This window comes from Caretta caretta, chromosome 14 (assembly GCF_965140235.1).
Source record: "Caretta caretta isolate rCarCar2 chromosome 14, rCarCar1.hap1, whole genome shotgun sequence".
NCBI classification, from domain to species: Eukaryota; Metazoa; Chordata; order Testudines; family Cheloniidae; genus Caretta; species Caretta caretta.
The window spans coordinates 2,746,241-3,003,651 of NC_134219.1; the positions used below are offsets into that span (position 1 = coordinate 2,746,241).

At 54.5% G+C, this 257,411-nt stretch overlaps 6 protein-coding genes, 1 long non-coding RNA gene and 1 other non-coding gene across 30 annotated transcripts; 3 read left to right on the forward strand and 5 right to left on the reverse strand.

Annotated features, from left to right (window-relative positions):
* The first annotated feature begins 285 nt into the window (after positions 1 to 285).
* Positions 286 to 90,132, forward strand: BAIAP2 (BAR/IMD domain containing adaptor protein 2). 10 transcript variants are annotated; one of them, XR_012664823.1, is made up of 17 exons: positions 286 to 398; positions 15,379 to 15,454; positions 22,411 to 22,497; positions 42,575 to 42,636; positions 43,414 to 43,485; positions 44,286 to 44,423; positions 65,373 to 65,525; positions 69,650 to 69,877; positions 71,095 to 71,296; positions 72,636 to 72,837; positions 73,707 to 73,775; positions 75,029 to 75,194; positions 76,440 to 76,535; positions 78,357 to 78,391; positions 81,797 to 81,840; positions 84,075 to 85,334; positions 86,584 to 90,132. XR_012664823.1 is itself a non-coding variant. In XM_048818876.2 (16 exons), the coding sequence occupies exons 1-15, from the start codon at positions 351 to 353 to the stop codon at positions 81,822 to 81,824; spliced, it is 1,662 nt and encodes a 553-aa protein (XP_048674833.2). In that variant the 5' UTR covers positions 286 to 350; the 3' UTR covers positions 81,825 to 81,840; positions 86,584 to 90,132. The 10 variants fall into 10 exon arrangements, 8 of the variants coding, with proteins under 8 accessions (XP_048674833.2, XP_048674829.2, XP_048674838.2 ...); XR_012664824.1 differs by having other exon boundaries at positions 84,075 to 84,124; XM_048818876.2 differs by lacking the exon at positions 84,075 to 85,334.
* Positions 90,133 to 90,619: 487 nt separating this feature from the next.
* Positions 90,620 to 165,469, reverse strand: AATK (apoptosis associated tyrosine kinase). 3 transcript variants are annotated; one of them, XM_048818845.2, is made up of 15 exons: positions 165,350 to 165,421; positions 121,413 to 121,565; positions 120,408 to 120,541; positions 118,572 to 118,713; positions 116,574 to 116,653; positions 115,424 to 115,542; positions 114,386 to 114,473; positions 113,250 to 113,383; positions 109,986 to 110,070; positions 107,157 to 107,278; positions 105,518 to 105,667; positions 101,574 to 105,060; positions 101,116 to 101,269; positions 98,328 to 98,564; positions 90,620 to 97,398 (listed from the first exon to the last, which is right to left on the reverse strand). In XM_048818845.2, exons 3-15 carry the CDS (start codon positions 120,450 to 120,452, stop codon positions 97,370 to 97,372), a joined length of 4,872 nt encoding a protein of 1,623 aa, XP_048674802.1. In that variant the 5' UTR covers positions 120,453 to 120,541; positions 121,413 to 121,565; positions 165,350 to 165,421; the 3' UTR covers positions 90,620 to 97,369. The 3 variants fall into 3 exon arrangements, with proteins under 3 accessions (XP_048674802.1, XP_048674800.1, XP_048674801.1); XM_048818843.2 differs by lacking the exon at positions 121,413 to 121,565 and having other exon boundaries at positions 165,350 to 165,469; XM_048818844.2 differs by lacking the exons at positions 121,413 to 121,565; positions 165,350 to 165,421 and adding an exon at positions 156,365 to 156,392.
* Positions 150,433 to 150,505, reverse strand: TRNAV-GAC (transfer RNA valine (anticodon GAC)). Its single transcript has one exon. It is a non-coding gene; the product is annotated as a tRNA-Val (tRNA).
* Positions 165,470 to 177,592: 12,123 nt separating the features above from the next.
* Positions 177,593 to 179,327, forward strand: PVALEF (parvalbumin like EF-hand containing). The gene is made up of 4 exons (XM_048817351.2): positions 177,593 to 177,698; positions 178,045 to 178,180; positions 178,715 to 178,830; positions 179,161 to 179,327. Exons 1-4 carry the CDS (start codon positions 177,593 to 177,595, stop codon positions 179,205 to 179,207), a joined length of 405 nt encoding a protein of 134 aa, XP_048673308.1. The 3' UTR covers positions 179,208 to 179,327.
* A 5,877-nt stretch (positions 179,328 to 185,204) lies between these two features.
* LOC125621007 (alpha-N-acetylgalactosaminide alpha-2,6-sialyltransferase 2) lies at positions 185,205 to 200,738 on the reverse strand. Of its 4 annotated transcripts, none has more exons than XM_048817349.2 (11): positions 200,412 to 200,738; positions 199,668 to 199,851; positions 198,277 to 198,316; positions 192,145 to 192,249; positions 190,372 to 190,537; positions 189,894 to 190,071; positions 189,405 to 189,543; positions 188,673 to 188,776; positions 188,000 to 188,083; positions 187,529 to 187,628; positions 185,205 to 186,714 (listed from the first exon to the last, which is right to left on the reverse strand). In XM_048817349.2, the coding sequence occupies exons 2-11, from the start codon at positions 199,775 to 199,777 to the stop codon at positions 186,544 to 186,546; spliced, it is 1,197 nt and encodes a 398-aa protein (XP_048673306.2). In that variant the 5' UTR covers positions 199,778 to 199,851; positions 200,412 to 200,738; the 3' UTR covers positions 185,205 to 186,543. The 4 variants fall into 4 exon arrangements, with proteins under 4 accessions (XP_048673306.2, XP_048673305.2, XP_048673304.2 ...); XM_048817348.2 differs by having other exon boundaries at positions 200,315 to 200,737; XM_048817347.2 differs by having other exon boundaries at positions 200,311 to 200,736.
* Positions 200,739 to 209,112: 8,374 nt separating this feature from the next.
* On the reverse strand, positions 209,113 to 237,948 carry CEP131 (centrosomal protein 131). 7 transcript variants are annotated; one of them, XM_048817342.2, is made up of 26 exons: positions 237,453 to 237,948; positions 235,217 to 235,434; positions 233,709 to 233,803; positions 231,102 to 231,216; positions 230,495 to 230,622; positions 229,298 to 229,411; positions 228,359 to 228,511; positions 227,653 to 227,770; positions 226,616 to 226,735; positions 225,702 to 225,870; positions 225,430 to 225,530; positions 224,824 to 225,006; positions 224,120 to 224,311; positions 223,463 to 223,600; positions 222,566 to 222,691; positions 222,111 to 222,227; positions 218,494 to 218,596; positions 217,076 to 217,277; positions 216,445 to 216,552; positions 215,559 to 215,676; positions 215,120 to 215,194; positions 213,526 to 213,668; positions 211,665 to 211,842; positions 211,295 to 211,491; positions 209,540 to 209,600; positions 209,113 to 209,410 (listed from the first exon to the last, which is right to left on the reverse strand). In XM_048817342.2, the coding sequence occupies exons 2-26, from the start codon at positions 235,391 to 235,393 to the stop codon at positions 209,336 to 209,338; spliced, it is 3,306 nt and encodes a 1,101-aa protein (XP_048673299.2). In that variant the 5' UTR covers positions 235,394 to 235,434; positions 237,453 to 237,948; the 3' UTR covers positions 209,113 to 209,335. The 7 variants fall into 7 exon arrangements, with proteins under 7 accessions (XP_048673299.2, XP_048673297.2, XP_048673298.2 ...); XM_048817340.2 differs by having other exon boundaries at positions 226,610 to 226,735; XM_048817341.2 differs by having other exon boundaries at positions 229,292 to 229,411.
* A 4,274-nt stretch (positions 237,949 to 242,222) lies between these two features.
* Positions 242,223 to 254,839, reverse strand: TEPSIN (TEPSIN adaptor related protein complex 4 accessory protein). Of its 3 annotated transcripts, XM_048817404.2 has the most exons (13): positions 254,744 to 254,839; positions 253,641 to 253,713; positions 252,872 to 252,963; positions 250,555 to 250,648; positions 250,157 to 250,224; positions 249,902 to 249,980; positions 248,825 to 248,896; positions 247,570 to 247,773; positions 246,862 to 247,036; positions 246,130 to 246,231; positions 245,604 to 245,682; positions 244,902 to 245,036; positions 242,223 to 244,317 (listed from the first exon to the last, which is right to left on the reverse strand). In XM_048817404.2, the coding sequence occupies exons 1-13, from the start codon at positions 254,783 to 254,785 to the stop codon at positions 243,706 to 243,708; spliced, it is 1,827 nt and encodes a 608-aa protein (XP_048673361.1). In that variant the 5' UTR covers positions 254,786 to 254,839; the 3' UTR covers positions 242,223 to 243,705. The 3 variants fall into 3 exon arrangements, with proteins under 3 accessions (XP_048673361.1, XP_048673365.1, XP_048673364.1); XM_048817408.2 differs by lacking the exon at positions 247,570 to 247,773; XM_048817407.2 differs by lacking the exon at positions 246,130 to 246,231.
* A 231-nt stretch (positions 254,840 to 255,070) lies between these two features.
* LOC125621034 (uncharacterized) lies at positions 255,071 to 256,805 on the forward strand. Its single transcript, XR_007352394.2, has 2 exons — positions 255,071 to 255,363; positions 256,538 to 256,805. It is a non-coding gene; the product is annotated as an uncharacterized LOC125621034 (long non-coding RNA).
* The last annotated feature ends 606 nt before the right edge of the window (positions 256,806 to 257,411 follow it).

Here is a 257,411-nt window from a genome sequence, read left to right on the forward strand (position 1 = left end):
TGGTTAGGGGGCGGAGGGAGGGGTGGGTAAGGGGCAGAGAGGGGTGGGGGCTGTGGGGTGCAGAGAGGGGTGGGGGGCTGGTTAGGGGGCAGAGGGAGGGGTGGGTAGGGGGCAGAGGGGGGTGGGGGGCTGGTTAGGGGGCGGAGGGAGGGGTTCGGGGCGTGCGGCGCCTGGCGGGCGGGCTGGCCCCGCTTTGCGGCCGATCCTCCCCCCCGGGGCCGGCGGGCGGAGCCGGGGGCGGGCGGAGGCGGCCGCCGGGGCGCCCGGCGCGGGGCGGCGATATAAGCTCGGCGGCGGCCGCGCCCCAGCGCACTCCGCCCGGCTGCACGGCGCTGCGCGACCCGGCCGGCATGGCGCGCTGCGAGGAGGTTCACCGCCTCACCGAGACCGTCTACAAGGTGAGCCCGTCCCCGTCCCCTCGGGCCCCGCCTCGCCCGGCGCTGGGCACGGCGAGCCCCCGGGACTGCGCTGCGCCTGGCCGGGGGAGGGCTGCGGGGACCCTAGCGCGGCTCAAGCCCGGGCAGCCGGCTCGGGCGCTTGGGCTCGGCTCTACCGTGTCGCTCTTAATTTTTCTCGGCACCGGCTGGCAAGCAGCGGGAGCCGGGGCTTGTCCCTCTCCTGGCTTGCTGCTGGTTCGTGGGCTGGGTTGGTCTGAGATGTTAATTTGCGGCTGTCTTTCCCCAGGGCGGTTATGCAACGTGCAGTGCCTTTTATTTTTAAATAATTGCAAGGGTTTGGTGGTTTTCTTTCTCTCTCGCTGGGTGTGTGTGGGCCCGTTTCCAAATATGGGGAAATGGGATTTAGTTCTGAGGGCTGGATCGAGGGGTGGAAAAAGATGTCCTCTTATGTAAGCGCAGAACTGGCGGTGGAGTTGGGTAGGAGTAATTTACAATCGCAGCTGCCTTGCGGCACTTCGCTCTCCTTAGAAGTGACACCCTGGACTCAATTCCTGACTTTCGTGCTGGTCTTAAACTGTGGTCACCAGCGATCACTCCTAGCTGCAGTTAATGGAGAGACCGACTGCTAAGGGGGGGGAGGGTGTTGGGGAGAATGAAATGATTCCTGCCTACGCTGGAGTAACAGGCTCTCTAACTTCTTTCCTTCCACCTCCACAAGATTAAATTTTATCAGGCAAAAAATTTCATATCAGAATGAAAGAGAGTGCTTGGGCACCTTAGAGACTAGCAAATCCTGATTTTACAGAGGTGATCCTCTTTACTTTTTCTTCTCTTAAAATTCTTCTTTTAAGAAACTGAATGTTTGTTTTTTCATTGTTCTTAAGATCCAAGGGTTTGGGTCTGTGGTAACCTATGCAAATTGGTGAGGGTTTTTACCAAACCTTCCCAGAAAAGGGGGGTAATGTTTGGGAGGATTTTTTGGGAGGAAAAACCTTTCCAAACGGACTCTTTCCTAATAATAATACTGGTTAGACGCTTGGTGGTGGCAGCGAAAGTCCAAGGGCAAAAGGTAAAATAGTTTGTACCTTGGGGAAGTTTAACTTAAGCTGGTAAAAGTAAGCTTAGGAGGTTTTCATGCAGGTCCCCACATCTTTTTGCAAATACAGACTAACACGGCTGCTACTCCGAAACCTGCCATATCAAAATGGTTCATATTAGTGGTTCCAAAAATAGAGCTTTAAAATTAAGCCCAATTTCAAACCTAGCTGTCTCTTTCATGATGAAAGGTTTCCTTGGCTTCTGAGCCAGCCCCGGGTATTGTACTGTCCTGTGAAACCCACTTAAACTGTTTCACTGCCACATCAGATAACCACATCAGCTCTACATACTCTCGGGGACTGAAGAGGGCCGTGTACCGTACCGTGAGAGCCCTTTGTTTTTAATGACCCTTCCTAAGCTAGGAATGCTGTGCTGAAGGGGCAGACCTATTTAGTCCTAAATCTCCTTTTGACTTGTATATGATGGTGCTAGATGAATATGGGGTTAAAGAATACACCTGGTAAAGGAAGAGAGCTCCCAGGCAGGTCGTGCAGCAGCAGATGCGTGCCATGAGGGAAGTGTTGTTAAAAGGCACGTCCTTCACGCTATGTCTGTAACTGTGTTATATCTGAGGTCAGTGAGTCTAGTGACTTGTTTTTTTTCCTTCAGAGTTTCACAACCAGAATGTTCTTGCGCTGTGTGAATTAGGGTAAACGACGCCGTTCTGCGACGAACTCGGCTATAATCCCTCTAACCGAGGACGTGCTGCAGGCTGTCGTGCAGTAAACTGGAGCAGTTACACTATTGTCTGTTTTATAAATGGCTGGAGCACTGAACTATTTGTAAGCATAAAGCGAGTAAAATTGTGGTAGGAAAACTTAGGCCCAAAGCATTCAACGCAGCGGTTTGAATGACTGCAGTTTGAAAACGCTGGTTTTCTTTGTGATCTCCTCAGGGCGTAATCCTCATATGACCAATCACAATTCCATTTTAGTCAAGACGATGAACTGAAGTCCTGTTTTCTGTTCTATGTTGTTATGGCCAATCTGATAAAGAGGTTTCTCATGTCTGTGAAAGTTTAATTAGATTGTGATTTGACAACATTTAACTCTGCTAGCATTGCAGATGTCCAGGGGGCTGCATTCCCTCCTGGAAAATTGTCTGACCTAACGGAATCTGCATTGCTAGGTTGCTTGATATTTGGCCGTGGATATTCCGGATGCATGGATGTTAACTTTCCCTTGCAGTCTGAACGCTCTCTTGTTCTATGTGATGGAGTATTGTGCTAATCGGCAAGGCTCGGTGTCTAAGAATTATGTATGTGCTTAAGATGAGCATACATAGTGATAATAGCTGTTGAATAAGTAAACTGGATTTACCAGTCTTCAGAATCGAGTGATTTGTATGAGTCAGTCTCCAAGGTCAATTGCTACTGAACCGTTTCTGCTGGTGGCTCAGCCATAGTGAAGGTGTTGTCTCTGAAGAGCTGTGTTACTAGGCTGTTGGCAGTGTGGGTACAGATTTCTTTGGGAGCCTGTGCACAGTCCTGCTGTGAACTTGCTGCGTGGCTTGTTTGTTTATGGCCATGTGATACCATGGCACTGTTTACCTTGGCAGTTGCAAACTGAACTTGATTTTTAAGCTTTGTGTTTGCGTTGGCCAAAAGAGACACTTGAAGGGGGTTCTAGTTTGAAAACAGCTGGGTAAAGTTTATCCTATTTATTTCTCCAGGGACGAAAGCACGAATGTTAGCATGGCCTCTCAGAGTGGGATTGCACTGATATCTGGCAGTTCACCTCTGTGGATTGTAACTGGCTTCATCAGTTTCTGTACTGTCTACCCAGTCACTCAAACCTGAGTTTTTAACCTTTTTGCTTGCAAAGAAAACCTTCTGAATGTGTATCACTACAGTGCTGCTTTACTTAGTTTGCAGACTGAAAGGAAGCAGTCATAATGACAAATAATAATTAATAACTTTCAGAGTCTGATCTATGATACAAATCCTGGACCTGGTTAAAATGCAGTTGTCCTGGTTAAAACATATTTCACTTTGCAGTGTGAACAGAACCCAGATTTAAAAAGTGTGAACTGACCCTATTCATCTCAACATCACATTGACTCTGAAGCCTGAAGACAACAATTTAAACAAAGCAACGTTGTTAACTTTTCCACTACTGATCATTTTTATAGAACATTGTGCCAGCTGGAGGATAGAGAAGGATAACTTGGCATTATGGGTGAATTTTGAGTCAGGTATTGTCTTTTCTCTTCTCTCCCCCCCGCGCCGCCGCCCCCCCCCCCCCCATGTGGGCCCTAATGGGTTCCAAATCCGTGTCTGATCCAGGTATTGTAATTCCAAATGAAGTTAAGACACTGAAGTTGTATGCTTATGGGTAATAAAACACTGACCTCTTGTAGGCTATGTTAACATTTCTGTTCTTGTGAATAGTGCTTGTTTGTCAGTAGAAAGAAAAGAATCCTCTTGCCGTGTAAAGATGTCCAACAGGAGTTATTGTCTGGGACCCTCACAGAAACTAGATGTTTGCTAATCCCCATGAGCAAACTTCAAAAGAAATTATCGAAGAAACAAGATTCAGGATCCCATCGAACTCCATTAAGGCAATGGGAGTTGTTTCAAACCAAACAGTGAAAGCTTAGTGTCAGTGTTTCAGGGCGTTGATTGGGGCAAGGAGGGAAAGCATGTATTGGTTTGTTAGAAGAAATGCAGTTTTCCTGCTGCATATTTATTGATAGGATTTTTGGGTATTAGTAGCTACTGTGACCCAGGAAACTTAACAAAGCTTCCTTACAAATCCTACTATAGGGAAGCAGCCAGCTCCTGCTGCAACTGGGTACAGAGTGCAAGGCTTTCCGCAGCTTGTCATGTTAAGTTCATATTCATAAGTTCTTGGACAACAATAAATGTCTCAGTTTTAAGGAGATGAGGGGTGAGGTAATATCTTTTAATGGACCAACTTCTGTTGGTAAGAGAGACAAGCTTTTGAGCTACACAGAGCTCTTCTTCCAGTCTTAATTTTAAACAGTCCCATGGTTTGTTGGTCTTGCTGATAGTCTGGTAGTCTCTGCTGGTGGCCCAGAGATGGCACTTTCCTAAAATGGATCTAAGCTCTGGATTTCCCCCAGGTCAAACACTCCCATTTTGATTTTGGGTTCTCTTTTGCCCAGGCATTACTCAGGTTTGAATCCCAAACTTTTGCTCCGGTGGGCTTTCTACAGCAGCCTGGGCCTTGCTTTGGGAGGCAGGACCCAATCCTGAGTAAATGGAGGAAGCATGGATCTCTTTGCCACTTCCATGCAGTTACTAATTGCAGACCTCCGTATGGGGGCACCTGCTTTGTGCTTAAGTGAGTGGAAGGGGAAGCAACTCGGCATCATCGGTGACTGGGAACCACCTCTCTGCCAGTTATGCTGTGTGGCTGGAGCTCCCTTTGCAGGTGGCACCTTGATGTCCTCCATTACGATGTCTAGAGCAAGCAGCTGGCTTCTGGGGACTAATTTATATAGCGAAGAAGCCTTGGCCTCCGTGCCGAGGCTTTCCTGAGGCACGCTGATGAGGAAGGCCCTTTGTAATTATTTTCCAGAACCAGTGCTCGCCCTCAGAATGATTGCACTTAATGAGATGGTGGAAGAGCTGTCAGCCTCCCCCTCGCTGATGCTGCCACTACAATCAGCTGCCTACACATGTGGAGTAATTACAGAGAGGGATGGAGGAAGCTGGCACCTTCCGCCAACGTAATCCCACTTTCCCCAGGCGCTGATTCATCCGTGTGGACCTTATTGTATCCACACAGTTGCTGCAATGGCTCTGAGACTGAGAGGAGCTTTGCTGCTAGCACAGGTGACGTGTGAAACTTGGTATGTGCCCGGAGACAGACTCGTTCAGCAAGGGGAAAGGGGTATCGCCCCTCCGAACAAATAGCTAAACCTGCATCTATAGTGCAGGGCTTTTGCAGAGCGTTTGTGTTTGGCAAAAGTCTGAAAGACCTGGGGACTTCCTCTTCCCTAGAAGAGTAGGCTGGTCCCAGTGGTGATGGATTACATTACTGGGAGCTTCAGTCCAGCTTCCATTTCCTGTTACAAACACCTTTTCAAATGGAAGAGTGGTTTTGCAAGGATTTCTGGACTGCGCTGAGGAAAGGTTCCTAAAAATAAGAATAATAATAGTCTTGAGAAAACGAAGGCAGAATTCCTTACAGTCATCAGAAGTAATAAATGTCATTGCTCGCATAACAGCCTCTTGCCTCATTATCTCGGAGTCTGGAGGGAAGGAACGAGAATCTCACTCAAGTGAATCAGAGGGGAAATAGTGGGTGGTTTTGTGTGTGTGGCAACAGGAGGGAATCTGCGGGCTGGCAGAGAGGGAAGCATTCGCCCCAGAAGCTATCCTATGCCACCGCGTGTATTTCATGCATTGTGCTCCTCTGCCGCTCCTTTGGCCAAAAGAGTTTGCATTGCAGGAAGCACTAGGCAATAGAAAAGCCACTGACTAAGGATGGCTGCAGTGCTGGGAATGGCTGTTACACCTGCCCTGTGGTTTTTCAGGGTTTGTTCTTCCTTTAGTTTCATATTGGGCAGTTGCTGGTGAATTTTGACAGGGATTTTCGCTTTTTGCTCAGACAACTGATCACTGACAATTATCTAAATTAACAACATGGAAGCTTTAGAAAGGAAGCTGATTGTCATTTACATTTTTATAGCGCCTTTCTTCCCAAAGAATCCCAAATCGCTTCCCAAACTCTCTGTAACTGGCGCCATTGAAATGCAGCCAGCTCTGGAGTGGAGCTTAGCCGGCCGTTGCCTTTAGACTTGTTATACTGAGCTAGCTCATGGTTGTGCTGCTAGCTCCCCCCACCCCCCCATTGCTTGTATGTCCTGGATCTTCCCAGTTCTCAAATCGTTAATACAAAGTAGTTTAACCAGATTGGAGCCTTTGGTTTGGTAGGGTTTTATAACATGGCTGTTCTAGTCAGGATGACGAAACAGGGAGCTGAGCTGCAGCCATGTGCATGCAATGGCCTTTGCAGTAGTGCCGGTTGAGACCTGCAGGTGTGAGTTTGGTTGTCTGTAGCGTGGTTTCCCTTCCTGTTGGACCACATCAATGCATTCCTCATCTCCGGGCTGACTGCAAGCTCTGGGAATGAAAGCAAAAGCTGCAAAGACGCTTTAACTGGTCCAAGTGGCACTTCTATCTTATCCGTGACCATTCAATATCTAAGGTAGAAGATGAAGCCTCTCCACTAGGCGAGACCATGGGTCAGCTGAGCACAGCATTCTGGCAATCTGCGAGCACGACTCTAGTTCCCACACCTGATTTGCTTCAAGGTCCTGGTCTTAATCTTCAGAGTCAGTTGGGGCTCAGCCCACGGCGGGCCCAGCCCACATCTCCCTCCATGCGGAAGCTGTGACTGTCAGGGACGCTCTGAAATGAAAACCCTTGGGATGGCCAGGTATGTGGCTTTTTTGGCATGGGCCCCCTTCTGACGGAACACCCTTCCGAAAGTAGAGATGCGGGTGAACTCCAAGCTTGCGTCTTCTCTGATGCCACACCGCAAGTCCCGCAGTACTGTCTGAGAGCAGTCATTTGCGCGTGTGGAGTAAGCAGTGGAAATGCTCCAAATGAGCTGCACGTTCACCGGATGAGGGGGTGGTGGAGAATGACTCTGCATGTGTACTGTTGCATTAAGTCATGCTGTTATTGCCTAGGTGATGTGGGGACAGTGGCATTTGCAATACATAGGTGCCAGTGTTTTTCGACGTTGTGTACCTTTGATGCCAGCTTCCTGCGTGGGAGGGCTCTTAGAGGCAGAAATGGAAGGTATGTATTGAGCCTGCTCATAATTGAAATCGGACTTACTAATGAGTCCCGTGTAGCTTCTCAAGCAGAAGCTGAGCCTATTGAAACGATGAAGTGCTGTTTTAAACACAGGGAGGGACAGACTGAGATGTAAATTGTCATCTAGGTTTGGGTATTAAATATTAATGCCAAGATAATGAGATGAGTTTCTGAAGCTGGCGTGAGCCATTTAGCAATCAGAGTTCCTTGCAGCTGTTCTTACACTTTTGTAGCATGACTACATCTGAGCAGAGACTGTCTCCTGGATGCTTCCTCTCCCATTTATGATTGCCTTGACCTCCCCTGCCCCGCTAGTCATGGTCACGTAGCCCTGTGACAACTACAGCAGTTGCTTGTATAAGCTCTTTGGGGCGGGAACCTTGTCATCTTGTCCGTCTGCGCACCTAACACAACAGAGCCATGGTTTTGGTTGGAGCCTTGGCGTGTTACTGCTACAATGGTATTAATCAATAGTACTAGTAGGCAAACCTTTAGGTGGGTGTTAGCTGACCTTTAATGGAGTTTAGCAGCTGGGAAACAAGGGGAAAAACAGCTCCCCAAGTTCCCCAGCGATGTCCTGCCAACCCCAGTATGGGAGCCTCTGTTTTATAACATGGCTGTTCTAGTCAGGATGAAGAAACGGTGAGCTGAGCCGCAGCCATGTGCATGCAATGGCTTTTGCAGTAGTGCTGGCTGAGACCTGGAACACGTCCATGAGCAGGGAAAACGGACCTAGCATGAAGGACCTCCTCTTCACAACTGCTGCTCTTCACTTCTTCAGCCCCTTGTTGGCAGGAATTATTGCGGTGTTCCAGATTGAGGGGTACTCAGGCACAGAGCATAAATTTCTTGCCCAAGACCACGCACTGAGCTATTGCAGAAGCCTACTAGTATGTGGTACTGCACAGTGCAAAGATGGAGGTGAGACCTTCTGGCCCATCAAAATGAGGCCTGGCTATAGCTGCTGGAGGGATAATTGTTGAAGCATGCATGGTACTGATGTGCGCTCTGACATAGTGGTGAAGCATGCATGTTACTGACGTGCTCTGGTGCCCATTCTCTGTCCAGAGGAGCCTGTGTAATGCAAAATGCTGACTTCCTCTACTGATTGAAGACACCTGTCTCATGCTGCTGACTGGTGAACAGCAATGTCTAATCAACTGGTGTCCTCAGCCGTCTTTCGATTCCCTGTGCCTCCTAGAGGAGAGTGGAACAGGACTTCACGTTCAGCCGTGCGGGCAGTTTGAGACCATGGTGACACCTTCAGGAGAAACGTGCTGCCTCTTTTCTCTTCAGTTTAATGAATAAAATGGATTTTTTTCAAAGGTTTTAAGGAAATTCTATTTATTTCCTACCCAGTAGAACCCTTACACAAAACAACTCACCTAAAATACTCCTGCCCCCTGCACAGGAGGACTTCAGATTTCGATAATGGGCTGATCTGAGCAAAGCTAAACTTTTGCATCCCTAGCAGTGGATGCATCCCTCTGCTTTTCTGGGAGGAATCCTAGCACATGTAAAGAGAGAGAGAGAGAGGAGACTTATCTCTCTCACCTCTGGAGCATCTCTTCTCCCGCTCTTTAATTCAGTAGAACTATGTCGTGGAGACCTTGTGCTTTGCATTAGTTTCATTTTTGGCAGTTGAATAAAGGCAGAACAATCCCAGAGAGCTGAGCAGTATTACCGAGGAATTTAGTGCAGTGGAACAAAACAAAGCCCTTTCAACCTTTAGCTGGCAGTTTTTTCAGACTCTGCCCAGACAGCATGTGGAAGCAGACAACTTGTGGGTGAAGCTGATGGGGCAGAATTTGAGCAAGAATGCAGTTTGCTTTCGCTATCAGGGTTTTGCTGAATATTGGCCTTGCTTTACCCTTCTAACAATCTGATTGCACCTTGCTGGGTCAAGAAAACATAGCTGCAGAGAGACGCATCTGTGTAAGCCTTGGTTGAGGCACGGAGGACTCTTCTCTATACTGTGAACTCTTTCAGTGGACCTTCTCTGTTTTAAGGAAGGTCTGGTTTGTAGAGGGGTGGTAAAGGCTCTCCGAATCCTTGCTCCTCCCTGCCCACGTGGCCTCGTAGTGAGCCTCATCAGTGCTGCTGATGCTACAACCAGCTGCTCTGTGTAGCACTGCAGCAAGCAGTTGAATAGAAATAATTCCAGGGTTTTGCTGGATGATTCAGGGTGCAATAGGCTAGTATCTGTCGTGCATGTAACATACAGGGCGAACTTGTGTTACCAGAGTCTTTAAGAAAGGGAAAAAAAAAAATTGGGATCTCTCCAGTTTTCTTTGGGCTAGCCTGATACAAAGCTACATTAATTCTAGATTTCAGAGTAGCAGCCGGGTTAGTCTGTATTCGCAAAAAGAAAAGGAGTACTTGTGGCACCTTAGAGACTAACCCATTTACAAAAATAACCACTCCATACAGCTAAATGCAGAGCCTTGCGTAATGACAGGTTTCAGAGTAGCAGCCGGGTTAGTCTCTAAGGTGCCACAAGTACTCCTTTTCTTTTTATTTCTAGAGAATCCCTCCTGCTCTCCCCACCTTGAGTGTCCAAAGACTTAAAAGTGAAAAGCACTTTTGTCACTTTTATTTTGGAGCAGCAGCCAGGATTGCATAGTTTCATTCCTGCATTGTGGCCTGCTTCATTAAATGGGTCCTTAACCAAATGAAAGGAGTTTCTAAAAACATTCACAGCCAGCAAACCACCTGTTTAAAAGTTTGGCTGATAAAATTTGCCAAGGGGGAGTTGGCTTCCTTTTATTCCATTACAATTGTCCCCTTTTGGGATGGTGTCCTGTCTCATCATTTGCTGTATTGAAGTGGCTGTCCTTCGTTTGTAGAACAATGGCTAGAAACATGTTCTTAGTGGCTAAAGAGTGAAGTCTAAGCTTTTTATGTAACAGGCTTCAGATGTGCACACCTAGGGATCAGAGTAACAGCCGTGTTAGTCTGTATTTGCAAAAAGAAAAGGAGTACTTGTGGCACCTCAGAGACTAACCAATTTATTTGAGCATGAGCTTTCGTGAGCTACAGATCACTTCATGGGATGCATACTGTGGAAAGTACAGAAGATGTTTTTATACACACAAACCATGGAAAAAATGGATGTTTACCACTACAAAAGGTTTTCTCTCCCCCCACCCTACTCTCCTGCTGGTAATATTGGTGTGTGTATGGTTTGTGTGTATAAAAACGTCTTCTGTACTTTCCCCAGTATGCATCCGATGAAGTGAGCTGTGGCCCACGAAAGCTCATGCTCAAATAAATTGGTTAGTCTCTGAGGTGCCACAAGTCCTCCTGTTCTTTTTACATCTAGGGATGAGCCCTGTGTTCGATTCCCTTCTTATCCGCAAGATGCACTGTGTTTACAAAAACAAGGAGGACTTGTGGCACCATAGCGAGTCTCTAAGGTGTCAAGTACTCCTCGGTTTTGCTGATACAGACGAACACGGCTGCCACTCGGAAACCTGTGTTTACAAAGAGTATTTACCTCTGTTGCTTGTACCTGTGCAGCAGGTTAATCCCCATACAGGGCTTACAACCAGGTCCAGGGTTGTTTCAGACAGGGGGCATGGAGTTTACACCCAAGAAAATAAAGTAGGTTTGACTTGCAGGTCCCAAAGATGCATTGTGCAAGGCAGCCCACTGCGACCAGCCTTGCAATGACTCATGGGAAACTGTTAAAATTCTTGCAGTAGCAATAAGAGCTCTGTGTGTGTTCTGATTAGGGATAATGCTATCTTCAGCCTGTGGATTCCATTAAATTATTTTATGTATCTAAGTCTTTTCCTTGGATAAGATATATGTCCCCTCAGACACTGCTGCAAAAGTGATTTTTTTATATTGTTTTTGTTTTTTTTTTACTGCCGTTAACCAAACAAACATTCAAAATCCTTCTTCACAGAAATCCTGCCAATATGTCTTCTGTGTAAACATTGCCCAGCCTGGGATTGCTGGGGCTGAGCATTGAATGGAGAAAAGCTTATGGTTGAAACAGCTCTGCCGGAGATGATGGTGGTTGCCATGTGTTTTGAAGGGTGGAGAAAGGGGACTGGTCTCATTTCTAACTGATGTATGCGGTAGAGTTGTCCAGCTTGCTGTAAATGGTGGTGGAGAGACCATAGGTTGGTCGGTGGAAGGAACATGCAGGAACTAGTAGTAACTTGCGGGCATAATTCTTTACCAAATGTCACACGCATTAAATGTGACCTAAGGAATGATATGTGAATTCTCTGTCCCTTAGTGGTGGCTAACTTCTCATAGGTAATTGCCTCCTATAATTATGGAAGATAATCCATGAAACAGCTTGTTGCTACAGGGTCATTTTGTTCTAACAATCAGAATGTTCACTAAAAGCTGTAGAAGCGTTTGTCTGAAATATTTTGAACCAAACGACAAAGGGTGACCAACAGTGTTCAATTAGCAGTAAAATTCCTACTGAGCCCTACATACTAACATTTAACATTCACACTCTAGACTCCCTGGGTATATCTCCTCCCTTGGAGGAGTACTGTGTGCGAACTATGCAATGCAAATCTAACCCTACCTCTCTACCTTTTGCTCAACTGCCTTCAAAGCCAGGGTGGTGGCAGGGGGAGTTCACGCTGAGGCTTTGCAGCTGGATCTAGTTTAGATGAATGTTGTCTTAGATATTTGCTCTTTTGGTCTCTCTGGAAAGTTTCCCAGAGCGCAGTGAGTTTCTAGCTAGGACAGAGGTGGTCCTCTCCCTGGGTCAGCTGACAGGCTTCAGTGCTCACTTCTCACTCTTGCTGGCCTGCTAGGAAAAGTGCTGGAGAAAAGCCATTGCTGAGGATTAAAACACATTCCTGGGCTAACAAACACTGAAATCTAAAGTATTACCACTAAATAGTGTATTAAACTGCAGCCTCTGTGCTCAGATGTATCCCATGGTGAGATGGCAGCTTACTGAAATTAATAACCTGCTGTTCTAAACTTGTGAGATGGCAAAGACCTAGCAATGCTGATCAACATCAGTGGCTGTGAATGTATTTGCAGAAGCAAATTACTGTAAACAGTCTCTCAGCCTCAAAAGAACAGGCACCAGGAACTAAGAATAAAAATGCTTCAGGCGGAAAATGAGCTTTATGGTGTTTGGTCAGCTTCAAATGAGGTGACAGATGTTTAATCAGCTTATTCAACATAAGGGTCTGTCTGTCCCCTCCCCTCCCCTTCCAGAAATGTGTAACAGTCTGTGGTGTGAGGGTGAGAGCCTGGCCACCCCCTCCTTCCCCATGGGAATGCTCATTCACGCTTTAAGGGCACAAAGATATTTAGGTATTAAACTGAATTTCATATCCCTGTCCTTGTCGACTGGCCCTTGCTTATCCCAGAGTGCTTGTCACTGAAGGTGGGTGGGGGACTCTCTCCAAAGACAGAGAGGCAAATATCTAGTAAGAAAAGGAGTATTTGAGTCTCTAAGGTGCCACGAGTCCTCCTTTTCTTTTTGAGAATACAGACTAACACGGCTGCTACTCTGAAATATCCAGTAGCTACCCCTGGCTTGTGTTAGCTGCCAGGTTGCTCGCCCTATACAGCCAGAGTTAAGTTCAAGGGTCCGTGAGAAGAAGGAGACTTGGTTATCTCCTTCCCACAGAGCTCAGCTGGAGAACTGGGGTCTAGTTTTTAAGATGCAATAGTTACAAGGAGATCGAATGACTTATTGGAGCAGAGCAGGGTAGGACAAGCCATTCATAGCCTGCTACAAACTTACAAAGATCCATTCTTTGGTAGAGATCTGATCACTGTATGTAGTGCTAGGAAAAAAGTCAACACTTTCCCACTGAAGTGAAAATACCCTCCCTATCCAGAAAGTGTCTCTGGTGTATTGGCATTTCCTGTCCCCTCCCTTCCAACTACAACAGACCTTACAAGAAGCCGCAATACCAGCCATTCTGAACACAGGTTCTGCCGTGTTGCACACGGCCTGATCCCAGGCTGGAGTGAACCCTGCCTGAAGGATGCATTCACTGTGTGATTGCCATTTTATTCTGTCATTGGCTCTTAAATAACTTTTTTTTAATACCTTACTCCAAATCCTCTTCTGTCAAGTGTGAGTGATCTGACTGATGTTGGCCTACGGTGATACCCAGGGCAATCCTTGAATGATGCATTCCCTCTTGCCATGCATTGTCCGCTCTGCAGTTGGTCTGACTTATGGTGGCTCTTGAAGGGAAAGGCTGGTGCAGAACTAGATAATTCTGGACTAGCCAGACTGAGTAATCCACCTTTAACTTGTTTTGTTAGTTTAAATCTTCTTCAGTGCATTAAATTATCTCTTAATTGTCACTTGTTTAAAAGTTCCTGTGACAAGGTAGCAAGGTCTAGGACAGAGCTCTTTTACAGACTCCCCCAGATGCTAGATTATTGCATGGTTATAAAGTTATTTCTGCTGACTCACTGTTTCTGATCAACTGAGTCCTCCTGGTGCCCATGCAGTAGCATAAGGGGGTTTAAGCCTCTTTCTGGGGGTGGGGCTAAGACTGAGAGGTACTGGGGGGGGTGTGAAGTTTTAAGAGCACAGAAGTGCAGGAGAAAGCTCAGGCTGAGTGTTTTGTGGTTCCGTGTTCTTTAAATTACTAAAGGCAAATTCCAGGCAAGTGGTGAGGGGGTTTTGGGATCAGCTGTGGTACATATGTTCTGTTAGGAAATGCCTGAGAGTGCCACCTAATTAGCTCCATTGTCCAACAATTCACTATCAATGGGCAGTGACTGTATCAAAACCAGGAATCTATAGGTCCAACCCTAACCCTTTACGAGACTCTGCTCTGGCTCATGCCAGCCAGAGGGGCTGAAGGAGAAGTTCCTAGGATGTTCCTGAGGGCTGCTGTTATCTCTGGGTTCTCAGTCTCATGCTAGGTATCCGTGCTGTGCCAAATGGCAGGCTGCTGGCGCACATGCTGAGGAGTAGCTCTGTGGAGGAGTTGCCCTTGATGATAAAAGAAAATGAGGGTTCCTTCCATCCTCTTTCTTAATCCATTGAGCTGATTCAACAGTTGCTGAGTAATGACCAATGCAGTGTAAGTGAAGAGAAGCCTGCCTTTTTCTGAATATCACCCCCTCGCTGGTATTGCTGTGGTTGCTACCCATTCATTCTTCCAAAAGGGAGGGTGTGTTTATCCTATGCAAGAAGCGAATATGTATGTTCTCTTTAGCTTGCATTTAGGAGTAGAAATATTTAAAAATTCTACTCCACACATTTTACCATATTATAATATACTGAGAGCTGAAGCAAACATATGGTCTGAAATATTATAACTAAACTGAGAAATTAGGGGGGAAAGCAGTCCGTTTGTTTTGTTTTTTTAGAAGGTTTTTGCAGATACTGTCAAAGGAAGATGCATGAATGGGTGCTTTGGTCCTTTATACACCTTTCTCTCTACAGTGTCACAAAATGCAATTTGGCATACCTACCACGTGGTGTTACATCCAGGTACAAAAGCATTCTTGGTACTCCATAAATATATTTCTACATTGATAATGCCACCTATGTGTCCTTTCAAGAAAGGGCAAGACAATACATGGGTTATAAATACAAAATAGATAATATGAACAGTACTTCTATTTAGCCAAACAGCTCTCTTTCTGTCAACTCTGCTGTGTTATCCATTTGATTTAGGAATGATTCTAGTTTAGTTTATCCCCAGCTGCTGTGATCATATATCATCCTATGATCCTATTACTCTTTGGGCTTCATATTGCCAGTGCTGGAAAAAATAAATATCCTTCTAGGAAAAGAAAATCCTCATGATGTCTGGAATTATTCATAAAACACTGCCGTACTTAAAACCGGGCTGTGTATGTGCAGCCAACATCCTCCTGTAAAACGTCAGTAAGTTTGGATTGTGTTTGTCTATAGAGGGCTGTGTGGGAGGATTCGCTGCTTCTGGGACTTACACACATGCTGCCATGCACAGCTATGTGGTGAATCAGCCACTCTGTGTGCGTACACAAAACAGACCTGGAGATGCTCAGTCTTGCTGCAGGGAGCCCTTCTGGTTCTTGCTTGTCCCTCGCCCAACCAGCTTTGCTAACATTTCCCGCTTCTTGTGCTCTCTCCTTCAGACGATCATGGAACAGTACAATCCCAGCCTCAGGAACTTCATTTCCATGGGCAAGAACTATGAAAAAGCCTTGGCAAGTAAGTGAAGTTGCACTGCAAATGCATTCAGTGCTGAAACCCCCGTGGTAGTAGGGGGGAGGGTTCTGGGCAGAGGCATACTGACATACTGGGTGCAGCTGGGCAGCGTTCTGGAATTTTGAAATGTTACTGGATGCCTTTTTCCCCCTGGGGCGGGGGGAAATTGCAGAGTGGTTTTTCATATTTAAAAACAAGTCCTGATACGACAAAGAGGCACAAAGCCTGTCCCAGGCACTCGGTGCCTGAAGAAGCCTGGTCCCCGAAGCACCTTAAGAATGATGAACTTGGAAAGGGCTTGAGCAGTAAAGATTTGGCTGTTAGTAGGGGGTGAGAACCATATATTTGCATTCTTCTTTTTTTTTAAAGACCATCTTGCCATTTTAAATATGAATAAAATATTGTTTTAAAAATCCTTATTTAAAATGGAGATTTTAATTTTTTTTCTCTGATTTTTAAAGGCTGCCATTTCATGGCTGGGAGTGCCCAGAGCTAGGTAGTATAGCTAACCACTTCTTAAAATAGAATCCTAGAAGATTAGGGTTGGAAGAGACCTCAGGAGGTCATCTAGTTCAACCCCCTGCTCGTGGCAGGACCAACCCCAACTAAATCATCCCAACCAGGGCTTTGTCAAGCTTAAAAACCTCTAAGGATGGAAATCCCACCACCTCTCCAGGTAACGCATTCCAGTGCTTCACCACCCTCCTAGTGAAATAGTGTTTCCTAATATCCAACCGAGACCTTCCCCACTGCAACTTGAGATCATTGCTCCTTGTTCTGTCATCTGCCACCACTGAGAACAGCCTAGCTCCATCCTCTTTGGACCCCTCCTTCCTCCTTTCAGGTAGCTGAAGGCTACCAAATCTTCCCTCACTCTTCTCTTCCACAGACTAAATAATCCCAGTTTCCTCAGATGTGAAGTCACTCACTTGGAATATCCGGTCCTTTTTGAAGGTAGTTAAAGAAACACAAATTTAAATGACCTGTTGGCTTTCATAGATTCGCAGATTTTTAAGGCCAGAAGGGGCCACTATGATCACTTAGTCTGATTTCCTGGATAGCAGTGAACTTCACGCAATGCTTCCTGTGTCATCCCTTTTGTGGCAGGTTGTCTGGCTATAGATTTCACATTGCTGATCCTACAGGAGATTGACACATCGGTGTCTGGTAGCTTTTTGACAATGTGCGTTGAGTTAATAACCCGTAAAAGAAGCGTCACTTGACGGTTGTCATCTTGCTCCTGAAAGCCACCGGATATCCATCTCCTGATAGGATTAGCAATGCGAAATTTAAGAGTCCTTGTCTAGCACAGCACAGGAGACCCATAGGACAGCCGCGGTGTGCACCAACTTGATGTGGAAGGTCTGTCATATGCTAAGTCTGACAATCTTTCTGGAGTGCCTAAGGAGGGTGACATTGACGTGGTTATGCTACAAGAAGCTCGTGCTGCAGACTGTGAGCGAGCTGTAAGATGTAGAATTCATGGCTGCCAACTCATGACCACCATGAATGACCAAATTTGGCCTTGCTGTGTACATCAGGCATAGTCTTAAAGATATCTCAGCCCTGGAGGAATCCAAGATCATGGGCATCTCTATTACCGTGAAAAGAATTGGACATCTGACCACAATGAACATCTGTGAACATCTATAAACCTCCAAGTCTTGAAGCCTGTATTGCCTCCTTGTTCCCACCCAGCTTTGTACCTTGGTGTGATTTCGATAGTCACCACTCGCGATGGGGCTATAGCAGAAATGATGCAGCTGGTGAGCAGCTTACAGGTTGGGCTTGGTTCATAACCATACACCTTCTTTTAGACCCCAAACAATGAAGGGATCTTTGCGTGCTCAGAGGAAATACTGAACACAATCTGGACCTCTGTTGTCTGAGGAAAGACAGTAAATGTTCCTCTGCAAGCTTCACAACTGGTGCTGGGAAACTTTCCTGGCAACCAACACAGCCTGTTATTGTGCATGGCGGCTTTGAAGGTCTGTTGCTTGAATCAATGCTGAAACCATGCCGAAACTTCTGCAAACTGAACTGGGTTGCATATGCTGCAGAAGTTGAAAGGCTGCATCGTGTCCAGCTGATCTGAGAAAACTGAACATAAGAACGGCCATACTGGGTCAGACCAAAGGTCCATCTAGCCCAGTATCCTGTCTTCCTACAGTGGCCAATGCGAAGTGCCCCAGAAGGAATGAACAGAACAGGTAATCATCAAGTGATCCATCCCCTGTTGCCCATTCCCTGCTTCTGGCAAACAGAGGCTAGGGACTCCATCCTTGCCTATCCTGGCTAATAGCCATAGGTGGACCTATCCTCCATGAATTTTAGTTTTTTTGTACCCTGTTATGGTCTTGGCCTTCACAACATCAGCGAAGAGTTCCGTAGGTTGACTGTGCGTTGTGTTTAAAAAAAAATACTTCCTTTTGTTGCCTATTAATTTCAGTAGGTGACTGAGTGCTTTGTTCACCTTCTTATTAAAGCTTCTGCAAAACCCCTTTCTCATGGCTATCGCAAGGTCTGTATTCCTGGCTGGCCCCTGGAGACAGAAGTACCCCTCAAGGAATAGGGAGGAATGGTGAGCCAGACACTGCAGAAGCACTGATAAAGCCATTGAACTCTGCACGCTTGAAGGGAGGGAATGAGACAATAGAGGGTCATTCAAGTCTCACAGCCTGAAGGCTCCTTTTTAAGGTTGGAGCAGCTGACTTGGTAAAATGCTAGCAACCGAAAGTGATGGCCAATGGTGTCGCCTTGCACCTCCCCTGTAATCCGAGGACCCAGACAGATGAGCTGGATAGACAGACTGTTCAGAAAGTGCTTTTTCTAAATGTCCAAAGTCCTTCCACTTCACTGCCGCCATTGCCACATACTGCAGAAGAAATGAACAAGAAATAAAAGGGGAAGGGCTGCTGGGGAGGACGATATTTATCCCAGATTCCTTAAGACTCAGGGGCCAAAGGGACAAGCATGGCTGGCAGACCTGTTAAATGCTGTGCATTCGACAGGGAAGATCCCAAAAAGCTGATGCAGGACAACAGTCGTTGCTCTCCTCAGACCTGGAAAACCATCCAATGATGCCATCAGTGATCCCTAGTTACTGGGAGGGGTTTTACTGGTGTGTCTCACCCTGTCTTTGAGGCTATCTTGCCAAAGGAGCAGGCTGGTTTCAGACCAGGAGGAAGCTGCTGTGACCAGAGGCTGACTTCCAGCGAATTTTAGAAATTGGAACAACGCTGATAGGTTTATCCACCGCCTATGACACAATGTGGAGATTTGGGCTCAAGGCATCAAGGGTCATCAAATGCTGTAGCACTGTATGACTCCTGGCCACAATCTTGAGCAAGTAGATGCTGTGTCCTTTCGACTGGGCAGATCAGCAAAGCACACACCCTCGATGAGGGTTTACCTCACAGATCTGTGCTTGTCTCTTCACTATTAACATTTATATTAGTGACTTACCTCTCATAATTTTGTACAGGGTTTTTCTTTTGTTATGCTAACATTTCTTTTGCGGCAGAAGGCAAAGACCTCATCACCATTAGTGACAGCGTCTCCACCAAGCTCAAGAAAATAGCAAAATACTTCCAGAACTGGAAGCCCCGGCCCAATGCCTCCAAAAGCTTGGTGGTAGCCTTTTACCTCAACAACAAAGCAGCCAGGGAGTAACTTAATGTCACCTTTTTGTAGTCAGCTGTTCTAACCGTTCTGAAGTACTTGGGTATAAGTTTGCACAGAAGCTTGACTTCTGACGTTCACATGGAAAAGATGCGTAAAAAACTAAGAGCAAGGGCTAACCTTGTGCAAAAAGTTGCGTGCGTGATACAGGGCACTGATGCTCGCACACTTTGAACTGCCACTCAGGCACAGGTATGCTCAGTTCTTGAATATTGTGCACCAATCCAGATGGGGAGCTTGCATACCAAATCTCTGGACACGCAGCTTAATGCTGCGCTGAGAATTCTAACTGGGTCATTAAAATCAACCCTGTTCAATGGTTGTCCAATGTGGCATATACACCCTTCTTCAAGATCTGGAGAGACTCCCACACAGCTCATGAGTACGAGCGAGCCATGGCCAACCTGAACTTACCAATTCACGAGGACCTCCAGAACCTTTCAGAGAAGCTTGAAATCTCATAAGCCTTTTTGGGATTGAGCTAACGCTCTTTAAAGAGCCCTCACTACATCCTGAGGCGCACTGGGAAGACTTCTAGGATAATGTTCCATGTCCCAAAGACCTGATTGCTGACCCACAAAAGAACTTCCAGGCTTCAATATGTACCCCATAAACAATGATCCATGTTGAACCATTTCACAACATTGCATGGCAGATGCTGTCATCTTACACCTCTGCATGATGAGACAATATGACTGTGTCACAGACTATGGGCCACACTAAAAGAAAAGGAGGACTTGTGGCACCCGAGAGACTAACCAATTTATTTGAGCATAAGCTTTCGTGAGCTACAGCTCACTTCATCGGATGCATACTGTGGAAACTGCAGAAGACATTATATACACACAGACCATGAAACAATACCTCCTCCCACCCCGCTCTCCTGCTGGTAATAGCTTATCTAAAGTGACCACTCAATGTGTATGATAATCAGGTGGGCCATTTCCATCATACACATTGTAAGGAGAGTGATCACTTTAGATAAGCTATTACCAGCAGAAGAGTGGGGTGGGGGGAGAGATTGTAGTAAACACCCATTTTTTTTTTTTATGCTTTGTGTGTATAAAAGATCTTCTGCAGTTTCCACGGTATGCATCCGATGAAGTGAGCTGTAGCTCACGAAAGCTCATGCTCAAATAAATTGGTTAGTCTCTAAGGTGCCACAAGTACTCCTTTTCTGTTACCCAGATTGTTTTTTTTTTTTTTTTTTTAAATTGAGCAATGGGATAGACTTTCCCTTCCTTAGGGACCCTCTCTCCATTTGTGAAGATCCTGTTGTCATATGTACCTTTCCCATCTGTCTTTTGATTGATGGGAAAAACATTTCATTAGGTGGTTGCATATATATTTTTTTAATTAAAAGAACAAGTTCATACTTTTAAAGGAGCTCCATGAAAACATCTTATAGTCCAGTTCTCAAGTGAGTCTGTCCTGAGGCATCCTTTTATGGAAAGGGGTACACAGCAAAGTGAAGTCTGAGCTTTAAAGTAAAGTATAATGTATCTAATTTGTAGTGTGATCATGTGAAATCAGAGCTCCACCTTGATTTTAGTCTTGAGATTTTTTCCCCAAAATAATGTTTGGATGGAAACTACCAACTCCTATATAGTACCACCTTCCCATGTCCCCTTTGGGTCTGAACCCTTCCCTAACCTCCCCGTTTGCTTTTTGCTAGTTCTTGCTATTGGTGTCTAAGCAGGTTAGAGGTCTGCAGCCTAGCAAGTGCAGATGATTGAGCTGGATGGACTCCAACCTTGAAAATACGCAGTAGCGCTCATTTTATAAAGCTTTCTGATCTGAATCCAGCTGGGCCCTATTGGCGGTTTCTTCTCAGAACTGAGCTGGTGTATAGAATTTAATTGCTTCTTACCTTCAGAGAAAAGTCCCTAAGGATTCAGCTGAGGTTCTAAGAATCAGTGTTTGAAAACCTCTATTGTAGAGGGCCCTGGGATCCTTAGAGTTCAGTTCCTATCTCTACCTGCCTGTTTAAGTTCTGCATTCAGTTACAGCCCTCCTTCTTTTAATTAAAAAAAAAACAAAAAGCCCCCTGTATCTGGTGACTCAGACTTCTGCAGTATCACATCCTTTGGCTGAGATTTCAGAGACGACTCCTTTGAACAGCCACCCCTAATCCCCACGCATGCACCGGCTGTAGATAACCAATAGGACTCACTTAGCAGTCTCTCCACAAACTAAAGAAAAATAGAATTGTTTTTGCGGTAATCTCCTGGGGAACTGGTACTTAACGGTGCCTTATTTGCAGCAGTGACTTCCAGCTCCGTTAAACAACCTTAACTAAATTGTGGTTCAGGAATTTGGTGGGTGTTTTCTTATTAATTTCATTTTAAGTCTCTCCTTCTGTGTGGGCTGCATTTAAAAATCAAATTCCTCCCGGGGAAGAAATGCACAAAATCTTGCAGGCAAAAAAGCTGTTTGTATTTGAGAATAAAGGTAATTTTATTTAATAATACATCCCTGAATGACCTGGACAAGAAATGGAGCCTCTTATTTAAAATGTTGCTAACTTAATCTGAGTGTGTATTTGTTGGGTGTGGTTTTGTTTAAACCTATGCCTAGAGTAAAATCAACATGTTACCCTTGATCTCTGAAAGCACTCTGGGGAAAACCTGCTTTGAGATCCTGACTGTAGCCTCCCTTCCCTATCCAGACTAAACATTACAGCACAAGGCTTCCTGTAACTTTTTTTTTTAAATTGCCTTTCTATTATTTTGTAGTTCTGATTGTAGCCCTTGTGAAGGGCACCTAAAGAAATTATCTTGATCAGTAACACATGTTGGCACATAATTTAAGAGTGTTGACCATGTTCTTGTGATTAGAGGAACCCCCTTCCCACTTATCTGATTAAAAGTGATGCGTGTAGTTGCAATGTCAACAAACTAGCCACAAGAATGAACTGTAATGAAAGTCTGTGTTCTGTTGTTTAGCAGTGATTTTCCTGAACAATAAAATGATTATTATAGGTAACGATAGTCGTGCTGGAGCTTTTATGAAAAGGTATCCAGTTCTTAAGTGCTCTTTTTTTGTCTGAATAACCCCATAAACTTAATGCTGTCGCCCTTTCCCTGCCTCATCCTGATCCCCTCCTTGCGAATTTATTACCCCCATTCATTGTCTCCTACCTCAAATTTAATTGCAAGCTCTGAGGGCCAGGGCCCTTGTCTGTTTGTCCTGTACAGTGTCTAGCACCCTGTTAGGCATTGTAGAAATTATTATAAGCCCTGAAGCTAATGAATAACTATTTCCTGATTGTTTTTCAGGTGTAACGTATGCTGCAAAAGGATATTTTGATGCTCTGGTTAAAATGGGGGAGTTGGCCAGTGAAAGCCAAGGATCTAAAGAACTGGGTAAGTCAGGCAGCTTAATCGTAAATAGAGTCAGTGTTTTTAAGTAACAGGAGTGAAACCAGATTCAGCTCAAGCGGTATGCTGTCAGATCTAATGCGGAGTTCCCCCTACCCACCTCAAATGGGTGGCCTCTGGTAGGGATGTCCCTTTGGATTTGAAATACTAGAGTTAACTAAGACGGCCTTCTTGTTGGCCACATAGCAAGTGACCCAGTGCGGTTCCTGGCGTCCTCAACTGGTGATGCTGTACAAATGAGGAATTTTTTAGCTAACATGAGCTCAATTGTCATGCTCCTCCCTTAACAAAACAAGGAAGCCATCTGACATTGCCCTTTCATAAGGGAAAAGAAACCTCTCAATTGACTGGTTTTTATTTGGTCTTTTTAGAGTGATCATCTAGCATATGGTTGGGCCAACCTGCAGCAGATGGACCGTCTAGGTGGAATATCTGTGATGGTGGAATAAATCCACCTCCAGTCTGTGTATGAGATCCACTGTGTTTGTCTCCATAAGTGGTGTGTTCGTATGCATTGCCAGGAAAATGTCATCACCAGCCTCCAGTTATTTAAAGTTAAAGAACAAAGTATGTTTTTGTCCCATGTTAGGTAAACACACACCTGTTAAGTCTGATGACTCTGCTGGGGCAGTGACTGTTGAAAAAGTGTAGCTCTTGCTTTCCTGTCCTCGCAGGAGAAGAGGCAGTCCCTACCTTTCATATAACCAAGAGAAGAATGCAGGCTTCGAGGCAGCAAGCATATTCCAAGACTTCTTGCTGCCTGCTTGCCGATACTACTGAAGCTCTGTCTGAGGGGCCCCATGGGATAAACAGAGGCTGTGTCAAATGGGTCTCTCTCTTACCCCTCTTACTTCGGAAGATGGGAACGCAAGTTATTTTCTTAGCACGTGAATCATTTGGATTGCTTGGTGCAAACGTGTGGCTGACTCCATGTCTCTTTATCTGGGTTAGGAGGGGATTGATTTGGAAACATCATTCCAGTTACGAGCGCTTGCAGCAACTGCTAAGACGCACTCCACGGGAAGGCCTGACTCAGCTGAGTTAATGTGAAGATGTTTGACTTGCGGACTCTGCTCAGGCTCATATTGATAACCCATTTTCTATGGGGTTATTTAATGGCTGTACCTATTTCTGTGGGTGAAACGGTTGCGTAGTCTTGGGTGCTTTGGTTTTACATTTGGGTTTGAAGAGTTTTGGGGAGTGAGTTTGCTTGAACTGTCAGAGCAAAAGTGTCCAACTTTTAAAAAAGCTGAACAGCACCAGCCAACTAGCTAGTTCCTGCCCCTTTGAAAGGCAGAAGGGGTCGGCTGCAAAGAGAGACGACGGAGTAAAGCTTTACTCTGGTGCTCGTTTTGGCAGAAATCTCTTACAGTACAGACTTGGCTGTATGCTGCTGGAACTGGATTTGTGAGCTGGGCCCTGCTGACCGCAAGAGAGCAGTTGCTGGCTCTGGTACACGCTGTCTGCTGTCTACAGTTTTCCTATTTGGATGCACCCCATGACCTGTATTTGCCCAGCAGATTAGAATTACTCTAATGGCACCATCAATTCCAACCCCTTCAGTGACTCTTCCTTTCCCTCCCTTCTATTTACTCTTGAGATAAAGCAGTCAGGGAACGTCATTTCCACCTCTTTTTGGTCAGTCTGGCACTGTCAAAGCGGCTCTTGCCTTAACTCTAGAGTTCTCTCACTCAGGTCATTTCAGCTCCACATAAATGCGTTCCTTTCTCCCAAACTCCCCTTTGTAGATGCACCATCATCCCCTGCTTGGCTCTCAGCTGTCCTAGGGTATGTCTACACTGCAAAAATAAGAGCCTCAAAGCTTGAGGCAACTGACTCAGGCTTGTGGGGTTAAAAATAGCCTTGTAGACATTCCTGCTCAGGGTGGACCCTGGGCTCTGAAACCTGGCAAAGGGGGAGGGTCTCCGCTTGGGCTGGAGCCTGGGCTCGGGAACTGTTTGTTTTTAGCTCCATAGTCACTTCTGAGAGTTGCTGCTGAGGGCTTTTTGCCATGTAGACATACCCTTTGACATCTTGCCTTGTCTTCCAGAATGGAAGAAAACTATTCTTTCCTACTGACTCCGCCTGCTGGTCTTGCTAGCCTATATTACCGTACTAGATAACTGCCTTAGTACTCGGTAATATAATCTCTAAGGAGCAGTTGATTATGGACAAAGGCTTCAGATGAGGTGACTTTAGGTTTCCAAAATTAGGAACCGTAAACCTCCTGTCTTCAATTTGGATCAGTCCTGCTTTCAGTAAGTTCCACGCAAAATTCCATAGACCTGACTCCTTTAGTTTACTGTAAATCCTACACTGATTCTGACATTGGCCCAACTATACACAATACGCTGGCTTAATCTGAAGCTTTTGTGGAGAAGCATTAAATGTCATATTGACATCTAGTTTATCAGATTAAAACTGCCCACCGTAATCTGCTTCTGTGTAATAAATGAACACTAAAAAGAAATCTGATCTCCTGGTGGATGGTGCATGGAGCAACAACAATAATGAAGGTTGTACAAGTATCTCCATTTGAAAGGTTCATCTTCAACTTCTCCTAGTTCTTCCAGTTTCTTTACCTTCTTTGCGGAAATATGTGGCACCCTAGCTTCGATCCCAGAAGTGACAGTTTTTGGTAAAGTTTTTTAGCAAAAATAGTTCAGCTGTATGAGAACGTAACTGTCCCATTTATATTAAAAGCCTTTCGCTTCCCTTTTTGAACAGCTTCAAAAGATTTGAGAGAGAAACTTGAAGTCTGGTGTGTGTCATTTGGTGATCTGGTGGGAATTCATTGCAGCCTGTGAAAAATATAAAGGTTTTAAAGAAGGGCTTCTGGAACGTACATACTGCATACATGCGGAATCTGCCAGCATTCTTTTGGTTGGGTGACTTCAATATTTTCAGTGCGTTTGAAAAAGGTTTTGTGTTGCATTTTTAATTCTTGTTGCACAGCTCCTTGGCTCAGGGCTTAAAATTTAAAATAATGGAAATATTTGAATGACCCTTGCAGTTTTGCTCTCTAGTCTGAATAACTAGACCTAAAATAAAAGCCCGTGTGTAGTTATTCATGTTCTAGTGGGTGTGGGCTAATATTGACAGCTTTTGCTGCCTGGGTTTTTAAAAAGCGTAGTTTATGGGAGACTAAAATTGTGGCTAAAGTCTGGGAGAGCTGATATGGTCAATGACATAAATTGCTTCCTAGCCTGATTCCTAATCAGAGAATTCTTCATCGGGCATGGGAGAGGTGACCTTCTGAAACTGGCTTTTTAAACAGCATCCTTGATTGAAGGTATTAGTCTTCCTGGGAAGACCTTGAACTTGTCAGTCCTTTTTAACAAGATACAATTCACTCGCTGATAGCATCGAACAAGTGCCGTTTGTTTACTTTGATCTAGGTTACCTCATTCATTACTAGAAGTTTTAACTGGCAGTTAAATTACTATCTTGCATTAGTGGAGCAAACCTACGATGACCCTCCCTTTGTGTTTTTGGAGGGAGGGGGGATAATCTTCCTCCTTTACCAGCATGAAAATATGTTCCCAGATGTGTGCAGTGACTTCGTCTTGTTCTTCTTTTTAGGCTATGTCTACACTTGCAAATTGAATGACACAACTTTTGTCGTTCACAGGTACTTAAACCCCTCTTTGCCGCGGCAAGTGCCTGTGTGAATGCCCGCGTTGTCTGCTGGAGCGCTCTCCTGTCGACAGCGCAAACCCCAAAAGTGCCAACAAACAGCGTTCACACGGCCATGTCAACCAGGCCGTGTCGCTAAAAGCTGTGTAGTGTAGACATGGCCTTAGCCTGGGATTTTTTTGTCTCATAGGCTCACAGACTTTAAGGTCAGAAGGGACCATCGTGATTAGCTAGTCTGATGTCCTACACACTGCAGGCCCCAGAATCTCTCCCACCCACTCCTGAAATAGACCCCTAAGCTGGCTAAGTTACTGAAGTCCTCAAATCGTGATTTAAAGACTTCAAGTTACAGAGAATTCACCATTTACACTAGTTTAAATCTGCAGATGACCCGTGCCCCATGCTGCAAAGGAAGGCAAACCCCTCCCCCAGGGTCTCAGCCAATCTGCCATATTTGGGGTCAGGAAGTAATTTTCCCCTGGGTCAATCAGTTAGACCAGTGTTTTTCAACGAGGGGTACGAGTACTTTGGACATACGCACAGGTCTTCCAGGAGGTCCATCAACTCCTCGAGATCTTTGCATAGTTTTACTACAGGCTACGTACCAAGCACCAGCAAAGTCAGTACAAACTAAAATTTCATAGACAATGACTTGTTTATACTGCTCCATATCCTATACACTGAAATAGAAGTACAAAAATTCTATCCCAATTGATTTATAATTGGATGGTAAAAGTTAGAAAGTCAGCAATTTTTCAGTAATAGTGTGCTGTGATGCTTTTGTATTATGTCTGATTTTGTAAGTTTTTAAGTGGGGTGAAACTTGGGAGTATACAAGACAAATCAGGCTCTAGAAAGGGCACAGTAGTCTGGAAAGGTTGAGAACCACTGAGTTAGACCCTGAGCATGTAGGCAAGACCCACCAGGCAGGCAGTTGGGATATTTTTGTTGTTTTGAAGAAGAATGCCAAGTCTGACACAGCTGAATGCCAAACTCTGCTGTCCTACCATCCAGGGGAGAAAGTCCCAGGTCGCTGGCTGCTTAACCTTTCCTCTCCAGAATGTAGACATTGCTTTCTTGCCATTCTAGGAAGAGGGACTGTTGTCAAATGTGTCTGACCCCTTTATAAAAGTTAATGAGGAATATCGTGAGGGTAGAGTCCATGTCTCAGATTTCCAACCTGTTGTAACATTTGTAGAATGAATGTGTGAGTGTAATGGGCTCTTTCCATTTTGACTGAGCCGAAAGTGGAAAAACTGCCATTGCAAGTTTTATTCCTTTAGTCCTGTACAACTTTCCAGCCTGTCTTGAGAACCCAGGCTTACTTAATCCTCCTGATGGTGTTTGTTCACTCCTCTGAGTTGAATCTTGTGAGTTTAATGAATGTTGCTTGTTGAGTTTGTTTGAAATCTGTCAGCAGCCTTTCTAATCCACCTCAGGCCTCCACCCACACACATTTAATTCTCTGCTCTCTGGTTCCTAGTCTAAAATCTGATTGTGGAGAATGTATAAAAGACAAGTGTGTAGAAAGGATGATCTCATGTAGTAACATACAGCCAGAATGCTTTATTCTTATTCCTTTAATAGACACTCTGGTTTGTTGAGCATTTAAGTAGAGGTGTCTCTCTGGTGTCTGCTCCGATCAGAACTCCACTAGGAAGCCTCAAGTTGACAACACTGGACTTCATGTGTAGACAAATGCCATCTCATGGAAGAGGGGGGGATGAAAATCGCCTCCTTCCTCTCGATGCTCAGTAACAAACAGCAACCGATTTTGGAATGTTCTGTCTGCATGCCCCAGAGAGGGCCTTAAAAGTGCCTTGTACAGGGGAAAATTGGGCTTTACCTTTTTGTATGCTTCTCTTCCTGATGCACAAAGAACATGACCATTATTTCACTGCTTCTCTTTCTATCTTTAAAATATCAGGAAAATAGGGGAAGACCAGACTTGAGCTGGAAGTCTATTTGGAGCTTTCTCTGCCTCTGACCGAAAGGGCCAGAGGTGCTGAAGCTGTACTGGGATCACGTCTCCCTCCTCTCTGGCAGACATTTGTGTTTAAATAGCTATTAAGCTTTCTGCCGTGATCTCTCCTGGATGTCCTCACCACTGCATGTTTGCGCTGGCGGCTCAGGGTCCGTATTGTGTTGTCTGGGTCTTAGAGTGGAAGCTTCTAGAGGCAGGGACTGTGCCTTATGTTTGCACGTGTGCTAAGAACAGTGATATATGGAAAGTGATGAGACTCCCTAGGTAGGTAGGTAGGTACTTGAGGAGAGATTGCATGAAGTAAGGAATTCCCTGAATGTTTCTTTTCATTGATGCTGCAGATTAGGTGGGGCGCTACCCAGAGAGCACAGGCAGACTTCTGCTCTGACTTGGTGTACTGTGATGCTCTCCAATGATTCTTGTGGATCCTTGCTGAAAAGAAGGGCAACACCTATCATGCACAAAGCTGCTCTAGGAAGTTACTCTGAGCCCTTGTTAATGAGTTGTTGAGTGGGAGTTGAGTATTCAATATTTCACGGTATGCTGCCCTGAAAGGAAAACAATGTGCAGTCAGACATATTGTAAATTAAGTGTGTCTGTAGCTGGTGGTTCTGAAGTTTTCTTCTCCAACACCAAGTCAATGCTTAAGGGAGGGTTTTCATGGTCTTTCATAGGCATGGGGTGCTGCAAGTCAAGCAAGTATACCCAGGTTGGGGTGGGGGTGAGGTGCAGTCCGGCCAGCAGTGAAACTATAGACTAGTTGCCTGGATGTTCCTGGGAACTGAGGGTACAACTACACTGCCCCCCCCCCCCCCCCCCGAAAAAAAAAAAAAGGCAGAGAGCCTGGGTCAGTGGACTCCGGCTGTGGGGCTAAAAATAGCAGTGGAGACATTCCCACTTGGGCTGGAGCCTGGGCTCTGAGACCCTCCCACCTCGCTGGATTTCAGAGCCTGGGCTCCAGCCCAAGGGGCAAAGCCTGCTGCTGTTCTTAGCCCCGTAGTGTGCCCTGGGCTCTGAGAGTCTCTCTGCAGCGTAGACGTGCCCTCTTTCACTTCACTTCACTGGGATGAGGCTTTCAAACCCTTTCCCTGCTTGTTTCATTCTAGTGTCTATCGGCATCTCTTCAGTTCTTGTTCCCTATGCAGAAAGACTAGACCCGCGCCCATGGTGCGAACTCCACCTCTGGGAGAGACTCCTTGTGCTGCTTAATTCAGTGTGTGCCATGCCTAGGCACAATGGGTCCAGGCCCTTAAGAAAGGCTCCGAGGCACTATGGGAACACGAAGAACAGTGATTCAGAGGTGTCTTGGAGGAGCTGTGTACTGATTTCAGAAGGGGGTTCGATGCTGAGAGCTTGGCTGAAGAGCGACTGGTCACTGTAGAGCCTGGTGGGTTTGGGCTTGGAACTGACACTGTCTTTGGAAAGAGCTTCTGAAGAATGTCCGTAAAATTTTACTGAGTCACCGGCCAAGGGGTCATGCTCTCCGAGGTGCCTCAGGCGTGGTCCTTCGAGACTAGTTACACAGTGGGTCATGGTCAAGGCTCTGCATTTTCTCCCCCTTCCTCCTCCCAGCAAGCAGTTATCGGCAGCTAGTGACTTTCCTCTCTGCCCAGTGGGCACTGGCATGGTGAGACTCTAACTAGACTTCACGGGGGGAGTTGCAGAGCAAATCCAGAAAACCCCTGCAGAGCTGGAGGAGAAGCCGTGGTTCCCTATTCACAGGGTTCCTCTCGGATCTCTCAAGGCTGCTGCTGCAGGAACTTTCCCTGAAAGAGGAAGGAGAATAGGGTGGTTAATCTCCCATTGCTGAGATGAAACTACCCTCTGATGGAGAACAATTTCCTTCTGGGATTTGCATTTGATATACAGTTTGCCCGATCTAATTCTAACCGATGGCACTGCCGTGTTAAAGCTTTGTTCTGGAGCTGTTTGTAATGTAAGTGGAGAAGACTAGACTTCCAAACCTTAAAAACTGCCCCTGTAAGGCAAGATTTAAAATACACCCTTTAGAAACTGCAGATGGATGTATGATAAACACCTCTAGGGCAAGGGTATGTTCTGCTTTGCTTTTACTGCATGCTGAGAAGGATTTCTGAGGCCTGATCTGCAGGAGAAAAGCCTGGCGAGGCTCCATGGCAGATCACTTAAGGAGAATCCCAACCCAGGACCAGAATCCTGCCTGCCTGCATTCTAGCATGGACAGTTGGATTTGGGGGGGCATGTGCGTGCTCATTTAGGAACTGAGCAATGTGGCCTGTTGGGGCTGGGGAAGTCCAGATATTACTTGTTAAACTGGTTTTGATAGAATTGTTAACGTGTGAGGTGTGTTCTTTAAGCGTAGAACCAGAGCATGCCCTGCCTCTTGAACGTACTGGTGCCTTTGGCCCAGATGGGAAGCTTTGTAGTACTGTGCCAAATCTTCTGGGGCATTGTATTAATCTCTTAATTGGCTTTGCAGTTCTCAGGTAGCAGCTTCCTATGGCAGCAGAGAGATAGTTATAAACACTGTGAATGTTAAAGGTCATTTGTCTGAGTAAGGCAGTTAATCTGGAAACAGATGTACGAGGGACCAGGGACTGCTGCTTATGGAGCTGGCTAATGGTGTTGGGTGCTGCTCAATTGCTTAACACATCCGTTTAGTCTCATCTGCGAGGGATACAGAGGAGAACGCAAGCTGAATGTCCTGAAATGCTGCCTAATGGCCAGGCCTATCAGACTGTGGAATAGTGCCCCTGTGGCGAGTCCTATTCGCTGGTGAAGTAACCTCCCTTTGGAAGTCGTGGAAGCCCCATTGCTTGAGTCATTTAACATGGGACTGGGCAAAGCGCTGAATCACCGATAACCCTGAACTGGCAGGAGAACGGCCTCTCTGCACCTCTCCCATTTGTGATCCTGTTAAGAGCTCATCGGTCAGAGACCTAAACTGTGCCCTGTACACATAGGAAGCCGTGCCCTCGTGTGGCTTAATCCTAAAATTTCTCAGATTTAAAGTAACTGCCTTGGGGAATGGTGCCAGGGGTTACTCTTGGGGACGGAGTAGGGAAAGTGCATCTTCATACTGCTGCTGGTGAGTCTGTTTGAAACACGGGGCGAACGCTCTTCACAGCAGCTCTCTGGCCTCCCTTAAATCTGGTTGGAGATACAGCTGTGCCATTAGCCCCCCCATGATTCAGGAAGCAGACTTTCTGACTCTGCCTCTCCTCCCTGCGCCCCCGATGGACGGCTGCCATTCCTTTCTTCAGCCCCTTGACAAGAGACCAGCTGCGCATGTGTTCCCGGGAAGCCCGGTGTGCAAAGCGATGAATCACTCAGGATAGCGCATGGGATTTTTAGCTGCTTGATTTTTGACCGTGAAGTCCCAATGAAACCGCCGACCTAGTGAGTGTCTATTTTCGAGGCCTATTGACTTGTTCAGTGTGAGGATGAAGAGCCTGCTCTGTACAGCAGCACACCCTGCATACAAAAAAAGGCATGTGGTTCGTACCCTCTTCCCTCCTCTTCATGCTTCACATAGGTCGTCTGTTTCCTTCAGGTTCAGAATGTAGCCAGAACGCGTACTCTGTACCCGTCGCTTCTGTAGCTTTGCTTCACTATTTGTAAAGGTTTCAGAGGAACAGCCGTGTTAGTCTGTATTCGCAAAAAGAAAAGGAGTACTTGTGGCACCTTAGAGACTAACCAATTTATTTGAGCATGAGCTTTCGTGAGCTACAGCTCACAACATCTGATGAAGTGAGCTGTAGCTCACGAAAGCTCATGCTCAAATAAATTGGTTAGTCTCTAAGGTGCCACAAGTACTCCTTTTCTTTTTACTATTTGTAAAGTGTCCATTGTCTGGGAATTTGACTTTCATAGGCTAGGCTTTCTTTAATGCTTTTCTGTACACTATAACCTTGGTCAAAACCATCGCTGTTACCATTCCCATTTCGCTGGGAAAAGCTGATCATCAACATCATGACTAAGGAGTACGAACATTAATTCAGTACAGTCCACTTAAAGCCAGCATCCACAAACCCTGCAGGAAATGGATTTTCCTCTGTAACATCAAAAGTACCAAAATGCAATGAAAACCCTTCTTAAATTAATGACTGCCCCAACAATGGATTTTCTGTTTTGGTGCCTGTATTGACTTCAGCAGGAAAGTTTTGGAGGCTGTGAAAGTCGGAGCTATTATGCAAATAAACATTTCCTGTTTACATAACCAAAATAGTTTTGTGAGACCGTGGGGTGCTGTTAAATGAACACCTGTTGAAAGAGCACATTGTTTAGTGGTCGTTTCTAGCCAGTCTCTACAGCATGGTAGGAACCTCTTATTTTTAGTTACTCCTCCAACAGTAATGTCTTTAAGAGAGATCACCAGCCTGTTGAGGCTCCCAAACTTGCCTACCTTTGAAGGCAGAGGTCTCAGTATCCCTAAATCTCAAAGAGGCTGCCTGTCCCTTTAACTGGGAATTGCTACAGCCCATAGCCTAACAAATGACTGACTCTCAATTAGCCAGTTTCTGCAATCCAATTAGTAACCTTGATAAGCCTGACAAATTTCAGATGGGGGCTGATTTTCTTTGTCTCTCCATTTTGGGTGGCGGAAGTGAGGGGGAGTGGGAAGGTTGCACTCTAAAAATTCTTATCACCTTCCAAACATCTGCTGGCGTATGTGAAAACAAAAGACCTTGTGAAAAGGAAAGAAGATTTATTGACTCCCATAGAAATAAGTCTGGAAATGAGACAGGCTGACTAGGGATTTCTTCACATGGGCTCGGTGGGTTCCAGAATGTTTTGTTATAGGTGTGTGCGTCAGAAAGGTGCATCATGCATATCAAAGTCGCTGTGTGCATAGCTGAATGGCAGGTTTCTCCTTGTCTCTTGGCTGAACGAACCTTTTCCAGCTATGCTATTTGACCAGGTACCGATAAAGTACTAGTGCATAACTTGTATGGGGTGTGTTAAGATGGCCTGAGATTATTGGTGATTAACAGGAAAGTCAACTTAACTCTCTCTTCTTTGAGTTCTCACCTACCATTTGATAAGACTGGTATGGAAAGTTGAGAGAGAAATGTCTCTCTCCACTTAGCTTACCTCTTGCATTTCTCAGCACTTTGCATGTAGCTAGAGTCCCCTGTTTCTGTAACTTCCATACCAGAGGTACCTTTTTATTTTTTTAAGAGAAAAATGTGACTGCAAAACCACGAAAACGGGCATGACAAACCTGGAGCTACTGGTACTTGAGGTTTTACTGTAAACTAGCTTTCAAGATACCATTGTTCCTTCAAATACATGCGGTTTGTTCTCGCTCTTCCTGTGATAAAGCTGCTCGTTGCCTTAGAAGAAAATGCTGTCATTCTGAGTAACCAGAAGTTTTAAAGGTTTCAGAGTTTTTTAAATGGAATGTCTTCCCCCACCTGCCTTCTAGGGGAGACCTGCTCTGCAAGAAGCAGGCCTAGTCGTTCAGGTTTATGGATATCACTAACAGATTCTGTGTCCTGTATGAAGAAGGCTACAGCTGCTGTGATGCTGAACCAGCACCTATCAACAATTCTTGTTCCTCTGCCACATTTGGGCATTGGAGGCATTTGTTTCCTCTCCCTCCCCCTTCCCTTCACTAGGGTTACTGGTGCTCAAATGCAGAAGGTTCATGTAATTTCTTGTTGGCTGAGTCCTTGCCATTGTAATGAGGTCTGTATATTGATGACCTCCTGTGTCAGCTAATTAGTACTTTACCCTGAATATAGTCACTACCTCTCCCCTGTGTAAGCTTCCTGGGTAATTGGACATTGGAGATGCACTGATGAATGCCGGGGGAGGGGGGGAAAATGCATGTATTTGGAGGGGAACAGCTACCTAAAAGAAAAGAGCTGACCCTTGGTGCAGAATCTCTTTAACATATAAGTAGTAAAAATGCAGCTAGATAACTGCTTAGTTTAAAAAAAAAAAAAAAAAAAGTTAATTTTCTGTAATATGCTAGACTTTTGAGTTTGCTTTAAATACAGGGGAAAAGCAGCTGACCTATTCTATGGCTTCTCTCGTGTTTAAATAAAGAAACTAGATCCAGTTTGTCTAATAGTTGGATCCCAATAAACGATGGGACCAGAATTGATCAACTGCAAAGATTTCCTCCGCTTTCCAGCGCAGTCCCAGAGGGCTGGTGGGTTGCTAATAGAACTCTGGAAATGCTTGTTCGGTTTTTTTAGCTGCAGGAAATAAATGGAGGCAAACCATTTCAAGAGGAAATGGAGCATTTGTACTAAACTTGTGCCAGGCACTGGGCTGGGTGACCCACCCCCTGCCCCAGCTACAGATGTTTGAAGCTTGATCTTGCTCCCTGTTGCTTTTTAGAATGGATGATGGCAAAGTCAAGTCCTCAAATCGTGTTGCTTGGCTGAGGCTTCAGTCTTGAAACAAATGTCTCCGTAACCTGGATCCCATCTGTACCATTTGCTGCATTTCATCGGCTTGAAGCCCAGATGTTAACATTGAGAAGAAATAAGATTGTAAAACAAGGATGAAAACATAACCATTGTGTTTAACAAATCTCACTGGTGTGGAGAAGTCCAGTTTCACCAAGTGCCTAATGTATCCTTGAGGATGGACTGCATGAGAGCTATATGCAATTAGAATGGTTCACAGGGGGCTGTTACATTCCATAAGAATCCATGGAGCAGCTGTTCCTAAGCCTCTGCAGAACTGAGCTCCAGCTACCATTTCCTGGTATCCAAATGGTACAAGTCTGACTTACTGGTGATCTATCGGTCCCCTGTGTTATACAAACAGATGAAATGGGGCGTGATCTCCTGACAGCCACCCCCGCTCCTCCCCACATCGTCCAAAACTTAAGAGACTGGTTGTACTTCCAGGGTGAAATTCTGGCCCTATTGAAGTCCAATGGCAAAACTCCTACTGATGTCAATGGGGCCAGGATTTCACCCCTGGTCGTTAAACTTTCCTCAGTGCAGCTCTGTACACAGCATAAGCAATGATTTGTTTCCCCCAAAGATGCCAGACCAGCCTTATTCAACGAATGCCCAAAGTCCCTCCACACAAGCAGGGCTGAAATGAGCTGTTACTTGGCCCCATTGGGTGGGGAAAAAAGCACAATTCTCTTCGTGGGCTTGTCTTCCTTCTCTAAGCACTAAAACTCTGGCTGCACAAGCTGTCCTACTTCTGAGGCGCTGCCATTCATTCTCCTTGGATTTGAATGCCTTTTGCTTGACATCAAAGGATTTAGCTAAAGGCATCTAACCAGCCATTGAAAAATCTGATTGATCTTCATCTAGGGTTTCAGGACACACAATCTTGCAATCCATCTGCTTTGCTAGTGTCGCCAGTTTTATTTCTTAACTGTTTAAAATGCCTTTTTGTTTTTTGCTCCCCTTGGTAGTATTCTAGCCTCCAGAGCTTCTCCCCATCCATGTTAACCATAACGAGGGGATACCTCCTGCACAAATAGGAAAACATGGGCTGTCTTCTGGCCACGTCCCCCCAGCACTCCTTTCTGGTTCAGCTTCATCTTTGGGTTTTTACATATTTAAGAGAGCTGAATTTCCCTGACTTCCTGCCATGCTGGCAACATAGAGGAAGGTAAGATTAGCCCAGCGGAGGGCAACAAAAATGATTAGGGGGCTGGGGCACATGATTTACGAGGAGAGGCTGAGGGAACTGGGATTATTTAGTCTGCAGAAGAGAAGAGGTGAGAGGGGATTTGATAGCAGCCTTCAGTTACCTGAAGGGGGGGTCCAAAGAGGATGGAGCTAGGCTGTTCTCAGTGGTGGCAGATGACAGAACAAGGAGCAATGGTCTCAAGTTGCAGTGGGGGAGGTCTCGGTTGGATATTAGGAAACACTATTTCACTAGGAGGGTGGTGAAGCACTGGAATGCATTACCTAGGGAGGTGGTGGAATCTCCATCCTTAGAGGTTTTTAAGGCCCGGCTTGACAAAGCCCTGGCTGGGATAATTTAGTTGGTGTTGCTCCTGCTTTGAGTAGGGAGTTGGGCTAGATACCGCCTGAGGTCTCTTCCAACCCTGATATTCTGATTCTAAGATTGGCTGCCCACAGGCAGGCCAAGAATCTCATTCCCCTTGAACTGCCACAGCTGAGGTTTCCTTTACTCTGTTTGGGGGAGGCATGAAATAAAACTGCTGCCAAGTTGCTCCTAGATGAGGATTACAAATATCCCCGTACAGACCTGTTCCCCTAGAATCCTGCTTTCAGCTGATCAAACTGCTGCCCAAATGCTGGGTTTCAGGCTTGTCTTTGGCCAAAGAATGATCGTTTCAGCGGTGGCTTTAAAAACAAGTAGTATTCCTCTCCTGATACCTCTTGCTCCGTTGATGTTCCATTTAAGGTAGCGTTGGGTAATGAAGACCTAGTTTTGAAGTGGTACCCAATTTATTTAATTGCCGTCTTTTTTTTCTTTTTAATTAAAGAGTCAACTTTCTTAATCAGTTGCTTGTGTCCTGTCTTCTCTGTTCCACTTCTACACCAGGGCTCTCCTGGTTTGGTTCAGAAGAATTGTTTTGTCAGCATTGTTAGTGTTCCACTTTGGTCAAGAGGTACCTCCTCTGTAGAGCAAACTTGTAGCTATCTGCCTTCTACTGCATTTAGAATTGCTGAGATGCTTCCAGAAAGGTGAGTTTATAATCAGGGATAAATCTGGAAGTGAGGAGAACACTTTTATCAGTGCACCCTGTCTTTTTAGTCTGTAAGCTCTAGGTCAGCTGCTGTTTGTATCTTTGTGTATTCTACACTACAGAGGACAATTTGTATGTGTGGGGTCCTCCAGTGTGGTCTCAGGAGTACCTGCAAACGCTAACATGTGCCTGTTGTGATATGTTCAGGCTTCCCTGTAGTCAGCAAGCCCTGGACTTCGCAGCTTTATTTTTTTAATGTGGTTTTGTTGTGGGAATAGGGTGACCAGATAGCAAGTGTGAAAAATTGGGACACTTTTTTTTTTTCCCAGGGCTGGGATGGTGTAGTTGCGTATGTAAGACACAGGCCCTAATATTGGGACGGCTGGTCACCCTATGTAGGAAGCCTGGTTAAAGTGGTTCTTGCATTTTCCTCTGAAAGGTTCGTGGTCAGTTCAGTCAAAGCTAAATGAGTCTGACGGGGGTGTGTGTGTGTGTGGGGGGGGGGATTGTGTCCCTTCTTTGGCCTTCTCTTCACTGCTCAAGAGGTGGGGGGTTGTTTACCTCAGGGTAACTAATGCCTGTGCGCGATCCCGAGGTGCAAAGACCAGGCACTTGAGTTTTACTGCGAGGTAAGTTGCCCTAAATCCCCTCCAGAGGTTGCCCTCGGTAACTGCTCCTCGGGGTAAAACCCAAGTGCCGCGTCTGCCCTGTTTTTTCCGCTGGGTAGCTCCCATGCCTGAGTTACTCGAAGGTTAAAAAACCTTCTTTAGCAGTGAAGGCAAGGCCTTCGCCACTTTGATTGCATTGCAGGGTTGGCTTGTCACTGCTTGGCCCTTCCCCCACTCTCGGGGGGGGGGGGGGGCGCTCCCGGTCAGGCTGAACGCTCTTGGCTTGGCATGCTAAGTCTGGGGCAGGAGCCAATGCTTAGCCCCAGTGCTAGAGGAGATCAGACTTCTATTGGCAGGAATCTTGCAACTCTAGTGAGTTAGTGGCAAACTGTCTTGAGCCCATTGGCCCTTCGGACGTATTGTTTGATTGCTTTCCCAGCTCCAGCTTGGCTTCTCTCTCCCATTACAAGTCAGATTGGTTCGTGGATTTTTAGAACAAGTGGCAGCATGGCTTGAGAGTCTCTGTCCGATTGGCGTTACTCTGTGGTCTGATGCACTTAACCGCTTTATTGAAATGCATAATGGGGCAGGGGGGAGAGGAAATGGTTGTGGAGACCATCCCTAGGCCTGGAAAACCTCAAGGTGAAACTTTTCTCCGCACAAAGGGAGGTGCAGCCCTGTGTGTGTTGTTCCACCCTCTGCGAGGTTAGCATGCAAACTCTGGCTGATAGCAGCCCCAGAAAGCCATGTGAAACAACCTGTTTAGCTGTTTCTCTTTGGGTGTGGTGGGTTTAGAGCCCAGTGGACTCACAATGGTGCCTATAGTTCTCTGAAAATGGTTGTGTGAGTCAGACGTAGACTAAAATAGCAATTCTGGTTTGCTTTGTGTATCTAGTCTGTTTACATTCTTTGCAACCATGACATTGTCCCTACCTGACTCCGGACCTGACTTAGAGAGGTGTGTTTGGAGCACATGACAAAGAGCCAGAGTTCAACTCCCATTGCTGCCCCGTAGCCCCAGGCAAGTCTTAGCCACTGGCTGCTTTTCCCTACCAAGTGGGGGGGTTGTGTGAGTTAATTAACATGCGTGCGTAAGTAACTGTGTAACCCATGTGCTTGCCTCACTCCAAGTTCACTGCAAGGTGATGGTTGCGTTGGCGTTTCCATTACAAACACTGTTCTGTGTGGTGCCAAAACCCTGGACGTGGGAGTGACCTTTGCACATTTGTCATTCCAGTGATCTTGGGAGTAACTCATCCCTTTATACAAAGCCCTGCACAACCGGGTAGGCATCTTGATCAGGGCCTTTGGATGTTAGCAGGGTATAAGCCATAAATCCTCCTCCTGAAATTCACCAAACTCTCAGCAGCGAAAGATGTGCTCTCGTCCTGGATTAGTATGATGTTGCAGATTCTAATCCATGTCATAGACCCTTTTAAATACTTAAATTTGAATTTCCGTGAGGTTTTATTCACGGATTTTAACCCCTTCCTTGCTGCCGGGCCCTGTTTATCTTTGCAGCAGCTTTAAGATAAAATGACTTGGGTGGTGGCTTTTATAGACTTGTGTAGCTCAAGGTGAGCACTCTGAGCACGCCAATACATCCTGCAGTCTGGGAGAGGCTAACTGAGGTTTAGAAGTGCATTTTATCTGCTGCTAGTATCCCTGTGGCCATCCTGGAGGAAGCCTGGATTGGGGAGCTGCTGGGAATGGCTTGCATTCTGGTATAATAAATCTCTAGTATGTTGCCCGGGTCTGTGGTGCTGCTGCCATTGGGTGGGGAGAGCTACTCGTTTGTGCCACGTGTCCGGATTTTTTTTTATTTTTGAAGTGGGATTGGTTTCACCTCTGGTTGCCAGTGCTCGGAGGGCATTGTCTTGCAAGGGGCAAAGGGAGTTTGTAGAAAGAAAGCTGTAAACCAAGATTTAAAATCTTTGCCAGGAGGAGTCTCTAGGGTCGGGTTTAAAGTGTGTGTCTTGAGGGGTGGGGGGAAGGAAGGGGGTGTTACCTCTCCCTCTAATGCTTGGGATGGGCCCTTTCATCTTTTTCTGAATTAGACTGCAAACTTCTTGGAGCAGAGATGGCTCTCACTGGTTCTTTAAAGGGCTGGGCCCAGATGGTGCTTGACTGAATGTTTGTACACCCTCTTTATGAGAACCTCCACCCTTGCACAATGCAGTGAGAGGCGTGGTGTAAGCCAGACAGACCCAAGTTCCACTCGTGAGTCTGCCGTGAACAGTTCCTCCTGTGATGGTGGGTATATCACTTAACCTGCCTGGCTCCCTGTGAAATGGAGGTGGTGGTGTGAGAATTCGTGTCAGCAGAGTGCTTAGAAGATAAAAATGCATGTATTGATGCATTGTCCATGGAAGAAATCACAGCTGAGTTATAACATTACATCATTTTTCTTGTCCTCAATATAGAGAGAACCATGCGCTTCCCACCATTTAACTTTCACCTATCAACCGGAGAGCAATTTCCTGTAGGTTTTGTAGTGTTAACCTTTTGCCCAGACCTTCCCTTTCATGCATGAAACTATTCATTGCTGAGATTTGTGATGGTAACAGCTGGCTGTGAGAGCATTAAGGCTGAATAGCTTCTTCTTGAACTTTTTACACGGCTCTGCAAGGAGCCTTGTGGTGAGCCTCTGCTGGCTCATTGGCTAGAACAGCCCACATGATCCTTACATCGGCTTTTGGAGAAACTACCTGTGGAGAAGAGTGTGGGTTGAGATCACTCAGAACCAGGTTCTAGACAAGCTTGCTCTCCCCGAAACGCCAGAGTAGCCAGAATCCTGTGAAGTTTCAAATGGGGGAAATCCAAACTGCGCTTCCTCTCTCGCCCACTCCCCCAGTCCAGGTCAGCTGTCCCCCGTGGCTTTGCTTAATGCCTGTGGGTGCACTGGCATTGGATGCATGCTTTACCAACTTCCAAAGGTGCAGTTATAACCCTACCCTATCAAGCCATGAGTAGATAAGATTGTTACCCACCAGCTACTTGGTAATAACATAAGGGATTGGCGCTCAGTGGTAATTTTTTTTTAAATGTTGGGAAAAAGTTTTGAGAGAGAGCATGTGCAAATAAATTCAGCCCACAAAAGCAAGGCATCCCTTCCCCACCCCATCCCGGTTCATGTTGCTGCACACCATGGTACAATACACAACATGCATGGGTCTCAGCCCCGGTCAAGCCTAGACCCACTCCAATGGCTGGGCAGAGTGGTAACTTTAAATTCTATAAGTGCAGCCTGTCGTGGGTGGAAGTGAGACCCCTGACTTAAACACTTATGTGGTTCTTAGCCCTCTCTTTTTAGCCTGTTTAATTTGGGCACCTGTGTGTTGCCCGTGAGATGAGATTGTACCTGCTTTTCCCACCCTGATGTCGCTTCTTTCGGCATTATTTAGCTGTCTGAGGTTGGCCCTGTATAAGGCAGGGCTTGCTCCTGCCAGTCTCCTTGCACCAGGAGCTCAGGGTCTGCTCTGCAGGAACTGATCTTTAGTGAGGACTCTGTTTTTGTTACATTCCCTTTAATAGACAGACGCTTGCAGCCTGGCTGGTAGGTGCTGAGCGCTCACGAGAACAGAGCAGAATTAGCCAACACTGTGTAAAAGAGACTCAATCGGCCTGCGAGGTTACTTGGATCATCAGTTGTTGCCATGTGCAATTCCTAGCGCAGTGTATTGGGAGGGGGGTTATAATCCAGAAAGAGCCGTTTGGCAGCCCTGACTGTCAGCAGTGTGTCTTGGGTAGCGCTGTGGCCAGGACAAGTTCAGCAGGATGCTGACACTTGCCCTGTAAAATAGAAGAGGCTGGAAGCACAGAGAACTCCTGTCAGAGGAGGGAGGCTCAATTCAGGTCCCCACGGAGCTGCCACTGCCAAGCTATGGGAGAGCCCAGAGTGGCCATCCTGTCCTCGGAAGCAGGAGGGAGCTGGAGAAGGGTGAGAGAGCTGAGGGGAATTAGAGTAAAATAGTTCCTAACTGCATCGCTCCTCCGGTTCAAAACGGCCGTGCTTGATATGAGACACATCAGCAGGGCTGAGCTGGGATTAGCGGCTGTAACTATGGCTACTGTTCCTGCACTCAAGACCTTTTTCCCCCCACGTTTTTCCTTGACGGTAGCTTCACCACCTTTGCAGTGTGGGGCCGTGAGCAGCCTCTCTGGGCCCGTTACGTAGGCTCTTACTTCCTGCCCTTGCTACTGCTGGATTTCTGTGAATTGGTGTTTGTTCCCATATGGTATGTTCCTCTGACGAGACCTCATCTCCTTCTAGGACTGAAGCAACTCCCCTCTTCCAATATCTCTGCTCCATATTTTTGTTATAGCAGAGACTGGCTCTTGCAGGTGTTCCTTTTATTCTGTCGCTAAGGCGTCCATGGGGGGCTGACACATTGCCTCGTATCCTGAGGGATCTCCAAGTACTTCAAAAAACCATGCCCGGCTATAGAAAGAAGGGAGTGGGTTACTCCCCACTGAAATGCATTCTCTGCCGGGGGAGAATGCAGCAGCCATTCTGTGTCACCACTGCTGTATGCTCCAGTCTTTGAACGTGAGGAAGAACTTCCCTGTTGAGCTACGCTTGGCGGGGGAAAGGGATGTGGAATAGAATTATCCAGTCTGGACTCTGGCCAGGACACCAGGGCTAATGACCAAACACCTGGAGTAAGTGTCGAGGGGATCCCTTAATGACCATGGGTGGTGGGGGGATGTCCAAAAGCTAGAACCTTCAGCTTCACAGCACCCTCTAGTGCCATGCTGGGGAACAGGTTCAGTGCTGATTCAAGCTTGGGACTGTAGTAGCATGCTTGTGCTCCTCGGGGTGGTTGTAGCAAGCAGAACTATGCTTCCAGCGTGGTGAGACTCTTCCGGTACAGGCAGTTCACACTTGTGCAGGGTTCCAGGGTGCTCTGCTCATGCTGCTGCTTGTTCCTTATAATCAGAAAGGGGCAGCGTGTAGTTTTCCAACCCTCCTAGCTAGACATCTGCATGCTTGAGATTTAAATGAGCATCTGATGTAAACACACTGCATGGATGCCCAAGAGCCCTGAGCTTATTCTGTAAACTCAAACTGTAAAGCACTTAGTCTGATCTCTCATTCCTTCAATCTTGTTGATACTAATGCCCCCCTCCTTCCCAGCTGCATCGCTGTGTGTGATGTCTACAGAGAGTGGAGGGTCTTTAAAATCCTCTCCTTTTCTCTTGTCTTTCTAGGGGATGTTCTCTTCCAGATGGCAGAAGTTCACAGGCAGATTCAAAATCAGTTAGAAGAGATGGTAAGTACTGTACAGCTTGCAGACATGTTTTCTAGAGGAGTCTGGGTGGGCCAAATACATAGGGCGACCAGCAGGAAGCTTTGGGACCAGCAGCTGTGTCAGCAATTTGTTGGCCTTTAGCTGCATTTCAGTGTGGAACTGCACCACAGGACTGCACAGAGGGGATGCATGAAATAATTGCCAAGCGTTTAGCTAAGAGTAGAAACCTCACTTGGTAAACCCTGACTGAAGAAAAGAATAAATTGTGCGGGGAGGATCAAAAAAACACTAGGATGTCTAGAGAGCACTTGTAAAAATGGTATTGTCTGGGCAAAAGAGCCAGCTACTCAACAAATCTACTTCACGCAGAGCCAGTTAGCACTGGAGGACTTCGATACTGTGTCCAGGGAACACAATGGGCTTCAGTTTCTAATCCACAGAGACCGACTTTATCTAAAACTTGGTTGTTGGCCTGCTGATGTCCAGGCTCTCCATATGGGCTTCCATCTGTTTCTCTCAGACCGTCAAGCCTCTCTTCCTTTCTGTAGCCAATTATACACCTGTTTTTCCCGTACCCAATTGGCTGCCCTAATGTTAACGTACCTCTTTCTGTGTTGTATTCGCTATGTCTGTCTGTCTTCACGCTCTGTCTTGTTTCATCCACTGCTCTCCATCAGCCCCTTGTCTCTTCGTCATGAAACTATCCTCTCTATCACACGCTCATGCTCGCTCTGTGTAGTTGAATTCGAGGCCAGGTCAGTGTTTGCTAGAATACGTACTTTGGTTTTTGTCTTCAAGCTGAAGTCTTTTCACAACGAGCTACTGACGCAACTGGAGCAGAAAGTAGAACTGGATTCCAGGTATCTAAGTGTAAGTCCATCAGAACTTTATTTTAATGAGCATGTTCCCAGCTCTTCTTTTGACTTTCTCTTTGCTGCTGCCTTCTCCACCAGCGTTCCAAGCTTGTCCTAGTCAATATGGGGGTGCGAGTGTTCCACCTTGACTCTGCTTGTTTGGGATCTGAGTACCTTCATGTAATCCTGAATACAGAGGCAGGAGTTAGACTGGCCTCTTGGCATGCTGCAGATTTTTAGCAAAAAATATTCTGTTGATGCTCTAAAACCTGTGGGCTCTAACCATCTCAACCCTGTGATGGCCGCACTTAACCCTTTAATGTCTAATTCTGGCCCCCACGCGCATTGGTTCAGCGTACTGTAAGAAGCAGAATTTCCTGTTTAATCTGCATGAACTGATACTAATTATGAATGACTATTTATTTGCATTGTGGTAGTGTCCAGAATGTGCTAGGTGCTTTCCGATCATCTTGCACTCCTGGCGCTAAAGAGCATGCCGATTAACTTTCATTGCTGGTAGTGACTGCTCTTTTTTTAATTTGGTAGCCCACCATGAAACCACCAACAAGCTGATATTTCTGCTTTCTGGGTCATTGGGAATCTGGTATCCCCTCGTCTCCCAGAGGAGGATGGCTGCACAGTTGCCTTTTAAACATGCAGGTGTTCTAAAACATGCCTCCTGCATCAGGAACGAGGTTGTGGAGGCCGTGGCTACAAGGAGAATGTAAACCATGCTCATCAGGAGCAGAAAATCTCAGCTGATCTGCTGAGCCATTGTTTCAGCTATTCAGAGCTTCCCCCTGTTTTTATATTCAGGCTGCGCTGAAGAAATACCAGACTGAGCAAAGGAGCAAAGGGGATGCGCTAGAGAAATGCCAGGCAGAGCTGAAAAAACTTCGGAAGAAGAGCCAAGGGAGCAAAAACCCTCAGAAGTACTCGGACAAGGAGCTGCAGGTAGGACTTTTGACTGGCAGTCTGCTGTCAATACTCTCAGTGGTACTGACTGAAATGGGCCTTGCTGAGTGCTCCTTTGGTTGCTAAGTTCATAGGATCATAGAAATGTGGGGCTGGAAGGGACCTCGAGAAGTCATCTAGTCCTGTTGCCTGTATACAAAGTATGGTATACTAGACCATACCTGACAGGTGTTTGTCCAACTTGTTCTTAAAGTAATGGGGATTCCGCAACCTCCCTTGGAAGCCTATTCCAGAGCTTAGCTTTTTTTGTCTTTAGTCATCTTTTCTAAAGACTAAACATGCCCAGTTTTGTAACCTGGCCTCCTAGACCAGGTTATTCTAAACCTTTTATCACTTTTGTTGCTGTCCTCTGGACTATCTCCACTTTGTCCGTCTTTTGTAAAGCGTGGTACCCTGAACTGGACACAGCACTCCAGCTGAGGCCTCACCAGTGCTGGGTACAGCAGGGCTGTTACCTCTTGTGTCTTACGAACGACACTCTGGTTAACATACCCCAGAAGATTCGCCTTTTTCACAACTCCATCACATTGTTGACTCGTATTCAATTTGTGATCCACTATCACCCCCAGATCCTTTTTGCCGTACTATCACCTTAGAGACTAACCAATTTATCTGAGCATAATTAACTCTGAAGCAAATTGGGCATTAAATACTTCAGCCTCCTTGATGTCATCCATGTGTAGCTCGTCTTCCTCACTAGGTAGAGGACCAACAATCCCCTTTGGCTTTCTCTTGCTCCTAACGTATTTGTAGACCCTCTTCATATTGCTTTTTATGTGCCTTCCTAGGTGTAACTCCTCTTATACCTTAGCCTTTCTGCTTTTATCCCTATATGCTTGTGCTGTTCTTTTGTACTCCTCCTTAGCAGTTGGTCCATGTTTCCATTTATAGGATTCCTTTTTGATTTTTCAGGCCATTTAAAGAGCTCCTGCTGGAACCATACCGGCCTCTTACTATTCTTACCCTATATAGGGAGTTATTTTGCCCTTCACACATCACTCCCCAGAGGCAGCCCAAACGAGGAAGCCCCTTAGATAATGGCTCCCTGTTTTCCCATCACAAATGAGCTGAACACCCGCAAGGAGCGAAGGAGGGAGCATGGTCCAGACGATAGAACGTGGGACTGGAAATTAGGAGACCTGGCTCTTCAGTTGGCCATTAGACCCTGGGCAAATCACTTCACCTTTCTCTGCTCTCTCTAAACTGGCGAATGATATTCAGTTTTGCAAAGCGCTTTGAGATCTTCTGATGAAAAGCATTGTATAAGAGTCAGAAGTCAATTGGGCTCATTGGGCAGATGCAAGCCAGTTTCCCAGCAAACAATGGAATCATTTGGCTAGCATCCCATCCAGCTGCCTTTGACTGCTCTAATCTGATGGGATCAGGTCCAATTCACCCAGCTGCAGAATGGGTAAGTAGCCTTTCAGTGTGAGATTGAGCAAAACATGAACCCATGACCTTCAAGACTATATAGTCAAGCACCTTAACCACTCAGCCAGTACATTAATTAATTAATTCTGTGTCCTTGAATTGACTGCGATTGACTCTTCTCTTATCAGTGAAAGACCCAAGAAATAAAACTTTCAACCTGGTGAATTTCCATTGTCAGACACATCTCCCTCTGGATCTCATTCTACTGAAATATTTTCTGTAGCCTTCTGGCTTTAAATTCCTATCCATTTCTTCCCCCTCCACTCCCTCGGTACGACAGCTTGTACATGCTGGAGGCGTTTTTTCATTAGACCGCAAATAACTTCTCTAAATAGTGACTTTTGAGTCAAGCGTACTTGAAAACTGCATACCGTTTTCTAATCAGATTTTGATTGCACCCTCCTGAGACTGCTGCATTTGAGTCCCTAGGCAGAGAGACTCACTCTTCTCTCAAGAACAGCTGGGTACAGCAGTTTGTGTCTTGGGGAGAGGGGTTTGTTTTTGTGTTTTTTTTGTTTGTTTTAATATGCACATTTTAAGAGGCTAAAGCTTCAGGATTTCCAGGCAGGGATAAATGGGGGATAATATTTCATTTCAATGTATCCCACGAAGCGTTCTGAGAAGGCATTACTGACATATGCAGAGCATCAGGAATTACTCTCCTGCCTATGTCCTACACTGCACTAAAAGATCTGCAGCGCGCCTGTGGCTGGCCCAGGTCAGCGGACACCAGTTTGGGCTGGAGGAGGGATAGGCTAAACAGTGCAGTGTAGACTCTTGGGCTGGAGCCTGGGCTCTGAGACCCACCCTCCTCGTAGGGGTTCGGAGCCGAGGCTCCAGCTCAAGCCCAAACATCTACCCTGCAATTTTCAGTCCCACCGCCTGAGCCCCAGGAGCCCAAGTCAGTCAACCCGGGCTCTGAGACTTGGTGCTGTGAGGTTTTTATTGTGCCTTCTATTGACAGCAATGGACATGCAACCTGGATGGTGGCACAGGGTGTATTGGGGTGAGGGAGGGTGCTTGGGGGTTAATGACTGTATAAGAGTTAATCTCTTGTGGAAGTTACTGACCTCCAATTCAGGCCTCACCGGCAACACATCTGGGAGGAGTGCAAGTTTAAGCAAGCAGTTAATACATGGATCTGTAAACACCCTTCTGGCCTGAAATGCTCTTTCTCCTTGTCTGTCTCTGTTAGTTCTAGCCACGGCTGTGGAGTAAATACAGTGTCAATGGCCCATTCCTGTTAGGCAAAATTAACCTACAGGCCAGATGACTTGCTACCTCCTGTCTCTAATGCAAAACTTTCAGCAGCCGTGTTGCCCCTGGGATCCAAGTTAACCAAAGGTTATTTGAATGCGGTCATACTTCCTGAATGTTCCCTTTTTATCTAAGCTGACCTAAACATAGGTGACAGCTCCTCAGCCTGGGTCTATTGAAGTTCTCTGTACCGAACAGCAGATGTGAATTACTCACCAGCTAATTAGAATGAAGATTCTATAGGGGAGAGTACCTTTTCTAATTGTACTAAAACTCCACGAGTGAGTTATTCTGTTAGCAGCGTAGAGCAGAAAGATCACTGAAGGGAAAAACTGGAAGTGTTTATCAGCATTCTTATCTCAAGCTTCCAGAAAGAATTCTTCTGCTTGTTTAAAATGCTGCATACTGAATTCTTACTGATCTGTCACTCTTAACTCTGTCCTGAGGCATCGTTTTTACAGTGGGAGTGCTGAGAGCCATTTAACAAAACTGTGAACCCTTTATATGGTGGAAACCACTTCAAGCCCAGGGGTGCTGCCGCACCCCCAGCACCCTGGGTTCTAGCACACATGCTGAGGTTGTTTAAGAAGCTGGTTTTAAAAGCCAATCTAAAGTGTACTGGTACAGTAAAACGTGCAGAGAAGTCCTGTTTGTTCGCTTGTCCCGCTTGAAGACTTGATGAGCACATGAACTCTAAATTAAGATTTTTAACTCTCTTCTGAGTATCTGCTTCCTTGCAACCTATTCTCTTAATTGCCAGCTGAAAGAGAAGGAATGGTAGACCAGTGGGCAAGGATATCTTTAGATGCAGGAAAACACAAGGTACCAAGATTGGCAATTGGCTATCTCTTGCTCACGAATGTTGCCCATATGGACACAGAGAACCAAAATCCTGCCATGGCTCCTTTATCTCCTATGAGTCCTCTAAGCACCTAGGGACGGCATTGTCCTTATTTTTGCAGGGATTCCCCCACCTATGAAGTATACCCCTCCAAGTTAGCTAAATGAATTCTCCTCCTCCATCTGTACCTTTCTGCCATGCTGCAGAGAGAGGGCAACTATTCAGAGGTGCTCAGTTAACTGAGCCTTTGATGTTCTTGACACAAAGTAGCAGAGATGTGGGTTAGTTCCATTAGCGTGGCTTGTTTTGGGTAAAGGGAAAGAAACTGGATCATTCTTTCAAGCACTTAATCTTTCTACAGTAGGAATTTAGGAAGAGCTTGTCTCTTTGGAAAAACCTTGCAATGGTTTTTAAGCTTAAAAAGAGCTGCAAAGACTGCTGGATTGCTGGGTTTTTCAGGATTAAAATAAAAAGCTGGTGTTGCTGAATTTGACTGAGTGGTGCTGATTCATCTCTGTGCTGTGCTGCTCACTGTTTCCCCATTTTCTTTATGGTGGATTTGAAAGCATGATTTTCATAGAATATCTGGGTTGGAAGGGACCTCAGGAGGTCATCTAGTCCAACCCCCTGCTCAAAGCAGGACCAATTTTTGCCCCAGATCCCTAAATGGCCCCCCCAAGGATTGAACTCACAACCCGGGGTTTAGCAGGCCAATGCTCAAACCACTGAGTGATTCCTCTGTCACTCCCCTCCCCCCCCCCCCCCCCACCAAACCTACTAAGCCCCTTTGCTGGCCCAGGATACCCGAACTGCCATAGGCTCAGGTGGACTCTTGCCATAAATGCTCACTGGGAAACTTGGATAAATGTTTAAATCCCAGTGAGCTCTGCGAGGAGAACAACGTACAGCGCCCTGTGGAGAATTGCGTGTGGAGGAATGGAAATCTATTGTTCCTAGGATAGCAGAGGTCTGGTGTGAGGATGTGGCTTGGCGATAGGAAGTGGCATCGCTTTTGATTTAGTGTATGGAGTTGAATCATTGGCACTGTGCGTAACACAGCACTACAGCGGTTTCATGCGGGCTGCATGCCAGGTGTAGTCCTCCTGGGTCTGGGCCTTATCCCCACCTATAACACTTCCACTCTGGTTTCTTGTGTTGGCTTAGCACAAGGGCTTGCCATGCTCAGGACTGGAGCTCCTCCACCATAGTCTATTTTTTCTTTTGCCTCTTCGGCTGATCTCGACTGACGTCCTGTATCTAAAGAGCAGCTGGTTTGAGGAGGAAACCTCTTGCCTGGGGTACGGAAGATGGAAAAACTTGCCAGCATTGGAAGCGAAGAATCCCAGCTTTATTGGCCGCTCTGAATTCAGTGCTGAACAGCTGCTGATGTCACACAGACATCTAGTCTTGTTCCACAAATATCTGATCTCTTTGACAACTCTGCTTATTTAAACTAGAGAACAACATGCTTCTTGGCAGAGGAATTGGAATTTGGCTCAGATGCTGCCAACTTTTGAGTCTTCGGGGTGTTTTATACCCTGGCACAGCACTGTCTGTGTGGTGGTTGTCTTATAAAACCAACCAACTTGGGGCTTTAAGGGGGATGCACTTGCTAGAGACTCTAGTAAATTGGAGCCATGGTTCACTGAGCCAGTGTCTGAAAGGACGTGTGTTGCAGATGAGTTTGTTTTGTAGTGAGAGAAGTTGCTGTTGGCAGAAATATCCTGGTAGTTACAGAAAAGTCATTCTGTTCCGTTTAAAAAAACAAACAAAAAAACAACAAAAAAAACTTGAGGACTCCTAGATTTAGGTTAATGCAGCACTTAAACGCAAGTGACTGTTAAACAGTCAGGATTCAGAAACTATGCAGTGCTCTGTTTTCATATTTAGAACTGCAGGAAGTGTAATTGCTCTTCTGTGCCATTCCATTGTTTGCTGAATTGCAGCAGTTTGTCATTGTCCTGAAATAAAACTGAAGCTTAAAATTGGTGCCCCAGGAGGATAGGACTAGTGGCTGCTCTGTGAAGAGGCTCAAAATGTGTTTGACTTCTCCCTGTTCCTTTCCCTCCACCCCATCCCCATTATCTCAGCCTTCCAAGACCCTCCAACACATCCTTTCCTGGTCTAACTAGGATGTGTCCAGGACTAGACAAATAAGACTCCTGAAGCTGTTGAGTGTCTGGCCTGCAGTGTGGCAGAGCAAGGCCATGATGAATCTAATTTTTGAAAGGGCCAAGGTTTAAGAGTTGCCCGGTATGTCAGATTTGGCCAATGGAATTGAGGCCAAACAAGTATCATTCATCTCACTTGTGATTCTTCTGGTGAACTCCTGCTTTTATTCTCTCTCACAAAGGGAAAGATGAGTGGCTAATTCCGATCAGGCATTCAGACTTTGTTTTGCTGTTTATCTTGTATGTGGGAAGTTGTCTACCTCTGGGAAGAATAGGGATTTGAGGTGAGGCTTGATCAAGCAGACACAGACCAGCTTGCTAGCAGGACTCCACTAAAGTGGAAGTTTCCGTGTTCACTTCCAAATGAGCCCCAAGCAGAGCTGATAAAGCCCCTTGTCTCTGAACAGCTTGGGTGCCAGGACCAGCTGAAGTGTGAGCTCTCTTCCATGCTTGCTTCCTTCACCAGAGTGTTCAGTGGGTGAGAGGGACTCTGAAGATTAATGTAGCTGAGTGGTTGAAGCATCCTATGACTTTCCATGGAAAAAGCTCTGCTTGCAGGCTATGGTGTCAGCACCTACAAGTAGCTCCTGGTGTGACTAGTTGTTGACTTGTGTATTGATGATCTTCTGTCCTGGATGTTATCGCTACTTAATACATTGCATTAGCGGATGGCTCAATGCCTGTCTCCAGTTTTGAAGCACGGTGGCTTTCAGTAACAAATCTTAAAACTGAGTTTAGTACAGTTGAGTCTGAAAACCCCTGTCCATTTCTGCATGAGTCTGGGATCCCTTTTATTGACTTGCTGAGTATCAATGCTCCCCCCTAAGTCAGTGCTCCCCAAACTGTGGGGAGCGCCCCCCAGTAGGAGGACACGGAGAAATGTTCAGGGGGGCATGGCCATGCCGGGGTCATGCCCCATGGAGCTTGGGGAGGAAGTGCCGCCCAGCTCTGGCCTCTGCTCCCAGCTGTGGCCCAGCACCCCAGCCTCGGGCTGCAGACGGATTCCATTATGGGTAATGGGAGGTGGGGGGGGGGGGACACGTGACAGAAAAAATGTAGGGACCACAGCCCGCAGTTGATTCTCTCTCCCCCCCCCCCCCCCCCCCGTGTTTGGTTCAGCCAGGGAGGCTTTTGTGTGATTTGCAACATCAGAAAAGCAGGAATCAAAGTGAATTTATTTTGAAAGCTCCTTTTTTAGTTGTACTAAATATTCTGACCTCTTTGCTTTAAAGCAGCCAACAATCCTACCATCCTAATGGCTTTGAAATAAAAGTTCAGACTAAAACAATACAGGTATCAAATCCTTTGAAGGTCTCGGCAGGTGGGCTGATAACTTAGGGGGAGAGGAGAATCTGAGAATGTTGTTCAATGTTGCTGCATTTACAACTGTCTGCAGCTCCTAGAAGAAACCCAGTTGGACCTGCTGAGGAAACAAGGGTGCTGTAACCTGGAGACCAGTCTAAAAGTGGGGGAATGGCAGGTTTTCACTCTGAGAGAAGTGCAGGTGCTGGGCCTGCCTCTTGGAAGGGTGCCCCCAGAGAGACTGGCTAAGGGGTCAAAGGCACAGCTCATCCTGGAACTGTGATGCTTGCCCTTTCTTAGCAACTTCACCTATCCTCTTTCTATTGCATTGGCAAGAACGGTATAGGAGTACAACAGACTTCCTCCAGCCAGGAGACTTGCATCCGATGAAGTGAGCTGTAGCTCACGAAAGCTTATGCTCAAATAGATTTGTTAGTCTCTAAGGTGCCACAAGTCCTCCTTTTCATAGAATATCGGGGTTGGAAGGGACCCCTGAAGGTCATCTAGTCCAACCCCCTGCTCGAAGCAGGACCAATTCCCAGTTAAATCATCCCAGCCAGGGCTTTGTCAAGCCTGACCTTAAAAACCTCTAAGGAAGGAGATTCTACCACCTCCCTAGGTAACGCATTCCAGTGTTTCACCACCCTCTTAGTGAAAAAGTTTTTCCTAATATCCAATCTAAACCTCCCCCACTGCAGCTTGAGACCATTACTCCTCGTTCTGTCATCTGCTACCATTGAGAACAGTCTAGAGCCATCCTCTTTGGAACCCCCTTTCAGGTAGTTGAAAGCAGCTATCAAATCCCCCCTCATTCTTCTCTTCTGCAGGCTAAACAATCCCAGCTCCCTCAGCCTCTCCTCATAAGTCATGTGTTCCAGACCCCTAATCATTTTTGTTGCCCTTCGCTGGACTCTCTCCAATTTATCCACATCCTTCTTGTAGTGTGGGGCCCAGAACTGGACACAGTACTCCAGATGAGGCCTCACCAATGTCGAATAGAGGGGGATGATCACGTCCCTCGATCTGCTCGCTATGCCCCTACTTATACATCCCAAAATGCCATTGGCCTTCTTGGCAACAAGGGCACACTATTGACTCATATCCAGCTTCTCGTCCACTGTCACCCCTAGGTCCTTTTCCGCAGAACTGCTGCCTAGCCATTCAGTCCCTAGTCTGTAGCGGTGCATTGGATTCTTCCATCCTAAGTGCAGGACCCTGCACTTATCCTTATTGAACCTCATCAGATTTCTTTTGGCCCAATCCTCCAATTTGTCTAGGTCCCTCTGTATCCTATCCCTCCCCTCTAGTGTATCTACCACTCCTCCCAGTTTAGTATCATCCGCAAATTTGCTGAGAGTGCAATCCACACCATCCTCCAGATCATTTATGAAGATATTGAACAAAACCGGCCCCAGGACCGACCCCTGGGGCACTCCACTTGACACCGGCTGCCAACTAGACATGGAGCCATTGATCACTACCCGTTGAGCCCGACAATCTAGCCAGCTTTCTACCCACCTTATAGTGCATTCATCCAGCCCATACTTCCTTAACTTGCTGACAAGAATACTGTGGGAGACCGTGTCAAAAGCTTTGCTAAAGTCAAGAAACAATACATCCACTGCTTTCCCTTCATCCACAGAACCAGTAATCTCATCATAAAAGGCGATTAGATTAGTCAGGCATGACCTTCCCTTGGTGAATCCATGCTGGCTGTTCCTGATCACTTTCCTCTCATGCAAGTGCATCAGGATTGATTCTTTGAGGACCTGCTCCATGATTTTTCCAGGGACTGAGGTGAGGCTGACTGGCCTGTAGTTCCCAGGATCCTCCTTCTTCCCTTTTTTAAAGATTGGCACTACAATTTTCTTTTAACATTGCAAGGTTTTCATTCGTACTTACGTTGTTCCTGCCGCTCTGTATGGGGGGGTGGGGAGGGGACACAGGCTAGCAGCAGCCTTGTGTAAAGGGTAGGTTAGGTTACACTGATACCTGGCCAGGAGTTCTACTCCAATCAAGTATCTTCGTGCCTTCAGGTGCATACGCGTACTCTTCTCCTTTCTGAACACCTGAAATGCCATTGCGTCAAATGGCTTGTAGTTTTCATAAAGGTTTTGTAATTGAAGTCTCACTTTGATATTCCCATAAGGAGAAATAATTTTAGTTATAGGTCAGGCAATCCTAATTGATAAGGACTTTGCTGTAACGAGGCCACCAGCTTTTATATAAAGACCAGTAAAAAGAATTATGTCAAAGCTCAGAGGAAGCTCTCAATAATTGACGTTTAAGTTTAAAACATTAAAAATGAATCCAGCTAGATTTCCTGAAGTGCCGAGTAGTCACCAGAGGGAGAGCATAAAGGTAGCCCAATTAAAATCTCTCTAGTGCAGGTTCCAAGCATTTTGTTCATGGGTTGTGTTGCTCTGGCCTTCTCATTGGCCCGACTTGTTTCTCCTCTTTTGGGCCTATTCAAATTAAGGCTGGGAGATGCGGTTTGAATTTAATAAATATTGGCCTTTAGCTCCACCTAAAACTCTCTCCCCACCTCTTGTACTGAAGTTTTTCCTGAGTTCTTGCAGCCGCCTCTGCAGTTCCTAGTTCTAGCCAGCTCCTGAAGCAGCAAAACATGCCATTGGATGGGAGCACTGACCAGAAGCAAAGGGTACTGGAAACCTCCTGAGAGCCTGGTCTAAAACTTCCCGCCCAGTTCTTGATGATCTGGGGCCTCGGAGAAGCCCCTGACTCTCTGCCTGTTTCTGATAGTGAGCCTGGATAGTGCTAGAGGAATAGTGCTAGAGGAACCATGACCAATCAAGGTATTTGGTGCGCTTGTTTCAAGGTCTCTAATTGGTGAGTAGCTCGTAAAAGGCAGGACAGTGAGAGGAGGAACCGGCTTGACTCTCCTTTTGAGTCGGTTACCCAGCTGCTCCAGCCATAGACTTCATCTTTCACCGCTCAGCCTCAGCAAGCACAGGTCTCTGAGCTCGGCCGTGTAGTTTACCAAAGCTGTAAGCCACTGTTATAAACACTGTCAGCACTGAGGTTTTGTTTTGTTTTGTTTTTTTCCCTCCTCTGAGCTGAGATACCGCAAATTAGTCTCCTGGAAACTGCCCTTACAGGTCACTTCTGCTCAGGTTTGGGATAACTTTGAAATGTGTCCTTCAGTAGAAAAATGGCTCTGCATGCCGCTAGTTCACAAAGACCGATCCTAGATGCTCTTTATTGAGGAGTTGTTTTAAGTGGCTGATCTCAAAACGCCCACACAGTCAGACGAAGAGAGCAACTAGTTGCTGTTCTTTGCATTTTATTTAATGTCATGTGTGCATGGCACTTTACAGAGAAGTAAAAGACCAGGTTTCTACCCTGAAGAATGGTCCTGTGAGAGGAGACGCAACGAGAGAAGATCCTAGATCATGGAGAAATGAAATGGGAGGCCTGACTTTTAGCAATGATTATTAGCTGTGTTAGAATTGGCTGTTCATATTGGATACGCCTCAGCTAGTGCAATAACCAGCCACGTATCTCTGCTCTCTGCAGTGTGTTTCATGCAGAGAGAATGTCACTTGTGTCTTGCCTTGGGGTGGGTCTGTTGGGCCTTTACAGCAAATGAACAGTTTGTTTTAAAAGGAGATTTGTGGCCTGAAATGGGGGCGTGAAGGGCTGGGAACCTGGCTGAGCACATTGAGATAGAAGAACAAAGCAAGGGGAAGGGCGTTCTCAGGCGGTGGCGAGGCTCCGGTGGCGGTGTGCTGGCCGTGGCGTGAAGCAAGAGGCGGGCAGAGTGCAGACTAGTAAGATTGTACCTCGGTGGTGGTAGTGGTGAAGCGGGCTGGACAAACCGGAAATGTCACCAGTACCTCTTGTTGTTTCACTGGGCGCAGGTTCAAGGCATGGTGCGACCCAAGGAGGCAGTCTGGCAGTGGATAGAATAAGGTAGTGTGCATTACCTCTGGAGTAAAAATAAACGGGTTGCTCCTTAGAGAGGAAAGATGGCTGAGTGATTCGGGCACTACCCAAGGCTTGGGAGACTGGGATTCAGTTCCCTGCTCTGCCCAAGAGAGCCTATTCTGTGAGACCTTGGACAAAGTCCCTTAGCCTCTCTTCCCATCTGGACAATGTTGGTAACAGCCCTGCCCTGCGTCACAGGGTAAATACACGAAGATTGTGAAAGGCTTTACGATCTACTGATGCGAAGCCCCTTCCTCTCAATCTTTTTTGTTTTGTTCCTGTTATCTAGCCTCCCCAGATGCAGTGGGTGCTTCATGGTCCCTGCCTGAAAACGCTTACAGTCTAAATGCCAGTTGGGGGGGGGGGGTCACCAGCAGTAGGCTGGTGAGGGGGGAGTTATCAGAGTGAGAACATGGCTAGCTCAGTGCAGGGATGCACTCTGGTTTTAAATGCAGGTGTGCACTGCTAGGCATCACTTCTTGAGGACAAGTGTGTAAGAGAGGAGTTTTCAAAGCATTTAAATGAAGCGACGACACGGTGAATCAGAATGGGGGGGTTGGACCCAGTGCAGAGGGGTGGATGGCAGGAAGAAACCTGTAGAGACTTCTGCTAACTTGCATTAGCTTTGCATGCTGCTTGGTGAATAAAGGCATTTAGGAATAATCCCCAAATACTGTGATATTTGCAGATTCATTCTCTCTCTCTCTCTAATGCACCAATGAGGAAAAACTGTCAGTTAAGTTGAATATTATTGCAGAACTCAGTGCGTAAAATGACTGACTGTTTTCCGTCTCCGTTGCTGAGCCCCACCTGAATAGTGCTGTGCTGTGTATCTCGCAACTACTCCCAGTGTCCTCCCAAAGAGTAGGGGGATGACTACTAAGGGAAGTACCGTGCCAGGAGCATTCTGAGTGGATTTCCCCTTATGGATTGAAGTGTGCTAATGTGGTAGGACATAGTGTTGTGTATGAAATGAGGTGTTTGCATATTCATATGTCCATGTTCAGAACCTCGTGGCTTTCTAGAGCAGGGGGTCTCAAACTGGGGCTTGGGACCCCTCAGGAGGTTGCGAGGTTATTTCATGGGGGGGTCACCTCCACCCTGAACCCTGTTATTTGCCTCCAGCATTTATAATGGTGTTAAATGTATAAAAAAGTGTGTTTTAATTTATAAGAGGGGGGTCGCACTCAGAGGCTTGCTAGGTAAAAGGGCTCACAGTCAAAAGTTTGAGAACCACTGCGCTAGAGGGATTGTTTCTTTGCAAAAGAAAATGGAATGTGATGTGGCTTCCATGGAAACCCACTTGAAGCGATTCTCCAATCCAGGAGGAAGATTGTTTTGTTTTCCATACAAAGGAGAGGGTTAAGAGCAACTTTGGCTCATTTCACAGCCTGAGGTCTGCTAGCTGCTTGTGTGTCTTGGAGAGAGGCATGTTAGCATCTCCAGATCATTCTTCAAAACAAAACACACAAGCCCCCTAAAATGTCGTATATGTTAAAATGATGATGATGGACTCAACAGCATGCTAGTAGATTTGCAGGAACTCTGCATGTATCACTGAGTGCCAGAACCTTTCTCTGAAATCTTGACTACTTCATGTGCTTTGGTGGCTTGCGGCTGGCATGCTGAGTGTCTTGCAGGGCTGAGCCTCAAATGCGGATGTGTGTGTTACTGAATAGCTGAGTGCTCTCTATACAATCGCCAGTAAGTAGCCTGGTTTCAGAGTAACAGCCGTGTTAGTCTGTATTCGCAAAAAGAAAAGGAGTACTGTAGCCCCTTGTCACTCAGCTGATGCATCGATTTAATTGTGACTCTGAATCGGAAAAACACCAACCCAACAGAATCTTCCAGAATACTTTCTGCAGCTCCTGGATTCTCCTTGGTCTTCCATTCAAGTAGAGACCTAACCTAACTCTCCTTCGTGTGTGAGATCCCTGCTCCAGACAGTACAGCTGCAGGTGGCTAAGTGGTGTTTCTGTTATATCCGTGAGAGATTGTTTGTGTCCAAGTAGTTGTACAATATAACCTAGGAAAAGCAAAACCTTTCCTTCCCCTTTGTGTCTCTAGCCTAAACAAGACAGACCACAAAATACCACAAATCTGTGGTTCAGAATAATTGTTACTGATGACAGATGAAGCATATAATAGTTCACTCTCATTCATAAATTGTATGGGGCTCGGAGTAGCAAACATGCTTTAAGTAATGATAGCAAGACATGAATTTGTCACCCTGCCAAGTGTTCAAATCAAGTGTGATTTTAACAATAGCATATTGTGTTTCCTTTCTTTCACCCTTGTTAGAGAGTGGAGTGTAAATCCGTTCGTGGACATAACATTGGGGAGTGGGAGGGGAGTGCACAACTGGGCCTGTCTTGACTTAATTGCCACTTAACTTCCCATATCTCACAATCTTGTGCCAGAACTTCCCATCTGCATTGGTGGTGGCAGCTACTGGTAAAGCCTGGCTCTCGAAACACGCATCATGTTTGCTCGGCACCTTGTTCAGAAAAGGAAGGGCTGAGCTCCTTGGGGGCACTGAATTAATCTGCTAGTTTGGGATAGACTCATGGAAGCTAGAGCTGAAGCCATGTCCTTCCTGGGGCTGCTGCAAGGTTGTGATCCCTAAACATTCTAATATTCTGTCTAGCTTTAAATATGCTCAGGCTATGGATTTCATCACTCCCTTTGAGAGGCTGTTCTGCAACCTAATAGGTCTCACTAACAGGAAGCTTTCCCTGATAATCAGCCTTGCTTTTCCATTTCTTAATTTTTATCTCATTACTTCTAATTATTCCCCCTTGTGCCACCTTAAATAAATCCTCTGCTTTTGGAGCCCACACTTTTTTCAAAACCTTGTAGGCTGTTTTCATGTTCTCTCACATCATGGTAGTCCCTTGGCTCTCTTAATCCTTCCAATTCCTTCATCTATCCCTCTGATCTCCCCTGGTTGGTCTTTAGATTTTGTTTCCAAAAAGCTAGTGTTCCGGGTGTGTTCCCACCAGAGCTATAGGTTGACTGGTCCCTCCCTACTCACAATGTGATGCATTTGTGTACGCAGACCCGAATTGCATTAGCCATTTCTGCTGCCACAGCCCATTGTAAACACATCCGTCTAGCAGTCTCCTGCAGCGGTACTGGCTTCCCACTGCTGAGGACTGTTCTGTTTGTGTTGTTTTCCACAAAAGGTATTCAAGCTGGTCTACACTGGCATTTCACAGTGCTGCAACTTTCTCACTCGGGTGTGAAAAAACACCCCCTGAGCGCTGCAAGTTCCAGGGCTGTAAACGGCCAGTGTAAACAGTGCCCCAGCACTGGGAGCTGCACCTCTCCTAGAGGTGGGGTTATTTTGAGAGCCCTGGGAGAGCTCTCTCCAGCACTCTGCCCAGACGACACAAGCCACATTAAAGCACTGCCAGTATAGACTAGCCCTTAGCTTGAGATTTTCCAAGCCAAATTGTTTTGTTTGCCAGGTCCCCTTTAGTCCTCATGAGCGTTTGCAACTCCTCCCAACTTCCATCCCTGGGAGATTTCATTGACATGTGCTTCTCTCTCTCCTTTCAGTCATTTATTAAAGAGGGTCTCTGATGTGGATTCCTGCAGTACAACTCAATACATTGCTGATTAGCGTTGCCCTTGGTTTTCACTCCCCAGCTAGTTTTTCATGGAATTGTTTCTATCCAACACCATTCAAATTAATTTACGCAGTAATAACACATGATTGAATGCTTTAGTGAAATCCAAATATGACATCTGCTGTTTTGCCTGCACTGACTATAAATTGATCACTCTCTGCTTGGAAGTAGTGTTTGTCTCAAGGACTTTTTGATTTTTTTTCTTTTGATTCTTGTTAACATTCTTGTATTTTTTTAATATACCTCTAGCCTTAATTTGTTAACTTTTGTGCCAGCATCTGGGATGAATTTATTGGTCTAAAATCCAGAAGTACTTCACAATCTCCAATCGTCTTATGTTAGTGATGATGGTAGCTTCCAGCCTGCATGTCTGTGTGTTTTCTTCCTCTGTTGCATAATCTCCCACCAGGATATGTGTCCTTATTCCTCCTAGGTATGAGCTGTTTACAGAGAGGGGAAAACCTGGTCAGTCGACTCAAAGCCCTATACAAGAGTTAGTTGTTTGTTATTATAAATACTCAGTAAGCTCTACTGAGGGTACTTATCTAGATTTGCTAAACAGACCTTGCTTATGTTACTAAGCTATGTTTCTAGCAGAATCTCTTACAGGTGTCCTCTTGTAACAGATTCCAGCAGCCCAAGAGTTAAAGCTGTAGGCTAGAAGAATGGCTGCTGTTCCAGGAATGATGCACATGCGGGCAGTGCCTCCTTTTTAGGGCAGCATCCTGTGCTCTTTACATAGATGATGGCTTTCACCTTGCTGGCTTGGCTCTGAGTGCCTCCCTCCCTGACCTGGAGAACAATGGAGGCAGTTTGCAGTGCTTTAGGAGCTCTCTCCACTTAGGCAGACTCTTCTCGCTTGGGGTTAGTCACCAATTTCCAGGGATAATACTGTGTCTTGCAAGGCTGTCCAGTTATTGTGACTTGCAAGATTTTACTCTTCCTTACTTCAGAGATTGATCCCTTCCCTCCCTCACCCTGAGAGCAAAGCTGCAGCTTCCTTCAACACAAGTTCTGGTCTCTGTGACTCCAGGCCTTAAGTGAAAGCTATTTTAAAACAAAATTCCTCTCCCATCTAATATTCTTGGCTCCCTTGGTGCAGCGATGAAGTGCTGACATTGCTAATTAGGTCATCTTTGTTCCTGGTGCATATTGTAGCTGGTGCCTTTACCCGAGTGAGGGGAAAGTTATTTGAAGGCTCTCCATCAACCTAGAAACCCAGAAACACTTTCCAGAGTTGTAAGTCAGTCGTTTTTCTTTTTTCAGAGGTGGAGGAACATGACTCTATTACAGAGGGTTTCTGTGCCCTTTCTCTCCCTAAATTCCTCCCCTGGTGCCCAGTCAGCCCCTGCAGGGTTTGGGAGGCACGGCAGTAATTCACAAGGACTTGAGATTGTGTCTTGCATGTTGCCCTCTGGGCCCATTCACGGGGAGAACAAATTGCAGTGGGTGTTTGATCTTCTGGCGTGCCCCATGAAACCCCCTCCTGCACTAAGCCAATACCATGGTAAGATGCTTCTCCTTCTTAAGTGATCTAGTGTGCCCCCCCCCCCCCCGCTGCTGCCTGTTCCCATCCGTGCACTGTTTCGTGGGAACCCGTGGTGGGCCCTGTGTTTCTGTGGTCACTGCTGAGCACACGCTAACCCCTAGAGTGTTTGTGTTAATGCAGATTGTTACACTGCTGCCCCAGCATAGCCCCACCTTCCTTTACCCACCCATCTGATGCTGAAGCCTTTTCCGATCAATTGGAGCCTACCTGCTGCATTCTGCAAACACACGGAGTGTACTTGTTTCACAGTGTGCACAGAGCACTGTTATGTCACTTACTGGGGTTTACGTTGGGTTCAGAACACACAGGCTGGCACCCAGTAGTAAGGAAGACTAGGAATTGTTTTTGAAGTGTGTGGTGTGTTTTTTTTTTTTTTAATGCAGTTTCTGGGTGCAGAACGGGGCGGGGGGGGGGGTCTTCCTTTTCACTGCTGTCTGCTTTGTGCCTATGGGAGAGATCCAGGAGCAAACTAGCCGGAAGACTCCGTGTGCAAAAAGCAGGCATTCCCAAGGGTGTGGTCTTGAGGAGGAGGCATGACCCGAACACAGGACTGAGAGCCAGGAATTTCCTAATGCTAATCCCAGCTCTGACATGGGCTTGCTCTGTGGCTTTGGGCAAGTCACTTCATCTTGCTGTCTGTTTTTATTTCCCTTGAGTTTCATCCCATATTTGTTGGAGGGCTGATACCTAACTGCTCTGAAGATACAACTGCCATGACTTGCTCTGTATTAATTGAGAAAGAGGCAGAAAATGGTGGGATTTTGGAAATATTCCATATTTGGTTCTCTTCCAGGGAATCTTTTAGTTAGTCTACAAACAGCATTTAATTTGGGCTGGATTGTAAAGCTGTTCATGACAAGACTGAGATTGCCTTGCAGGGAAGGTGGAAATGGAGCTGTCAGGGTTCCCTCCCCACTCTGAACTCTAGGGTACAGATGTGGGGACCCGCATGAAAGACCCCCTAAGCTTATTTCTACAAGCTTAGGTTAAAACTTCCCCCAGGCACAAATTCTTTGCTCTTGAAGGGTATGCTGCCACCACCAAGTGATTTAACAAAGAATCAGGGAAAAGACCACTTGGTGTTCCTATTCCCCCAAGCCCTTACACCCCCTTTCCCGGGGAGGCTTGAGAATAATATCCTAACCAGTTGGTTACAAAGTGATCACAGACCCAAACCCCTGGGTCTTAGGACAATAGAGAAATCAGTCAGGTTCTTAAAAGAAGGATTTTATTCTTTAAAAAAGGTAAAAATCACCTATGTAAAATCGGGATGGAAAATAACTTTACAGCTTAACAAAAGATTCAAAAACACAGCAGAACTTCCTCTAGGCTTAGTTTCAAAGTTACAAAAACAGGAATAAACCTCCCTCCAGCAAAGGAAAAATTCACAAGCAAAACAAAAGATCATCTAACACGCCTTGCCTGGCTTGTACTTACAATTTTTGTAATATAAGAGACTTTTAGGATGGTTTATAGGAGAAGGAGTTTTCTGACCTGATGCTTCTCTGCTTCCCAAGAGAACACACACACAACAAAGCCTTCCCCCCACCTCCAAGATTTGAAAGTATCTTTCCCCATTGGTCCTTTTGGTCAGGTGCCAACCAGGTTATTTGAGCTTCTTAACCCCTTACAGGCAAGGAGGAATTCTAGGCTACCCTTAGCTGTGTGGTTATGACAGGAGCATATTTAGGATTAGGCTAAAATGGAACGCTCCATATATAGGGAGCATTATTACGCAAAACTGATGAGGGGTATGGAATGACTTCCATATGAGGAGAGATTAATAAGACGGGGACTTCAGCTTGGAAAAGACGACAGAGGGAGGATATGGCATAGGTCTATAAAATCATGACGGGTCTGGAGAAAGTAAATAAGGAAGTGTTAATTACTCTTCCTCATAACACAAGAACTAGGGGTCACCAAATGAAATTAATAGGCAGCAGGTTTAAAACAAAAGGAAGTATTTTTTCACACAACGCACAGTCAACCTGTGGAACTCCTTGCCAGAGGATATTGTGAAGGCCAAGACAATAGCAGGGTTCAAAAAAGAACTAGATAAGTTCATGGAGGATAGGTCCATCAGTGGCTATTAGCCAAGATGGGCAGGGCTGGTGTCCCTAGCCTCTGTTTTCCGGAAGCTGGGAATGGGCAACAGGGAATGGATCACTTGATGATTCCCTGTTCTGTTCATTCCCTCTGGGGCACCTGGCACTGGCCACTGTCGGAAGACAGGACACTGGGCTAGATGGAGCTTTGATCTGACCCATTGTGGCTGTTCTTATGTTGCTCAAAGTTACAAGTATACAGTGTTATAGCCACGTCAATCCCAGCATAGTGGAGAGACAAGGTGGGGAACATAATATCACTTCAGCTGGGGGAGAGACCAGCTTTGGAACTTGCCCAGAGCTCTTCTTCAGGTCTGGGTGTTCACTGGCCACTTCACCTTGAGTGGTTCCTTGCAGTGTGTTAACTACTTATGCTAACCAATCTGTTCCATCTTGGATTTAGCTGGGACACCCTGAGGGCTTGTGTACACTTAATGCTTCAATGGCGCAGCTGCCCTGCTGCCAATACTGATGGGGAGGTTCTCTCGTTGGCATAAGTATCCACCTCCCAAAGACGTGGTAGCTAGATCAATGGGAGAATTGTCCCGTCGACCTTGCACTGTCTAAACCAGGGATTAGGTTGGCTTAACTGTGTTACTCAGGGGGGGATTTTCCTAGTGTAGACCAGGCCTGAGTACCTTTCCTAGACCTGAAGAAGAGCTCTGTGTAAAGCTTGTCTCTCTCCCCAGCAGCAGTGGGCCCCAGAAAGGATATTACCTCCCCCCCTTGTCTCTCTAAAGCTACAAGCGCCCTTCAGAGGGGGAGAAGTGTTTCTCTTGGGTGTGATTTGAACGATACGAGGCTGGGGATGTGTAGATGTGGTGCGATGCTCTGACATGATGTGTACAGAAACATTCTGAAGGACAAATGAATCCTGAAATGGGGCATTGGCACAAACTGCGTGAGAGGCGAATAGCAGGTTCATAAATGTGTCTGTAGCGGCTAAGGAGAAGGCTCAGGGACCTGGTGAAGGAATTCAAACCTCTCCAGTCTAGCTTGTTTGTTTGTTTTTGAATTCAGCCCGAATTGACAGATGGTCACGCTGCTTGGGGCCCCGTGGGAAGAGAATTTGTGGCCTGAGCCTAGCTGGTACCTGACTTTGAGGGCGTCTGTCTCTGAATCCTCCATAACAATTGTTACTAAGAGGCACCCACATTGGGCTTGCTGAAGGTGGAAGCCATCAACGGGCATGGCTCGCGCAACTCTTCTCTATCCCAGAGGTCGTCCCGCCTGTTTTGATCAGGAAACTTCCAGTTGCCATTGCAGGTGGAGAACTCGGTTGCTCTTGTCTTGGTGGCTTCTTCCCCCAGCACAAAACGTACCCCGTTAAAGAGGAACAGGTGAAGGTAAAAGTCTGAGGTACAGGTGGTGCTGGGCCAGGGTGGACGGGACTGAATTTTGTGTCGCTTGCATGCGGTTCACGTGCAAAGCTACGTACCTGAGGGCTAAGTAACAAAAGCAAAATGGAACGACTGCAGAATATTCTGACAATTTACTGAAGGTTTGCGTGTGTGTTAGATGCAAATAGAGGGGTGAGTGCTGGCATCTGCCTTTCCACAGGGAATCCTGCACAAGGGCTGCTGACTCAGCTGCCCCACTGCTGATCTTCTGAGGCACTGGGCAGTGTCGTGTTCGGTGAACTCTTGCTACTAGTCTGTCCAGTGACAGATCGGCTGGCCTGGCAGGATGCGTTATGAGAGCCGTTCAGGACAGATTATGGAGAGTCTGTGCTTGGACACGGATGGAGAGAAAGGTGGCCAGAAATGATTCTGTGCTCATGGGTTTCATTTAGTGTTTTTTCAATGCATTTTCTAGATATGGCCCCAGAGAAAGGGGGTGCCGGATTCCTGCCTCTGGGGCTGTGGCATGGGTGAGCATAAGAGAGGGATTTGGGGAGGGGCAGGTGAGGCATAAGGTCTTATCTTGCTCACCAGCCTCTCCCCTGCTTTCTTCAGTAACTTCTTGTGTTGATTACTCTGAGGGGATGTGTGGGTGTGTCCATGTGCAAGATAACAATACTGCTCATGGTTTGCCTGGAAGGAGAGCACTCTCAGATGCTGTTGCAAATGGAAGTGTCATGATTCCTATCGGCATAAAGCCAGCAGGGTTTAAGCAGCAGAGCCAGCTTGTACGGTCTGAGAGCACTAGCTCTAGCCAGGTGTGGGTGTTTGAGAGGGCAGCTGCAAGGCAGCTCGGCTCTGCCCTCCCCCCACCCACCCACACAACTTTCGCAGCCCACGTTTCTGAGTCAGTAGCTTTGTGCGGGGGAGTTTGGTTGGTGAGGGATGCGTGTGCGCGCACACACGTGGATGTGCACACATACCCCATGTGCGTGCACCCCCGCCCCCCAACGTACGTGTGTGTGTGCGCATATAAATGTTCGGTGCTTGCAGGCAAATTTTAAATCAAACAAAATGGTAACAGTTGTGTGTGGAGTATTTCAGTAACGTTCTCTCTAGTGGGAGAAGTGAAGAGACATACAGGCTAATGCTGCATTTATTTCTTGGAGCAAATATCCAGGCATTGGCAAGGCACAGGATTTGTACCCAAAAGAACTTCTTCTCTTGTTATGGGTTTGCAGGTGACTCTTTTCAAACCTCCATTGAGGCGCAGGTAATCACACAGTGCTGGGTGTGCAGAGATTAAACACATGTCCCTTCCAATAATCTCTTCGCTTGTCTTCTTTCCCTAGTACATCGACGCTATTGGCAGCAAACAAGGTGAGCTAGAAAACCACGTCTCTGATGGCTATAAGACCGCACTCACAGAGGAGAGGAGACGGTTCTGCTTCCTAGTAGAGAAGCAGTGTGCTGTGGCTAAGAATACCATCTCCTACCACACCAAGGTGAGCAACCACAGTGTTAATCAGCCTGTGAAACAGCCTCCGGATAGGAGACCCTCAAAAGAGGTCCAAGTGCTCCCATGAGTGTAGGCAGTGAGCACACGAGGGCAGTCAGTCGTTTTGGTTGGGTGCTCTCTGATGGCTGCTGTTTTGACTGGTGCTGGGTTGGAACCGGGGACCTTCAAACAGACCGTGTGAATCTCTACAGCTTGAGCTAATGAGGTAGGCTGTCTAGCTGGGCATGGTACCAGACCAGTCCCCTGTGGCTCGGGCAGACAGAGGACAGGGACGCAGGCTGATCAGGGCATTGCAGTCCAGTGGGTGTGTTTTCCTGGGCTGCGTAAGCCACAACCTCATCTCTATGAGGTGGCGATGTTTTCACTTTGCAGCCACTCCTTGCGGATTGCGCCCTCGGAGGCGGGTGTCCCGTCGAAAGATTTACGGGATGGCAGGGCACGTGCTGTTTATCTGCAGGGCCCTGTGGGTGCCGCTTTTGCTGGGCTATGGAAGGAGGCCCCCGCTTCATAGCTCTCCTGGAGAGGCTGCCAAAGCCCAGCTCTCCTCCGGCCAGAGGAAGCTGATTGATTCACTGTCAGAACGACAGACTGGCGAGGGCAGAGCAGCAGCACATCGTGGCCCAGCTTTCCCTTAAAGATGCCAGCCCCTTCTCTGGCACCTCTGCCTAGTGCAGCCCAGCTGAGGCAGCACACACCTCTCCGGGAGGCTCCTGTAGTCCCTGAGCCGTCATTAGTCACTGTGGGATGGAGTACACAGGCTTAAAGGGGGGGGGGGGTTGTGACACATCCCTGTTTGATCAGCTAATGAGTCACAAAACCAGACCAAAACCTGGTGCAGTGACCTTCCTCCTGAAGGGAGGTAAGAAAATTCCTGCTTCTCTGTTTGCTCTTTGTCTCCGAGGAGCAGCCAGCGAGTGGCAGGGAACGTGGTGAGCTGTCTCCCTTTTGTGAGCCATTGTGATTGCTACCTTACAGCTCATCATTAACAAAGGAGAGGATTAAATAGGAAGGCTGTTGTTCCACGCTCCCACGTGCCCATTCAGCGCTGCCTACGGCTCTTACGAACTGCTCTGCAGGGGGAGGACAGCCCAGAGCACTCCCCTGTCAGCTGGGACCTCGGGGCAGAGTTCTCTTGCCCCCTTGTGGGGCTCTGTTCGCTCACTTGGGTCGATACTGCGTGTTGGCGAGCATGCTGCTCCCTTAACGCAACAGCCGGCTGCCTGCATGCGCTCACACTTCCACTTATTCCGGTTTTTTCCTACATCTCACTTCTAAGATCCATCTGTCAAGAGTGAGCTTTGAATAAGGGAGTAACATAAGAGTCCCAGTGAGTCATTGCTATCCTTACACTAGAATATACGCTGAGTCAAAACCCGACGCATGTTACAATGGGATGAAGTGGGGTTGGGGTGGGGTAACTCTCTCCTGTTCAAAGATGTCGGTTCCAGAGCGCTCTCCAAGAGTCGTCCCTGCAGCCTCACACATTAAAAACGGCTCGTTTGTGGAACCCAGACTTCATTGCGGTTTTCCACTGTGGCTTATCGCAGCAAAGTACGTGGAAGATTTTGTTAGAGGGAGTTTTGCAGGTGGCTCATCCACAGCGCGAGTGGATGGGGGCAGGCCCATTTCCAAGGCTGGCTAAGTTAACAAACAGCCATTTCCACCTAAGCAGTGCTACGTCTCCCCTGACGTGGCACGGCCTGTGACAGTCACGTGTGCAGCGAGGCCCCTGTCTCTTTGCTGAGGTCAATTGGCTTCGACATACACAGTGGAAATGAGACTAGGCGTAAATCGATCAGGGCTTTTCCTTAAGCCCATGGAAATGGTTTAGGGACTGACTTAAATTTGCCCAAAGATAATAGTAAAGCTTGAAGCAAACAGGTAAATTTTCACCCTGCAATAATGCTGCTTCATCTGTTAATGGAGAATGAGTTAATTTGCCTTCTGGAAGTGGCAGCTTGTCTGCTTCTGCTTCAGAGTCAGTTACAGCTCATTCGTAGTGGTGACGTATTGTTCTCTGGTGCGTGTCCCTATTAGGGAAGCCGTTAGGTGGGTGTGCTCTTGAGAGCTGCATGAGAGGTGGCACCTGCTCCTTCTGTGTTTGGATGTGGGAGCAATTCCTGTAGTATTGTCTGGGTTTTGCCTCCTTGGGAAACTAAACTACCAATTCCCCCGGTTCGACAGAAGCGACAGGTGTTAATTTAGGCAAGAAAACCTAGAAACAGAGTTCAGCCCCAGACCTCTGGGCTGGAGCATTGCCATGGCCTCTGAAGATGGGGGACCCCTAGAGCATCTGGCCTCCAATGCCTAATCGCAGCCGGCTGAGGCAGGCTGAAGACTGAGCTTCAGCCTCAAAAACTTCGAGATTGGAGACTGCCGAGGTTGGGCAGCCCTGTCAGACTAAATGAGGCCCCTGTCTGTGCTGCCATCCAGTTCCCAGAGGGTTCATTGCATTTCTCCCCTCCCTGCGCGCAACAGATGGCGAACACTGCGTCTGCCTCTGTTTTAATACGCCGTGGTCAACGCTGTTCTGCTGGGTGCTTCTGACTGTCCCCGGGATTCCACCTCTGCAGTTGTTCGTTTTTTATTGGTGAGGCTTGCAAGTCTTCCAGCATGGACGCGATGTGCTGCAGGGACTCTCCCCTCTGCCTGCAGTCTGTCTCAGAATAACAGTCCTTCCCTAGCCAGCCACAGGAAGACAGCTTACCTGCTGAGCCCCAACCCCCGCTGCTTAGCAATTTCCAGATTTCGGGGTTGGGGGGTACTTCTGAGGATTGAATAGTACAATACTGCCTCCAGCCACCCCCTTAGAATCATAGAATATAAGGGTTGGAAAGGACCCCAGAAGGTCAACTAGTCCAACCCCCTGCTCAAAGCAGGACCAATTCCCAGTTAAATCATCCCAGCCAGGGCTTTGTCAAGCCTGACCTTAAAAACCTCTAAGGAACGAGATTCTACCACCTCCCTAGGTAACGCATTCCAGTGTTTCACCACCCTCTTAGTGAAAAAGTTTTTCCTAATATCCAATCTAAACCTCCCCCACTGCAGCTTGAGACCATTATTCCTCGTTCTGTCATCTGATACCATTGAGAACAGTCTAGAGCCATCCTCTTTGGAACCCCCTTTCAGGTAGTTGAAAGCAGCTATCAAATCCCCCCTCATTCTTCTCTTCTGCAGGCTAAACAATCCCAGCTCCCTCAGCCTCTCCTCATAACTCATGTGTTCCAGCCCCCTAATCAAACCCTTCTACAACATGCCCCAAACCTGTCTGCTCTGGCTGGCCCTGGGGGATGGCACAGCTTTGTCAGCATCACAATGCAGCAAGCTAGTTCAGCCAAATATTCAAACGGTAACTTGGACTTTCCGCTCGCTCACCCAGCGAGAGCAGCGGTGTCCCCCGTGCTTTGTGCTCCAAGGAATAGCAATGGATGCCAAGTGATGAATGCTGCACGAACACAATTTATGAGCTACCAAGTCCCATACCACACGTGTTCTTCCTCAGCAAGGCTGGTGAGGAGCTGTCACTGGGCGGCTGCTGCTGCGTATCGGATAGTGAACTGGTGTGGCTTCCAGTGCACGCTTCTCAACTGAGCCTTTGATCGGAATATATTTCTTGGTGTACAGGAGAGTTCAGATAAACTGAATAGCCCAGCTCTCTCCTTCCCTTTCTCATTTGGCTAGTCCATTCTTCAAGCTGCCCCGCATGCAGAGTGTCTCAAAGCAAGCTAGGGAAACGAAATACCCTTACACTTTTCATGAGACTATACTGGCTCATCTGCCTTTTTGCACCCTATATTTATTGTAAGCTGCCGCACTCTGTCCTGTTTGTTACACACCTGGGTAGATAAATCTCACTTACTGCTCTCATTAGATGGCAGAGAGGAAATCTGGGCCAGTGGCCCTTTTGTGTTCCAAGCCGGCTCTGGAGGCATGATCGTCGTGGTCTGCTTTCCATGCCTCCTGGAATCCAGTCTGAGGAACGTGTTCTTGGGGGGGCCTGGTTTGAGATGGGAGCTATACTGTGATCATTCTCTGCCCCTCGTCCTGAGAGGTGAGTGGATTTGTCTGCAGGTCTCTTGTATTCTCACTCTTCCTCCTTTGTGATTCTAGGGGAAAGAGATCTTGACACAGAAGCTCCCGATTTGGCAGCAGTCTTGCTCAGATCCCAACAAGATCCCAGACCGGGCTCTCCAACTGATGCAGCAGATGGCCACCAGCAGCAACGGCACAATCATCCCCAGCGCCCTGTCCACGTCCAAATCGAACCTAATCATCTCCGACCCTATCCCCGGGGCCAAACCGCTCCCTGTCCCACCAGAGTTGGCACCCTTCGTGGGGGTAAGTGTGCAAGGCATCAATGGTGCCGTCCTGGCTGAGTAACGTTATGGGTGTACAGAGTAGCAGCCATGTTAGTCTGTATTCGCAAAAAGAACAGGAGGACTTGTGGCACCTTAGAGACGAACCAATTTATTTGAGCATAAGCTTTCGTGAGCTACAGCTCACTTCATCGGATGCATAGAGTGGGGAGATAGCTCACGAAAGCTTATGCTCAAATAAATTGGTTCATCTCTAAGGTGCCATAAGTCCTCCTTTTCGTTATGGGTGTAGTGAGCCTAGCACAGTCCCGTCAGGCAAGTCACCTGCCAATAAGCTTTAGACCACGTTCAGCGGTGGGGCTTTCAGGGAATCCCCTAGGGCACACTTTTGTGAAGGAGGCTGATGAGGGCCAGTGTGAAATGGACCATCCTGCTTTATCATGTCCTTGAGGTTTGGGTGACATTCAGTGCCTCCCCGTGAGGGATAGCTCAGTGGTTTGAGCATTGGCCTGCTAAACCCAGGGTTGTGAGTTCAATCCTTGAGGGGGCCATTTAGGGAACTGGGGCAAAAAAAAACTGGGGATTGGTCCTGCTTTGAGCAGGGGGTTGGACTAGATGACCTCCTGAGGTCCCTTCCAACCCTGATATTCTATGATTCTATAAGACAGCCAGGATTTGCAAAGCTCCAGGGGAAGACAGGGACCACAGTTTGAACCCTGTGAGGGGGGCCGCAAAAGCTAGAATTACCTGGCCTTGCAGGAAGAGTTGGGGAGGGAACCTCAGAGGGAACTGCATGATCCAGTGAAAACTGCTTAGCAATGTAAATCAAAGGATGTTCCACTTGATGTAGTCAGTCTTTGGGACTTGCTGCTGGAGGGGATTGAACTGAAATCCTCTGGGTGGGCTTAGAAATGGGCTGTCTGAATGCTAGTATGTCTCACTTCACATCCTGTTGAGAGAGTTGTTTGTAGCTCAGCCTGCTTGGCCTACACTGATCACGGCAGGAATCGGGAAGGGATCTGATCCCTCAAGCCACCCGGGATGGCTTTACCTCTCCTCCTAAAGCATTACGATCAGGCCATGGCTGGAGACAGGATACCAGATGCAGTAGATGGGGGGCCTGATCCTGTATGGCAAACCGTATTCTCCTAAAGCATGTGGGGCCCTTACAGAAATGTGACATCTATGTGACTCGACATCCCTGATGCTGAAATCTCCCATTGCCCTTTCTTCCTTCAGCGCATGTCCGCACAAGAGACCATTCCCGTGATGAACGGCGTCTCGGGCTCTGAGAGCGAGGATTACAGCCGCTGGTCCGAGATGAAGCCAGCCCAGCCGAAATCCCGATCTCCTCCCCAGCATCAGAAGCAACTGAGTGACTCGTACTCCAACACGCTCCCTGTGCGCAAGAGCGTCGCACCGAAAAGCAGTTACGCAACCAGTAAGGATTTAGCCTCTGTCAGATCAGAGAGCAGGGACGTAGCCGCTTCTCTCCAGGGGGTTATGGGTCAGCTGCTGACCGGAGGTAGGAGGAGCAGCAGTTAAGGGTCTTTGCACCTTAATGCAGTGGGAGGAGGCAAGGTGGGCTCAGGTGGCACAAAAGCGGGGACAATGGCTTCCTCCGTTAGTGACCGTGAAGTGTCACATGGTGACGGTAACAGCATGGTTGACTTCCTTAGTAACGATGCAATAACGCATGGCCTCTCCCAACAACCATGTGAGGCAGTGTCTCCGTTTTCATGCATCTTTGGGCAAAGGATTAGAAAATAAAGGGGGCAGATTTGGGTTGCAGCTTCCTTTGGAAGGAAAAACTTTCAGCCCTATGGCGGGATTTCTGATAAGTAAATCTGAAAGAATCTGGGAGCGGGAGGAGGGATGTAAACTCTTCAAGGCTGCAGCCATCTCTTTAGAGTGTGTTTGTACAACGTCGGCACAATGGGGCCCTGACCTTGATTGGGCCGCTAGGCACCACATCATGATGATGATGATGATGATTGTCGCTTTGCATGATGGGATAGGGTCACTGGATTAGGCCAAAGATAGTGGGACCTTGCCTGCTGAGTCTTTATTCTGAATCTTTATGCTGTAGCTCACGAAAGCTTATGCTCAAATAAATTTGTTAGTCTCTAAGGTGCCACAAGTCCTCCTTTTCTTTATTCCTCTTACGCATCTGCATATGACTGCAGGCCTATCTCAATGCATAGAGACAGTACCTCACACCTGCTTTAGTTCGCTTATCTGCTTCCCCGTGGGCATGTTTCCAGAAGGATCACGCAACTCTTTCCTCTGGGTTTTTCCCTTCGCTAATGTTAACATCTCAGAGCAAAGTGTCTGGAATAACAAATGAAACCTGGATGTAAACCATTACAAATAGACCTATTTGCATAATATTCAAGTAATACCTTAGCATAGAACTGCATCCATTGCATCGAAGGTGTGAAACGAGGAATGTCGAATGAGGGGTAGCCATTAAGTTAATGTTCTGACCGTTTGCCTAAATGCTCTCCATTGGGGGGAGAGTCAGAGGAACTGCACAAATCAGACTGGGTCCACTAAGTACATTCACTTAAGGTCTTTATAACAGACAGCTTAAATAAAAGAATAGCCAAGAATCTGGGCGGGTCTGAGCTGTACTAGCTAAAAGGGGGTTTGTTTTCCTTAATTGCAATACTGGCTGAGCCTTGGGTAGATTAATGACTCTAAATGCCACAGTAGAAACTGCCTAGGACCTGATCAGCCAAGTGGTCTGAGATTTTGGGGCTTTCTTTGTGTCTCACCAGCTGAAAACAAGACCTTGCCACGCTCCAGTTCCATGGCTGCTGGGCTCGAGAGGAATGGCAGGACAAGAGTACAAGCCATTTTCTCTCATGCTGCTGGTGATAACACCACCCTCCTGAGCTTCAAGGATGGAGACCTCATCACGCTCCTGGTGCCAGAGGCCCGAGATGGATGGCACTACGGGGAGAGTGAGAAAACAAAAATGTGAGTGTCTGTGAACTCCCTAGAACTACAGATGCCATCAGCACCTAACTCTTAAAATTGGAGTGGCTGGCGCACCAAAATTGCTTAGCTGCTAGCCAGTTTTTCCTGGCATCCCATCGTGCCACTTGGTTACTGTGGGAGGTTGAAAATTCTGAGCAAGACGAAATACCAGCTTTGCTGGCTGGTGTTTGGTAAAGCACCGACCTGTGGAGCAAGGCCAGGCTTTTGAGTGCTGGGACGACTGGGCTTCTCATCTTGACCCTTGATCCCCATTTCACTTCAGTGTCACACATGGGGGGCTGAGCGTGGGGCCACTGCTAACGGCAGAATCATGGAGTGCTTGTGCAGCACTATCCGTAATACCAGCAACCTTAAATAACCTCCTTCCAGTGCCACAGAGCCTCCCAATAAAGCGAACGCTCCAGATGGTCTTGGCAGAGATCTGACCTGGCTGGGACTGCTGCTGGGGCCAGCAGCCTGCTCCTAATGGCCCGGGAGTGAGAAGCAATTTTAGTCCAGCATACAAAACCTGGAATCTTACATTTAAAAAAACCCAGTCCTGTTGCCTGCAAAAGTCCTCCCACATTTACCCCGGGGGTGGAGAGGAGGGAGAATCTGAGAGGGGGTGTTCTAGGCAGGGAATGGGCCTCATTGAATAGTATTCCTAAGATCCAGAGTTTTTACTGCACTTGACTTTATTGGTTTGCAGTGCGTGTAGCACCCCTAGAAATCCATGATCCAAATGATGGTCTCTTCTGTCACAGTGTAGTGTGGCGTGTAGCCGGAGAGTAATGTTCATAGATTCCTCCCTCCGCACATCTCCGCCTGAGAGGCTAGGTTTGACTCTGTCTTGTGGCTCTGCCTTACAGGAGAGGCTGGTTCCCTTTCTCCTACACACGGGTTCTTGACAGCGATGGAAGCGACAGGTTGCATATGAGGTAAAAACACCCCTTTAAAAAACAATCTGTCCCAGCTGCTGGTGCTGCGTGGTACCTGGTGACGTTCCTTTGCGTCTGGGGAAAAGCTCCCAGTGCTGACCAGCATGCGTATGGGGCCCAAGGCGGTGATGGACTGTGCTTTTCTCAGCTGTCGAGCCAGTCATATTATAGAAACGTTGTGAGATTTTCAGATGTTGTCTGTAGTTGAGGAACCCAGAGAAATACGCAGGGAAGTGAGACTCCTCACCAGATGTGCATTGTATCAGACCTGGTCATATGGTGCCGGAACAACCAAGGAAAAGGCTCAGGATGTCCTAGGAGGCACTGGGGATGGGGGGAGACTCTCTCTCTCCCTTAGGGGCATTGGGAGGCTTTCAGGTGATCAGCATAAAGGGCTTATGAGTTGGGTTCCATTACAGTGGTGCAGGGAGCTGAGGGGCAAATATAGACCAGGCGGGCTGGGCCAAAACACGTGGCACCTCCCTCTGCCGGCTGTCCGACATAAGGGGAGTCTTTCCTGTGCTGTGGAGTGCATTGCAATCTGAATGAAACGGGGAGATTTATTTTCCAGTGGGCAACAAGGTGGTGGTCAGGGCTTAATGCCAGCTTTGTGGAGAAATACAAGTCTTCATGAAATTCTCTCCGAGCTGGTCTCCATGCCCCAGTGGGGTTTAGCTGTGGATTCTGAGTGGTATCCGTGGTGTCGGCTGCATTAGAAATGCCTTTAAAAGGATTACAGTGTGGGAGGTTGTGATTTCCCTGCCCATTACTGCTAAACAGAAGGGGAGCCCTGATACAGGGAAGGCTGAGAACCACTGGATTAGTGTTATCTGCTGGAGAAGTGACTGACTGTAGAGGAGAAACCAGCTCTCCCAGAAGAGCTTGGTGTGTGCTCCAAAGCTTGTCTGTCTCTCTCTCACCAACAGAAGTGGGTCTAATAAAAGAGATTATCTCACCTACCTTATCTCTCTAATTCCCTGGGCCCAACATGGCTACAGCAGCCCTGCATGTCTGCATAGAACTCGGTCACAATTGTGAATGATAAATAATTGCCACTGGTTAGTGAGCGTCTAGGATAAAATGTGCCACGTGACTTCGCTGTGCTCCCTGCTTGAGGCCCCCGTGACACCTGGGCTGCTGCGCTAAATATATGGCTAGCACCAGTGTCACTGGGCAGGGTCCCAGGGGAGCCCAGCAATGGCAGGGCAAGCGTGGGTGGGTGGCGGTTGATTTTATTATTTTCCTGTTTGTAGCTTGCAACAAGGGAAAAGCAGCAGCACCGGCAACCTGCTGGATAAGGACGACATCGCCATCCCGCCGCCAGACTACGCCGTGTCCTCATCACGGGTCTTCCCCCCACAGCCTGTTGGCACTTTCAAACAGAGACCATACAGCATGGCAGTGCCTGCCTTCTCCCAGGTGAGGTGCTGGGAGCCCAGGGGGATGGGTAGCCCGTGGCTGCCGAGAGCAAGTACACGTTAATCACTTCGTCATTGCTGGCAGCTGGGGAGCAGCTCGCTCCAGGGGGAGAGCTGCATGGAGAGCAGGCGTTCTGGAGTATGGCGGGGCGGGGGAGAGTTATACTGAGCAGCCCTTGAGTGCAGTGAGAAATGGCTTTAACAGCAGCGGTGTGACTTGTGCGGGTAGGGGGCGAAGCTGTCACGTTCGCACATGTTGCTGCCCTCCATCAGTCGTGTGTTTTCCCTTGGGGATGCGGGAGTTGTACCCGATGGCTTCCGTTCACAATAGACACTCTTGGGCGCTTTTGAAAATTTCACCCAAGTCCCATTTTCATACATGACTTGGGAGCCTAAATACTATTGACTTTTGATGAGCCTTTGGCTCCCATGGGCCAGATTTTTAAAGGTATTTAGGTGCTGAACTTCTATTGAAATAATGGGAATTAGGCACCTAAATACCATTAAAAATCTGGCCCCAAGTCACTTTTCAAAATGGGGCCTAGGCTCCTAACTCTTTTAGGCCCTCTTGGACATTGTTGTTCTGGTCTTAACTAAATAAGGGGCATGGTTGCATTTGGAGAAAACACTTGGGGAAGGGTTTTAAAAAACAAACCCCAAAAGCATCAACACAGCCTTTCTCCTACCCCCATCTTCAGGCAGCTTCAGGCTGTTGAATCCCCATTTAATGTAGCAAATCAGACAATGATTTCCAGACTCCTTCCTGCAGCCGCTGTGGGTCACTCTATTAATCCAGGGCAGTGTTCCTGCGTGCCTTAGCTCTGCTCTAGGTACGGGCACCTGCCTCAACCTGTTGGCTTGCTCTCATTGGCTGTTCAGATGTGCCCACAAAGGATGGGCATGTGGAATGCCGGTCAGCTGGGAAGAGGGAATGCACTAAACCAGGGAACGTAGGGAGTGCACCCCCAAGGAGACAACCTGTGCCAGTATTCTCCCCGTACTGAACAGAGTGGCCTTCCCTGGGTTCTGTAATGTGCAGCAGTGAGTGGGATGAGAGTTTTACTTACTGGCGTCTGTGTGGCCCTCGTACTGGTGGGAGCCCTAGCTGTTGCACCATGAAGAGTGGAAGTAAATGTGCTGAACTCTGGGAGGGTTTTAATTTTATTTTAAATGTTTTACTTTGATGTTGGCCTATTGCAAATGAATGAGGGTTACTCTCCAACAGGCCTGTGTTCATTATTTATAGGACTACCTTATGCCCTATGGTTGTGCAATTAAAGAATACTCCCGTGGCCTGTGCCAACTGCCATCTGCTCACTACAAGCCTTACACTAGGTCAACTGTAAGTCCAAACGAAAGCGATGTTTCCATTGGGGTTTACCAGCCTTGGCTGTTTTTGCCAGATTCTTCGTAGCTTACTCAGGGCTCCATGATCTTTCTCCTTCCAGTCCCTCTCTGAGGGGAACTAAAAAACTCTCCCTTCAAAACTTACAGTGGGAGAGGAAAGCCAAAGTGACTGGAGAAGATGAGCCAATTGGCTGACTTGGAGAAGATGGGTGAGACACACAGAATGGCACAAAATGGCAGCATAAACTCCCAATCGACAACACTCGCTGCTTCCATGAGAGCCTCCCACCAGAAATGAGTTCCTCACGGGTCGTATCCATAGATTTTTTTTTTGAGGTGAAGAAAGCCCCTAGGGCTCCCGCCCAGCCCCACCCGAGACCAGCAGTTACATTAGCAAGGGGCTCTGACAAGAGCTTTAAAGAACTCCTGAGATGAGTAAGTTGATCCTTTGTCCTTGCTGGACAGAGCAGCATGAGACCACGTAGGGTTGTGAGGCAGGAAATTCTAGGCGGGGAGTTGGGGTTGGTATTCGTAGTCAAGAGGTAACTAGGCAGAATGGCCGCATCAGGCCAGGGACACAGGTTTTGACTTGAGAAAAACCAACCTCTCGGTTCAGAACCACCCTCCCCCAGCTTCCTGGGCCATGTCTGAATTACCGTGGGTCCTGGGCACTGACATGCCCAGCAGGCCCTGCAAACCAACTAAAAAATAATCATTCTGTTACTTGACTGGAACAGACGAGAAGCAAGCATTGATGTTCAGTAGATCTGAGGCTGGCTCCAGCATGGGGCCACGCAGCGCCAGCTGCCACAGCCAGACTGCAAGTCCCAGGATGGGCCAAGCTTCCCAAGTCTGAAATCTGCCCCTTCTTGAGGCAGTGAGCAGGGGACTGGCCTGTTCACCCCTGGGCCACTCCAAAAGGAGCTTGCGAAGGGCTATGCCCAAGCTGGGAAACAGCCCTACTTCTGTGCCTGCAGCTGACGCAGAGTGGGGGAACAGCCTCGCATCTTGCTAGCTGGAGCCAGGTGAGCTGAACGAGGAACTGGCTCTTTGCAGGGGTGTTTGGCGAGGAGAGAGATTTGTATCAAAAATAATGTGTTCACGGACTGGCCAGAGCCTGCTTCTCAGATCTCAGGGACCTGGGTAGCAGGTGCAGGACTCATTGGTCTTGACTCATAACCCAGAGCTACTGCAGTCTCCTCTGCCGGCCCCCCTTCTCCCGCTGCCTGGATCCTGGCACCCTGCATGGAATGGCCAGGGTGCCCTGCACCAGTGTCCCATCCATCTCTTCCACAGAAGGCTGTAGGCTGTCGCTTTCTGTCCTCCCCGGCCACCCACAGCATCATGCTATTCAGTACCAGTCCAAGCAGCTGACAGCCTGCAGCGCTGCAATTTCTGGTGGGATTCGGTTACGAGAGAAACACATTTTTCACAGACCATGTCACCAGTGTGTGCCTAACTTCTTCTTTTGTCCCTTTCAAAGTGCATGTGACACTCCTTGATAGCTACGGGATCTCTGCAGCAAGGTGGAGCTGGACAGCAGGAGCTAGATTCCCTCTGCCTTTGCTGTAACCCGCCTTGTGTAAAGTTACACGCTCTGCAGAGAAGAGTGTCACTTTACTCCATGATGCATTAAACCTCATTTAAATCACCTTCATCACTATCCACTTTCTAATACCCAGATGCTTCGGCTCTGAGCCTGAAAGCCATCAGGGCCCAGTGCATTTGCTTCTGTTCTTGTGTCCTTCCAGTGCCATCTAATGGCAAAGCCTGTCTCTCTGCCGTCTCACGGTTGGTTTCTCTTTTTCTCCCTTAGGGTCTTGAGGACTATGGGACGAGAGGTGGAAGCAGGTAAGCCTCTCTATTTCACATCGTGTTCAATAAAGTGAATCGTAATGTTCAGAGTGCTGGATACAGCAAACACTGCAGTATCCCTTGGCAGGATGCATTCTGGGAGGTGGGTATACATTGGCACTCAGGCGGTGCAAGTAGGTGATGCTAGATGTGGCAGTTTAGAAGTATACAGAGTTAATGATGGAGTTGGATAATTTTAGGCGTTAATCAATCTGAATTTGTCATCTCTGAGCGTGGGGCGACCAAGAGTCTCTTAGAGTCCAAACGTATCTAGCTTGTCGGCCTGTTCCAAGGACAGCTGTGGCCTCTCCCAGGGTCACTACTTGGCTCAGAGACTCTGGATCAGATGAGGAGTTCTCGTTTCTCAAAAGCAGGCTAAGCTGAAGGGAACATCAGCACAGCCAACTTCTCACATTCCACTGGTTCAAACTGGGGCAGCCTTACTCTAGGAACGTCCAGTATCTTCTCTTGGTACTTTCCCCTCTCGAAACTCACTCCACTCTCTCACCCCGATGGGGACTCAGCCCAAACTAGAACAGAATGGGAAGGTCTGTCTCCAAAATGCAGGCCCTCCTGCCTGCGTTCGGAACGCTCTCGTTGCTAGAGGAAATGCAGCCTCTTGCCCTGGGATTGGGGTTCGTTAGTTTGAGCCCTGCATTGGTGGGAGGACCTGAAATATTTCTAAATAAAAATAGAAGAAACCTCCCACTTTTTTGTCATGTTGTGAGTGAAATGGCAACCAGTTGTGATGAGTAGGATCTGAACCTGAACGCCAGGGCTGCATGTGGTTCCTCTCCCTCACTGAGGAACACCCAGAGAAGTCGAGCATGGAGCAGCTGCAGGAGTTGTGCCGAGAGCTCTCGAGATGGTTCGCTTTAAGCAAAAGCGTATTGCGCTCTGTGTTCTCAGCCCCCTGCTTTAGGGAAGTTGTAGGGTAAAGTGAGGACTAACCTGAGCCCCAGAAAAGGGATACTGCATTGCAATAAGCTTGTTGTCGTCCATCTGACGCTCTTTGCAGTGAAGTGCAGTCTGGCAGTCTTCCTGTGCTTTCTATTCCACAGTGGCAATGGCACTTTGGTATCAACTGTCTGAGGACACCTGACTAGAAATGGCAACTGCTGCTTTGAAGAGCTTTCTGCTTCTTTCCCTCTTTTCTTTTCTCCTTTTATACTTCTTCTTAGTTTGGATTTTTAACTCTTGTGATCATCCAAGGAAACCATGGTGCTGCTACCTTCCCCTCCCTGATGTTTACAATGCCCTTGTTTTGTGAAGCCTTTCAGAGCGGAAACTGCCAAACTGTGTGTGCTAATTTTTGGAGCAGCCTGGATGCAGTTTACAGTTACTGGGCAGAACCAGTTTTTGTACTTTGTGAATGTTCAAAGATGCACTATCCCTTTTCTGAGGCTTAACATGAGCCACACTGTATTAACAAAATGGAAGAAACCATTTCCAACACTGAACAAATACGCATGGCCTATGGTATACGTACTGTTACTTTAACTATCTTTTCCACTTCATTCAGATGCCAATTTCCTGTTTGTAAGGGGAAGGCAGGTGTAGACGCCAGAGAGGTTTGGTCATTTCCCTCTCTGGGTGGCATCCACTTTAACTCAACCAAACTTTACAAGGTTGCTTTAAGGAAAAGTGGATAGTGCTGAGGTTTAGACCTCAGATAGAAATAGTTGGTTCTTGGTGGGGGTTGGACAGTTACTCTACTCCATCTAATTAAACCACCAGGGCTGACTCAACCAGCATTGTTGGAAGGTTCATTCTTTCTTTTGTTGTATATTTTGTAGTGAGGTATTGTTACCTCACGCTCGTGCTCTGGGGGATAAATCATGGTATTATGCAGCTTGCCAGAGCAATCCAAAGACTTTTTGCATTTTGAAATTGGACTTTAAAAAACAACTGTGTTTTGGTTTGGTTTTTCTTGGGGTGGTGTGGAGGGGAGAAGAATTCCAGTGTTTAACTTCCTAAATCCTGTCAATCTTCTTTGTGTGTCTTGATAACTTCAGAGACAAACACGGTAGGATTGGAATTAATGGCTACTGGTATTGCTTCTTCAATCACTGAGTGCGGAGAAGTCAGTAAGTGGCTCACACCCAGAGTACAGACTTAACCCTTTCAGTTCCGGTGAAAGTCTTCTTCATTGCAAAGCTGTACACACTTCCTCTTTCTGTGATTTTTAAAACCTCTTTACATGCCTGTTTACTAGGACATTGCTGGCAATATACACATACACACATATATATATATACACATATACACACACACACACACACACACACACACACACACACACACACAGAGAAAAGGGTTTTTTTTGTTTGTTTTCTATAATAGACTATGGGCATATGTAGTAAGAACCTCCTGTGTTGATGTCATAATTTTGCTAAAGATTTTTAATCCAGGATATTCCGTGCTAAATGAATGAATGTAGAAAATTAGCAAAACTTGTATGAAGATTGTAAAGTGCTGAAAACCTTTTTTAAAAGCTGAAGAGAAATGTGCCCTGTACTGAGTTATTGTTTGAATAAAAGTTTTATTTATTGCATTGAGTTGGGCCTTGGTGGTTTTTTCAGCTTTCCTGCCTATATCACTGACCAATCACCAAACTGCCTCTGCCATATTTTTTTTCCCATTCCCCATGATATTGGAGGGCCAGAAAATGACTTTTCTCCTTGCCCAGTTTCTCTGGTCAGTTTTCAGGTCTGGCAGCTTGCATTAAAGTCCATTGCTGAATGAAAGCAGCTGCAACAGTGTTTAAATGCATAGTCCCAATGCTAAGCCAGTGTCTTGATTTGTCTTGAAAGACTCGCTGTTGCAGGTGAATGGCTTGCTGATCTCCAGTACAGGATAAACCTAGAATTAGTTGCTTTGCAATATGGCTTGTGTGTAATACCACAAAACCAAATGCAGCTCTTTCCAAACTGCATTTGGGTGTCACTCAGGAGGTTTGAATGCTGTTAACTGAAAGTAAATGGTCCTATTTTTTTTTTTTCCTCTGCAAACTTAAATGAAGGGGAAAGTCTGAGTTCTGAGAAGAGTCCAGTGCAGGGTGGGAATGCTGCAGGGTAACTTTCCCATGGCTGACATGTAGAGGATCTAACTTAATTGTAATCTTCACGAGGGGGTTGTGATAAGGAAGAGTTTGTGTTTTAAGTGCTGTATCGGTGATAATTATTAATAACAAATACAACTTTTTCTTTTTTGCATCCTGTGTCTCAAGAAGCATGTTAACCCAGCCAGTAACCTCTCCTGGGAGTGGAGCAAATCCCAGGGGAGCAGCCGGCTCCCAGCCTAGCTTCTCTCTCCTTAACCAAATACCCTTTTTATTTCTCACTAAGGCTGCTGTGTGCGTATTAAACACATCCTACAAACTGCCTTTTGTTTCCATTACAGCCCCGATGTTGAAGTGGCCAGGTTTTGATGTCCCTGACTAGTTAGTAAGTTCACAGTTTTATGTGCCAAACCCCTCGTTCTTGCAGTGCTATGTACTGACTGGCCCGAAGCCGGGGGCTCAGCACCATACTAATGAACTGATGAGGGAGGGAGAAAAATGGGTCACTGATGGTCACCGTGAGCAGATCAATCAGTGCAAACACTGGACGGGCACTGACATATCCTTCACCAATATCCATGGCCAGGCAATGCCAGTCAGTTCAGAGCACAGCTCCTCACTTGCACCTGAACCCATTGGTGGAAGCTTCTCTGCCTCCCTGGGACTCCTGAAATGGATTCCTATTCCTACACTGTCATTCCGTATAAAGCTCCATGTGCCCGTTTCTCTAGCCACACCTATATCTGCACGGCTCGATGCATAGTGCCTGTCCCATCTCCACCCCTCCCTCCCGCACTGCTGGGGCAGGGCAGGTGCAGCATTCTGGTTTCATGCTTCCATGTCTGGGCAATGAGCATCATTGGCCTATTCCTGCTTTTTAGAATTCTCCCCTTTAAATAATGACCCACCTTGGTTTTAGGTTTTCAGTGAGTCCCAGCATCTGCTGCTGTCACTGGGTCACAGTGACTTTCACTGCATCAGACGCACCTCTGGTGATCGGCACTTTATTGCTGTTTTGCATGGTCTTTTCCCCGGCGTCTGACATGTAGGGTTAGAAAACCTACATTATCAGTAGTTAAATAATAGGTGGTTTGGGGGTGGTCATAGCGTTAATGTTCATTGCCCTCCACTCTGCAGAGCTGCGGGTCAGCATTGTGACCATTAGTTTGGTAGCCTCCATCTAGTCCTGGATGCCTGATTGGTGGCCTTTTGTTCAGCAGTTGCCAAGGCCTGTTGTATTCGTGGGTCCTGGAGGCTAGCAGTGAGCAGCATTGGCGGGAGGGCAGGGGAGGTTTCCTTGCATAGCACCTGCTGGTTTAAGCCTCTTCCAGGAGCTCCACTCTCACCCCAGATACCTTTTTGCACTTCCCCCCTAATCCTGAAGTTGTTTTTTGAGTCTGAGATTTGGGGAGGGGGGCGGGTGCTGCAGGTTCTGATCCACCTCTCTGCTTTGCCAGAACAAAGATAGTTAAATAATCCCTGGTGAGTCAGTAAGTCACCTTTTCATTTCTTTCATGTGAAATCAATTCTCCAGCATCCTAGGAAAAAAGTAAACTGAGAATCTGCATAAATTAGGTGGGAAACGAATCGCTTTGGCTTGAAAACAGGGAGTTTAATCTTCTCGCCGGAAACCAAGCCACGATGTAAAGCGGAGAGCTGGTGCTGTACCAGGCAGCTGGGCCTTGGGGAGAGGAGCGATTACCCTTCCCGTAGCACTGCTGGAAGGCTGAGCCACTGTTCCTGGGTTAGTGCTGGGGGCTGAAGCTCTGGATTTTAAACAGAGACTTCGTACTAGTAGTTTGTTGGCCAGCAAGGCCTCTACCCTGCTCTCGGGCCCAGGGAGCACTGGGGCAGCTGCTGACTCATGTGTTTGCTTGGTGAGTGTGGGGATAACCCAGAGAATCACTGTGAGAAAAGGAGGGCCAGATCCCTGCTCCTATAGCCTCCTCCCCCACCCCCCTGTATTTCTCCGCCTTAATCAAACTGTTCTGTCCTGGGTTTCCTGAACCCCACCCCCCTACACACACGCACTCCAGCCCACCTGACCCCTATGGGGACCGTTCAGGATGCTTCTCCTTAGGTTACATTTTGCTAGACCGAGTGTTTCAAGACACTGAGGGCATGCAGGGAGCCGCAGTGAAACCCTGGAGCACCGGCTTTAAAAGGGGGGGAGGAGCAGAGGACCAGCACCACAGAAAGGCTTCAGCTCTTGCTTTGCAGCCAGGTTGGGAGTGTTACCGAGCAAGACCTTAAGGGGACCCTCCAAGGCTCCTTGCCTGCAGCCAGGGCCTCTGGGCACAGAAGTGCAGCCCTCAGAGGCTGCAGGGCTCCTGAGAGGAGTTGCAATTCACAGGAAGCAACTCAACATTCAGATACTCCGAAAGTAAGCTCCTTAAAGATCCCTCCCCCTCCACCAGGAACCTCTCTCGTGGCTTCGTGCTGAGCGGTCTCTGTGCCCCAGTGAGAGACGCTGCTCCTGGGTGCCTCACCACTCCAGCAGCCCTAGGAGATTGAAGGCAGCATTTGCTCTTTAGCAAGTAACTGTTGAGCCTAAAATTGTTGAACTGTGCCAAGTTTTAACCTCACTTGTGCTTTTCTCCCCATGTTTGCCTCCCCCAGCCTGACTGTCAAACAAGAATAGGATCTCTGGTCAACACCCTCAGCACCATGTACGGGTACATCTACACCATGGGGGGAACCCTATAGCAGCCTCCCTTAGCACCCAGGTGTACAGCTGCAAGCTCCCGCTACGGCCCTAAAACTAGCTGAGGAGACGTTCCAGCTTGGGCTCTGAAGCCTGCGGGGAAGGGTGGGGGCAGGCCACCCATGGGCTCAGCAGGGGGGACTAGTCAATTTGCAGAGTGGAAGGGAACAGGGAACAAGTGGCAGGACAGAGCTGGTTGGGGGTGGGGGGGTGGGGGGGGTGCAGCTGCATGCAAAGAGCTCCTTGGAGCTGCCCTAGCATTTACATCCTAAAGTGCATCCCAAACCTGTCAGCCTCTGGCAGCCCTGCACATACCCAAGGAGTGCGGCCACCGGGTGTGGGAAGCAGCCCATGGGGGTCTGTGCACTGCAGTAGTTTCTCTTCATCCCCTCAGAGCTGTACCTTGTCCTCCACCCAGGCATGCTTCAGGGGGAGTTGTCCTGACCTTCTCTTTGATTTCCCCCCACCCCCCACTGGTGCCAAAGGGGTTGGAAGCCAAAGGGTGTAATAAAGTAGGGGAGCAGCCTGTCCTCTTGGGGGAGGGTCTCCTGGATTAGCCTGAGTGGCCTTGCCTTTAGGGGGGCAGGAGCAGGAATGACCCAAGGTAGAGGGTTCAGTTGAGGTCAGCATCTCCTGAGCAAGCGGGCAGGAGGTGTGGCTGTTCTCTCCGCTCCTTGGGTGGTGGTCAGCTAGTTGCATTCCTGACGGATCCTACCCAGCCATGACTTGTGTCTCCTCTAAGCCTGGTAGGAGAATGTGTTTGATGCTGTCTGTCTGCAGAGCTGTTGTCAGTAATGTACTGTGGTGTAGGATTCCCCCCCCCCCCCCCCCGCCGGGGTGGTCTGCAAATACTGACTGGCTCAGGGGCAGGAGCAGACAAAGGCCCTGGGATGGGGCAGGTGGGGCCCCGAGGATGCTTCCTTTTTCCTTGAGGGTATTTTTGCGCTGCTGTTTTCAGAGCCAATCTGTATTTTGCTTTATTAATCTCCTGTGCTCTTTCCTAGTGCTGGCCAGGCTGAGGAGCCATCCAGGGGGAAAATGGTCCAGGCTAAGGGCCCCCTCCCCCGTGCTCTGGCTGACTCCTCTCCTCCACCTGCTTCTCTGCACAGACTCCTCGGCCTGTTCAGGGGGTGCCCAGAGCTGATGCAATTGGGGGAGTGAGCTGAAAATCCCAGGTGGGGGGTCTTCAGAGTTCCAGGAAGGGGAGGCCTGCTGAGGGCATGAGCACCCTGCTTGGTTATCAAGTAGTTGCAAGGTCAATACAAGGGCCAGGGGTTAATAAATCAGGATCATGAATACGCATCAGCCAGCCTGCTGTGCGTATAAGATGTAATACACAGCATTTGTGTCTTTGAAGCGTTAACTAAGCTGCGTTTCTTTCGTGTGGCTAAAGGACTGTAACTGGAATGTCTTTGTTTAAATGTCTGGTCTGACCAAATTTAAGGTGTGTCCTTTCATGCCACCTCCCCTTGCAAATCTCAGCTCAGCTGCATGCTCAGCTCAGCTGATGTGAAACTCCCTCAGATCACATGCCAAGATAAATCAGTGAGCTTCCTCCAGCTGGCTTGTCTGGGTGGAAACCACCATCCTTCCTGCTGCAATGAGGCTTAGTTGAGCTCTGACTACCCTCCAAGAGTCTGTCCTGTGCGCAGTGATAACTAGCTGCGGTACAGACTCCTCAATCTCCTAAATTTCCTCTCTGCCATCACAACTGTCACACTCCTGGGGGCTGAGATCAGGGAGAATGTCACTGTAATCCCTCAGCTTCTCTGTTAAAGGAACATGGGTCTGGACTTCCAGGAGTCCTGATCCTAATGCATGGAAGGGGTCATTGGTTGGTGTTTGGGGCTTCCCCCAGCTCCCTGGAATCTGAAGGAGAGGGGGTTTCAGCCTTTAGGGTTTTAAAAATAGCCTGGACAAGTAGGAGTATCATAGGAACCAATCCTGCACTCCCCAGATCACCTCAAAACTTTTCTCTGTCTCTAAATGCTGAGAGGAGCTTCCCTCTCCCAAGTACAAACCCCCCATGCTAGAAATCTCTGTGACAATCCAGCTCTGTAGCGTTAGCCCTAAGGGGTTTTTCTTGTTCGAGGAAGCAGAATAAGTCCATTCACCCATTTCTTAAAGAAGTGCCACCCAGTGGGTGAGCGAGGTGAGGCGGAAAGAACCTGCCATGCTGGGACTCAGTATGTTCCGCTCGCACACTGTGTGCAGTTAGGTTTCGAATACACTAAAAGCAAAGCCAGCCAGGCAGGAGCGTGTGCCCAGCCTGTCACCTGCTGCAGTGTTTGCTGCTCTCAAAGCCCACACAGCCTAAGGAAAGCTGTGTGTGCCTCACCAGGTTCTCTCTTGCTGTCCTGTTGTCCTGCTCAGTGGATACACTCCTCCCCCCCCGCTGACCTGTGCCTTCCTGTCTCTCTGCAGAAATCCTTTTGCCAACATCCAGCTGAAACCAACAGTGACCAACGACAGGTCAGCTCCCTTCATCAGCTGATCCCTGGGATTGCTGGAGCCAGCAAGCACCTCCCGCCTGCACTGCTGTATCTGACCCACTATAGCCTCCTTGTTTGCAAGTCTGTCTTTCCAGAACTTTATGTTTAGGCTGCATTTACACCTGCTACTGCTGCGTGGAAGCCAAGAGCTAAAGCTGGTGTTTTGATGGAGTCTCCTCTAGAGCCAGTGTATTCAGCGCAAGGGGGTTAAACTCTGTTACCGTTCGTTCCAGGTGTGGAAGGAACAGCAGTCCCGGCCCTGGATTCCCAGCCTGTATCTTCCCACCCTGTTCAGTTCTCCTGAGGTTTAGTGATGGACTATCTCCTACATGGAGCAAGATACAGGGCAGGGCAGTGTAACCCTCACCCCAGCCCTCTAAAAGGATGTCTGCAGGGCAACTGGGACAGAGACTCCTGGCCTAGGCCCACGGCCTTACGCACTACCCCTAGTGGTGTGGGTCAGGTCTACGCAGCTCGTGCTAGCATAAGCCCTATTAACACCCCTCTGTGGAGCTGGGTGGACAGTCTCGTGTCTCCCTGCAGTGTAGACACAGCCAAGGTTTGCAGAACCCTCCTTGATGCTGTTTAGAGCTGACAAGGGCAGTGAGTGGTTAAGCCTTAGCCCCTTCCCTTCTTCGGGCCTGCAGCAATTCTTAGCCCGTGGAACAGCAGAGCCATGCAAAGTGCCGGTGTCCTCCCTCACCCTGCTGCTCAGGGCTAAGGGCTGGCTAGCACGGCTCAGCTGCTCCCAGGCAGGCCTGCTGAACTTCAGCTAAACAGTTGCAATGGGTTTTACACTCAACCCACCTGGTGCAGTGTCTATATTTTATTTAGCTCTGTCAGGTACTATTCACCCTAGAACACCCCCTGGGCAGAGGTGACCAGTAATACTCACCCTCTTACCGGTAATCGTGTGTAGTGAAACCATGGGGAAGAGGAAAGAGAGGTGCAGGAGGGTGCACCATGCCTCCATAACACTGTCCTAACCAAACGTCACTTGCCAGAGACCTGCCAGACCCCAGCTGCAGCTGCAGCCAGCTTTCAGGGCTGAAGGCGGGAGGGTCTGTGTGACTTGAAAGGTGCTGGGCTGCAAACATTCCAAGTCCCTGAGGCCACCCCCCATGCTAGTAGCGACTTCCCCAGGTGTCACTAGTGTCTGCCTTCCAGGCCCCTATAAGTGACTGGCTGAGAACTTGGGGCAGCTGTAGACCAATGCTTCCAGGGCCTGGTTCTGGTCCCAAGCCCAGGCTCCTCTCGCAAGTGCTTGGTGTATGTTTTAGAAGAGCAGGTGTCAGGCTCTTTACTGAGAAACCTCTGTCTTAGCTGAGCTCTCTTCCCCCTTGTTTGTTACTAAAATCGCTGCTGCTCAGATAGTGCCTCTCTGCCCTCAGCTCGGCGTAGACATCGCAGCTCCACCCCAGAGCTTGCGCCAAGGGTCCTGTGGAGCAGCAGCCTTGTGTCCTCCCTAAAGGATGAGGGAAGAGAAAGGGGGGGAAGAAAGCTTCACCACCTGTGTGACCAGGACCTGCATCGGGCCTGGGTCGTTCCCTGCCTTGCTCCATCACAGGCTAGATTAGAAATCAGGGCAGGAAGCCCAGACCGTGCCTGTGGCCGGGGTTGCCCTCTTCAGTGTTTGGCCATTTGCACTTTTTTTAAAATTGCTAGATCGCAGAGCATGAGGGCTGCTGGTGCTTTACGGCGCTGTACAGTTAGCCCCTGATCAGCTTCCGCCGCATAGCGAACGAAACCAAATGCAGAGTCCAGTGTTCGTATTTTTATAGAAAGGAAAGTATATTGGACCACTCTAATCGATGGCTGCTTGCTGCAGCCGCTCTGAGCCCTTCGCCCCACCTAGGAACGCTGGCTTAGTTCTCCGCTGTTGGCCATAGCTTCTCTTCTCTAAGCTGGAGGAGACATCTCACTGAAGGCGGGGGAGCTCCTGAGCCCGGCAGGGGGAGCTCCTGAGCCCGGCAGGGGGCCCCAAGCTGCAGTTACTCCCCAGGCTGCCTTGCACGGCTGTGGGTGAAGCTGGATGGCACTGCCCTGGGGGGTTAAATCTGTCCAATGGTGTCGTCTCAAACTCTCCCATCTGCTCTTCACGCCGCTGCGCACTGCGACTTCCCCCACTTTTCAGCGGCATCAGTGAGGGCGCGGGCGGGCTCCTCTCACTGAGGTGACCCGAGGCCATAACGCTGTCGCTCAGAGGTATGAAGACTCCCTGGTGCCCGAGGGCTGCTGTTTAAACCGGCCTAACCCCTCAAGGCGGTGGTGCTAGGGAACAGCCTCAGCAACGCATTACAGCTGCCCCCCTGCGGCAGGCTGAGCGTAGACAAGCCCTGAGACTGCACTGCTCTGAACCAGGCGCCCATGCAGTGCCAAGCACAAATACAACACCCTGGAAACTACCAGGGGCAGCACAAGTGACCGGCCTCAGTTTTCTGCTGTCCTAGTCCTCTCTGGGCCTGGTCCCTGCACCCAGTCCTTGCTCACTTGGTCATTTTCCTGCTCCATGAGTGAAGTTCTGCCAGGCTGCAGCCCTGCAGATGCAGTAACTGGCTCATGTGGGCCAAGGCCAGATAAAGGCATAAGCAATATTGTCCCCGGTTTAGGGCTGCAACTGCTAGAGGCCTAGGATGAGCCCAGCATCTTGTCCGTGAGCGCTGAAAATGTAAAGGAGTGGCGCTGATGCTTGCCTGAGTGTGCAGGCAGCCTGAACCAATCGATGTGAGCTGCCCACTCCAGCTTAACTCTGCCACCCTCTGGGGACAGCTCCAGCCGTGGTGTGCCTGAGGCCCCATATTGCCTTAATTCCTCCCTGGGTGGCCCAAAGACTCAGAACTGCTGTGCAAATGGGCCCTGAGTGAACTTGAACCTGGCCTCCCAGAAATCATGGGACCAAGGAGCTTGGCGCAGCTACGGGGCTCTGCTGGGACACGCCCCATCCTAATGGCGCTGGGCGTGGGTCTTTTGTCCTGGAGCTTTCCATATGGTGCCCACCATCACGCTGTGCCTTCCTGTGGTGTGAGCGAGAGGGTTTGTGCACAGCATCCGGCACTGCAGTCACTGGCCCACAGGCTCGGAGCCTAGCCGAATCGTGATGTCGTTACCCAGGACTGGTCACTGCTCCCCTCCCAACAGTGCGAATGCACTGGATCCCGTGCACATGGGTGAACCCACGTGCCAGTGAGGGCTGAGGGCTGCTCCCAATGGTGGTTCATCATGGCACTGCCTGGCCTACTCCCAGCACTTGTTCAAACCCTCCCAGAAAAGCTGCCTCGCCTGGAGGAGCCTGCTTAGCCTGAGCGCTTTGAACTTGGGCAACCAAGCTTCGCTTCTCAACCAGCGTGGCCCGGTAGAGGTGCTAGGCCACCGCTCTGGCTGCTTCCCTGCGCTTTCTAGTCAGGCTAGCAGCTGCACCATGTACCCTGAAATTGCTATTTTTCGAAAAGTAATTTATGAGCAATAAACCCCACAAATCCTTGGCCTTGGTGCATGACTCTTCTTTTCCGCGTGAAATTGGTGTCTCTCTTGCAGCTGGTAAGGAGCAGGGCTTCAGGGGCTGTAGTTCTCTTCCTTCAGGCGCATCTGTTCATTGCCAGGGTCACGGCACATTCGCAGCAGCTGGAGGATGCAGCAAACCCCCCTTCTGCAAGCTCTGCTCCACTTCCAGGCAAGGAGGATTTTTTTGGTTCTAGTGTTAATGAGCTGCAGCAATATTGCTTCCTTACCAATGTGCTTTGAAAAACGTTACTTACCTAACTCTAGAGCTGGGGCTCTCCCAAATCCCCTCCAACTCCCCCCGGGGAGGCCAGGCCAGGCCAGGTTGCAGATAGTTTGGGTTAGAAAATGTAATGCCTCCTCCCAGCCCAGCTCCCCTAAGCCATGTTAATAAGCATAAGTGGCTCTGGTTCAAGGCGGCTACCCTGGCCCCCAGCCCGCCCAGGGGAATGACGGGAGGAGCAGTCTGGTTCTGCTATTTTAAAAACTTTATTATTGGCCCAATGATATTTGACACACATGCTGGGAGCTGTATGGAAATCAGCACTGATAAAAAATACAGCAATTATGACCCGTATTGATAAAATATACACTGTACTAGCCTTTCGATTGGAAAAAAAAAATAGCCAAGATGCAGCTCTGGCCTCATGCTGCCCCAGAGAGGCAGATGCTTTTGACTCTATAGACCAAACCCTGGGGGTCTGCCCCTAGCTTTCCCCAGAGCCAGAAGGAAGGAATGATGGGGAGATGAAAAGGGATTAACCGTTCCTGCTCCCAGCACAGTTATTAGCTAACCTCCCACCACCTGCCCTGGGACCATGCTTTGGCCTTAGGCACCTTTCAGGCCCAGACAGCCAGGGGTGCGTTGCTCTGCAGAGCAGGGCCATGGCTAACACCCACCGTAGTGCAAAACTTACCTCATGCTGAAAGAAACCCTCCAGTGCCTGACTCCCTGCCTGGCTGGGGCAGAGAGCATGGGAGGCTGGTTACTGTGGGAGTAGTAACACTGCGTCTTCCAAGCTCCCCTGCAGCTGGTCTTTGCTGCCCGTGTCCTGCGCCATGGGGCTCCCTCACCCCAAACCAGCCGCTTCAACACATCCCCCATTGCTTTGCCTCACACAGCTCCCACCGCTGTGAGCTGTGTTGTAGGGCTTGAGAGCACCGGGGCCATGGCCTTTTAAAAAAAAACTCTCCCCAGGTGATGGGGAGGGGCCACTAATTCAAAATATTTACTCCTCCAAGGGAAGAGAAGCAGCAGGCAGTTTGCAGCTAAAGCAGCTCCCGAGCCAGCTGTGGTTGCACCTGAAGGGCCTAGCCAGGGTGGGATCACAGGGCAGGAGGGGATTTTAGCTCATTTTCAGTTTGCCTCTACTCTGTGCTAGCAGGGAGGAGAGGTGTGCACCTGGGAAGCAAGGCACCATGCTTGCCCCACCCAGGGTGCCGTGGGGGGGGGGGGGGGTGGAGGTGAGTGTGAGAAGAAGGTGACTGCTCACACACACACAGGGTGTCGGTGCTCCAGGTGCAGCCTTGACCGGGTAAGCAAACAAGTGAACAAGGAAAGAAGTTTTTAAAAAGGGTTAAATTACAAATGCCTCATGGAGTAGACTCAGGATTAAAGCCCCAAAGGGTCATGCTGCAGCCAGGGGAGGACAGGCGCGCTCGGCCCAAGACCCAGTTCCCTGCTTATTTGCAATGGGAGGGTGAGCTGGTGCCAAGATACTGTGGGCTGAGTCAGCTTCAGCTGGGGCAGCAGACGATGCCTTGGCCCTCACCCTGGTGAGGAGGTGAGGCTGTTAATTAAACACCACACCAAGCTGATGGTGCAAGGAAGCACCTGCTTAGTGCTTATCCGGGCTTTAATCCACACACCCCTCCCCCCAGTGCTCAGTCTTTGGAGCCACCTGAACTGCTCCAGCCCGGATGAATATTTAAGAGCAGCACATGGCAAGACCGTGTGCTGAAATAAAGGGGCCTCAGGCGAAGCTAAATGCTGATGAGTCTTTTCACTGTTATTCCGCCTACGTCTTCCCACATGCAAGGCAGCCAGTGGCTCTTGCACCAGTTCACGCCCACGTGGCGCACTGAAGTGCGGTAAGCTGCTTGAGTGGCAAAGGGCTGCTGGCACTTGAGTCAGTATTGCTCGACAATAAATGCAGCTGCTGACTCAGGGCTGGGCTGCTGGTGCTCCAGCCGGGGGTTTCTGACCGTCATGGGACAGGGAATAAGCCGAGGACCAGCAGCAACCCAGCTGCTCAGGGCTTTGAGGCTGCCATTAGCTCTAGAATTCATTGAACGTGTCCAGAGGTGACCGTTAATTTCCACTTTCAAATGGCCTTTGACAAGGTCCTACACAAGAGGCCGCTAAAGACGCTTGGGGGCAGGGTCCTGATGTGTGAGCAGCAAAGTGTTGTCATGGCTCGGCGTCTGCCCGCACAGACCAGGCGTGCATGGCTCCTTTGCATCGCTGCACAAGGCTAAGAGCAGGGGGCCTCTCGGCACCAGCCTCAGGCCTGTGATGTGTTTAATAAGCTGGCGGGGTGGTGGGGGGTGTGAGCAGGGAGCTAGCAAACTACGCAGCTGGGAAGTTATTTAGTCAGGATGGGACAGGAGCGGGAGGAACGTGAGCGAGCGTGAGCCCGACACACACCAGGGGAACACACTGACAAATGCAATGGGCTGGAATGCGCATGGGAAGAAAAAAATGAAACGCCTTGCGCAGGTCGCTGGGTGGCAGAATAACTGGCTCAGCTGAGCCCGCAGTGCCGGGCATCGGTGTCCACAGCACAAGGGCCTGGGCAGCTGCCGTCAGGCACTAACCCACCGGAGGGCTCTATAAGGCCTAGGCTACAGCAGCAGGGATGATACACTAATGCAGCGGTTATTAACAGTGGGTCGCAACCCCATTTTAATGGGGTCGCCAGGGCTGGCATTGGACTTGCTGGGACTTGGGGCTGAAGCCAAGGGCCGAGCCCCACCGCCCAGGCTGAAGCCCTCAAGCTTTGCCCTCCTACCCCCCCACCCCCTCCACCCCGGGTGGCAGGGCTCGGGCTTCGGTTCCCCCTTCCCGGTGTCATGTAGTAATTTTTGTTGTCAGCAGGGCCGGGGGGGAGGGGGGTGTCGCGGTGCAGGACGTTTGAGAACTCCTGCTCTAATCGAAGTCACTGGGGTGGCTCCATCTGGAGCCTGTGGACCGTGCTCGTTACACTTCCAGCCAAAGGATACCGCAGACCACGGGGAGGGAGGGGCCAGAGGAGGGCAAGGAGAATGAGGCAGGGCCAGGAGCGGTCTCAGCAGATGCGCAGTGCAGCTTGGGCCCTTCCTTAGCGTGGAGACAAATAAGAGGGGCCAATGCTAATTTTCGACTGACGGGGCTAGCGACGCGAGGGGTGGAACAAGGGCCCATTCCTTGGTGGAGAAGTCAAGCACGCGAACAGGAAATATTTTCTGCACACGGTGTAAGTCGCCTGTGGCCCTGGGAAGTCGGGCAGCCCACAAACGTACCAGTCAAGAAAGGCTTGGTCATGGCTAGGGAGCCAGACAAGCCAGCGTTGTCATTTATGCTGCCAGAAATGTTGGCAGGGATCTGACATCAGCGGCTTCAGGGCTGAAGCTGCTCTCTAGCTTCGAGAGCCTCGCCGAGCCCCAACCTGGGGGCAGAGTAGCCAACAGCTGTTGCTCCAGGGTTCTTACACCTTCCTCTAAGACAGCTGGCACAGGACTTGAGCCAGAACACGGGGCTCAAGTCCTGGACCCATGGAGGTTCACCAAGCTCAGGCTGGTGTCCTGGGGTCAGAGCGCACCGCTTCTTGCTCCAAGCCCCGGCTGTTTGCTCAGCTGCCTCCCATCACTCCAGCAGTGCAGCCCCAGGGCCAGCAAAGCACTCGGCCTTGCATCCCTGCTGCGTAGACCAATCCGTCATGCCGCAAAAGCACCAAGGAGCCAGCGGCTCCCTTTGTGCGCTGGGACACTGACGTTCCCCCGTGGCAGCGACAGGGTGAGCCAGCGAGCACCCAGCACGCTCCAGGCAATGCTGCTGGAGACTGTGACACAGGTGTAAATGGGTTAGCCTGTTCCTAACGTCTGCAAGTGTTGAGCCAAACCCCTGCCAACAGCACTTGGCCTTTCCGTAAAAGGGAGGCAGGCAAGTGCGAAGGGCCAGCCCTGGTCTCCAGCAAACAAAGGCAGCTGCCCAGTGGAGCCCCAAATGCTATGGGCAGTGCAGACAAGAAGTGGTCAGCGGTAAGTGAGCTCCCTCGGGGGCGGGCGCAGGCTTGCAAGAGCAACATGGCAAGAATCAAACCGGCTGTCCCTGGCAGTGGAGGACACGTCCCCTAGGACTCTGCCCTGGAGGGAGAAAGGCTGTCCTGGCTCGGGAGAGGGCGCTGCAGCAGACCACGGAGCAGGGCTTCGCCATCACTACGGGGGCAGTCACCACTTATGCAGAGGGATGGGGCCAGGGCCTCTGCCCCGTCTGAGCACCACATAGCGGGAAGTGTGTTCTGTGCAGGGCCGTACCTGCACTCTCCCAGCCAGAGCCGAGGGCCTGGTCTCTGGGCTGGCCCATACAGGGCCTGAAGGAACGGTCACTGGGACGGAGGCTGCACATCCACATGGACGTGCATCCAGCAACCCCCGTGCCCCATGGAACAGGAGGGGCTGGGGCTGCTAGTCCAACCCACGGGCTGGCAGAGGATGCTGGGCCGGTGGGGAGGCCGAGGTGAGCTGCGGTCAGGGCGGGGGCAAGGCACAGCCTCTTACTTCCCAGCGGCACGTGCAGAGCTCTCACCACCCCTCCGAACGGTGACTGTGCAAATGGCAGTCCCAGGCATCCCTCACACCAGCGCGAAGCAGGGCCCGGGCCATCAGCCTGGCACTGCCTGCTCCAGAGGTCACACTGCGGCCCTGCCTTCCTACACTGGCAAACCCACCGACCTCGCTGCACAGGGGCCAGGCCATGCAGGTAGCCGGGGCAATGCGAGGGGAAACAACCCAGCCAGGAGCAGCGGGAGGCAAGCAGAGCTAGGGACCCGGGGGAGGAGCCGATGGAGGGAGAAGTTAAAGTGCTTTTCATGCCCCACAGTCACAATCCAAGAGTGAAATGCCCATGGAAGCCAGTGCCATTCCACGGGGGGGCGCTAAGCACGGCACCGTTTGCTGCCTCCGCCAAACACACAGCACTCCCCAGGCACGACAGGATTGAAAACAAAGCAAATTCAAACAGCGATGCCACACGCCCCCGCCCTTCCCAGAGACTGCAAGCGGGCAAGGCCAGTGATGGGGGGGCTGATTTCTCACCTCCGCGTTTGGTCTATAGGCTCAAAAGGAAACAAACCCCTGATTTTGAGGCTGCTCTCTGCTCCATTTAGTCTCTTTTCCTTCGGGAAGTCGGAATTGCACAATTATCCTAAGCCTCGAACAAATAAAAATGAAAAACAACAGAGACCTCGCCCCTCGATAAACTCTTTGGCAACAATAACTTACATCACATTGGAGTTCGTTCAGTCGACAGCAGCTTTGTTCGGTTTTACAAAAATAGTACAGATGGCAGTTCCCCCGCTTAGCGGCACACGTGATGCCTCTCAGGAGCACACGGCTACCAGCTCTCCGGACACGCACCACCTGCTGGTATGTCTGGCACAGAACTGCCCCGAAGGCCAAGCCCATTGGTGCCAAGCACCATGCTGCCAGCCCCACTCCCAAGGAGAGCACTGGGCTCCCACGCCCTGGCCTTGCCCTCTACTGCACAGGGTACGATGCCAAGAGGGCTTCACTTACAGGTGCGATATGAGCAAAACCCTGCTGTGCAGCAATCACAAACACCTTAGGGTACAGCCGTCCCTCAGGGAGGAAATATGGCCAGATAATAATACTTAGCACTTAACAGAGCACTTGCTAGGCATTAAGGCTGCCATCCTCACATCACCTCCTGCAAGGCAGGGCAAGCAAGTATTATTATCCCCATTTTACAGATGGGGAAACTGAGGCAGGGAGGCTCAGTGACTTACCTAAGGCCACAGAGGAGTCAAGGGAGTGCGTGTCCAAGCTGGGAATGCCTGGCTCCCAGCCCAGCCCTGTCCTTGAACCTGTACCATTCTACTCAGCGATAATTCTGGGGCAGGCAGGTGCCACACCTGGGCTTCAGTGACACTAGAAGAATGGCAGGGCCCCACCCAGGGAGGACACAACTGGGAGAAAAGCAGGTGGGGGGACACGCCAGCCTACCGCAAGGAGAACAGGTCAAACAAACTGCCCTTACTATGCGGCTCCTAGGGGGCTCTTACCAGATGCCCTGCGGGGGAGCCGGAGATCAGAGGCAAGGGGCAAGTGCTGTTAGCAAGAGAATTCTGGAAAAGTAAATCACAGAAAAATAAATGTCAAGAGCTTCCTCTAATCACCAGTGATCAGCCTAGGGCGTAGGCGGCACTCAGGGGGTTTGGACTCCACCCAGGCCTTCTCCCCAGCTTTTCCACGGCTCTTTCCCAAGCCAAGGCACGTGGGCTGTCTGTGCTAGGACCCCGTTGCCACTGCCGTAGCTATGGCTCCTTCCTGACCTCAGCAACAACATCAAGCCCTGCTGTGCCCATCCTGGGCCCTCCTGTCCCAACAGCTCCAGAAGCAGGAGGCAGAACAGTGCTCAGAGGAGGGGGCGAGTGAAAGATTACGAACACCCAGCAGGGAGGCGGAAGACCATAACCAAAGACGGGCAGTGCCCTGTGACCAAAAAGCCAAGTGCCCATGCAGCAGAGAGCATGGGTGGAGTGCCCCGCCCATCTACTGATGTGAAAGCGCAGGAATACCAAGTCGGGCACAGGAACAGGGCGAGTCTGGACTCGTCTCAGGAAGCCGGGGAAGAGGCGGGGCAAGAAGCTAGGAGGTGTGAGCTGCTGGGTCGCAAAATGGCCAGCGTGGCGACTCAGTGATGTGAGCACGGTCACAGCGCTACCCTTTAAATGCTATAATTTATAGATGTATATTTATACACGCACGCACCCACCCACCCACGCACACACACGGTCATCACCAACCGCCTCGCTGCAGTGCCACCGGGAGCGAGTCCGGCTAGCAGCAAACAAAATCCTTCCAATAAAATCTGCCTAGAAAAATAGAGCAAGGTCCCAGGAGCCCGGGTGCTGTGCCTGGCTCCCGTCCTTCAGCCTCTCTCCTTGGCCCTGAGGCCGACACCGAGACCAGGAGACCTCCACGCAACCATGTGGGCAGGCTCAGTCTCTGTCACCATCTTCGCTGCTGCCTGGAACAGAGACAGAACGGGCAGCGGTAGGGATGGCCCAGGGGCCTGGGTCTCAGCACTTTAGGAGCCAGCCCACAGGAATGGACATGTCACCTCGACAGAACCAGCCCACCCTACCTGGTAGGGCTGGCTGCCTACACTGAGAACAACACGGAGGTGCCAAGTCCACCACTCCCAGCCAACAAGGGCAGCGGCTTTGCGATGGTATGGGGCACCGACATGGCCCAGCCACGTTCATGCCAGGCAGCCTCCCTAGCGGGCTGAGGGCCTGGGGAGGAGAGACTGATGTCACAGGGACAACATTTCAGCTCCAGTTCCCAAGCTCAGCAGAACAGCTCGTTTAGACAAGCAGGAGAGCTGGGCCACTCTGCTACTTGCTGGGCAGCATGCACCCTGCACAAGGGCCTCACAGGCACAGTAAGAACTAATCGTACTGGTGAGTCCAGCCATTAACTCGCTGAGCCACGCAGCACGGTGGGCACACCCATCTCATACATGGGGAAACTGAGGCACGGGGGGTGGGGGTGGGGGGGTGCTGTGACTTACCCAAGGTCACTCAGCAAGTCAGTGACAGAGATGTCTGTAGAACCCAGCCAGGAGTCCTGGCTCCCAGTTCTGTGTATTCCCTCCCTAAGCCTGCAGTACGTCTACAGGCGATGAGCTCCCTGATTTGGTGTTTGGGGCCCCCTAGGGGAGAGGGACTTGCCAGTATCAGAGTTTGAGTGGACTTCAGGAGTTCGTGGCTCCCATTCTGGGTCCGAACCACCCCACTCTGCTTCCTATAACAGATCCCAAGGCAACAAGACAGGTCCAGGGCTGCAGGCAGACCCAGCCACGCACGGCACACGAGACAAAACAGCTCAAAGAGAGATGGCTCCAAGTCTCATCATAGCTCCCTATTGCGCTGAGCACCCAACCTCAGCCCTCACCTCCTACGGACTCTATATCCGAGTCAGAGACGTGTGTGATGGAGAACCTGGACACCGGCGCAGCAGACACGGTGAACCGGGAGAACTGGATCGGCAGCACCTGCTTCTGCACTGGGACCAGCGAGGGAAGGCTGGGGACGGCCGAGACTGGCATCACCGGCGTCACCGTCAGTGAGGACATTAACGATGACTTCACGGGCATGAGCGGAAAGTCGTCATCCCACTCGAATCCACTGCCTGGAGAAGAAAACGACCACAGTGACACACCTGTGCCCCCTGTGCCCACTCCACAGCCTGCCGGCCCTCGGCCGGGCCCATCGCGCCCGCCGCCCCACCTCAGCCTGCCGGCCCTCGGCCGGGCCCATCGCTCCCGCGCCCGCCGCCCCACCTCAGCCTGCCGGCCCTCGGCCGGCCCATCGCTCGCGCTCCCGCCGCCCCACCTCAGCCTGCCGGCCCTCGGCCGGGCCCATCGCTCGCGCTCCCGCCGCCCCACCTCAGCCTGCCGGCCCTCGGCCGGGCCCATCGCTCGTGCTCCCGCCGCCCCACCTCAGCCTCCCGGCCCTCGGCCGGGCCCATCGCTCCCGCGCCCGCCGCCCCACCTCAGCCTGCCGGCCCTCGGCCGGGCCCATCGCTCCCGCGCCCGCCGCCCCACCTCAGCCTGCCGGCCCTCGGCCGGGCCCATCGCTCGCGCTCCCGCCGCCCCACCTCAGCCTGCCGGCCCTCGGCCGGGCCCATCGCTCGCGCTCCCGCCGCCCCACCTCAGCCTGCCGGCCCTCGGCCGGGCCCATCGCTCGCGCTCCCACCGCCCCACCTCAGCCTGCCGGCCCTCGGCCGGGCCCATCGCTCGTGCTCCCGCCGCCCCACCTCAGCCTCCCGGCCCTCGGCCGGGCCCATCGCTCCCGCGCCCGCCGCCCCACCTCAGCCTGCCGGCCCTCGGCCGGGCCCATCGCTCCCGCGCCCGCCGCCCCACCTCAGCCTGCCGGCCCTTGGCCGGGCCCATCGCTCGCGCTCCCGCCGCCCCACCTCAGCCTGCCGGCCCTCGGCCGGGCCCATCGCTCCCGCGCCCGCCACCCCACCTCAGCCTGCCGGCCCTCGGCCGGGCCCATCGCTCGCGCTCCCGCCGCCCCACCTCAGCCTGCCGGCCCTCGGCCGGGCCCATCGCTCGCGCTCCCGCCGCCCCACCTCAGCCTGCCGGGCCCATCGCTCGCGCTCCCGCCGCCCCACCTCAGCCTGCCGGCCCTCGGCCGGGCCCATCGCTCCCGCGCCCGCCGCCCCACCTCAGCCTGCCGGCCCTCGGCCACGCCCATCACTCGCACTCCCGCTGCCCCACCTCAGCCTGCCGGCCTTCGGCCAGGCCCATCGCTCGCGCTCCCGCCGCCCCACCTCAGCCTGCCGGCCCTCGGCCGGGCCCATCGCTCGCGCTCCCGCTGCCCCACCTCAGCCTGCCGGCCCTCGGCCGGGCCCATCGCTCCCGCGCCCGCCGCCCCACCTCAGCCTGCCGGCCCTCGGCCGGGCCCATCGCTCGCGCTCCCGCTGCCCCACCTCAGCCTGCCGGCCCTCGGCCGGGCCCATCGCTCCCGCGCCCGCCGCCCCACCTCAGCCTGCCGGCCCTCGGCCACGCCCATCACTCGCACTCCCGCCGCCCCACCTCAGCCTGCCGGCCTTCAGCCGGGCCCATCGCTCGCGCTCCCGCTGCCCCACCTCAGCCTGCCGGCCCTCGGCCACGCCCATCGCTCCCGCGCCCGCAGCCCCACCTCAGCCTGCCGGCCCTCGGCCACGCCCATCACTCGCACTCCCGCCGCCCCACCTCAGCCTGCCGGCCTTCAGCCGGGCCCATCGCTCGCGCTCCCGCTGCCCCACCTCAGCCTGCCGGCCCTCGGCCGGGCCCATCGCTCCCGCGCCCGCCGCCCCACCTCAGCCTGCCGGCCCTCGGCTGGGCCCATCGCTCACGCTCCCGCTGTCCCACCTCAGCCTGCCGGCCCTCGGCCGGGCCCATCGCTCCCGCGCCCGCCGCCCCACCTCAGCCTGCCGGCCCTCGGCCACGCCCATCACTCGCACTCCCGCCGCCCCACCTCAGCCTGCCGGCCTTCGGCCAGGCCCATCGCTCGCGCTCCCGCCGCCCCACCTCAGCCTGCCGGCCCTCGGCCGGGCCCATCGCTCCCGCGCCTGCCGCCCCGCCTCAGCCTGCCGGCCCTCGGCCACGCCCATCGCTCGCGCTCCCGCCGCCCCACCTCAGCCTGCCGGCCTTCAGCCGGGCCCATCGCTCGCGCTCCCACCGCCCCACCTCAGCCTGCCGGCCTTCAGCCGGGCCCATCGCTCGCGCTCCCGCCGCCCCAACTCAGCCTGCCGGCCCTCGGCCAGGCCTATCGCTCCCGCGCCCGCCGCCCCACTCAGCCTGCCGGCCCTCAGCCAGGCCCATCGCTCCCGCTCCCGCCGCCCCACCTCAGCCTGCCAGCCCTCAGCCAGGCCCATCGCTACTACCCTGCCCACTGCCCCCCACAGCCTGCCGTCCCTTGGCTGGGCTCATCATTACGACTGTGCCCACTCTCTCCCTCAGCCTGTGGGCTCTCAATTCGAGCTCCATCCTAGCACAGTGCTCCCACTGCAGTCCATGTGGATTCGCCTCCGGATTCTCTGGGGCCTTGTGCTATTGCCACCTGACGCCTGCCATGCCCAGGGGAAGCAGGCCTGGAGGTGGTGGGACAGGGGCCCATGCCCAGAGCCACTGGCAGTTATACAGTTGCATCGCTCCCCAGCTCTGGACACTCTGCCCACCACGAGCCCTCACTCTCTTCAGAGGCGTTGCCATCCGAGGAGTCGTCAGATGCGCTCAGTCTGTCCACCGGGCCTGTGGGGCTGGTGCTGCTGCTCTGTACGGGCTGCGGCGAAGGGGCCGTGACCTCTGGGAACGTCTGATCACTGAGCTCCCGAGTGGGACTTTCCTGGACATTAAAAGACACCTTGGAAAATCACCCCATAAAGACACATGCCCGAGAGCCAGGCCGCGAGGGTGCTGCCACCCCAGATATTCCAGTGTGCGCCCTCGGGGGCCTGGCACCCACTGACTGGAAAATGGATGGAGGCCCCTTGTCACAAAGGCCTCCCCAGTCTTCCCAGCTCAGTTGGGCTGGGATGTGGAGGGAGCTGGGGACAGAGCCCTGGGACGCCCTCCCGGCTGGTGCCAGTCTGCTGCCCTCCTGAGCTCACTGCGCAGGAAGACAGCGACTAGACCCCAGGGCTGCTCACCTGGTCAAAGAGGTAGACAGTGACGTCGTCGTAGAAGGACACGGCCTTCTTCTTCCGCTCCAGGTCCTCACAGAAGGCCTGGGACAGCAGGTTGGGCATCTTGAGCAGGCTGCGCAGGTTGCTGGCGCTGTGGCTCTCAGCCACCACAATGGGCACAGCAGCCGGCTCGTCCTCGCTCTCCTCACTCTGCTCCTGGATGTTGTAGCAGCGCAGCTCCTCGTCCGACTCGTCGCTGTCCTCGGTGTCCTCCTCCTCCTCCTCCTCGGGCTCCTCCCGCCACTCGGGGCCGGGTGGCCGCAGCTCCGCGTGGGCCTGCCACAGGGAGAGGTCGAGGGACAACTGCTGGCCCTGAGCTAGTGACAACTCTTCTGCCAGGGCCCTGCCAGGACCCTCCTGTGCTTCCCCTTCTGGGGCCACTCGCACCCCTGGCTCCACTAACGGGTGCTCTGGCCCCTCAGGCTCGGAGCTAGGAGCCACAGCCTCACCCAGCGGGCCTGAGAGCCCCTCCTGCATGAGTTCTTCCCCACCAGCTTTGGCCAGGACCAGCAGGACTGGGCCCTCCGGGCTCATTACCATGGGTGACAGGAAGAAGGACTTGCATGGCACGGACCCTGCTGGGATGCTGGGGATGGCAGGGCACTCCTCCCAGCTCGTATCTCTGGAGCAGTCTGAGTCTGGTCTGTGGCCTGCAGCTGTCTCCTCAGCCCTGGCGGCACCTTCCGGCTCCAGCTCTGGCTCTGGGTGGGCAGCCTGGACACTCCCTTCCCTGGGGCTCACCCCTTCACCTGCCATTGAGAAGCCTACACCAGCAATTCCAGTCCCCATGCTGCAAGCAGCTCCCTGAGGGCTGTCAGGGGTGTGGCAGGGCTGGGGTGGCTCCTCCCCATCACTGTTTTGGCTCGGGGCTCTTCCCAGGTCTTGTGCATCCAGTTGCAAGCACCCCGCCTCCCTGTCCGGCGCTTCAGACCCATCGCTGTCCTCATCTTCCTTGAGGTACCTCTCGGCGTCGGTGTCGTAGTCTGAGAAGTAGGCTGAGTCGCGGTACGGGTTCTTCTCGCTCAGGCCGTGAAGCTCAGCGCTGAAGGATGAGGAGAGGTGCATCTCTGAGGCCACAACATCTCCTTCGCCCGCTGCCAGGCCTACAGGCGACTTCCCCAGGTGGGTGAAAGTCTCTGGCTCCCTGGGCTCATGCGGCTCCTTTAGGATAAACTCCGGGGACTCATAGTTCTCGGTGTCATAGCCGCTGTCCAGGGCCTTGGGCTGGCTGGAGGGGATGTAGCTGACGGGGCTGAAGACTTCGCAGGAGCTGGCTGTGGATGGGATGTCGAGGGATTCCAGGGAGTCCGGCGTCCCCACCTGCTTCTGGAGAGACTTGAAGGATGGGATCACGTCCACTCGTTCCACGAAGTCTCCGGAGAAGTCAGTGAATACACCAGACGTGAGCTCCGTCGTATCTTCGTCGCTGCAGTCATCCATGTCAGGGAAGCTGGTGCTGGAGAAGGTCTTGTCTGGGGTCCGGTCCAGGTCACTTGTGATGCTCTTCCCACTCTGCACTGCAATGTCTCCGGGCACTTTGCCAGCTGCCTCAGAAGCCTCTGAAGGGATCTGGGTGCAGTCTGCACAAGAGTTGCCTTCTGTGTGGGCATACGGGACAGCCCACTCCCCAGGACTTAGCAGGAGGGCTGGCCCCTCAGCTGGCATAGCGGTGCTCTCAGATAGTTGGCAAGCTGCCCCTGTCTCGGCATGTCCCGTATCAACAGGCCCTGGTGGATCCATACCCCTTGGCTGTGGCATTTGGGCATGGTGATTCCCCTCCCCTCTCTCGGCTTGTCTTGATACTGTGCTGGCATCATCCAGGCACGTCTGGGCTGCAGCTCCGGCCGAGGAGTCTGTAGGGAGCGCTGCACCGGAGGAACGTCGTGATCCGGAAACGCCGGCCAGCGCTGTGTCTTCCAAAAGGTCGAAAGCGGATGAGTCATGGCTCTCCCAGTCTCCCAGGCCGTGGGGGGAGGAAGAGGAGGAAGAGGAAGAGTCCTCTTTGTTGCTCGGGGTCCTGCGCTGCCCAGGATCCAAGCAGAAGCTATGGTTCTCGGTGAGGGGCTGGTCCTGCAGTGCTAGCTGCAAGTCCTTGACCAACGGGCTCCTCCTCTCCTGCAAGGCGTCCCTGAGCCGGGCCTCGTCACGTGGCACCGAGTCCAGGGGCTCGGCCATAAGTCCCCGGAAGGTGATCATGTGGCGGTAACACCAGCTGTCGTTGGCAGGGGGCTCGCAGGGCGGAGGGGGGCAGTTGCTGCTGTTGTTGTTGGCCGAGCTGTTGGATGTCCAGTGCTGTCTCTGCACCTCTGTGTTCACATCCTCTGGGACCAGCCCGCTCACGTGCTCTCTGCTCCCGCACTGGGGGCTGCCACACGGGCTCTCCTCACCCAGCTCCAGGGTGATGCAGTCCAGCCTGGAGGCCTGAGTCCTGCTGGCCACCTTCTGCCCCACACACTCCAGCAGCCTCCCCCCCAAGGGGGCTGGGTGGGGCTCCTCATAACCCGGGGGGCCGTAGACACAGTTCACTGATGGGGAGATGCCCAGAGGGTCCTGAAAGATGTTCTTCCGGAAGCTGGGGACCTGCCACTCCTTGCTGCCGGCCTCCAAGGGCTCCTCCTCCAGCAGGTAGTGGTCGGCGCCATTGCCTGGGGATGGCTGGTAGTACGGGGGCTCCTGGCTGTGGCATTGGTAGGGGTAGTAATCGGGATGCTCCCAAGAGCCCTCGCTGGGCGGGGCGGGGCCCAGCAGGGGTTCCATGGTCAGGGAGCCAGTGGGGCTGTTATCTGAGTCATACGTGCCACTGTCCTGGCCCCCCTTGGCTTGCCAGCGGGACCCCTTGGCCGGGGAGCCATACTCACAGTTGGGGCTGTAGGAGCACATGGCATAGTCCAGCTCGGTGCGACCCTCTGAGGGCCCTTCGATGCGGACGTAGTACTCACTGCTGAGCGAGGGGCTGTGGGCGCCCAGGGTGGGCACCACGCTGGGTGCGTGCAGGCTCGGGCAGCCCTGCTGCTTGCACTCGTAGCAGGACGGCGAGACGCCAAGACTCAGCCGCCCCATGGAGCTGGTGGGGCAGTACAAGTCCTGGTACTGGGCGGCACTGCTCGGGCTCAGGGCCCCCGCGGGCACCTGGAAGCACTCAGCCTTGCTGGGCTCCCACTTGTACTCGAAGTTGAGGCCCTGGCTGGTCTCCATGACAGTCAGGACGTCGTCCCCGTCCGAGTGGAAGCCTTCGGCAGAGAACTGCTCCAGCAGCGGGAAGGAGGAGGCCTCAGTGCTGCGGTGACTGCTGCTGCAGCTGCTGTTGGGCTTCATGGAGTTCCAGCACCTCTCGAACTCCTCCTCTGCCTCCGTCGCCCCCTTGGCACACAGGTAGGAGAGCAGCAGGTGCACCTCTTCCGCGGTCGGCCTCTGCTCGGGCTGCAGCCAGCAGAACTGCATCACCTCGTACCTGCGACACAGAAGGACGCTGGCGTCTGTCCCTGCACAGCGCCCCCGCCTGCCTGCGGCCGCTCCGGCAGGAGCCTATGGCTGCACGCTCCCCAGCCCCCGTCTCCCTGCCAGCCCCAGCCGCAAGGCCATCTTCCACCAGCCGGTGAGAGGGCGGCTGGGCACGGGCACATGCCCACCCTTCGCCTGCACACAGCGCCACCACATGCATTCTGACTCACTGCTCAGCAGGACTGCCCCCGCTCGGCAGATGGCACCGGGCCCCTCAATGCCCCCCTGCCCAGAGCCAGCCCAGGAGAGAGGCACCGGAGGGGAAGGGAGGATGCACAAATAGGAGAGCGTTCGGCAAACAAGTTGCTAACACGGGAGTCGGAGGCCTGAGGCAGGCGGAAACCTGCCACCCTCCGGCAGTGCCTGGCAACTCCACCCCAGCCCGGTGCCCGCGGCGCGCTCCTCACCAGCGCTCAGACAGCAACAGCTTCAGCTGGGGTTTGGGCAATTTGAGCTGCTGCTCCTTGATGGCGTAGGTGAGCACCTGCCGGTCGGAGTAACAGTAGTATGGCTGGTTTCCCAGCTCAAACAGCTCCCAGATCGTCACGCCCAGAGACCTGCAGAGACAGGGACGAGTGTGTGGCCTGGCAGCACGGCAGGGTGGGGGACAACCACTAGCAGAGAGGAAAGGCCAAGGGAGGGACGTGCCCCAGCTGGCCCCACTGACCTGGGCAAGACAGGCAGCTGCAGGCTCAGGCCTCTGGGTTACGCAGGGGCAGGGCCGTCCGGAGATGGAGGAAAGAGGCCAGCTCCCCAGCTGGCATGAATGGGCCCCGTTCCACTGGAGTCCATGGGCCAGATCCACCATGGTGTGAACAGGCCCCGCTCCACGGGGGCCATCGGGCCAGATCCCCACCTGGCGTGAACAGGCCCCACTCCACTGGGCTTATGTCTGTTCACGCAGCTGGGGATCCATCTCAGATTTTCAGGGCAGGTGGCGCCAGTCAGATGACGCATGCTGACCTCCTGTAAAGCCCTGGTGTGACGAAGCGGGACTGTTCTTAATGTTTCCTCTGAATATTGGGGGTGGTGTGCCTCAGTTTCCCCTAGGCAGTTCTTAAGTATCTAGGTGGTGGGATAAGGGTGTATGATCATTGCAGAGCCCTAGGGGGCAGGTGTGTGCAGGGGTCTGGACACAGAGAATGGCCGACACCCTGTTTCCTGGCAACTGATGGCCTGGGCCCTTCCCCCCCTGCAAGGTGAGAGCTAAAGGATTGGAGAACAAAGGAATCCGGTGACCTCCTGGCCCAGGAAAGGGACAAAGCCCAGAGGAGGAGGGGCTGGAGGGGGAGTCAGTTTGGGGCTGGCTGGGGACGAGGAGTGAAGTGCAGCCGTGGTTCTCTGGCTCACTGCCCCCCAAACTGGACCTGGCTGAGGGGTCCTGTTCTCCGCACCTACAAGCTCTGTGTTAGACCATGTTCCTGTCGTCTAATAAACCTTCTGTTTTACTGGCTGGCTGAGAGTTACGTCTGACTGCGGAGTTGAGGGGCAGGACCCTCTGGCTTCCCCAGGACCCTGCCTGGGCGGACTCGCTGAGGGAAGCGCACGGAGGGGCAGAGGATGCTGAATGCTCCAAGGTCAGACCCAGGAAGGTGGAAGCCGGGTGAGCTGTGTGTCCTGCAGACAGTCTGCTCCCAGAAAGGAGACTTCCCCAGAGTCCTGCCTGGCTTCATGGGGAGCAGTTCCAAAGCATCACCCGGGGACTCCGTGACACCTGGCCTCAGACCATCTCCAGCGACAGTGCCCCCCCTGCCAGGGCTGAGGACATGCATAGGCCCTTGTGACTCTCCAGGATGGGAGGCCCATCCCCTGCGGGGTCCATATGGGAGTGGCAGCCCTGCCCTGTCCCCCACCCCACACCCCAAGGGCTCAGCCTCGCCTACCAGACCACGAGGCCCTGACACATCCTGACCTAGGACACAAGCCCGACTCCACCCGCACGCCGGCTGAGGGCAGGGCCTGAGTCACTCGCACACAGGCGGGGGCTGGGGGAGCGCAGGGGCTGCTGGCCGCCTGGCACGTGCCCCGCCTGGGCCCTGCGCTCACCAGACGTTGCTGGATTTGGTCTGATCCACAATGAGCAGGTTGCCGTGCACCTCGTCGATGAGCTCGGGCGCGATCCAGCGCAGCGGCACCCACAGCTGGTCGGCCGTCACGAAGTAGTCACCCTGCCGAGCATGCGGGGTCAGCGCGAGAAGAGAACGTCAACCTCCGCGTGAGGGGCTGGCACGGCCAGGTGTGACAGCAGCCCCCCCAGCCCCTGCTGCCCCGGGCCCCTCTTCCCCAGCACCCCCCAGCCCCTGCTGACCCAGGCCCCTCTTCCCCAGCACCCCCCAGCCCCTGCTGCCCCGGGCCCCTCTTCCCCAGCACCCCCCAGCCCCTGCTGACCCAGGCCCCTCTTCCCCAGCACCCCCCAGCCTCTGCTGCCCTGGGCCCCTCTTCCCCCCATCCCCCTCCATCCCCCTGCTGCCCCGGGCCCCTCTTAGAATCATAGAATCATAGAATATAAGGGTTGGAAGGGATCCCAGAAGGTCATCTAGTCCAACCCCTGCTCAAAGCAGGACCGATCCCAATTAAATCATCCCAGCCAGGGCTTTTTCAAGCCTGACCTTAAAAACTTCTAAGGAAGGAGATTCTACCACCTCCCTAGGTAACGCATTCCAGTGTTTCACCACCCTCCTAGTGAAAAAGTTTTTCCTAATATCCAACCTAAACCTCCCCCACTGCAACTTGAGACCATTACTCCTCGTTCTGTCATCTGCTACCACTGAGAATAGTCTAGATCCATCCTCTTTGGAACCACCTCTCAGGTAGTTGAAAGCAGCTATCAAATCCCCCCTCATTCTTCTCTTCCGCACACTAAACAATCCCAGTTCCCTCAGCCTCTCCTCATAACTCATATGTTCCAGACCCCTAATCATTTTTGTTGCCCTTCGCTGGACTCTCTCCAATTTATCCACATCCTTCTTGAAGTGTGGGGCCCAAAACTGGACACAGTACTCCAGATGAGGCCTCACCAATGTCGAATAGAGGGGAACGATCACGTCCCTCGATCTGCTCGCTATGCCCCTACTTATACATCCCAAAATGCCATTGGCCTTCTTGGCAACAAGGGCACACTGCTGACACATATCCAGCTTCTCGTCCACTGTCACCCCTAGGTCCTTTTCCGCAGAGCTGCTGCCTAGCCATTCGGCCCCTAGTCTGTAGCTGTGCATTGGGTTCTTCCGTCCTAAGGGCAGGACCCTGCACTTATCCTTATTGAACCTCATCAGATTTCTTTTGGCCCAATCCTCCAATTTGTCTAGGTCCCTCTGTATCCTATCCCTCCCCTCCAGCGTATCTACCACTCCTCCCAGTTTAGTATCTTCCCCCCATCCCCCCCACAGCGCCCTGCTGCCCAAGGCCCCTCTTCCCCCCATCCCCCCCACAGCCCCCTGCTGCCCAAGGCCCCTCTTCCCCCCATCCCCCACACAGCCCCCTGCTGCCCAAGGCCCCTCTTCCCCCCATCCCCCCATCAGCCCCCTGCTGCCCCAGGCCCCTCTTCCCCCCAAGCACCCCCCAGTCCCCTGCAGCCCCAGGCCCCTCTTTCCCTCAACCCCCTCCAGCCCCCTGCTGCCCCAGGCCCCTCTTTCCCCCGAGCCCCCTGCTGCCCAGGGCCCCTCTTTCCCCGCATCCCCTCCAGCTCTCCTCTTCCCCCCAGCCCCCTGCCTCCCCATTTCCCCTCCACTTTTCCCTTTTCCCCCAGCCCCCTGCTGCCCCCTTTCCCCCCCCCCATCCTCCTCCAGCTCCTCCCCGCCAGGCCCCTGCTTCCCCCTTCCCCCAGCCCCCACCCAGCTCCTCTTCCCCCGCTTCATCTCCTCCCCAGCTTCTCTTCCTCCATGTCCTCCCTTCCCCTGCCCCTGCTCTCCTGGCTACTGCCTCTCCCCCCAACCCCTTCCCTCCCACTCCTCCTCTGCCACTTCTCACCCCACGATCCCCAGCCCCGTCCACCGCCTCTCCTTCAACCCCGCCATCTTCCCACCTCTCCTCCTCCCCCAGCCTCTGGCCTCAGCCTCTCCTGTGTCCCCACCACATCCTCCTGCCCCCGCCCGGCCCTCTGCTGGCCCCCCATCCCCCGCTACCCCCTCCTCCCAGCAATTCCAACCCCCCAGGGCTGACGCAACCTGCCCTGCAGACAGCCACTTGCCCTGGGTGCCAGGCAGACGCAGGACTCCAGGACTCAGCTGGCAGGTGAGGTCTGAGCTGCTGCGAACCCCAGGGAAAGGAAAAGGTGCAGCAGGGATCTGCCCCCTCCCTCCACGACTTAGGGGAGCAGACCCTGCCCTAGCCTGCGCCCCAGCCCCTGCAGATAACTGAAGGCACAGCCGCTCCTGCTGGGCCCTGTTTAGATTAGGAGGGAGGGAGGGAGGGCATTGCCAGCTGCTCCTGTGGGAGAACCCCCCTCTGAGTCACACCAAGCAGCGTCTGCCCTGCCCGGAGGGGGAGCGTAGGAGGCTCAGACATACCCATTCCCAGGCTCCTCTCTCCAGAAAGAGGAGAGGAAGCAAGCGGAGACCCGAAAGCCCCATTCCCAGGACACTGGGCGAGGACAACGAATCCCAGGTGCTCAGAGTAACCAGCCCAAAGGGACCCAGCCGCCAGGGCCTGGCCCAGGGCTCCCATCCTCCAACCCCCGCCCCCAGCCTACAACTGTCCTGCCCTGCTACAGTAACCCCAGCTCCCGAGTCTGCCCCGGGTCCCTGAGCCCCAGTGCAGTTGGCAGCTCTGGGCCAGGAGGATGCCCCAGGCCTGAGACCAGGTCATCCCACAGAGCCTGGGTTCCAGCAGGTGCAGGGTCATGCGGAAAGCCACCCCCTCCCAGCCCAGACTTACTTTGTACTTGCAGTGAGAGAGGCCGTAGTCCCCGATTTTGACGGTCAGGTCAGCAGTGAGTAAGCAGTTCCGCAAAGCCAGGTCGCTAGACAAAGGAAACGCACAGCTGCTGTTACACAACCCCCGGCGCGCTGGGGTGGTGGAGTTCACACGCGGGGCTGAGCCACCGCCAGTTGGGGTGAGGGTGCAGGGCAAGCAGCAGCCACCCAGGAAAGGGTGGGGAATGGCCAGAGGGGCCTGAACAGACCGGTGGGGAGACTAAGGAGGGGGAGCGTCAGGGTTCTGGATTTGAACCCGTTGCATGGGGAGGTGGGGAGTGAGCTGGACCCAGACTTTGGCCAGAGGCAGTTTGGGTCAGATGGCTGAGCGGACGGGGACAGCAGGGATCAGGCTGTAACTCACTGGCTATTGCAGGGCATTCCAACCATCAGCCACCAAATACATTGCAGGGAACGCTCAGCCTCCGGCCGCCTCTGGCCGTCCATCCCTCCCTCAGCCGAAGCCAGGGAGCATGGAGATTGCCTGGCAACCTACCTCTGCCATCTCCTATCATACCGCTGTGACACACGCCACGCAGAGTGCAAGTGTGCATGTGTGTGTGTGTGTGTGTGTGTGTACGCACGCATGTATCTATGTATGGGTGGGGGCATGGGTGCAGCTGTATGCACAGGTGTATGTATATGTGTGGGGGTGGGAGGGTGTCTGCACATGTGTGGGTGTGGGCGAGGAGGGTGTGGGCATGTATTTGGGGGGGGCGTGGGCATGGGTGTGTGCATGTGTGGATGGGGCAAAGGGGGATGTGGGGGGGGTCGAGGGTGTATGCATGCGTGTGTGGGGGGGTGTTTGGGGGGGGGGTGCGCACGCGTGTGTGTGTGTATATATATATCTATGTCTGTGCGTGTGTGGGTGGGGGCCAGGAAAGATGTGTGTGGGTGGGTGCGGGGTGAGGGGGTATGAGCATGTGTGTAGGTGTGGGGAGCGAGAGGGTGCAGGGAGGGGATGTGTTTGCATATGTGGGGGGGTGCATGGGGGGGCATGAGTAGGTGGCAGAGCGGGGGTGTGTATGGGGATGTGGGCATGTGTGTGGGTGGGGACGTGGGTGTATATGCATGTGGGGGGGGCAAGGAGGGGGTGTGTGCGCGTGTGTGTGTGTGCGTGCAGGGTGTGTGTGTGTGTGTGCAGGGGTGTGTGTATGTGTGTGTGTGTGCAGGGGGGCGAGGGTGTATGTGTGTGTATGTGCATGGAGGGGGGCGAGGGTGTATGTGTGTGTGTGCGTGCGTGCAGGGGTGTGTGTGTGTGTGTGCGTGCAGGGGACGAGGGTGTATGTGTGTGTGTGCGTGCAGGGTGTGTGTGTGTGTGCAGGGGGGTGTGTGTGTGTGCGTGGAGGGGGGCGAGGGTGTGTGTGTGTGTGTGCGTGCAGGGTGTGTGTGTGTGCGCGTGCAGGGGGGGCGAGGGTGTGTGTGTGTGCGTGGAGGGGGGCGAGGGTGTATGTGTGTGTGTGTGCGTGGAGGGTGTGTGTGTGTGCGTGCGTGCAGGGGTGTGTGTGTGTGTGCATGCATGCATGCAGGGTGTGTGCGTGCGTGCAGGGTGTGTGTGTGTGTGCGTGGAGGGGGGCGAGGGTGTATGAGTGTGCGCATGCGTGTGCCTGTGGGGGCGAGGGTGTATGAGTGTGTGTGTGTGCGCGCGTGGAGGGTGTGTGTGTGCGTGTGTGCAGGGGTGTGTGGGTGTGTGTGTGCGTGGAGGGTGTGTGTGTGTGTGCATGCGTGCGTGCAGGGGTGTGTGTGTGTGTGTGTGTGTGTGGAGGGGGGCGAGGGTGTATGAGTGTGCGCATGCGTGTGCCTGTGGGGGCGAGGGTGTATGCGTGCGACCCAGGCAGGACCGCGTGGGGAGCTGGTGCACACCAGGCACGGATCCTAGGCTGCAGGTGTCTGGTTCGAGTCCAGCTCAGCCCAGCTCAGCGGGGATTATCCTCGTCCCGACTAACGGCTCTCTGGTGGCCCGTGCGAGATGAGTTTGGTGGGTCCCAGCTCACGACTTGCACTCTCTGCTGTGCTTTGCGCCGACTGGCAGGCTGAGCGGAGAGGCCAGGAGCGCATGGGCCACGGGGGACTGAACTGCCCCAGGGACCCCAGAGGAACCCCCACTCCCTGCTGCTGCCCTGTAGAGACCCACAAGGGTCCATTCACCAGCACGAAATAGCGACGGGGGGGCACTGGGCACCCAGGAACTACCTCTGCCAGGGCCTCTGGAGAGCAGCGCCAGAGGCCCTGGGCACCCGCCAGGCGGTGGGCAGCGCCGGGAGGCAGAGACAGCGAGGCAGGCCCCGCCCGAGGCTCCGTTGCAGGACCCGCCAGCGCAGGGCACAGGCTGTGGCAGGCGAGAAGGATCCGACGGCCCCAGAAGCCAGCGCTCGCCCTCTTCAACAAAATCACTGATGCTGGAGTCTCTGTGTGCAACTCACTCAGCACCAGGATATTGTTGGGGAGGAGAAGCCAGAGGGCGGCGGGTGGACCAGGTTTGAGGAGAGGAACCCCGGAGTCCTGGGTGAGACCCCCTCGGCCCCCCAGCCAGTGGGTGGGCGTGGAAAACCACGGGCTAAAAGAGCCGTAGGGCAAGCCGCATGCAACCCCTGTCCCCCCAGTCGCCAGGCTGGGGACTGGACATCCCCCACCTCACGCCCACCCCCAGACATGCCAGGCTGAGGACTACACACACCTCCACACACCCCTCCCCCATGTTAGGCTGCCCCCCCACATTCCAGGCAGGGGACTGGACACCCCACCCCCACACCACACCAGGCCAGCCCCACAACCAGCCCCTCTTCCTGCTTGGCCCATGTCCTCTAGCTGCACGTGCTGGGGGGGGTGCGGGGGGGGGGAATCACCAGCCCCCAGCATGGGAAGCACCTTTACTGCAGTCTCTGCTCACAGCCTGGGCCCAGGGGTGTCACGTTGCGGGCCCAGCAAACCCAGGGGTGGCCCCTGAGAGGGCCCTGAGCCTCGCTGACGGGGAGGTGGTCGGATGAGGCTGCATAGGGTATGGGGGAAGTTACAAGGCCTTTCCAGCCCCTGCTGCCCCCCCAAGCCCTGGTGCCCCTCCCCACCCAGTGTGGAGCTCTCCCCCCGTCCCAGGGGGCATATCCGCGGGGAGCTGACGGTGTCTGGAGCCATGGGTGCCGGGTGGCAGGGCGGGCGATGCTCAGGGCTCAGCAGGTAGAGCAGGGGAGTGTTTGTGGTGCCCCCTCCCGCAGCGGCCCAGCCTCACCTGTGCACATAGTGGTTCTTGTGCAGGTGCAGGATGCCGCATGCCACTTCGCAAGCCATCCTCTGCAGGGTGAGGGGGTCGGGGGCCATGGAGTCGGCCACCTGGCAGCTCCGCAGGTAGCCCTTCAGGTCGCCCTGTCATGGGAGCAGCAGCCGTCACCGTCCCTGAGCCATGGCCCGGCGGGCCAGTGTCAGGGGCTCTGAGCCCCTCCCTGCTCTGTGGCCCCGTGCCGCCCTGCCCCAGGGAGACCCCGAGGGCCCCACACACCATCACAAAGGGGGGAGCAGCCACGAGCGGAGCTGAGTGCATCAGGGAAGTGAGGGGGCGTCAGGGCAGGGGAAGAGCTGGAGCAGAGGAGAGTGCCTGGCCCAAAACGGGTTTGTGTGTGTGTGGGGGGGGAATAAACCTCCCCAGTCCCCTGCCCACGAGCCACAGGCAATGCCTGGGCCATCTCCAAACACCCACCTGTGGGGTGGGACGTGGCACAGGGGGCAGATGCCCACCAACACCCCCCATGGGTTCTCTCCCCACATGGGGCTCGGGTCTGGAAAACCCAGCAAGCCTGGGGCTGCCCCATGCAGGCAGATCCACCACTCCGCTGCAATCCCGGCTCCCCGGCGTGAACCGCATCGCCCCAGCCGCATGGGGAGCCTGCCAGCGCCAGGACGTTACAGGGATCACCTGGGGGCCTCTCGGACCCCCATTAACAGCCTGGGCCTTGTGCTGCCTGCAGGGATCCGCCGCGGCTGTGAGCCGGCAGAAAGGGCTCCGCGGAGACCCCAGCCATGTTCTCACTCCCTGGAGCCTCACTAACCCTGCTACCAAACAAGGGGCAGGCGCCCCCACCCCTCCTGGCATCCCCCTCGCTTTAACCTGTGGCTCAGCAGAGGAAACGAGCCAGCCCCGAAGCTGTGGGGAGCTGAGATTCACCAACGCTGGGGAGCGAGGGGGACCCAGCGCGCTCAAGTGGGGCCGGAAGTAACCTGCTCTGGACACAGTGTTTGCCGCTGAGTGTTTGCAGCAGCAGCTGGGCCTGGGTGAACCCGCAGGGTGCCAGCCCCAGCCAGGGAAAGCAGGGAGAGCCCAGGGGGCACCCGGCCCAAAGAGGGAGGAGGGTTTTAAAGCAGGCGACGTACCAGCGGGCAGAACTCCATGACCAGCAGGTAGGGCGTCACCTCAGCGCACTGGGCCAGGCATTGCAGCAGGTTCGTGTGCTGGAGAACCCTATGCAGGAAGGGGAGAGAGGAATGGAGACTGCAAACCAGGGAAGCAGGGTTGAGGCAACTTCCCTGTCATCTCTGGCTTGGGGCAGGCGGGGGCTGCGGGTCGGGCTGGAGGGGCACCGGCAGAGCTGTGTGCGGGGAGCCCGGGGCTGGGTAGCAGAGAGAAACCTTTTCAGAGAGCTTTCTCCTTGTCACACAGCCTGTACAATGCGTCACGGGGGTGGCAAGGAGCTCTCTGTGACCTGACCCCACACCAGGCCTGTCCGGGCAGAGAACAAATGGGTACCGGGAAGTGCCAGCCACCCCGACAGGACCCACAACAATAGGGTGCTTGTTCATCTCTCAGTGTAAAGTTGACTGCTACTCCAACCCCAGCCCCCCCAGATCGGTCGATGCCCTTCAATCCCAACCCGCGGCCCTGCAGCTACTGTAGGCCAGATCCTCCCACCCCCAGATCTGTCAATGCTCCTCAGTCCCAACCCCCAGCCCCCCAGCTACTGCAGGCCAGCTCCCCCCTGCCCCCACAGACACACTTCCCTGTCAGTGCCCCTGCATCCCAACCCGCAGCCCTGCGGATTAGTCCAGGCCTGGACTCCTGCCCAGCTCTGCCACCCCTCGGTCCTGCCCGGCCCCCCGGAGTTTCCTCCCAGGAAGTAGACACAGACTGGGGCTGATTCGTGCGATGGTTTGGGATGGGACCAGTTTGCTCTGATCTAGGCCCCAGACCCAACACGCTGCCCGTGAGCAGAGCCTGGAGACCAGGACAGGCCCAGACGGCAGCCACCCTCAGATGGTGGCTCAGGGACGGCCAGGCTGGGAAAGGGCCTCTCTCAGCCGCGGAGGGGAGCCTGCCTGCTAGCGGCTTTGCACCCCTGGGAACCTTTCCTTGCGTGGCAGAGACACCGGGGCCAGAGTGGGAGCTGTGCTGGCAGCAGCAACCCCAGGGCCTACCTGTATGGCTGGGCTTCCTCCAGGAACTGCATCTGGTCCTGCACGCTGGCGCTCACCTTCAGCTCCTTCACCACCACCTGGCTGCTGCTAAGCCCCGAGTTCACCTCCCCCAGGAACACCTAGGGACAGCAGCGCACGTCAACCCTGCGCCCCTGTCCTGCGCCTCGCAGCAGGTCCCCGTCCTGGGCCCATGTCCCTGCGCCCCTTGGCACGTCCTGTCCTGCACTCCACAGCACGTCCCTGTCCTGTGCCCCCGTCCTGCACCCCGCGGCACGTCCCCGACCTGCGCCCCCGTCCTGCGCCCCACGGCATGTCCCCGTCCTGCCCTCACGTCCCTGTGCCCACATCCCTGGGCCCCACAGCACGTCCCCATCCTGCCCTCACGTCCCTGCACCCCGCGGCACGTCCACATCCTGCCCTGATGTCCCCATCCTGTCCTCATGTCCCTGCGCCCATGTCCCTGTGCCCCGCAGCACATCCCCATCCTTCCCTCACATCCCTGCACCCCGTGGCACATCCCCTGCCTGCTCCCACCTCCTCTCCCTGCACCCCATGGCACACCAACTCCCTGTGCCCATGTCCCTGCCCTGAGCCCATGGCACCATGCCCTGCAGTATGTCCCCTCCCCACCCCCACGTCCCCTCTCTGCACCCACGTCCACGCCCTGCCCTTGTTGCTGAACCCGCTTCCCCCTCTGTGGGGCATACATGTCCCCTCCGCCCCACCCCTTCCTACCCCATCACTGCCTCACACCCCTCCCTGTTCCTGAATCCCCACATCCTCCCCCTGGCACACCCCCTTCCCCAGAGATGGGCGCCTCTCTCCCTGCAGGAGCACATTCCCCTCCCAAGACTGGCACCCACCTCCCCAGTCTCCCCTTCCCCAGTCTCCAAGGCTTCCTGCGGGACAGTCTGGGCAAGGACACCAGAGCCACAGCGGGTCCCAAACGCTCACACACAGCTGGGGAGCCAGGGGATGGAGCAGCTGGTCCTCAGACACAGCCCCACATGGGCTCTGGGGCCCACCCCTCACGCAGCTCCAGAACCCTGCTGCCGGGCGAAACCCGGCCTGGGCTGGCGTCCCTCGGGGACCCCTTCCTGGGCACAGCCCGCCCTCCCAGACAGCCCACCCAAGAAAGGGACATGCTCACCTTCCCAAACCAGCCGTGCCCGATCTCCTTCAGGTAGAGGAGGGTGTGCCGACCCAGATCCGTAGACTTGAGCAGCTGCACTGTAAGAGAGCACATCCAGCTAGCTGGGCATCAGCGCTCCCGGTGGCCCACCCAGCCGGCCTGCCTGCCAGGTTACCCGCGTCTCCCAGCCGTGCCCAGCTCCCCCCCTCCTGCCGTTCAGCACCAGACCCCGTGCAGCCTCCTGGCAGTCATCCATCAGCCCTGCGGCGCTGCCTCCTGGGCTCCGGCTGGCAGCGGTGCGGGCTCAGGCACAGCCTGGCAGCATTGTCCCTGGCGCAGCAGGTACCATGGGAAGCTCCAGCCCCTCACACCCTGCGATGTGGTACCAGGCGGAGCTGCACACCAGGGGAGTCGGCCAGCGCCCCTGGGAGGGCAGCAGGTGTCAGGCGTGGTCCCTTCATGTCTAGGAGCCGCTCCCCGCTGGCATTCCCCACCATGGGCTGGGAGCCGTCCGCCCCAGCAGAACAGCCCTTTCCCGCTGAGCTCTCCCCAAGGTGGCAGCAGGTGGAGGGCTGCCCCTCCTCCCCCAGGAACCCACAGCCGGGCAGGGGAGTGGGGGGTGAAGTCAGAGCGAGCCGGAGCCCTGCATCCCAGTCCAACCACCCAGCCAGCAGCTGTGGGGCATCTGGCATTTAGCCCCCCCCACTCCTCCTGCCCAGCCCTGCCCGGCGCTCGCTCCCTCCCTCCCCCCCGACAGAATCCCAGCATTCCAGCCCCACGGAGGGCAGCAATGGGCCCATTGTTGGGCAGCATCGCGCTGCCCTGCACAGCTCTGGCCACGCCAGACACTGGGGCCATTGTCCAAGCCCCAGTGAGATCAGCTGGGGCAGCGCCCGGCACAGCAGAAGAGAGGGGCAGGGGGGTGAGGGCGGTGTCTCTGGGGCAGCGTTTGTTGGCTCCTCGCCCCGCCCGGCGAGCTCAGAATTCCTCTCCCACTCACAGGCCTGTTTACCACGGCCGGGGGGCAGCGCCAGGGAAGGAATCTGGGGCCGTGGGATGAACTCAGAGAGCGCCTGTGTCTCCAGGGGCCTGTGCCAGGACAGGAGCCCAGTGTGACCTGCCTGCCCAGGATCCGAGCTCCCCCTCCAGCCAGTGCAGGGCTGTGGCAGAGGCCTTCCCTCCCGCAACCTGCCCGGCCCAGAGCACTACTCCCAGGCCCCTCAGCACCAGGGCTGGTCAACCCGGGCTGCTCCTGGGGGAGGCTGGTCAGAGGGGGCTGCAGGCCAGGAGACGGGGCCGCTGGGGCCGGCTGCCCCTCCTACTAATGGGTCAAGACCAGCACCTCCGGGCATGTGTCTGTGCACGTGTGATCCCTGCGCCCCCGCAGGGAGAGCTCCCCCCACAAAAGCAACCCTTTATACCAGGTGTGTCCACCCAGTGGTGCCACTGAGCCACGGGCCAGGGCACCAGTATCACGGGCCAGGGCCCCGGGATCCCCCACAAGGCAGGAAGGCAGGGGCCAAGAGCGCCCTCTACAGTGGCCAGGTAACACTCTGCGTGCCAGCGGCTCGGGGGCAGGACAGCCCCCAGTAAGCCCCAGCCAGCTCTGCTCCCCTGGTGGGGGCTGCAGGCAGTTGTTGGACTCTCCACCCACCCACCCACCAAAGAACTGGGGGGCGCAGGGAAAAGTCACCGCCTAGCGACTCCAGGGAGAGGCCTCGGAGCCAGCCATGGGAAGGGGCTGCTGGCCGTGCGGTCACAGTGTCTCTGCCTCCCTGCCCCAGCACAGAGACAGCTCCGTCCCCACCTTACACAGGTGCCCATGCCGTGTACATGGCAGCCGCGATCACGGCGGGCACCGGCCAGACCCCCCAGGCGGCTGCAGCCCCGCTCCCTGAGCAGGACGGGGAGCACTGTCCTGGCAGGGCAACGCCATGAAGGCTCCCAGGGAGCAGCAGGATTCAAAGCTGCAATCCACTCAGGAACTGCAGCTGCCCGCCCCACCACGCACCTTACCTGAGCGCCCTGGCTGCTTGGCCATGGGGAGCGACACCTCGGTGAGGGGCAGGATGTAAACCTCGGGGCCATTCTGTGTGGCCGGGGAGCCCTGCACCGAGAACTCGGTCATGTAATCTTCTCCCTCAGCATTCTCAAATTCCTGGCCCAGGCACAAAGCAGAGGGCAGAGGGTCAGGAGAGGCAGATGTGGGCACAGAGCTGAGCGTGCCCACGCACCCTCTCCCTCACAGCTTCCCTGCCCCCCTCAGCACGCCACAGAGCTGACAGGAGAGTAGAGACGTGAGGAGCCCAGCATGCCCTGCCCCACACGCTCCTCTCCCTTTCCTCACGCCCCGCGCCCAGCAGGTCTGTCAGGCTGTGGGCTCCTCCTGGACCCCTCACGTGTCTGTACAGCACCCGGCGCGCCTTGGGGGCTGCCCAGCCAACCGATTTCTATTGCGCCCACGCAGAGCGTCGGCTAAGCCGGGCCCGCTCCCCTGCTCCCCAGGCAGCCCCGTGTATGATGCAGAGCCATGGCCCGGGTGCCGCGCGGCTGAGCTCACTGCAAGCCCCGTCAGCAAGCGCCCCTACTCAGCGAGTGGAGAGCATCCCCCTGCCAGAGCGCGATCTCAGCCGCCTCCCCCCACATTCTCTGGGGCCAGATCACCCATCACGCACGAGCTGCTGCAGCATGAGCTAAGGGCCAGGCAGCCCCAGGTGGGGCTGGGAGAGACTCCAGCCCCCCCAGGCTCCGCCCGCCCCACGTCTCTCTCACCCCTCTCCAGAGGCCTGCGGCCCACGAGCACTCTCCCTTTACCTGGCTGTGCGCCCCAGACAGCCCTTTGGGCCTGATGGCTGCCTCTGTGATCAGACAGGACACGGCAAGCATCTCCTCTGCCCCAGCCCGCCCCAGCTGCCACCAGCCTCATGGTGCCAGGGACTCGCTGCTGTGCCATGCTCGGGGCTCCTCCCTGGCTGGACTTGCTGGGTCACGGGGCAGCGTCTGGGCTGGACGCAAACCCTCTCCCCACTCCTATATAGGCAGCGTGGCGGGGCTGAGCCACCCCATTGTTCCTCTGCATGCTCCGCAGGATGGTCCAGCCTGCATCGCAATACGTCCCCCACCCCACGCCAGCTGGCTTCTCTGCTCGGGCGCCGCGAGCCTCCACAAAAATCCCAGCGAACAGAGAAACCTGTTACTCGGGCACATTCTCTGCGGGGAGAGCATGGCCCTCCCACCCCGCAGGGCACCGGGGGCATTTCCAGGGCAGAGGCATGGCCAGAGAGCGACGCGGCCGGAGCCAAGCACAGCCGGTGCGTGGTGCTGAGCTGCCCAGGCCCGGCCCAGCTTCCTGGGACAGGAACACGCTGTTCGCGTAAGCCAAGGAGAAGGGCTCCAAGTCTCCGCAGGCCCAGGCACACACGCCATGATCAGGAGTTAACGAGGCACCAGACCACCTGCACGCACAGCCACATCGCTGGCTGGTCCCCTCTCCCCTCATCCCCTCTAGCCAGGCTGGGACCCCTTCCCCTCATCCACTCCACCCCCTGAGCCAGGCTGGGACCCCTTCCCCTCATCCCCCGCCCACGCCAGGCTGGTCCCCTCTTCCTACATTCCCCCCCCCGAACCAGGCTGGGACCCTTCCCCTCATCCCGCCCCGAGCCAGGCTGGTCTCCTCTTCCCGCATTCCCCGCCCCCCCGAAGCCAGGCTGGGACCCCTTCCCCTCATCCCCCACCCGAGCCAGGCTGGTCCCCTCTTCCCACATTCCCCCCCACAAGCCAGGCTGGGACCCCTTCTCCTAATCCCCTCCCCCCCCCCGAGCCGGGCTGGGACCCCCTCTTTGGAGCACTTACTTTGAAGCCAATGTCTCCCTTCTTGCAGCACAGACAGGCCAACATGAGGAAGATGAAGGTAAAGAGACCAGAGAAGGAAAGCGCCACCACGGCGAGTGACGAGGACCAGGAGAGCTCGCTAAGGGGGGTGCCGTCTGCAGGGAGACAAACATGGGGGGAGGAGAGATTAGGGGGGCAGGCGACAAATGCAGAGCCTCTCCCTTGGGGGACAGAGGCAAGACAGAGAGGGGACAATACCAGGGAGCTGCGTCAGGGAGCCTGGCCATGGTGAGAGTCCGGGGCAGGGCTGGGAGCCCCGCGGCACTGACCCCAGTGTGGACCAAGCAGGGGTTGAGCCACCTCTGACAGGAAGAGTCCATGGACACACCGTGTGAGGAGGCAAAAAACAGTCCCAGCCCAGGCCTCCCGACCCAGCTGCTGTGCCCCTGGATGTACACGACACCCCCTTGGCTCCCGAGCTGGCCCCGGAGTGCAGCCCCAGCACAGTCAGCGGCCCGCGGTGGCCGTGAACAGGCGCTGAAGGCCAGGGCTCGAGGCTTAGCAGAGTACCCCGAATGCAGCCCAGGAGGGAGCAGGAAAGAGGGGAGATGCTGCATTGCGCCCACCGTCCACAGGGGGGCACTGCTGCACCACAGACAGATAGCCGCAGACCAATTGCTCTAGGGCCGATCCCCTGGCCCAGGGGGCACCGGCCTGGGGCCCTGTTGCCTGCTAACCACAGAGACGCCCATTTGGAAAAGACTTAGAGAGAACAACTGAACCGGTCAGAATTAGTTTCACTGCAAAGAAAGCAAAAAGAACAGCTGAACCCTGGGCCGCCAGGCGCTGCGATCAGGGGGCAGGAGACACTTTTCAAAGCGAAAGAGCAGATTTGCCATTCGCGCCCGTTTATACAACCCCCGAGGAAGCCGTTAACTGGCTTCCTAAAGCCACCTGTGCCCATGCCAGTGTGTGCGTGCACCTATGTGTATCTGTGTGCATGTTCCCGCTCACGCGTGTGCATACCCGAGAATGTCCGGGTACACGTGCGTCCTCACTGCACACGCAAACACGTCTCCGCCTCTACGGGGCCTAGCACTCACTGGAAGACACAGCAGGTACCTGGACGCCGCACTGTTGCCATGACAATAATTCACAGATTCCTAGCAGAGGCCTGCCCTGAAACAATCCCACAGCAGAATTGTCAGGAGAACATCCCCGAACGGTCCGTGATGGCGAATCCCCCACGCCCCTTGGTAAGCTGGTACTCCAGCACTGCGCCCAGTTGGGGTGTCACGGAGTCCCTGGGCGATGCTCTAGAACTGCTCCCCATGAAGTCAGTCAGGACTCTGGGGTAGTCGCCTTTCTGTGAGCAGCCTGTCTTCAGGACACACAGCTCACACAGCTTCCACCTTCCTGGGTCTGACCTCAGAGCATTCAGCATCCTCTGCCCCTCCGTGCGCTTTCCCCCAGCGAGTCCGCTCAGGCGGGGCTCCTGGGGAAGCCAGAGGGTCCTGCACCCCAACTTCGCAGTCAGACGTGACTCTCAGCCGGCCAGTAAAACAGAAGGTTTATTAGACGACAGGAACATGGTCTAAAACAGAGCTTGCAGGTGCAGAGAACGGGACCCCTCAGCTGGGTCCATTTTGGGGGGGGCAGTGAGCCAGACAACCACGTCTGCACTTCACTCCATGTCCCAGCCAGCCCCAAACTGAAAACCCCCTCCAGCCCCTCCTCCTCTGGGCTTTGTTCCTTTCCCGGGCCAGGTGGTCACCTGATTCCTTTGTTCTCCAACCTTTTAGCTCTCACCTTGCAGGGGGGGAAGGGCCCAGGCCATCAGTTGCCAGGAAACAGGGTGTCGGCCATTCTCTGTGTCCAGACTCCTGCACACCCCTGCCCTCTAGGGCTCTGCAATGATCATACACCCTTACCCCACCCCCTAGATACTTAAGAACTGCCTAGGGGAAACTGAGGCACCCCCACACTATTCAGAGGAAACATTAAGAACAGTCCCACTTCGTCACATCTCTCCCCCCTTCGAGATCGAACTGAGCGGGGTCACTTTAGCCGGTGACCTGGGGAAGTTCGAAGCCACCAACGTTCCCATGGATGCCCCAGCATCTCTCCCATTCCTTGGTAGGAGTTACACCAGGCCCTTCCATTTTCACACCCTCCCTTAGGTCAGGGGTGGTCGATAGCACTCGCAGGCCGCATGTGGGAAGGTTTATGCAGCCCATGCCCTTTGGCCACCCCAAGAATGTCTCCCCATTGACCATCACCTTCTGCTCCCACTGGAGGTCCGAGGGGCCTGGCCCCAGGAAACTCCACACAGACATATAGGTTGGGGTCAGGAGTGGGAGCCTGTCCACATCCCCAACCATCTGGCTGACGGAGTCTATGGCCTTGGGACCCAGCAAGGGAGCTAGACACCGGGGCTTTTCCGCAGGGTCCCCCTGGTTCAAATCGCCAGCCTGCTCAAAGGCAGTGAGGTGGGCATCCACACCCCCCCCCTCCTTAACCAGGGGCAGCAATTTAGTCTCGAGGTTCCCTGCGGAACTGGCCCCCCGGGGTCTATCCCCACTCACCCCGGGGAGGTCCCCTAGGCCTCTCCGCCGCACCACCGCCAGTTCATGCTGCTGCTGCTTCTGCAGCTCTTTCTCGGGCTCTCGCTGTCTCCCAGGGTCCTCTTGCTCTCTCGGACTCAGCTCCAATCCCGTCCGTCTCGATCCCCCGATGGGGAACCCGATCGTGAAGACCCCCGTCTGGTCGGGGACAGGAGTCTTGGCGATGCCTGGCTCCCGCTTCAGCTGCTCCCAGATCCTGCTATAGCCCCAGTGGGGTCAGGAATCTGTTCCTTAGAGCGGTCATCCTCCTCCAGCTGCACGATTAACTCTGCTTTGGTGAACTTTCCAACGCTCAACCCTCTCTTTTTGCACAGGGTTACAATGTCCTTCTTAAGGAGACTGTGACAGGCCATCACTCCGCTCCCCCCAAGTTGTTGTGGACTCACAGGCCCGTGTGTTCTCAGCTCCCCACGGTTTCCAGGGAGAACCCCTAGTGTGCCAGCCCTTCTCGAGGTCACCACCTCTTTGCCAGGGTCGAGCTGCAGACTCCTCCGCCCCTGAGACTGCTCACTGCAGTCCCCAGGGGGACCCCATTACTGCACAGTCCTTCTCGCTGGTCACACACTCCCAGGGGTTAACCGCCCCCCGAAACCGCTCCTCTCTGAGCCTTCAGCAGGCCTGGTCCTCAGCAATCCCCCTTCGTGTTACTGCTCCCCAGTCACTTACTGCAGGAAGCACCATCCACGGGGTGCAGTACATCCCACCGCTGCCACCAGTTGTCACGGAGTCCCTGGGCGATGCTCTAGAACTGCTCCCCATGAAGTCAGTCAGGACTCTGGGGTAGTCGCCTTTCTGTGAGCAGCCTGTCTTCAGGACACACAGCTCACACAGCTTCCACCTTCCTGGGTCTGACCTCAGAGCATTCAGCATCCTCTGCCCCTCCGTGCGCTTTCCCCCAGCGAGTCCGCTCAGGCGGGGCTCCTGGGGAAGCCAGAGGGTCCTGCACCCCAACTTCGCAGTCAGACGTGACTCTCAGCTGGCCAGTAAAACAGAAGGTTTATTAGACGACAGGAACATGGTCTAAAACAGAGCTTGCAGGTGCAGAGAACGGGACCCCTCAGCTGGGTCCATTTTGGGGGGGGCAGTGAGCCAGACAACCACGTCTGCACTTCACTCCATGTCCCAGCCAGCCCCAAACTGAAAACCCCCTCCAGCCCCTCCTCCTCTGGGCTTTGTTCCTTTCCCGGGCCAGGTGGTCACCTGATTCCTTTGTTCTCCAACCTTTTAGCTCTCACCTTGCAGGGGGGGAAGGGCCCAGGCCATCAGTTGCCAGGAAACAGGGTGTCGGCCATTCTCTGTGTCCAGACTCCTGCACACCCCTGCCCTCTAGGGCTCTGCAATGATCATACACCCTTACCCCACCCCCTAGATACTTAAGAACTGCCTAGGGGAAACTGAGGCACCCCCACACTATTCAGAGGAAACATTAAGAACAGTCCCACTTCGTCACATGGGGAGCCACACTGGCCTGTCCCAGGGGATTGCTAGCCACCATCCCTTCCTCTGGGATCCTGCTTTAGCCCTGCCAAGCAATTGTTCCTCAGAGGATGAGGCAAGGAGCAGAAGCAGCCCCTGCTGCTCCTCAGCTCCCTGCCCCACTAGCACTGGTCTCTGCAGCCCACGTGGGTTCCCAGGTTGCTTCCTGGCACCATTCACTTGCTGAATCTCTCCTACATGGCCTGAAATGGGCTGGGTCCTTCATGCCCCCACCCCCCCGCAATCTCTACTTGCAGAGTCAACTTCATCCAGCAGCCCCCAGGTTCTGTAGGGTCCATGCAGGATGCTCTCAGCGAAGGATCCAAGGATGGTTCTCTTTGATTTACTACGCCCTCAATTAGTGGCTTTGCACACACACCGGGAGGCCGTAGAGCGGAGGGGAGGGGAGGGACGTGGGGGGAGCTGCGAGTCTGGGGGCTGCAGGGTGGGGCTGGACCTGGCTCCTGTCCATGGGGAGGTCCTTTTCCAGGGCGCTGGTGCACGCTCCCAGAATCCCAGATGGGGGAGGTGGATGTTCCCAGCTAAACAGAGATTAACCTACATGAAGGTGCAAGGGTCACCCGGGGACGGCACCGATGCAGCCAGCTCTGGGGTTGGCCGCCGCAGCAGTTTTGTTCTGCCAGCATCACATCAGGGTGGGAGGAAGAAGAAGGACACGGCCTTCTACTCAAACCGCACGAGGGGCATTTTAGGCAGGCAGAACGCCACAGCTGCGGCAGGAATTCGGGCAGGTCACCGGACGTGCTGTTCCTCCAGCTGAAAAGCCCTGTGCTAGCAGACTGTGCTCCCGGCCTGGGGACCCGCTCAGGGGCAGGTCAGCTGCAAAACCTCCCGTCCCCCAGCAAACAGGAAGGAAGCCGGTGCCCGTCTCTCGAAGGACTCTGCAGGCCCCGGTTCCTTCTCATGCCCCATGCAGACGAGGACTGAAGATGGCCCTGTCCCATCCCCGACCCCTGGTGCCATCCCATCGCTTGGGGCCTGGCCCAGCACGGCATCTCCTCACAAATATCCCGCTGGCTGGGACGGTGCCGCAGCCCCAGGAAGACGGGGGGGGGGGGAGGGGGATGAGCCCAGCGCCTCCAGGTGAGGGGGAACAGGAGCCGGGGACCCAGGCTGGGAAGGAACCCAGCTCTGGCCACAAGCAGTAAAGCACCAGGAGAGAGAAGTACTGTGAGTACCGGTAATGGGCCAACCCCGCGTCTCCCCTCTGCTGCAGGCAAGTCACCAGGGCTTCCCCCGGCCCAACGTGCTGGCCTCTCCCAGGAGGTTCGGAGCCTTTCAGGAAAGCCCAGGGAGCAGCAGGGTGTGATGCTCACGCGGATGCACCCCCCACCTCCCCAGGGAGCCCAGAGCATCGGCCAGGGTAAGTGAGAGGAGCTGCCGAGCGAGCCTGCCCCGAGCAGGGAGCTCAGCAGAGCCATCCAGCCCCCGCTGGCCTCGAGAGCAGTCAATGGCAGACACAAGGGCCCTTCATGCAGAGGGTTTACGGGGCACCTGTGGAGAGAACATTGGCGGCTTTTGTTGCCGAGCTGTGAACTTGCTTTGTGCGCGCTCGATGCCAGCAGCTCAGCCGCTTCCCGCAGGAACCCCCACCAGCACCCGCCTGACGAGCTGCAGCTGAGTATTACTATGCTGCTCCAGAGCCGCCGGGAACAAACGGCGTAATTATACCAGGAGGAAGCAGCAGGAAGGCACAGGAGCTGCTGTGGGGGCCCAGCCACGACTCAGAGGCCAGCCGGCTTGCTCCACACCGACTGCCGTAAAAACACCACAGCCAGATAGCCGGCTCCAGGAGCCAGGCCCCTCGCCAGCCCAGGGCGCCCAGCGGCACAAGGCTGGCTCTGCAGGGAGCCAAGAGAAAGGCAATCAAAGTGACCAGGGACCCCTGGAGGAGGAAAGGCTAAAAGAGCTTGGCCATGGGGGTAGGGGGTGTCGCGGAGTGTGGGGGAGTCCAGGCCCTGCACCCCTCTTCCTGGGATCCACTGAGACTCTCAGCCAGCCAGTAAAACAGAAGGTTTATTGGACAACAGGAACACAGTCCACAACAGAGCTTGTGGGTACAACCAGGACCCCTCAATCACGTCCTTCTGGGGGAGCAGGGAGCTTAGACCCCAGCCCTGGGGTTCCCTGTGTTCCTCTCCCCAGCCTCCCAAACTGCCAACTACCCCCACCCAGCAGGTTCCCTGCTGCAGCCTCTGTTCACATTCCCGGGCAGAGGTGTTACCTCCCCCTCCCCCTCCTGGCTCAGGTGACAGGCTCTCAGGTCTCCCATCCCCAGGGCACATTCCCAGGTCAACACTCCCCCCTCCCTGCTGAGTCACTTCGTCACATCTCTCCCCCCTTCGAGACTGAACTGAGCGGGGTCACTGTGACCAGTGACCTGGGGAAGTTCGGGGCCCCCTCTCCGGGACAGCGCATCCGCTATCAGGTTGGCACTTCCCTTCACGTGGACCACGTCCATGTCGTAATCCTGCAGGAGCAGGCTCCATCTCAGGAGCTTGGCGTTGGCTCCTTTCATCTGGTGCAGCCAGGTCAGGGGAGAGTGGTCGGTGTAGACGGTGAAGTGTCGCCCGAAGAGATAGGGCTCTAGTTTCTTGAGGGCCCACACCATGGCCAGGCACTCCTTCTCGATGGCCGCGTAGTGTTGCTCCCGGGGTAGCAACTTCTTGCTCAGGTACACGATGGGGTGTCTCTCCCCCTTTTCATCCTCCTGCATTAACACCGCCCCCAGTCCCGTGTCGGAGGCGTCGGTGAACACCACAAAGGCCTTGTCAAAGTCCGGGTTCGCCAGAACTGGGCCACTGACCAGAGCCTCCTTCAGCGCCCGGAAAGCCACCTGGCACTGCTCGGTCCAGACCACCTTGTCTGGCTTCCCCTTCTTGCATAGCTCAGTGATGGGGGTGGCTATGGCGCTAAAGTGGGGCACAAATCTTCGGTAGTATCCTGCCATCCCAATAAAGGCTTGGACCTGCTTTTTGGTGTGGGGAGCGGGCCAGTCTCTGATCACCTCCACCTTGGCTGGTTCCGGCTTTAGGCGGCCGCTCCCCACCCGATGGCCCAGGTAAGACACTTCCGCCATCCCCACCTTGCACTTCTCCGCTTTTCCAGTCAGCCCAGCCCCCTGGAGTCGGTCCAGCACTTGTCTAACCTGGGACACGTGGTCCTCCCAGGTCTGGCTAAAGACACAGATGTCATCAATATACGCCACGGCAAAACTCTCCATCCCCCTCAGGAGCTGGTCCACCAGGCGCTGGAAGGTGGCCGGCGCTCCCTTGAGGCCGAAAGGCAGGGTCAGGAACTCATAGAGCCCCAGAGGGGTGATAAAGGCCGATTTCAGTCGGGCATCTGCATCCAGCGGCACTTGCCAGTAGCCCTTTGTAAGGTCCATGGTGGTAAGGTACCGAGCTCCTCCCAGTTTGTCTAGGAGCTCGTCCGGCCTGGGCATGGGGTAGGCATCAGATACAGTGATGGCATTGAGCTTCCGATAGTCCACGCAGAACCGGACCGACCCGTCCTTTTTGGGGACCAGCACCACCGGCGAGGCCCAAGGGCTGGCCGATGGCTGGATCACCCCCAAAGCCAGCATGTCCCGGACCTCTCTTTCCAGGTCCTGAGCAGTTTTCCCTGTGACTCGGAAGGGGGAGCATCTTATCGGCGGGTGCGACCCTGTCTGCACCCGGTGGACAGTCAGATTAGTGCGTCCAGGCTGGTTGGAAAACAGCTGTCGGTACGGATGCAGCACCCCCCTGACCTCAGCTTGCTGGGCAGGGGTTAGCTGATCCGAGAGGGGGATTGTTTCCAGGGGGGAACCAGCTCTGGTCCCAGGGAATAGATCTACTAAAGGGTCATCTCCCTGCTCTTCCCACTGTCCACACACGGCCAACACCACATTCCCCCTGGCATAATATGGCTTCATCATATTCACATGGTACACCCGGCGGTGGTGCGCCCGGTTCGACAGCTCCACCACATAGTTTACCTCATTGAGCTGCTTGACGACCTTGAAAGGGCCCTCCCAGGCGGCCTGTAGTTTGTTCTTTCTCACAGGGATGAGAACCATCACCGGATCCCCGGTGGCGTAGGCACGGGCCCTTGCCGTGCGGTCATACCAGACCTTCTGCTTCTTCTGGGCTCTGGCCAGATTCTCCCTGGCCAGGCCCATGAGTTCAGCCAGTCTCTCTCGGAAGATCAGGACATACTCCACCACTGACTCTCCATCGGGAGTGGCCTTCCCCTCCCACTCGTCTCTCATCAGGTCCAGGGGGCCCCTCACCCTCCTTCCATATAACAGTTCGAAAGGCGAAAATCCGGTAGACTCCTGGGGCACCTCCCTGTACGCGAACAGCAGGTGAGGTAAGTACTTGTCCCAATCCTGCGGGTGCTGGTTCATAAAGGTTTTCAGCATCATCTTTAGCGTCCCGTTAAACCTCTCCACCAGCCCGTTGGACTGGGGGTGATAAGCTGAGGCCCAGTCGTGCCGGACCCCACATTTCTCCCACAAGCACCGGAGCAGGGCCGACATGAAGTTGGAGCCTTGGTCTGTCAAGACTTCCTTGGGGAACCCCACTCGGCTGAAAATGGTCAGGAGCGCATCGGCCACGGTGTCTGCTTCAATGGAAGCTAAGGGCACTGCCTCGGGGTAGCGGGTGGCAAAATCTACCACCACCAGAATGTATTTCTTCCCCGACCGGGTCGTCTTGCTGAGAGGCCCCACGATGTCCATGGCCACCTTCTGGAAAGGCTCCTCTATGATGGGCAAAGGTCTCAAAGCCGCTTTCCCCTTGTCCCGGGCCTTCCCCACCCTCTGACAGGGGTCACAGGATCGGCAATACTGCCGGACCGTGGTAAAGACCCCGGGCCAGTAAAAGTTCTGTAGCAACCTCTGCCGGGTGCGCCGGATTCCCTGGTGCCCTGCGAGGGGGATGTCATGGGCCAGGTACAGGAGCTTGCGGCGATACTTCTGGGGGATCACCAGCTGCCTCCTGATCCCACAGGACTCTACTTCCCTTGTGGGAGCCCATTCTCGGTACAGGAACCCCTTCTCCCACAGGAACCTCTCCTGGCAGCCTCTCCTCATGGTTCGTACCACACCGAGGTCGGCCAGGTCCCTGAGCTTCCGCAAGGAGGGATCTTTCCTCAACTCGGCCTGGAACTCAGCGGCTGGGGAAGGGATGGGGACCGGTTCCCCCTCAGTGGCCAGGTCTGAGGCCTCAGCCTCTCTGAGCCGTGCCCCTCGGCCCTCCCTTCCCACCAGGGTAGGGTCCTGCGCCTCCGGTGCGGTACCCTCCCCGAGGTCAGGGAGCAGTGGCCCTCGCCGGCTCTGGCTACGGGTCACAACCAGGGCGGTCTGGGGCTTGCTTGGCCAGTCCTCTAGGTCTCCCCCCATCAAAACTTCAGTGGGCAAATGGTGGTGTACCCCCACATCCTTGGGGCCCTCCTTGGCCCCCCATTTCAGGTGTACCCTTGCCACGGGCACCTTAAATGGGGTCCCGCCCACCCCTGTCAGGGTCAGGTAGGTGTTGGGCACCACCCGATCTGGGGCCACCACCTCGGGCCGGGCCAGCGTCACCTCCGCGCCCGTATCCCAGTATCCATTGACCTTCCTCCCATCCACCTCCAGGGGAACAAGGCACTCTCTCCGGAGGGACAGCCCCGCGCCCACCCTGTAAACTGAGCGCCCTGAGTCCAGAGCCTCCAGCCCTCTGGTGGAGCTGGCCTGGGGTACTCTTCCCTCCTGAGCAGGTGGTAAACTGGTAGGCCCCCTTTCCTGGGTCGTCTGCCCCTCGTCCAGCTGGGTCCCTACCCAATTAACCCTGGGTAGGTTGGGTCTGCTCAGTTTGTCCCTGAGCCCAGGGCACTGGGACCGTATGTGGCCTCTCTGGCCACAGTGATAGCAGCTCAGGTCACGTTGGTCCCCTCGAGCGGGTCGGAGGGGCCCGACGCCAGGCGTTCCCCTTGGGAGGGGGTTCTCCCTATTTCCCCGCTGGGAGGCCCCCTGGTGACTCTCTCTCTGCATCGGGGGGGGCCTGTTCTTTTGGGACTCCTCCCGGCTACCCCCTGACCGACTGTTCACAAACTCGTCGGCCAGCTGCCCTGCGTGCTGGGGGTTCTCGAGCTTTTTGTCCACCAACCACAGCCTCAGGTCGGAAGGGCACTGTTCATACAGTTGCTCCAGTACAATTAGGTCAAGCAGGTCCTCTTTAGCTCGGGCCCCAGCTGTCCACTTGCGGGCATATCCCTGCATCCGGTTGGCCAGTTGTAGGTAGGTGACCTCAGGCGTTTTACGCTGACTCCGGAACCTTCTCCGGTACATCTCGGGGGTCAGCCCAAACTCACGGAGCAGGGCCTGTTTGAACAGTTCATAGTCCCCTGCCTCCGGCCCTGTCATCCGGCTGTACACCTCCACGGCTTTGGGGTCCAGTAAGGGGGTGAGAAACTGGAGCCTGTCTGCAGGGTCAACCCTGTGCAGCTCACAGGCATTCTCAAAGGCCGTCAGGAAGCTATCTATGTCCTCCCCCTCCTTACGCTGGGCCAGGAAGCACTTATCAAAGTTCCTTGCAGTCTTGGGTCCCCCCTCATTCACCACAGCCGGGGCCCCACTGCTCTTCAGCCTGGCCAGCTCCAGTTCATGCTGTCTTTGTTTCTCCTTCTCCTGACGTTCCCTCTCCTTCTCCTCCTGCTCATGTTGACGTTGTTTCTCCTTCTCCTCCTGCTCATGTTGACGTTGTTTCTCCTTCTCCTCCTGCTCATGTTGACGTTGTTTCTCCTCATGTTGACGTTGTTTTTCATGATCCTCCAGCTCCCTCATTTTCATCTCCCTCTCCCATTCCAGCCGCCTCCGCTCCAGGGATGGGGAGCTCCGCCGGGAGGATCCCCTGCTGGGTGCTGGGGTCAGGGTGCCCTCGGTATTCGCTGGGCTTCCCCCAACCCCTCCCCCAGGCATAGGTAGGAAGGGTCTCGGGATGTCCTCGGCAGCAGTCTGACCCCTCCCAGCCCGGTCAGGCCCCGGGGCCCACGCTGCGTCTGCCGGGCGGCTCCCCTCAGGGACAGGGATCGGGTCATCCAAGCGATCCCTCTCCTCCAACTGGGCAATCAGTTGTTCCTTGGTGGACCTCCCGATGCGCAGCCCCCTCTGCCTGCACAGCTCCACCAGGTCACTCTTAAGGCGTTTAGCGTACATCTCCCTGCTGGCCACTCGCAGGCCGGGCAGCTTCCCACGGTTTCCAGGAAAAGCCCTTAGTGTGCCAGTCCTTCTTGAGGTCACCACCTCTTTGCCAGGGTCGAGCTGCAGACTCCTCCGCCCCTGGGACCGCTCGCTGCAATCCCCCGGGGGACCCTGTTACTGCAAAAGTCTTTCTCTCTGGTCACACATTCCCAGGGGTTAGCCGCCCCCCGAACCGTCTCTCTCTGAATCTTCAGCACGCCTGGTCCCCGTCAATTCCCCTTCGTTTTACTGTTCCCCAGTCACTTACTGCAGGAAGCGCCGTTCACGGGGTGCAGTTCATCCCACCGCTGCCACCAGTTGTCGCGGAGTGTGGGGGAGTCCAGGCCCTGCACCCCTCTTCCTGGGATCCACTGAGACTCTCAGCCAGCCAGTAAAACAGAAGGTTTATTGGACAACAGGAACACAGTCCACAACAGAGCTTGTGGGTACAACCAGGACCCCTCAATCACGTCCTTCTGGGGGAGCAGGGAGCTTAGACCCCAGCCCTGGGGTTCCCTGTGTTCCTCTCCCCAGCCTCCCAAACTGCCAACTACCCCCACCCAGCAGGTTCCCTGCTGCAGCCTCTGTTCACATTCCTGGGCAGAGGTGTTACCTCCCCCTCCCCCTCCTGGCTCAGGTGACAGGCTCTCAGGTCTCCCATCCCCAGGGCACATTCCCAGGTCAACACTCCCCCCTCCCTGCTGAGTCACTTCGTCACAGGGGGTACATGCAAAGCAGCGATGAATAGGCCGGGGGACAGCGAGGGATAGAATGACAGCAAGGGAAACACAAGGTGCTAGACCTTGGGACAGCCCAACAGAGGTGCGGGGAACCCGGATGCAGGCAGATGGACCTAGAGAGAGAGAAACCACTAGCCACGCTGGGCACGAGCCAGTGATGGCCACAGGATGGAGTGGTTGGAACGGGCATCTCAGAGCAGGACAGCTGCTGAGACTGGCTCCTAACTCGGAATGGACACTGCTTGAGGCAGGGCCCCTCTTTCTGCCGGCTTGCTGCACCACCGAGCGCAGCGACCCTGCACGCCAAAGCAGGGAGACAACAGGCCCCGTTTGCTCTTTGGCTTCTGGGTCATTTTGCCTGGGCAGAGCTCCCAGGAACAAGCAGGGCCCACGGCACCAGAGACACAGCTCCCAGGCTAACTGGAGCACAGCCCCTTGCCCGTCTCACGGCAATGTTCCTGTTCACCCACCAGAAGCCCAGGTGCCCTGCCCATTCCCTCTCTGGAGAGCCCACCAGCAGAGCTGGGCTCGGGGTCAGCTCCTCACACACCAGCCAAGCCAGACCAGGCTCCGCCAGCTGGGACAGCAGAGGGAGGGATTCACCAGCCACCGAGCCTCCTTTCTAGCAGAGGATTCTAGCAGACGCAGGTGTGTCGGAGAGAAGGCTTTGTATTCTTTGACCATGGGATGGTGTTCCAAGAAGGAGTGCTAGGCAGGACGGGCTCCACCTAACGAAGAGAGGGAAGTGCATCTTCGCAAGCAGGCTGGCTAACCTAGTGAGGAGGGCTTTAAACTAGGTTCACCGGGGGAAGGAGACCAAAGCCCTGAGGTAAGTCGGGAAGTGGGATACCGGGAGGAAGCACGAGCAGGAGCGTGTGAGAGGGGAGGGCTCCTGCCTCATACTGAGAAAGAGGGGTGATCAGCAGGTTACCTCAAGTGCCTATATACAAATGCACGAAGCCTGGGAAACAAGCAGGGAGAACTGGAAGTCCTGGCACAGTCAAGGAATTATGATGTGATTGGAATAACAGACTTGGTGGGATAACTCACGTGACTGGAGTACTGTCATGGATGGATATAAACTGTTCAGGAAGGACAGGCGGGGCAGAAAAGGTGGGGGAGTTGCACTGTATGTAAGGGAGCAGTATGACTGCTCAGAGCTCAAGTATGAAACTGCAGAAAAACCTGAGTGTCTCTGGATTAAGTTTAGAAGTGTGAGCAACAAGGGTGATGTCGTGGTGGGAGTCTGCTATAGACCACCAGACCAGGGGGATGAGGAGGACGAGGCTTTCTTCCGGCAACTCGCAGAAGTTACTAGATCACAGGCCCCGGTTCTCATGGGAGACTTCAATCACCCTGATATCTGCTGGGAGAGCAATACAGCGGTGCACAGGCAATCCAGGAAGTTTTTGGACAATTTCCTGGTGCAAGTGCTGGAGGAACCAACTAGGGGCAGAGCTCTTCTTGACCTGCTGCTCACAAACTGGGAAGAATTAGTAGGGGAAGCAAAAGTGGATGGGAACCTGGGAGGCAGTGAACATGAAATGGTCGAGTTCAGGATCCTAACACAAGGAAGAAAGGAGAGCAGCAGAATATAGACCCTGGACTTCAGAAAAGCAGACTTTGACTCCCTCAGGGAACCGATGGGCAAGATCCCCTGGGAGAATAACATGAGGGGGAAAGGAGTCCAGAAGAGCTGGCTGTATTTTAAAGAATCCTTATTGAGGTTACAGGGACAAACCATCCTGATGTGTAGAAAGAATAGTAAATATGGCAGGCGACCAGCTTGGCTTAACAGTGAAATCCTTGCTGCTCTTAAATACAAAATAGAAGCTTACAAGAAGTGGAAGATTGGACAAATGACCAAGGATGAGTATAAAAATATTGCTCGGGCTTGCAGGAGTGAAATCAGGAAGGCCAAATCACACCTGGAGTTGCAGCTAGCAAGAGATGTTAAGAGTAACAAGAAGGGTTTCTTCAGGTATGTTAGCAACAAGAAGAAAGTCAAGGATAGTGTGGGCCCCTTACCGAATGAGGGAGGCAACCTAGTGACAGAGGATGTGGAAAAAGCTAATGTACTCAATCCTTTTTTTGCCTCTGTCTTCACGAACAAGGTCAGCTCCCAGACTACTGCACTGGGCAGCACAGCATGGGGAGGAGGTGACCAGCCCTCTGTGGAGAAAGAAGTGGTTCGGGACTACAGAGAAAAACTGGATGAGCACAAGTCCATGGGGCCAGATGCGTTGCACCCGAGAGCGCTAAAGGAGTTGGCGGATGTGATTGCAGAGCCATTGGCCATTATCTTTGAAAACTCATGGCGATCGGGGGAGGTCCCAGATGACTGGAAAAAGGCTAACATAGTGCCCATCTTTAAAAAAGGGAAGAAGGAGGATCCTGGGAACTACAGACCAGTCAGCCTCACCTCAGTCCCTGGAAAAATCATGGAGCAGTTCCTCAAGGAATCAATTCTGAAGCACTTAGAGGAGAGGAAAGTGATCAGGAACAGTCAGCATGGATTCACCAAGGGCAAGTCATGCCTCACTAATCTAATTGCCTTCTATGACGAGATAACTGGCTCTGTGGATGAAGGGAAAGCAGCGGCCATGTTGATCCTTGACTTTAGCAAAGCTTTTGACACTGTCTCCCACAGTATTCTTGCCAGCAAGTTAAAGAAGTATGGGCTGGATGAATGGACTATAAGGTGGATAGAAAGCTGGCTAGATTGTCGGGCTCAAAGGGTAGTGATCAATGGCTCCATGTCTAGTTGGCAGCCGGTATCAAGTGGAGTGCCCCAAGGGTCGGTCCTGGGGCCGGTTTTGTTCAATATCTTCATAAATGATCTGGAGGATGTTGTGGATTGCACCCTCAGCAAGTTTGCAGATGACACTAAACTGGGAGGAGTGGTAGATACGCTGGAGGGTAGGGATAGGATACAGAGGGACCTAGACAAATTGGAGGATTGGGCCAAAAGAAATCGATGAGGTTCAACAAGGACAAGTGCAGAGTCCTGCACTTAGGATGGAAGAATCCAATGCATCGCTACAGACTAGGGACCAAATGGCTCAGCAGCAGTTCTGCAGAAAAGGACCTAGGGGTGACAGTGGACGAGAAGCTGGATATGAGTCAACAGTGTGCCCTTGTTGCCAAGAAGACCAATGGCATTTTGGGATGTATAAGTAGGGGCATTGCCAGCAGATCGAGGGACGTGATCGTTCCCCTCTATTCGACATTGGTGAGGCCTCATCTGGAGTACTGTGTCCAGTTTTGGGCCCCATACTACAAGAAGGATGTGGAAAAATTGGAAAGAGTCCAGCGGAGGGCAACAAAAATGATTAGGGGACTGGAACACATGACTTATGAGGAGAGGCTGAGGGAACTGGGATTGTTTAGTCTGTGGAAGAAAAGAATGAGGGGGGATTTGATAGCTGCTTTCAACTACCTGAAAGGGGGTTCCAAAGAGGATGGATCTAGACTGTTCTCAGTGGTAGCTGATGACAGAACAAAGAGTAATGGTCTCAAGTTGCAGTGGGGGAGGTTTAGGTTGGATATTAGGAAAAACTTTTTCACTAGGAGGGTGGTGAAACACTGGAATGCGTTACCTAGGGAGGTGGTGGAATCTCCTTCCCTAGAAGTTTTTAAGGTCAGGCTTGACAAAGCCCTGGCTGGGATGATTTAGTCGGGGATTGGTCCTGCTTTGAGCAGGGGGTTGGACTAGATGACCTCCTGAGGTCCCTTCCAACCCTGATATTCTATATTCTATGATTCTATGATTCGGGGCTGGCTCCAAAACCCTTCCCGGGACACACTTAGCAAAGGCAGGTGGGCAGAAGTCAGCCCCTGCTCGTCGCTCGCTGCTCACACGCAACTAAGGTCCGTCTCCCTCCATCCAGCACGGAGTCTCCATCAGCGTCGCACATCCAGAAGAGTCGCCCTGAAGTCAGGGACTCTGATGGGGGAAAGGGCAGAGCAGGGGTTTGACTGTGTCTCATTTTATCCACCCCCCACCCCACGCTGTGCAGGGGCTCTGGCTCTCAGCCCCAGATACAGGCCACGGGCCACCCCGCTGCAGTCAGTGCAATGCTCTGTGCCGGCCCCACACATGTGTGGGGCAGAGAAGCTGGCGCAACCTCTGCCTGCGTTCTGGCCAGCGCCACCCCCCTCCTTCTCCCGAGCAATACGCCACCCGTCAGACAGCACCCTGGGCTCCCCGCAGAAGACGCCACCTGGACACGTCCCCACCATGCCCCCGGCCGAGTCTCCGCCCAGGAGCCGATTACCCACTCCCAGAGCGAGTGCCGTGTGCCGTGCCAGCCCCCACGGTCACAGCGCCACTGGAAAGCTGGGCGGGCAGCACCTCCCCCCACGGTCCTGGCTCGGCGACACCAACGTTGCTGAAAATTCGAGGCTATTTTCAGTCTTTGCTGTGAGGGCCCAGAAACCGCCCCATTAACGCGGGAGCTGAGGGTCAATTCCCAGCTCCCTCCCACGCCGCTCGGCTACGTGAGGGGACAGTTTAAAATGGGAGGGGGGGCAGAAAACCCACACCTGGGACAGGGGTTAGGCCATTGGGCCAAGGGCCAGACAACAGCAGAGAACTCGGCTTCCTGGGTTCTAATCCTGGTGCTGCCCCAGACTCGGTGTGTCACCTTAAAGGACACGGTCGGCTTGAACAAAACCAAAAAAGCGCTTTTCTGTCTGAAACCTCTGATGCCAAAGGCTTTTGGAGACTAGCATCTGGGCACTGCACAATTCTTAATGGCTTTGGCACCCACCCCTGTGATCAGGTCAGACCTATTACCCCACTGTAAACGGGGAAACTGAGGCACAGCGAGGCTAAGTGAGTGGCCCAAGCTCGCACAGGAAGTCTGTGGTAGAGCAGGGAATTTACACAGGGTCCTCTGAGCGTCCTGACCACTGGGCCATTTCAAAGGTGTGTTGTCAGAGCACGTTAACTAGCTCCATCTAACCCCACCTTCTAAAATTCTAGCCAAGGCAAGGCCAGGCCACTGGACTAGCTTACAACCGCCTTGTCTCTCATCATGTGCGGTCTGCCACCGGCGGGGCACTGGGCCCTCATCTAGACAAAGCCTGGATCTGGAAGGGGCTGGGGGGAGCTTTCTCTCTCTCTCTCTCTCTCCTCAGCTTGTTTCCATGGTGAACAGGAAGCACTCTGTGCAGTGATTGTCACCGCATCCCCTGGGGAGCGGGGCTGGCAAGAGAGAACGTGGCTAACTGCAAAGAACAACAGGAGAGCAGCAAAGCCGGCATGAGCCCCTGGGACAAGGATCTTTCGGCCAGAATCATTCAAGGGGCAGAGGCAGGTGTCACGGAGTCCCTGGGCGATGCTCTGGAACTGCTCCCCATGAAGCCAGTCAGGACTCTGGGGCAGTCGCCTTTCTGTGAGCAGCCTGTCTTCAGGACACACAGCTCACACAGCTTCCACCTTCCTGGGTCTGACCTCGGAGCATTCAGCATCCTCTGCCCCTCCGTGCGCTTTCCCCCAGCGAGTCCGCTCAGGCGGGGCTCCTAGGGAAGCCAGAGGGTCCTGCACCCCAACTTCGCAGTCAGACGTGACTCTCAGCCAGCCAGTAAAACAGAAGGTTTATTAGACGACAGGAACATGGTCTAAAACAGAGCTTGCAGGTGCAGAGAACGGGACCCCTCAGCTGGGTCCATTCTGGGGGGCAGTGAGCCAGACAACCACGTCTGCACTTAACTCCATGTCCCAGCCAGCCCCAAACTGAAAAACCCCTCCAGCCCCTCCTCCTCTGGGCTTTGTCCCTTTCGGGACCAGGAGGTCACCTGATTCCTTTGTTCTCCAACCCTTTAGCTCTCACCTTGCAGGGGGGAAGGGCCCAGGCCATCAGTTGCCAGGAAACAGGGTGTCGGCCATTCTCTGTGTCCAGGTTTCAGAGGAACAGCCGTGTTAGTCTGTATTCGCAAAAAGAAAAGGAGTACTTGTGGCACCTTAGAGACTAACCAATTTATTTGAGCATGAGCTTTCGTGAGCTACAGCTCACTTCATCAGATGCATACCGTGGAAACTGCAGCAGACTTTATATACACACAGAGAATATGAAACAATACCTCCTCCCACCCCACTGTCCTGCTGGTAATAGCTTATCTAAAGTGATCAACAGGTGGGCCATTTCCAGCACAAAGCCAGGTTTTCTCACCCTCCACCCCCCCACACAAATTCACTCTCCTGCTGGTGCTAGCCCATCCAAAGTGACAACTCTTTACATAATCAAGTCGGGCTATTTCCTGCATAGATCCAGGTTTTCTCACATCCCCCCCACCCCCATACACACACAAACTCACTCTCCTGCTGGTAATAGCTCATCTAAACTGACCACTCTAGATGAGCTATTACCAGCAGGAGAGTGAGTTTGTGTGTGTATGGGGGTGGGGGGGATGTGAGAAAACCTGGATCTATGCAGGAAATAGCCCGACTTGATTATGTAAAGAGTTGTCACTTTGGATGGGCTAGCACCAGCAGGAGAGTGAATTTGTGTGGGGGGGTGGAGGGTGAGAAAACCTGGCTTTGTGCTGGAAATGGCCCACCTGTTGATCACTTTAGATAAGCTATTACCAGCAGGACAGTGGGGTGGGAGGAGGTATTGTTTCATATTCTCTGTGTGTATATAAAGTCTGCTGCAGTTTCCACGGTATACATCTGATGAAGTGAGCTGTAGCTCACGAAAGCTCATGCTCAAATAAATTGGTTAGTCTCTAAGGTGCCACAAGTACTCCTTTTCTTTTCTCTGTGTCCAGACTCCTGCACACACCTGCCCTCTAGGGCTCTGCAATGATCATACACCCTTACCCCACCCCCTAGATACTTAAGAACTGCCTAGGGGAAACTGAGGCACCCCCACACTATTCAGAGGAAACATTAAGAACAGTCCCACTTCGTCACAGCAGGAAACGGATTTCTTTAAATGAGCCAGATTCCAGAAGTGAAGATGGACAGCCCCTCTCTAGGCTCGCCGTGCCTCAGTTTCCCTACCTGTAAAAATGGGGGTGATGATTTTGACCCGTCTCAAGCAGGTCCGGCAAGGCCCGAGTAAGGACCCCAGCCCCTGGGCTAACAGGCCCCGGTGGAAGTGCAGGTTACTGGAGGGACTCGGGAGTGGCTCCTCCCGTGCACGCTCTGTCACACACATTCATGACGAGGACTGGCAGTTTGTCACACAGGCCCATCTCCTTTGGCAGAGCTCCCGGGAACCTCACTTGCAGCTCTGTCTGAGCAAAGACTGCAGGATCACCCACTATTTGCATTTACATCTTGGCCCTCGAGGGCGGCCGGTGACGGGTCACTCAGTTATTAGCAGAGACGTCCCGTGTAACAAAGTTAAAGACTTATTCCCTCGGAGACCACTTCAAGGCGGAAACGGTGCCACACCCAGACAAACAAAGCCCACGAACGCACGCTCCTGCCGTCTGGCACAGAGTGCGGAGCTCAGCGCGTCACTGGCTGCAGACTAACTCTCACAAGGAGCCAGCCAAGGCCTTTCCAATTCGCACCACTGTGCCCTCGTCTGCAGAAACCCTGCGCCCCCCCGCCCCGGGCACCTTCCCAGCCAGGCCAGAGGGGCCAGTGCAGGCCAAAACAGAAGCTCTCCCGCATCCCTCCCTTCCCCTCACAGACACCAGCTGTGCAGCCCCCGGGGCGGCTCCCAAGCAGCCTGCTCCAACAGTTCAAAAGCTCAACAGCTCTTGTGGGCCCATCTCACGGCACTCGGGGTTATCGGACACGGCCTGCTCTGGACAGCCAGTACAGCCGGGGTGAGAGCTTCATTCCCGAAGGCCCCTCCAGCGGCCCCAGCACGCGGCAATTACCAAAGTGAAGCCGGCTCCTTGGCAGCAGGGAAAGACGCTCTGCACGGCACCAGCTAGCAGCTAAAGCAGGGAAAGGACAAGACAGCCGGGAACGAGGGCACCGTGGGAGTGGACGAGGGTGTCAGGGCAAGGGAGCCATCAGAGCGGATGAGGGAGCCGGGGGTGAGGGCACCGTGGGAGCGGATGAGGTAGCCGGGGGTGAGGGCACCATGGGAGCGGACGAGGGTGCCAGGGGGACGATGGCACCGTGAGAGCGGACAAGGGCACCGGGGCGGGGGGGCGATGGCACCGTGAGAGCAGACGAGGGAGCCAGGGGCGGGGACACCATGGGAGCGGATGAGGGAGCCGGGGGGACGATGGCACCGTGAGAGCAGACAAGGGAGCCAAGGGCGGGGACACCGTGGGAGCGGATGAGGGAGCCGGGGGGACGATGGCACCGTGAGAGCAGACGAGGGAGCCAGGGGCGGGGACACCGTGGGAGCGGATGAGGGAGCCGGGGGGACGATGACACCGTGAGAGCAGACGAGGGAGCCAGGGGCGGGGACACCGTGGGAGCGGATGAGGGAGCCGGGGGGACGATGGCACCGTGAGAGCAGACGAGGGAGCCAGGGGCGGGGACACCGTGGGAGCGGATGAGGGAGCCGGGGGGACGATGGCACCGTGAGAGCAGACGAGGGAGCCAGGGGCGGGGACACCGTGGGAGCGGATGAGGGAGCCGGGGGGACGATGGCACCGTGAGAGCAGACGAGGGAGCCAGGGGCGGGGACACCGTGGGAGCGGATGAGGGAGCCGGGGGGACGATGGCACCGTGAGAGCAGACGAGGGAGCCAGGGGCGGGGACACCGTGGGAGCGGATGAGGGAGCCGGGGGGACGATGGCACCGTGGGAGCAGACGAGGGAGCCAGGGGCGGGGACACCGTGGGAGCGGATGAGGGAGCCGGGGGGACGATGGCACCGTGAGAGCAGACGAGGGAGCCAGGGGCGGGGACACCGTGGGAGCGGATGAGGGAGCCGGGGGGACGATGGCACCGTGAGAGCAGACGAGGGAGCCAGGGGCGGGGACACCGTGGGAGCGGATGAGGGAGCCGGGGGGACGATGGCACCGTGAGAGCAGACGAGGGAGCCAAGGGCGGGGACACCGTGGGAGCGGATGAGGGAGCCGGGGGGACGATGGCACCGTGAGAGCAGACGAGGGAGCCAAGGGCGGGGACACCGTGGGAGCGGATGAGGGAGCCGGGGGGACGATGGCACCGTGAGAGCAGACGAGGGAGCCAGGGGCGGGGACACAGTGGGAGCGGATGAGGGAGCCGGGGGGACGATGGCACCGTGAGAGCAGACGAGGGAGCCAGGGGCGGGGACACCGTGGGAGCGGATGAGGGAGCCGGGGGGACGATGGCACCGTGAGAGCAGACGAGGGAGCCAAGGGCGGGGACACCGTGGGAGCGGATGAGGGAGCCGGGGGGACGATGGCACCGTGGGAGCAGACGAGGGAGCCAGGGGCGGGGACACCGTGGGAGCGGATGAGGGAGCCGGGGGGACGATGGCACCGTGGGAGCAGACGAGGGAGCCAGGGGCGGGGACACCGTGGGAGCGGATGAGGGAGCCGGGGGGACGATGGCACCGTGGGAGCAGACGAGGGAGCCAGGGGCGGGGACACCGTGGGAGCGGATGAGGGAGCCGGGGGGACGATGGCACCGTGGGAGCAGACGAGGGAGCCAGGGGCGGGGACACCGTGGGAGCAGATGAGGGAGCCGGGGGGACGATGGCACCGTGCGAGCAGACGAGGGAGCCAGGGGCGGGGACACCGTGGGAGCGGATGAGGGAGCCGGGGGGACGATGGCACCGTGGGAGCAGATGAGGGAGCCAGGGGCGGGGACACCGTGGGAGCGGATGAGGGAGCCGGGGGGACGATGGCACCGTGGGAGCGGACTAGCCGCACCAGCCAAAATCCGGGTCTGAGTGTGAAAACAGACGAGAGCTGGGGGGAGGGAAGGGGCGCTGGCTCCCAGCAGGGGCCCGCGAACGGGCCGGTTACAGTCAGCACCATGGACAGGGGCCGTGGGGTCCAAGAGAGGGAACAGCGGAGCCAGGCAGAGCTTGCAGCCGGGGACACAGGCTGCAAAGGAAGCCACGCTGGAGTGACTTGTTTACCGGTTGCCTTTGGAGCACGTCATTTGATTCAGGCATTGGCGCAGTAGCACTGAGCGCTCACCTAGCGGTTTACCAGCTCCACAAGCCCTGTGCTAGACAGGCAAATAACATCATCAACCCAATGACACGGGGGGCGGGGAAGGGGAGAAACTGAGGCAAAAAGCAGGGAGGTGATTGGCCAGGGTCAGTGCCAGAGCAGGATGATGGCTCCGAAGGTCCACGAGGCCCTGCTGCCCCTGCAGGACCCACTCCCCGGGAGGACGGGTGTAGAGACCTGGCAACAGAGCCGGCCCCTCTTGTATGGCTGGAGGCCGGGCACGGCCTGGCAGGCGGCAAGGAGTCACTGCGCAGGGACAGGAAGAGGACAACAGCCCACACTGGTAGCACACCCCCTTTGTGTGCCAGCACCCAGCTCTGTGGGGCCCAGGGGCGAGGGTGGGGTGGGGACAGAGCTAGTGGATCCAGGACTAAGTAACTCAGTCACCCACCCGTGTGCCATCCCTCTGGCTGGCGCTCCAAGACAGCAGCGTCAGAGACGGACATGGCGCAGGAGGCTACCTCGCCTGCCCAGCCATAGCAGGACCAGCCGGGCTGTGCAGTGGCCCAATGTGCAGGACTCCCCCGACTAGGGGGGTCCAGGGGAGGAGCAGGGTCTCTGCTCTCCTGCCAGAGGGGAAGGGCTTCACCAGGGTGCTACTAGCAAAGTCGTAAAATGTGGAACCGCAAATACTAAAAGGAGAAACCCCTCCTCAGCTTCACCACCTCCCGGGAGCTCAGTGCCGGGTCGCTGTGGTCTACACCAGCGGCACAGAGCTCAACCCCATCCCACGTGCCCCAGCCTCCATGCCCAGCTGTGACGAAGTGGGACTGTTCTTAACGTTTTCTCTGAATATTGTGGGGGTGCCTCAGTTTCTCCTAGGCAGTTCTTAAGTATCTAGGTGGTGGGATAAGGGTGTATAATCATTGCAGAGCCCTGGAGGGCAGGTGTGTGCAGGGGTCTGGACACAGAGAATGGCCGACACCCTGTTTCCTGGCAACTGATGGCCTGGCCCCTTCCCCCCTGCAAGGTGAGAGCTAAAGGGTTGGAGAACAAAGGAATCAGGTGACCTCCTGGCCCAGGAAAGGGAAAAAGCCCAGAGGAGGAGGGGCTGGAGGGAGTTTCAGTTTGGGGCTGGCTGGGACATGGAGTGAAGTGCAGACAGGGTTGTCTGGCTCACTGCCCCCCAAAATGGACCCGGCTGAGGGGTCCTGTTCTCTGCGCCTACAAGCTCTGTGTTAGACCATGTTCCTGTCGTCTAATAAACCTCTGTTTTACTGGCTGGCTGAGAGTCACATCTGACTGCGGAGTTGGGGGGCAGGACCCTCTGGCTTCCCCAGGACCCTGCCTGGGCGGACTCGCTGCGGGAAGCGCAGGAAGACCCAGGAAGGTGGAAGCTGTGTGAGCTTTTTGCCTTGCAGACAGGCTGCTTCCAGAAAGGAGACTTCTCCAGAGTCCTGCCTGGCTTCGTAGGGAGCAGTTCCAGAGCATTGCCCGGGGACTCCATGACACCAGCGGGCTCCGAAAGGTGCCAACTCCCGCCAGCTGAATGCAGCACAAACCCCAGCCCTGCACGGGATAAAACACCCCTTGCACTGTGTAATGGCTTTGCGGTGTAAACAAGATCAAGCCGGCCTGGCCTCTCGCACGAGATCTGATGGAAAAGAACAGAGCTAAGCCAATTCAACCACTGCACAGCCAATGTACAGCCATGGGATTGCCTGTTCTCCCCCTGAACACCTTCCACAACAAACCCTCCAGCCGCGGCCCTGCCTCCCCCAAGCACGTGTCCCAGGGCCCAGCCAGCCAGGGCTGAGAGCTGCAGGGTGCCCTTGAGCTGAGCACCAGCGGGAAACCATGGGACGTCGCTGTCATGGTGGAGAGGAGCAAATGCAGTGAGACCTTTCAGGCTTCATGCCGTCACCGGGCTAGGGAGTTCGGTCTCTCTTCCCACTGGCTGGGCTCAGCTGCATTTTAAGTCTCGCTCGGTTTAGCCCCAACCCAAATCTGTTTGCAACATACACTTGAGCTGGAAAACAGCTGGGACGAAGGACATCCAGCCAACCGTTTGGATGGCAAAGTTGCTCGGAGGTTGGATACTTAGCAAGGCTGTCAGCAGAGCCAAAGGTGAACTGGTCTCTTCACCCGGGCCCCCCTTGGAGACCTCTTTGTAACATCCATGCAAGAAACCCCAGTGCCAGCAGCCCAGTGCTCAGGAGCAGCCCCACAGTATATCACTGCAGCCCTGCAATGAACAGGGGAGCACAGGGAGAGCCCCTCAGGACCAGACAAGCAGGTCCAGGCCCAGGACACATGAGGGACTCTACAATAACCATCCACCAAGCGTGGAAAGCCAGCAGGCTGCAGCTTCAAGCATCCAGGTGGTTACGGCGAATGAGGATCCGGGCCAGAGAGATATGCTTGGAGCTGCGCAAAGCACATGGAGCCCGAGCGTGCCGTCTGACAGGCAGAGGCAGGGAAGGGGAGAGGCCCAGGGGAAGGAGCGACTATGTTTCTTCACTGGGTCCCAGGGGCCTAGCAGGAGGAGCAGGTCTTTAGGAAGGCTGTGAATGCAGGGAGGGTGGTGGCTCGGTCAGGAACGGGAGGGCTCCCTGCCTAAAGGGGTGGAGATGTGAGCGAGAGCAGGCGTCAGGGCTGGGGTTGCTGGCAGAGCAGAGGGGCGGTAAGCGGACTCCGGGATGTGGCGCGACCCCAGGATCCAGCCCCGCTCACTAGCAGCGGAACGGGAGCTCAGCGGCCGCTGCAGAGAGACATCGGGGGCTCACTGCTCCTTCCTTCCGCGCCTTTGTGAGACACAAGGCTGAGAGACTCACTGCGGTGCTGAGTCCCGCTGAGTCCGCCCTCCTTCCCGGCTGAGCCAGACACCTGTAGCAGCTGAATAATGGATGAGCCAAGAGCAAGGGACGGGGAAGGGAATGAGGGGACCGTGCAATCCCCGAGGGCTGCGGTACGGGCAGGGCAGCTGCCACGAGGCAGATAACAGGGCCATGGGCACAGTGCAGCCCCACTCTGGACTGGGCGCTGCTCCGATACTGACAGCCAATCCACAGCCAGTCGCCAGGACCCGCGTCCTTAGCCTGCTTGCCAAACTCTGGCATCTCCAGCACCCGGCAGAGAGGGCTGGCTGCTGGAGGAGCCGAGCTGTCTTCACAACACAACTTAAAAGCCACGAGCTGACCACTGCCACCCGAAAAACACCCCTGGGCAAAGTTTCACATGCTGTTCTGGCAAGAACCGGAGACGTAACCCCAGGCCCCCGAACTGCAATCCAGGTAATTCCATTCTGCCTCCCGGCGCTGCTCTTCTCAGTGCGCTGTGGTGACTGCTGTCAAACTACAGCCGCGTTTCACACCAGAGCAGGCTGCATTTCAGCAGTGGGCAAGGCAGTCACTGGCTAAAGATTCTGTACAAACACACCATGCAATTTGCAAAGGCAGCTGTCGCAGATCCACAGGATCGGAGCTACAGTCCCAACATGGAACAGTCTCTTGGGGGACCCCCAACGGGTCTCACTCTTCCTTCAGGGCAGGCCCTGCAGCCTCCCCACCTTCAGAGACCGACCCTCTGGGGCCCTAGCACTCCTGTTTCACACCGTGAGCTCTGTTCAGTGAGCCCAGCAGAGACAGAGCCCTGATCGAGACTTGCCCACTCTGCAGGGAGGAATGCAGCTCACTGTGTACTCACAGTGACACTGAACCAGCCTTTTCCGAACAGCCGGGTGTATTCGTTGCCTGGCACATTGCCCAGGAAGTCCTGAGGTTAGCACAGAACTGATGGTTAAAGCCTAGACCAGGGGTCGGCAACCTTTCAGAAGCGGTGTGCCGAGTCTTCACTGATTCACTCTAATTTAAGGTTTCACGTGCCAGTAAGACATCTGAACGTTTTTGGAAGGTCTCTTTCTATAAGCCTATAATATATAACTAAACTATTGTTGTATGTAAAGTAAATAAGGTTTTTAAAATGTTTAAGAAGCTTCATTTAAAATTAAATTAAATGCAGAGCCCCCCCCGGACTGGTGGCCAGGACCCAGGCAGTGTGCGTGCCACTGAAAATCGGCCATAGGTTGCCTACCCCGGCCTGGACCATCCTGGCCATTCCAGAGCAATCCACCAGCCAAGTTGCAGTGACCTCCATTTGCAGGCTCTGTCTCTCTGACTTCCTTCCTTAGTCAGTTCCCAGGTAACAGCCCCCAGCCTCCTCCAGCAGCCAGCTCTTGCCCTCCCATCTCCCAGTCCTTTGTTCTCACGTTGGGGCCTGCTAAGGGCAGGGAAATCCCCCTCCCTCTGGGTGGTTGGTTGCTAGGTGTCAATATTCTGGGAACTAGGCCATCCCATTGTCTTCTTGGATTGGTTTTGTTTTAGCCTGCCCTGAGAACAAACTTAATCCTTATCCCCCAGGGGGAAGCCATACAAAGTATAGGGGAAACTGAGGCACACACAGGCATCATCAAAAGGTATTACAGAAACTTCCCACTTGGTTCAAGCACAGAGATGTGTTAGGAGCACAACTCCCACTGCGAATCAATGAGATCTGTGCCTCTGATGCACTTAGGAGCGTCTGAAAATCCCACCCTTACATTTTACAGTCAAGTCAGCAAAACTCTAGCACCAACCCCCTCCTGCTGAGAGTGCTTCCTCTGCAACACCCGTCATCCCCTCCCCATCAGTACTCCCTGCAGAGCAAGATAGGGCCCAGGGATCAGCTACGGCCCCCCAGCGTTTGATCCCATCCCATGCCCCAGGGCCCAAGCAGGCAGAAAACAGCCGTGCACACAGCATGGATCCAGAAGCAGGATGTGACCCACACGGCTCTGGTGTCAGCCCAGCCCCACCCAGCGCTCACACTCTTGGCCTGGGAGAGTCACTTGCCCCTGCTTCCCCCTGGGAACAGAGGACGGGCTGAGAGCTGGGAAGGGGCAGAGCGCCCGGTGAGCCATTTGCCTGGGACGAGGAGGGCGCTTTGCTGTGCCAACGCCGGGCGCTAGCCGGGCTCTGGGTGCCACTCCTCTGCCTATCCTTTCCCTCCGCTCTTCAGCGCCTGGAGGCTTCCGGGGGCCATGCCAGGGCACAGAGAGAGCAGACAGTCAGTGCCAGCATCACTTCCAGCCAACAGTCCAGCCCTCCCCCGGCAGCTCCCCCTGCATTGACACTTTAATCCCAAGGGAGATTAAGGGCCCAGAGCTGTGGGCAGATTCCAGGAAAGCAATTTTACACCTTGCAGGGCACGAGTACCGCTGGCCCAGATGCAGCCAGCCAGCAAGGACTGAGAACACACGTGGGAAGGGATCCCTCGCCTTCTACGGGGCAGCTCATCAGAGTCCCAAGGGGCATTAGAGACAGTCCGGGGAGCCTCACAGCCCCCTGCCCTGGGCCCCACACAATGAGGGCACTGGTATTACCCCTAATTAACAGATGGGAAAATTGAGGCACAGGGTGATTCAGAAATACTGCCAAGTATAGAAGCTAAAGAGCCTGGCTCCCTGCCCCTGCTGCCGTGGTGACTCCCCTGCCTGGGGTGAGGATACCGGACGGGGTGTCTGGAGGGAAAACCAATGAGTGTTCCCTGACTGTTCCCAAGTTTGCTGTGGGGCCCAGATGCCATGGTGAGGGGCACTGGATACACCCCACCTCAAAGGTCACATCCCAAGTCGTGTTTCCCAGCCGCTCCTCTCCCCTGTCCAAGCCATGCTGGGGCTCAGCAGCAGATGGGGGGTGGGGTGATTGTTTTCTGTCCAGGGAGGCTCTGAGACGACTCTGGTTTCAAGCCAGCAGATCCGCTGGGCTGGGGAGGGGGTTATTAGGAGTTAATTGTGCCCCGGGGGCGAAGTGACTCACGAAGCCACGTTCGCCACAGAGCGCTCCCCCTCCCCGCCAGAACCCATGCGCCGCTGAGGCTGCTGCCAAATGCATGTGCACTGGGAGGTGCAGAAACCGGGTCTTTTCCTTTGACGGGGCCGGCGAGGCTGGGGAATGGGACTGACAAGCCACTAGTCCAGCTGAGCCACAGGCCAACCCATTCCCCTCACAGCAGAGGGCCGCCACTCCACCAGGCCCCGGTCCCCTCCGCACCCACCTTGCTCCCCTTGGTTTGTGTGACCTGGGAGAGTTTGGGGGGGGGGGCAGAAGCCCCAGGGATTGCTGATGGATTTAACTCCATCCCAAAGGCCCTGCCCACTCTGGCTCTACTGTCTCCGCTGGGATTCACACCTGTCCGCATCGGGCAGGCGTCCGCACACAGAACTCACCCTCATGCCCTGGCCAGATCCACCATGGAGAACAAAACCCCTGCCTACCCGGGGGAAGGTGGTGACTCGCTTAGCCACCGTCTGGGCTGTACTGAAGCCATCAACGGTTCCCAGCAGGGAATTCACATGGGAATTAACCACGTTACAGAAAACCTTGGGCCATTTGCACACAGAGGGTATTCCTGCTTCGAGGGCTTATCCCCACAGGGGCTCAGCTCACTGCCCACGCCCCACGCGCTAGGGTGTGACAAGCGGCCACACCACCAGGAACTTGAGCAATTCCTGCAGCAGCAGGCCTGGTTCTGGGACAGTGACACGGACTTCGACCCATGCAGACAGGACAGGGCCTCAGCGTCCAGCATGTCCCCAAGCCCCTTGTGGGGCTGATCAGATGATATTCCTCCATTTCCATGGTGCAGACTAAATTGCTGGAGCCCTTAGGCACAAGCGGGTCTGAGCAGGACAGTGGCTCCGAAACTTTCTCTCTGGATATCCAACGTGTCCCAGCTGTCAGGGCCTCAGCCAAGGATTCCTACATCCCAGCCGCCACCTCTGCTCCCGCCCCAGAGAGAAGGTAAATGCTGGGCCTTCCCCGCACTCCAACCAACAGCATTCCTATTCCTGACATCAGGGCTTGGAATCCAGATCCCAGTCGGGGTTGGGCCCAGCTGTAAACTCTGGGTACACAGAGCCCTTGCAAGAGAGCTCTGGGTAGCCCCAAAGCTTGTCTCCTGCACCCACAGCTGTTGGCCCAATAAAAGATATTCCCTCCCCCACCTTGGCTCTCTAAGGCGGGATAGTGACTTTTAGCCTTGTGAGCTGCAGAAGGCTCCTTCCCCCACTCCCTGTGCTCTACTCACGCCCAGCTGCAGAGCTAAGCTGTCAACTCGGCCATCACTTTACCAGCCAATCTAACGTGTCTAAGGACAGGAAAGGATCTGGGGATGAGGGCCAGGGCAGAGGGGGGCAGATTTGAAGGGTGACAGCCTTTAACAAACAATGGAATTGAGCTCACGTTCCACTGCTAAATGAAAAGTGACTGGCTTCTGCCAGCTGTCGCGCGACATCATGCACTACCCAATGAACGGCATTTATGTGAGTCTCAATTAACAATCAAACAGGACAGTTAAATACTGCCTGAGGTGCCGTTCCAGCATGGATCCGCCGTAACTCCTCATGGCGGGAACTCTCTGAAACCACCTAGCGATCAGTTATCCTGGAGAGAGAACGTCACACCGAACAGCCCATGAGAGGTGATGCCACACCAGGGGCCAGGGCCGTGGTGGGTCCATCTTTGCCTTCCCCTCCCAAAGTGCAGCAGTAGGGGCTGCCTATGGGGTTACCTGCAAAACTACACCATGTAGGTCAAGGAAGTCTTCTGCTGCCGACAATGCTTTGGGGCTCTGCACGCACCGCTGGGACTGATCCCAGCAGGGGACGGTGCAGTGTGATCTTAACAAAGGGCAGGGTAATTATAGAATATCAGGGTTGGAAGGGACCTCAGGAGGTCATCTAGTCCAACCCCCTGCTTAAAGCAGGACCAATCCCCAATTTTTGCCCCAGATCCCTAAATGGCCCCCTCAGGGATTGAACTCACAACCCTGGATTTAGCAGGCCAATGCTCAAACCACTGAGCTATCCCTCCCCGCAACGAGACACCCCTGCACAAAGAGGGATGAAAGGACCTGCCAAAGCCCAGGATTGAACCGAGACCTTTAGATCGTCAGTCTAACGCTCTCCCAACTGAGCTACTCCAGACAGCCTGCTGAAGGAGGGCGAGGGGAGCCGGGCTGGCAGCAGCCTGACCAACCATGTCAGACAGAAATGGCTGGCGGGAGTGGCGGGGGCCACGCCTACACTAACACACAGCTCTCCACTGCTGGAATTCCCCCCTCCCGTAAGGCACAGCTGCCCGGGCACTGGATTGAATGCTCCAGGATCCTGCAGCCACGTGTGCGCACTCCAAGCCATGGCTGGGTATCTCCCCAGGGCAAAGATCACCAGTCCCCAGCCCATCTGGGGCTTTTCACCCCCGTGATGCAGACAACCTGCGAGTGGACTGCCCATCACCCCCACATACTGGAACTGACATTCCCCCACGGACAGACAGGTGTTGATCTCACTCTAGTCAAGGCTAGGGACACAGGGGAGCTGTGCGGGACAGAAGGCAAAGGTCCTGATTATACCTCAAGAGCCTGCCCCAGGCAGAGGGCAGGGCCTCCCACCACCTGCCAAGCCAGCCACACATTCACCCCAATTGCAAACTGACCCAGCAGCTGCATCTTGACACTGACTCGCCAGGGGTGAGGGCAGAGCTGCACCCCCGGTACGTGGCTGAAACGTGCCCGGCGTCCCGCCTGCCACCCTGCCCACTCTTCAGGGGTGAGCTAAGCCAGCATTAGATCAAGGCTCCTGCAGCTGGTGCCTGGCGGGAGCTCTGGCCCTGCCCATCCTTAATGTAATGGCAAATAACCATTAAACCAATTCCATCCCAGTCAAGTTCTCACACTGCGTCCAGCACTGCAGTATCCGAGGTCGCCCACTCCACGCTAAATCTCAGGTCTCCAAAGCCCTGCTACTGCCCCAACCCCCACCCCTCTTGTCTGAAATATTGGGGGGCGGGGGCGGGATAAAAGTCCAGTAGATAAATAACACAAGAAGCCAGTGCCCCACAGGAGCTCTGACCATGCCATGAGCTCTACAGATCCCGTCCCATTGGGGCTCCCATGCCGTCCAGATCACCATGAAGCACTGACTGCAGAGGACCAGGGAGGCCAATCCAGTCCTAGCAGCCATCAACGCCCATCGCCTTCACTGCAGGTTAGAACACCAAAAGACCGGAAGGCCCTCGGGTCTGGCTGAGCCCCTGGCTGTCAGATGGGTGAATGCATCCAAACACTGTGAAGCCCGCAGCTGCAGGCGAGGGGGAAATCCCGGGGACAGGTGCTACCCGAATGTGGGGGTTGTGCCCATTCCTAACCAATTTCCAGCCTTCACGTCACCATGGCCGAAGACTGAAAAGCTCCGGCAGCCTCCAGAGCCAGCAAAGGCCTCTCCCTTGTCAGCTGCAGAGGTAGCGATTTCATGAGGCCAGAAACCCGCAGGCGACAGTCCAGAGAGCTAAGGGCCTTTTCAAATGGCACCTTTAGCTCCCTCTGCACGGTGCATTGGAACGCTGAGAGCTGAGGCTGGTTTGCTCCAGACACCTGGATACTGCTGTGACAGGCCCGTCAGAGAGGCCAGAGAGCGATTTGCTGAAGCAGGATAGGTGGCAAGAGCATCAAACAGAAAGCATGCTTCCCGGGCTGGCAGGCCCCCACAGAGACACCCCTAGACTCCATAAGCCAATCTGCATCCTTGGGTACCCGGACGCAGCCCACACAGACTCTAGTGGGAGCTGCACACACACATCCCAGTGCAGTACCTGACGCCGCCCGCCCCTTGGGCAGGGCTGCCCATGGAGCCCCAGGGCTCGTCTGACAGCTGACCAACAATGGGCTCAGTCCAGGGGGCCGAACCCTTCTATTGCACACCCGGGTGTTACACCTCCCTGCGCCAGACTAAGGGAGCTGCACATTCTGATGGCAGAGGCAAGGAGCAGACCTGCCAGGCAGCGCTTGTCAGGGGAGCTTTTATGTACCAGGCACGGAGAAGCAGCATGGAGAGGAGCAGACTATTTTTATCAGCCGTGATCAGTGCAGTTACAAAACCAGAAGCCTCCGCTCTGAAGCCGAGCGACAGAGACAAGCAGAGGCCCACGCAGAAGCAAATCAAGTAGCAAACAGAAAATCTCGGATACAGGCCTGGCCCCAGGTGAAGTCAATGGGAACGGACACCCCTCCCCCCTATGTAGCCCGCCTTAAAGGGTGCTGGCAAGGGTGACGCAGCCCTTCCAAACGAAGGCTGCAAAGTGGTGTCACTCCTAGCTCCTCACTAGGGACTGGGCACACGGGCCAAAGCAGTAACGACTATCAATGGGACACCGCAATGCCCGGGCATTGGATAAGAATTAGACACATTCCCAGAGGGCAGGTCCATCAATGGCTATTAGCCAGGATGGGCAGGGACACAACCCCCTGCTCTGGGTGTCCCTAAACCTCTGACTGCCAGACACTGGGACTGGATGACTGGATGGACCACTCAATGCCTGCCCTGTTCTGTTCACTCCCTCTGAAGCACCTGGCACTGGCCCCTGTCAGAGACAGGATACTGGGTTTGATGGACCGTTGGTCCAGTGTGGCCGCTCTTATGTAATGCCTGTGGCCTCTGCTTGCCCATTCTCTGATATGGCACAGGCCAGAACGCTGCTCTCTGGAACGCGGCCAGCCCCGGGTCCTCGCGAAACACAATGCCCCATGGCTTGCCTGCGAGAATGGAGCAGCAGGGAGAGGGTGACCTGCACCCACCCCACCCTCCCAGCCCCACGTACCAGAGCGAATCTCCAAGCAAAGATGGAAGGGGAAAGCTTTCGATCTGTCAAGCCCCAAGTCCAGGGCTCCCCGTTCCCCTTGGTACAGCCCCCGAACACACGTCAGGGGCAGGGCTCCGTCCGAACGCAGACCAATGTCACCCATATTAGCAAGGGAAACGCCCAGCCCTGAACTCAGATCGTGGCAGGTCAATAACAAAGGGAAAGGATTTTTAACTGTTCCGATTTAAATTTACCTATAAATGTGGAGCAACATTTTTAAGGGGCCTCAGCCCAGCCTCCAATTTCATGCAACATCCAATCAACAGGCACCAACCAGCAGAACTTGGTCACCTAATGACGTCATTTGCTGGCTGCAGTCAGGTTTGCACTGGGGAGAATTTCCATAGGCCGAACGCCCCCCAGTGCTCCCGCCACTGCAGCATGGTCTGACAGGGCACCAGACTGGGAGCCAGGACTCCTGGGTTCTAATCCCAGCTCCGTCACTGACCTTGCGAGAAATCAGGTCAGCTCCCTGTGCCTTGGTTTCCACAGCTGATAACTCATGGGTAATGATACCAATCCACTTTCAGAAAAGGCTGATGGATAACAGCTAAGCAATGCTACAAGAAGGGGCTCTAAAGCTGGTTCAAACCTCCTCATCTGAAAGACAGCATCTCCCGAAGCACTGTGCCCCCCAGTGCTGTCCTGGGACACTGAGCCAGGATTCCCCAGGGGAGAGCGCTCTCCTGGCCATATCAGCACTGCGGGGTTTGCTCAGAAGTGTCTCATCCTAGCCCAACCCCTGTCTGATAGGTGACTCTGATGGGCTGTGGCAAAGTTACCATTAAAGTCCAATTGTATGTGGCAGGCTCCTGCCACTCAGTCTTAGCTGGTGGTTGGACACGGTGGCTTTATCTCCCTGTCACACACACAGGGGTCCCTGCAGTGCCCGGCTTGGGCTCTTGAGCAATAAGCGAAGATGCAGCAAATCCCAGGCACTGCAGAGTACATTTGCTCTTGCCTTTAAGTCTTTCTTCTTTCTTGCGCTGCTCCGAGCTCGTCACGGCTCTGGTGTCCGAGGGGGCACACACATGAGCAACATGCTGCCCTGGCAAGGAATTAATTCCTGACCCTTCCCAAGAGTCACCACTGTTTAAAAAACCATCGACATGCCAGAAGCAACCTGGCAAGCCTTCCAAATGCTCCTTCCCCACAGGACAAAGGCCACTGCCTCAGAGCTGCGTGTGTGCTATCGTGGGCCTAAAGACACGAGCCCAGTGGAGCAGAAACACACGAGTGCAAACACCACAACGGAGTGCCTAATAAGTTCTCATTCAGCTAACTGGCCAGCTAGACACACAACTGCTCTTTTGTGCGAGCAATCCAAGTAACAGCGGGTACAGGGCACGTGCACATTTCTGCAGGCGCAAATCTACATGTCTAGCCCCAAACAGGTGACTGTGAGTTTCACCACATCACCTGCTTACATCTAAAGATAAAAATAACTCCTGGCCTTAAGGGCTTTTATCTGTACTGCACCAGCGCAGGGTCTCTCCATGTTCGTGCCCCAGAGGCCAGGCCCGTACGCACAGGGCCCTTGGGATGCTCGCTGGTTTCAAAGGGGAGTTGCAGGCACAGAATCAGGCTCTTCCTCGACCAATAAAACCTGTTTCAGTGGTTGGCACTTGGTTCACATTTGGGGAGGAGGGGAAGGCAGGGGGAGGCAATCAACCAATCCATTAAAAAGTAAATAAGGGAAACTACCCAGCTTTGCGTTCTGATTCCCAAAGTTTGCTACACAGAAAACGTCATGGAAATGGCGAGACTCTCGCGCTAACTGGATTTTACAAAGCCCATGCGCAGGCAGATCTCTCGCCCAGCATCTGCCTGCTCTGGGTTCTACACAGCCGGCTCAACAAAGCTAGAGCAAAGCATCAGCCGGAAAGTCTTGCGTAAGGGACGTTCTCCCTCCTCCCTTCATTAGTACCCACATGGATCGGGCCTGGTTCTGCTCAGCCGTTTGTGAGAAATGCTTCAGAAAAGTCCATTTGCCTGCCTTAGAATTTCTCTTCATTTCCGTAGTTAAAACCACCACCCGCTTCTCAAGGTGGAAACTGCCGCTCAGCTGTGACGAGGAGAGAAACTGGTTGTGGGAAGAAGGGAACAAGGCGAAACGCAGGACTCTGCTACAACCAGCCTCAACCCCCTTTCCCTGCCAGCGGGACTACGACTTGCAGGGACTTCTGTTCCCCTCCCCAGCACACACTAGCTGCAGGGTTTAAAGCCACCTGCACCGACCAGGGGGCACATGGAGCTCCGGTCTGAACCTTGAGCCGAATTGGATTCCCAGACATGAGGACTGAACAGTACGTGGCTAACACCCCAGCACCCCTAGCCTCACCGGCCAATCAGTTGTCACCCTCTAATGGATGGCTAGCAGCACCATGGCCAGCTTTCTGTCTGCGTAGGGGCCCATCACCATCCCAGGCCCTGATCAGCACCTGGCAGCGTGTGGCCCAGAGGGCTCAGTCCCCTCTCTGGGGAGCTGCAGGTGATCAGCCTGTCCAGGGGAAGATGCCAGCCTGAAGCAAACCCCAGGGGCCAAGCGCGGGGGGCGGATCAGTATCACGCGTGGTTCAGGATCAGCGCCCCCTGCCCACGGGTCGGGGCGCTCTGGGCTGCACGCCGGCAGTTCCGGGGCAGCAGTGACGGGGCCGGAAGCTTTGAAGCAGATTATGTCGTAAGAATCAAATGAAGTCAGTACAAGGAACAGCAAAGAGCCACTGCTCCCTGGGCTGAAGCACCAGCTTCCCCAGTGCCCCGAGTCCCCTCCTCCCTTCGCTTCCCAGGTGAGCGGATCGGCATGCCACACGCTGGGCTCCCTCCGGCGATGCCCACCACCCAGTACAGGCACCGGGGGGCTCGCTTCCCCGCGCACGTCGAGCGTTTAACCCCACGCAGTGTATAAATCCTGCACTGGGCTCGGAGATGGCTTTGATCCCTCCATTGGTCACAGACGCTATTATCCGGTAACTGCCATCCCACAGCCCAGCAGCACCACCCCACCGCACTTCCCCGAGGCGAGCGCACTGATTAACACCCCAGGGGGGTTGTTTTCCGGCAGTCAGAAGTGCTGGTAAGCACCAGGCTCCCCTCACCTCACTGTGCTTCTCCCCCGCCCCCCCAGCTCTCCGTAAAGCACCCTACCTCCGGAGCTCTGTGCTTGAGCTGTGAGCACACAGCAATGCATCCAGCAGGCAGATCCCTGCCGCAGTGAACTCCCACAGCATACACCCTGCAATCAGAGGCCCTGCCCGGCCATCCTTGCTCCAGAGCAGGATCCCTCCAGCCAGGGACCGCGTCTGACACTCAGACTTTCACCACCTGTTCTGCACCCTAATTATAAACTCACCAAGAACACATTCGCAGGGACATGGACGCGGCATGGGAGGAGAGGGTGCCGAGCACAGAGCCAGCTGGCTCTCTCTGCCCGCTGTAGAGACAGGCCAGGGAACAAGGGGGAGGATTACCCGGTCCGATAATTTCCTGACACACAATGCGAGTGGCCCGACACGACAGCCCAGTTGCATGCGCTGCCGCAAGGCAGACGGGGGGGGGGTCTGCAAACCCCGTCCAGAACCAACGGGCTGGGGACAGCAGACCCAGCGTAAAGAACAACAACCGCGCCCTTCCCTAAACCTGCACCCGAGGATCGCCCCGCCCGTTACAAACACCACTGGAGTCAGCGTCTCCAACGGCCACCCATCCCGCCTCCCCTGCCCTGGCGCAGCCTGAACATAAACCTTCCCTGCAGCCCGCGGGGCCTTCTGGCACATCACGTTCCATGAACCGGGGGTGGGGGACAGGATTCCATGACTCAGAACTGGGCTCTCGGCATCCCGAGAGCTCGGAGCCCTTTGCAACTTCACATATTAATTGCCCTCATTTGCTTTGACGGGGATTTGTATTGTCATCCTAAATGCAATCGCCCATGCCGGGGCAGGGAGAGGGGGGAGCAGAGGGGATGGCCAAGCAGAGAGAGGATGGGGAACAAACCCACCCACAACGTGGAGCGTCACCGATCGCCGCTCTGATCCGGAAGCCCCATCGCCACAGGATAGCAGCCTGCTGCACTGCAGAGCTCCAAGAGCACCGTTCCCGGGGCTGCCCCAGCACCCAGAGCCAGCCCAGCTGCCAGAGACTGCGCGCGGCTGCTGGCTGAAGGGAACGCTAGCATGCAAAACACCCAGCCTTTGCCACAGCCCTGCCAGATGCTGGGGAGGGGAGATGACCAGCCACCTCCAGCCACCTCCCCTGTGATCTCCTGCGCTCTTGATGCAAGTAGGGGGGCACAATAAGCCATTTTACAGCCCCCTGGTGAATTCCAGCTCTCTTGATGTTGGGGTGTGTGTACAATGAGCCATCTTACCGTCCCCATCCCCCCCCCGCAACTACAGCTCTCTTGGTGCAGGGGAGGGGGGTACAACGAGCCATCTTACAGCCCCCCCCAACTACAGCTCTCTTGGTGCAGGGGAGGGGGGTACAACGAGCCATCTTACAGCCCCCCCCCCAACTACAGCTCTCTTGGTGCAGGGGAGGGGAGTACAACGAGCCATCTTACAGCCTCCTGCCCCAATCTCCAGCTCTCTAGGCAGACCTGATCCAGTTGCGCTGGCTGAAGTTCACTTGTGAAGCCGAAATCTCTTTCCACTTCACAAACTCTCCCTGTGTGGCTCGTTCTGGGTTATCTGATGCCTCGTGCTGCGAGCAGGTCTGCCCAGCACAGCCGGCTATGTGGATGGATGAGGCCCAACAGGAGCCTATGGGAGATGATACTAACTAACCGCCCGGCAGGGCAACCAGAATGCAAACTGCACACCCCATATCTCCCCTTGATATTTCATAGACTCCTCTGCCCTGCCCCAACACAGCCACTCACTGCCTTACTCCCGCTCTGGGGTTTGTAGAGTGCCGAGTGGTGAAAGGTGGCTTGTTTGCTGCTTGGCTTTTCACACTTTACAGGAGTGTCACATTTCTCTCTGACAGCTCTGTTAACCTCAGGGTCCCAAGCAACTGCCACCAGGGGTAACTCCATTCTGCCTGTCTGCAGTCCCAGTCACCCCTTTCGCTTCCTGGCCTGAAAGCTTCCACAGCATTGCAAGTAGAGCTGTTAAGCTGCTGCCATGTTCTGCTCCAGAGGGGGCTGCATTTCAGTGGTGGGTAAAGCATGCCGTGGGCCTAAGCCGGCGTATCAACGTAAGCATGCAAGCCACCTTGGGGTCCCATGGGATAAAATGTGCTCTGAACCACACTGTCACAACCCCCCTCTGCCGGTCATGGTTCTAGCAGGGCTTACGGTCACAGGCTTCCATCCACCTCTTGCACGTCACGCCAGGCCCCATGACCCATGCCCTGCGCACAGCTCCGGGCCCAGCACTGGTGCAGGAAATGCTGTGCACAGCCTGCAGAGGGCGCACTCTCACGTGTCCTCTTAAAACCAGGGGGCATTTCTGCTGGATTCTTTCTCGAAGGCGGGGCTGGTCCAGTTTCCACCTTTCCCTGAGAAAGCAGCAGCTTTACAGACAGAGTCCAGGGCACAGTCCCTGCGCTCCCCACCCACCTGCACACACTCAGCCTGTGACAATGTAAAGGCAGAAAATAAACCTCTCTCCAATGGCATTAACAGAGTCACAGTCATCTAGTCTGACCTGCTGAATAACCCAGGCCAGACACCCTCACCCAGGCCTTCCTGCTTCCAGCCCATCCCGTCTGCTTGGGCCACAGCACGCCTTCGGGAAGATATTCAGCTCTTGCCTTAAAAAGACGGCCAGTGCTGAAAACTCCCCCAGCTCCTTTGGTAAACTGGTCCAGGGGTCAGTCCCCTCACTGCTCGATGCTGTACCTCATGTCTAGTCCGAACCTGTCGCCTTCCCCTGGCAGCCCTTAGAATTCACCCCTAGCTACAGAAACACTGTCGCCAGGACTGGAGGCCACACAGGCCCTCCTGCAAAAAGTACGCTGAAGGCAAAGGGCGCAATCAAACCACAGCAGTTCCCGGAACCTGCCATGCATCATCCCAGAGCCATTTCAAGCCACCCCAGGTCCGATCGATGTTTTATTAGCATTGTAACGTTTCACCTTCCCTCTCTCTCATTGAGAACACAGAGCAGCAGCCAAATACAGCTATTTATGGAGTTTCAAGGTAGGTCAGATGTCAGGCTTTACCAGCTTTGTTCAACCGAGTCCGATAAGCAGCCACGGGGCCAGCACCGAGAGCCCTACTGCTTCTGGCAGACTGAACGTTGCTGGTTTCTTCCACACGTGGATGTTTGCACCGGCCTGGAGAAGGCCAGCGAGACAGACGCTGGGACGGACTATGTGCACGGGCCAGCAGGGCACTGAACTGCCTTTGGGTCTCTGCTGCAGACTCTTCAGCATCTAAAGCCCGGAGCAGTTTGCATCTTTGTCAAAATTCTTGACCAGAGGCAGAGGCAGGTCACTGGGTCACGCCAGCCTTTCACCTCTGGAGCGCTGCGCTCTGGGCGGAGGAGGCCAACGGGGTGACTGCCCTGAAGGCTTCAGTGTAAATGTCCACGTCAGAGCGCACCTGCTCCTAGCCTGAGTGGGGACAGTGGGAAGTGTCCAGCCAGAAGAGGAACAGACGGATGCTGCAGGTCAGGAAGGAAACAGTGAAGTGTGTGGGGAGCCCAGGCTTAGAATCGTGGGGCGCTGTGAGTCGGGACTGAGGGGCATTAGTAAAGCAGTGTCGGAGAAGCTTGCACATCCCCTGCCCACTTTATGTCTTACCCCAGGAACAACCCCTCACTTCCGTGGCAAGCCCGTCATCCTGGCTGTCCCTGCGGGAGTGGCCAGAGTCCTACGGTGCTTGAGCCTGCAGGCTGCGAGCAAGCGCCAGGCTCACCCCAAGCCCAGAAGCGAAACACTTTGCAAACCCCGAGCAACCTCGCCACGGATGAAGCCCAGGTAGCGCCCGGGGCGGAGGAGCTGGCATACGGCAGGGGAGTCATGGCTTAGGCTCTGCGGGCTTGGAGCACATTAGCCATCAAGGGCAGTCCCAGTCCACAGCCCAGTTATTTGAAGTTCCAGCCCTAAGAGTTCACCCTGAGCACGCTCAGGCCCGCAGGTGCCATGGACACTGGCAGGAGCCTCCCTCTCCGGCTACCCTACCTTGCTTGGCCTGGGGGTGGGCACTCACTCTCGGCAGGACGTGGGCAGGGCACTGAGAGCTGGGTCAGATCCGCAGGCCCCACACCACGCTCAGACTCTCCAAGACGGACGGCTGCTCACAAGGGCAACCCCCTCCATCCGAGGCAGGCCCAGGAGCTGCCAGTGCCAACTCCAAACCCACCTGCCCAGGGCACCACTGGGAAGCGGCTCCCAGTGCAGCCAAAGGGGCAACTCGGGCCCAGGCAGCTGCACCAGCAAATCACACAGGCTGTCGCTGGGGACTCACCCTGAACAAGCAGAACAGAGGTCCTGGTTGAGGGAGAGCATCACCCAGGCCCAGACCCTCCTGGGCCTGACCCAGCAGAACCGCTACCGGGCACGGGGCCCCTGGGGCAGGGCCTCGAGGCGGGGGGAGGGGATCCCTACTGTCCCCCGCTCCCCAGGGCTCAGCTGAGCTTCTCAGGCTTGGCACAAGGCCTGGATCCAAGAGAACAATCTCCAGAAGCCGGGAACTCCTGAATCCCAGCGCCAGCCCTGACATCAGTGGGAAGGGAGTTATGGGCTAGTCTGCGGTCTAGACCTAGGCCAGAGCCAAGCAGCACTGCCAGGCTGAGGAGCAACCCCCAGGTCTGGGAACCCAGGCCCGAGCGCCGCGGGGCACTCCGGGGAGAGTGGAACCAGCTCATCAAGCCCTTGAGAGGCAGCCCCAGGGGGTGGGGAGCTCCTGCCGAGAGGGCTGGGAGCCGACACCTGCTCCAGAGACATTTGCCCCCAGCCCTGCCCTGTCTAGCTCGCAAACAGAAGGGGGGGATCATTCTGGGCATCCTGTTTTCTCCCCACCTCCCCAAAATGGGCTACACCCTCAGGACCCAGCCCATGGGAGTGACGGCCCCTTGTTCCTGCGCCGATCCCATGGCCAGGCTGGGAGCAGGGTGGGGAGGGGTTCTGACCCTGCTCAATACCCCTCTTTCCCCATGAAGGACACTGCAGTCCCCATGGAGCTACCAAAATGAGAGAGTGGGATCAGGGCCCAAGGGTGGGTCACATGAGCGTGGGGGGGGGGGGTTGGGAGTTATGGGGGTGGGAGGGGTGTGTGAAAGACATTGCAGTACATTGGGTGGAAAACAGGGAGGGGAATCATCACCCCGATAAGCTGCCCTCTTCCCTGGATGTGGGAGTTGGCTTGAGGCTCCTTTCGCCTCAAACAAAGAACACCCCCAGCCCCACCCCCTATATCTCACCCCACTGCTAAACCTCAGGCCTGGCACAGCCAGGGGCCAAGTGTCCCGCGGACATGCACAAGGAAGTTTTAGGCTGGGATTTAAAAAGCAGTCTATGGTCACCCAACTTCCATAGAAATCCAGTAAGATCCAGGCACTGAACACCCAGCGAGTCTTTGGTAAATCAGAGCCTTCAGTCTGCTTGGAAAGAAGGATGGAGTCTTCAGCATGGCACAGAGTCTGCCACGAAGCCTTTGCACGTCCACTGGGCTTTGGGGGAGAATGATCGGGTCTGGCTAGTGGATTAGACAAGCAAGAATTAAGGAGGTTCTGGAGGCATTCGATAAAGTGTGCTGGGAATCCAAGAGGAATGTGGGCTGATATCCAAGTGCTGATCCTGCACTGGGATATCCCAAAGGGTGGAATAGATGCAGGCAATGGTGGGGGAGAGGGGGAGTTCGTGGATCAAGAGTCAACAGTACAGGAGAGCCCAATGAAGAGAAGTATTCTGATGTATATCAGCACTCAAGGGGTTAGCGACAGACAAGCTGCACAACTCACCTACAGCACAGAGCTGGGGAGCCAAGGAGAAGTTATTTGTTCCGGTAGGACTGGAGCAGTAATACAGCCATGCAGGCTAAACTAAGGGGCCAGCACCCGCTGTGGACTGGCAGGTCCCTCACTGTCACTTTCGCACCCTGATGCCCCCCGTCACCCCGACATCACCCCAATGCCTCCCCCCATCTGTGATGCAGTGAACCAAATGTCAGCACTGCAAATGACCTGTATTTCATTCCGAGACATCCCACTGGGGCCGCCTAGTGACTGGCTCCCAACACCAACCTCTTCGTTGTTTTTAAAGTTTGACAGTCACATGTCTCGACAGGCTTGTTCCCAAGTTTTCCTTCCTCCCCAGGGGGCCATGTGAATGAGGGGCAGAGTCCCCTGAAGTGAAAGCGACACCATCAACTTGAAACCTAGTTGGGTTTGGGTTTTTTTTTTAAAGGACCCAAAAGTAGCTTCAGGCTGTACCCAGTCCCCCCCCCACCACCACCACCAATGTTTGTGAGTTTACAATGACCTTCTCTTACTTTAAAGCTTTCATTCTCTTGTCCAGCCCCAATGAAACACCCAAGAAACTGACAAGCTGCATACTGACCTGACCCGAAGTGGTATCAAAAGCACAATGCAGACAAACTGAGGGAACGGAGAACACTATTTTCCCCCTTTAATTTCTCGCATTGATGGTAACTGTAGGAGTCATTTGTAACAACAAACTAAAATGTTCAGAGGCCAGGGTGCGATCAGCCACTATGGTGAGAAGCGCAGTATAAATCCCTAAAATGGATACATTTTTAAATGACTGCATCCATTTAATCTCGTTTGATGAGATTAGGGTCTCAAATTGAGTGTTTGGTATCACCAGCAATAAAACATTTTCAGTGCCAATCATAAAGGGTTTGCTTCTGAGCACAAATCAAACCCAACAAGACCATGAAGTCTCCTGCACAACAAACATGCTTTTGTTTTTTAAAATCACACTTGGAACTAGGTTATGCACAGTTACTAACAACACTTTGTGCTAGATGCACAGAAATCTTATTTTCCACAGGAGGATGGGGAAACAGGATCCCATTTTTAACAGGCAGAATCTGGAGCAAGGCCATCAAATCTATTGCGTGCAGTGCCTAGCAATGGAAGCTGCTAGTTTCATCTATGTAAATTTAGCCCTTTACCAATAAAATGGTTTTGCAGATGCAAATGGCTGATCTCTCTACACAAAGCCTGATGGGAAACCAACCTCATAAGCAGTTAGTTTGGTTGTGTACTTAAACCAAACGCACACATAGGCTTTTTAGCTCATTGTTTTGGTAAACATAATAATACCTGCATGTATATAGAGCTTGGTGTGCTCAAAGCTCTGTGATTCATTACTGGATCACTCATGATTTTACAAGTAGCAAAATCGATCTCTGCCTTCTGCAGTGCTGGGCCTGTATGGGAAGGTTTTTGAGTAACCGCTGAATGTGGAATTCAACACATCTGGCTGTATGTGCGCTTTCTGCCAGGCCACCCTCACCCTACTGTCGTCAACAACTGCCAGAGGAGTGAAACACAGAATGACAAGGGGTAGATTTGCACAAAGCAGCCCCAGACACAAACAGGAACACAGCCACTTCTCTGCTGTCGGGTCTGCCGTGTGCTCCTGCGGATGGAACACAACCACGGCCATAAAACGTCTGCTTACATAACGTCCAGCTCCCTGAAATGCCTGCATGACCAACTGTCAGCATTGTACCCTAATTACCCCCTCATGCGCTATCAAATATAAGCCAGCTCATCAGCATTTCACTAACCATCCATCATCTTTTCACAGATTCTATAAAACGGGCTAATGCACCTGGGCCCCCAATGGGAACAGAATCCAGCATGAGCATTTAATGGGGAGCAGAGAGGCTTGATTGCTTGGGTCTCTCCTTCGTCACCACACCTTTTAAAATCACACAAATGCCTTCCGAGGCAGCGCAGACGCCAGGGTCCCAAAACACAGCTGAATAAAACGCAGGGCAGCCGTGAAAGCGGCCCAGAACATTGCGCCACGATCCCTTATCAGCGCCAAACACAGCGGTTCCTTTCTGTCTGACAGCTCCAGGGGAGAACATAAAAGTGACATTTCAAGGTATTAAAGGCAAATTCATGTTTCTTTCATAGCCAGCGGAGTCCATCTTTCACCCCTGCGCAGCTAAGAAGTCGAGACGGCACAAACCAAGGGCAGCTGCAGCTAGGGCAGTTAATGCAAAACCCCCCACAGGGCCTGCAGCCTGTTTTGACAATACAAGTAAATGCCCAGTAAGACAATGAATGCGAAATCATGGCTCTCGCACACCAGAACAAATTGGGCCTGTTGCAAGGAGATTCGATTTCGTCCCGTCAGCCGATATAAAGCAGTGACATTCCTCACAGCGAGAGGTGTCCGTGGGAGCCAAACCAGCCCTGGCTTTGCAGGAACGTTGTCCCTCTGTGAATCAGGGACCCAGGTTCAAATAACCCAAGAGATCCCAAGAGAAAGGCAGCAGGGAAAGCAGCTCCCGTGAAGCTTGCGCTGAGGTTTGGGCTCGATCGCCGACAGGATATCCATTCTTACCCCAGTCCCTACAGCTGAGCTCCAACCACCTCCCCCCTTTAGAGCCAGAGATCCAAGCCACATGGCGCTTGGCTTCATGCAATTTCCCCCTTTAGGCTCAAAGCAATAGGTGGGCAGAACACCCTAGCTGACCCCCTCCTCCCGGTCCCGCCAGGCAGCAGGAGTGGCCCCTGGAGAAACGTTCCTTCTCCCTGGCAGCCAACATGGCGAGACAGGTGTGGGATGTTGAGTGACCTCAGGTACCCATGTCCAGGGAACGCGCCCCCTCCCCAGGGGCTGCCCCGGCTGAGGAATCGGCCCGGCCCTTTGCAGACAGTTATCTCCCTTAGGTCCCTATAAAATCACTGCAAAACAATTGCACGGTTGCAGCAGCATGCATGCATGCATGCATAAATAAATAAATAACCCCCACCCCCACCCCTTAACCGCGGCCCCCCAGGGTCTGACAGCGCTGACGGGGGTCAGGAAGGGTTGATTCCGTGCAAAAAGAAAAATGGGGGGCGGGGGGGCAAAGAACAACATGCTCCGGAGACAAGCCCCGGGTGCAGGCGGGGAAGGGGAGCCGCAGGCCTGGGGGGGCTCGGGGGGGGGAGCACCTCCGTGGACACACCCGGCCCCCCGGGGCCCAGCAGCACTTACCGGGGTCGAAGGGCGAGCTGAAGGCGAAGCTGGGGTGGAGGAAAGAAGGCGACATGACAATAGCAAGGCGCTTTGCAGCCATTCCCAGGGCAAGGCGGCGGCGGCGGCGGCCGGGGGGGGCGGCCGGGGGGGCGCAGGCAGCCGCGGAGCGGCGGGGGCCGGACCCTCTCCCCGCTGCAGCGGCGCCACGAGCCCCGGGCGGCCCGCAGAGCCCCGGGGGCGCCAGCGGCTCAGCCCCCCCCCCGGCCCGCGCCACCCCGGGGCGCTCAGCGGGGGCGCCGCGGCGGGGAGCCGGGGCGGGCGCGGGGCAGGGGCCGGGCGCGGCGCGGGGCGAGGAGCTGTTCCGGTGCTGACCCTGGGCGCGGCGGCGGCATCGCCATCTTGCTCCGGTCCCCCCGGCGGCGGCGGCGGCGGAGGGGAGCGGGGGGAGGGAGCGGAGCCGGGGGGGGCTCGGCCGGGCTGCGACCCCTGAGCTCATCCTCTGCCCCCCCCCCCGGCTCGGGCTCCGCTGCGCCGCTGGGGGAGTGGGGGGCGAGTGCAGAGCTGGGGGGGCGAGTGCAGCAGGGGGCGAGTGCAGGAGCGGAGATGGGGGGCTAGTTGCAGGGGTGAAGGTGGGGGGCTAGTGCAGAGCTGGGGGGGCGAGTGCAGGGGTGAAGGTGGGGGGGCGAGTGCAGCAGGGGGCGAGTGCAGGAGCGGAGATGGGGGGCTCCTGCAGGGGCGGGGGCTAGTGCAGGGGTGGGGGCTCGTGCAGGAGTGGAGATGGGGGGCGAGTGCAGGGGGGGGATAGTGCAGGGGTGAAGGTGGGGGGGCGAGTGCAGAGCTTGGGGGGCGAGTGCAGCAGGGGGCGAGTGCAGGAGCGGAGATGGGGGGCTAGTTGCAGGGGTGAAGGTGGGGGGCTAGTGCAGAGCTGGGGGGGCGAGTGCAGGGGTGAAGGTGGGGGGGCGAGTGCAGCAGGGGGCGAGTGCAGGAGCGGAGATGGGGGGCTCCTGCAGGGGCGGGGGCTAGTGCAGGGGTGGGGGCTCGTGCAGGAGTGGAGATGGGGGGCGAGTGCAGGGGGGGGATAGTGCAGGGGTGAAGGTGGGGGGGCGAGTGCAGAGCTTGGGGGGCGAGTGCAGCAGGGGGCGAGTGCAGGAGCGGAGATGGGGGGCTAGTTGCAGGGGTGAAGGTGGGGGGCTAGTGCAGAGCTGGGGGGATAGTGCAGGGGTGAAGGTGGGGGGGCGAGTGCAGCAGGGGGCGAGTGCAGGAGCGGAGATGGGGGGCGAGTGCAGGGGCGGGGGCGAGTGCAGGGGCGGGAGGCTAGCGCAGGGGTGAAGGTGGGGGGCTAGTGCAGGAGCGGAGATGGGGGGCTAGTGCAGGGGTGAAGGTGGGGGGGATAGTGCAGAGCTTGGGGGGCGAGTGCAGCGGGGGGCGAGTGCAGGAGTGGAGATGGGGGGCTCGTGCAGGAGAGGGGGGCTAGCGCAGGGTTGAAGGTGGGGGGCGAGTGCAGGAGCGGAGATGGGGGGCTAGTGCAGAGGTGGGGGCAGGGGGCCAATGCAGGGGAGGGGGGGAATGCAGTAAACTGACTTGGGGCTCCGCATGCAAAAAATAAAATATTATTTGTCTTAAACTCGGGAATAAAATCACAAGTGGAGCCATTTGTCCTGCAGACGTGCACAGGCACCCCCCCTTCCCCCCACGCAGCTCATACTCGGGGGCTCATTTGTCTGGGGGCAGTTCCCCGCCCCCAGCATTGGTTTCCCCCTCCCCCCGGCCGTGTGTCATCACAGATAATGTTGCATAGGCTGACACAGTTTTGTCCCCCAACAATTTTTCTGACACGATTCCCCGGCTGCCACTGGCTCTCCCCAGCGCTCTCTCACACGTACAGCCCCGCGCCCCGCTTGGGGCATCGCCAGCAAATCCCACGAGCTGAGCACGGGGGCCACGTCCCACCCCGCGGCGCACTCGAGATCCCTTTGTGCACCAGAACGATCCAGGATCTGGGCTCCCCGGCTGTGTCCACCCCAAGGGACTGACGAGCCCCCATCCCATGTTATTTCAACCCCACAACCCCTAGCTACAAACAGAGATGAACAGAACAAACACAGACCCCGGCGCCTACACATGCCCCTGCCTGGAGCCCGGGGGCTCTGGCTACAATGGGAGCCGGATCCCAACAGAGCCCGACTGGCAGCAGCCCCAGCACAGCCCTGGTTCAGCACTGCAGGCGCCTCCCTCAGGAGGGCGTCTCGTCTGGCAGGGCTGCGTGGCTGCCGCGGACCCAGACTTGGCCTTGGTGCACAGAGCAGCCAGCTCTTCACCGCTTCCTCCTGCCCAGCTGCCCCAGTGCCCTTTGCATTCCTCACGGGGCTCCGGGGAGATTTGTGCCTTTCCGCTGGTTTTAAAACAGAGAAACCGGGCGTGCTGGGTTCCGTTCCTAGCCCTGCCGCTGACTTGCTGTGTGACCTTGGGGACGTCACTTCGCCGTTCACCTGTCCCTCGGGTTCCCTGTCTACAATGGGGGATGATCTTTCTTTAGCTGTGTCACAAAGGCAGAGGAGGGAGAGCACATCAGGTTCTTTATATTGGTGTCCGAAGTGCTTGGAGAGCGTCCTCGTAAAAGATGGAGAGCGGGTTCGGAGTCATTGGAAAGCAGCTGCTTCCGCGATCAGCAAAGCTGCTCTCGCAGAACAGAGATGGGATTCATGGCGTCACCAGGAAGCAAGATGGCTCCCACCACCCTGGCGGCCACTCCCAGGTCAGCACAGTGCCACGCAGCTGGCCGGGCAGGAGCTAGTGGGGCAGGGGAATGACCTGAGGACCCAGCATCCCATGGGGAGGCGGCAGAAAGGCTCTCATCTCACCAGAACAGCCAGAGGGAGTCCCCTCCCTTTCTAGGCCACAGGCCTGACCGAACTGAACAGGTGGCCCCATTTTCCCAAACAGTGGTGTTGCAACATGCCCAGGGGAGGCCGTGCTCAGCAAGAGGTGCACCTTCCCCCTCCCTGCCTCCCGGACATTTACCTCACTTGATTGGCACATGATTTAATGTTCCCCGGGCCCCGGTGACCTACTAGCTGCTCCCCTGGTGCCCAGGCTCGCTAGGTCTCCCCTGCCCAGTTCGCCCCAACAGCCCCTGCTGATTGTCCTGTTGCAGAGTTCACCTCGGTCTTCTGCCTGGCGCTGGCCCAGCAGCCCTGTGCCGATGTGCAGCAGCGTGGGACGTTCCTCAGCAGTCAACAGGACGAGCTGCCCCAGCCCAGTCCTCCTGCCTGGACTGCCTGGAGGGAAAGGTCACCGCAGCCCTTCATGGGACAGCCATTGGGCTGCACCCTGTGACGAAGTGGGACTATTCTTAATGTTTCCTCTGAATAGTGTGGGGGTGCCTCAGTTTCCCCTAGGCAGTTCTTAAGTATCTAGGGGGTGGGGTAAGGGTGTATGATCATTGCAGAGCCCTAGAGGGCAGGTGTGTGCAGGGGTCTGGACACAGAGAATGGCCGACACCCTGTTTCCTGGCAACTGATGGCCTGGGCCCTTCCCCCCCCTGCAAGGTGAGAGCTAAAGGGTTGGAGAACAAAGGAATCAGGTGACCTCCTGGCCCAGGAAAGGAACAAAGCCCAGAGGAGGAGGGGCTGGAGGGGGTTTCAGTTTGGGGCTGGCTGGGACATGGAGTGAAGTGCAGACGTGGTTGTCTGGCTCACTGCCCCCCAAAATGGACCCAGCTGAGGGGTCCCGTTCTCTGCACCTGCAAGCTCTGTTTTAGACCATGTTCCTGTCGTCTAATAAACCTTCTGTTTTACTGGCTGGCTGAGAGTCACGTCTGACTGCGAAGTTGGGGTGCAGGACCCTCTGGCTTCCCCAGGAGCCCCGCCTGAGCGAGCTCGCTGTGGGAAGCGCACGGAGGGGCAGAGGATGCTGAATGCTCCGAGGTCAGACCCAGGAAGGTGGAAGCTGTGTGAGCTGCGTGTCCTGCAGACAGGCTGCTCACAGAAAGGCGACTGCCCCAGAGTCCTGACTGGCTTCATGGGGAGCAGTTCCAGAGCATCGCCCGGGGACTCCGTGACACACCCTCATAGGGCAAGAAGGAAGAACCCCTCACAAAGCCGGAGATGGGCCCAAGTGACGGTTTTTGGTCCATCCCAGCATGGAGAAAAAGGCCAGCTGAAGTCTTCCAAAGCGGCGCAGACTTCCCCCAAGGTCTGCTGGGATGTGGCGACTGGAAGCCCTCATCAGAGGATGGAGGTTTAGCCCAGCTGCACGGGCATAGCAGCATGCTGATAGGGTGGAGCTTTTAGCACAATGGGGAGCATCCTCTCCTGCACTTTTAATATTGAATGCCAAATTTACGTGCACTGTTAATTGTTCAGAAGACCTGAGCTTGCAAAGAACACTGCGCTGCAGCTGTCGTGCTGCCACAAATAGATCCTGGCTTGGAGAAAGTAAAGTCTTCTTGCAAATAAACGTTCTCCAGGAAGGCAGCCGCATCATTCAGAACTAATTTGCTTTCTCCCTGGGACTCGAGATTACATTGCTTTGTACCCAGCTCTGATCAGCACAATTCCCCCTTGTAACCAGCGTGGAGGATTGTGAGAGTGGTTGCACAGCACACAGGCTGAGCAAGAGCAGAGAGCACAACACACATGGAAAGAATATTCCTCCTAGGTGGAAAGGAATCAGGTGTCCCTGCTGGGGTCTCTGCTCAGCTGAGAGGCGGGGGAGTCCCCCTCTGAGGCCTTGCTTGCTTGGTTGGGGCTTTCCAGCTGTCACGGAGTCCCCGGGCGATGCTCTGGAATGGCTCCCTACGAAGCCAGGCAGGACTCTGGGGAAGTCTCTTTTCTGGGAGCAGCCTGTCTGCAAGGCAAAAAGCTCACACAGCTTCCACCTTCCTGGGTCTGACCTCGGAGCATTCAGCATCCTCTGCCCCTCCGTGCGCTTCCCCCAGCGAGTCCACCCAGGCAGGGTCCTGGGGAAGCCAGAGGGTCCTGCACCCCAACTCCACAGTCAGACGTGACTCTCAGCCAGCCAGTAAAACAGAAGGTTTATTAGATGACAGGAATATGGTCTAACACAGAGCTTGTAGGTGCAGAGAACAGGACCCCTCAGCTGGATCCATTTTGGGGGGCAGTGAGCCAGACAACCCTGTCTGCACTTCACTCCATGTCCCAGCCAGCCCTAAACTGAAACTCCCTCCAGCCCCTCCTCCTCTGGGCTTTGTCCCTTTCGGGACCAGGAGGTCACCTGATTCCTTTGTTCTCCAACCCTTTAGCTCTCACCTTGCAGGGGGGAAGGACCCAGGCCATCAGTTGCCAGGAAACAGAGTGTCGGCCAATCTCTGTGTCCAGACCCCTGCACACACCTGCCCACTAGGGCTCTGCAATGATCATACACCCTTATCCCACCACCTAGCTACTTAAGAACTGCATAGGGGAAACTGAGGCACCCCCACAATATTCAGAGGAAACATTAAGAATAGTGGAAACGTTAAGAACCCCCCTACAGGGTCTGCGCCACCAGGTGTTGGTGACATGATGCAAGAGCCTGGGATGGAAGGCAGTGGGGAAAGGGCAGGGATTATGTACAGCAGGGTCAGTGTCATGAGTTTCCAGGTCTCAGACAGAGGACAGAACCCCGAGATGCTTCATAGTGCAGATAACGTGCCCACAGTCACTGGTTCCAGAGGCTCCTGGGAGGTGGGACCTGCTGGCAAGCAGCTTGTCCATTCCACCATTCTCCTTCAGCAACGTCGGCCCTCCCCTCCCCTCCCCCGGTCACCCCAGCGGGGGGCTTTGCTTGCTCCTGGAGTGAGGGAGGGCTTTTGGGAGTAGGCATCTGTCCTGGAGACTCCCTCTCCTGCAGCTCTATGGCCAGCGCAGGTGCTGAGATGCCAGCTGCTAATGAGGTTCTGCTAATGCTAAGCTTATGCCAAGATAATCCAAGCCGCTTGCTGCCAGCATCTTGAAAGGGCCCAGGGGGGCTGCAGTGGCCAACAGGTGCAGCACTCCCTAAATAGCAAGCCCAAGCGTTGCCTATAAAAACCAGGGACGTGCCTAGCGCCCAAGGAGAACTTGCTGAGGGCTGTTCTGGAAGGAGCCTGCCACGAAGCCTGCACCAGGTAAGTGCCAGCCAGAGACCCAGGTGGGAATAAAGCCAGAGGAGAAGGCAGCTGGTGAGGAACGAGGCATCAGCTGTAAACCGTGCACGGAAACAAGGGAGACGTCAGCTTGGAAAGAGCCCCCAGCTCTGCTAGCTGGCTCCAGCGGGAATGGCCTGGCCAGCCCGAGGGGGAGCTGGAGGAGGGAGGCGATGATGAGTTACCAGCCTCTGAGTGCCAACCAAGAAGGCTCCCGACAGTCACAGGGTCTGAGTGCCCTGTGCAAGGCACCCACTGCCCACCAAGTCCGGCCGTGACCCCCCCGGCTCTGTCCCCCCAAGAGGGAGGGTGCTCCGCGGGCCCTGGGAGCTGGATGGCTGGTTTGGGGCACAGCCACCGTCAGGGAGGGGTCTGCAGAGCCCACGGCCGCACGGTTAGTCCTTGAGCCCGTTGGGAGGGACACGTCTCTGATGGCAAATGCAGGACTTTAGGTGCAGCTCTTTGGTGGGCGTCAGAGGCCACCCAGGCCAGGGCCCATGGGACACACAGGGACCAGCCTACAGCCTGCCTGGTTAGAGTCACCCTGCGAGCCCATCTTGGCTGTGCTGCCGGGGAGGGGGATACGGCCGGGGAGAGCCAGGCAGGCATTGGCTGAGCTCTTGGGTCTGGTACAGTTCAGTGGGGAGGGGGGGAGCTGCCGGCTGGGGGGATTTTGTTTTGTACTGTTAAAAGTCAAAGGGTCCCCTAGCCCAGGACAGGGGATTGCCCCCCGCAACTCCCTCGCTGTGACTGGAACTCTAAATAAATACAACGCAGGAGTCCCCCAAGGGAGAGAAGGCGAATGCAATGGCCCTTGCGGTCCCGGTGGGCCATGGGCCTCATGCTGGGAGAGAGGGAAAAACCGCCCCTGCAGAGCTCAGCAGCCGGGCAGCCCAAGGACTCAGGGCTTGTGCCAGTGCCCGGCCTGGGCCCTTCCCCTGGGTCCCCCTGGCACTCGTGCTGGGTCAGCAGTGACGTCTGGGCTCAGCAAGGCCAAGATTTCACTGGAAGGATTTTGCTCCCCCTTTCAAATGTCAGTCCATCCCCTTGCTGGGGTGCCTGGCTGCTTGGCACCCCAGGAGCTCACTGAGGGCCAGGTCCCACAGCACAGCCGAGGGGCCGGAGCCAGCGGGGCAGGCCCCTGCCCTTCACAAATAGCTGCCGGCTGCATTGGCCCCACGAACCGGATAGTCCGCTGGGAAGGCTGAACTATTTCGGCTCAGTGTAACTCTAGAGCGGAGTCGCATCACAAGACGCTGCCCTGTGAATAGAAGAGTCCCAGAGAGGAGGGAGCCTTCTTCAAAACAACATGCAACCCCCCAGAAATAAATACACGAGCTACCGTGGGAGGGGGCTTGAGGTTCTGCCCTTTGAGCCGGATTCCTGGCATGGCGGGGGTGCTGGAAGGTTTCCAGGGTCCCTGCTGTGGTCTGACGTTGCAGCTGGTGCCAGTCCCCATAGCAAGGGCACGGGGCGGAGGGCAAAGAGAAGAGCTTCTGGCGGGGCCCCATCAACAACCAACATCATAAACCCGGTGGGAGACATCCTGCTGCCCAGGAGAGGTGGGGCCGAGCAGGGCTCATGCCTGCTGCCCTCCTATGGGCTGACACAGGGGTAAGTCAGCCCGGACTTTGACCCAGCTGCTCTGGGGGTTTCTGCTGGGAAGCAGGACACCTGGGTTCTGCTTCCAGCTCCCATTGTAGGCGAGGCACCGTTCCTCTCTGGCCCTGTTTGCCCAGCTGTAACAGGGGGCTAGAAATCCCAGCGTGAGGCTGAGAGGTGCCATGAACTAATGCCCACAGGGTGAGCCGAGAGCCCATGCTGGACGGGGCTACAGAGGGAGAAGGGCAACGCCAAAGCCAACAAAATGGCTCCTTGGTGGGAAGGGGGCGGTTTGACTGTCCCACTGGTCCCTGGCCATTCCTGTGCTGAGAGCAAACTGGGCAGGGGACCTGTGTGGGGTGTTGCGCTCCTGGGGAAAGCCGTGCAGGGGGCTCGGGGTCCTGGCGAGCTGGCTGAGGGGGCGCCCGACCATGTCGACTTCCTGTGAAAGGTCACAAGTAAAAGGAACCCTCCCAATGTGCCAGGAGAACTCAGCAGCCGTCAGTGACGGGGGCCAGGAAAGCAAGGGCCGGGGCACTCAGCCATTCCAAACCACCAGGGCACAGAGCCAGCTTTGGGGTGAGCCCCCAGGCCAGGGGAGGGGGACGCCCATTGGCTGGGCCCCCTGACACTCAGAATCATAGAATCATAGAATATAAGGGTTGGAAGGGACCCCAGAAGGTCATCTAGTCCAACCCCCTGCTCGAAGCAGGACCAAATCCCAGTTAAATCATCCCAGCCAGGGCTTTGTCAAGCCTGACCTTAAAAACCTCTAAGGAAGGAGATTCTACCACCTCCCTAGGTAACGCATTCCAGTGTTTCACCACCCTCTTAGTGAAAAAGTTTTTCCTAATATCCAATCTAAACCTCCCCCACTGCAGCTTGAGACCATTACTCCTCGTTCTGTCATCTGCTACCATTGAGAACAGTCTAGAGCCATCCTCTTTGGAACCCCCTTTCAGGTAGTTGAAAGCAGCTATCAAATCCCCCCTCATTCTTCTCTTCTGCAGGCTAAACAATCCCAGCTCCCTCAGCCTCTCCTCATAACTCATGTGTTCCAGACCCCTAATCATTTTTGTTGCCCTTCGCTGGACTCTCTCCAATTTATCCACATCCTTCTTGAAGTGTGGGGCCCAAAACTGGACACAGTACTCCAGATGAGGCCTCACCAATGTCGAATAGAGGGGAACGATCACGTCCCTCGATCTGCTCGCTATGCCCCTACTTATACATCCCAAAATGCCATTGGCCTTCTTGGCAACAAGGGCACACTGCTGACTCATATCCAGCTTCTCGTCCACTGTCACCCCTAGGTCCTTTTCCGCAGAACTGCTGCCTAGCCATTTGGTCCCTAGTCTGTAGCGGTGCATGGGATTCTTCCGTCCTAAGTGCAGGACCCTGCACTTATCCTTATTGAACCTCATCAGATTTCTTTTGGCCCAATCCTCCAATTTGTCTAGGTCCTTCTGTATCCTATCCCTCCCCTCCAGCGTATCTACCACTCCTCCCAGTTTAGTATCATCCGCAAATTTGCTGAGAGTGCAATCCACACCATCCTCCAGATCATTTATGAAGATATTGAACAAAACCGGCCCCAGGACCGACCCCTGGGGCACTCCACTTCATACCGGCTGCTAACTAGACATGGAACCATTGATAACTACCCGTTGAGCCCGACAATCTAGCCAGCTTTCTACCCACCTTATAGTGCATTCTTCCAGCCCATACTTCCTTAACTTGCTGACAAGAATACTGTGGGAGACCGTGTCAAAAGCTTTGCTAAAGTCAAGAAACAATACATCCACTGCTTTCCCTTCATCCACAGAACCAGTAATCTCATCATAAAAGGCGATTAGATTAGTCAGGCATGACCTTCCCTTGGTGAATCCATGCTGGCTGTTCCTGATCACTTTCCTCTCATGCAAGTGCTTCAGGATTGATTCTTTGAGGACCTGCTCCATGATTTTTCCAGGGACTCAGGTGAGGCTGACTGGCCTGTAGTTCCCAGGATCCTCCTTCTTCCCTTTTTTAAAGATTTGCACTACATTAGCCTTTTTCCAGTCATCCGGGACTTCCCCCGTTCGCCACGAGTTTTCAAAGATAATGGCCAATGGCTCTGCAATCACAGCCGCCAATTCCTTCAGCACTCTCGAATGCAACTCGTCCGGCCCCATGGACTTGTGCACGTCCAGCTTTTCTAAATAGTCCCTAACCACCTCTATCTCCACAGAGGGCTGGCCATCTCTTCCCCATTTTGCGATGCCCAGCGCAGCAGTCTGGGAGCTGACCTTGTTAGTGAAAACAGAGGCAAAAAAAGCATTGAGTACATTAGCTTTTTCCACATCCTCTGTCACTAGGTTGCCTCCCTCATTCAGTAAGGGGCCCACACTTTCCTTGGCTTTCTTCTTGTTGCCAACATACCTGAAGAAACCCTTCTTGTTACTCTTGACATCTCTGGCTAGCTGCAGCTCCAGGTGCGATTTGGCCCTCCTGATATCATTCCTACATGCCCGAGCAATATTTTTATACTCTTCCCTGGTCATATGTCCAATCTTCCACTTCTTGTAAGCTTCTTTTTTATGTTTAAGATCCGCTAGGATTTCACCATTAAGCCAAGCTGGTCGCCTGCCATATTTACTATTCTTTCGACTCATCGGGATGGTTTGTCCCTGTAACCTCAACAGGGATTCCTTGAAATACAGCCAGCTCTCCTGCTTGCTGCAGACCTTCTATTGCCGCAGACATCTGCCTGGCCAGCCAAGGTCCGAGCCCAGCAATGGGCACGGGTGCCCAAAGAGCCCGGGAACGCCAGGCCCCAGTGCCCCCGTGGGAATGCGGCAGCAGCAGCATCTACAGAACCTGGTGTCCAGGAGCAGGGGCCCAAACGCCACCCCCAGCCATGGCACAGCTGGGATCCCATCGCCTCAGAGTCAGCCAGGCCCGGTGCTCATGTGGCACCGCAGGCAACCCCGCTGTGGCGGCTGCAGGGCAGGCGTTCTAGCCAATGCCTCGCGGGCACCCGCTGGTGCACACACGTGCCTTATGAAAGGGGCCCCTGTGCATGGAGCCTGGCAGAACTGACGGGAGGCAGCATGCGGCCTGGGCGAATCGCCCCATTCCTCCAGGAGCCACGCCAGGCAGCGAGTCAGCACAGGGGACGGGGAGGCGATGCACGGGGCTTACTGAGCTCCCTCTAGCCAGCATCTCCACAAGGCCTGCAGGGAAGCCAGGGGCTGTTTCTTGCCCCAGTCCCTCGGAGCAGCTCAGCAGGGACACAAGCCTCGAAGCTAGGCCAGGCAGAACTAGAAAAATCCCCCCTCTCTGCCCTCATTCTGACCCAGGCCCTGCAGGCCTGTGCAGCAGATCCCCCCAGGAGGCACTGAGACTGCCTGGAGGTGTGAGTGTGCCAGGGTCACGCTGTGAGTGTGCAAAACTGCACAGGGACAGAGGGTTCCCAGCTCTGCACCAGGCCAAAAACACAGGGGTGGGGAGTCGGCTGGGATCCCAGGGGCAGGAAACAGCCTGGTAGATCATGGAACATTCCCCCCCTCCCCTTCCCCTGCCCCCGCCCCTGCCCCTTTGTTCCCCCTGGGAGGAGTCAGAGATTCTCAGCACAACCCTGCCCCCCCCATGCACCCAGCACAGCTGAGTCAGCCTGGAGATGCCTGGCCTGCGCCCAGCCCTGCGGAGGTTTCACCAGCAGCTGAGCCCCCCCCCATGCCCCCATTTAACAGTGACAAAGGGGGAGGCAATGCCAGCACCCTGGGAGGTTTTCCCCGTGGGACTCCCAGTGACTGTCACGGGGAAACCCTGCATCCAAAAGCAGGGAGCACGGGGGCTGAGTTGGAGCTGCGGCTCGGAGCCCTGTCCGAGGCCGTCCCGGCTCAGCTGCTCCACTCACGCCAGGCTGTTGCCGTGGGCTGGCTTAGCCGCTAGGCACAGCCACGGGGCACCTCCCTAGACGCCCGCTGCTTCTCCAGGAGGTGTCAGTGCCCATGCGCCAGTCCCCTCCGCGTGCCGGTCTCCAGGATGGTCTTACCGTGCCGGGTGCGGGGTGCCGGGAGAATGGAAGTGGTGGGCAGGGACCTGGGGGAGGGCGTCCCACCTCCACGCACAGGTCAGGGGAAGGACTCAGAGGGCACCAGCACCCTCTCCCGCGCTGAGCCAGAGCCGTTCTCGGGGGCGAGTCGGAGAGAGCGCTGCAGAGGTAGGGCTGCTCTTGGTCTGCCCACAATGGAGCCCAGCTGGGGCTCGGGGCATGTCCCACCAAACACCTGGCTTCTGGCGAGCCCCAGTGCAGCAGGCCTGGGCCTGGCTCCTGGCAGGTTCGCAGCAGCTGTTTGTCCACCTGACCCGGCTCGGAAGGGCAGAGAGGAGCTCGGCTGGGACCGGCTCTGGGTGGCTCACGCTGCATGGACCATGCACGTCCCGATCCACACACACGCACCTGCGTCCTCCTGCGGACAAGCAGCCCCCGGCAGCACCAGCCAGGCTCTCAGCTCAGCTCTCCCCTTTCCTCGCCAGGGGACAGGATGGCCGAGGATTTTTCCTGCCAAGTCAAGAAGATGGCACTGGCCTTGGGAACGTCCCTGACGGACAAGGACATTGACCTGCTGCCCTCGGATATGAGACATCACGGTATGGAGGGTCACAGGACTGGGCCCTGCCCACCCTGGGATTGAGGCTGGCTCTGACCCAGGCCCCGGGTGCACTGCATGGGGAGGTTTGTCCCCCAGCTTTCCTTTTTTGGACAATGAATTCAAAGGGGCAGGGAAGAGGTTAAAGGGGCTCAGCAGGTTCCCAGGCCATTGGTCTGAGCCTGCCCTGGGCCAGCCCAGACCGCAGGGCGGGAAACCAGCAGCAGTGAGCAGGGGCAGCGCTTTGCTGCCCGTTCTTGGTTTGTCTCTTGCTGTGATGGGCAGGTGCCTGCTTGCCCGCCCCCTGCTTCCTGACGTGTGGGTCCCCTGCCCCTCTCTGCCCACAGCTGCCCTCAACTACAGCAAGTTCTTCGAGTACATGCAGAAGTTCCAGACGTCGAGTGAGCAGCAGGAGCAGGTGCGCAAAGCTTTCCAGCTCCTGGACAAGGACAACAGCGGCTTCATCGAGTGGAACGAGATCAAGTAACGGCCAGAGGCTTGTACCCTCCCTCCCCCACTAGCCCCTGTCCCTGCCCACATCCATCCTCCCTCCCAGGGCACACACCTGCCCCCCCACCTGTGGTGCCCCACCTTGGCAGGGTAGCTGACCGGCCAGAGGACTGTGCTCCCCAGGGCTGCCAAGTGCTGCCACGGTGCCCCTGGCTCTGGGGTGGGATCCAGGCTGCAGCAGGCCCAGGAGCTGCTCTGGGTGCTGGCCCTGTCTCCTCTCAGCCCACGTTCCCAAGCGCCCATGGGCTCCAGGGCTCTTGCCTGCAGTGCCCCGAATCCACCTGCTCTCAGCCCAACAAGCCCCCACTCCCCAGAGAATCGAACACCACCTGGGGCACCCCCAGAGGCCTTGGGCACCATCGTCATGCTGCAGGGGCTACATGGGTCTGGCCCGTCCCCTCAAACCTCACCTGCCGCTCTGTCCCGCCTGGCACTGTGAAACCCTCCTTGTCCCAGGCCAGCTGAGGCCCCAGCCACCTCCTGAGCCTGGTGCCACGTGTCCCGCAGGTACATCCTGTCCACCGTGCCCAGCACCATGCCCGTGGTGCCCTTATCAGACGAGGAGGCTGAAGCTATAATCCAAGCGGCTGACACAGATGGGGATGGGAGGATTGATTTCCAAGGTAAGGGGCTGGCTGGCGGCCGGGAGGGTGGGGGTCCATAGCACTTGCCCCAGGGGTATCCAAGCCCTGCTAACCCTGCCCCCACCTTTTGGTGGAACATGGGGCCTCTTTGGAACTGCGCTCTGCAGCACTGTTTGGGGTGGTGTCAACATTCAGTGGAGACGCCGCTTGCCCCCAGCTGCCTCCCCGGGGTGTCTGGAAGGCGCAGGAAGCCAGCTGTTGTGTACGGTCTCCTACCGCCCATCTCCCCGGCCTCGAAGTGCGGCTCGCCCCAAAACACACGGCAACCTGACCCAGCACCCACTGCTCCTCTCCCTCATCTTCCTGCAGAGTTCTCCGACCTGGTCAAGAAGGAGAAGATCCCCAAGAAGAAGTGAGGCAGAGGAGAAAGTGCGCCCCACTTCCTGGCAGCAGGCCGCCTGCTTTGGGGGCAGCCCCCCGGGGAGACCACTGCTGGCTACCCGTGCAGCACCGTGCTTGTCCTGAGTGTTCTGTCGCCTAGACCCCAGTTTGGAGGGGAAGGGGCTGGGGAGGGAGGGGGAAGGTCGCAGCCACACCTGGCCTGGGGGGATGGGAGAGCAGGGGGGGTAGCAAGATGCATACCAGGCCCAGAGCAGTAGGAGGCAGTTCTGGGCCAGGGCAGGAGGGAGGGCTTGAGAAATAACAACCACCCCCCTGGCCCCATTGCAGCTTAATCTCCCCAGCACCTCCCCTGCCGGGGACGTGGGGGCAGCTGAGACGCACAGGACCAGCAGCGGGCGCATTCCAGACGGTGCCGCCCTCCCCCCGGCCTCCCAACCCGACAGAGCGTCAGGGCCAGCCAGGCCGGGGCTAGGAGCAGAAAGACTGAGAAGAAAAACCAGACCCGGAGCAGCTCCGAGCCTTGGGCCTCCTGCATCCGTTCCCTTCCCCCTGCCCCCTCCCCTCCCGCTCAGACTGTGCCCAGCTCAGCACCGGAGAGCCCCGCCTGGGCCAGCTGGCTGCTCTCTGCCCGGAGAAGGGCCAGTTCACCATGTGCAGCAGCTGCCCTAGTTGGAGGAGGGTGGGGTGGTGAAAGTTCCTATTTGCAGCCGCTGTCCTTGTGCCGTGTCCTGCCTGGCTCCCGTCCCTGCCCCTGCCCTGCCGTGTGGGGGCAGGAGCAGCCTCAGCACTTCTATTGCAGCCCTGGTGCCGTTCGCATCCGCCGGGGCCATTTCCTGCCCCGAATAAAGACTCTCTCGTGTGATCCCGTCTGCGGCCGAGCCCTCTGCTTTCGCCTGGCCCCTTCCCTGTACCCACAGTAGCCTCAGCCAGGAATTCCCGCTGGCCCGAGGGCTTGGCCGGACAGAGCGCAGTTAGTGGCGCAGAGAGAGAAGCCAGGAGGCCTGGCCCCCAGCCCCTGGCACGGGGAGATACAGCCTGGTTCCACAAACCCCACTGGCCTGCTGAGGTGAACCCCTCCCCGCAGCATGCAGCACCAGCCATAGAGCTCAGGGTTAAAGTCCCTCTGGACCCGTCCCAGGGCCTGGCACCGCTGGGCTGGGCCTGTTCTCAGAGCCCCATGAGCTCAGCTCAGCCCAACCGCGGCCCGTTCTGGGGCTGAGCTGCAGCTGGCCTGGGAGAGGGCGGACCAGAGAGAGACGCTGAGAGCCAGGGGAGGTGCTGGTGCGATGCGGAGAGAGGAGGAAGAGGAGACCCCCTGAATGCTGCCGTGAAAGGGGTCCAGATTAATTTGCCGCACCCCTTCCCCTGACACCCCCAGCCTGGTGCGCCGTACAGGACAGGGGCCAGGTCCGGGGCTACTCAGTTCTTAAAGTGAGAGCACGGCGCAGGGCCCAGCTGCCCGCACTCTCACGCCTGCTTCAACGAGATCCCCCCGTGCCAATCCTGCTAACTTGTTCCAGCCGATACGGCTGGGTCAGCTCCTAATCTCCCCCTCCCGGCATAGACACCAGACTGAGCCGCAATCGCCCAGGCCGCAAAACCTCTGTCAACTTCGGCCCTTCTCTACAAAGGAGCAGTTCAGATAATCCCCAGCTAAGAGATTCCCATTATCCCACTAAACAAGAGGCTGGTTTTCAGCTTCCTTAATTGGGGATCTTTGGCCAAGCTTATCCTAGCTGCGCTGGTCGCCTGGCCTTTCTAGCCCCATTCCTCCAGCGGGGATGGGCCCCACAGGGGCAAACTCAAGGAGCACGGCAGCTGGGATGCGGCCAGAGCAGTCTAAAGTCTGTGTGGAGCCAGGCCTTGGCTGACTCTGGAGCTGTGGGTGGAGAGGAGGACCTTGCTTCTGCCCATGGCCCTTGCCTTCAGTTTAACTTCACCCTGATGCAGAACATGGGAGCAGAGCTGGGCGAGGCCGGACCCAGCAGCTCAAAGCTGGCGATCCGTCTCTGAACCAGAATTCCTGGGGTGGGGACCAGGCTGGATCTGACATGCAACAGCTGGGGCCCCAGACACCATCGCCGGGGGGACACGAGGCAGCATATCCAAGAACATGGCATAAGGAGCCAGGCCAGCACTCACCAATGGGGTGCAAACCTCAGGCCAAAGGACACCCCTCTTCTGCTCGGGGTCAGGGAGCAGCACCGCTCGCTGGCAGCAGTAGTGGGCTGTTAGCCGCCAGAGGGGGCGACACCCCCCCTTTGCCATTGGGGTACACTGGCTCGACATTGGGGTTCGGCTGAGGCAGGAGCACCCCCAGGCTCGTCAGCGCCAGGCCCCTCGGGCCAGACAGAACCACGGGGCAGGCTGCTCAGGGCTGCTCTCCCCACCCGTACAGCCACGGAGGCCACGACTGCAGCAGGGGACTTTGGGAAAACAGGTAAAATCCCCTGGGCTGGACCAGGCTATGGCAGAGTTGCCATTACAGCCCAGGTGTTCCTGGCTCCCAGTCCTGTGCTCACCCCACTCCACCTGTGCCTAAGCAGGCCCTCCCAGGGCCCTCTGCTCTGACTGCACTGGGCCTTGCAGAGATGCCCCCCAGAGTCCACTCTAACACTGCCCCCCACACACCAGCCCCGAGCCAGGAGCAGGACAAGGGCTGTGTGGTTGGGCACAGCAGAGCCTGAAGATCGGTCTTTGCTCTGCTACCTGGGAAATGTCTCTGCCCTGCTGCACTCCTTCCCCAGGCTGCATCAGCCAGAAGGGGCAGCCCTGCCCCAAGCCTGCACCAGCAGACGGGAGCGGGGGTCAGCGCAGGAAAGACTAACCGACGCCTGGCTCCCTCCAGGGAAACGGCCCAAGGAAGCACTTGGCCCCATTTTAGCAGGATAGACATGGCTGCCTTTCCGTGCACACGACTCCCATCAAAGGGAATAGGAGACCTGCGGGTGAGGAGTGAATGGGCAGCCAGCCCCCCGCTCCCTCCCTGCCAGGGGCCTGGGCTACTGCCTGCAAACCAGACCGGGGAGCCCTACAGACAGCTGGCTCACGGCCCTCCAATTCAGGTGGGATAACAGACTCCATCTCCACCGAGGATCCCAGGCAGCCAGCCAACATAAAGCTCCAGAATCTATTGTATAACATAGACGATTTATTCACGTCTGAACTGGGCATCGGCCTAGAAGTTAGCCAACACTGCGGCTCACGGGACGGTGAGATGCTGCAATGAAAAGGCAGAGCTGAGCCTACAGCCCAAAACTACCTCAGCATCAGCCATGCGACTACATTGTGCCCACAGCCGTGGTCTTCCTGAGCAAGCCGCCGAGAGCGCAGCTGAGCTAGCAGGGCTGGGTGGGGTTGCAGGACTTCTGGCCCATTCCACACTGATCTGGAGGCCCCAACCTGAGAAGGGAACCTGTACCTAGAACCCCCAAGCTGGTGCCAGGACTGGCTGGGTCCGGCTGGCTTGGAGCAGGTGGAGATCACATCATGCTGCCTTGTGGTGCAATGATCTTGCTACAGTGCAAGTCGCATTTAAAAAATGATGCAAAGAGAATGAGGGACGGCTGGGGCCTGAGCCGCTGTCCACCTGCAGAAGTAAAGAAACAGATTGATAGAGCCAGAAGAGTTCCCAGAAGTTACCTACTACAGGACAGGCCTAACAAAGAAAATAACAGAACGCCACTAGCGGTCACCTTCAGCCCCCAACTAAAACCCCTCCAACGCATTATTAAGGATCTACAACCTATCCTAAAGGATGACCCAACACTCTCACAAGTCTTGGGAGACAGGCCAGTCCTTGCCTACAGACAGCCCCGCAACCTGAAGCAAATACTCACCAACAACCACATACCACACAACAGAACCACTAACCCAGGAACTTATCCTTGCAACAAAGCCCGTTGCCAATTGTGCCCACATATCTATTCAGGGGACACCATCACAGGGCCTAATAACATCAGCCACACTATCAGAGGCTCGTTCACCTGCACATCCACCAATGTGATATATGCCATCATGTGCCAGCAATGCCCCTCTGCCATGTACATTGGTCAAACTGGACAGTCTCTACGTAAAAGAATAAATGGACACAAATCAGATGTCAAGAATTATAACATTCATAAACCAGTCGGAGAACACTTCAATCTCTCTGGTCACGCAATCACAGACATGAAGGTCGCTATCTTAAAACACAAAAACTTCAAATCCAGACTCCAGCGAGAAACTGCTGAATTGGAATTCATTTGCAAATTGGATACTATTAATTTAGGCTTAAATAGAGACTGGGAGTGGCTAAGTCATTATGCAAGGTAGCCTGTTTCCTCTTGTTTTTTCCTACCATCCCCCCCCCCCCCCCGATGTTCTGGTTTAACTTGGATTTAAACTTGGAGAGTGGTCAGTTTAGATGAGCTATTGCCAGCAGGAGAGTGAGTTTGTGTGTGTATGGGGGTGGGGGGGATGTGAGAAAACCTGGATCTATGCAGGAAATAGCCCGACTTGATTATGTAAAGAGTTGTCACTTTGGATGGGCTAGCACCAGCAGAAGAGTGAATTTGTGTGGGGGGTGGAGGGTGAGAAAACCTGGATTTGTGCTGGAAATGGCCCACCTGTTGATCACTTTAGATAAGCTATTACCAGCAGGACAGTGGGGTGGGAGGAGGTATTGTTTCATATTCTCTGTGTGTATATAAAGTCTGCTGCAGTTTCCACGGTATGCATCTGATGAAGTGAGCTGTAGCTCACGAAAGCTCATGCTCAAATAAATTGGTTAGTCTCTAAGGTGCCACAAGTACTCCTTTTCTTTTTGCGAATACAGACTAACACGGCTGTTCCTCTGAAACCTGTCCCATCCAGGGAGCTGTTCACAGCAGCTGGGAATCTGGCCCTGGGATTGTAGATGCCCAAGTGAAACAAAGCAGAACTCTTCCCCCTGAAGGGAGAGGCTTTAAAGCGCTAGGCAAGCTACAGGTACTGTGTGTCAGTGCACGGCCAGCCACTGGTACGAGGGGGCAGGATGCCTGGGTTCCATTCCCGGCAACCGAGAGTTACCTCTCGGGTGCAATAGGGCTGGGTCTGAGACACCTGCCAGGACCTTCCTGTGCCCTGGCAGCCTGCCCTTCCCCTCTGTGCATGGAGCTCAGCAGCACCTGGGGCTGTGTCTCCAGAGCCGGTAGAGAGTGCCGGGCGGGAGCACAGAGCCCCAGGGTTGGGGGGAGGAGCACAGGGTGCTGGGGGGGGAGCACAGGGTGCTGGGGGGGAGCACAGAGCACCGGGGTGAGGAGGGGCAGGTGCCCTGGGATTGTTTCCTTGGCCATGCAAGGGCTGACTCCCAGCAGGATGGGACTTGTTTTTCCCCCACCCCCACGCCAGATTTCACATGATTTACTGATTTAGAGCCTGCAGCATCCAGGGTGCACTAGGGGAGTTAGCTCTGATTAATGCTGCTGAAACAAAGGGCAGCTGGTGCAGCCTGGCTCTGCCCCGCGGACGCCAGGGCAGCTCAGTCCTGTCAGAAAGGGAGGGTGGGCGAAGGCTCTGTTCCCAGCTGTGTAGCCCAGCCCGGTGCCCAGCTGTGAGCTAGCAGTGCCAGCCCCGCCCTGCTGCCAGAGGGGAGCAGAGTCCATTGTTAACGAACAGTGCCCACTCCCATTTTACAGATGGGGAAACTGAGGCACAGAAGGAACGGCACCTAGCCAATTCTCCTGAGTTGGAACATCCCTGGCTCTCAGACTGCCCTTCCTTTTAGGTGGGTGTCATGGAGTCCCTGGGCGATGCTCTGGAACTGCTCCCTACGAAGCCAGGCAGGACTCTGGGGAAGTCTCCTTTCTGTGAGCAGCCTGTCTGCAGGACACACAGCTCACACGGCTTCCATCTTCCTGGGTCTGACCTCGGAGCATTCAGCATCCTCTGCCCCTCCGTGCACTTCGCCCAGCGAGTCCGCCCAGGCTGGGTTCTGGGGAAGCCAGAGGGTCCTGCCCCGCAACTCCGTAGTCAGACGTGACTCTCAGCCAGCCAGTAAAACAGAGGTTTATTAGACGACAGGAACATGGTCTAACACAGAGCTTGTAGGTGTAGAGAACCGGACCCCTCAGCTGGGTCCATTTTGGGGGGCAGTGAGCCAGACAACCACGTCTGTACTTCACTCCATGACCCCAGCCAACCTCAAACAAACTCCCTCCAGCCCCTTCACCTCTGGGCTTTGTCCCTGTCCCGGGCCAGGAGGGCACCTGATCTCTTTGTTCTCCAACCCTTTAGCTCTCACCTTGCAGCGGGGAAGGGCCAGGCCATCAGTTGCCAGGAAACAGGGTGTTGGCCATTCCCTGTGTCCAGACCCCTGCACACACCTGCCCTCTAGGGCTCTGCAATGATCATACACCCTTACTCCATCCCCTATATACTTAAGAACTGCCTAGGGGAAACTGAGGCACCCCCACACTATTGAGAGGAAACATTAAGAACAGTCCCACTTCGTCACAGTGGGTAGAGGACCTTTCTTTGGTGGTTCAGGATGGGGCTCGCTGGGGGAGAAGGGGGGCTATTGGTTAGACAAAGGACTAATGGCCATCCAGAGTTCTGGCTCCAAGAGGGACGCTCTCTGTATAGCAGCAGGGACTCATGCCACACCCCAGCTGCTGGAGTGCTGGGATCTCTCCCCTCGAGCGGCCCCAGAGGCTAGACAAAGTCCCAATGCTGGCTGAAATTTGGGGACAGACAATCCAGGAGCCAGAGGTGTCACCCTGCTTTGTAATGGGACTTAGCACAGCCCTATCTCCCCCATTCCCCGGTTATTCAGGCCAGGGAGTTCGAATGCCAGGGCTCCCTGCCGGTGGGGCCAGGCACTCTCCTGTAGTAGGCAATTCTCAGCAGCAGCAGCCGCAGGGAGGGACACTTGGAGACCCAGCAAGCAGCGTTCCAGCCCAGAGGCCTGCTCACGGCACCAGTTCAGTCCCAGCGAAAGGCTCTCCTTCTCGTGAGCTGTTCTGCAAGCTATGCAGCCCCCGCAGCTGCATTCAGCCCCATTCGCCTCCCCCCACCAGAAAGCAGCAGCCTGGATTTGTTCCAAGGGCAGCCAGTCAGGTGACGACTCCGCTCTGGGCAGGAACCGCTGGGGGCTGGCAGGCGGCTGTGGGCAGCGTTGCCCAGTGCAGGAGGACCCTTCCCCAAGCAACTAGGGGTGACAGGCTGGACAGTCCAATGGGGCTTTTCCTTCTCCGAGGTCTAGGACCCAGCTTCACGCTTGACAGACAGTTTGTTTCCAGTGCCCCACCCGGCAGGTGCCGGCCTAAGCTGGCGCGTCAGTCCCTTCGCTCTGCCCCGCAGAGGGGTCCAGGCCCAGCATGGTCCCAACCTTCAGCCTCTCGTGTACAGCGTGATGAGCCGGCTCTGGTGCAGCTTCTGCCACAGCCTCATCTCCAGCCACAGGTCGTGGTTGGCGTAGAACAGCAGGGCCTTTTGCGTCCGGTCAAAGTAGTGGTCGGAGTAGGCCGTGTAGTTGGAGGTAATGAACCCGTAGGCGCTCACCTGGGAGAGGGGGAGGAGTTAGCCAGACCCTGCCAGGAGCTCTGAGCAGCCAGGCACAGACCCTGCCTAAGATCCCACTTGGGGAGGGGCCAAAACAATGCCCGACCCCTCAGCCCTCTAACGGGAGATGTGGAGCAGAACCTGATCAGGGAACCTGCTGCTTGCGGTGTATGGGCCTCACCTGACCCGCTCCCATGTGTGTGTGCGCGGGGTGGGGGGAGGGCGCAGAGGTCACCCTCATGAGGGTCTTGCCAGCTCCTGGGAGTGGTGGGGGGGGCAGATTGTTGCACCCACTGGAGATGTGCAGATAAAACTCTCCTGCAGCTCCCAGCTAAGTGAGCAGGGCAGGAGCCCTGCAGGAGCGATGCGCCACCCCCTAGTGCTGCATGGCCGGACCCGGGGACCGTGAGTGCCACCCGCGGGGGCAGAGCTATCACCACAGAGACGAGGGAAATAGCTCTGAGCAGGGCTGACGCACCGTGCCCACGAAGCGCATCCACCAGCGGGCACGGACCGCAGCGGGACAAAGAGCGCAGCCCAAGGAACACAGGGGTGCCCAGCAAGGCACATGGGCTAGACCTGCAGGCTCCAGAGCGAGGCTGCAGGGAGCGCGGCTTGCAGCGGTGGAAGCAGCCGGCGCAGCACAGACGGGATGCTGTCCCTCAAGGAGTCCACCGCAGGGGCTGGGGATGCAAGGAAATGACCCAAGTCCCTCCCATCCTAAGGCTGGCAGTGTGCCCTGGGACCAGCAGATGGCAGCTTCTGCCTTGTGGTCAGGGCAGAGTGGCCAGAACAGGTTAGTAGCCGGCCCTACCTCATCGCAGGTGTGGAGGGCAGCCAACAGCATCACTGCCCCGGTGGAGGGATGGTACAGCCTCCGCAGCGGGGTGTCCAAAATGCTGGAGCGGAGGAACCTACCAGGTAGGAGAGAAGAGGGAAGAGACCATCATTGCTGCGACTACAGCGGACGGTGGGGACCGTGCCTTCACCCAGCGGAGCACCCCACCTGGGACATCCCGCCAAGGGAGCTGGGCCAGAGGATCCCGCCACTGCAGTTACCTGTCTTCTGGCCGATGGCTCCTCTGGGAGCCAGCCACACAGGCCCTTCAGATCAGCTGGAGCACAGGGGCTCTCTCTCTGCCTCCCCAGGGGTGAAGGCTCTGTCTCTGCACCGCTTGAGGGCTCTGGGGGCTGCGGGGCCCTGAATCCATCCAGCCCTCCCGCCATGGCAGTGCAGGGCCCCGGGAAGCGCTTGCAGCCAGAGGCTCCGACACAGGATCATTACCGGTTCCTGACGTAGAGGATAAAATCTGGGTGAAACATCTTAAACTTCTCCGCCCGCAGGTCTTTCCCAAAGTATCGCTCCGGCCTGTGGGGAGAAGACGAAAGCGGGTGTGAGAATCCACCCGGCCCGAAGGGACTCCCCATGGGCATGTCCTCAGCCTGTCCAAGCTGCAGGGTCGGAGCAGAGCAATGGCCTGCCCAGCTCAGCATCCTCCCCGCCCCCGGCTCCGCAGACATTCACAGAGACCCAGAGCCATTCGCGCCTTATGACCAAGGAGCGGGCTCGGCTGGGGCTCCTGCTGCCCCTTTGCTGAACCACGGCAGCGTCAGAGCAGGCTGCTGTTCCTGTGGATAGCGACCGGACCCCGGGGCACCAGGGGCAGGGAAGCTTGGTCCTGCACCTGGCAGAGAGCAGAGGCTCCGAAATGCTGGGCAAGCAGAGTCGGGGGCTCCCACCTCCCCCATCAGTGACCCCCATAACAGACACTGCCCCCTTGCCAGTGCCTCATGGGACCTGGCCCCCACTTCCCAAGCATTACATGAATTGGGGGCACCCGGCTCCCCTCGTGTGGTGGGCAGTGGGTGCTCAGACCTCCTGGAGTGTATTATCATGGACCTGGGGCAGCACAGGAACCAAGCAAACCATGGACCCACCTCCCTGCCCCGGGACTCACCGAGCACCCTCATCTGGGCCGCTGTTGACAGGGCGATTAGTCAGGGCTGCCTGGAGCAGCAGGTAATCTCGGTCGTGGTCCGGGAGGAAGATGTACTTGGTTTCCTGTTGCAATGAATACGGCGATTAACGCTGCCTTGGCCCCTGGCCCAGCACTGCCTTCCCCTCCCTATGGAGCCCTCAGCTAGGCTCCTCGTTTGCTGCTGCCTGACCTGGGGGGGTGACAAGGCAGCCGTGCTCAGCCCGGGGCTAGAAGAGCCCAGAGTCACCCCTGGCATTGAGCTGGCTTCTGCCATTCAGTACTCCTGGCAGCCTGGGCTCAGGACCGGCCCCACAACAGGGCTAATATTGAAGTGCATCAGCAGAGCTGTGCGGGGAGCCCAGGGTTGGACTAGCTGAAGGGCTGTGGGGTGGGAGTGCAGGGCATCAGTACAGCGGTGTGTGAGATGATAAAATTAATAATTTTGCAATGTTCATCTGTAGATCTCACAACACATTACAAAGCAGGTCAGGATCATTCTCCCCATTGTGCAGATGAGTAAACTGAGGCACAGGGAGAGAGGTCACACAGTAGCTCAGTGGCTGGAGCAGGAATAGAACCCCCGACTCCTGAGTCCCAGTCCAGTGCTCCATCCATTAGGCCACACTGCCTCCCCACTCATGATCCTCAGACACCCGGGCTCTCGCCAGCGTCATCAGCATGTGATGGCCAGGGGTAGGCGCGTCCCCTCACCGGAGTCTGGGGCAACTGGCGGAAACCGTTGCTGGCGTAGTTATGCAGCGAGTTCATCATGGTGTTAGTGGAGAAGATGTAAAAGGAAGTCCTGCGGCCCACGTCTCTTTCGAAGCCCTTGGTGAGGGCCGCGTTGGTCCTGCGAGGAGGGGAGGGGAGAGTCAGTCCATCCTGAAGAGCAGCGAACTCTCACCTAGGGAAGGTAGGACCCCCCCCCGCTGCCCAGCCAGCCCCCCAGCGAGCTCCCACCTGGGCAGGTACAACCCCTCCCACTGCGCTGCCCAGCCAGCCCCCCAGCGAGCTCTCACCTGGGGCAGATACGAACCCCACCACTGCGCTGCCCAGCCAGCCCCCCAGCGACCTCTCACCTGGGGCAGATACGAACCCCTCCCACTGCGCTGCCCAGCCAGCGCCCCCAGCGAGCTCTCACCTGGGGCAGGTACGACCCCCCTCCCCACCACGCTGCCCAGCCCCCTGGCAAGCTCTCACCTGAAGACATAGTCGTGCTGGTCAATCGCAGCCCCTGCCCGGGAGCCGTTCAGGATGCCGCTGTTGCCCACCACGGCGCAGCGGACGCAGGGGGAGCCGCCTGCAGCAGCTCCGGGGCGGGCGTCGAACATGCGCCCGTTGGCCGACGTGTTGAGACGGGTCAGCGTGTCCCTCACAACTGGAACCACAAACCAGGGCGGGGAGATGAGCCGGGGGCAGGGTGCAGGCAATGTGCCTGGCACATGGCAGGCTTCACCTCCAGCCATGGGGGCAGAAGGGGAACTCCAGCGTGTGTCATAGCAGGGTGCCCAGCTGACATGCTCCAGGCGCTACCCAGCGTCGCCTCCACAGGGCAGCGCCAGGCCCCAGCCTTCCTGGGAGCAAGAGGCCAGTGCTCGGCTCTCAGGGCGACAGACAGCTCCCCCCGTGGCCCCATGCGCCCCTCACACCCCACCACGAGCTGTGGGCGAGCTCTCACCAGGCCAGCCGACATCCTGCCAGCCGTGGGCCCCCCCGTAGCTCTGCAGGCGTCGATACTCAGCTGTCCAGGCATGCTGGGCCCACTGCAGCACTGGAATGGCCTCCAGGAAGATGCTGCTGAACTTGGTGCCCGCGATCCTCTTCCTGATGCCACTGGGGCACCTCTGGCAAAGCAAAACCCGAGAGCGGGGGATGAGGAAGTGCCAGGCAGCCACGCCAGGAGCTGGGCAAGGGGGAGCCTACCAGGAAAGGAGGCAATGTTGCCCGGGGGTGGGGGGGGTGGGAGTCTTTGTATGAGCCCAGCTTGAGGCCAGCGCTAGACACAACCAGGAGGTCCCTGGTCTGAGCAGCCACACAGGGGAGCTCAGGCTGGCCCCTTCTGGCCCCTTGGAGCTGCAGGATGAGAGGATGCCAAGGGGGACAACGGGAGCAGGGCAGCAGGAGCCAGACATTGTCCTCACTGGCACTGCACAACCCTCCTGTGCATGACCACGGAGTATAAATAACAGTAAAATAACAGAACGCCACTAGCGGTCACCTTCAGCCCCCAACTAAAACCCCTCCAACGCATTATTAAGGATCTACAACCTATCCTAAAGGATGACCCAACACTCTCACAAGTCTTGGGAGACAGGCCAGTCCTTGCCTACAGACAGCCCCGCAACCTGAAGCAAATACTCACCAACAACCACATACCACACAACAGAACCACTAACCCAGGAACTTATCCTTGCAACAAAGCCCGTTGCCAATTGTGCCCACATATCTATTCAGGGGACACCATCACAGGGCCTAATAACATCAGCCACGCTATCAGAGGCTCGTTCACCTGCACATCCACCAATGTGATATATGCCATCATGTGCCAGCAATGCCCCTCTGCCATGTACATTGGTCAAACTGGACAGTCTCTACGTAAAAGAATAAATGGACACAAATCAGATGTCAAGAATTATAACATTCATAAACCAGTCGGAGAACACTTCAATCTCTCTGGTCACGCAATCACAGACATGAAGGTCGCTATCTTAAAACAAAAAAACTTCAAATCCAGACTCCAGCGAGAAACTGCTGAATTGGAATTCATTTGCAAATTGGATACTATTAATTTAGGCTTAAATAGAGACTGGGAGTGGCTAAGTCATTATGCAAGGTAGCCTGTTTCTTCTTGTTTTTTCCTACCCCCCCCCCCCCAGATGTTCTGGTTTAACTTGGATTTAAACTTGGAGAGTGGTCAGTTTAGATGAGCTATTACCAGCAGGAGAGTGAGTTTGTGTGTGTATGGGGGTGGGGGGGATGTGAGAAAACCTTGATCTATGCAGGAAATAGCCCTACTTGATTATGTAAAGAGTTGTCACTTTGGATGGGCTAGCACCAGCAGGAGAGTGAATTTGTGTGGGGGGTGGAGGGTGAGAAAACCTGGATTTGTGCTGGAAATGGCCCACCTGTTGATGACTTTAGATAAGCTATTACCAGCAGGACAGTGGGGTGGGAGGAGGTATTGTTTCATATTCTCTGTGTGTATATAAAGTCTGCTGCAGTTTCCACGGTAAACATCTGATGAAGTGAGCTGTAGCTCACGAAAGCTCATGCTCAAATAAATTGGTTAGTCTCTAAGGTGCCACAAGTACTCCTTTTCTTTTTGCGAATACAGACTAACACGGCTGTTCCTCTGAAACATGACCACGGAGTGACGCTTCTCCCTCCAGGAACAAATCCAAGGCCTGGAGCCCCCAGGCTTCACCCCCACAAGGGAGCGGGTGGTGCATACCGAGCCCTGGTACGTCTTGTCCCGGCCATACAGGTCCCCCAAGAACAGCTGCAGCGTGGAGGTGGGGGCCCTACTGCCCAGTGGGGTCACCGGTGTCTGCACTGTCATGGTGTGACGAAGTGACTCAGCAGGGAGGGGGGAGTGTTGACCTGGGAATGTGCCCTGGGGATGGGAGACCTGAGAGCCTGTCACCTGAGTCAGGAGGGGGAGGGGGAGGTAACACCTCTGCCCAGGAATGTGAACAGAGGCTGCAGCAGGGAACCTGCGGGGTGAGTTTAGTGGGCAGTTTGGGAGGCTGGGGAGAGGAACACAGGGAACCCCAGGGCTGGGGTCTAAGCTCCCTGCTCCCCCAGAAGGACGTGATTGAGGGGTCCTGGTTGTACCCACAAGCTCTGTTGTGGACTGTGTTCCTGTTGTCCAATAAACCTTCTGTTTTACTGGCTGGCTGAGAGTCTCAGTGGATCCCAGGAAGAGGGGTGCAGGGCCTGGACTCCCCCACACTCCGCGACAACTGGTGGCAGCGGTGGGATCTACTGCACCCCGTGAACGGCGCTTCCTGCAGTAAGTGACTGGGGAACAGTAAAACGAAGGGGAATTGACGGGGACCAGGCGTGCTGAAGATTCAGAGAGAGACGGTTTCGGGGGGCGGCTAACCCCTGGGAATGTGTGACCAGAGAGAAAGACTTTTGCAGTAACAGGGTCCCCCGGGGGATTGCAGCGAGCGGTCCCAGGGGCGGAGGAGTCTGCAGCTCGACCCTGGCAAAGAGGTGGTGACCTCAAGAAGGACTGGCACACTAAGGGCTTTTCCTGGAAACCGTGGGAAGCTGCCCGGCCTGCGAGTGGCCAGCAGGGAGATGTACGCTAAACGCCTTAAGAGTGACCTGGTGGAGCTGTGCAGGCAGAGGGGGCTGCGCATCGGGAGGTCCACCAAGGAACAACTGATTGCCCAGTTGGAGGAGAGGGATCGCTTGAAGGACCCGATCCCTGTCCCTGAGGGGAGCCGCCCGGCAGACGCAGCGTGGGCCCCGGGGCCTGACCGGGCTGGGAGGGGTCAGACTGCTGCCGAGGACATCCCGAGACCCTTCCTACCTATGCCTGGGGGAGGGGTTGGGGGAAGCCCAGCGAATACCGAGGGCACCCTGACCCCAGCACCCAGCAGGGGATCCTCCCGGCGGAGCTCCCCATCCCTGGAGCGGAGGCGGCTGGAATGGGAGAGGGAGATGAAAATGAGGGAGCTGGAGGATCATGAAAAACAACGTCAACATGAGGAGAAACAACGTCAACATGAGCAGGAGGAGAAGGAGAAACAACGTCAACATGAGCAGGAGGAGAAGGAGAGGGAGCGTCAGGAGAAGGAGAGGGAGCGTCAGGAGAAGGAGAGGGAGCGTCAGGAGAAGGAGAGGGAGCGTCAGGAGAAGGAGAAACAAAGACAGCATGAACTGGAGCTGGCCAGGCTGAAGAGCAGTGGGGCCCCGGCTGTGGTGAATGAGGGGGGACCCAAGACTGCAAGGAACTTTGATAAGTGCTTCCTGGCCCAGCGTAAGGAGGGGGAGGACATAGATAGCTTCCTGACGGCCTTTGAGAATGCCTGTGAGCTGCACAGGGTTGACCCTGCAGACAGGCTCCAGTTTCTCACCCCCTTACTGGACCCCAAAGCCGTGGAGGTGTACAGCCGGATGACAGGGCCGGAGGCAGGGGACTATGAACTGTTCAAACAGGCCCTGCTCCGTGAGTTTGGGCTGACCCCCGAGATGTACCGGAGAAGGTTCCGGAGTCAGCGTAAAACGCCTGAGGTCACCTACCTACAACTGGCCAACCGGATGCAGGGGTATGCCCGCAAGTGGACAGCTGGGGCCCGAGCTAAAGAGGACCTGCTTGACCTAATTGTACTGGAGCAACTGTATGAACAGTGCCCTTCCGACCTGAGGCTGTGGTTGGTGGACAAAAAGCTCGAGAACCCCCAGCACGCAGGGCAGCTGGCCGACGAGTTTGTGAACAGTCGGTCAGGGGGTAGCCGGGAGGAGTCCCAAAAGAACAGGCCCCCCCCGATGCAGAGAGAGAGTCACCAGGGGGCCTCCCAGCGGGGAAATAGGGAGAACCCCCTCCCAAGGGGAACGCCTGGCGTCGGGCCCCTCCGACCCGCTCGAGGGGACCAACGTGACCTGAGCTGCTATCACTGTGGCCAGAGAGGCCACATACGGTCCCAGTGCCCTGGGCTCAGGGACAAACTGAGCAGACCCAACCTACCCAGGGTTAATTGGGTAGGGACCCAGCTGGACGAGGGGCAGACGACCCAGGAAAGGGGGCCTACCAGTTTACCACCTGCTCAGGAGGGAAGAGTACCCCAGGCCAGCTCCACCAGAGGGCTGGAGGCTCTGGACTCAGGGCGCTCAGTTTACAGGGTGGGCGCGGGGCTGTCCCTCCGGAGAGAGTGCCTTGTTCCCCTGGAGGTGGATGGGAGGAAGGTCAATGGATACTGGGATACGGGCGCGGAGGTGACGCTGGCCCGGCCCGAGGTGGTGGCCCCAGATCGGGTGGTGCCCAACACCTACCTGACCCTGACAGGGGTGGGCGGGACCCCATTTAAGGTGCCCGTGGCAAGGGTACACCTGAAATGGGGGGCCAAGGAGGGCCCCAAGGATGTGGGGGTACACCACCATTTGCCCACTGAAGTTTTGATGGGGGGAGACCTAGAGGACTGGCCAAGCAAGCCCCAGACCGCCCTGGTTGTGACCCGTAGCCAGAGCCGGCGAGGGCCACTGCTCCCTGACCTCGGGGAGGGTACCGCACCGGAGGCGCAGGACCCTACCCTGGTGGGAAGGGAGGGCCGAGGGGCACGGCTCAGAGAGGCTGAGGCCTCAGACCTGGCCACTGAGGGGGAACCGGTCCCCATCCCTTCCCCAGCCGCTGAGTTCCAGGCCGAGTTGAGGAAAGATCCCTCCTTGCGGAAGCTCAGGGACCTGGCCGACCTCAGGGTGGTACGGACCATGAGGAGAGACTGCCAGGAGAGGTTCCTGTGGGAGAAGGGGTTCCTGTACCGAGAATGGGCTCCCACAAGGGAAGTAGAGTCCTGTGGGATCAGGAGGCAGCTGGTGGTCCCCCAGAAGTATCGCCGCAAGCTCCTGTACCTGGCCCATGACATCCCCCTCGCAGGGCACCAGGGAATCCGGCGCACCCGGCAGAGGTTGCTACAGAACTTTTACTGGCCCGGGGTCTTTACCACGGTCCGGCAGTATTGCCGATCCTGTGACCCCTGTCAGAGGGTGGGGAAGGCCCGGGACAAGGGGAAAGCGGCTTTGAGACCTTTGCCCATCATAGAGGAACCTTTCCAGAAGGTGGCCATGGACATCGTGGGGCCTCTCAGCAAGACGACCCGGTCGGGGAAGAAATACATTCTGGTGGTGGTAGATTTTGCCACCCGCTACCCCGAGGCAGTGCCCTTAGCTTCCATTGAAGCAGACACCGTGGCCGATGCGCTCCTGACCATTTTCAGCCGAGTGGGGTTCCCCAAGGAAGTCTTGACAGACCAAGGCTCCAACTTCATGTCGGCCCTGCTCCGGTGCTTGTGGGAGAAATGTGGGGTCCGGCACGACTGGGCCTCAGCTTATCACCCCCAGTCCAACGGGCTGGTGGAGAGGTTTAACGGGACGCTAAAGATGATGCTGAAAACCTTTATGAACCAGCACCCGCAGGATTGGGACAAGTACTTACCTCACCTGCTGTTCGCGTACAGGGAGGTGCCCCAGGAGTCTACCGGATTTTCGCCTTTCGAACTGTTATATGGAAGGAGGGTGAGGGGCCCCCTGGACCTGATGAGAGACGAGTGGGAGGGGAAGGCCACTCCCGATGGAGAGTCAGTGGTGGAGTATGTCCTGATCTTCCGAGAGAGACTGGCTGAACTCATGGGCCTGGCCAGGGAGAATCTGGCCAGAGCCCAGAAGAAGCAGAAGGTCTGGTATGACCGCACGGCAAGGGCCCGTGCCTACGCCACCGGGGATCCGGTGATGGTTCTCATCCCTGTGAGAAAGAACAAACTACAGGCCGCCTGGGAGGGCCCTTTCAAGGTCGTCAAGCAGCTCAATGAGGTAAACTATGTGGTGGAGCTGTCGAACCGGGCGCACCACCGCCGGGTGTACCATGTGAATATGATGAAGCCATATTATGCCAGGGGGAATGTGGTGTTGGCCGTGTGTGGACAGTGGGAAGAGCAGGGAGATGACCCTTTAGTAGATCTATTCCCTGGGACCAGAGCTGGTTCCCCCCTGGAAACAATCCCCCTCTCGGATCAGCTAACCCCTGCCCAGCAAGCTGAGGTCAGGGGGGTGCTGCATCCGTACCGACAGCTGTTTTCCAACCAGCCTGGACGCACTAATCTGACTGTTCACCGGGTGCAGACAGGGTCGCACCCGCCGATAAGATGCTCCCCCTTCCGAGTCACAGGGAAAACTGCTCAGGACCTGGAAAGAGAGGTCCGGGACATGCTGGCTTTGGGGGTGATCCAGCCATCGGCCAGCCCTTGGGCCTCGCCGGTGGTGCTGGTCCCCAAAAAGGACGGGTCGGTCCGGTTCTGCGTGGACTATCGGAAGCTCAATGCCATCACTGTATCTGATGCCTACCCCATGCCCAGGCCGGACGAGCTCCTAGACAAACTGGGAGGAGCTCGGTACCTTACCACCATGGACCTTACAAAGGGCTACTGGCAAGTGCCGCTGGATGCAGATGCCCGACTGAAATCGGCCTTTATCACCCCTCTGGGCTCTATGAGTTCCTGACCCTGCCTTTCGGCCTCAAGGGAGCGCCGGCCACCTTCCAGCGCCTGGTGGACCAGCTCCTGAGGGGGATGGAGAGTTTTGCCGTGGCGTATATTGATGACATCTGTGTCTTTAGCCAGACCTGGGAGGACCACGTGTCCCAGGTTAGACAAGTGCTGGACCGACTCCAGGGGGCTGGGCTGACTGTAAAAGCGGAGAAGTGCAAGGTGGGGATGGCGGAAGTGTCTTACCTGGGTCATCGGGTGGGGAGCGGCCGCCTAAAGCCGGAACCAGCCAAGGTGGAGGTGATCAGAGACTGGCCCGCTCCCCACACCAAAAAGCAGGTCCAAGCCTTTATTGGGATGGCAGGATACTACCGAAGATTTGTGCCCCACTTTAGCGCCATAGCCACCCCCATCACTGAGCTATGCAAGAAGGGGAAGCCAGACAAGGTGGTCTGGACCGAGCAGTGCCAGGTGGCTTTCCGGGCGCTGAAGGAGGCTCTGGTCAGTGGCCCAGTTCTGGCGAACCCGGACTTTGACAAGGCCTTTGTGGTGTTCACCGACGCCTCCGACACGGGACTGGGGGCGGTGTTAATGCAGGAGGATGAAAAGGGGGAGAGACACCCCATCGTGTACCTGAGCAAGAAGTTGCTACCCCGGGAGCAACACTACGCGGCCATCGAGAAGGAGTGCCTGGCCATGGTGTGGGCCCTCAAGAAACTAGAGCCCTATCTCTTCGGGCGACACTTCACCGTCTACACCGACCACTCTCCCCTGACCTGGCTGCACCAGATGAAAGGAGCCAACGCCAAGCTCCTGAGATGGAGCCTGCTCCTGCAGGATTACGACATGGACGTGGTCCACGTGAAGGGAAGTGCCAACCTGATAGCGGATGCGCTGTCCCGGAGAGGGGGCCCCGAACTTCCCCAGGTCACTGGTCGCAGTGACCCCGCTCAGTTCAGTCTCGAAGGGGGGAGAGATGTGACGAAGTGACTCAGCAGGGAGGGGGGAGTGTTGACCTGGGAATGTGCCCTGGGGATGGGAGACCTGAGAGCCTGTCACCTGAGTCAGGAGGGGGAGGGGAGGTGACACCTCTGCCCAGGAATGTGAACAGAGGCTGCAGCAGGGAACCTGCTGGGTGGGTTTAGTGGGCAGTTTGGGAGGCTGGGGAGAGGAACACAGGGAACCCCAGGGCTGGGGTCTAAGCTCCCTGCTCCCCCAGAAGGACGTGATTGAGGGGTCCTGGTTGTACCCACAAGCTCTGTTGTGGACTGTGTTCCTGTTGTCCAATAAACCTTCTGTTTTACTGGCTGGCTGAGAGTCTCAGTGGATCCCAGGAAGAGGGGTGCAGGGCCTGGACTCCCCCACACTCCGCGACACATGGGTCCGGCTCTGGGCTGGCGAGCTCCGACAGGATCCCTGTGGGGCAGGGGGCAGAGAAGAGAGCAGTTTCACAGTGCGTTCCCTCTTGGCCTGGCAAGGTGTCTGTCCATCAGACCCGATCTGGGGGAGGATCCCCCAGGGGGCGCGGGGCCCTGCTGCTTCAGGCTGCATGGTTGGCCCCTGTAGCTAGGGACTTTGCCCACAGTGGCTAGTTACAGGACGGCACCTGTGGAAGTGACGGCCAGCGGTGCCACATGAAGGCAGCTACGCAGGAAGAAATAGGGCATTAAAGGAGGCTCTGCCCCTGTTTCTGCCCCCATTCCTGCACATCAGCTCTGCCCCCAGGCATGGGAGTGTGGTCACCTCAAAGGTTAAAGCCCTGAAGTTGCACAGACCAGAACCCTGCACCCTCCCTGGGCCGTGTGGGAATAGACCTGACCCCCTGTGGTGCTGGATTGGTGCGTGAAGACCCTGACACACAGAGCAGGGGGGAACAGCTCCCCACCCCGGAGCGCACACAGGTGGGAGGGCCAGCACCAGCAGCCCAGCCCTCCCCCAAGTAGACAAGCAAAGCTCCCTATCCTGTGACTGATCCCCTGAGCCCAGCCATGCCTGAGAGGGGAGGATGAGAGATCAGGACAGACACCAGTACTAATCCAGCGGCGGCAGGGCAGCAGCCCAGCTGAGGGGAGGGGCACAGGCAGGCCAGGGGAGTCGGGATCGCATCCAGCTCTGTAGGGCAGACAGAAGGGGGAGCAGGGGCCCGTGAACCCTCCCGGCCAGGACCCTCGCTCCCCTTGGCGTAGGGAGCTGGGATTCTGAGTGGGAAGGTGCTGGGCACCCAGGATCTCAAGTTCCTGCATCGCAGCAGCCCCTGCCCTGCAAACGCTTCATCCCCAGCTGCCATTCAGGGCAGTGAGCGAATGCACACAAAGGAGCCGGGGGTTGGTTTGCTTCAAAAGCAAAAATCCCCTGGCCTGCGGCACCGCCTCACAGCCAGCGCCCCAGAGCCCGTCACCCTGCTCCTCTGGCCCAGGCGGCCCCCACACCGACGCAGCCAGAGGGGTAGAGGGAAAGTCACTGGGGGGGGGTCCCCCCGGGTTTGCTCATCATTATCCACCTGCCGTTCAGAAAGTTCCAAGGGCACAATATTGGCACAAAGATGTGAGCGAGGGCAAGACGCCACCGCTGGCAGGGGCAGCTTGGCAGAGCCCCCAAGGCAGGGAAATCCCCCCAGATCAGCAGAACGCGGCTCCCTAGCCTCGCATTTCTGCTGCTCCCATCGCTGGTGTCCACATGCTGAGCTACAGGAGATCCACGGCAGGGACTGTGTCGCCTTCCTAGCGGCTAGAGCCCTCCAAGAACAGAGTGCATGGTTGGTCTTTACCTGTAGAAGAAACTTGGGAAGCTCCCCTGGCTGTAGTAGGTCCTGGCTTGGTACAGAAACTCCAGGGTCACAGCACCCAGCAGAGCCCAGCGCAGGGCACAGCAGATCATGGCTGGCACAGAGGCACCAGTAGGTGCCGGAGCAGGATCTGGGCAACGCAGCCGTTCTCGTGGCCCCACAGAAGCTGTGGATCAGGTGCAGAGACATGAACCTGGCTCAGCCGCTGTCCACCCCCATGGTGGGCCTCTTCGTGCACACAGCCCTGAGCGCCCCCTCTGGATCCCTCATCTCCCCCCCACCTCGTACCGCTCCGCTCGTACCTCTCCAGGACCCCAGGCAGTGTTGAGGCTGAAGCAAGTCAGCTCTGCCAGCAGAGAGCCCTTTGGAGAGAGATCAGGGGGATGGGACGTGGAGCGGACAGCTCTGTCCAGACTGGAAAGGATCCCAGGAGAGGGCGGCACAGAAAGGGGGAAGGGGGAGAGACCGTTTCTAGGAATCTGCAATGAGAACTCCATGCTATGCAAGATGTGGCTTCCTGTCCACCGACCCACCCAGCCATGGACCATCTCACTGGCTGCCTAGCCACCTCCAACCCAGCCCCCTCCCTTCTGTTAGCTTCCATCCCACATCCCCCCAGCCTCACCCACTTCTCAGCCTTCCCGCCAGCCTCTTGGTTCGCAAGACTCTGCAGGGCTGGAGACTGGCTCTTTGCTTCTGCCTGGGGCCTTCTCCCTGCCTTCGCACCTTTCAGCAGCGCTGCCTGATCACGGAGAGCTCTTTCCAGCCCTGGGACGTGTCTCTGTGGACCAGTCTCTGAAGCACCTTTCGTTGCACTGGAAATTATGGGTGGGTGGATCGTTCAGTGCAGCCCGCAACGGAAACCCCAGCTACAGCATACACAGGATGTCTTATCAGCCAGCAGCAGCCGGGCTCTCCTGCACCATACCAGTAACAACAACTGCACCCTGGAGTCAAGGAGGAGGGCCTTTGCTGGGGGACGGCCTGTGAGGGCCAGGCAGTTTTATGTACTCACTGTGTTTGTATTCCTCCAGACTGCTGGATTTCCCCAAGGCTGTTTGTTTAGACTGTTTTAAGTGCCCTTTATCAAAACAGAACATGGAGGTTAGTCCAATGAGACAGGCCAGCGCCAGCCTCTTCGCTAGGAAACTTGGGTGCGTCTTGAGAACTCGGTAGTTAGCTGAGCAAGACATGCTCAGGGCCACACGCTGCAGGGGAGGGGGGATTGCTTCCTGGGTCAGCAGCACCCAGGCCTGAGCCAAGGGCAGGTTGTTGCCCGATGCCCTCTCAGACCGACCCTGTGGGAATGCTGGCTGGGGCATGGCCCGCAGGACTTGGGGACAGGGACCCCAGGGAGGCCGCACTCCCAGCATGCTCTCGGTGCAGCTGCGGGTTGCTATACCGCTGCCGTTGAGTGGGGAGGGTGGTAAAGGAACAGCAGAAAAGTCCCTACTCTGCATCTCTCCACTATGGTCAGTAATTGCCCCCAGACCTGGAGGAGCCGTCCCGGCCGCAGAGCACCAGGCAGCGTGGTTAACGCACAGCAAGGCAGCTTGGTTGCTCTCAGAGGGAAGACAGAGAACACAGCCCCAGTTCCCTCCTTCCCGGCACAGGCACTGGCTTCCCATGCTCACACGTGATCCCAGGGCTGACTCACTGGCAGGGGGCTATGTTCAAGGCTAGCAATTGAATTCTGACCTTTAACAGGCCATGGGACAGATGCAAACAAGAACACAGTGGGGAACCAGGAGAGCCAGGAGCCCCTCTTGGAGCTGGGAAAGGCCCCTCCCGTACCTTGCCATCCATCTCACATCCCCTTCCCCCTCTATGGCCTGTCTGGGATGTTGGGATGGTGCCACATTAGTGTGGCCATACTGAATGAACGGTGTGAGCATATGTGACACTCTGTATCTCGGGGGAACACCCTGCACCCCTATGTTCATCCTTATAATATGATTGTGTGGTATCCAGTGCAAAGTTTGCCATGGTGGGTGTCTTCAGAAGGCTCATGATGCACTGAGCATTGTTGTGATAGTGATGTTATAGCTTGTAATTTCATGTACATAGTTATGAGGCTGAAAATGTGCCCTCCTGTCTTAAAACAAGCCCAGGCAAAACTCTCCAGGAAGAGGGGTAGTTCACACTTCATCCGGGCATGTATGGGACAAACCCAGCCCAGCCTCACAGGAACAAAGGACACTGGCCTCGACAACAACAAAGGATCTGTTTGGATCTGGAGTGAGTCACCCCCTTCCTTTGGTCAGTTTGGGACTGGGATGAGGTAATGCTCACCTGGCCCTGAAGGGGGAGGGGGCAAAGCCAAGAGGAAAGAAAGAACATGATAAAAGGGACGTTTCCCATGCTCTCTCTCTCTCTTCCACCTCCATCTACAGACATCACCACCAAGCGACTCAAACACTGATCAAAGGGGAGAGCCTGGCTGAAGAGCAACCAGCCTATGATGAGAAGCATCTAAGCTTGTAAGGGCACTGCAAGTGTTAAAATCAGCTCAGAACGCATTTTGCTTTTATTTCATTTGACCAAATCCAACTTGTTGTGCCTTGACTTATAATCACTTAAAATCTATCTTTTATAGTTAATGGATCTGTTTGTTTATTTGACCTGAAGCAGAGCGTTTGGTTTGAAGTGTGTCAGAGGCTCTCCTTGGGAGAACAAGCCTGGTGCATATAAATTTCTTTGTTAAACTGATGAACTCCTATAAGCTTGCAGTGTCCAGCGGGCATAACTGGACACTGCAAGACGGAGGTTCCAAGGGTTGGTTCTGGGACCGGAGATATTGGCTAGTGTCATTCGGTTGCAAGTAGCTGGGAGCAGCTGACATGCCAGAGGCTGTTTGAGAACAGCCCAGGAGTGGGGGCTCTCACAGCAGAGCATGGTAAGGCTGGCTCCCAGAGTCAAGGATAGGAGTGACCTAGCAGATCACCGGTCCTGATAACACCAGAGGGGAACATCACAGCATAACTTGACATGACTTAAACATGGCTGAATGGCTGCAGTGTTAGCAGAGCTTGAAATGGAGTCAAATCGAGAGGACAGAGAGGCTGCAGTACGGAGGATCACTCGCTATTTCTTAACCCCTGCTGAGTTAAGAAAGGCAGTTTCGCTGATTCATCAGGAGAAGGGAGAGTCAGTTATGGCTTATTGTGCTAGCCTGTTGTTAGCAGGTTCTCTAGCTGATACGGAGGAAGGGCAAGTAACATTTGTTATATGATGGCTTAAGGGAACCTATTAAAGTGTTTATAGGATCTCAAGAGAAGTTGGATCAGGCTAGATTGATTAAAATGACCCGAGAGGCAGAAAAGGTGGTAAGCAGAAGTGGCTCCTCCCAGAAGGCAATCAGAGAGGTTTCTTACAGCAACCGAGCAGGCTACAGTGGTCCTAATCACGTTAGTATGGAACATGGAATGGGACAACCCAACAAAGGACATGATGGGTCCAGTGGAGGATCAGTGTGAGCACAGATATGGGCTTTACTCCAGGAGAAAGGAGCAGATATGGTTCGTTTAGAGGTTCTGTTAAATGCTGTGAGTGATTTGGCAGGGAACACGTCACAGCCTGCACCACAGCCCAGGGCTAGGGCTGTTGAGATTGTGGGAACAGGTGCGGGAGATCTGGTAGGCCCTTACGGCTTGTTATCCCAGGAATTGGCTCAGATGGATGTGGCAGCTTCCCGGCAGGGTAGCTCCACATCTCAGTAGGGTTGCCATGCCCTTAGCAACTCCTGCCCCCAAGATTGGACATTAGTGGCTAAATTGCAGCCCCATGTAACTGGTAGACCTTACATGGAAGTGGGGCAGGTGGGGGCGGGAAGAAACATACAACAGTTGCTAGTATTAATTGATACTGGAGCGGAGGCAACTCTGATTAAATTGGTGCAGGAGGATGTGCAGAAAGGACAGAATATTCCTTTATTTGGCTTTCAGGGCACAGGAGTGAAAGGAATTTTATTGAAAAACCTGCCGCCATGGGTGATAGGACACTAAGTTTTGGACAGATACAGTGGTCTGTAACAGCATGACTGAAAATGGTATCTTAGGTGCAGATGTGGTACAGCAGGAGAAATGGATAATTGATCTGGCAGGAGGTTGGCTGTGGAAAGGGGAGACAGGGATTGTGAGCGAGCTGGTGATTTCAGGACGATTAAGGAAAGGAGCTTGCAAAGCCACAGAAGCTGGGTGCTACCCGATAATGACTGGACACAAGAGTTCCCCGTGGTGTGGGCCAAGAAGAAATCCGAACTGGGGGCAACATGCAGCAGTGGAAATTGTAGGAAAATCTGTAAAACCTGTTCCTCAATATTCCCGTCCTGCAGAAGCTGTTCCGCATATAGAAGAATTGCTACAGGATTTACAGGAACAAGAAGTGGTGGGGGAGTGCCAAAGTCCATACAATTCTCCGCTCTGGCCTGTGCGGAAAGCGGACGGAAGGTGGGGCCTCACAATTGATTATAGAAACATCAATGCAGCTATAGTCCCGATGGCACCAGCAGGAGCTAATCTCCCAGCTATACTGGGTGAAATAGCGGCAGCTGCTAAAGGATTCTCTGTATTGGATAGTGCTATTTCTTTGCCGTTTCATTGACCCCTGAGAGTCAGCCTCAATTTGCTTTTACATTCCAGAACAAACAGTTGACATTTCAACGTGTCCCCATGGGTACCAGAATGCTCCAGCTACAGCACATGCACACGTGACAAGGGTGTGGGCTCAGCTCCCTGATTTGGATAAGCCACAGGTTACTTCTTATGTGGATGACATACCGATAATAGCCGTTGCCCCGGAGGAGTGTAAACATCGAACTAAGCTGGTCCTGGCAGTAGGGGAGAACACAGGCTTTAAATTATCCTGGGACAAGGCACAGCTGGTACAACAAGAAGTTGAATACTTAGGTATATCTTGGGACAGTGGTAAAAGCATTAATTATGGGAATCCAACAAAAATGGCATATAGTCTACCACCCAAAACGTGCAGGAAAAGTGGAAAGGAAGAATAGAGAAATAAAAACAGCCTTGACCAAGCAAATTCAAACACAAGGCTGAGACTGGGAAATTGCTTTACTCACAATCCTGATGACCATGAGAGCCCTGGGACAAACTGAAAGGAAGTACTCACCTTTTCAGTTAATGACAGGTCAAGCTATGAGGACTCCTGAATTCGTATTCCCACCTAGAAAACAGATACCTGAGCGGGTGCGAAGGAAATTGGAATTTGGAACGGAAAGGAGGTAACCTCACCACGAATTTACCATGGAAAAATGGTTGGTGGGGATTATATGAAATAAACCAAGATATATGTTGGCATCGAAAGGAAAAGGGTAATGTAACAATAAGCAACCAAACCCAGTTTATGGACCAAGGGATGTGGTGCACTAGTGGAGATATAACTCATTTCCAGTACAAACAATATCAATAGCACCCTCAAATGACTAAAACCTTTATGACTTGCCCTAGATTAACATTGCCAAATTTGGGGGAAATAGAGTGGAATGATACAGATTGGGATATGGAGATACAAACTAATCAAGGCACACTGGACCAAATACAATGGTCAACTAAACTAATAATATCTGTAAAAGGCATGCTTGCTCGAAAGTAGAAAATTGTTGAAAAAGCTGTAGAAAAAATAAGATCTCAAATGTGTGCTTGGTATGATTTTGTATGTCAGGTCACAACATGGAATGGAATTGAATGGTCAATGTTATTTTGGATTTCTGGAACTGCCGTATTATTCGTTTTATGTTTCTGTTGTGGATATCAGATGTGTAAGCAATATAAGGAAATACAAGCTTTGTGGAAAATTTATAAGATTGAGTTGTTGGATTATGCTATGAATCATCGTAAAATAATGCTTTAAGTTTTACAGAAACCAGAAAAGGAGACACATGATCGAATAGTTAGTGTACAAACTGCAGGTATGATTGATGCAATATTACAATTATCTTTGGTAACTGAATATCGAATGGGGGACTGTTGGGATGGTGCCAAATTGGTGTGGCCGGGCTGAATGAATGGCGTGAGTATAACTTAACATGTCGTAAACATGGCTGAAGGGCTGCTGAGGATCCTGGGAGCAGGGTCCCTTTAAGCAGATTTGATAAAGGACTGGCAAAGTCTGCGTGTATAATCAATACTGAACCCACTGGTCGGCAAATACGGGCCCATGCGAAAGTAAATATCACATGTAGGAAGTTCCAGCATGGAGCACAAGTTGATTTGGTTGTAGTGACCTTACAGCAAGGAGAGCCAGTGAATGACAGATGAGCGAGTAAACGTCGGGTGATCTTCGTTCGGTACCACCACCACCACCCAGCCCCTTCTAAAAATACTAATCCGGTAAAATTAGTCACCACACACCCCCTGGGCATGCTTTTAAGGCATGTGACTCCTCTGAGAAGAAAGAGTAAGAATCAAGCAAAATAAATTACTGTGGTTTGGATTCCTTAATTGACGCTTGAAGAAGCAAAGCTGCGAGACAGAGCAGCCAAACCTCTGCTCCGTGGGCTCGAGTAGGACTGTGAGCCAGAGGGATCTCAGGGCACAAGGCCTTGTCTCGAGGTAATTGGAGACAGACCAGAGGGCTGAGAATAACAGACCGGCAGAGAAGAAGCCATCTATAAAATGGTAACCATCTTCTCTGTTTGCCAAGCAAAAACTGCATGAGGCTAGTGCAGGGCCTGTTTGTGAAAGAGAGACTCGTTAAGAGGAATGTGTCGCTCTTAATATCTAACACAGGAGTTATGTGCTTAATATAACCCTTTACCGCTTGTGTAATTCCTTCTCAATAAACTGCTGTGTAGTGAAGATAATTACTGTGGACCTTTTTCACTGGTTTGACAGTAATCTTCTCCACCGGGAACCAGTAAAGGTCCATTTCAGGGGTAGTAGCACCCCCCTTTTGTCAACATGGGGGCTACCCTGTCCCATCCCTGATCAGGGTCCCCTCCTGGGAATGCTCAGCACCCTCCATTCCCACTGCCTTCTTAGAGCATCCAGCATCATGCAGGATTGGGCCTCAGCTTCCCTGCCGTGGCAGATCCAGCAGCATCGAGTCCCCATCAAGCTAAGAGAAGTAAAGGCATGGAAGTTATTTCAGGGAGTTCCTCCATGCCTTCCTTCCCCCATTGTCTCGGCACCTTCCTGGAACAGACACAAGAGAAGCAGCCCAGCTTTCCAAACACCAGCAGCCCAAGACCACCAGTGAATTAACTCAGCAGCGGCGCCTCCCAGTAGCTGGCCTGTATGAAAGAAAAACATCAGCTCAGCCTAGGAACAATGTCCTGTTTCCCTAGGCAAGAGAACTAGGATACACCAGCCGGCCACACTGCCTGAGAACCAAGGTAAGCCAGATGGTGAGCTCCTGCCAGGGAGGAAACGGACCCAAGGCTGAAGCATGACATTTCCTGGAGCTTTCCCCACCCAGCCAGGGATCTGGAGACAGAGTGAGACCCTGGCTGGATGGCAAAAGCTCCTGGAAATGTCATGTCATCCTCTAGGGGCAGAAGCAACAAGGAGCACCTGGGCTGCACCTGTTGCCTCAGGATCCCTATGTGCTTTTCAAGCGGGGATCATCTGGATGGAGAAATTGAGGTACAGAGAGGAGAAGTGACAGCAAGTGGATTGAGGTCTGCTGTTAACCAGTTCCCTGCTCCTCCCCAGATCACGCCCTGCTCCCAGCACTGACAACGCTTGGATGGTGGTAACCAGCTCAGGGGTAGTTGCCAATAGTTCACAAGTCGGCCATGGGCAGGATTCCCTTAGTCAGCAGAGCATAAATAAGAGGTAAGAAAAGGGGGTGAAAAACCCATCCCAGTCCTAGAAGGCCCCAGAGCAAGTGCCAGTCAACACACGCCAATGCTCTGTAACAGTCCACACAACGGGTCTCTCTCAGCAGGATCCCGGCCATGGCGAAGTCTGAGCGGCATCCCAGGGGACCCTGCTTCTCAGAAGAGCAGGTGCAGCAGAACCTCAGGGTTATGAACACCAGGGTTATGAACTGACCGGTCAGCCAAACACCTCCTTTGGAACTGGAAGTACGCAATCAGGCAGCAGCAGAGACCAAATCAATCAATTAATAAAGCAAATACAGTGCTGTACTGTATTATATGTAAACTACTAGGAAAAGGGAAAGTTTAAAGAAGATTTGATGAGGTAAAGAAACTTTTTCTGTGCTTGTTTCATTTAAGTTAAGATGGTTAAAAGCAGCATTTTTCTTCTGCATAGTAAGTTTCAAAGCTGTATGAAGTCAATGTTCAGTTGTAAACTTTTGAAAGAACCACCAGAACATTTCATTCAGAGTGACGAACAGCCTCCGCTCCCGAGGTGCTCGTAACTCTGAGGTTCTAGTGTAACAATGAGAATGCCTCCTGTAATGCTGTAAGGGCCCAGCAAACATTGCTCAGAGCCCGGCCCGCTGTCTTGGCAGATCCTGGCACCATTAGCCGTAATGGCCGAGCCCCCTGCTTTCCCACTGCTGCAGGCAGGAGACCGGGGTAGGGGGAGGCGCTGGAATGAATGGAGACAGAGGATGAGACCCTGGGAGGGGGCTGTTTCAGCCGTCTGGCCTGACATGCTGAAGCAGCAGGACCTTGCTTCTGATTCCTGGTTCCTTTGGTAGCGTATTTATGCAACAGGGCCCCTGTTATGAAAGGGGGTCGTGCTAGTGGCAAGTGGTGGACTGAAGCCTGGGGACTGAATACCTCTCTCTTGGCACAGGACAGCTGCTTCTGTGCTGCCTCACCACTGCCATCGCCCAGTGTCTTAGCTCGGGACTTCATGACCGATGCAGTTGAAATGCTAGTGTTAACCCAGCACTGATGGCGGAGTGAGGTGCATGGTCTGTGTACCAGCCAGCAGGATCGCCAGGCTGGAGAGCACAGCCCTGATCGGAGACAATTAACCCAGGGCTTCTGCTGATCACCAATGGGATAGTCATAGCTTACTCACCCCCACTGCCATGGGCTCAGTACAGCTGTCTGTGGACAGTGGCCACACCCAGAAGTGTACCATGAACAAGGAATGGAAGTCGCCACCCGGCTCGGTGTGTGTGCGTAGGGAGAGCAGAGGGGGCTAGGGCTGGCTCAGCTCTGCTGGTAGGAAGAAAGAGCACTGCCCACTAAACGCTTTGCTCCATCCCTCTAGCCCTTTGCTGCGAAGTGCGGATGAGCCTCATTCACCACAGGCAGCCAGAGTGACTGGATCACACTAATCCCTTGCCTCTGACCAAGAGAAAAACCCTGGGATCAGCAGCAGCAGGTGTTAGGTGGAGGCCCAGGGCATGGCCCCACGCTGATGAAGAGCGGGAGGGCATGCCCTGGTGCATACCCAGACGCTGCTCAGTAAAGGAGTCAAACGTCCTTTCAGCAACTGCATGGCACCTGCCCTTCTCCCCAGCAACCACAGATCAGACGGACTTTAGAAACACGCACGCAGTTTACTGTTAAAATACCACAGAGAAGCCTGAGCACGGGAAGTCTTCTCCAGCAAGGGGTCAGGCTGAGGCACAAGTAACGGAAGTTGTAACAAGAGAACAGCACAGTAGGAGGGGGAGACTCCAATTCCAACCCCGCGCACACAGAGCACAGACCCACAATGTGCAACTTCCTGGGAAATGGGAGCACCTTGGCGGCTGGGCTGCTAGTTAGTAGCCAGCAGCTGTTTTCGCTGCTGCTCTAGCACGGTTTCCAGGTGGTCTGCCCGCTTCACAGCTGCCTGGAGCACACAACAAGACAGGAGAGGGAGCCGAGGTTAGACACGTGGCAGAGGGGGAACAAGGAGGGACAGAACCGGTGCCAGAGACCCTGCCCCAGCACCAGAGCTCCTGCTTGCAGGGACACTTACTTCGTACTGTTTCCGAAGAATATTCACGGTCTCCTCTTTCTTCACAATGGCCAGCTTCACTCTGCATGGAGACAAAGGAGACACAGCTCAGCCCCTCACGCCCCGACGGCCGTGCTGAACACCTGACGCGGCTGGGATTCAGCACAGCAGCGGCCAGTGACAGGCGCTGGCGAGGTGACAACGATCCCTCTCCTCTCCTGGGACTCACGTGCCCCTGCAAAACACTCATCGAGCCTGTTGCACTGACGAGGGGTGTCGGGGATCAGACATTAATAAAACCCTTGCTCCCTGTTATGACATGAAGCAGTTTGGGGGCCTGGATCAAGTTACCAATGCTGAGGAGGAGATGGCGACCTCACTGTGCTGAAATTACCCCAAATGCATTGAGATGACTTGAACCCTAATACTGCTTTTCCTTTCCAGGCTCTTTCAGGTGCTAGCCGCACTGCTCTGCCACTTTGCCAGCAGCCTATCACAGCCCTTTTGGCTTCAGCATCCCTTTGCACCAGCCTTCCTAGCGCCAACTTGGGGTGACCTTTCCCAGCGATTGTATGTAGCAGAGAGAGCTGGACTGTGTCACCTCAGGACCAGAGTGTGGTCTCTGCAGCAGCCTCGGCCCCGCAGGGAGGTCACCGATGCTCATCCTGTTGGATGCACGGTGGGGAAGCTGGCAGGCTGAGAGAGGAAGTGTCTCACCCCGAGCCACAAGCATGTCAGTGTCAGAGCAGGGAGCTGCTCCCAGATCTCCTGACTCTGTCTTGTGCCTTACCACAAGACCATCCTCCCTCATCAAGGACACAAGAGGCAGAGACAGGCCCAGGCAGTGGGGAGGAGGGGACACTCAGAGAGGCTGAAGCAGTCACACAGCCTGTGTGCAGACACCAACATACCGCTCCCAGGGCCCACTCCTCCCCAGGTACCTGCGGGGTCCTCAGCACACTTAAAGCCACACAGCGTGAAGGATGATGCCCACAGTGAGCCCCAAGAGTTCATGTCACTGCAATGCTCCACCCCATGCTGCTGGTCAAGAACCCCTCGCCCCAGCTTTGCCTGCCAGGAAACATCCAGCCCCCCTCCCACCTGGCCTCATGGTGCAGTCTCCACCTTCCCCTCCCCACAGCTGAGGGCTCTGCGTTAGAATTCCCCACCTTCCCTGACAGCAGGATCACCGACCGCTCTGCTCTTCTCTGCCTTTCAGGCCAGATTCTCAGTGCTTCTGCTTTGCCATATTTGGCACACTGGGTCTACAGAGCCAGGTCTGCTGCAGGGGTGGCCTGGCAATATCCACGGCAGCACCTGATACGAGCCGATTGTAGGCTGGGTATAACTCAGTTGCTCCCAGCGCTCCTGAACAATCACAAAGAGCTGCGGCATGTATGTGCACATGTCCGCACTCCTCTGCCCTCTCCTGGCAGGAACATCTACAGCACCAGACCAGCTAGAGCTGCTGAAGGTCCCCCTACCTGGGCCAGCAAAGGAGCAGCTCCTGTGGTTCTCAGGGCACAGGCCTGTACGTCCGGTGCCACAGAGCTACCACTGGGTCCAGAGGGATCAGCACAGTGCTGCAGAAAGCACAGGCAGGTAGCTAGCCACGGTGACCCACGGCCCGCTCCACGCAGGCAGGCGTTAGAAAATGCAGTGCTGGGACCCCATGTGACGTGGGTCAATTCTGCATACGTGACACAGGCCGTGGGGCTCAAGCTGCCCCCAAGCCCCAGCCTTGCAATTGCTGAGGCCAAACCCCTCAGCCCTCACCTCTTATGAACCTCCTCCAGCTCTTCGTCTTTGTCCCGTGCTATCCTGTCCAGCTCCAAGCGCTGGCGGGCTCTCATCTCTGACATCTCTACCTTCAGCCGCTTGTTCTCCTCCTCTGTCCCCACCAGTCTGTCTGCAAACTCCTGGCGAATCACTTCCGACAGGCTGCTCCTCTCCTTGGCCAGCTGGTCCTTCACCTGCAGGGGAGAGGAGAAGTTAGGTGCTCTGATGGGTATAGAGCATCCCTGGGGAGCTCAGTGCTACCCCAGGGCACCATGCAGAGAGAGGGGTAGCTCACTGAAGAGCATCCAACACACCTGGGTGGCAGAGCTCCTGCCCAGTCCGAGTGCACAGCCTGCCCCTCACCCACCTTCCTGATGTCTTCCACCTCCTGCTCCTTGTGCTTCACTAGGCCCTGCAGGTGCATGTTCTCGCCTTCCAGCTCAGCCAGCCGCCCCTTCAGCTCATTGCAGCGCTCCTGCAGCTTCCGCTCAGACCTCTCCAGCTCCTGCAGCTCCACTTCGTACTTGTCTCGGACCCTCTTGATCCTGGGGGAAAACACAGGAACAGCCAGCCTGGATTAGAGCCGAGGCCCATCCAGCCCCATTTCCCATCGCAAGCCAGCACCAGACATGAGGTGGAAGAGCGCCACAGCAGTAGATCCGGGATAATCTTACCCCACATTGGGTCTCAGCCTAGTCTCTATGGTTAGAGATCGGCTTACACCCTTAAGCAGATGGTTTCATATCCCTGTCCCAAAGATATAATTCTGGTAACTCTGGATGTTCTTGTTGTTCACAGAAATGTTCCATCCCTTTTTGAATCTTGTTAAATTATTGGCCTTAACTTCCTATGGCAGTGGGTTCCAAAGGCTAACCACACATTGGGTGGAAAAACCCTTCCTTTCATCGTTTTTCAATTTCCCACTTTTAAACTACATAGAATGTCCCAGGGTTTGAGGGTATGGGGCTGTCACGGAGTGTGGGGGAGTCCAGGCCCTGCACCCCTCTTCCTGGGATCCACTGAGACTCTCAGCCAGCCAGTAAAACAGAAGGTTTATTGGACAACAGGAACACAGTCCACAACAGAGCTTGTGGGTACAACCAGGACCCCTCAATCACGTCCTTCTGGGGGAGCAGGGAGCTTAGACCCCAGCCCTGGGGTTCCCTGTGTTCCTCCCCCCAGCCTCCAAACTGCCAACTAAACTCACCCCGCAGGTTCCCTGCTGCAGCCTCTGTTCACATTCCTGGGCAGAGGTGTCACCTCCCCCTCCCCCTCCTGGCTCAGGTGACAGGCTCTCAGGTCTCCCATCCCCAGGGCACATTCCCAGGTCAACACTCCCCCCTCCCTGCTGAGTCACATCGTCACAGGGGCAGGCAAGGATGCTGGGCAAATAAGGCCCTAAAGGGAGTCAGGTTACGTGGGGGGAGGGGGAGAAGGCATTTCAGAGCTCTGTGAAGGAGGTCAAACGAAGACAGCTTTCATTCCCATAGGTGGCCTCCTCAGCCACCTGCATGGCATTGTGGGAACCATATGCTGGGCCTGTATAAAGGAGGCCTGCCCAACAGCTATGGAAGATCATTTGCAATCACTCCTAGCTTATTTAACCCCTTCCCAGCCATGGGTGTGGAGGGGTACCACTAAAAGTTTTCAGCAGGGAAGCATCTGCTTTGTCATTCAGCACTCGATGGTGCAAACCTTCAGGCATGCTACCTATTCACTCCAAAATTAACAGTGTTCAAACTGCACACGCAACTGTATGCCCAACTGGGTGTGCAAAGTTGTGAGTGAAGGTGCAAACTGGGCTTTTACACACACAAATCATTAGATGCACACCAGCCGGAGATGCAAGAACTCATGATAAGTGCACGCACAAATCAGGCACACAATTTCAGGCTGAGGTTCAGAAAAACTAGGCCTTTACCATGAAGCGTAAGTGAAACAGTTCTTCAAACACGAGTACCAGAGAGCTTATTTTCATTGCTTACTACTGTGTGCCTTAATTCCTGGGTCAGGGCACTCCAGAGCCCCCCAAACTCACTGAACCCCTGCTCTACTCCACTGAGGTATGGAGCCCGGGGCATCCTCCCACACTCCGGTTAGCATGTTCTTGGCATGGAGAGGTGGGCCCAGCTACAGAGATGCCAGATGACTGGGTTGGGGGCCTAGAAGCACCAGGGCTCACTCACACAGGCTCAGTATATCCCAATGGCCACCTGGCCCCTTCCTACCTGTTTTCTGCCACCCTCTCGCACTCTTCCTTGGTAGACGACATGTCGGCCTCCAGGCGCTGAATGACCAGCTCTATCTCTTTGTCCCGCTCTTTCCTCACCTCCTCCTTCAGCTCCCGCTCCCGGGAGAGCAGCCAGGCCTCCTGGGGACAGAGTCAGACATGGGGTCAGGCAGCAGGAGATCCAATTACAATGCAGACTTGAGCTCCCATGGGGGGACGGCAGCCTCAGAGAGGAGTTGTTGTGATAACTAGGCCTACACATTTACCCTGTGAGCTCAACTGTGGAAAGTGACTGAAAGTTCTTATGGTGTCACAATAACCAAGACAACAAACGCTGACGGGGAAAGGTGCAACAGGAAGACAGATAATCATCCCAAACCAAAAGGCTTCTGCTACACCTCAAGGGCTGCGGTAAGATCCTGCCTGATAAACAAGAACAACATGAGACCAGAAATTATGAACCACCTTGGTGTGCTGGAAATCAGGCCAACAGAACAAGGGGATGGGTTTCCCCACCCACCACTTTTTTTTTTTTTTTTTTTTTTTTTGAGGTCCCCCAGAAGTGACTCGGGGTTGGGGGCTACTGTAGCACTGGCTGAATGAAAGAAGGGGAAGTCGTGAGCTTTGCCATCAGGGTTATCACCGCTGCCATCTCCTGGGACCCTGGACTTTTTTCTTCCTAACCCTGAGAGACATCCTGAGCAGACCAGGCTAGAGAGGGGGGCCCAGGTGACATCACCACCTCCATTGGCTCCAGCTGAGTCCTGACCACAATCTGGGATGTGAGACTGTCTCACTCTTCCCACCACCTGGTGTTTTCTTTCCCACTTTATTTTTCTCTTGTCTATCTCCCTTCTTTTTCCTTCTATCTGATAAGCGTCTGGCTTAGCCAGCCAAGACAGTATATTTTGCAACAGTGCTGCGAGCCTGTGACCAAGAAAGGCAGTGAAATGCAAGGTCCTAAATGGCCCATCGCTGGTACAAGTTTGCCAGGGCTCAGGGTGGCTGATCAGATCGTGAGCTGGGCCTGGGTCTTTTCAGCAGCGAGGCTGCAAGTGAGAGTTAACACCAGAGACTGAAGCTGCATTTTCTCTCATCGCTGTTCTTCTCTTTTCCCTTTTGTGGGTCTTTGTCTTGTCCTCTAGGAAATGGGATTGGACTTTAACAGCAGCGCCAGCTCCAGCCCACTCACTAAAGTAATCCCTTCTCCCAAAAAGATTACCACCATCTTTAACACCATCTAAGAGACGGTCAGACAAGGGGGGGAGCGGGGGGGTCTTTCTAAAATCTCTCTCCAGCTACAGGGAAAGGGAACAAGGGCTGTCAAACTGAAAGCTTTACTCAACCCTTTATATTCCAAAGGCTTTCACTGTTTTTTCTTCTTTTCTGTACCGTTACTAACAGGCGAAAAGGCTGTTGAATGGTGTGTTTGCCATGGCGCTAAACAGGCTCTGGTCTCTAGGTACCAGCCCCCGGACCGGCACTGTTTAATGCTGGACAGTGACTGGGTCATGTTAACACTGACTCTTTGGGCCCACATATTCCATCTAAATTTATACAACAGCCACATTTGCAGCCAAGTGCGCCGTTACCTCCTTCTTCATGTAGTTGGCCTCCCACGCCTGCTTCTCAATCTCCAGCCTGTCCTTCAGCACCTTCATCTCCGCCTGCAAGAGGGAACAGTAGGGTGAGAAACCTGCTCAAGGGAGCGCCACGCACCCTTGGACAGCCAGAAAGCCCCATGACTTCCCCAGGCAAGGCCCAGCCCCTGCTCCAGGGGGGCAGTTTGCTTCACCCAGCACATGGGGAGGAAAGGCATCCACACTGCTGAGAGGGGGCTTGGACCAGCCCGGCAAGCTGCACCCAATGCAGGAATGTGGGTGTCCATTCTGCATCCCATGGCTGACAGGAGTGTGGGGTGCAGCTCATTTCAAACTGCTCACAAGGCCAGCCTCAGGGCACCCACGGGGCTATTCTATTGTCCACGGCTAGAGCAAGGAAGAGACCATGCGCATGGGCTGGGGGGCAGACCTGGTGCTGCCTCTCCTGCTCCTCCTTCCCCTTTTCGTACTCCTCCTTCAGCGCCTTGGTGACTATGGAGCTGTTCTCCTCCAGCTGCCGCCTCAGCTCCTCCAGCTCCGCTCTCTGCCTGTGGGACGCAAGGTCAGCGCTGTCAGATCACCGTCACAATGCCCTTCGCCAACCCATGGCCCAGCCACCTGGCAGCCCTAGTGGACCCACCAGGACTCTCACCAGGAGTCTGTGGCCCACCCTGGCTCCTTCCAGCTCTCACAGCACAAGCTCCCCAGTGAAAAGCCAGCCCAGCTACTCCTAGGCCCAGGAATGCTCGTCCCTCCACGAGATCCCTCACTGCAGTCAGACTCGGCTCCCACACCATTCCAGACAGGAAACAGCAGCTGGCTTCGCAGAGCCATTCTGCTTCCACAAACCCGGGGAGCAAGAACCAGCCATCTCCACTCCCCGGGGAGCACACTGAGAAGAACCTCACAGCTGACCTCTCCTCCAAGCCCCACCAACCAGGATCTGAGCTGCTCTCCCAGCCCTTTCCTGCAGCGTGCTTGCGACCGCATGGAGAGACTGCGCCCCACGGCACAGGCTGCAGGGTCCACCAAAGCCAGGAGTGATGCCAGAGGGAACGACAGCCCCTGAGAGACATGGGGGTTGGTGGAGACAGGATCTGGCCTAAAGGTTCACACTCTTTCTGGACTAACAATATGGTTTTAGCTAGTCCCTTGATCAGGGAAGAGCCTAAGAACCCCAGTTTCACCAGGGGGCTGGTAACGGCCAGGCACAGGCATTCACCTCCAGCAGCCTGGATGGTGTGAGAGAGAGCCGGATGCCCAAGCTCTAGGCCTAGCCGGAGCCCAGACCCGTCTCTGCACCGGGCTGCTCTCACCTGGCCGCCTGCTGATTGAGCCGATCCTTCTCCTCAGCTACCTCGCTGTAGAGCCTGCGGCGCTGCTGCTGGAGTGCCTGTTCCTCCTGCTCCAGGTGCTTCTCGTACCTGCGGTGGGGGAAGGACGGCTCCGGGAACTCGCCCGCCCTCACAGTGCTGTCCCTCTGGGGTGCCGAGGGTAGTAGAGGGCCTCGGATCTGCAGGGCCCCTTGCCTCTCCTCCCCCAGCAACGCCCCAGCCCCGTTATGCTGCTCTCGCTTTGCGGGAAGCATTCATTTCCTGGCTAGCTGCCCTCGCCTCTCATTTGAGGCAGATGGGGGTGGCTGCCCATGTGGGGAAGGAACTTCTGCAGCTGAAATCCACCAGCAGGACGCAGGCTAAGGCGGGAGGTGGGGAGCCCTTGCTGGGATATTGGCAGCTCCTCTCCGGCTGGGGCGCTGGAAGTGTCTGGCCAACGGGTGCTAGTTTATCCCAGTGGGTGGGACACATGAAGGCTTGAGGCAAAGCTGCAACTGCCCATCCAGCCAAAGGGTAATTATCTCCCCCCACCCCTCTGACTCCCACACGGATCAGAAGCAGATGGGAAGGATCCAGTGTGAAACTCTAGTCCTTCCTCTGGGTCCTTACATACCGCTTCCTGGCCAGCTCCCTCTCCCGCTGGCCCTGCTCCTCCTTCTCCCGCTCCAGGACCTCCCTCAGCTCCTCTGTCTGGCGGATGTAGCGCTGGGCTGCCCGTTCATCTGACTGAAGCAGCTCTGCCTCGTGCAGCATCTTCAGCTTCTTGATCTCCTGCTTGTGTTTGGCGATTAGCTTCTGGATCTCAGGCTCCAGCCCTGGGGGTCGAGGGGAGGGAAAGGACACTCAGCTGGTGACACTCATGGGGAAGGACAGTGGCTCCACGCAGCCCGGGTGAATGGGGCTCTCAGAGTGTAACACACTCACACCCAATCTCAGACCAACGTCCTTGGAAGGCCTGGAGATAGGACAGGCAGCTAAAGGAGTGGGAGGGAAGGGGGTGCTACCCAAGCTTTCCAGCTTCAGGACTGAATACCCCATAACATCGATGGGGCAAGCTCTGAGTCCTTCCACCAGGACCTCAGGGGACCAAATAAAACCCTCTACTGTACCTAACTCAAAGCTAACCCTTCTTTTGGGCTTCGCCCCATCCTGCTAGTGTAAACTGTCTGGGGCAGGGACCGGCAGCGTGTTGCATGCACCAACAAGTGCAGCAGTATTAATTATAGGGGCGCCGGGGAGAGAAAACTTGCTGAGCCCTGTACAGAAGTCAAGATCCTCAGCTCAAGAAACTTAAAGTCCAAGAAGAGCATGAACCAGTCACCTTATTGTCAGCTCCGGCCAAAACACAGACCGGGGGCGGGAAGAGGGAGCCGACAACAGGAAGGACAAAGGTCCCAGAAAGCGCAGTAAGGAAGGATCCTGCACAGGCCCCTAGGAGAAGGGGCTGGATGAGCTAACAGGGCTTTCCCTTCTCTAGCTGCTAATGCTCTGTCTACTGTGACGACTCAGTACTTGGCAACTGGAATAAAGGACAAAACCAGCAGGGAACCTTCACTGCTACTGTGAGCTGAGCTTCAAAAGGGAGAGGACAAAGAAAAGCACAAAGGCGGGGCAGCCTCAAAGTCAGGACCAGGATATGGAAATGCACCCAGGGCATTTCCTGACTCTCCCCACCCCCTTTGTTGATTTAAGTTACTGTTCAGGGGCATATGTCTGAAAACAGGATCTTGGCTCCTCAGAAGAGCCTGCTCTCAGCCCAATACCTCAAACCCTCCTAGCAACAACTAGCTGGGCAGTCAGAACAGCGAGTTATGGCCCCAGGCAAGGAAGCTGCAGCAGAACAGGAGATTCCAGCTCCTGCTCTCACCTGACCATCAGCAGAGGCAGAAAATGCACAAGCAGAATAGTTCTGACCTGTGGAATCTTCAATGAGGTGTCAGCAGCTCCTTATGGGTGGTGGTGTGCATGTGGGGGGTAGGGACAGGCACACACTGGCTTGCACACCTCTGCAGAGAGAGGAACCTTCTGTACCTTTCACAGTGATTTCTTTGATCTTCTTGGTTTTCTCATCGATCCACTTCTCCCGGCGGATTTTCTCAGTCGCACTCATCAGCTCCTTGAGTTTCTTGATCTCCTGTTGGGAACCAAATATCAAACTTCAGGGACAAGATGGAAGGCAATAAAACTCCTTACAATTGCAGTTTTCCCACTGAGAGAAAAGTCCCGAGCACCTGGCAAGAGCCAATGACCTTTGATACACATGGGTAACTTGAACAGCTGCAGCCTAAGCGTGCCCTCCACAGGTAGGCAAAGACACACTGTCCCCAGTGCCTTTACCCCCCTCCTCTGATGGGGCCACTAGACCCCTGCAGAGCTCAGCAAACAATAGCAGAGGTGTTACCTGTCCTGGTAGGAAGCCCTTGGAAATGCATCTGCTGAAAGCAGCAAACAAATGAGAGCCCCAACTGGAAACATGGTTTAGGGCAAATCCAGGCTGATGATGCCTATCTGAGACCAGAGAGAGGCACATAGGCACATCCATGCGCACATGTAGTTACCTGCCTGCAGAGGCATGTATGGAGGGCTGTGTTCTGTTGGGGAATCTTTATGAGTACTTGATTTTCCAAACCCCTGGTTCAGGACAGGAGCATGGGGCTATAGGAGGAGGACAGTCAGCTGCACCTTTCACAGGATCTTGCAACATCACTGTTGAATCCACACGTGCTCTACAATGCCACACAGCTCTGCTAAAGGGGATGTTTCCTGGCCTTCCTGCAGCAGGCTGTGGCCGGGGCAGATGTTAGCATGTCACTCCTTCCTTAGACACTACTGCCAACAGCTTCCAATTCCATGGGCACAGGTGATGTTGGACACTCCAGGTCCTACTGCTCTTACCCTTCTTTTCTAGAGCACTTGTTTGGGAGAGCCGGGATGCTAGCTCCAGTGTCCTGGCCAGTCAAACGTAAATCATTAACACTTGGCATTAGAAAGTTTCCATGGAGGTTTCAGTTGAATACAGCATTCTCTAATTGCTGGCCGGAATGCAGTGCTCCTTGTCCACACAGGAGGCAAAGCACCCTGAATCCTTTTGGATGTCAGACACTATAGAACCGTAAGACAGTTGTATGACCTGGACACTGTTCGGAAGGATGGAGGGAGGGAGGGGGCCATTCCAAAGGGTCTGTGGCTCTCTTTGGACAGCACGACACCCCTCCAAGGGCAGGAGACAGCGAATTGCACAGCAGCGAAGTCAGAAGAGGAAGTGAATGATGGCTCTGACTCAGCCACTGAGCTCAGTAACCAGTGCAGGGAGACAGTGTGGTTGCGGCTGTTATTGTCAACGACCAACCCCCTGTGTCGAGTTGTGAAATCCTCCACACCCTCCCTGCCCCAGGCAGGGGTTTGCTTATTACCATCTTGATGCTTTCACCTGTAGGTGCTCAGAGAAAGCAGCAGCTACAGGTCAGCCAGACAGTGCACAGAACAGAGGTGCATGGCACAGAGAGATAAAAGAATACATTTACCTGGGCACAGTGTGCCAGACTGGGGAGAAAGAGAGAGGGATGGGGGGTGAGGGGGGACACACACAAAGGCATGTAAAGTAAGAGAGCCTGGGTGGGAGCAGAAACCCAACAGGGGACTGTGGTGATGACAGGAAGATGCAACCAAGCGGGTTAGTTAACACGTGGACAGTGCTGGGAATGCAGCGTCTACAAGTGCTAAGGAATATCACAGCTGCCCCAGCGTCACAGCATAGCTGCCCCTGCTCACACAGGCGAGTGAGTGCAAGTCACAACTAGGCTTCCGGCTAACCGGCTGCAGGAAGTGCTGAAGGGGAGGGGGGCACACGAAAGCACCAACTGCTCATTCACTCCTGTGACTCCGAACGCAGATGCAGCAGCCTAACTAGCTGTGCACTGGGGCCAATACTGAAACCTGCAGCTCTCAAAAGAGCTGAGTGGAAGGAAGGCCCCATGAACCCATTTCCTCTCCGCTGACCAGCATGTGACTGGGGGCTAACAAGAAGGGGCTCCTGACTGCTTGGCAACTCGACTGGCCCTAGAGAAGCCAAGAAAGGGAATTTACCCCATCACACAAAGAATGACCATGGGGCTGGGGCATCAGCGTGAGACCTAGGAAGCCTGGGTTCAACTCCCGGCTCTGCCACAGACATCCTGTGTGACCTTGGGCGAGTCCCTCTGGGCCTCAGCTCCCCTCTGTACTACGGGGCTAAACGCCCTGGCCTGCCTCACATGGGGACGTGAAGATAAATGGACTAAAGATCACAAGGCCTCCAGATACTACAGTCATGGGGGCCAGAGGAGTACATGGGGCAGACAGATCATGGCAGGAGCCCTCAGCCTGGATCTGTACCACCCCCTCACTTTCCCCAGCTATTCTCTCGTTAGTAAGTATTGCTGCCGTGGAATCAGCCTCACATCTCGAACAGGTGCTGGGCCAGCTCAGCCCACTGCAAGATGCGAGCCACCCAGAGGCTCTGTGGAGTACAAGCACACTTGCCTTTCCCTCCTGTCTGGACTCAAACTCTGGCTTAAAAACCAAAGTGAAACGAGTTTGGTGGGTCTTGACTTAGTTTCTATGCGTCCATGTGACAAAGTGGCCACGGTTTGATGCTAACGGCTGTCTCCGCTTCGTGCAGGGCTAGGAAATAAACAGCAGGAGGTGTGATAGGTCAGGACTGGGGTTCATTGGCAGGTCTGCGGGCAGGCAGGGGGCCAGGAGCACAACAGCAGGAGGTGCTGGAGGTCCATTGTCAGTGTGCGTGGGAGGGTCGGGCACCCTTGCCAATGAGTCAGTTCAGAGCTGCTGAGACTGGCTGACGAGAACAGATACAAACACCCTCTGACTAAGGCGAGGGGACGAGATGCTGCTCTGTCTGACCAGGGCATAGCGACTGAGTCATGGGTAAAACCTGGGCTACGGGAAACGCAGGATAACAGTTCCTCACGACGAGGCAGCGTCCCGCAGAGGATGGACTGTTTGCCGGAGGGCGGCAGGGAGGGAGGACAAGCTGAGTTCTCAGAGGCCTTTTGCCATCGCTCCCTCCTAGGGTTCCCCAACCCACGTTACCCTCAGGCCCTGCACATTTCCAGCCTGGGAACAAGCCCCTCTTTAAAGTATCCGAAGCCACAGGAAGTGGGGCTGCCGTAAGAAACTCTTCTTCAGAGGCAGGTTTGTTCTGGTGCCTAGCATCCCTCTCCACTGGAGTGAGGCCTCACCCCACACTGCCCAGAGGGCTTGGGGCGTTGCCTCCGCAGCCTGGCCTCGGTTGGGAAACAGGCCGTCCTCAGCAATCTGACACCAGCAGCTTTCCATTGCATGCCCAGCTCTAATTCCATCTGCCCAGCCAGGCAGGATGGAAGCCTCTACCTGGGAACAACGTGCTTCCTGCCTCCTCTAGCTTGCCAGCTAGACTCAGACTGGGACCCACCCCTCAGGGGGAAGGCATGCTCTCTCCTTTTCATCAGCAGAAGAGGTAGCCAGGACCTGGATGGCTCCAGCCTAAGAAAGCTCACAGATTGGAGAGGACACGCTGTGCTCTCCCTCTGCTGTGATCGTCTCAGAGCAAGTCTCAACTCTCCACTTCCCACCCCCCACCCATCCCCCCCGCCTCCAAGCCTTCTCACCAGCTCATGCTGCTCCTGCATTTGGGAAATCTTCTTGGTGTATTTCTGGTCCACCTGCTTCAGCTCTGCCACCACAGCCTCGCACTTCTCACTCAGAACCTTCTTATCGTCAATCAGCTGAGAGAGAGAGAGGGTGGGGGAAGGTTAGATCACTCTGCTCGGGACCCAGCACCCACATTGTGGGCACTGACTACACCACAAGTCCTTGGGAAGTTAGCTGGCAGAGCATCCTTTAACTACTCCAAAGGCTGGTATAGAACCTGCTCCCTCTCCCCACCAGGCAGCCCCTTACTAGAGAATGGGAAGCCCCCGTCACACCCAGGCACAAGGGCTTTTGGAAGGAGTTTGTAACTGGAGCAGACTCCCAATGCTTCAAGGAGGACCACTGGAGGGGTGCAAGGAGAGGGCTCCTGGCTTTGTGATTCTAAAGCATCCCACCCGGGAGGGGAGATTACCTGGTCGATGAAGGCCAGGTGTCTCTGGATAGCAGCCTCGTACTGCTCTCTCTGCAGCTGGAGCTGGTGGCTAAGCTCCTTCTCAGTCTCTTTGACATGCCGCACAGTCAGTTCCCGCTGCTGTGCCTGTCAGGCGCAGGGGAAATAACCACAGGACGTTAAGGAGAGCTGCCCACCCAGAGCCGGGGCTGGCATAACCGGTCACTTTAGTCCTGAAGGGCACAGAGAGGACAGAGACCAGGAATGGTGCCTGCCCACTAGGTTCAGCTTGACTGGGGTTGAAGGCTACCCATTCTCACCTCCTGGGGCTGCCAGGTCCCAGTGTGAGGGGATGGGAAGGAGAGAAAGGAAGCAGAGTGCAGACTGGGCAGGTGGGGCCAGAGGCAAGAAAGGCAGCAGTCCTGGCATGCTAGCGCCCTTCCTGAAGAGTTGCAGGCTGGATCAGGAGCGTGGCCAGGACCCAAGCAGCTCCCATTAGGGTCACTGACACTGACGCGTGCTTTGGCAGTACAGAGAAGGCTCAGAAGTCCCCCCCCGACTGGGTATCTTGCGTACAAGGAGCGTGGAGGTGAGCATGCCATGGATGGAAGGGATTGCCCAGCCCCCCAGCTGGGCTTTCCCAGACCACTGCCAATGGCTCAGTCTGCCTCAGCTCAGGAGCCATCCCTCTGGTCCCTCCATGTTAGCTTGGCACCATGATGGAGAGGATCTGCCCCATATTGCCAGTGGTACTTTGCATGGCTAAATGCTTGCCTTGTGGTGCAGGGGGTGGTACAGCTGCCCTCTCACATGGTAGAGGGTGCAGGCCAGCCCTGAAGGGCCAGTTCTGGTTCCCACTGCTGCAGGTCCCCTGGCCCGCACTCCCGCCCCAGGCTGGTGAGTGTCTAGGCTACACACCAGAGCAGTCTGCAGCAGGGTGATGGCTCGCTTCTTCTCCTCCACCTCCAGTTTCAGCCTCACGATGGAGCTGGTGACCTCTGTGGCTACGGCTGAAGCTTGCTCCAGGTGGGCCGCCTCCTCTTCAGACAAGAGCCCCTGGGAGAGGAAACCGGCTCAGTGTAGGACCAGGAAACCTGCTCCTCCCACCAGCATCCACCCCCCAGGTCTCCAGAGGCAGGAGGGTCTCAGCCACTGTACTGTCAGGCCCCTCAAAAGGGCTCTGGAACCCCACCCTCACCTACAGGACAGGTCTCTTGCTAGCCTCCTGGAATGGAGACAGTAGATGTATTCCCATTCCATGCCCCAAAAGCCACACCCCAACCTCCCACTTGCCCAAGGCCATGCCTTTTAGAGACTCCCCGCCATCCCAAAGCATCCTGTAGGAGTCCAGAGAGCAGCAAAATGTAGGGGAACATGGTCCTAAGGCCTTGGTGGCTTCCCCTTTTCCGGCGAGGACGACGACTGATCCATTTCAGCCTCCATTACATTGGCCCCACGTCACTGGGACACGCTCTCATTCTGTTCCACATCAGCTTCAGAGTGGAAGAGCCGCTGGCAAGCTCCCACTTAACACACAGTCTAGATGCTAGTCTAGCACGCTGCCCTGCCACTCACCTCCTGCTGAGTGGCAGAGGCAGCAGATCTGGGCCGCTCCTGCTCCGACTTCTCCATCTCATCCAGGAAGGTGATGATGCTCTGGAGCTTGGCTTCAGAGAGCAGAGCCCCGTCCCCAGGGACACCGGGGCAATGGTTCAGCTTTCCAAACTTCTCCAGGTTATCAGCAGTCAGGGAATTGGAGTCAGCCTCCTGCTCAGGGAGAAGATGTATTGCATTCATGGACACAGCAGCCAGCAGGGAGAAGTGCAGTGCAATTGCACAGCAGAGAGCGGGGACTGCTTGGGAGGCAAGGCAGTGGGTGAGTAATCAGCAGTCACCAATGGATCCGAATTCTTCCATCGCCCCCTAATGGCCAGTCCTCATATGGACACACACACACCAAGAGCACAGCCTGGTTGAGAGAAGGGTTTTAGCAAGGCCCTGCTGCTCCGGGGGCGGGGCGGGGGTCCGCGGAGAACAAGTCAGACATGCTCCAATTCCCCAGCCAGGCCAAATTCCACCTTGTCCCCAACTGACACTCGCAGAGGCATTTCACGAGCATTAACTTTTCATCCCCGCTCTCTCCTGCCAAGCACTCGATCCCTTCTCTGACTGCGCGGCTGCAGCAGCGAGCCCTAGCAGGAAAGCCTCCTTGCCCGCAGCAGCCTTAGCCCAGCTCTGTCTAGGGGATGGTCTTACCCAACCCTGAGCCCTGACATTACCCCATCTATCCAGGCATATTTGTCTTTCTTGTAGAGCTTAGGTTGGGGCAGCAGCTCCGGCTCCTCCTCCAGCAGTTTGAGGGTGTCCAGAAGCTCACTGAGGGTGACCTTGGACTGGGCTCTGTTGGTCGCAGTGACCACCGCCTGCCGCTCCTCACTGGCCAGCTCTCCGGAGTTCACATCCTAGGGAAGAAGGGGTGGGAGGAATTGAGGGAAAACCCACCCTTGGTAAGACGGTTTATAGGGCCTGCCCAGCTGTAATCCGGGCTTTAAATAACCACAGAAAGCAGGGGGCTCAGTGCGGCCTGATGCAGAACAGGGAGATCAACAGCCCTTTGAACTGAGAAAGGCCCATCTCTAGGGCTGCGTGAGCAATGCACAGTCAAGCTTTCTCTGCAGTTGGGTCATTTTCCAGGCTCTCATGCAAGCCTCTTCAGCACAGACCCCTGGGCTGGTTGAGCAAAGGGCTGAGCACCTGCTGGTCCGCACTGAGCCTCACTGAGCCGAAAGGGTCTGGAGGGAGGGGAGAGGAGGGAGAGAGAAATCCAGTGCCTGAGCTTTCGAAAGCCCCAGTGACTGGAAAGAGAAGAGAAGAGCTGAGCCCACCTGCAGTTTGTCCTCTGCCATGTTATCCTGTCCAGTGCCCGAACCGGGTCCTGGGGGGAAGATTTCTGTGGGCTCGGCAGCTGCTGTGCGGAAATTTGCACCTGTGGGAATCAAAGCAGCATTCACTGCTTTACACCAACCCAAGAGCAATCACCACATGCCCTGGCCCTCCTTCCGGCTTCCATGCCCCAGCACCCTGCTGCCCTGGCTCTCACCCGCTGGCAAGAGGTGCACATGCAGCTATGGTCTGAAGGCCTTGGGGAGATTCTCACCTGCATTATTGGCCTTGACGACGCTGTTGGAGGGACTGATGTTCTTCACAGAGGCTGGCTTGGTGGGTTTTTTCCTCCCTCCCCGTCTGCTCTCCTTCAGCAGCACCAGCTCCTCCTCTGCGAGGCGCTTTGCATCAGCGGCCTTTTGGGCTCGTTTCTGTTGAAGCTCCTGTAACAGGGAACCGTCCGTCAGCACCCGGCACAAGGCCCCCCTCCGCCCATGCTGCCAAGACCCTGTACCATCAGTTTGTGTGATCAATGGCTGGGGGCAGGGGGTCAGAGCTTGAGCACAGGGGAAGATGCTAGTGAGACTGGCTAAACTTAGCGCAGCAGACACTGAAGGGTTAATGAGATGACAATGCCATCCAGCAAGACCGAGGACATCACTTAAAAATGAACATGTCCATGCTGCATCGGCAGCCCCCGGAGACCGAGCCTTCCCGCCCAGGGCTGGCAGGGTGGGAGTAACCACGGCACAGACTGCGAGGTGCTCCGACAGTGCAGTGACGCGAGCACGATACATACGACAGATGCTGCATGCTCCCGGCCAGCATGCTTCCACCTGCCCTGCAGGGAGTCCAGTCTCTGTGGCCTACTGAGCTATGGCCTCTCTGCAGGGACTGCCAGTTCGGATGTGGACGGTTGTTTTCCAAGAGCTAGACTGAGATCAGCTTTTCACACAGACTGCTGAACAGCAAGAGACTCCAGGCTGGCCAGGGCAGAGGCGCTGTATCCCACTCCACACTGAGCTGCCCAGCCTCCCCGCAACTCTTGCCCCTACTTACGCTGCGTGAAGCCCTTGTGAAGGCAGAGAAACTCCCCTCCCTGCCCTTCTCCACATACACATTAAAGATGGCTCCTGAGTAGGTAAGCCAAACAAACTGATCCACCCATTACTCAGAGCCCACCATTACTTGGATAGCAGCTCGCCGGGCCAGCTGGGCCTTCTCCTCCCGGATTCTCCGTCTCTCTTCATCCTTCTTCCGCTGCAAGTCCAGGATGTTCCCCTCCTCCATCCGTGGCTGCTGCCTTTCCTTCACAGAAGCACAGATGGACGTTATTGAGAACTATGGATGCTCCTCACCAGCATTTGCTGCCCATAGCAAAGAGATGCGAACAAACCACATTTCCCTCCTGCCTGGGTTGCCCTGAACCCAGAAAGTTTCCTGCCCCAACCCTCCCTTTTCAGAGACTCTGTGCCCAGAGAGGTTTCACCCTAGGGTGCATGTTTATGAAACACTAAAAGCAATTATCTGCTGGCTGGGTTTGAAATCACTGATAAGACAGGCTTAAAAATAGAAACACATGCAAGAGCTACATTTCCCCCCCCATTTACATAAATAATTAAATACAAAGAAATATAAAAAGCTGCAGAGGACGCACCACTTCCTAAGGTGTCAGTTATTACCAATGGGGCATAACAGGCCTACACAGGACATCACTGCCCTAGACATTATGTGTCCCCAGCAACCTGACCCCGGAGAACGAGGACTGGTGCCTTCAACAGGAGCTAAAGCCGTTACTGCCAATCAAGTGGCTGCTTGCAGCTACGCCAAGGGAAGGGAATGACACTTGGAGAAACCACTCAGAGGCTGACGCAAGGGGCTTGTGGCCTGATTTTCAGAGGAACTAAATTCCCATGAATGTCAACGTGAACGTTCGCCATCCAAACACCCCGGCCAGCGGTGCTCTGTGCTGCCACATGGGCCACCCGAGTTCGGCGCCTGGGCCCTTCTCTGGCTCCATGAGCCTGGAGGGGCCTATTGTCTCTCAACACATCCTTCCGGCTAGATATCAAGCCCTGTCCAGTTCTCAGCTGGGTGGCCTGGTGGCCAGGGGAGAACTACTTTTCCTGTTTCTAGGGGCAGCAGCACACCACTGTCACACAAGGGGGTGCTGGACTGGGGAGTTGGCTCTGAACGAATACCCAGGAGACCTGACTGCGACAGACCTCTCTCTTGGAAGCCAACAAGTGCTCGAGAGCAGCTGCACCCATTTTGTGCCTCTGCGAGTGACGTCGGTACCAGCGCTGGATGGTCACAGCTGCCAGGTTAACCTGATGAATGAACCTACAAGGGGAAGAGGTGACTCAGTGAGACTGCTGTAAGCACGTGGGCAGAGACCCACACCCCACAGCCTGAGGCACTACTGACCGCCTGCCTCATATGGTCACTCTGTTCAGACGGACATGCCCACAAGGGGACAGTTGTTTCTGGGGAGATTAGTTATAAGAACAGCCAGACTGGGTCAGACCCAAGGTCCATCTAGCTCAGTATCCTGTCTTCCTGTATGATCAGGCCACACAAGCTCACAGAGAGACTGAAAGCACAGACCCAGACTGTGGGCAGGGCTAAATCAATGTAGCTCCATTTAAGTTACTGGAGATATGCCAATTTCCACCAGCCGAGGATCTGGCCCACACACAAACCCACAGAATATGCACATCCAAATGTTACGGGCAAAACCTGCTCCCTCTTCCAGCTTCTGCGCTGTATCCCACTTCCATTTCCCCATGCCCTCTATGGTCTGCCTTGACATTGCCCATTGCCTCTCCCAGCTCTGGCACTCCCTTCTCCCCCTCCACCAGCCCAGAGCTTCTCCCACCCTGCCTGGAAACTCCTCTTCTCCCCACCTTTCTGTTCTGCTCCCTGCCTCACCTCTCCGCCTCCTCCTCCGTCACCTCCTTCCTCTTGAGCAGGCTGCTGCTGCTGTTGTTGCGGGGCATTATGTTGTTGCTGGAAAAGTTCTTCTGAGACTTCTTGAAGCTGCTGCTCTCACTGTCCTCGTTTGAGGTTGCCTTGATCATGTTGCTAAGAGAGAGGAGACTGTCTAGGGCCATCCTGCCCACTGCCATGGCTATCCTGCTGCATGCCACACCCACCCAGCAGACTGGCCCAGTGCACAGGGCAGTAAAAGGTGCTTTGCTGTGCCCACCAGCCAGACCCATAGGCACCCATAACCCTCTCACTCTGCGTAAAACAGGCACCTCTTGCTGGACAAGTAACTGCTCTTGGGCTTCACCCTCTGCCAGGGACCGGCATGTTTCAAGAGGTAAGGAAACCCTGACAGAGGAGAAGGCACTTGCCGACAGCCATGCAGCGAGTCAGTGGAACAGCTGGGAATATAACCAGGAGTCCTGGGTTGCCAGATCTCTGCGAGCACCTCCGCTGGTCAGGCAAGCACAATGAAACCCCATTTGTAAAGAGCGACTAGGGCTTTAGGAGCTGAACGGAGAGTCAAACGCTCAGTGTTTCACAGAGAGCCCTCTCTCTTTCTTGTCTCACACGCCCTCAGTTCAAGGCCTGGACCAGTTCTGAGCCCTCAGGAGGTGCCTGGAGGTCCATGAACAGGTCTGGGGACCATTCTTTCAGAGCTGCAGTCTATCAGGGGCCTGCACTGAAGGAGACCAGGCAGTCAGCTAGCAATATCAGTCACACTTAGGGGGTGGCATGTTTTAAGAAGCATCCCTTCTCACGTGTCTAAACCCCTCCTGCGTGTATGGCGCAAGCCAGGCACAGGAGTGGGCCTGGTCACCTAGTCCTGGCCTCTCCAGAGGCAGAGAAATAGTCCCCAGCAGAGCATTCACTCACACATACTTGAGGGAGGTTGCTGCTTGGTTGGAACTTTTCGGAGTGGAGGCCTTGTCTGTGGTGGAGTAGTTGTTATGCACCATGGTGGTGACACAGTTGCCCATGGCCCCTTTGTTACTCCTTGCGTGGAGAGAAGAATGAGATGTTAGGATTGGCTGGATCAGAGAACAGAAATGGGCTCTTAAGATAACTCTGTACTGTTTTCCCAGCACCCCAAATACTCACAGCTTCTCTTAGGCTTTCAGGCATTGTTACCAGGTGCATTGCTGCCCAGAAGGCAGCTCCTAGAAATTCACTTGTCACCTAGAATGTACTCCTCCCCAGCTGGGACACAGCATTATACAGAGAGCCACACACACATCCCCATAGCGAAGGAGATGTGCTAACCTGGGGCTGCAGCCGAGAGCCTGTGGGTTTGAGTCTGCCCGTCCCGGCATTTTCAATGTGTTGGGCTGGCATAAGCCTTGCCTTTCGCAGCACGGGAAAGGAGGGAGTTTCAAATGCTGCATTGCAAAACCCTCTGTACACATTTCCTATACCATTTAGTCACCTGCAGCACTGGACTCCTGCTCTCTAGAGTGAGTGGAGCCGCTGTACTCTCTAGTAAACGAGCGAGGAAGAAGCTTTGTAACCTAATGCACTGGAGCTACTTTATCCAAAACGCTGCGGCTAAAGCCATCTTCCCCTCCTGCCACGTTCTCCTCGAACACCTTTGTCAGCTTCCTGCCTCTTCAACACCAGGTTCAGTCTCCTCATCCTCACCTGTGCAGCTCCATCCCCCTGCTTTCTAACAGCTGCTGCCTTTGCCTGCTCCTTCCACTCCTGGATTCATGCTTTATTCATTCCCTCTCCTAAATCTAGAGCAGCCTCTCTCTTCCTGGGCACTAAGCAACCTTCTTTTCAGCCTTCAAGTGTCTCCTCTCCAGCCCAATCTTCCATGACTAATCTCTGCTCAGATGCCATCAGCGCCCTGTTGCATCTGACCCTTAGCTGTCGCGGTGCAGTTAGTTTAGATGGTGAGCTCCATCCCCCTGGTCTGTAAAATCCCATGCATACCCTATAAATAATGTGCATGGGGGTCTAGACAGCTGTTCACATCTCATTTTCAGCTGACTCATATCACCACCTCCTTTTCTTGGTTTTAGCTCCACATCTAAAGAAGAGGGGTGAACCGTCTTAGCCCTGTGCTGCTACCTCTCTTACCTGTTATTGGCAGTGAAGTTGGCTGCCAGCAGCACCGTGGTTTCTTTCTTCCTCATGCCTGCTGGGGACTCAAGGGTGCTGGAGCTGCGGGTGCTGGATGGGATCGGGAAGACCCTGGGTTGATCGTCCTACCATGGCGTTAAGCAAAAGTATGAGTGCGTATTATAAACCCTCCCTGGGGAATGTGGTCTCCCTGCAAGGGCCAGCGTCTCCCAGAAAGATTCACTGTCCCACCATTCATGTGGTCTGAAAGGTCCATTTGCACTTCTCCAGGCTTCACATCAGACACCAGGGACCAACAGCCAGTGGGCCAGACAAACAGAACCACGGTCTAACACAGCCAGGGAGCACCCACATGGCAGTAGGCTGCCTTGTTAACCATTTGTGCTTCAGATCTAATGGGCAGGATACCAGGTTGTTCAACCACATCAGCACCAAGCTGGAAACGTACCCCTATACAAAGGCTGTACATACCCCTATACAGAAAGGCCTGATCAAGGACTGAAGCATGTGGCTTGCCCCATTAACTTGAAGTCAGTGGGCTACTCACATGTGTATGAGCAGCGTAATGTGGCCCACAGCAGTCAAAATAGGTTGTCTCCCTTACCAGGATATTCCATGTGGTTTTCTTTTCCGGGGAGGTTTTGCTCAGACTTGCCAGCTTTTTTCTTCCCCCAGAGCTGCTGTCAAAGAAGGTCAAGAAGTCTCCAGGCTGCTCAGTACTGTTATCCCAAAAGAAGGACATCCCAAGAAAGATAAGGAATGAAAAAAAAAAAATCCTTTTCAAGAACCTCAAATGCAGAATTAACAGCAATAAAACAGTGACGCCCTGGGGGTTTCTTCTTCAAGGGTGGCGTCTGTGGTGCCAGGGGAGGCTGTTGGGTGCCCTGCTCTTAACAAATTGTCACAGTCTGACACTAATCCATAGAACTGGCTTGAAAAAGCTGAGACTCACCTGGCACCTGTTATCCAAAACAAGAAGGAAAAGAGCTTTGCTGAAAGAAGGTGTCATTATGTAGTCATTGGTTCTATATATAATTAGCTCATACAAAGTGCTGTATATTTCGAAGCCCCATGTAAATAGATGTTATATTACGGGAAGGAGTATGAGTGAGTGGCACAGCAGGGACTGAGAGTCAGGACTCCTGGGTTCTATCAATGACTCGCCACATGACCTGTGAAAATCACCAACTCATCTCAAATGGGGAGAATATCCCACTCACGGGGGTGTTTTGAGAATTAACAAGAATACGTAAAGTGCTTTGAGATTCCTGGAGAGGTGGAAAGTGTGGAGGAGCGTATGCAAGGATGCATGTGTTCCCATAACTTGAAGCAAAGGCTGTACATACCTAGCAATAACTCAAGGTGGTGGGTGGGGGGAGATATTTCATTGAATGTAGCATTTTTTTTTTTTTTTTTTAAGTCTGAAAACCAAACACCCAGAATTAAAGCTTGACCAAAAAGAAACCTTCAGACAGCAGGAAGCACACAAGCACAGCATCTGCCTTTCTCATGGTACCCTGAAGTCCACGTGGACACAGAGTCTGGTTATGCTTCTAAAGCTAGTCAGTCTGTTGATAAACTCTGCACAGCCTGTCAAAGCCTTTGCAAACCTCGCAGAGTCCAGCAGAGCTCACAGTCTGCTGCACCCCAAAGCGTTCTCTCATTTCTAACTTGGCAGTGAGCAGCCCCAGCTCAGCACAGACCTGTGCTCCATCTCCTCCTAAGAGCTTGCAACTAAACCAGGGCTCACAATTTCTGAGCTACAGAGTGGCAAAAACAGTGTTACAAGAATTTGCCAAAGAAATAAGCCTGTTTATTCAAGCTCCCATCTTTCAGAAATGGTGTGTATTTTCTGCCTAAAATTGGCCAGGACTCCTCCTCTCTCCACCAACCACAGTGCAAAATTAGAAGGGCAGAGGGCCTTTAGTGAGGCTTTACCCAGCAGGAGGCAAAAATCAGGCTTATAAGGAAGAGCCAATTACAACTCCTAACATGGGAACAAGCGACCTCCATAAACAAGCCTTTGTGGAAAGGCCCGATTAACCTGGAAACTTTGTGAAGAACCTCACAAACAGCACACTAGTCTGAAGAGCCAGCTCTACCAGGACTCTGGTCTGTGTCAAGTGGCATGGGAGAGAACTATTCTCTCAGTGGACCGGGACTTAAATCCCCATATCGTCTACTGTTCTACACACAAAAGAATTTCCCTTTGGCATTTAACAATGCATTCCTGGAGGTGTGGGAGGCCTAGCTTTTAAGAGAAGCAGCAGCAGCAAGAAAAGCAAACCTTCACTGTGCATCAGCTCCTAGGAATAGGCTGTCCAGAGACCCCCGCATACCCCACTCTTACACTCCGACGTTCAGCTCCCCCTTTCATACTGATCAAGTAATCAGCCTTTAGAACGTGTGAGAGGCCCTAGGTGAGAAGCATGGTATAAAATATTAGAGCCTGCAGCTGGAAGAGACATGGCATTCGTTTCTTTCATTCCTATAGTTCCCCTTTGCCTCCCTCTCCCAATTCAGCATTTTATGTCCCTAACAGTAACAAAGAGCAAAGGAGCACCAGGACCCCATGGGCTGGGGGCAAATTTCATTCAAAAAGGAGACATGGCCCTTCCCAATCAGAGGCAGTCAAGTGTCTGAAATAGCAGAATAATGCCCTCCTGCCCCTTGCAAGACAAGAAGAGTGAGGACAGGCCGCAGGGAGGTCACAGCAGTTGACAGGAGTCGTTTCTTCTCTCCTATAGTAATACCTGATGCTCTCTCCCTTTTGAGAGCTGAAGAAATCTAGCTACCTATTTATGAGGCCCCCCATCACAGTAGTGTCTGAGCACCCACAGGGTTGGGAAGTAGATGTGGTCAATTCAACAGGTCTGCTGTCCCCTTCCGTGTCTTGTCCACCTTGCAAGCACAATGATTTGCTATTGTACGGTGGCTCATGAGTGCTAGGCAGCACAGGTTGGATTATTAGCATGGGCAACAGTGCCTACTGGAATTAATATGGCACTCAGTTTACTTGAGGCTCATTTCTGAAAGGGGTTTTAGGCCCCCAGAATTATACTTCCTATCTCCCTTGGATTCTAACCTCATGTTCCCGCAAGTGAAGTACCTGGAACTCAGACACTGACCAGTTAGCCTAACAAGACCATGATGCAGAGGGTTTCCTTGCTTTTTAGTAAACAGGATGGGTGGGTATTTTTTTAGCCCTTACCTGAAAGGACCATTCACCTGCTGGTTGACCTGGGTGGTACTATTTGATCTCCGGAGATTGTTAATGGCTCTGGAGCAGCCAAGTCCTGCATCTTCCTGCATAGGAGAAAATGAAATCTGTGACCAAGACACCCCCTATTCATACCCTACACACTATTGCAATGATATTTGTACAAAATACGCCTTGTGAGGCATGATATAAAAGCTAACACCACACTGGATATTAAACTCACGATCAGAGAGGCACATGTTGACTTTATATGTGAAGTTACAAATTCTCTCTGTATGATGGTGAAGACAAGACAGCCTAACCAAGGTAAAGGGGATAAATGGGTCTGTCCTACACAAAGGAATGTGGGTTTACCTCAATTTACATATTAGCAGTAAACAAAGCTATTCAGCTAAAGGAGCAGGGGGTTATCCTGTTCCTAAGCTCAAGGGACAGAAATTAACATGGCTCCTGCACCCTAGAGAGATGCAGGAGACTAAGTCTGCCTGGTAAGATGAAGAAATCCCTTTGGGGATATAAGGAACAGAGAGAGACTCCACCTTTATCCTTCACCTCAGGCGAAAAAGAAACCAAGTGATTTGCTCTGTGATAGGTCCTGCCCAGGCCAGCCAGTTAAAAGCTCAAAAGGAGACTGGGGGTAAAAGAAACCATCTTGCTAGATTAAGTTTTAGACCTTGAGATGCGTGTTTTCACTTTCATTTGCTTGTAACCGTCTTGACCTCTCTCTCTTTTACTTGGTATCACTTAATCCATGCTCTCTCGTTAATTAACTTGTTTTACTTTTACTCTAACCCCCTTTGGTGCTATGATTGAAGGGACGGGAACATTTACCTCCGTTATATTGATAAGCTGTGATGGTCTGACTCTAACAGAGCAGCAAACTGAATGCCTTCTGTGAAAGCACAAGGGTAGCGGCTGTGCACTGCCAAGAAATCTCTCTGAGGAGCCTGGGGGCTGGAGTTCACTGATTGTTATGTTACCCGCTGGCAAGGACTGGGCTAGGAGAGCCCTGAGAAGTTTGCTGGTGAGGAAGACAGACTGGCATGGCAGGGAGCTGACACACAGTCTAATTCACCAGCAAAGCTCACTCTTGCAAAGGCAGAGAGGGAACACAGTGGCTCAGAGGTCTGGGCATCTCCAGCAGCTTGTTACAAAACCCAACAATAACTCTCTAAAGAGAAGCATGGGCACAGAATGCTGGGATGGACTCAGCAAAGCAAATTCCTCCCAAAGAACTAGGGAATTTTAGAATAAAAATGCCTAGCAATGGTGCTTCATAAAACAACAACAGGCCCTTTGTGGATCCCCCCATCCCAAAACACACACCTAACTTCTGCTCAGAGAGCAAAAGCAAGGGGAATGCATGTCCCAAGGGATGAAGTTAAACACTAAGCAACCCCTAGAGAACAGAAGTGTATCAAGAAGTCTGAAATCTCTGCCCAGGTCCTCCTGGTGATGGGAGGGTTTGGGAGAAAGCACCCCACAAACGCAGTACTCACCGGAGCATTCCTTCTGGGCTTGCTCTCGGTGATGACAGAGATGGAACGAGCGATGTGCTTAGCTGGAGAGGCGCTGCTCGGCCGCCGCAAGACTTGCAGTGGGTGGCCCGTTAGACTCAGGTCCAAGCCATTGGCACTGATGGCTTGGAATGAGGAACTGCTGCGGGTGCTTTTCATTTTGGGGAGGAGAGAGTGACAAATCCTGCAACTGCAGTGGACTGAGGAGAAGAAGCACAGAAGAGTACAACCAGGATCGGGTGGCAAGTGAGTGGCACCTACATAGCTCAGCGACAGGATAAGTCATCTGCCTCTCAGCTTTCCCCCAACAGCCCAAATGCACAGGGGCTGAATATCCACCAGCTCACACCCTGCTTGGCCTGGCTCTCTGCACCTGCCAGTACTTGCTAAGCACCCATACCAACATTTGCAGAAGTAGCCTAAAATTTTTGACCTTCAGGCACCTTAGGCCTGTCTTGCTAAGCATCTGCAGCTCTCAGCATCTTCAGCTGGGTTTGTGGGCACTCAGCACCTTTGAAGGTCAGACCCAGCATGTCTCAAGTTAGACTCTCAAAATTTAAGGTACCCAAAATCAGTGGCCACTTCCTTGGTATTTTGGCCTAACTAATCCCTACACCCACCTGTGTCAGGCAGGCAAGTATCACTGTGCCCATGTGACAGACTGGGAAGCTGAAGTTCAGCCCACTACACCATACTGTGTCCAAGAGGGTTCTTTCAGTTCAGACATCATCCCGCACCTCAAACGCGTTTCATTCAGATTTTACAAGTTGCAACTGGAGTGTGTTGAGAAGGGTTGTGAGATGCATGAATTAACACAACTTTTGTCACTCACTTCTAGCCAGGAATGCACGGAGGTCATATCCTTTCAAAGAAGGTTTTGAGGGCGTGTGAGACCAAGTTAACACACTGCACCCTCCAACCTTAACTTAATTCTGCCCCCTTCTTCCTTTTGCGTAGCAAAGCCCAGTTCCCAAGGACCTTGCTGGCTCCTTTCCAACCTCCACGGCCTCAAAGCAGTTTCACAATTACTCTGCTATGTTGTTTTATTTCTTTAAATAGTAATAAATGTCCTGGGAAGCAGTTGAAATGGAAGAAAGTTTTCCCCTCTCTCCCCAAGAATTGCAGCTGTCTGGCCTCACATCACAAACATACCTAAGCTCTTTCCAAAGACATTTGCAATTCCCTTGGCACAAGAAATAAGAACAAACAAAGGGCTCTCTATGGAAACCACCAAACTCACACCAGGAAGATGGGTCACAGCCGCAGCTAGCACTGGGCTTGGGAGTTAGGTAGATATTTGATCAGAGAAATGTATATTTAGGTTATCTATACTAAAAAACTAATAAAATCAAAAGGTTTGCTCCAGGTTCCACACAGGTACAGCAGAAGCAATTGCAGGGTTAGGGCTGTATACTGTAAGCCTTCGAGACAGGGACCATGTCTCCTTATTTGCATTATGAGGTGCTCAGTACACTTGTGAGTGCTATAAAATAACCACCCGTTAGCAAGGCCTGCTCTGCAATCTAAAGGCCACTTGACTGTAACTGGCCATTAGCTGAAGCGCTATAACAGGGGTTCTCAAACTGGGGGTTGTGACCCTTCAGGGGGTCACAAAGTTATTACATCAGGGGGTCACGAGCTGTCAGACTTCATCCCCAAACCCTGCTTTGCCTCCAGCATTTATAATAGTGTTTTTAATTTAAGGAAAGGAGTACTTGTGGCACCTTAGAGACGAACCAATTTATTTGAGCATAAGCTTTCGTCAGTGAGCTGTAGCTCACGAAAGCTTATGCTCAAATAAATTGGTTCGTCTCTAAGGTGCCACAAGTACTCCTTTTCTTTTTGCGAATACAGACTAACACGGCTGTTACTCTGAAACCTTTAATTTAAGGGTGGTCGTACTCATAGGCTTGCTGTGCAAAAGGAGTCACCAATACAAAAATTTGAGAACCACTGCCCTATAACATCAGCATTCTTATTCCAAAAGCTCCTTTTCCTATGCCAGACCCCTCTCAGGTGCAGTGGCAGGGCAGGTTTGCATTGGGCCAGGATTGCTCCTTTCACATCCCCAGCCAGAGGAAAATCCTCACACGAGGAGTTAAAAAGAAAAACTAAAAGTTTGTTGGCAAAACATCACTCACGCATGGCCAGCACTCAGGTACCTCCATGCGCAAACAAACCAAAGGGGATGAATATGAATACAAAGGGGGTTCCTTACCTGCCTGAACGTCCAGCCGTCACAGTGCACTGGGAACACCTGTATTTAGGGCTGTTTTCCCAGCATCTATTATTATTATTATTTGGGGGTGGGGGGGTGCTTGAGAGAAAAAGGCAACTAAAGACTCCAGTGCTTATAAGGACGCTCCAGCAGCGGAGAGGAGTCCAGGCCTGGGACCCTGTTACAGCCCCTCTCTCCTGGAGACTAACCCTGAGCTCCCCCTACACTAGAGAAAGGGGGGGCTGCAAAGCCGCTGGTAGGATGGGGACCCTCCCCTAGGTGACTCGGGAATTAAGGGTCCCCAACAGTGATTTTAAAACATGGGAGTTTAAAAAATTTCTGGAGGGCTCAGGAGCTGGACACAGCCTGGTACCCCCCAGCAGGAGCTCTGGGGCCTGCCACCCCCCAGCAGGGGCAATGGGGCCGGGGTCCCCCCCACCACCAACAGGAGCTATGGGGCCCTCCGCCTTCCTCCCCCCAGCAGGGGCTCTGGGGCCTGCCACCCCCCAGCAGGGGCTATGGGGCCGGGGTCCCCACCACCACCAACAGGAGCTATGGGGCCGGGGTCCCCCCCACCACCAACAGGAGCTATGGGGCCCTCCGCCTTCCTCCCCCCAGCAGGGGCTCTGGGGCCTGCTACCCCCGCCCCCACAGGAGCTATGGGGCTGGGGTCCCCCCTACCACCAGCAGGAGCTATGGGGCCCTCCGCCTTCCTCCCCCCAACAGGGGCTCTGGGGCCGGGGGCCGGGGTCCCCCCCCCACCAGCAGGAGCTATGGGGCCCTCCGCCTTCCTCCCCCCAACAGGGGCTATGGGGCCGGGGGCCGGGGTCCCCCCCCCACCAGCAGGAGCTATGGGGCCCCGCCGCCCCTACCCAGGCCCCCCAGCCAGGGGCATTGTGGGAAGGGTCCCTCGGGCCGTGCCCACCCCGCGCAACAAACGAGGGGCCAGACGCGGACGCCAGTAACCGGCCCAAGAACAGCCTAACCCAGGCGGGGCGCGAGCCCGCCTCCCCAGCCACGCCATTGGCTCGCTATGGAGACACTGGTCTCTCACTGGGCGGCTTGGCTGCCCGTCGCATCGCGGGAGAGAGTTCGGTTGAGACGGCAGCCGGGGGGAGGGGTCGCCAGGCCGGACTGGGGCAGGAGCGCGGGCTGCAGGGCCCGCCAGGGGGCGCTGCGGGGCCTAGCGGGGCTCTGGCTCCCTGCGGCGGCTGGGCCTCGTCGGGGGCGGGGCCGGGTGGGGAGGGGCGGGGCACGGAGGGGAGTGGAGTAAGGCGGGGCAGGGAGTGAGAAGGGGCCAGACGAGGTGGGGTGGGCAGAGGGTGAGGAGGGGCCGGGCAGGGGGATGAGGTGTGGGGTGAGGAGAGACAAGAGTGAGGAGGGGCCAGGCAGGGTGTGGCATGGGGTGAGGAGGCGTGGGGCTATGGGTGGGATGGAGTGAGGAGGGGCAGGGCAGGGCAGGGCAGGGTAGGGTAGGGCCAGGCGGGAGTGGGGTAGGGTGTAGGGCGAAGAGGGGCAAGGCAGGGGGTGAGGAGGGGCCGGGCAGGGTGTGGGGTGAGGGGGAGTGGGATGAGGTGTGGGGTGAGGAGAGACACCAGTGAGAAGGAGTAGAGTGGGGGGGGAGTAGAGTGAGGAGGGGTGGGGGCGAGGCGGGGCTGGGTAGGATGAGAGTGGCACAGGGGGATGAGGTTAGGAGGGGTAGGGCAGGATGGGGCAGCCAGAAGAGGGGCTGGGGGCAGCCATCTCATTGGGGTCCCCATGGAGCATGGGGTGTAGGTTGATGATGCCCTGTGCAGGTCCAGTGGGGGTGGCGAGGAGGGGTGCGGGATCAGGGGGGATTTATCTCCATACTGAAGCAGGCTCTCTGAGGTATTCAGGTGCCCGTTCCATGATGCAATCCGCTTCTCAGGTGGAGTGGCCTCGTTTGGAGAAGAGTGGCCTCATTTGGGTTTATGTGTGATGCGGTTTGGGCCCCGGCCTTTCTCCTCGGCACACAGGCTGCGCTATCCACGCACCTGGCTGCAGAGAACAGATTCCTTGGTGCGACTGGTGTGGCTGCTGGATCTGTGATGGGAAACCTAGTGATCGGTGAGTTTCTTGTCCATAGCTGTCTGTCCCATTGTTGAAGCTGATTGTGGTGTCCAGAAGGTTGATGCTGGTACATCAAGAGTTTGTTTGATGTGGAAATCTATGAGGGAGTTTAGGTCATCTGTCCAGAGAATGAAAATATCACCCGTGTATCTCAGCTGTGTCACTGGTTTCATGGAGTATTTGTCCAGAAATTCTTCAAGTTGACCCATGAAGATGTTGGCACATTGGGGAGTGCTCCTAACATGTAGACGTGTTATGGGTTGCTATTATTACTAAGTACTATTTGTACAGCACAATGCCTAGGAGTCAGTCATGGCCCAGACCCCTTTGTGCTAGGCGTGGTACATTATTCATTAGGTATATGATGGTAATGCCTAGGGGTCTCGGACACAGCCCATGACCCCATTCTGCTAGGCAGTATACAAACACAGAACGCAAAGATGATCCCTGCCTCATCTGGGATGAGTGCTAGAAGAGTTAAGTAGCTGCCTTCATATCTAAAACAAGAAAATGTACATCAAGTAGACTTTTAGAGCCCTCAGAATCTCTAACTATTTCTCATCCTGAGATAAACCCCCTGGATCCTGCAGCGGCAGGCATGTTAGGAAACATGCAGAGCTCTGGATTCATTGGCTCAGCTTCATGCAGACACAAAGGTGGTTAGCGTGTCTTTTCAACATTTCAGATTTGCTAAAGAAAACCCTGGGGGCTTTGAGGTTCTCGAACATGACGACAGCTTCAGACGAGGTTTTATTTTGTTTCAAAACAGAAAATTGGAGATGTGACTGTTCCAATGGGCACAAAGCAAACAGCAGCTTTGCACTACTGCAGTTGGTTGCCAAACTTTCCTGAATCACAACCCCTTTCTGGGCTCTTGTGTATAACATTTCAAAACACTACACCCCATTCAGAAAAGCTGGCTCTGGGGCTTGGGTGGGATATAAAGTGTCCCTCTGAGTCAGCACAAGCCATTGCACCAGATGTGTCCCTGATTCAAGATAATGGGACTGAACTGGGGCTTTTGTGACCATCCAGAGCAGGGTTAGCATTGTTTTGAAGTTCTCTAGCAATTGCCCGCTGGGGGCTTTACACTGATAAGCCAATCGGGTGGACTCCTCTGCTCATTTGGGGAATGAAAGAGACAAGAGCATGGTGCTGCACAGCACAACAGAAGCCTTCTGTGTTCATCTTGTTGCCTGCATGGACTCAATTCTTCCCACACTCGCTCTCCACTACCATGCTGAGGTTCCAGAATAAGAAGGCAGAACTGCCTTCCAGTAGGTGAGAGGGATTTTTTTTAAATAGAAACTTCCCTATTTAAAAATGTTTATAATTTAAACTCCATCCCCACCTCTCCAAATTTAAGAGATGCTGTATGACTCTCCACGTGCCATCGTCAGCAAAAAGGCTTACCTGGGCCTGGGTGAAATGTATGAAGCAAGCAAAGCAGAAGTGATTAAAAGCAAATCTGAGGCTAAAACATCCCATGTAATAATCTCGAGCACTATTGACCAGACTTTTTACATGTAATTTTTACTCAGGAGTCCCTACATCAAAGGGAACAAGTAAAGCAGGGTAAAATCAGCCTGTGTTGTAGTTAGAAGGAATCTCCTCCTGCCAATATCCTGGCACTTATGTGGCAAATTGTAAATTATTGCCAAAAGTCTGAGGCGAGAGTCTGTTTTCCCATCCCCACTTATCGGACTATCATTGGCAGCTTCCTTGTCAAATACTGGGGTGATGGACCCTATATAAAAGCCTGGCTGGTGGATGGATTCACTTGTATCAATGCAGCACCTTTACTGGGTCTGTTGATGCAGAGAACTGGGTTGCTTTGGGGCTTTTCTGAAATGGTACCAGGCCTGAGCAGTAATTCATGGGAAAAGCCTGATGTACAGACACGGGTCTGCAACTCTAGGATGCACTGTGAGGTCAGGTGCTCTGAGGTCTGCCAGCCGGACAGGTTAGTTCAACAGACAGACACCACACAGTTACTACAGATGCTGCCCACAATGCCCCCTCCCCACACCGACATGGTGGGTGGCAGAGGGCCAGGTTTCACAGAGCCTACCTGAAGGAATGCCAGGGGACTATTTATATGTCAGCAGCCAGTTCTCAAGAGGAAATAGAAAGCTTTCCACAATTCAATGATTTCAAACCTAATTGTGCATAGCAAACCTAGTTCCTCTGGAGAGCGGCAGGGAGCACGAATTTAGGGATCATTATGCCCCAGTTCTGGGCCTTGTTAAAGAAATACAGACTATCTGCCCTCCTGATTGCACCCTGCTGGCACAGCTGTGCCCTGGAAGGCAACCCTGCCAGGGTATGCTGAGTGTGAGGTGGCAAAAGCTGCAGGAAGAGGGAAATTTACAGGCTTTCCCATAGGATAACAGCCCTTCAGCGTAAGCAAGCTAGAAGCCAGCTGCTTGAACAGGGAAATCTGAACCATATGGATGCTCAGCAGATTATGTACCTCTGGAACTGGAGAAGAAGAGTCCTCTCAGACCCTAGCAGGGGATTTGGTTACATTTCAGCCTGTAGCTGCTTGCTCCTGTGAGGTCACCCATCACTGCTTAGGCCAGGAAAGCCATCCCAGCGTGCGCTGAAGCAGAACCCAGATTTCACGTGAGACACAGGCAATAACTAAGCACACTTTGTACCTCAAAACAAGAGACTTAGTTGAACTTTAAATATACACAACTTAGTGTTTAATAAAGTCATATTAGCAACCCCCTCCCACACACACGCTCTGTAAACATGGAGCGTCCTCCCAGGAGGCTTTTTGGACAATGGTCCCTTCCCTCCTCCCAGCCCTAAGACCACAGACAGGTTGCAGGAGAAAAGAACACTGGCATGAGTTTGATCGGCTGACGGGAGATAGGGATGTGCAATGGTAACATGTTGTAGGAGAGCAGAGACCTGGCTGCAGGTTGTGATTTGCACACAGCAGGAGCCCCCTGCCACAGTTCTGCCCTTTTGTGGGACAGATCAGACATTGCTAGAAAGGGATTTTCCCCAGGGATTTTTAACTTGCCTGTTGCAAATTTGCCCAAAGGGGACAGGTGGGCTGGTTTGGATGTCATAAGCCCAAGGACAACACACAGACTTGTACATAACCAATTCTCACAGCAAAATGGACTCGAGTGTGAAGTGTGAACGCTAAAAAAATGCCAATCTGCTGCCCAAGACAGCCTGTGCCTGTAATTTGGCTTCCCTTTGCCCAGTAGGATTTGGCAAGAGCTCAGTAGCTACAATATCAGATCCTCAGTAGGAAAACCAAACCCACCTCAAACAGATTCCCGCAGCAGCTCAGCCAAAGCCCGCAGGGCACGTGGTTTCAACTGAGGTGGCTAAAGCGTCACCTTCCTTGAAACGATCTTTGGAAAGCTGGCTTCCAGACTGCTGTACTGAGCCTCCCTCCCCCAGTAGCAATGGGGCTGAGTGGGTGCTATGCTGGGGAAAGGCAGCCAGCATCCTTGGACCTTCCAAGGTACCATTAACACCCCCCCCCGCAACACACACGTATGTGTTAAGTGATTGAGCCAGTTACTAGTACATTCATTCACACAGGCCGAGGCAGAGCACAAGAGGTTGAGTCCATATGGACTCACTGCCCCTCCCTCCCCAGCGTGCCCCAGGCCCTGGTCTGAGCAGTGTTGCAGACTACCACTGATGGATGACCTGAGCAGGAGGCCAGAGCAGCCAAGGACATATGATAAGCCTTAACCCTGTAGCACAACCTTAACATGGGGGTACAGTCAAGGGGACTCTCATCCTCCCTCCCTCCCCCCACTTTGGCAGCCTGGAACTGGCTGTCGTGGACGCATTCCCTCTTTCCCCCCACAGGTGGGATCAAGCTGGATTGTTTTTGTAGGGTTGCTCATGGATTTTTCTAGGGCACCCCCAGGGATCAAACTGAAGGGAGCAACTGGGGACTCCATTTCCTCATTGTGCCCCACCGCGATACTCCCCAGCAGCACTGGCCCTGCCAGCCCCCTTCAGCAGGATGTGGACTTGGCAGCACCAGCAAGGAACAGAGACCTCGCTTTGAGCTGAGCAGCCAGTGCCCCTGTAGTGCCAGTCAGTGTCCCTGTAGTGCTGGCCTAGCAGTGACACGCAGCAAACGAGACCCCAGTTCCTCAGCATCCTGCTGCCCCAGCTGCTACATATTGAGGAAGGAGAACGCAGAAGGTTCCCTGCTGCCCTTGGAGCCCCTATGAGCCTTGGTGCTGGCAGTCCCAGTGCAGGGCAGTGTCCTTGGAACACGAGAGGCACATTCCTCTCCACCAGAGTTGGCTACTGCTGTGCCTGGAAGGGCCACCAGCTCCATGCCAGCGAACAGGGAGAGGCTCTGAGGGGGTGCGGCTGCCCCCTGCCTGCCATGCAGCATCTGTGTGGGCCCAGAATCCATCTGGGCAGCATCCAGCTGGGGCTCAGGCCCCATTAGTCTGCACTCCACCTCCTGCTGGCACCGACCGCCTGATGCAACAGCCCCAAACTGCTCACAGATCTCCGCTTCTGTGCCCTGCTCTCCCTCAGGGGCGGGCACAGCTGCAGGATGCACATCGAATGCTGGGGATTTACATGTCTCCGAGAGGAAAGGAGCTAAGCTCACGGGTTTGAGAACGGTCTCTCCTGCCAGAGGCATGAGGTCTGTCAGCAAGTCACACGTGTGCTGTGGGGCGCCCCTGGCAGGAGTAGAGGGATCCATGTCCAGCTGTGATCTCTTGGGAGATGAGCAGCTCCTGCACAAAGCCTCAAACTGCCTCAGGAGCTGGCAGGGAAAGGGAGGAACAAAGCAAGGAGTCAGTGCAGCACGGCGGGCCTGCCCTGCCACTAACCCCTTCACAAGGGGGCAGCCTTCAGAGGCCAGCAACAGACAGCTGGCCCCTGCCAGCCTGCTCCTGATGGGGGCTGGATGGGATTTTGGGGAGCCCTTTTATGCTGCCCCCCACTGCCTGGCACTAACACAGGGAGTGCTGGAGGAGTGTGGGGTGTGCCATGCACAGTAGATCAGACATCAAACTGGTATCCTGCCTGGCAGGATTCAATACCTGATGCTTTGCAGGGGGATCACCAGCCATAACGTACCTGGCCTATTGTGCAATATTTCATTGCAGAGGAGAGAACATTCCTTCCTTCCTGACCTGTGCAGCCGCCAGCTGGTGCCCTGAAGCATGTTGTTATCTCCTCTAGGAGCAAAGTTCAGCCCAGGACTGGGGGTGGGAATGACCCTCCACCCTTTTGTGCTCCCTGCTCCAAGGCAGGGAGGATGTAGCTGGGTCTGGCCGGGCAGCACAGAGCCAGTCCCTCAGGCTCGCAGGCTGTGCTAGGGTGTGAGACAGACACAGGAGTCACCTTTGTTGCTTTGTTGGCCACGGGCCCAGGGCTTCTTTGGCTGAGCTGCTGCAGGTGTTGCCGGGTAATCATAAAGATCTGCTCATGGGCCAGCAGGTCGGAGCACAGGAGGGAGGATATGGCACACATGGACCTCTGGCAAGGACAGAAGAGAGCAGGGTCAGAAGACAGGATTTAAGCCGACACTGCAGCTGCCGGCAGCTCGTCCGAGCCCACAGCCCTAGCCCAGGGAGATGGCTTTAGTGCCATGACACGCACCAGGGCAACTGCCTGCGGAGCTGGGGCTTCCTGATTACCCAGGGCCCAACAGCAGCAGCAGAGCAAGTTTCCCCAGCCCAGCCCAGGCAGGACTAGCTCCAGGGCCCAGTCACTCAGTGCCCATCCATGGGGCAAGGGGTGCTGGAGCTTTTGCCATGGGAGCCCTTTCCCACTAGGGACTGGGCTGTGCCCCAGCAGTGCAGGCAGATGGGGGCATGAATCAGCTCACAGCCACTGCTGACCCGCTCTAGATCCCAGTGTGACCCAAACGGGCTCGTTTCCCGAGCCACCTCCTCCCACGGGGAAGCCAGGGAGCCCCTCCACACTCCTGAGGCTTCTCGGGCTGCTCAGCGGGCCCCGTCCAAACTGCCGTCTGCCTGGGCCTGCAGGAGCCGCAGAGCACGTGTGAGCTGGGTGGATGCAGCGTCTCCCCCGCGCACCCACCATGCAGACGAGCTCGCTGGGGTCCTGCAGCGTCCGGCTCAGCAGCTCCAGCACCACCTCGCAGTTCAGCAGCCCGCACCTGGGGAGAGGGGGCAGCGCCTGGTCATGGCAGCAAGCGGGATGCAGCTTCCCAGGCTCATGCAGGGTTGGGCTTGGCATCCTCCGCCTCTCCCAGACAAGGCTGCAGAGATGGCAGAGACCCGCCCCCCAGGGACTTTCCTGCCCCACCACCTCGGGGGGCACTGAGTGAGCCCTCCAGGGCAAATGGTATGGGGCAGCACCTTGGCTAAACTCCTGGCTCCCTGCTCTGCGGCCAGATCCAGAGGGAGGGCAGGATCTGCCCATCAGCCAGCCCAGGAAGGGGCAGGGGGCCCAGGGGACACTACGACCAAGAGGGCTTTGGAGAACACCCAGCCTAGTCTTCTCTGGCATCCCGGCAGGGATGGGGAACACAACCTTGCCCCACAGCCCGGTGCCCTGGCAGCACCATTGCGGGTGTGGAGGAGGGAACGCGGTGAACTCTTACTCTTTGATGAAGTGTTGGGCCTCCTCCCGTGTCAGGAAGACCTTGGAGCCCCTGGTCAGCTCACTCACCAGGCTCAGCTCTTGCACGCAGTCACCCTCCACCCTGCCGGGGGGAGGAGACACCAGCCCTGTTACCTCTGTCCTGCGCGGGAGGACGTACTCCTGGCCCCGCTCCCCGATTCGGAGGGGCAGCAAGCAGGCTTCCCTGCCAGCTCAAAGACCCCCCCCCCCATGGCAGGGCACAGAGAGGGCGAGGTGCAGCTGGGCACAGGCCTGGGTGCTAGGCACTCCCGCGTTCCTATGCTGCACCAACGCCAGCCCTGGGCAAGTCACTGACCCTGGCCACCAGCCCCAGCACACAGGCAGCTGCAGCCACGCAATAGCCCCAAGTGCCGTCATCTTGCTCCGCCCCCCATGAGGGGCTGAAAGGGCCCCCAGACACGGGCCCCACTGGGTGAAGCAGCTCAGGCTGGATGAACCTCCACGTCCAGTGCACTGAGCCAGGCAGCTGAAAAACTAGGGGGGGGAAAATGGGGACCCAGCACACAGAGGGGACATTGAATTAACAGGGCCCGGCGAGAGAGGAGACCATGCTGCGGGGGCATTAAGCGACTTGCAGGGATACTGGAAAAGGGGGAGCCCGATGGTTTTAACCTCGGCTGCATCCCTGCCACAAGCTCAGAGCTCCTTCTCTCTCTCCACCCTGGCCCCAGCCCTGGGCCCTCTGGCTCACCTCTCAGTTACGTTCCCCAGCTCCCTGCTGGCCCCCGGGGGGCTGTCGCTGCCTGATTTGCTGCAGGAGTCGGAGGTCCTGCTCAGCTCCCCGTTCTCCTGCGAGGAGTTCTGGGAGCTGTGCCCACTGTCAGTCTCTTCCCAACCACCTCCTGCCTGCCCAGGCCGGTGACTCACTGCAGGAGAGGCAACAGGAAGAGAGAGTCACCCAGAGCCAGAGCTTCCTGCCTGCTTCAGGGATTGGCAGACAGCTCTGCCATGACCCAGCCCCCCCTGCACCATACGGGCAATGGTTAGCACGCCATAGGAGCTAGGGCTCTTCTATTCCAGGCCTGGACTGTGGAGCAGTGTTATGTGCTGCTAAATGGCAGCTGTGTTTCACCCCAGAGGTGGCTGCATTTCAGTGTGGCAATTCCTAGGATTTGCCGAGCATGCGGTGAGCCCAAGGGTGGGAGGGGAGAGGGAGAACAGCCAGTGAACGTTAGGCATTAGTGCCACTGCACGGAGGAGCATCATACAGCAGCGAGAGCCGGGAACTGGCGGCCCGGACTCCTGGGTTCTGTTCCCAGCTCTGTCACTGAAGCTAACGTGTCCATCTTTAGAGTGGGGCGTCGGGAGCCCTGATTCAGCAGGGGCGATGACGTGCCAGGGCTGTCTGCGGGAGCTACCATGGGAGCTGCTTTCCATCGCCGCAGCCCCACACACCTACCTCGCATGCTGAGGGCTGCGGCAGCTGGGGGCTTCCGAGGCACCGCACAGCTTTTACCAGGAGAAGGTGCCGTCACGGGCTGGTAGGCATCGTCCTGCAGCTCCCTGGGGCAGGAAGGGGGGAACTCCGAGCTGGGCAGCACAGCGCTGGCAACCACCTCAGCTGCTTTCTGTATGGTGGCAAGCAGGGCCTCGCTGGCGGAGGCTGGGCAAGCACAGGAGAGGCCAGGGCGTGAGTCTCTGTGCAGGGATCAGCCCCCCTCTGCTCCGAGGGCAGTGCTGCCACCCACCCTTAGGGCACCCTGCCCGCAGGGGGGGAATTAGGCTGGATCCCGTTGCCTGCCAGGGGCTGTATGGGCTTTGGGCTGGTGGACGGGCCTCTGCCAGCTTCAGGGAGGCCTGAGCTTCTCCTAGCCCAGCAACCCTGCCTGCTCCCTGGCAACAAGTGGTCTCAGAATCCAGCCCCCACCAGGCCTGAGCTCCTGAAATATGCCCACGGCTACTTCCCTAGGGAGCTGCCTAGAACTGCCCCGCACAATTTGGAGCAATGCTAGTTGGCACGAACTGGGCACCTAAGAGGCATCTCAGCAGGGACGCCAAGGACTGAATGGGCCAGGGAGACTGAAGTGCCCGTTCACCCCCAGCCAGGGACCCTGGGTCGGGGCTAAGGCACAATGGCAGGGGCTGGGCACAGGGGAGTTCACACTGCTGCTGGCTGGGCAGTGCCTGCTTTGGGGCTATGGCACTTCCGTCCAGGCCTCTCAGCAGCGCATGAAAGCTGCCAACCCAGAGTGTTCAAAAGCCACGAGCCAGGCCCCAGAAATCACCAGCTTGGCTGGAAAGTCCGGAGCTTTATTTTCACATAATAAACGTGGGGTTCTTGCTCTTTGCCCTTTGGTTTGTGAACACGCGGGGGCATTCGGGTTGGGGTCGCGAGATTTGCTCTGCCGTGACCAGGGCTAAAAACTGGTTTCCTGTTTTAAATGATTGCAGAACCTCTCTATCCCGGGCCCTAGGAGCGGAGGATGCAAGAAAAAGCACCAGCTGTTGGGAGCAGGGTGACCAGATAGCAAATGTGAAACATCAGGACAAGGGGTGTGGGGGTAATAGGCACCTATATAAGAAAGAGTCCCAAATATCGGAACTGTCCCCATAAAATTGGCCCATCTGGTCACCCTAGTTGGGAGCCTTGGGATAAACCCCCGAGAGGTGGCAGAGGGGGTGGCGCGGAGCAGGGCCCTGGGGACGGCACTTACGGGAGCCGCTTCTCTCGCTCGTGAAGCCAAAGCCTTGCAAGGAGCTGCAGGGGCTGGGCTGGGAGCCCATTCCTATGACCGACAAAGCACGTTTCAGAGAGAGAGAGAGAGAGATCAAGGGTCCCCTCCCCATGCTGTGCCCCCTTTGCCGATTTCCACACTCGGGGTGCCCGTCCCGCTGCCCAAGGGCTGGACACAGCCAGCCCCGGTTCTGCAGGGGGCACAGAGCCAGGCCGCAACTGCAGCTAACTTTGGTCTAACTCTAAATCAAATTCGGATAGCAATGGGTTCTGCCCCCTGGTGGGGAAATGCTCGTGGTGCTGGGGAGGCCAGCAAGCGCAGCCTGGAGCCCCTACCCAGCCGCCGCAGGAACACAAGGCTGCAGGGCTCCTTGCTTCTGTGACCTTTAGAGGTAGCATTTTCCAAGGGGCTGAAGGGAGCCCGGTGCCAACTCCCACCAACTCCCCATTGCAGCTGGGCACCTAATGCCCCTTGCAGCCCCCACCCCATTTCCTGACCCTCCGTTTGACGTGAGTCGCTGCCCAGCCCCATGGCACCCACCCGACAGGAGCCACAAGGGCCGTTGCTTTCCCTGTTTTGCCAGCACCTCCATAGCCCCCAATAAGGATGCATTTGTCCTGCCATGCGAGAGGCACTGCCTGAGTTCCCACCCCAGGCTCCCTGGGTGGGTGGGTTGCAGAGGGGCCACAGCAGCTCCACCAGCTGGGAGGATGCAGGGGCAAGGACCGATCCCCAGCTCCGCTGGCGAGTGGGATTCCCAGGATTGGGAGCGAAAGCAGCGCAGGGTCGTTACAGGGCGAACCAGTGAACTGCCCACGGAGCCCGAACGCCCCTCCCCAGGACTCCCCTCATTGAGGAGCAGCACTGGGGGGAGCTTGCCCTGCTACTGTCTGAGCTGCACCTGCCCTGAGGATAAGGAGCTGCCATCAGCCTCTTCCCCCCCCCCCCCCCCAGCACCCTTCTCCAGGGCTGCCAGCTCAGCACCTCCCAGCAGTGCTGTGAGTGGGGGGGTGGGGGGGTGGGGGGGAGGGCGCACACCAGGGGGCTGGTGCTTACCTGTTGGGGGAAGTGGCCTGCAGGGCTGAGCAGAGGGCGGGGGCAACAAGGTATCCGAAAATAAAGCACTGGCCAAGTCCTACAGGGAAAGGACGGACGGTCACAGCAGTGAGAGAGCACTGGGCCCCCAGCCAGCTCCAGCAAATCCCTGGCCAGTGCTTGGAGCAGGGGCGGGAGGGTGCCCTGAACTCCCCCGACCCCTGCAGAGTCCTCTCCCCAGGGTCAGTCCCTTGGGTGGAGCAGGGTCTCACTCACCTGTGCTGCTGCTCGGACCTTCTGGTACAAGCTGTTGCCGTGCAGGGGATCTGGCGGCCCCGCGAACACTAGAAGGCAGAGAGTGAGGAAGGGCTGGGTTAGTGCAGCTGTGTAAGGTCTAACACAGCCCGGGTGCAGCTAGAGGGGTGTGCCGGGCAGTCAACACGTCACCCTGCAGTACCAGCCGCACTCCTGAACCCCCCGACGGCTGCACAAAGCTCACAGCCGGCAGCAGGGAAATCAAGAGCACCGGTGGGATTTGGGGCTGGCGGCCTTTCCCTCCGCAGTGCCTTCCCCAGTCAGTGCAAGGTTGGAACAGCGCTGCCCTCGGCCGGTCTCTCTCCTGCTAATGGCGCTGACCCCAGCCCAGCCCCACGGCTGCCCAGATGCCCTGTTACCTGCTGCTTCCTGGATGAAGGTGGAATTCCTTTTCAGCTGCTGGAGGAACTGTGAAGAGCCATGCGTGCACATGTACAGCAGAATCTTCAGCACCTGGAGACACAGGAGAGGCTGAGCAGAGTCTGGGCCACTGGAACTGGACACATGGGGACTCACTCGGCTGCCTGCCTTTCACCAGACCAGAACTGTTTGGGGGGTGATGGAAAGCACCAGATCCAGACTCTGGCAGGCCGGGGACCCAGGTGGAGGGAGCGAGTGCAGAGACTTCGCTAGGAATGCCCGGAAGCCAGCCCCTCCCCATTTACACCAGGGGGGTGCTGGCACCAGCATCCCCGCTGATCAGCCCTGCCTCAGCCTCAGTCCCCGCTTTTCCTGGGAACATTCAGGTCACAGGCCATTGTGGACAAACTAAATGAATTCTTTGCATTGGACTTCATGGCTGATGATGTGAGGGAGATTCCCACACCTGAGCCATCCTTTTTAGGTGACAAATCTGAAGAACAGTCCCAGATTGAGGTGTCATTAGAGGAGGTTTTGAAACAAATTGATAAACGAAACAGCAATAAGGCACCAAGAGCAGATGGTATCACCCAAGAGTTGTGAAGCAACTCAACTGAAATTGCAGAACTACTAACTGTCGTCTGTAACCGATCATTTAAATCGGCTTCTGTACCAAGTGACTGGAGGGTAGCTAATGTGACACCAATTTTTTAAAAGGATTCCAGAGGTGACCTCGGCAATTACAGGCCAGTAAGCCTGACTTCAGTACCGGGCAAACTGGTTGAAACGATAGTAAAGAACAAAATTGTCAGACACAGAGATGAACATAATTTGTTGGGGAAGAATCAACGTGGTTTTTGTAAATGGAAATCCTGCCTCACCAATCGACTAGAATTCTTTGAGGGGGTCAACAAGCATGTGGACAAGGCGGATCCAGTGGATATAGTGTACTTAGATTTTCAGAAAGCCTTTGACAAGGTCCACAACCAAAGGCTCTTAAGCAAAGTAAGCAGTCATGGGATAAGTGGGAAGGTCCTCTCACACATTGGTAACTGGTTAAAAGATAGGAAATGAAGGGTAGGAATAAATGGTCAGTTTTCACAACTGAGAAAGGTAAATAGTGGAGTCTGCCAGGGGTCTATACTGGGACCAGTCCTATTTAACATACTCATAAATGATCTAAAAAAGGGGTAAGCAGTGAGGTGGCAAAATTTACAGATGATACAAAACTACTCAAGATAGTTAAGTCCCAGGCAGATTGCGAAGAGCTTCAAAAGGATCTCACAAAACTGGGTGACTGGGCAACAAAATGGCAGATGAAATTCAATGTTGATAAATGCAAAGTAATACACATTGGAAAACAATCTTAACTATACATGTAAAATGATGGGGTCTAAATTAGCTGTTACCATTCAAGGAAGAGATCTCGGCATCATTATGGCTAGTTCTCTGAAAACATCCACTCAATGTGCAGCGGCAGTCAAAAAACTGAACACAATGTTGGGAATCATTAAGAAAGGGATTGATAATACGACAGAAAATATCCTATTGCCTCGTTATAAAATCCATGGGATGCCCACATCTTGAATACTGCGTGCAGATGTGGTCACCCCATCTCAAAAAAGATGTATCGGAATTGGAAAAGGTTCAGAAAAGGGCAACAAAAATTATGAGGGGTCTGGAACGGCTGACATATGAGGAGAGATTAATAAGATTGGGACTTTTCTGCTTGGAAAAGAGACGACTAAAGGGGGATATGATAGAGGTCTATAAAATCATGACTGGTGTGGAGAAAGTAAATAAGGAAGTGTTATTTACTCCTTCTCATAACACATGAACTAGGGGTCACAAAATGAAATTACGACAGCAAGTTTAAAACAAACAAAAGGAAGTATTTTTTCACACAACACACAGTCAGCCTGTGGAACTCTTTGCCAGAGGATGTTGTGAAGGCCAAGACTATAACAGGGTTCAAAAAAGAACTAGATAAGTTCATGGAGGATAGGTCCATCAATGGCTATTAGCCAAGATGGGCAAAGATGGTGTCCCTAGCCTCTGTTTGCCAGAAGCTGGGAATGGGCAACAAGGCGATGGATCACTTGATGATTCCCTGTTCTGTTCATTCAGTCTGGGGCACCTGGCACTGGCCACTGTCGGAAGACAGGATACTGTGCTAGATGGACCTTTGGTCTGACCCAGTAGGGCCATTCTTATGGCGGTCCCAGCACCCTTGAGCTCTTGCCTACCTTCTGCCTGCACCCTAAGGATGGCCCCTGGTGCTGCGCTCCCCCTGACAGTGCCCAGCTGTCCAGTTACCTTCAGCTTGACGTGACAGGAGTTATTCTGCAGTCGGTTCAGGAGGTGCTCCAGGAGGCACTGGCTGCTCCCTGGGGAGTCGTGGGAGATCTCTGGGAGGGTGCAGTGTTAGGGAAGTGACGCTCACTCCAGTCTTATTACTAATGAGCAGCCGATGTCAGGTTAAAGGCTGAGGACTCCAAGGGTCAAAGGATCCTGCCAGTCCCTGAGCCATTCCCACTCCTTGATCGCTGCTAATGCAGCCTCATCACAGCTAAACAAAGAGCAGCAGGTCTCCCCTCCCCTCTTCCGCCTCACTGAACCCCTGCCCCACTCACCCTATGGCATAGTACTCCTCCACTCCCCAAAATACCAGGGTCTTAAACCTGCTGCACCTGCCTCCTCCAGCTGGGATTCACAACAGAACAGTCCCTCTAGATTCTCTTCTCCTTGCACCCAAAGACCTCAGAGCACTCTGCACACATCCATCCATCTCTCAGTACCCCAGGAAGAGAGTCAGGCCTGATTTCTCTCCTAAGGCTGACAGCTGAGGCACAGGGAGGTGGAGTATCAGACTGCCACCCCACCGCTCCCGCTCTAACCACTAGTCCACACTCTCACCATGGAGTGTGATTCCACAGCGCTAGTGATCCCTGCTTTTAGTAACTATTACCCAGGCAATGGAAATATCTGACACTAGCCTTGAAACCTATGACAATCTCTTATAGCAACTCTCTCGCACACAGCTCCAACTCTGCATTCCCAGCCTTACACTGGGAATAAAGGATACTTGCAATTTCCTCAAACAGGTACCCAGGGCATGGGACGTCGTCATCCGAGGTGCATTTCATCAGAGTGGGCAGCTGAAAGAGACCAAGCCAACACTGTCCAATCAGAGGTAGAGAGGCAGACCCATCCCAGGGAACCACCAAACCTCCTTTCGACATCTCACCCCAACTGTTAACACTGTCCCCAGGCGCACGAGATATCAGCTGGAACAGAACATCTGCTCCCGTCCCATCCCCCCCACACGCCCACAACTCCAGTGCGCACTGTCCATGTGCTGAAGGGACTGTCCCCACGATCCAACCGAGACATAAGAGAACCTCCACGCCCCTCACAGCACAGTCCTGGGGACAAGCAACTCCCTCAGCTCTCTGCTGCCATCATTAGCTGCCTCCTAGGGAAGCTAGGATAGCTGGTCTGGGAAGGACGTGGTACACCGCACCCTACGAGATGTGAAGCCTAGAGAAACGTTGGTCAAAGCCTGGCTCCAGGGAGACGCCAGGTCCCAGGCTCTGCCACTCAGACCCAGAGGGAGCATCGCATGCTGGGCCTAGGTCACCTCCAAGCTCCCACCCCGGGTGAAAGCAGCTGCCGTCTCCTCCACTAGGGGCTCGTTGCTGTAGGTCCAGGCAAGTTGCCAACACAGTCTCTCAGATGGGCAAAGTCTGGACAGACCCCCTCTTGTCCCAGCACCACCGGGCGGGTCACGCGGGCCCTGGACCAGAGACTTCCCACGCTCAGTGCCTGGCCGCACAGGGAAAGCCCGGGAGGACGCAGCATGCCCCTTCGCCCTCCCACACCGGGATCCTGAACTCAGCAGGCTCCATTTCAGGCTGCCACTGGGGGGGCCAGGGCAGCACGAGCGCCACCAACAGCAGGGGTGGTGACATCACTGCAGCCGGGGGGGGGGGGGAGGACGACGAGTGCAGTGACGTCACATCACCGTCGTGGGGAATGACGTCATATAAGCTTGGGGTCGCGGTGACGTCACGCGAACGTGGTGACATCACAGCTCAGGACCCCCCGCGCGCGATTCTTCCCTAGCCCAGCCCCAGACCTGTGGTCCCCTAAGGCGACTGAGGCCAGCCCCCAGCCCGGCCCCCGTACCCGGCTCAGGAAGCCCAACCGGTCTCGCAGCGGCACCGCCATGATTCTCTCTGCACCCGTCCCGCCCTCGTCTTCCCGCCCCAAGACTACCCTGCCCGCCAATTAGAGCGCGACTTTCTCCCAGCTCAGCCAATCAGCGCCAGAGGAGGGTGGGACCCGAAGGGGAAGCGACTGACGCCAGCTGCGCAGGCACGAGAAGAGGGAAGTAAATAACCGGCAGCTCGTCCAATCAGAAGCCCCCCGTGTCGGAAAAGGGACCAATCAGAAGGAACAAGGAAGGTGGGCGTTATTCGTAACCAATGCAAAGCCTCGGCAGGGTAGGAGAGGGCTACGAGAAAGCGAGATGGGGCGGTGTTTAGTTGGAACCAATCCAGAGCCTAGGGCGGTCTGATGGACAGGACGCTGCACCTCTCAGAGCACAGCAGTGGCACGTGGATAGCCGTGCCCAATGGGAGAGCGCTAGGAGGCTTGAGGAGCAGCGAAAGGAGCCTACCGGAGCCCGGCCCATCATGGCGGCGCCCAGCGAGTAGGGACTTGCCATGTCCGGCCAGGGGGTCTGGCTGCGAGCCCGGGAGCGGCTGCGGCGTTTCCCCGAGCTGCTGGCGGGATGTCGGGACCAGGTGGGGCGGGGCCTCCCCAGCCCCTGCAGGCCGCTGCTCGCCCCGGGCCCGGCTCAGCCCCAGCGGGCCGGGCCGGCGGGGGGACGGTGGTCACGGGCCGGGCCGGGCCGGGCCGGGGGGGACGGTGGTCACAGCCCGGGCGGGGCGGGGCGGGGGGGGGGGGCGGCCAGGGCCCCAGGCCCAGGCGGGGGGAGGAGGAGGAGGAGGAGGAGGAGGGGGGGGGAGAGCGGCGGCGGCCCGGGCGGGGGGAGGAGGAGGAGGAGGAGGAGGAGGGAGAGCGGTGGCGGCCCGGGCCCGGACGGGGGGAGGTGGGGAGGAGGAGGAGGAGGGAGAGCGGCGGCGGCCCGGGCCCGGACGGGGGGAGGTGGGGAGGAGGAGGGAGAGCGGCGGCCCGGGCCCGGACGGGGGGGGGGGGAGGAGAGCGGCGGCCCCCTCCTCTGGTCCCCTCCCGGCGCTGCGGGGCTCTGACCCCGCCGGTTCCGCCTGCCGGGGGCGGCGGCTCCTACGGCTCCCTCTGGTTCCAGGCAGCCGCCTACGGGCGGTGCGTCGCTGCGACGGGGCCCGGCCAGGCCGCGCTGCGGAGGGGCGCGTGCGCCAGGGAGTTCGAGGCGCTGAGGCGGTGCTGCGCCCAGGCGGTAGGTTGCCGGGACGAGCTGCCCGCAGGGTAACGGGGAGGGGGGGCCCTTCTGGCGGCTCCAGCGCTATCGTGCTCGGACCGTCTTGGGGGCAGTGCCGTAGACAAAGCGCGGGCCTGGGGAAGTAATTCTCAGCCCTGGGACTCCTGCCCAGGGCACCTGACATCTAAGACATCAGGCAGGACCACTGCCGCGTCTTGTCCGCGGGAAGGACAGTCCTGTAGATGGGGGATCAGGAAATCGGTTAATTTTCAGCCGTGACTCAGCAAGTTACAGCCTGTGCTACAAGATGACGCTGCCCCTCAAGACCCAGGAAGCTGTGAGAATGAACAAACGTTCAAACACTCGGACACGATGGGATAGGAGAAGTACAGAAGTAGATAGGAGCCGTTTCCCCCTCCATGGTGATAGTTTCTGATGGTCAGGGGTGGGGGGGTCTTATCTGGCAAAGTCCTCACAACAGAGCAGAAACTGCATTCTGTAAACAGAAAACACCAATCTTCCTCCTCCTAGCTTATCTAACTCCCTTCTTTTTACAGGCAAAGAAGACAATGAAGTGAAGGCATTAGTAACAATGCAGGGGGGACTGGAATCTAGATTTACAGTTCCTGGCTGGTGTCTGTCCAGCTATAATCAAGTAGTTCCAGGACAGAAGAATCTGCATAATCTAGAATTAGATCAGAAGGAAATGGGAGCCTAATAATGGAATAATCAACTCTCTTTCATGCACCCTCCTCCCTCAGCTGTTTCAAACAATGCATGTAAATAGATGTTTGGAATCTTTTTTTAAATAAAACTCAAATCTGAGTCAGTGTTAAGACCTGCTCTTTATTCTACAATTTAACTATGCAGTCTGGAAAGGGTAGCAAAAACTGCACTAAAACTAAGCTTCTGTTCTAACAAGTGGCTACACTCCCTTTGTTTGCTGCAGTACATTTAGCCTACTCTCAGATGGCCCTATTGTTATAGATTTTTGTCATGTGGCTGTCTGGAGAATTTAGGATTCCATCTCCCCTTCCCACACAGTCATAGGAACTGCTAGGGTGGGCAGAAATACAGAATAGGTCACTTGAGAGAGGGTTCTGCTTTAGCTCACAGGATTTCATTATCTCTGCCCATATTATGACTAATGCTTGAATTCAGCTAAAGCCATGGTATGCTAAAGAGCTACCCCACTCCAGCTGGGAACCTTGCTGCTAAACCTCCACTTCCCATGTGAATACAGGCTTTCAAACTGCAGCTTTGAAAACCTAAGCACTGAAACTGCTAAGAGGAGGGGAGAAATGGGCCAAGTTTACAGACCATGGCTCAGCTCCACTTCAGTGGTTGGCAGTGTACGCTCCTCATCCCAGCTCAGGCCAATGGGTCATGTTAACCTCAAGGCTGCCAGGCTGCCGTGGTCCTTGAAGTAGC

What these genes read in the sequence shown, in the direction of transcription:
- BAIAP2 (XM_048818872.2), top strand. Translation starts at nt 351, where the DNA reads ATGGCGCGCTGCGAGGAGGTTCACCGCCTCACCGAGACCGTCTACAAG. An exon ending in AGTTGGCACCCTTCGTGGGG is followed by an intron (nt 69,878 to 71,094) that starts GTAAGTGTGCAA and finishes TTCTTCCTTCAG; the next exon opens with CGCATGTCCGCACAAGAGAC. An exon ending in GAAAAGCAGTTACGCAACCA is followed by an intron (nt 71,297 to 72,635) that starts GTAAGGATTTAG and finishes GTGTCTCACCAG; the next exon opens with CTGAAAACAAGACCTTGCCA.
- AATK (XM_048818843.2), bottom strand. Translation starts at nt 165,431, where the DNA reads ATGGCTGCAAAGCGCCTTGCTATTGTCATGTCGCCTTCTTTCCTCCAC. An exon ending in TGGCAACGCCTCTGAAGAGA is followed by an intron (nt 98,565 to 101,115) that starts GTGAGGGCTCGT and finishes TTTCTTCTCCAG; the next exon opens with GCAGTGGATTCGAGTGGGAT. An exon ending in GGATATAGAGTCCGTAGGAG is followed by an intron (nt 97,399 to 98,327) that starts GTGAGGGCTGAG and finishes TCTCTGTTCCAG; the next exon opens with GCAGCAGCGAAGATGGTGAC.
- PVALEF (XM_048817351.2), top strand. Translation starts at nt 177,593, where the DNA reads ATGGCCGAGGATTTTTCCTGCCAAGTCAAGAAGATGGCACTGGCCTTG. An exon ending in CTCGGATATGAGACATCACG is followed by an intron (nt 177,699 to 178,044) that starts GTATGGAGGGTC and finishes CTCTGCCCACAG; the next exon opens with CTGCCCTCAACTACAGCAAG. An exon ending in ATCGAGTGGAACGAGATCAA is followed by an intron (nt 178,181 to 178,714) that starts GTAACGGCCAGA and finishes CGTGTCCCGCAG; the next exon opens with GTACATCCTGTCCACCGTGC.
- LOC125621007 (XM_048817349.2), bottom strand. Translation starts at nt 199,777, where the DNA reads ATGATCTGCTGTGCCCTGCGCTGGGCTCTGCTGGGTGCTGTGACCCTG. An exon ending in TTCCCAAGTTTCTTCTACAG is followed by an intron (nt 198,317 to 199,667) that starts GTAAAGACCAAC and finishes CCTGCCCCACAG; the next exon opens with GGATCCTGTCGGAGCTCGCC. An exon ending in AGCCCAGAGCCGGACCCATG is followed by an intron (nt 192,250 to 198,276) that starts TGTCGCGGAGTG and finishes CGTCACACCATG; the next exon opens with ACAGTGCAGACACCGGTGAC.
- CEP131 (XM_048817339.2), bottom strand. Translation starts at nt 235,393, where the DNA reads ATGAAAAGCACCCGCAGCAGTTCCTCATTCCAAGCCATCAGTGCCAAT. An exon ending in ACCTGGCCTTCATCGACCAG is followed by an intron (nt 222,228 to 222,565) that starts GTAATCTCCCCT and finishes TCTCTCTCTCAG; the next exon opens with CTGATTGACGATAAGAAGGT. An exon ending in AGGGAGCTGGCCAGGAAGCG is followed by an intron (nt 216,553 to 217,075) that starts GTATGTAAGGAC and finishes CCCCCACCGCAG; the next exon opens with GTACGAGAAGCACCTGGAGC.
- TEPSIN (XM_048817404.2), bottom strand. Translation starts at nt 254,785, where the DNA reads ATGGCGGTGCCGCTGCGAGACCGGTTGGGCTTCCTGAGCCGG. An exon ending in CAGGCCACTTCCCCCAACAG is followed by an intron (nt 248,897 to 249,901) that starts GTAAGCACCAGC and finishes TGTCGGTCATAG; the next exon opens with GAATGGGCTCCCAGCCCAGC. An exon ending in GAGCGAGAGAAGCGGCTCCC is followed by an intron (nt 247,774 to 248,824) that starts GTAAGTGCCGTC and finishes GTGCTTGCCCAG; the next exon opens with CCTCCGCCAGCGAGGCCCTG.